The sequence below is a fragment of the Spermophilus citellus genome (assembly GCF_964194105.1).
Source record: "Spermophilus citellus genome assembly, chromosome: 10".
Taxonomy (NCBI): Eukaryota; Metazoa; Chordata; class Mammalia; order Rodentia; family Sciuridae; genus Spermophilus; species Spermophilus citellus.
In genome coordinates this window covers 68591606-68845528 of record NC_138197.1, presented here as the reverse complement: position 1 = coordinate 68845528, position 253923 = coordinate 68591606, and the positions used below count along the sequence as shown (strand labels likewise).

General features: G+C 43.9%; 12 protein-coding genes across 36 annotated transcripts in view; 8 read left to right on the top strand and 4 right to left on the bottom strand.

Annotated features, from left to right (window-relative positions):
* Positions 1-8105: 8105 nt before the first annotated feature.
* WNT1 (Wnt family member 1) lies at positions 8106-11311 on the bottom strand (the record flags this gene model as incomplete). The annotated part of the gene is made up of 4 exons (XM_081310102.1): positions 8106-8594; positions 9095-9360; positions 10046-10299; positions 11208-11311. 4 exons carry the CDS (start codon positions 11309-11311, stop codon positions 8106-8108), a joined length of 1113 nt encoding a protein of 370 aa, XP_081166228.1.
* Positions 9620-24553, top strand: WNT10B (Wnt family member 10B). 6 transcript variants are annotated; one of them, XM_081310091.1, is made up of 9 exons: positions 9620-10478; positions 14056-14132; positions 17241-17291; positions 17595-17700; positions 18286-18993; positions 19896-20008; positions 20125-20387; positions 22120-22493; positions 23326-24553. In XM_081310091.1, the coding sequence occupies exons 5-9, from the start codon at positions 18658-18660 to the stop codon at positions 23782-23784; spliced, it is 1545 nt and encodes a 514-aa protein (XP_081166217.1). In that variant the 5' UTR covers positions 9620-10478; positions 14056-14132; positions 17241-17291; positions 17595-17700; positions 18286-18657; the 3' UTR covers positions 23785-24553. The 6 variants fall into 6 exon arrangements, with proteins under 6 accessions (XP_081166217.1, XP_081166216.1, XP_081166218.1 ...); XM_081310090.1 differs by lacking the exon at positions 17241-17291; XM_081310092.1 differs by lacking the exon at positions 17595-17700.
* A 5363-nt stretch (positions 24554-29916) lies between these two features.
* On the top strand, positions 29917-55100 carry ARF3 (ARF GTPase 3). Its single transcript, XM_081310112.1, has 5 exons — positions 29917-30132; positions 46156-46385; positions 47198-47308; positions 47538-47662; positions 48179-55100. The coding sequence occupies exons 2-5, from the start codon at positions 46238-46240 to the stop codon at positions 48338-48340; spliced, it is 546 nt and encodes a 181-aa protein (XP_081166238.1). The 5' UTR covers positions 29917-30132; positions 46156-46237; the 3' UTR covers positions 48341-55100.
* A 3617-nt stretch (positions 55101-58717) lies between these two features.
* On the top strand, positions 58718-62873 carry FKBP11 (FKBP prolyl isomerase 11). Of its 4 annotated transcripts, none has more exons than XM_081310108.1 (6): positions 58718-59456; positions 59618-59683; positions 60072-60159; positions 60457-60490; positions 60826-60896; positions 62506-62873. In XM_081310108.1, the coding sequence occupies exons 1-6, from the start codon at positions 59319-59321 to the stop codon at positions 62721-62723; spliced, it is 615 nt and encodes a 204-aa protein (XP_081166234.1). In that variant the 5' UTR covers positions 58718-59318; the 3' UTR covers positions 62724-62873. The 4 variants fall into 4 exon arrangements, with proteins under 4 accessions (XP_081166234.1, XP_081166236.1, XP_081166235.1 ...); XM_081310109.1 differs by having other exon boundaries at positions 59325-59456; positions 59607-59683; XM_081310110.1 differs by lacking the exon at positions 60072-60159 and having other exon boundaries at positions 59315-59456; positions 59607-59683.
* A 326-nt stretch (positions 62874-63199) lies between these two features.
* Positions 63200-74258, bottom strand: DRC2 (dynein regulatory complex subunit 2). 3 transcript variants are annotated; one of them, XM_081310097.1, is made up of 8 exons: positions 73751-74258; positions 73029-73196; positions 66422-66591; positions 65712-65850; positions 64543-64740; positions 64125-64343; positions 63607-63759; positions 63200-63522 (listed from the first exon to the last, which is right to left on the bottom strand). In XM_081310097.1, exons 1-8 carry the CDS (start codon positions 73880-73882, stop codon positions 63211-63213), a joined length of 1491 nt encoding a protein of 496 aa, XP_081166223.1. In that variant the 5' UTR covers positions 73883-74258; the 3' UTR covers positions 63200-63210. The 3 variants fall into 3 exon arrangements, with proteins under 3 accessions (XP_081166223.1, XP_081166224.1, XP_081166225.1); XM_081310098.1 differs by lacking the exon at positions 64125-64343; XM_081310099.1 differs by lacking the exons at positions 65712-65850; positions 66422-66591.
* Positions 74259-101874: 27616 nt separating this feature from the next.
* Positions 101875-109811, top strand: RND1 (Rho family GTPase 1). Its single transcript, XM_081310107.1, has 5 exons — positions 101875-102079; positions 102821-102908; positions 105548-105657; positions 106517-106651; positions 108785-109811. Exons 1-5 carry the CDS (start codon positions 101960-101962, stop codon positions 109028-109030), a joined length of 699 nt encoding a protein of 232 aa, XP_081166233.1. The 5' UTR covers positions 101875-101959; the 3' UTR covers positions 109031-109811.
* A 3532-nt stretch (positions 109812-113343) lies between these two features.
* DDX23 (DEAD-box helicase 23) lies at positions 113344-128644 on the top strand. The gene is made up of 17 exons (XM_081310085.1): positions 113344-113476; positions 117903-118111; positions 118570-118680; positions 121008-121101; positions 121207-121272; positions 122337-122475; positions 122732-122865; positions 122981-123093; positions 123340-123483; positions 123577-123802; positions 124116-124261; positions 124870-125047; positions 125799-126041; positions 126466-126617; positions 126835-126943; positions 127662-127836; positions 128274-128644. Exons 2-17 carry the CDS (start codon positions 117903-117905, stop codon positions 128495-128497), a joined length of 2463 nt encoding a protein of 820 aa, XP_081166211.1. The 5' UTR covers positions 113344-113476; the 3' UTR covers positions 128498-128644.
* A 1349-nt stretch (positions 128645-129993) lies between these two features.
* CACNB3 (calcium voltage-gated channel auxiliary subunit beta 3) lies at positions 129994-142124 on the bottom strand. 2 transcript variants are annotated; one of them, XM_081310101.1, is made up of 13 exons: positions 141945-142124; positions 135123-135245; positions 134765-134887; positions 134233-134348; positions 133917-133981; positions 133685-133704; positions 133434-133514; positions 133223-133281; positions 132938-133047; positions 132519-132670; positions 132287-132382; positions 132018-132167; positions 129994-131345 (listed from the first exon to the last, which is right to left on the bottom strand). In XM_081310101.1, exons 1-13 carry the CDS (start codon positions 141984-141986, stop codon positions 131031-131033), a joined length of 1452 nt encoding a protein of 483 aa, XP_081166227.1. In that variant the 5' UTR covers positions 141987-142124; the 3' UTR covers positions 129994-131030. The 2 variants fall into 2 exon arrangements, with proteins under 2 accessions (XP_081166227.1, XP_081166226.1); XM_081310100.1 differs by lacking the exon at positions 141945-142124 and adding an exon at positions 139001-139476.
* A 3054-nt stretch (positions 142125-145178) lies between these two features.
* Positions 145179-183001, top strand: ADCY6 (adenylate cyclase 6). Of its 6 annotated transcripts, XM_081310082.1 has the most exons (24): positions 145179-145291; positions 147849-148013; positions 160860-160990; positions 166622-167480; positions 171669-171818; positions 172178-172299; positions 172395-172506; positions 172675-172802; positions 173260-173418; positions 173495-173636; positions 173751-173879; positions 174138-174163; positions 174397-174544; positions 174784-174881; positions 175027-175114; positions 175272-175388; positions 175640-175798; positions 176112-176290; positions 177172-177207; positions 177291-177420; positions 177741-178004; positions 178938-179142; positions 180282-180406; positions 180616-183001. In XM_081310082.1, the coding sequence occupies exons 4-24, from the start codon at positions 166623-166625 to the stop codon at positions 180739-180741; spliced, it is 3501 nt and encodes a 1166-aa protein (XP_081166208.1). In that variant the 5' UTR covers positions 145179-145291; positions 147849-148013; positions 160860-160990; position 166622; the 3' UTR covers positions 180742-183001. The 6 variants fall into 6 exon arrangements, with proteins under 6 accessions (XP_081166208.1, XP_081166209.1, XP_081166206.1 ...); XM_081310083.1 differs by lacking the exons at positions 147849-148013; positions 160860-160990 and having other exon boundaries at positions 145201-145224; XM_081310080.1 differs by lacking the exons at positions 147849-148013; positions 160860-160990 and having other exon boundaries at positions 145268-145291.
* On the bottom strand, positions 182430-214127 carry SPMIP11 (sperm microtubule inner protein 11). 2 transcript variants are annotated; one of them, XM_081310114.1, is made up of 7 exons: positions 214035-214127; positions 212369-212417; positions 210823-210929; positions 202847-203045; positions 186963-187085; positions 184317-184461; positions 182430-183690 (listed from the first exon to the last, which is right to left on the bottom strand). In XM_081310114.1, the coding sequence occupies exons 4-7, from the start codon at positions 202923-202925 to the stop codon at positions 183642-183644; spliced, it is 396 nt and encodes a 131-aa protein (XP_081166240.1). In that variant the 5' UTR covers positions 202926-203045; positions 210823-210929; positions 212369-212417; positions 214035-214127; the 3' UTR covers positions 182430-183641. The 2 variants fall into 2 exon arrangements, with proteins under 2 accessions (XP_081166240.1, XP_081166239.1); XM_081310113.1 differs by lacking the exons at positions 202847-203045; positions 210823-210929; positions 212369-212417; positions 214035-214127 and having other exon boundaries at positions 186963-188192.
* Positions 214128-214204: 77 nt separating this feature from the next.
* On the top strand, positions 214205-238912 carry CCNT1 (cyclin T1). Of its 3 annotated transcripts, XM_081310086.1 has the most exons (9): positions 214209-214473; positions 216252-216333; positions 222472-222600; positions 225820-225880; positions 227263-227325; positions 229433-229478; positions 231196-231359; positions 231524-231594; positions 233019-238912. In XM_081310086.1, the coding sequence occupies exons 1-9, from the start codon at positions 214313-214315 to the stop codon at positions 234420-234422; spliced, it is 2181 nt and encodes a 726-aa protein (XP_081166212.1). In that variant the 5' UTR covers positions 214209-214312; the 3' UTR covers positions 234423-238912. The 3 variants fall into 3 exon arrangements, 2 of the variants coding, with proteins under 2 accessions (XP_081166212.1, XP_081166213.1); XR_014024086.1 differs by lacking the exon at positions 231196-231359 and having other exon boundaries at positions 214205-214473; positions 233019-233157; XM_081310087.1 differs by lacking the exons at positions 214209-214473; positions 216252-216333; positions 222472-222600; ... (1 more) ...; positions 227263-227325; positions 231196-231359 and having other exon boundaries at positions 229460-229478.
* Positions 238913-244115: 5203 nt separating this feature from the next.
* KANSL2 (KAT8 regulatory NSL complex subunit 2) overlaps positions 244116-253923 on the top strand; it is a 23000-nt gene continuing 13192 nt past the window's right edge. Inside the window, exons 1-7 of one of the 6 annotated variants that reach the window (XM_081311031.1) lie at positions 244116-244395; positions 244972-245230; positions 246627-246805; positions 247140-247254; positions 251999-252166; positions 252487-252649; positions 253716-253812. In XM_081311031.1, the coding sequence (XP_081167157.1) occupies positions 244266-244395; positions 244972-245230; positions 246627-246805; positions 247140-247254; positions 251999-252166; positions 252487-252649; positions 253716-253812 (1111 nt within the window). In that variant the 5' untranslated portion in view covers positions 244116-244265. The other 5 variants (XM_081311032.1, XM_081311034.1, XM_081311035.1 and 2 more) reach the window with 5 other exon arrangements.

Here is a 253923-nt window from a genome sequence, read left to right as displayed (position 1 = left end):
TTTTTATGTGGTGCTGAGGATTGAACCCAGGGCCTCACATGTGCTAGGCAAGCACTCCACTGCTGAGCCACAACCCCAGCCCCATGGCACATGAATTCTTTTGTGGATGGATATTCCACCTATGCACCCATCCACTCATCCATCCATCGTGTCTATCTATGTATCCCATCCATTCATTTACCCATCTACCAACTCATCTATCATCCATATAGTCATCCCTCTATATCCATCTATCTATGCATCTGTGTATCCATCCATGTACCCATCCATGCATCCATCCATCTATTCATTTGTCCATCCATTCATCATTTAATGAAGGCAATTTTGTATAGCTTAATGCTGCAAAAGATGCCATTATGAAGAAAACACAGAGCATGTTCTCAGGGAACTGGAAGCCTGGTGGGGGAGTAGTATACACAAATAACCACTGATGGGATGGCCAGTCTGTGCTGTTAGTGAAAGCTCCACCAGCAAGGTACTTCAGGAGCTCTAACAGGCAAGGGAAATCAGAGTCTTCGTGGAGGAAGGAAAATTTGAGACAAGTTTCAATAGGGAGATGGGAAAAGGGTGCATTCTGGGTATGTGAAAACACATAGCTTTCACAGGGAACAGAAGCACGGAGGAATACAGAGCTGAAAAGAAGTGGGGTCCTGGAGAGGTATGTGGGAATCAAGTCATGAAATGATTTTTAAAAGCAAAGATAAAACATCTGACATTTAATTAGGCCCTGTTGCACACACCTTTAGGCCTGGCTGGAGGATCACTTGAGCCTGGGAGTTGGAGGCCAGCTTGGCCAACATAGTGAGACCTGTCTCAAAACAGACAAAACAAAAACATTTGAGCTTTAGTGAGAGGAATTGAGGGAGAGGTGAGTGGCAGAGGTTTGGAGCTGAGAATGTCCCAGTGCTCCTCAACACCAATAAAAATTTACCTAATGCTTGATTATGACCCTCTTGGTCTTAATACCTTGTGGAATCCCCTGCAGGGTTATGAATTACTCAAGAGTCCTGCCTTTGACTTAATTCTATATCCCCTACAAGCTTGTCATGGAGCAGGTGCTCAGAAAATACGGACATAAGGACGGAACATATGACAAAACTGTGCCACAGGAACACTGGCATGATGATGTAGCATCATATATATAGGAAAAGTGATCGTTTCTGGCTACTGTGTCCCCCACACCACTCCAGCTCCTAAGAGAGGATCCTGCCTTCTTTGCTGAAGGTCTCTCCATAAGGCACCACAAGGTGGCGCTGTTCCAACTATAGCTTTTGGTTCTGCTAGAGTCCTTAGTGTTTCAACTGGTGAAGCCCGGTCTAATTATCCAGGAATGGTCTAGACATCTCCTTCCAGCTAGTCCTAAGAAAATGAAGAACTTGAGTGCAGCCACAGAATAAAAGAGCTGACAAGTTGGGTATGGTGGTGCACATCTGTAATCCCAGCATCTTGGGAGGATGAGGCAGGAGAATTCCAAGTTCAAAGCCAGCTTCAGCAACTTAGTGAAGCCCTAAGAAAACTTAAATCCTGTCTCAAAATAAAATCTAAAAAGGGATGGGGGATGTGGATCAGTGGTTAAGAGCCCCTGGGTTCAATATACAAAGAGAGAGAGAGAGAAGAAGAAGAAGAAGAAGAAGAAGAAGAAGAAGAAGAAGAAGAAGAGGAGGAGGAGGAGGAGGAGGAGGAGGAGGAGGAGGAGGAGGAGGAGGAGGAGGAGGAGGAGGAGGAGAGCTGACAGACCCCCAACCTCAATCATGTATCAGTTATCATCTATCCAACCATTCCTTTGACTGTGCCACTATGTACATTGTACAGGTACATTGTATGTTGGAGTCTTGCAAAAGCAAGAGGGACCAAAACACAGTTCTTGCCTCAATAACCTCATAGTCCAGTCCTATGCAGATCTTCCCTTCTTCTCTCTTTTACATGGTTGTGACACACATGCACACTCACACATGCACCTGTTCATTAGGGCCAGTCCCCTTGACCTGGGAAGCCATCTCCACATGAGATCTACTCTTTGGTGCTGTTCACACATTCAAATCCAAATTTCTCCCCGAGGTTGCTGCATGGCCGTGGAATATTGACACACCACTGACCCTTGAGCACTCCTTCCCTCAAAGGCTTCTTTCTCTTGCCCTTCTCCTCAGTTCCCAGTCATGTCCTTTCCTGTTCTCTCTCCCACCCTATCCCATCATGTATACATAGTCACTCTGCCAGCCCTGGTAGGTTTAAAATCTTCACAGCATAGGTCTGGTATATGCTAGAGTCTCCCAGCACCTAAAGCTCTGGAGACTACAAGGACATGAGGCCAGATCCATACCTATCCAGAAATGAGGAGTTGGAGACTTTAGAAAACCAGACTTCAGAAAAATGGTCCTCTGTGGCACAAGGCTTCTGCCAGCCAAACCTGTCTCCTGACAGAGACCTACTTTGGGAGGATCAGGCCCCTCCTTAGACACAACTCCATCATAGTGGTGGCTGAAGATGGAGCATTGTGGGACATTGTCCACTTTCCCAACATGCTCCAGGGCCCTTCTGAGCCCTTGGCGGGTTTGGGAGAGGATGGGAGGGAGGGTTGGTGCTGAGAGTGGGAGCCAGGCCCATCGAGGTCCCAGGGAGTGAATGCGGCATTGTTGGTCAGGCCAGAGTCACAGATAATTACCTCAATTAGTGACAATGGGAGAGTAATAAATACAGGCTTAGTGTCTCCTACCCCACCAGGGCTCCGAAGATTAATCCAGGCTGACGGGCGGGCCCTGAAAGGCGTGATGGACAATTCATTAAACTCCCCAAATGCCGCACAACCTGGGCGTGAAGGCTGAGTTAGCCCCCTGGGGGCTGCGCCTTTGTCCTGATTGTGTGTCTCCGACACAGCAGAGCCGAGCAGCCCCCAGAGAGTGGGGAGGTGAGTGGGGCTCCCCTAGCCGGGCCAGGCGGCAGGGGGATTAGGCCTGGGTCCGGCCCTGGTTGCCCTGGCATACTGGCCCGGCCTGGCTGGAATGTCCGTGTGGGAGGGAGCAGGACGAGCGGAGGGGCGGGGCCGACAAGGTGGGGTAAGGGGGGCACACAAAACCAGGGGCAGGAGGAGTTAATTAGACGCCAGCCGAGGAGGGCGAGGGGCCACAATAGGGCTGAGGGGCTGCCAGGGACGGCCCCTTCACTTCCGAGGATTAATGGGGGGGGGGAGCTCAGCCCTGGGGGAGGAGAGCTGGAAGCTTCACAGGGTGGCACTGCCCCCTCTTGCCCTGCTGGGTATCTATGTGACAAGAGGCTGGAGGCAGGAGACTGGCCACCTGGGCAGGTGCCCTCAGCATCCCACAGAATGACTCTTCCTTACATGGCACCTACATAGGGAAAATGATGGGGCAGAGAGGGGAGGAAGCACCTCCTCATTTGTCAGGGAAGTAGAGGAGACAGGCATGTAATTTAGGAGCCCTGTTCTCAGCCCCTCTTCCCCAGTCCCCACAAAACCTACTCTGAAGCAGATTCCAGAGCCTGAAGCTTTACCTTCCCCAAGGAGGCTGCCAGGTTAAAGCCAGAACCTTCTGGCCTGTATGGCTGGAATTGATGTGAACACATAGAACTAGGGGTGGCTGCAAGTGTGCACAGGAGATTTTGCCTTCAGGTATGCCTGTGCACCGGGCTTGGTGTTTGGCATGTCCTCAGTAAATACCTGTTGAATGAATGAATGAATGAATGACGTTTTGATGAGAGTAACTGATGTGAAAAAAGGGAAGTGGTACTTGGCTGCACCCTGACACAGAGTGGGTGACTTTGGGCCCTTCCATAAGGAACTTTCAGCCATGGCCAGGGAACTCCATTTCTGAGGAGATGAGCAAGTGTCTAGGGAAAATGGAGTAGCAGTGGTTCCTTCACCTGGAAAAGACAAAAAAAAAAAAAAAAAAGGCAGTAGGCTGTTGGAAGCCCCACTTCCTCCTGGGCCTCAGGGAACAGGGCAGCCCTGGCTCCTCCTTAGAGCCACCCCACCCTATCCCCTCCCAGGGGATGACAAGGGAGAGTTGGCGGCAGTTCCCTGGGCATATTTATAACCTGCTGCTCCTCACCAGCGTCTGCTTTTAGCCCAGACGGGGGAGGGGGCAGGAGGGTGGTCTGTCTCATGCTGGGCGCCCCAGCTGGGTGTGGAAAGAGTGAGTAAGGGTGAGTGGTGGGCAGCTCTGCATGGATATTCCTGCTCACACCACAGCCAAACATCTTATTTTCTCCTCATTTTGTTATTTTTCTCTCTCTGTCCTGGAGAGGAAGACTGAGCCAGCCTGGGACAGGGGGTGGGGGGAGTGGACTGGACCCTAGGGTATTTGCAGCCCCACTGACAGGGTTTTTCCAGGGTGCGTGTGGCAGGGTGTGTGCGGGTGCCAGTTTGCTGACCCCCCAGGGACTATGCAAGACTGCTGTCTCAGTCCTCTCAGCTTTTCCACTCCCCTGAGGATATTTCAGGACTAGTACCTCCCTCATTTTCTGAGGCCAACCTTGTATCCAGGGTCCCTGCCAGCCTCAGATCCCCTTGGGTATGTGGCACCTGAAGATCAGAGGTGGGTGGGAGCCAGAGCATCAGGCACATTCCTGATGACATTATCCTGTGGCCACCACCCTGAACCACTCAGCCCTGAGACCTTTATGAGACTCTTTCTAGGCACAGCTGTTCTTTCCCCCAGGATCTACCCACTCTAGCCCCAAGTGAGAACAGCACAGATGATCATAATAAAGTAATTAGTTCCTGTGCCATGCTTTGCGGATCCTGCACTCCTTTTACTTGTCTCCTACCCCATGCTGGGGATAGAACCCAGGACCTCCAGCATATTCGCCACTCTACCACTGAACTATACCCCCAGCCCTTTTAAGAGCTTTTCCCCCCCTTTTATTAGGGCATGTCCTGTTAGGGCCCAGCCCTGTTTTGTACTTCCCAGAATATTCTGCACTTTCCAGCCTCAGGAAGAGAAGGATCTCCAAGCTGAGGGCTTATGTATGGGAGTCTGTCTTTAAGCTTAGTACCTTAGTAAAGTCTTCAGGTACACGCAGAAGACTTTACACTTCATTGAGCCTTCATTGCACTCCCTCCCACCCTTTAAACTGACAGTATCTGTTTATGTGTTTGATTCTCTGGCTGGACTGTAAACTTCTCCTAGCAGGAAATATGGCTTGTACAACACTATATTGCCAGCATTTGGTGTATACCCAGTATAGAAGAGGTGTCAGTAAGCTTCAAATGACTGAAGCCTTCATGTACATGATCTCATCTGAACCTCATATCCTCCCTGAAGAATAAGTAACAATAACCTTTCCTGTTTAATGGTCAAGGCAAAAGAGGTTGAGAAAGCAAAAGACATTTACTGGAAACCCAAGGTCTTTCAGGTGTCTCCTACTCAGAATCAATAAGGTTTTATTCTTCCCACTAGGCTGCCCATCAGAACTGAAATGGTGCTGCCTTAACCAAAGAAGAGAAAGGGAAAGGGATGTCCTTGCAGGGTTGAGCAGATCCTGGATCCACTTCCCTACCCCCACACACATCCCAAAGGCCAACAAGGGTCAGAGTTCATACACCCAGGGAGAGGTGGGAGGCAGTGACAACAGCAAAGGAGTCCTGGGGAGAGGGGGAAATTCTCTTCTTGGCTGGGACCAGTTGTTGCCCTTGGGGGGGTGGGGTGTTTCTTAGCTCCTGCTGCCCTTCTGGTCCTTCCCTGGAGGGGAGGGGTTAAGATTAGAGACAGACATTAGAGTTTAGGAAGGGGCTAGTGTTTGTCTGAAGTTAGGGTTCAAGCTAGGCTTCGGCCTAGACCTGGGGATAGGGAGAGGATTAGAGTTAACATAGGTTTAGAACTATGGGCAGGATTAGCATTCCTGCTGACTCCAGTGAATGTGCACACAGAGGTAGCCTCTAGGAATTGTTAGTAACAGAATCCTCATTCTGACTCTTTGTGGGAATGGCCAGTTTAATGATTTGGTTATGGATCACACTTTGTCTCCTTTTGGTTTAGGGTGGTTTAAGCCTAGTCCACATTTGAATTCTAAACTTCCTGCTCCTTTCTTCTCTCCCATCATCATTCTGAGCTTTTTCTCAGCATGGAGATCCTTCTCTGAGGAAAAGAGTCAATAACCTGTTCCCTGGATGCTCCTGCGTCCAAGGTATAACTGGGATTCTAAGAAGATATTTCCCTGTCTTGCAGAAGAAAGGGGTGCTTCACCACTGCCCTATACCTGGGTCCTAGTAGGAGACAGGATTCAGGGAACAAGAGATCTACATCAAGGGCAATAGCATCCTTTCTACTTGGATTTCTCTTTCTACTCTTCAGAACATGGCCGCAGTTATCACTCAGTTGTCTTCTAGGAGGAAAAGCAGGCTCAGAGTATGTTTAATCCCCATTCATCAAATGAATGCACTTGCCTATATCACATAGAAAGTTGCTGTTAGGGGCTGGGGATGTGGCTCAAGCTGTAGCATGAGTGGGGCCCGGGTTCGATCCTCAGCACCACATACAAACAAAGATGTTGTGTCTGCTGAGAACTAAGAAAAAATAAATAAATATTAAAAAAAAAGAAAGTTGCTGTTAGAATAGGAAGATGAGGGGCTGGGGTTGTGGCTCAGCAGTAGAGTGTGTGGGACCCTGGGTTCAATCCTCAGCACCACGTAAAAAATAATTGGGGCTGGGGAGGTGGCTCAAGCGGTGGCGCGCTTGCCTGGCATGCGTGCGGCCCAGAGTTCCGATCCTCAGCACCACATACAGACAAAGATGTTGTGTCTGCTGAAAAACTAAAAAATCAATATTAAAAATTTTTCTCTCTCTTTAAAAAAATAATAATTGAGTGAAATAAAGGTATTGTGTCCAACTGTAAAATAAATATTAAAAAAAGAAGAATAGGAAGATGAACCCTGCAGGATGTTTAAACTTCTGACCAGTTTCTTCTGGAGACCTGGGTCCCAACTGGTCTCATTAGGTCATCCAAGGGTCAGAATTTCAGGATCTTCTTGCAGGTCCAGGAAACCAGTTCCCCAACAATATACCCTATTTGTTTAAGAGAAGTAAGCACCCAAATCTGGGAGTAGTAAGAGGAAGGTAAGGGGACACCACACACCATGTTGTGTTCTGGATTCAAGGAAACACTACCAAGTCATTGATAAAAATAGAGATTTTATTCTGCAGAGGAAGATATTACATTGGTGGGGGCGAGGAGCCACTAATAGCTACAGTGGAAGGAAATACTGATTCCGGTAGGCAAAGGCATCTTTGAGAAACAGGAGGAGAGAAGGTTGAAGGGCAAAAGGAGAGAAGAATGGAGAGGGACTGGGTTAGAGTGAAGGTGGTCTCTGCAAACCAGGCTGGAACCCAGCACAATAAATAATTTTATTTACAACAACCAAACTCGTGGTTTTGTGTCCACGTTTCAGTGCAAATTATTTACACATTGATGAGGAGGCAGGACAGGAAAGGGTAGGAGGTGGTTGAGGGAGGCATGGCTCACAGCTGTTCAATGGCTCCAACAGAGAGGCTGGGAGAAAGGGGGATTTTTTTTTTTTTGCTGCGTCCCCCACCTCATCTTCCACATCACCACAGCTGCCCTTTCACCCTGGAACCTCCCGGCTTCGCTTGAAGCAGGGAGGAGAATGGCCCTGATGCCCAGGTGTGTGTTCAGGGTCTGCGCCCATCGCTGGAGAGTGGTAAGGCGCCTGTAGGGACCAGGAGAATAGGGAGGACAAAGCGGAAATGAAATAGGCAGAGAGGACGCTGGTGTAGTGTGGCACAGTCAGGGCAATAGCGTCAGGAGCTGACCCCGGGTAGGGGAGGGGACGAATCCTTCTCTCACCTCCAGGCCAAGCAAGGGGGCAGTGCAACAAGGGGTCTCCCGCGGAGAGGGAGGTAGGTAGGTTGGGGCAGGTCCATCAGGATGGCAAGAGGGTTCATGCCGCCCCACGCAAGTGGTTTGAGGAGTCCCCAGAGAGGAGGAGATGGGAGAGATGGGACACGTATGAACCGCGGGGAATGTGGCTGAAGATTTTGGAGCGGGCGAATATCAATCAGGGTCTTGAATGCCAGCGAATCTGTCGGGGGAAGTCTGGAGGACAGCGTTCCCGGGCAAGTCTGCGCAGCGCCTCACAGACACTCGTGCAGTACGCGCGTGTGAGTGCAGTTGCGGCAGCTGACGTGGCAGCACCAGTGGAAGGTGCAGTTGCAGCGCTCGGTGACGCGCTGCGTGCGTGTGCGGTGGCCCCGGCCACAGCAAAGCAGCTCGCAACCGTCCAGCGCCGGTGATGAACTGTTGCAGGAGCGCCCTGCAGTGCCTGCTGTACCAAGGCGTCCACTGTATGTGCAGAAGTTGGGTGATTTCTCGAAGTAGACGAGGTCGTGAGGGGAAGGAGGCTTGTGCGCAGGGTCTTCGGGCTCTAGGCGCAGTAGCTCCGCCCGTGAAGCGCGGTTGCTACCGCGGTTGCCGTAGAGTACACGCGATGCGCCGTCGAAGCGGTCGCGCAGCACGTCGCCCACCGCACGCAGCGTGGGTAGCCGCATCCAGCAGGTGCGCACCGTGCATGAACCAGACATCCCATGGCACTTGCACTCCTGACGCATCTCAGAGAACACTGTCTGGGGTGGGGGGTGGGGGGCGGGGGGGGGGAAGAAGGAAAAAAAAGATGTCCCAAGGCATTGTCAGTCAGAGCCCTTATTCCAGATACCGCCCCCTCCCGGACGCGGACGGGACCTCAGCAAAGTCCTAGCGGAACCCAGGAGAAGGCGCGAAATGTCCCTCTGAGATTTGGACACTTGGCCAAACTCAGCTGCACCAGCGAGTCACTCTCGGCCTCTCTACCCTGTTTTTTTTTTTTTTTTAATCTCTGCAAAGGAGGGGCCATAGGCAATCCATTCTATGTGTTGTATAACTTGTATCTTCTTCCGTTCTATCTGCTCTCAACCCAGAAATTCCTTTGCTTCAGCCACTCTCTCTTTTTTGGCTTTTTTCCAAATCTCCTGCTTCCCTCAGGACGCCCACCCCTGGAGTTCTCATCTTACTACCGACTCTTACTTTCTGAGCCCGAGGTTAGCCTGGTCACTCAGCTTCGGGTGCTGAGCATCTCAGGTCTACTCACCGCGCGACCCGCCTCGTTGTTATGAAGGTTCATGAGGAAGCGCAGGTCCCGCCCCTTCTCCCCAGAGTCCACGAACTCCCGACCGAAGAGGCGGCCGAAATCAATGTTGTCACTGCAGCCCCCCCAATGCCAATCGGGGCCTCCAGGACCGCGCCGCCGATAGTCGCATGTACAAGACTCGATGGAGCCCTCTGAGCAGGAGCGCGCCACCGAATGGGTGACCCCGGCAGAGGTGATGGCGAAGATAAACGCTGTTTCCCTACAGCCTAGGGGTGAAGAGAGTAAGAATCAAGAGAAGGCGCTTGTGGTCTGGCCAGCGCCCTCCTTGGAGGGCTTGGAACCTTGGAGTCCCACGCCCGGATTCCACCCTTGGAGTCCTGAGGGCTAGACTAGCGGTAGTGTTGGAAACCTTATTTCTAGGTCTCACAGAGAAAACAGGTGCGTGGGCACGAACCCACCAACACTCTGGTAGTCACGGTTTACGGAGACTCTTCAGAACACTTTTCGGCTTTAGAGAGGAAGTGGGGCAGCACCAGACAGAAAAACAAGAGAGGAGCGGAAGAACTTTGCATTGTCAAGATTTCTACGCAGCCCAAACAATCTACGCAGCTTTTGACGTAGCAAACTTTCCTAAGTATGAAGCAAGACAACGCGGGCAGACCCCAGCTTCCCAGGAACTTCGATAGATTGAGGAAAGCGACCGTCATCCAGTGTGCACAACCTGGAATTCATTTTCTTTTGGTCAGTGGCTCAGAAAAGTTAAGCTTGGTGCCCAAAATATACAGCTGGAAAGCGCCTGGTAGAGTCTGGCCTGGAACTGGCGCTCTGCAAGAAGCAGTTAGGTGGGTTGATTGTGTGACCCTGCAGTGCCTGGGACATCTTCCCTGCGTTCACCGGCCTATGCCCTTTATTTCCCCTGGTCCCGGAAGCGTCGACTTCCTGGGTACTCACCTCGGTTGACGATCTTGCCGAAGAGGTGGGGCCCCGGAGCAGTGGGGCAGTTCCAGCGGCGGTTCCGGAACTGCCACTTGCACTCCCGGACTGCGCTCTGCAGCCCACCGCTCACGCTGTGCAGGATCCCCGGGTTCTGGCGGATCAACCGCCGCTGCTTGCGGCTCAGCAATTGCAGACTGGGCTCGAGCACCAGCTGCAGACTCTTGGAGTCGGTTAGCAAGTTCGTAGAGGAGGCTATGTTCACGATACCCCTGGTGGGACACACAATGGGAGCTCAGACTGGGGAAGGGGACCTGCACTCTAATCATAAAGAAGAGTTCCTAACCTCACTCCTCAGAACTAGGATTTTCTGAACATATCAATACACAGGAGCATGCACCTGACCTTTGGGAATATGTACCAGGAGAGTTCGGGGGAGATCAATTATAAGGTAATGTCTTTGTGCTCCCAGACTTACTAGTATGAAAGAACTGGGTATCCAGACTTTTGGGTGTCTAGTAGTCCTAGGGGATTCTCAGAGTCCTGGGTCCAGGGACTGCACAGAAGAGTCATGGGGAACATGGAGACTGCAAGAGTACCTGGGCTTTCCCAGCCTCCTTCTGATCAGTACCAGGGAAGAAATCCTGACCTGCAGTTCTTGCCTAGGGGTGAAATGCCCAGGAGTCCTACCCTTTTCTGGCCTCCTTTCTAAGTGAACACCTGGTTCTTTACTTCTGATCTTTGGAAATCTGTGGTGCAGAGTATGAGGTTAAGACTGGGGCTCAAAAGGGAATGACAATCCTAGATGGGAGTGGGCTCCCCGACTGGGTTATGGTGGGCCTCTGCCGGCAGATCATTGATCCCACTTCATCAGAAATGGAATCTCTGGGGCTGATGATACAGGTCAATGGTAGACCCATTGCTGAAGCATGCCCGAGGCCCTGATCCCTAAAAAAAAACAAAAAAAAAAAACAAAAAAAAAAAAAAAAAAAAAGGAAAGGAAATGGAATGGAGTTTCTGGTGCAACTCTGGGCTAGAGCAACCTTTGGTGTGGCAGAAGGAAGTCAGAGATGGGGCAATGTCTGTGGACTGAGGGGTCCCAGAGCATAGAAGCTGGAGGGTTGGCCCCTGGCTCTGTCCCCCAGAACAAGAGGCCACCACCCGACACCAGCTCACTTACCACCATCGGCCACTGCTGTTGGCGGCTAGGGCAGCGGGCAGAGCGGCCAGCACCAGTAGCAGAGTAGCAGAAACCCAGCTGGGCAGCAGCGCCCAGCGCCCCATGGCCTGCCTGGCCTGGCCTCTGTGCTGCAGTTGCGGCGGCTTTGGCTGCTGCCCGCGACGGTGGGACCGGACGCGGCGGTGGCGGCGGTGGCGAGAGTTTGCAGTCTGGCTTTAACAACCCCGGAGGCGGTCGGCGGGCAGCATGGCTTGTGGTCCCGGCTGGTGGGCTGAGGCGGCCACGGAGGGCGGCACCGCCTCTTATACTTGCGGCGCTGGCTGGAGTGGCGAGAGAAGGCTGCCCAGCCAGGCTGCACTGTGGCACCAGGGCGCACCAGTCAGGGGCGCAGACAATGGGCAGCGAGCGGGGCCGTGGCTCCCTCCGGTCTGAGCAAAGAACTGACGGGCTGACCGTCGAGGCTTAGCCCCCCGCCCCCTGCCCGGTGGCCCCCGCCTCCAGGCCTGCACTGGCCGCCGACCCCTCCCCTTGGGACGCCCTCCCACGCGCGCGCCTGCCTCACTACTCTTCGCGTCTGGAGCCCGTCGGGGACCAGCATCCGCCAGGGGGCGCGGGGACAATGCGCTTGGGGAGAATCCCCCAGGAGCCCAGACCGCCTCGCCAAGCGCGATGGGGCTGTTCCCTCGACGTCACCCTGACCCCACTGGTGTCCCTTCTCTCCCCCATCCTGAGTGGTGGAAGGAAGGAAACCTGTGGTTCTGGCCAGAGACTAGGGAGATGCTTTCCCACCCAGGAACCCCCAACGGCTGGACAGAGAAGGAAAAGGGGGAGACAGAGACGTGGGTGGAGCTGTGGTCAGGGAAATCCCGAGGTTAGGATAGGGGTGGACTGACCAAACAGAGCCTGGCGGTGGAGAGAAACCTGAAGCAGCAGCAGGTTGCACATGTGAGCCAGAGGAAAGCACAAGTGGCTGTGTGTGCAAGTGAAAATGTACAGTGTTCTGAAGGTGCATGCTCCTGTGTATTGGTATATTCAGAAACTCCTAGTTCTGAGGAGTGAGGTTAGGAACTCTTTCCGAAGAATTTTGGACTCAAGTCAGAAGAGATCATCAGGGTTTTTTTTTTTTTTTTTTGGTTACAGTTGCTGCCTGGGGCAGTGTGTCAGGAAGGAGGTGGCAGCTATGATAGGAGAAACCCAGAAGCTTGACTAAGGGATGCAGAGTGTCTGGTACTGTTGGAAGGTGGGTGGATGAGTGTGTGCATGGAAGATTACATATGTGTGGATGTGTCACAGTCACCCTGTGTATCTTGTGTCATCCTACAGTGTGTCACCTTGTGGTATGTGTCAACCTGTGCATATCACTGGGGGAGAGAGCTGAACCTACAATGAAGTGGGTATGAAGATGAACCAGGCCTGAATGACTGAGTCTTTGATGACTAGGATCAGAAAGTGTGGGCAGTGGAGCCAGCCATGGAGGCTGCACATGCCAGTAATCCCAGCTGCTGGTGAGGCTGAGGCAAGAGGCAATTTAGTGAGACCCCCCTTTCTCAAAATAAAAAATAAAAAGGGCTGGGGGTGTAGTTCGTGGAATGTTATTGAGTTAAACCCCCAATACTGAGAAAAAAGTAACAGAAAAAGAAAAAGACAGGATGGGCAATAGAGTAAGTGTAAGGTAAGGGAGGACTAGGAAGGAAAAGGCTGCTGACTGAACTGAACCTAGATTAGGAAATTTGGCCTCTATGTGTTTGCTTCTCTCTGGATTTTGCTACCAAGTTACTGTCTTCTCCTAAAATTCTGGTTCTTTCTGCTCTCACCACACATTGGTGCTTTGAGTGCCCAAGATCATCTTAACAATAGTACACTTTTCTCTCCCAGGGACTTCAATTCAACTTCATGGCCATCATGGTTTTCTGTTGAAGAAGTGGTGCTGTTCCCTGTGTGGGGCATAGGGGGCACTGCCAGCTTGGTTATCATGCCTCAATGTCACTCAGAGATGGCTCCTGGAGGGAAAGAAAAATCTCTTCTTTTACCTCTCTCCTCTCTCCCATTTTACAGAGGACCAATAAGTGAGGCAGTTGTACAAGGTCACAACTAATAAGTGATCAGCAATACAGCCATATTAAAGCCCAAACCATTTTGACTCAAAGCTTATGTTCTTTCTTGTTCCTCCATTTCCCAGGAGGATGGAGGAAAGAGGGGAAAGGCCCTAGGTCTGAGTCACATGGTATATGGTCTGCTTAAATTACTATTTTGATCAAATAATATTTTATCAATTGTCCCCTCTTTCTTTTTAAATTTTTTTAAGTTGTAGATGGACACAATACCTTTATTTTATTTTTTTTTAATGTGGTGCTGAGGATCAAACCCAGTGCCTCACACATGCTAGGCGAGCACTCTACCACTGAGCCACAACCTCAGCCCCCATCTTTCTTTCTTACATCATCAATTTATCTCTCTTTTGGAACACATCTATCAACATGCAAACATGCTGTAATATCTTCCATCTGAAAAATTCAAATGCTTTGTTTGATCTACATTATTGTCCAAGATTGCCCCATACCTCTTCTTTTACCACAAAACTTGAAAATTTTATTTTATTTCTAGCATCAATTTATTTTCTTTCTACTCAAATTACATCTTTGCAGTGCTAGGGATGAAACTCAGGGCCTCATGCATACTAGGCAAGTGCTCTAACCACTGAACCACACTGATAGCCCCTTAGAAGGTCTCTTTTTAAAAATTTATCTTCTTCTTTTTAGGTATTAGTGATTGAACCCAGGGCTATTAACCACTGAGATACATCCCCAGCCCTTTTTTGTTTATTTATTTTGTTTGTTTGTTGAAACAGGATCTCACTAAATTGCCTGAGCTGGCCTTGAACTTGTGATCATCCTACCTCAGCCTCCAGAGGAGCTGGAATTACAGGTATGTGCTACTGCCCCCAGCTCCAATCATACCTTTCAACTCACTATACTTCTTTATAAAAACCATTAATGAAAATCTGTATTGCTCTACCTAATAGCCAATTCTTAGTTCTTATCCTAGTTAGCCATCCTGGAACAGCAGACACTGCTCAACAACAACCACCACAACTACTACTACTACTAGTTGTTGTTGTTGTTGTTGTTGTTGTTCTTCTTCTTCTTCTTCTTTGTACCTGGGATTAAACCCACAGATGCTTTACCACTCAACCACATCCCCGGCCCTTTTTATATTTTATTTAGAGACAGGGTCTCATTGAGTTGCTCAGGGTCTTGGTGAGTTGCTGAGGCTTGCTTTGAACTCATGACCCTCCTGCCTCAGTTTCCTGAGCGGCTGAGATTACAGGTGTGTGCCACTGCACCCAGTCACTTCCTTCTTCCTTCCTGTCATTTGGTTTTGAAATACTATTCCTATCTCAATGGCATCTTCCCTTTCAGTCTCCTTACCTGGATGCTCCTTGTTTACTGAATTTCTAAACACTGGAGCATACCCAGGTTTAATTGACCTTCTTTTCTGTCTTCATGAATTCCCTTGGTAAACTTTCCAGTCTTATGCTTCCTAATTTATATCTCTATTCCTGAAATATGAACTTACACATCTAACACTTAAATAGCATCTCAAAATATACCTGTGCAAACTGAACTCTTGATTCCTCCATTGCCCTAACTTGCTCTTTCTTTAGTCATTTCCATCTCAGTAAATGGCAACTCCTTTGTTTCAGTTGCTCAACACAAAAATCTTGGAGTCATCCTTGACTCAATCTGCTTTATACTCTGAGTTAAGCCATCAGCAAATTCTGTCCCTCAATCTTCAATAGGTAGACTCTTATCCAATCTCACTACTCTACTGCTACATGCTAATAGGAGCCACCATCAACTCTTGCTTGCATTCCTGTAATAGCCTCCTATTTGACTCCTTGCTTCTACGCTCTTCCCCACAGTCTGTTCTCCATATAACACAAGAGGCCATCCTTTCTAAAAAGGAAGTCAAATAAGTTCATTACCCAGCTAGAAGTTTTCCAGTCATTCCTCATCTCACTTGAATCAAGCCAAAATCTTTACAGTGGTCTACAAGGCCTCAGGTGATTTAACCCTGTTCCTTCCTAGTACTCCAACTTTGTTGCCTACCATTGTCTCCCTTATGTATTCCTCCCCCTTAGCCATACTGACCTCTTTGCTGATTATTTGAAAATACCAAGAATGCTACTTTTTCAGGGTCTGTACACCTGTTTTTCTGTCTTCTGGAATGCCCTTCCTTAGATATCTCTATGCCTTTGTTCCTTCACTTCCTCATCTGTCCCCTTATATAAAATAGAATCCCATCACCAATCTCCTTTACCCTGCCTTATTTTTCCCTCTGTATCATCTTTGACCACAGATAACATTGTGTGTGTGTGTGTGTGTGTGTGTGCACGCATGCACTGGAGATTAAATCCAGAGCCTCAAGCATTCTAGATAAACACTGTCACTGAGCCATATTCCCCACCCAACCACAGATATAAAAGCTTGAAATGAACCAGGCATGGAGGTGCACGCCTGTAATCCCTGTGGCTCAGGAGGTGGAGGCAGGAGGATCACGAGTTAAAAGCCAGTCTCAGCAATTTAGTGAGGTGCTAAGCAACTCAGTGAGACCCTGTCTCTAATAAAATGCAAAAATAGGGCTAGGGATGTGGCTCAGTGGTCTAGGGCCCCTAAGTTCAATCCCCAGTACACCCTCCTCCCCCCAAAAAAAGCTTGAAATGGAAAATCAGGAGAAAACTACCCTCCTGGAATAAGGATGGGGAGAGATGTTGGAGGGAGAGGAGCCTTGTTTTGACCTTGGGATCTGGGGAGGAAGAAGGGAATCAGGGAGTTTTGTGGACAGAGGAGTCTACTTCCTTTGAAGCAACTGCTTCTTAGGCTGGAAAGGTGCAGCCCATCCATCAGCCCCGTGTAGAAAAGGGAGCAAAATTCTCTCTAGGGTAATCCTGAAGATTTGTTGGGGCCAACTGCCAAATGTTGGGGGGCTTCCCCAGAGACCACCAGAATCTGGCTGTGGGTACTTTGGTGCCTCCAGGTGGTAGCCTGTGGTGCTGCAGCAGAATGTGTGTGAGGTGGAGGGTAGGCAGCACAGCTGAGCTCACCACCACGAGCAGCGAGCACATCCATCCCTCCCGGGCCTATAATTTGGGTTCCCCCGGCCTGGCCGCCCCTATCAGCGGCTTAGCAACAGATGAGTCACCCAAGACCCCGGGCCAAGGCAAACATGAGGGGAGGAGGAGGAGGAGGTTTCCGAGGCTGTGACTGGGTTTAGCCACCGCCTCAGTTACTTGATTCCCCCAATCTCCAGGGGCCCCCACTTTTTTCTTTGACCCCCGCCCTCCAGGGCCCCAGTGTTCTTCCCACATTGTTCTGTTACACCCTCCATCCTCATGAATGGAAGAGCAGCCCTTTATTCTTCTCATTGAGAGGAATGGGGACCAGCTTGCTCCCACTCCCTTGCTGCAGTGATGACAGCCCCCCATTTGCCCCCTCCTGTCATAGCCCCAACCCTAGTCAAGGTCTCTCTGGTTCCTGCCCCTCCCCTTTCCTGGAGCTGGCCGCGTGCTTCGGGTATTAGGCAATGGGTGTGCACCCGCAGCCCTCTCCAGGCCCCGCCTGTCCCACCGCCCTCTAGCTGCCTGTGGGTCAGTGCTCAGGCCAGCCGGTCGGGCTGAGGGCACTGTGGGCCAGCTCAGGCCACCCAGTCAGCCTGATTGTGGCCTCCTATCCCAGAGCTAGGCTTCACTGAGGAGAGGGAGCAGGCATATGCATCCTTGGATTTGAAACATCCAGCTTGGACAGCCACCCAATCACTGAGATGTTGAAACTTATGGCAATAGTTCTGTCCCCGGCCCCATCTTGTCACCTGCCTGGAGTCTGAGGATAGAATCAAAGGCAAAAACAAAAACAAACTAAAACTGGACAAAATCCAAAACTTGAGGGAGACCAGAGACTCATGAAGAAATACAAATGTGTATGAGGTCCCCATGGAGAAAAGGGGCATAGGAAACTTCATTTTCTCCTCTTCCAGGGACCTGGTTGGAATCCCAGGCTGACATGAGGAAAAAGGATGAGGACACTGGTAGGAATCACTGAATCCAAGTGTAAGGATGAAAGCTATAAGACAGGGCTTTCAGATTCTGGTGACCTCAACAGTCACACGTGTTTGGATCACATCCTATAAATAGGAAGGCTGTTCAGGAGTTCTTGGCCTTCTTCTCCCCACCCCAGAGATGGGGAATAAAAGAAAAGCAACCATTTGTGGTCCGTGCTGTCCAATGTCAGGAACTATGGCACTTACCTCCCCAGACTGTTCAGTATGTGCCCAGTAAACATCCCAGTAGATTTAAGTTCCTGATTTCTCTCAGACTGCTATGCCCCTTAGCCAGGAGTGCCCCCTTCAGCACAAGGCAGGACCTGCCACAGCACAGACTCCAGGCTGGCTGCCCAGCAGAGCTGTTGCCACCACCAAGGAAGAGGTGATTGTGGCTGTGGGTATCATCTCTGTCCTTCTGCTTACTTGGTGGGGGGGGGGGGCTGGTCTCTGAGTCAATGCGCTTGAGTGCACAGGGCCAGCAGTGCCTTAGGCTGTGGTCTGGCAGGGGCTGGGGGCGGTTGGGAAGCCTGGGGCCCCTCTCTGGCAAAAATAGTCCGCAGTGGTTAGAGCTACTAGGGTGAGTCAGGCGGGAGTGCGGCAGCGCCTAACCCCTTCGCTGCCGCTGGAGCTACCTAAGGCATTTTGTATCGCTTGTGCACCCCAAGACCAGATTACTTCCCGGCTCTCCCTGAGCTAGGCTCAATTTGGGATTCTGAAGCACTCCTCAGCCCATGTGAAGCAAGTCTAGGAGCCTGGAGCAGGAATACAGTCCTCCCAAGTGCAAAGCCAGGAATCCATGAATGATAGGAGGCCTCTTTGGGCAGGTATGCCTAAGGAGGAAGACAAGCATAGGCTCAAGATACAGATCTTTGGGGCTACCTGAATCTTTTGACTAGGGTCAAATTCTCCCAGGGGGTTGGGGTAGGGTTGGGAGGTGTGCAGGAGCCAAGCCACTTGGTCTCATTGGCTTTTTCTGCAGGTACTGAGTGCCCTGCTGTGTGCTCACATTGTGGGTTCTATAAGTGACTGTCAAACGCCTGAAGGAGAAGATAATCCAACTCCCTCCTCCCCTTGTCAAAGAGCTGTCCACCCATCCCACTGTCGGTGGGAGAAACTGAGGCAAAGAGAAATGAAAGATTTGGTCACTTGGGCTGGGTCCTGGCTCCCTAATCTGAGCCAGGCACCCTCCCTATACGTCCTTAGTGACCCCAGAGCAGGTGAAAGAAACTCCGCCACCTCCTCTTTCAGGAGGACCAAGCGTGAACCCAGGCGTCGGGGGAGAGGGTGTGTGTGCGCGCTGGGAAGAGGGGGAGCGGCTGCGTTCCCCTAGTCAAAGGGGGGTGGGGTGGGGATGCCCCGGGCTCGGGGAGGGGCCATAGCCTCGTCAGCCCAAGCAGAGCCACCCGTCAGTTCGGCTCGAGCAGAGCCAGAGCCCGAGCCCCCAGTGCTTTGCTCGCTCGCTCGTTCGCTAGCCCTTTCGATTACTCCCTCTATCCCTCCCTCCCTTCCTCCCGGCGGCCGCGGCGGCGCTGGGGAAGCGGCGAAGAGGAGTGGCCCGCCTCTGGAAGAATGCAGCTCTGCCGAAGGGGCAGAACCCGTGGCAGTCACCCCACGGTTTAAGCAGTCCGAGTGGAGCCCAGGCGACCCAACCGTGTGGGTCACGGACTCTGCACCCGAACCGCTGGAGGTAATCGGACATGGGAAAGCAGGAAGGGCAACGAGGCGCGCACCCGGGACCAGACAGGCACGCGGGTAGTCAGACAGATACGCATCCACCCATAAGAGCACAGACACGCAGAAAGCCAAAGATGTTGCCAGAGATAAAGACAGAGAATAAAGGAGTGCTTCCAGATTTAGAGGGCAATGAACGCCAAGGCAAAGGGGTGGGGACCCAGGCTGGGACCTGTGGGGACCAGACGGGTCGCAGGCTGAGGAGGGGAGCATTTACTTAGGAAAGGGTGGACAGAGAGGAGGACTCAGCTTGCCACACCATCCCTTGCTGGGGAGCACCAAGTTTCCCTCCTCTTTGGCTGCACCTGGAGCCTCTCCTGTTTCTCTGTTGTGCAGGGAGGGGGTAGAGCTGGGTGGAGAGCCCAGTCTTCGACCTTTCTGAAGGAGCTTGCCTGCCATTGATGGCACCTGGAGGAGACGCCCCCCTCCCGCCCCCAGGTGGTGGGGAACCCCCTCCTGATCCCACCCCCTTAGCCCTATAAGGGTGGGAAAGCCAGTCTTGGGGCCCTTGAGGAGGGAGCAGAGGGAGCAGTGGGTGAGGTCCTGGAGCAAGTGTTTGCAAGTCTGTATTTGCATGTGAGTGTGTCTGTGTGCCCGGCATTGTGTCTAACTGGACTGGGCTCCAGGGGCCTTCGGGTGAGTCCTTAGTTGGGTGACCTGGACTCTTTCTCTTCAAGCACTCCAAAGACTCAGGGACTCTGGAAATCAAGGGGGTGATTCTAATTGCTTGGTTTGGAGAGGGGTGAAAGGGTCAGTGAGGTTGGCACCGGTGGCTTAGGAGACCGAAGGAGGGCATCCTTCGGTTCCCTGGGGAGCAACCATATTTCAGAGCTAGCATTGAATCTCCCTGTCCCGCAGGCGCTGATCATCTGCGCACCGGAGCCTCCGGGCTTCGACATGCTGGAGGAGCCCCGGCAGCGGCCTCCGCCCTCGGGCTTCGCGGGTCTCCTATTCCTGGCCTTGTGCAGTAGGTGAGCAGATTCCCCTGTCTTCCAGACTACGAGAGAAGCACTGACCTGGCGTGGGGAGATTGGGAGGGAGGTGTGCGGCCTGATCCACAGATCCCAGACGCCTTTTCTGTTCCCAGGGCTCTAAGCAATGAGATTCTGGGCCTGAAACTGCCGGGCGAGCCGTCGCTGACGGCCAACACCGTGTGCTTGACGCTGTCGGGTCTGAGCAAGCGGCAGCTAGGCCTGTGCCTGCGCAGCCCCGACGTGACGGCGTCCGCCCTTCAAGGTCTGCATATCGCTGTCCACGAGTGTCAGCACCAGCTGCGCGACCAGCGCTGGAACTGCTCCGCGCTCGAGGGCGGCGGCCGCCTGCCGCACCACAGCGCCATCCTGAAGCGTGGTGAGCCTGGCGGGCGGGACCGTGCAGCAGCCGAAGCTAGGGGGTGGGGGGCAGGCTGAGGCGAGTGGAGGCGGGAAGAGACCGGTTCATGGCTTCGGGAGGGGCCTCTTCGGGAATTCCCCCCGCCCCAGCGCTGAGCCGGGTCTGGCCACCCGTCCGTCCGTGGCTTTGCAGTCCCGATTTCCACCTGTGCGCTGCTGGCAAAGCAGCTGGGTCTCTGCTTCCCTACCCCAGGGCCCCCTCTTTCCTGCCTCTGCCCAGCTCAATCTGGGTTGCACCTGTGAACAAGAGATGTCCCCAGCCCTGGAAGCCTCAAATTTCCCCTATTCCCTCCCCTATTTTTCTCTTCCCCTCCCTCTCTACCGGGACAAGCCCAGGCCAGTGTCCCCAGCGGGGGTGGGGTGACGCCCCCAACCGTTTAAGGGTTAAACCTGCTCCCCTAATTGCTGGGGTTCCCAGGAGCCAAAGCTGGGAACAAAGACCCTGATGGCTTTGAAGCTGGGGAGCAGCCCCCTCCTCTGTGCTGTGGGGAGCCCAGGTGTCACTCACCTGAGCAGGTGAGGAACGCTGGAGGGACAGAGAACAGGTCACTGCTGGCCAGGTCTGGAAGGGATGATCTGGGAGATTTTATTGTCAGTACCTATGCCTTGCTTAAGTTTACTCCCTGAGGAGTAAAGATCCATGGGGGCTCAGCCTGGGGTGGGTGCAGTGCTTTGGGGACTATGGGGTTAATAAGCAGCTGCCATCTGCAGGGGAATTCCCAAGACTTGTGCAAACAGCTTCACCCTTAGAGGGTTGGGATTGGGGGGATCAGGAGACTGGCCTGGGAGCCCTGAATCCCAGTGTAAGAGAGACCTGGCCTCTAAGAGGGTGCTGTCTTTCATCTTCTCAGGGCTCCAGGGAGCCCCTGCCTAAAATGAAGTAAGGGACCCTTTCTTCACCTCAGGGCCTGGCTTAGGGGAAGGCTTTGACACCCAAATGGTGAGCACATCTACCTAAGCCTGGGAAAGTCTTGTCATCCTGAGCCTCCATGACCCCAAAAACATAACAAAGAGGCCAACCTCTTAAGAGGGCCTTAGGGAAAATCACCCCCGCCTCTCTCCTCCTCCCAGTGTTTTATAGAGTAATAGCAGGTTATGATAAACATAAAGGGCAGTCTTGAAGGGCAAATATACAACTAGAATCTGGGAGAGGGAAGGGTAACTCCATAGCTCCAGTGCTTTGGGGTTTTCTGTGGGGTAATGGAGGGTAGATTGATTAAAAGACTGATTTAAATAATTCTTTAGGGGAATACAAAAGAACCCTAAAATACTCTGCTCCCACCCCACTCCAGCTCTTGCAGGGCTGGGGAATTCCTAAGGCTTTCAGATGTAGAACTCTATGAATACATCTTCTCATCTTCTCAGGGACTCCCTCTTAGTCATCTCCCAACCCCAAGGGTCTCTCCCTCTGGATTGGCTCTTTTATCTACACCTGAAAATCAGAGTGAGAATGGACCTCAGAGAGCATCTTGATCAATGAGTCTGCTTTTATAGATGAGGAAACAAGCTTTGTGCTGTTTCCTTTCTTGTCCTGTTAAACTTTCTCCCAATCACTCAGCTAGAATATAGCAGGGTCAGGTTTCAATTAGAAAATTTTGGAATTGGAAGATGGCTGTTTATTTCCTCCTGCCTCCCCATTCTCAGCTGCCTGTCAACCTTACCTCCACCATTATAATCCTTATCATTCCCAGGTTTCCGTGAGAGTGCTTTCTCCTTCTCCATGTTGGCTGCTGGAGTCATGCATGCTGTTGCCACTGCCTGCAGCCTGGGCAAGCTGGTGAGCTGTGGCTGTGGCTGGAAGGGCAGTGGTGAGCAGGATCGGCTGAGGGCCAAACTGCTGCAGTTGCAGGCACTGTCCCGGGGCAAGAGTTTTCCCCACTCCCTGCCCAGCCCTGTCCCAGGCTCAAGCCCCAGTCCTGGCCCCCAGGACACATGGGAATGGGGTGGCTGTAACCATGACATGGACTTTGGAGAGAAGTTCTCTCGGGATTTTTTGGATTCCAGGGAAGGTCCTCGGGACATCCAGGCACGGATGAGAATTCACAACAACAGGGTGGGACGCCAGGTATGTTTGTGGGCCTTATCCTGGTTTCCTTTGCTATTAAGGTCAGGCTAGAGTGTGAGAAGCCCAGAAGCCCAGCAGAGTAAGAGGATGAGGTGTGGTGGGTGATCTCCATTTGCCATCAGCAAGTCACCCAGCCTTGGATTTGCATCTGTACAAAGAATCTGATGATAACCATATCACAACATCTTTAAAGCTGAGCTAGCAAATAGAGTACCCCACACAGTGCCTAGTCCTTGGCTTGTTACATGGTGGCTGTTATTACAGCTGTCTTCCCTAAAGACCTGAGGAGCACTCTGGGCTACACTTTCCATTTTACCAATCTTACTCTGGAAAGAACACTGGACTGAGAGTCCAGAAAACTGGAGTTGAGTTCTGGTTCTGTTACCAGTTGATGATCAAAGATGGGCAAATCCAACCAGGTGTGGTGGCACATCCCTGTAATCCCAGCTACTCTTAGGCAGGTGAATCACAAGTTAGAAGCCAGCCTGAGTAACTTAACAAGACACTGTCTCAAAATAAAATAAAAAGGGCTTTTGTAGGCTAGTGGTAGAGCACACCTGGATTCAATACCCATTACCATATTCTGCCCCCCCCCACCACTCTGCCATACCCACACAAAACAAATCACTTAGTGATTTAGTTCAATTATACGATGGCTTCAGTTCAATTATATGATGAGGGAATTGAGCTATTAGCTAACTTTAAAATGCCCTTTCTCTTCTGATATTCCATTTATTCCTCCTTGTGTTCTCTCTTTCCTTCCCTTTCCTATGTCTACATGCTCTTTCCATTTGCTGCCCTCCCCTTCACCTGTGCCCCTCTGATGCTCTAGGTGGTAACTGAAAACCTAAAGCGGAAATGTAAGTGCCACGGCACTTCAGGCAGCTGCCAGTTCAAGACATGCTGGAGAGCGGCCCCAGAGTTCCGGGCTGTGGGGGCAGCATTGAGGGAGCGATTGGGTCGAGCCATCTTCATTGATACCCACAACCGCAATTCTGGAGCCTTCCAACCCCGCCTGCGTCCTCGACGCCTCTCAGGAGAGCTGGTCTACTTTGAAAAATCTCCTGACTTCTGTGAGCGAGACCCCACAGTGGGCTCCCCAGGCACAAGGGGCCGAGCCTGCAACAAGACCAGCCGCCTGTTGGATGGCTGTGGCAGTCTATGCTGTGGCCGTGGGCACAATGTGCTCCGGCAGACAAGAGTTGAGCGCTGCCATTGCCGTTTCCACTGGTGCTGCTATGTGCTGTGTGAGGAGTGCAAAGTCACAGAGTGGGTCAATGTATGTAAGTGAGGGTCAGCCTGACCCTGGCACTAGGTAAAGGTACTGTGTGAAAGGGCAGCTTTTCAGCCCTTTGCTCTGATTTCTGTTTAGGGTCAATCTTGACACCCTGGAAGTTCAAAGTATCTACCTGGAAATGGCTTTGGGAGTGGTGAGGTTTAGGTGAGGTCTGTGATGTGTGGCCTTCTCCCCATAGTTGCAGGGTGGTTGGGGGAAACTGTTACCCCTATTTTGCTCCTTAAACATCTGAATGGACTAAGATGAAATGCATTGTCATGCTCCCCTCTTCTCAAATCCAGGGCCCCTTCTCAACTCCAGGCTTCTGTTGTTCATACTCCTTTTGGCGCGGGAATCCTTAAGGTTTGGCTGTCCTCTCCCTTAAGGGATAGCCCAAGCATTGTGTGGAGCCATTAAGACCAGTTTCTAGAAAGGAACTACCACTCATGTTAGCCTTCCCATAATTCTCTACCACAGCCTAGACTTTCCCTTGTGGGGTCAAGTGAGACAGTAGGAGTAGAGAAGTTTTTCTTGGGGAAGGAACAGAGTACTGGAGAGTACTCTTCCCTAAATCCCCCAAAAGCTATCCATGTAGACCTTTAGGGAAGTTGTTTCCTTCCATTCAGATGTTAAAGGGGACCTGCCAAAGGAAGGGTTTACCTAAGATTCTTGGAGCCTGTTTTTTCTTCTTTAGCAGGAGGGATGGGAATGGATAATTTATTGTACTGAGACTTGTTCTTGGTTCCAGTTTGAAACTAAAATAAATTAAGTTACTGAACTGGTGGATGTACATGGTGATATATTTAGCCAAAGTTGGGGGATCCTATTCCATAGTTTCCTTTCCAGGTGATTTCTCCTACCCTCTTATTCTCAATGACTTTATTTACACACATCCTATTGAGTTCTACAAAGGATTTGAAATCATCCTCAGAAACTTAGTTGGCATCCTTTGCTTGGTGAAATCAGGGCTAGGGTTCACTTCTAGGCGGCATTAGAGATCCAAATGTAGACCCTGTTTAGTATTTGTGTACCTCAACTTCAGATGTTATCTTGATCACTGCCTAAAACAAGTTTGGCATTTTTTTTCCCTATAAAAGGCAAGATAGTAAACATATTGGGCTATCTACATTGTAATCTTTGTCTCAATTATTCAATTCTGCTCTTATGGAGCAAAAAGTAGCCATAGATCAAACATAAATGAATGGGCATGACTAAGTTCAATAAAACTTAATTCACAAAATTGGGCTGCAGGACTGATTTGGTCCTCTGGCTATAGTTTGATGACCTCTACCTGTATTATGAGTTTTTCTTTGGAGTTTTAAATTCTTAAAGGTATTTCAGCATTGAATGTGAACCCAAAAGAGCAGGTACTTCCCTCTTAGTCTCCAAACCAGAGAATTTGGGAGATAGATGTAAGACTGACGGAAAGCATAGAAAAGGGATTCCTATGTCAAAATGAGTTGTTCGTCCCACTCCAAGCCAGCAAAACCAGTATGCTGTCCCATTGAGTTTACTGCCTATGTATTTTTGTCCTTTTTTTTTGGTGTGTGTGGGTGGGGGTGGGGTAGAGGTTGAACCAGGGGTACTTTCTCACTGAGCTACATCTCCCCTCCCTTTTAATTTTTTATTGTGTAGCAAAATCTCACAAAGAATTGAGGCAGGCCTAGAACTTATAATCCTTTTGCTTCAGTTTCTTGAGTTGCTGGGGCTACAGGTTTTAAACTACCCTATCAGGCTTGTCCTTTTTTTCAGAATTCTTTTGCATTTAATCTTAGTAAAATAATTCTATTATTATTATTTGGTTCCAACCTCTCTTTTTCTAGCCTAATACCTTTGAGAGGCCAAATCCTAACTACTATACGACCAGGGAATGTGTAGTCCAATATATTTTTTTTTTAAAAAGAGAGTGAGAGAGGAGAGAGAGAGAGAATTTTTTAATATTTATTTTTTAGTTCTCGGCGGACACAACATCTTTCTTTGTATGTGGTACTGAGGATCGAACCCGGGCCGCACGCATGCCAGGCGAGCGCGCTACCGCTTGAGCCACATCCCCAGCCCGTAGTCCAATATATTTGAAAATAAACTTATCTTCCCATGATTCAGTGCTAAAAAGGGATATGCATTACATATTTAGAATTTTACAAATGACTAACAAGTCATGTCCTTTGCAAGGGAATGTAGAAATAGTTCTTTCCACTTCTCTAAGCAATAGATATTTCTGCAACCCAAATGACCCTCAAATCAGGTGAAATGAGAGTAGTACTGGGGTAGCTAGGAAATTTTGAGAAGTGTTGAGATAGGGCAGTAATTTATGACAACTTTTTTTTCCTTTTCTTTCTTTCTTAAAAAATATATATTTTATAATTTTACTTATTTATTTTTATGTGGTGCTGAGGTTCAGACCCAGTGCCTCACACATGCTAGGCAATTGCTCTACCATTGAGTCACAACCCCAGCCCCTCCTTTTCTTTCTTTTTTTTTTTTTTAATATTTATTTATTTATTAGTTATTGGCGGACACAACATCTTTGTTTGTATGTGGTGCTGGAGGATCGAACCGGGGCAACACGCATGCCAGGCGAGCGCGCTACCACTTGAGCCACATCCCCAGCCCCTCCTTTTCTTTCTTAAAAAATGTTTTTGTGGGGCTGGGGATGTGGCTCAAGCGGTAGCGCGCTCGCCTTGCATGCGTGCGGCCTGGGTTCGAGCCTCAGCACCACATACCAACAAAGATGTTGTGTCTGCCGAGAACTAAAAAATAAATATTAAAAAAAAAATTCTCTCTCTCTCTCCTCTCTCACTCTCTCTAAAAAAAAAAAAAAAAATTTTTTTTTTGTTTGTGGGGGATACTGGGGATTAAATCCAGAGGCACTTTACCACCAAGCTTCATTCTCAGCCCTTTTTATTTATTAATTAAAAAAATATTTTTTGGGGGGAGCTGGGGTTGTAGTTCAGTGGTACAGCACTTGCCTTGCACGTGTGAGGCCCTGGGTTGGATCCTCAGCACCACATAAAAATAAACAAATAAAGTTATAAATTTTTTTTTTTTTTTTTTTTTGGTACCAGGGATTGAACTCAAGGGCACTTAATGACTGAGCCACATCCCAGCCCTTTTATTTATTTTGAGGCAGGATCTTGCTAAATTGCTTAGGGCCTTGCTAAGTAACTGAGGCTGGCTTTGAACTTGTGATTCTCCTGCCTCAGCCTTCTGAGCAGCTGGGACTATAGGCTTGCACCACCACATCTGGCTTATTTTTTTAATTTTAAGACAGAGTCTTAGTAAATTGCTAAGGCTGGCCTCAAACTTGCGATCCTCTTGCTTTAGCCTTCCAATCCACTGAGATTACAGGCCTGTGCCATGGTACCTGCCCAGCTTATCTTTTCTTTTTTCTATCTTTTTGTGGTTCTCAGGATTGAACCCAGAGCCTCATGCACGCTAGGCAAGCACTCTATCACTGAGATTGCCAACCCTATGGCAATTTTTATGTCCTGAATTTTAATTTGAGCATGAAAATTCTGGATTTGGTAGTTCCAAGGTTCCAGGAATTATACCTACTCTAGGCATTTTTTGTAAGTACTGGGGGTGGTGGCGGGGAAGGAAGGTGGCTAGAGTGGGCCTAGGATATAGAGAGAATAATGATAAAGAATATCCAGAATGGGAATTTCTCACATTTAGCAAGAAGAAGGAGAATTTCCAATGGAGTTGTAGCAAGAATACGTCAGCTTTTTCCTTTTTCTGTAGTCCCTTTGGCTCCTTTTCTAGCTTTCCCTCTTCTTTCATCAGACACACTCTATGACAAACATAAGCCCCAAATCACAACCTTGACGAATTTCAAATGGATTTTGTCAGCAAGGCCTACACCTCCCTGCTCCATTTCTAGCACATGTGCTGGGCTCAGCCCAGGCCTGGAGTCAGAGATGGAGTGGGAATATGTAACCCATACAGCTGGTGCCTACAATTTCAGCTTTTACTAGGCTCCAGAGAGAGGAGGAAAAAGACTGATGAACTTGTAAGTCTTCTGGGTTTCCTTCAGCTTTGGATGAGCTCTTTCTTTTTTCTTTTTTTTTTTTTAAAGAGAGAGATAGAGAGAGAGAATTTTTAATATTTATTTATTTTTTTTTAGTTTTCGGCAGACACATCTTTGTATGTGGTGCTGAGGATCGAAGAACCTGGGCCGCACAAACGCCAGGCGAACATGCTACCGCTTGAGCCACATCCCCAGCCCATGGATGAGCTCTTTCTTTACCCTTTATCAGGTGGCTGGAAAACTGGGTGCAGCAGTGGTTAGCTAACTACCAACTAGGCAGCACTCATATCTTTGTTCCTGTTTGTTTCTTGGGTGGCCCCCTCTTATGCTACAACAGACATTTTCTTCTCCTTACTCCAGAGGGGTGATGGATAGATGAGCTATGAGAGTCTCTAGTCCCATTCATTAGTCCTGAGTCAAATATCATGACACTTGCTGATAACTATATTAGGTTGTCACCATTTCCACCCTGTCATACCTGGGATATGATTTTGAGATTATTTGAAATCTTGGGCAGACATCCATTAACAGTTTCCATTTCCTTATCAGACTCTTACAAGGTATGTTGGTCTGGTTAGAGCACCAGGGAAGAGGTTGTTGTAGAGCATTATTTTGGTGGTTAGTATGGGGGTATGACCTGGTGAGAGGTGTTGCTAGAAATTTTTGTTACAGTAACTATGTCCAGGGCTGGGGATGTGGCTCAAGTGGTAGCGCGCTCGCCTGGCATGCATGCAGCCCAGGTTCGATCCTCAGCACCACATACCAGCAAAGATGTTGTGTCCGCCGAAAACTGAAAAATAAATATTAAAAATTCTTTCTCTCTCTCTTAAAAAAACAACAAAAAAGTAACTATGTCCATTTCTAGAAAGGGTGATATATAAGGATATTATAAGACCTACTCTAGTAGTGTGTAATAACATTGGAGAAGTCTTTTGCCTTTATAAACACAGAACTTAGCAGGGCAAAGACTCTTAATAGGAATGGGCCAGGACAGATATTATCCTTGTTATCTATCTCATCTCTCACCATTTTAAATTAGGGTCTTCTTGGCTTCACATTCCAGGGTCATGTTATTCTTTGGGAAAACAAGACTCTGGGAAAAGAAGGGTCTAGTGAGTGCATAAACCAGGGCCTGATGGGGTCAAGGGGATAGACATAATTAGGCTATCTACTAGTCTAGGCCTTCTTAGATGAAGACAAGAAACAAGGCATAAAGTTCAGAATAAAAATTTTGGCTCATGCTTGAAGGATGAGGCATGTGTTCCCTTACACTGCTGTAAATGAGAGGGAACCTAAAGAACTTTCTGTTCTTAGCATTATTAGTGCCCTTCTAGCACAGCTTCTATCACAGCTGTGACTGTTCCAAGGCACCTCTGCATGTGTGGAACAGGTGCAAAAATAAGTGTGAGAGAAGTGGGAATGGGTAGGAAGTGAGAAACATGGGTGTAAAGACCTTCACTTTTCCTCATGATGCTAAAACCCACATTCATCTAGATATATTTCTCCAGACAACAACTCTGAATATTAGGCTTCAGCCTTTTGTCTTTCAAGTTCTAGCTTCCTAAATGACCTAGAATCCAGTTTTTTTCCTTTAGTCTCTTGAATTAATTCCTCTCCCTCCTCTTCTTTGTGGGAAAGGATCTCTTGATTCAGGTCTTGCTGTAATATAGTCTTAGGAATAGTGAGTAGCAAAAACGGTGCAGCTGTCAGGGGTATGCAGGTAGCCCAGGATAAGAAATAAAGCAGTCTGACACAGTAAAGCAGGCCACAGCAAAGACTGTTCACTCATATTCCGTTTATAGCTTTGCCCAAGGTGCCCCTGTACCTCTTGGCTCAACCTGTCTCCAGTGCAATCAGCAAGTGACCTCAGTCCTTAAATTCTAGGCATGGCTCTGGGGCGTGAGGGGTCTCACCTCAGTCCCCACTGTCGCATGCCCATTCCCAGGCTCCAGGCTCCCGCCTCCGCCGCCTGCAGCCTCCAGCCCCCACACCAGCCCCCGCCTAGATTCAAGCTCCAGCGCTGGGCTGCTTCTGCTGCAGCCGCTGCCATGGTGATGGGTCTCGCGAGAACTGCCGCTTGGTACCGTGCAGCTATCGCGCGATCGTGGAGGTGGGAAGTATCCTGGGCTGGGGGTGGGGGTGCGCCGCACAGCTCCCGTCGCGGTCGCGGCTTCCGGTGCTAGGTGGAGGGAAGGAAGGAGGGAGCTGGGGAGCCGGCCAGGAGAGCAGCGGCGCTGAAGTCGGCTTGGGGAGCCGGAGGAAAGAGAGCGAGAGCCGAGCGGAACCTGCGGGGGCGGAGGCGGTGGTAGCAGCGGCAGAGCTGGGAGCTGGAACAGGTGAGGGGCTGGGGAGAGAAGGCGGGTCCCCTTAGAGGGAAGAGGTTCGGTCAGGTTGGGGGCTGAGGAAATAGAGCGGCTCCGCCCGGCCCTGCCTGACACCGAGCGGTGTAGCTCTTCTCATCCCAGAGCTCAGAGAAGGGCGTCGGGCCAGCCCCACGCCTGCCCCCGCATTTGAAGGACGCGGAGCTGGGATGGGGGTGGGGGGGCACACCGAATTTGTCCTCCACCTCGCACAAGGGGGCAACCTGGGCTGCAGTTAGGTTTTCCTAGCCTGCAGGTGGTGGGCTTTCAAGGGGTGGGGGTTGAGGGGGAGGAAAGCCGTCCAAAAGAGAGATGATGCGGGGGCGGTGTGGCTGTTAGCATCTTTCTTTCTTTATTTTTTTCCTGTTAAAGGACTAGGGAATGCTGTTCTCTCCCTCTCCCTCCCCCACCTTAGCTATAGGAGACTGGAGAAAAGCCTTTTTTGGCGTTACACCCCCCATCCCCCGCATCATGGGGCAAGGGTACACAGGAGGTCTTGATGTTAGCAACTGGGCAGGCTGGTGAGACACCCCAGTGGCACTATTCTGGTGGAGGTTGCATGTTCGGTTCTTGGGAACAGAAGGTTGGGAAGAGGGCAGCAGGTGGGGAGAGGATAGAGAGGAGGCTTTAGAAGGGGGAGGGGGATCCAAGCTTGCTTGGAGAAGAGAGGTGGAGCCTTCCTCCCCCAGGCGTGGCGGGGGTGGTCACACAGGAGGAGGGAGAATATTGTCACTGGCCCCGAGTTTGTGTCTTCCAATCCGCTTTCTTTCTTTAGGAAGTACCAAGATTCCCGGAACAGAAAATGGAGCCATTGCTTAAGACAATCGTTTGAGTGAAGGAGGGGGTGGTGGGAAGGTGAAGTTCCCTGTTAAAACGGGCCACTTGATTAGCTGAGTGGTAACTCTTCTTTGGGGGGAATTCCTTTCCTTCTGGGTTGTATTACTGCCGGTCTGCATTTGACCATGCCAGGAGGAATGTGGTGATGGAGGTGGAGGAGTATGGTATGTGGTCAGGAGTAAGAAGAAATAGTGAGGTCATCAGGGTGAGGGAGAAGTGTAATGTAAAACCTCTCTGCTGCTGTTGGATTGGGTCATCCCTGGTCTATGGCATAAAAGTTTTATTGAGAGGACGACTGCTGCAGGAGTCTGATCGCTTGGGTCAGTGCAACAGGACAGAATCTAGACTCCTTATACCTCCTTCCCTGTCCCTAATCAGGCAAATATAGACAGTCTGTCCTTCCATTTTTATCTTAGGCCTGTTGTTGGGGCCCTGTTATGACTGAAACTGGCCAGAGGATTGGTCCTTGCACATTTGACCTGGGTTTGAATAGCCTGTCTTTAAAAGTTCTTTTTTTTTTTTTTTTTTTTTTAAGTAGCACTGGGGATTGAACCCAGGGGTGCTTGGGTGCTTTGCCACTGAGCTACACCTCCATCTCCTTTTATTTTTAATTTTGAGACAGGGTCTCACTGAGTTGCTCAGGCTGACCTCAAACTTGTTATCCTCCTGCCTCAGCCTTCCTAGTAGTTGGGAGAAGTTTGGGTTATAGTCATGTGCCACCACATCTGGCTCAATAAGGTTCCTAACTACAGTTTAAGGAAAGGAGGGAGATGGCTAGACTGTCACTGAAAGTGCTTGAAGATAGCAGAGCAAAAGACTTGGTCTTTCTACCTTCTTAAGAGGCACAAAACAGGCATAGATAATGGAAATTAAGATCTCCCCCACCAAAAATATTATTAGAATATAAAGTCATTATTTATCTGAAATTTCAAATTTTCTGCTTTCCCCTTGTGGAAAGAAGGCATCTCTCCATCATACCTAAGTCCTTCAAAATGTTGTTGTCTGTTAATTGGGATCCTGGAGAGGAAAGGCCAATGTATGTATGTGGTACCTGGCACAGAATTGGTACCAGTGAATGATACCTGCTGATACACTGAATATAAAGTATAAAGGAAAGCAGACAGCAGTCTAGAAAGAATGAAAGTGAAATCTTAAATTCACAAAAGGTCATAAAGTATGTGTTCATATTCCCTTCTCTCTTTTCCACTAGACTTAAAATAAAAGGAAATAGACTTAAAGGACAAAGGATGGGATTTATTGGTTAAAAGGAGAAACTTCTTTAATACCAGTTTTGTTAAAACTGAGTATGTAACTGAGGGAAATTTTGGAATCTGCTTTCCCATATAATTTAGATGCTGAGAAGAAGTCAGAATGTATTACTAGCCAAGCAAGGTGACACATACCCATAATCCCAGCTACTTCCAGTGACTGAGGCAGGGACAGGAGGATCATGAGTTCAAGGCCAGCCTCAGCAGTTTAGTGAGGGCTTCAGCAACTTAGTGAGACCCTATCTCAGATTTAAAAAAAAAAAAAAAAAGGACTGGAGATTTAGTCAGTGGTAAAGTGCCTTTGAGTTCAATCTCCAGTTCCAGTCTCCCCCGACCCCCGCCAATAACAAACAAACAAACTCAAAAACCAAAACTGTTTTTGGCTCTCATCTTTTCACTTTCAGGTAAATTTAAGGCAGAATAGTGTAGTAATCAAGAGTGGGCCTTGGGAGCTGGGGCTGTAGCTCCGTGGCAGAGTGCTAGCCTAGCACATGTGAGGCACTGGGTTTGATCCTCAGCACCACATAAAAATAAACAAAATAAAGACATGCTGTCCATCTACAACTACAAAAAAAAAAAAAAATTTTTTTTTTAAAGTGGGCCTTGGAATTAGATAAAATTGAGTTGATATTCTGCCTCTGCTCTTTATAAGTTGCGAATTTTTGTTAAAAAGCACCTGTCCTCCCCTAGATTTATTTTCCTTATCTGTAAAGAAGACAGTGGTAGTACCTATGGTTGTCATGAAAATTAAATGTGATGAAAAATGTAAAGCACTTAGTATTGTATGAAGCACCAAAACCTTAGCTGCTATGAATAATTGATCATCATAATAGTAATAATAACGTGATCACTCCAGGCTACCTTAAAGGAGAAGAGGTTTACAAAAGAACATCTTGGCACCTGAGGTGCCTGTGTAAAGGGATGATTGTTACCATGACTTTTTATGCTGGTTGTAGCTATGAGCAGTGAAATCTTTTTTCAGCATCAGCCTCATAGAGGCAGCTCCTGCTGCCTGAGTGGGAGGTGAAGCTGAAGCAGAAGAGGGGCCCTGTACCATCAACTTGGATGTAGAGTGAGGATGTGGGGGCTTAATAATGTTTGTTAGAAAAGTCAACATGACTCTGAGGTAATGGTTGAACATCCTGATTAGTCTTCATCAGAGGTTTAGATTCCTTGGTCCCTTTGTTTTAAGTTTCAATCAGTATTTCAGGATCCTCCATTTCCTGGGTCACTCTTTTCATTTAGTCATACCTTTTTAAAATGTCTGTCTCTGAGTATCTCTTTCATGATATATTGTCTTAACATCTATAGAGATTGTGATATCTGTGTAATTCCCTTTTATCATACCAATCACTCCAGCATCTGTGGTAAATATAGGTGAAGTGCTAATAAGGCCTTTTTTTTTAAATAATTTTTTTTAGTTGTCAATGGACCTTTATTTTATTTATTTATATATGGTGCTGAAAATCAAATCCAGTGCCTCACACAAGCAAGCACTTTGCCACTGAGCTACAACCCCACCCCCTAATAAAGCTTTTTGATAATTTAAAGACTTGAGAAACATTTAGAAAGAGTCCCACAAGTGTAAAGGCTTTGTATTGTAGGCTGGGAAAGAATTGACTGAGGTAAATTCTTTGTGTTAGGGCTTTTGCCGTGGACTTCTGCAGAGAATCTGCCACACCATATGGACTAGAAAGGAAATGGCTCAAGATTTCAGGGATCTGCTATTATTGCCATATTCCTGAAGAAAGATGAAATGGCAGGTCTCATGGTATTTTCTAGCTCTTACTTGTGAGAGCCTGGCATAACACTTCCTTTATTAACTTATGCACAAGTGTCAGACATGAATGTTTAAACTTCGACATGAACTTAACATGCTGTAAAGTGTTTGCTTTCTGTTGCAATGATTTTTGTCCTTTTTTTTTTTTAAAAAAAAAAAAGCATTCAAACTTTACCTTATTAAACTCTTATTTGAAGTCTAATACATCAAATGAATAAAAGTTAGCTGAGTGTAGCAGTACACTCCCTGTAATCCTAGTTACTCTGTAGGCTGAGGCAGGAGGATCATAAATTTGAGACTAGCCTGGGCTACTTAATGAGACCTTGTCTCAAAATGAAATACAAGGGGCTGGGGTTGTGTCTCGTGGTAGAGCGCTTCCCTAGCATGTGTGAGGCACTGGGTTTGATTCTCAGCACTGCATATAAATAAATGAATAAAATAAAGGTCCATCAACATCTAAAAAAAAAATCAAATATAAACTGGCTGGGGATGTGGTAGAATGCCTTTGGGTTCAATGCCCAGTACTGCAAATAAACAGAACACTGCTCTGGTCTCTGGTATTAATGGGGATGGGAGAACATAATGGGACCTCCTCCTTTTCCCAGGCAGCCTCTGAATCCATCCAAAGAACCTGAGGGCTCTGAGATCTTGGAAACCACTTATTCAGTTTGTAAAATATGGGAAAAGACCCAGGGACCACATATAGGGTACTGTTGTCTTTGATTCCCCAGATTTTTTTTTGCCACCCTTAGTAGAACTATTCTCCTCTGCAAGGATTTCAGTCACTAACTACAAGTCAGTCATGGTGCTAGGCACATGAAACATGAATAAGGCATAGATCTTGCAGGTAAAGGGACTCACAGTCTAGTGGAAAACTGTCCAACCTTTTTTTTTTTTTTTTTTTTGTACTTAGGGGGACTTAACCACTGAGCCACATCCCCAGCTCTTTTTTTATATGTTATTTAGAAACAGAGTCTTGCTGAGTTGCTAAGTGCCTTGTCAAGTTGCTGAGACTTGTGATCCTCCTGCCTCAGCCTCCTGAGCTGCTGGGATTTCAGGTAGAAGGCCCCAACCTTTTTCCTAACATGACATACACAGAAATAGACACAACTGCTGCTTTTTTTTTTTTTTTTTTTGGTGATGCTGGAGATTGAACCCAGGGCTTTGTGCATATGAGGCAAGCACAAGCTATATCTCCAGCCCTAGATACAGCTTCTTGAAACTTAAGATGATCGACCCAAGGGCTATGGCCACCCCAAGTTCTGCCATTGTTTCTTGGGATCATTATCTCCAGCTGACCTGTCAAGCATTAGAGGCATATCCAGAGTTTCAGATAAGTGTAAATAATGTTCTGATAAGTCCTAGAGTAGAGAGTTTCAGATAAATATAAATCATGTTCTGATAAGTTCAAGAGTAGAAGAATGTTTGAGGTGCAGAGGGATCACAGGTAGCTTTTTATTCCCCAAGGTCCCTGTTCTTCTGTTCTTAGGCTGCTCTTAATGGTTGGCCTTGTCCAAATCCTGGCTTGTCTTTAACCTGTTTGCTGTCAACTCTGCTTTGATACGTGCTGTGGGACCAGATTAGGGGCAAAGGTTTAATGGGGTTTAGGCTGACTACCTAGAGTCACTGACGATTTTCATCAGTTTTGTAATTAGGAAAGTATAGTCTTCAATATATCTAAGGCTATATATATACAAACATAGTAGCAGCCACAGAATAAATATCAGGATATAGAACAGTTGTAAACTGGTCAGATTCTAAGAACAAGATAAGCTGAAAACTGTTCAGAGGGCAGTGCCATAGAATGTTTGGAAACAAATGAGTCTAGTTTTCATCTGCTTACTGTATTATCTGGCTAGTTCATGTATTCTGAAACAGACCTATATATCCTGTGTCCTGACTGACTTGCTGAGGGTTCTCTATATTCCCAAAGTTGTCATTGATGGCCTGGTAGTACCTTTCAGGCCTTATTTAATTTGACCTTTGACCTCTACCAGTGAGCTATATCCCCTTATTTAATTTGACCCTTATATGGCCTTTGAACTCTACCAGTGAGCTATCTCCCCAGCTCCTTTTTTTTTTTTTTTTTAAATTTTGTGACTGTCTAAGTTGCCCAGACTGGCTTCAGCTAGAGAGGATCCTTGATATCTGACATCTTCAGTTTTCATGCCTTGGAGTCTTCTCCAGGACACTTTTTTTGTATGTGTGTATAGTATCAGGTTTGAACCTACGGCTTCACACATGCCAGGCAAGCAGTCTGCCACTGAACTATATCCTCAGCCCTTTTAAAATTGTCTCTTTTAAAATTTTTAAGACAAGGTTTGGTTAAATTGGTTAGGCTGACTTTGAATTTATAATGCTCCTGCCTTAGTCTCCTGAATAGCTGGGATTACAGGTATGTACCACCAGGCCCAGTTAGTACTCTTTGTTTTTAATTTCCTGGCCCTGGGCACAGTGGCATAAGCCTGTAATCCTGGTGGCTCAGGAGGCTGAGGCAGGAGGATCAAAGTCAAAGCCAGCCTCAGCAACTTAGCAAGGCCCTAAGACCCTGTCTCTAAATAAAATACAATAAAGGGCTGGGGACATGGCTCAGTGGTTGAGTGAGGATTCAATCCCCAGTACCAAAAATAAAAATTAAAAAAAAATCTGTATCCAGCTAAAAGGGAAACTGGCATATAACTCTGGCCTGAGCTTAAACTTTAGTGGGGCCTGATTTTAGTAATATATTTGTGTGTATATGTGTGTGGGGGGTTTGCAGTACTGGGGCTTGAACCCAGTAGAACTCTACCAGTGAGCTATATCCCCAGTTCCTTTTTTTTTTTTTTTTTTAATTTTGTGACTGTCTAAGTTACCCAGACTGGCCTCAATACCTGTGATCTTCCTGAGTAATTGGGATTTCAGGTATGTGCTACTGTAGCTAGCTCTAGTTAGATATATTTTAATTATACCAAAGTTGTCATTGATGGCCTGGTAGTACCTTTCAGGCTTTATTTAATTTGACCCTTATATGGCCTTTTTTTAAATTTTTTATTTTTTTTAAAGAGAAAGAAGAGAGAGAGAGAATTTTTTTTTTTAAAGAGAGAGAGAGAGAGAGAGAGAGAATTTTTAATATATATTTTTTTTTTAGTTCTCGGGGGACACAACATCTTTGTTGGTATGTGGTGCTGAGGATCGAACCCGGGCTGCACGCATGCCAGGCGAGCTCGCTACTGCTTGAGCCACATCCCCAGCCTCTTATATGGCCTTTGACCTTCATCCCTCCCCTACCCCCACTGGGGATTGAACTCATTATGTTCTACCACTCTGCTACCTTCTGAGCCCTTTTTATTTTTACTTTTTTTGGTACCAGGAATTGAACCCAGGGGTGTTTTACCTCTGACCTGCATACTACATTCCTAGCCCTTTTTTTTTTTTTTTTGGTACCAGGGATTGAACCCAGGTTTTTTTTTAACCATTAAGCCACATCCCCAGCCCTTATTTTTATTTTGAGCCAGGATTTCACCAAGTTACTTAGGGCCTTGCTGAGTTGCTGAGGCTGGCTTTGAATTTATGAGCTTCCGGGGCTGGGGATGTGGCTCAAGCGGTAGCGGGCTCGCCTCGCATGCGTGCGGCCCGGGTTCGATCCTCAGCACCACATACCAACAAAGATGTTGTGTCCGCCGAGAACTAAAAAATAAATATTAAAAATTCTCTCTCTCTCTCTCTCCTCTCTCACTCTCTCTTAAAAAAAAAAAAAAGACAAAAAAAAAAAAAGAATTTATGAGCTTCCTTCCTTAGCCTCCTGAGCTGCCGGGATTACAGGCATGCACCACCACACCTGGCTTCATCTCCAACCCCTGCCTTTTTTTTTTTTTTTTTAATTTTGAGATAAGGTCTTGCTAAGTTGCTTAGGTCCTCCATAAAGTTGCTAAGCAGCCTGCCTCAGCTACTCAGTTGCTGGGATTACAGGTGTGCACTACCACACCTGGCCTTTTTAATTTTTATTCTGAGTCAGAATCTTGCTAATTGCTGAGGCTGGCCTCAAACTTTTGATCCTTCTATTTCAGTCTTCCAAGTTGCTGGGATTACAGGTGTGTGCCACTGTGCCCAGCTACCTTCTATCTTTAATTAATTAATTAATTAATTGGTGCTGAGTATCATAATCTAGGGTCTCAAGCATGCTATAAGGCAAGTGCTTTACCTCCAGCCCTCCTTTAATGTTCTTTTTTTTTTTTTTGGTACCGGGGATTGAACTCAGGGGCACTAGGCCCCTGAGCCATATCTCCAGCCATAAATATATATATATATATATATATTTTTTTTTGTATTTTATTTAGAGACAGGGTCTCTCTGGGTTGCTTAGTGCTGAGGCTGGCTTTGAACTCATGATTCTCCTGTCTCAGCCTCCAGAGCCACTGGGATTACAGGTATGTGCCACCTTCCCCAGCCATTTTTTTATATTTTATTTAGAGATAGGGTCTCGCTGAGTTGCTGAGGCTGTCTTTGAATTTACGATCCTCCTATCTCAGCCTCTGGAGCCACTGGGATTATAGGCATATGCCACTGTACCCAGCTGTTTTTTAGTCTTAACTGGGCTCCCTTTCTGCCATTTATTTATCTGCTTGCTTGCTTGCTTATTTATTTATTTCCTTATTTATTTATTTTTGTGGGGCTTGGGAATCAAATCCAGGGACTTGGCATGCTTCACACATTTTCTACTGTTGAGCCACACCCTCAGCTCTTTTCTCACATTTTAAAAATTTTTTCCACTCAGTACTGGGCATTGAACCTAGCAGTGTTCTACCTCTGAGCTACATATCCAGCCCCCACCTTTCTTTTTTTTTAGTTGTCAGTGGACCTTTAATTTATTTATTTATATGTGGTGCTGAGAATCAAACCCAATGCCTCATACACGCTAGGTGAGTGCTCTACCACTGAGCCAAGATTCCAGCGTCCCCCCACCTTTCTTTTTCTTTTCTTTTTTTTAATTGCCTAGGCTGGCCTCAAACTTGTGATCCTCCTGCCTTAGCAGGGTTTACAGGTATGCACCAATGTACCTGGCTCTTATATTTATTAGCTAGAATTAGCAAATGACCATTTATGACCCAGTCATTGGCAAGAAAATGGAATGTCTTTTATACTGATTACTTTTCATTCCCTGGTGCTGAGGAAGGGCCGTGTCTGCTGAAGTACATTTGATATCCTGCTTCTGTACCCTAACATCTGAACAAAATAGGAGTTCTGTTAGAAGGAAGAAGGGAAAGAATGGTCATTGTGTAGATACCCAGTAATTTCTGCCATTTTGGGTCATTTTGGTTCCTCTTAAGGGCTTCAGTTCCCATCTGCAAAGATGACACCCAAATTCCCAGCCCACACTTGTCTCCTGGATTTCATACCTTATCACCTCAAAATCAATGTTTAATTTAAAAATAAACATCTTTACCCTCAGATCTGTTCCTCTTTTATTTCCTTCCTGAAGAAAAGCCACATGGTCATCCGAGCTGGAAACCCAGAAATCATGTTTGACTCTTCTTTCCTACAATTAATCAGTATTCAAATCCTGTGGATTCTACCATTTTGATGTTTCAAATCTATCCCCTTCTCTATTGCCACCTCCATTTAAGAACTTATGATTTTATTTCTGTACCTTTCAAGTGATTTCTGCCTCTGGTCTTTCCCTCTTTTAATTTACTCTGGAATCTGATTCCAGAATGGTCTTTCTAAAGTACATATTTGATCATGTTGCTCAGTGCTGCTTTTAAGGCCCTCATGATCCAGCCCCTACTTCTCTTTCTAGTCCATTCCTCTTCACTTTCGTTTATTCACCGTGCTTAATCCAAGGTTTTGGCTAAGAAAAAGCGCTATCTGTAACTCAATCTATGCCTTTGCCCACACTATTTCCTCTCATTCATTCCATCTTTATTGTGTGGTTATTTCCTTTTTTCAGGAGTCAGCTCAGTTGTGACCTGAGAATATGTCTGGAAATCATCTTTTTTTAAAAAATGGTTATTTATTTTAGTTGTAGATGGACAGCATTTCACTTATTTATTTTTATGTGGTGCTGAGGATCGAACCCAGTGCCTCACGTATTCTAGGCGAGCGCTCCACCACTTGAGCCACATCCCCAGCCCTGGGAATCATCCTTTATCTTTCATTCTTGATTAACTTCTTTGGTTTTCTGTCCTCATGAAACTTTGTGCTTACCTCACTGTTATCCTTACGTTGTTTTGTAATTTTTTATTACTAGTCTTTCTCTCTCATTAGGTTGTTTCATGAAGGCAGAAACTATCTTCTCTGAATTCATAGTTCAGTATTCTCTATTTCCCCATGTTGTGTGTGTGTGTAATATGTATGTATTTTTATGTACCAGTGTTTGAACCCAGAGGTTCAACTACTGAGTTTGAACTACCGAGTCACATCCTCAGCCCTTCTTATTTTTTTAAAGCCTTTTTAAAAACAATATCTTATTTTTATTTATTTTTATGTGGTGCTGAGGATCAAACCCAGGTACTCATGCATGCGAGGCAAGCACTCTATCACTGAGCTACAACCCCAGCCCCTTCTAAGTTATTTTGAGACAGGCTCTTGCTAAGTTGCTAAGGCTTTCTTTGAATGTAGGATCTTCCTGTCTCAGCCTCCTGAGCTCCTAGAATTATGGGCATGTGCCACCATGCCTGGCTTCAGTAAATATCTGATGAATGATTAGAAGCTGACATCACAAGCAATTTCTTAGCTTTGGGAAATCTTTGTGAGTCTAATAGAAGTTGCTGATATATTAACTTAGAAGTTCTTGTGTTCTGATTTCAGTGCACTTGAGATAAAAACTGGGAGTTTATAGTCACAGATCAGTTGTACTGAGGAAACTGAATGCAGACATACCCTGCTTTTGTTTCCTTAAATTCTATTGGTTTGTTTGGTTAGCTGTGCTAAAAATTCCATCTGTTAATGATGTCTCAATTTGAAAATTATCTGGGAATATAACTGCTTTTTCTGCATCTTGCCTGACAGCAGAAGGTTTGGTCTTCCTTTCTGTTGAAGAGAAGGTGGTGGTGCCAGATCAGGGGTCCCCTTAGAGGTGTTTCAGAATACAAGGCTAGTCAGTCACTAAAATTAGGTGGGGGAGGGGCTGTGGCTGTGGCTCAGTGGTAGTGCACGTGCCTGGTATGTGTGAGGCACTGGGTTCGATTTTCAGCACCACGTATTAAAAAAATAAAGAACTATCAGCAATATATATATATATATATATATATATATATATATATATATATAAATAAATTAGGTGGGGGAATGTGTATGGCAGACAGGGCTGCAACTTTCAGAATGGCCTGGAGATGGAGACAGGCATTTTCCTGCAATATATACAAGCTGAGATGACTGAGCAGCCAGCCATAGCAACAGCCTGCCTCTCCTGAGGGGGTGGGGTGGGAGTGGTGAGTGGTCCTCAGGTGAGGATATCCTCAGATGAGTTTTGAATCAGCAAATTTGCTTGATTGAATTCATACAGTGCCCCACACAGATAATACTGGAACAAATTTTGTAGCTCCAGTGGTTATTTTTATGTCTGATAACAAAGTTTCTAACTGTAATATAAAATGTTATTCTATATTCTTCTTTGTTAATAGAAATATTACTATATTCCATTTTTTCATCTTGAGTCACTCACCTTCAGTTTTAACTGCTCTTCTTGGTTTCCAACAGCCCATGGAACCCTGGCATTTTGCCCTGTGAAGTCCTGTGTTTCACCATCTGTGGTGAAAAGGAGTAACTGTATAGGCTCTACAGTACATGGAGAGATAATTCAGGGTTTGTTTATTTTTTGCTATTCTGCTTTTTTTTATTATTATTATTTTTTTAAGGAATGCATTATGATAGAAGTGAGAATTAGCTGTGTAGCCAAAAGTTTGTGTTCATGGCACAAAAGCTGAAAGCTGCCACCATCCCAGTGATAAAACAGCGTACTATCTGGTAATAGGCAGGGACAGAGAAAGTTTAGAAAGCCAGCATTCCCTTTGGAAAACTCAGCTAAGTCACGCTCCTAATTATATTTAAAGAGAATCATTATGTCCATTAATTTCAAGGCCAAGGAGGGGGGGGGGGAGGGAGAGAGAGAGACACACACACACACACACACACACACAGTGTTTTTGTTTGTTTTGGTACCAGGGATCAAACCCAGGGGTGCTTAACCACTGAGCCACATCCCCAGCCCAATTTTTTATTTTAAGACAAGGTCTCACTAAGTTGCTGAGGCTGGCTCTGTGATCTTCCTGCCTTAGTATTCTGAGCTCAGTCAGGATTACAGGCAGGTACCACTCTGCCTAGCAGCTACTGGATATTTAAACATATATTTATCAATGCCATTTCATATTATTTTTTATATTATTTTTACATCTGATATTCATATTAAGTGATGAGAAGATTCTACCAATTCTGCTCTTCTAGTCCTTTCATGGAGTTCATGAACCAGTCCTGGGGTCAGATACTATGGAATGGATATTTAAGCAACCATCTGAAATTAAGTACTCCTGAGCTGAAGAAATTATATAAAGATATCCTTAGATGGGACTTAAATAAGACAGTGTGCTTGACTGAACTCTTACAAAGTTGACACTAGGGGTGAGGACAGGTCCAAAATAAGGGATATAGTCCTTACCAATTGGAAGTACACAGTTTAATTGGGGAGATAGTAAACGTACATATCTATAAAGGAAGGAAAAAACTCTAGAAGGTGGTAAGTACCATAAGAGTGGTTCACATCATTCAGGGACCTTAATATGGCATGCAAGGAAACAGAAATAGAAGCAACCGTAAGGTCAGCTTTTAAAGCAAGATTTCATCATGACAGCTTAGCAGAGAAATAAACTAAAGGTTCACATGTTATGGATCAAAGGATGGACTGATTATGTCTTTTTTAACCACTGCTATACTTGTGTTGGTAATCCTTTTTTAAAAAAATATTTATTTTTTAGTTTTTTTAGGTGAACACAATATCTTTATTTTATTTTTATGTGGTGCTGAGAATTGAACCCAGTGCCTCACGCATGTTAGGCGAGTGCACTACCACTTGAGCCACAACCCCAGCCCCTGTTGATAATCATTTACTCAACAGTAGATTCAGTTATGAAGGACAGCAAGATAAATATAAATTCAATTCAATTATAAATATAAATTCAATTCAGAATCTGGGCCAAAGCCTGATATCGAACCTTTAAAACAAAGTATCGTCTGGAGTTGAAAGAATGGTCTCCTGAGCAGGAGGTAGGATAAAGATGAGAAAGACTTGGGGAAGGTTTATATTTCTGGAGGAGATGGTAGCCACTCTGAAGTCTGACTACTATAAATTGTCAGTGTTGATCTGATTAGCTGGGCAGGTGTCCCCTCCTGCCTCAGGGATCCTCAGGAGTCTGTCTACCTGGGTGGGTTGAGGCAAGAAGGGCAGGAATGATGATGGTTAGTGGGTCATTTAGTTGAGATTGAGTCCTAAAGTTGAGCCAGGCCCTCTCTCTTGGGTGTTAAGCCCTGTGGGTCAGGGGTAGGGCTCATCTGGGGAATCTACCAGAAGTGCCACGCCTGGCTCATTAGTGGATGTCTGGGGAAACCTTTGAAGATGAAACACTCCATAGGCACTTGATTCTATTTTTTTTGGACAAACTAGTACTTTGGTCTCCAGGGGCTGTTGATCTGACTTTTTTGCATTAGTCTGGAATTTACTGCAGATTGAATAAGAAAAACAAAACAAAAAGCGTGAAGAAGTTTCTAAAAAATAAAAAACCAACTCTCATCAAACTCCCATGTTATAGCTTGTTAAATAGAATTCTTCCCCATCCATCTTTCACATTCTTGAATTTGGGTGTACTCTGTCTTGACCTGTTTCTTCACCTTTTGGGTTTGGGATGTGTGTGTGTCTCTCTGGTTCCCAGACCATAAGAGATTGCCAGTAGCTGGCATATGGTGATTGCTGAATAAGCTGCCCTCTGACGCATGCCTCCTGCAGGCACAGACAACTGACTAACATGGGTGGTTCTGAACCCCCATTTCATGTCTCAAAGATGCATTTATATGGCTATCCTGTGCCATAGAGAAGGCAGTGAAGAAGAAGAGAGAGGAATGAATGAATCTGATAATTTCTGTTAGAAGCAATGGATAAGATGGGCAGATAGGCATTTTGTATCTTCATAGTAGTTCTTACTACTCTTTATCCTTTCATCAAGTATTTATTAAGTGCTTACTATATACCAGACATAAAAATCCAATCTGAGTGAGCTGTCAGTGAGGCCAGTAGAGACCCTAGGAGTTAGTTCTGTTATTCAGTTATTATGTGCTTTGTACTATTCTAGGTACTAGGGACATAGAACACATAAGGATCTGACAATATAGTAGGAGGAGTGAAATAATACAGCAAGAAACCATTATATAATGTGTCACATGGTGATAAATGTTATAACGATAAGTAAAGTATGATAAGTGAGATAGGAAATGGTGTTTATGTTGAACCTGTTGAGGCCTCTTTCATGGGTGACATTGGAACAGACACTTGAAGAAAAAAAGGGAGTGATCCATGAAGGTTACATGGTAGGGGAGCATTTCAGGCAGAGAGAATAGCAAAAACATAAGCTCTGAGTCAGGAAATTGCTTGGGGAATTGGAGTGGAGCAAGCAAAGGAGAAAGTGGTAAGAGAGATGATGAGGGCTGGGGCTGGGGCTCAGGTGGAGTGCTCGCCTGGCATGTGCAAGGCCCTGGGTTCGATCCTCAGTATCACAATAAAAATAAATAAATAAAATAAAGGTATTGTGTCCAACTACAACTAAAAACTAAATATTAAAAAAAGAGAGAGATGTGATAAATCTTGGCCTGAGTGTAGATCTTGCAGGACCTTGTAAACCATGGCATGGACTTTGGGTTTTATTGAAGACAGATATGAAGCCAAGAGAGGTTTTTGTTTTGTGTGTGGGGGTGATGCTGGGACTCAGATCCAGATCTTTGTTGATATTAGACAAGCATAAGAGAGGGTTTTGAGCAGGGGAATCACATGATTTTGCTTTTATTTCCTTTGTGCTATCCTAGGGATTGAACCCAAGGCCTTATGCATGTTAGGCAAATGTTTTACCGCTGAGCCACATCCCCAGCCTGATTTTGGTTTTTTAGAGCTGGGATTGTGGCTTAGTGGTAGAAGGAGCATTTGTCTAGCATGTGCAAGGCCCTGGGTTCAATCTCTAGTAAGGCAGAAAAAAAAAAAAAAATCACTGGCTGCTCTGTGGATGGGCTACAGTGAACCTAGATCTGCCTGACTAAGGAGAGGATAGCCTCGCTCCCCTCTACCTCCCATTTTCAAGTATGCTATTATATGGATAGGGAATATCTTAAGCAGCATGTAGTTCGGAGTGTAAAGAATCAGCCTCTTAGGAGTGCTGCTTTCTTTTTTTAAAAAAATATTTTTATTTTTTAGTTGTAGTTGGACACAATACCTTTATTTATTTTTATATGGTGCTGAGGATGGAACCCAGGGCCTCACACGCGCTAGGAGAGCGCTCTACCGCTGAGCCACATCCCCAGCCCAGGAGTGCTGCTTTCTTATTTCTTCTTCATTTACACTGATGTAGAAGGAAGATGGAATTGCAAAAATATATAGGGAAGAAGCAGAATCTCTTGATGAGTACTGAGAGCAAAACCTTGAGAACCTGACAAGCCTGAACCTTGTCAGGAGTCACAGAGAGCCACTCCTCATTCCACTCCCTCCTCTCCCACTCTTTCTAGAAGTCTCAGTAAGGTTGGGTGAGGGAGGGGTATAAATGATCTTGCAATGCCTTGGGGTATAGTATAGAATGTCAGAACTGAAAGAACTTTTAGAAATCACCTAGTTGAACCCCCTCAGCTTACAGGTGCAGATTTGGAAAGATGAAATAATTTTCCCAGAGTCACACAGTACATTACTGGCAGGGGTATGGATCCTGCATGTTCCCAGCTTTGTCTCTGCTCCCAAAGGCTCAGGATGTATCTGAGTAGTTCTTGATATTCATAATCCCCTCAGGCTCTCAGTTGTCATAAATGAACTCCCACTATGACTTTGGCAAATTCCATTTACATGAAGCCTTGACAAATGAGTGATGGTAATGAGTTTGCATTTTCTTTATCTAGGATCAAGTCTTCCATACCAGGGACCAGACTGCCATTGCCCTGACTTGGGCCCCACTGTCTTCAGAAAGCAGCTGCTGTGATCATGGGCAATATCTTTGGAAACCTTCTGAAGAGCCTGATTGGGAAGAAGGAGATGCGCATCCTGATGGTGGGCCTGGATGCTGCAGGGAAGACTACTATACTGTACAAGCTAAAACTGGGGGAGATTGTCACCACCATTCCTACCATTGGTAAGGGCACAACTAGTATGTGGGCTTTTATGCCAACAGTTGAGCCAGGGCCTATTCCTAGATCCCCTACCTGGCTTCTCCCCAGGCAAGTCCATACAATTTGTGAGCCTCAGAAAAGGATGACTATTTAACTTACTAGCAGGTGCTGGTACTGCCGTTTGCCCACCTATCCTGGCCCTCCCTGATGCGGGAACTTCCACAACCTGGCACTCAGCAATTGCCCTCAGGCCCTAGAGTTGGTTTGTTCTTTGTGTTGTTTGGAAAGCAGGTGAAGAGCTTTGATGTTCCTGCCAGAGGCCTGGAATTACTTTGGTTTAGATCTTAGGTGGCTGTTCCCTGGTTAAGACCTGTCTATGGGAGGGAGAACATTTGCCACATAGATGAGGGCTTCAGATCATCATGGTCAGTTTGTTCTGCACTGGGGTTCCGGTACTAAAGCTGATTTTTTACTATACACTCTGTCTCTCAGCTTCACATCTTAGATGAGGCAGACACTGAGGGCCAGGGTACAGGAATGGGGCTGAGTCATTTCTTTGCAGGAGAGAGGGGCAGAGTCTGAAGGAGTGATTGGAGAAGCTTGATTTACATTACCCAGGCAGCTATGAACCTCCTGACTAGAACTCCTTGTTCTCTTTGACTCTTCCCCTTAAATTTTCTTTTTGGCCGTCAGACTATCAGGTCTGAGGAAACATTAGCTTTTTATTGTTGGTGTCATGAGGAAGGCTGAGGGGAAACAGGACTAAACTCATTGGGACATTGTTTGCAGGCTTGGTATTTGAGGACAAGTAACCATTGCATGTATTTTCCCAAAGGGTTCAATGTGGAAACAGTAGAGTATAAGAACATCAGCTTCACAGTGTGGGATGTAGGTGGCCAGGACAAGATTCGGCCTCTCTGGAGACACTACTTCCAGAACACTCAAGGTATGACAGATAAACTGCTCAGGACTGGAATGGGTTGGTTGGGTATGAACAAAGTGTGGCTGTTTTCTTTAGTTAAGGGACACCAACCCTTGTTCTGCTGCATCTCCTGTGGGTAGAGAAAAAAAAGAAAAGGAGCAGATATTCGAAGGGGGTGAAAAGGGTGTTGGTCTGGGGGGGGGGGCGATGCGGCATCTGTCATATCTGTGCAGCCCATGCTGTGCCTCCCTAGGCTTGATATTCGTGGTTGACAGTAATGATCGAGAGCGAGTGAATGAGGCCCGGGAAGAGTTGATGAGGATGCTGGCAGAAGATGAGCTCCGGGATGCTGTGCTCCTTGTCTTTGCGAATAAACAGGTGAGACTTCTCCCCATGCCTGAATTTGGGAGAGGGCAACCAGTCTGTGGAAATCATGGGGTCTTGGGCTTATTGTCACAGGCTTATAGTCCTGTGACTGTACCCTCAATTTTGGAAGTGTGGAAAATATAAGCAGTCAGCTTGCTTATGCCTCTCATTTTCCCTACCAAGGTTTATTTAGCAACATTTTAGTCCTCAGGGATCAGTGTGGTAGAAACATCATCTCAAATCTTTCATTTCTCTATTGTGAACTTTAGTGGAACTGCTCTTACTCCTGCTGTCAGGCAGACTTAATTCTTCACCTTGTCTGAATCACTTCTGCTTCTTTACCAACCCTGTGTTTGGTTTCCAACTCCTCTATGGAATAACTAACTGATGCCTTGGATCTGGGGATCTAGGATGACTGAGTCCAAAGTATGGTTTCCTAAAATGAAGGAGGAGGAAAAGGTAGGTGGTGCTTTAGAAGCCTTTGAAAGATCCTGAGCCTCCTTTATGTGTTTCTCTCTTGCACTCCAGGATCTACCAAATGCTATGAATGCTGCTGAGATCACAGACAAGCTGGGCCTACATTCCCTGCGCCATCGCAACTGGTACATTCAGGCTACCTGTGCTACCAGCGGGGACGGGCTGTATGAAGGCCTGGACTGGCTGGCCAATCAGCTCAAAAACAAGAAGTGAGAGCCAGGCAGCCCTATCCGACTACCCTACCCATTCCTTACATACCTATTGTTTCCCTATCCTAGCCCTACCCCTTCCCCTCCATTGCAAGTGTGGCTAGGGCCCTGGGTATCATGTCCGCATGCCCAGCAAGAGCCTTGCCTCCCTGACTCTCCTCCTCTCCCTGTCCACTGACATGACCAGTCCCCAATTACTGTCCTGATGATGAATCATTCCAATTTACTGGATTTAAAACAAAAACGAGGTTGTTATGGTTTCATGGGGTACCCCCTTCACTCTCTGGGTTTTGGGAGGTGGGATGGGGTATTCTCTCCGTTTTTTCATTTGGCACTGGTTGCTGTGCTTTTGGCATCTGAGTCCCTTTCCTGTCCCCTTTAGACCCCTCTCCTTTTCCTTGTCTTCCTTTTCTTTGACACCCTCTCCCTGTTCTACATGGAAATTGCACGGGCCTCTCTGTGTGTGCGTGCATGTGTGCGCCTGTATATACATGTATAGAGAGATATATATCTGGGGTCCACAGGGAAAGAGGGAGGGGTGGAATGCAGCTCAGGGCTTACAGCCAGGACACTGCCCAGTGGAGCCTGTCATTTGTCCCTTCCTTGTGCTGAGATAAAGGGAAGAGGGTTTCATTTAGACAGGACTGCCTGTCTTGGACTCATCCCTCTCCTTTCTGCAGGTAGGTGTTCCTGGATGATAGGATAGATCATGGATTTTTTACCACCATCTTCCTTATACCCCTTTCTCCACCCTTCTTAGGGCAGGGGGTGGCATTTATCCCTAGGTGACTGTTCCCAAGGAGATGCCATTCTGCTCTACCTTATTAATGAGAAGCAAAGAGAAACCTACTCATTGTTAGCCCAGAGTGTTTAACTGATCCTCCCCCACTATCCTTAGATCTGTTCTTCAGGAGCTTGAGGGGGAGGTAGAGATAGCAAGGCTGGTGTGTTTGGGACCCAGGGTACACAGGGGTGGGGTGCATTGTGGTGGGGAAGGCTTCAGGGTTTCTACATTCCTTGTTTGTTATTAAGAGGTGAGGCATGGGTCAGTCCTATTCCTGCCTTCCTGTGCCTCGCCCTCTGATCCTGGGGGCTGGATGGTTTCATTTGTCCTTTGTCAGAAGTTTTCTCACCCTAATAGTCCTGCTGGCCAGATCAGGACTGACTGGGTAATCTAATGAGAAGCCGTGGAGTTGGGTTGACATAGCAGACCTCAATATCAATCCCCTTATTCTCTAATTCTCTTTTTCTAGTACAGAACGAGCTGAGAGCTGAAGATTTTGTATTGTTTCCAGGCCCTCAAACTATCCTTGCTGTCCCCTTCCCCTTCATTCCAACAGCCTTCCCCTGTCCTCAACTCACTTACCATAAATGGATCTGGGGATTGGATTGGAAGAAACTGGACCCTGAATGGTGGTGATTGGTGCTGGTAGGAGACAGTGGTCTTCAGGGTCCATCCCTCATTATTATGTAATTGTTCAGAAGCTGCTGCTACTGTGTCTGTCTACAGGGGGCACTTGTCCCTAAAGTCCTGACTTCTGCAGATTCTGTGAAGCTGTCGCTGTTTTGTGGGCTCCTGTGTGTGCTGGCTGCTCCCTGAGCTCTAAGACGGCTGCCTATAACCTTTCTGCTAAGGTCAGGGCTCAGGCCTGAGCCCTGGGGCTAAGGGACCACTTTCCAGAAGGCCTGTCCCAAGCCCCACTCCATGGGGCCAGATTTCCTGCCATCTTTGTCTACAGCAAGCAGATCAATACTCCTGACCCCACCCAGATTTGAACTGTGAAAGAGGTTTAGGGGTGTCTCCCTCAGTGCCAGTTACTTAGTGGTGTTACCCAAAATGCAGTGGGTGTGTGCAGGTATCTTGCTCTCTAGGCCTTTGTGTGTGGTTGTGTGTGTGTGTGTGGGGGGGTGTTGGAGGTTCTGTTTCATTTTTTTTTCCATTTTAAAATGCATTCACTCTTTGACTCTGTAGATTATTTCCTCCATATATTTTCTTTGCTCTGTTTCCTGATTTTTTTGTGCTGTCCCTGTTGCCTTTCCCTCTCTGAACTCTTTCCTTTGCCTTCTCAGTTTATTCACCACTGTTGCCTGCTTGTCTTTCTTTTCCTTGTTTTTTTTTTTTCCTATTTCTGATTCCCCACTGTGTATCTTTGCTGTTGGAGAGGACTTTGCCTCTTCTCCTGCCTCACTCCTTTTTTGACCTTCCCTAGTTAGATGCCAGTTCCAAATATGTTTTCCTTATTTTAGGCTTCAACCCCATCTTGTGTTTGAGAGGTGCAGAGACCAATATGGGACTGAGGATGTTAGGAAGCAGCCTTGGAGATTGCATTCATGCTGCTTCAGATCTTTCCAGCAGGGGACAGTAAGTGATCTAGTAGCATCCCTGACTGCCAGGTCCTTGAGCAGGGGTTGGCCTTTCTACATTCTCATTCACCTAATAGCATTTTTTAGGATTGGGTATTTCATTTCATTTCTGGACACTCCCTTTCCTGGTCTCCTCAGGTGGATTTAATTTTGTGCTTTCCCATGTTCTAGTTTTCTTCTTTCTGGGGACTCCCCTCCTCCCCGTACTCCAAAGTTTGTTTGTGGTGTTATAGTGGTAAATGCAGTTTTGATCTGGTTTTTCTCTTTTTTCCTCCTTTGGAATGTAGACTGTATATGTTTAATAACTCACCTTCTCTATCCTTGCTCAAAATGTGGGATAACACAATGACTGTGACCTTGGTTGGAAATTAAACTTGTTTTATGCAGCTTTGGAGCAGACCTTCATCCTTGATGTGAAGCAGTGTGGGGCATTGGGTTAATGGTGAAGGTAGTTCTCTTTGTGGTCCCTCTCTCCAGAACGCTTCTCTCGGCAGAGGGGAGAATGGATACACTTGCTGAGAGGAGAGTGAGGTTATGGAAGAACTTAGTTCCATCTCTACACTACTTATTTCTTCCCCCATCATATCCCATAGTAGGGGGTCCAAATGAATCTGATGCTGGAATGTGAAGTCCCTATGACTTTGCTCCTCTAGATATGAAGGGTGTAACTCTGAAATTAGCCATATTTATCACCTGTGGGTATCCTTTGTGCATTCCAGTGACTGGAGGGCCCTGAACTTGGAGGATGCTGTATTTCTTCCAATCTCAGATCTCCCTAGGCCTGCACATCAGGTGCTTCCATTTGGACATGGACCCCCTCAATCATATATTGGAGTCCCCCTACCTGTCTAGGTCTAGATTTTGGTAGCAAATATGCATTAGGGGTACAAATCTGTGAACTTGATTCTTAGAGTGGATGGCCCTACATCAACTCTACTTCCAGCTTGTGGTTCCCTACTGTCAGGATGCCAAGCCTCATTTAGAGATTGTTAGATGTCTTGGAGAATCAAACTATTCTATAAAGCTTATTTTTTCCCATCCCACTCTCAACACTGCTCTGTTTCTCTTTTGATATTGTTGTCTGGCTCCAGGCAAAGAAAAAGGGATGGTGCAATGCTTAGGCTAGTTAAGCCATCCAGGCCTCCCCCATTCTCAATACTTTCTTATGCTTTGAGGACAGAGGTCTTCCCAGGTTGCTGTGGTAGGTAATGGACAGGATTTCGGACTATAATAAGCTTGAAAGCCCAAGTACCAGTATGAAGTATATAATTTGTATTCAATTACCTTTCAGTTGCCTTCTCTGCCATTTTTCCTTTTCAGCCTCTCTCCTGTTAATAAGCTATCACTCTCAAGGACCAAGTGCTTCTGCCTACTTGTAACCCTCAAAACTGCTAGATATCACTGTACCAACTCTGTAGCTTGAGGCATTACCCATTTACCCTCAAAATTAGATGACATCATTCTCCAGTACTACCACCCCCCCACACACACACACAAATACACAAATCAGATGACACTTTCCTCCTAGGCTCCTCCAAGGTCTTCTGCTTGGTGACAGACTGCTAATAAGAGCATTTACCAAGTGCTTTATTTGTGTGTTAATAAATAGATAACTTCCAGAGCTATAACTTCCCATCAGACAATGATAATGGAGCACACTTGAGCTGAACGGACTTGAAGAGATTGTCCTATTCCTTTTTGTCCCAAATACTCAAGACTCCAGGAAGAAGTAGAAGACAGCCCTCTTGTGGTAGTTATTTAAACCATCCAGTTTGTGGGGAACATGGATTGAGGAAACAACCTGGGGGACAAAGCTATACTCTTTGTTCCAGAGTATAGGGGCAGTGGGATTGGGGATGTAACTCAGTTGTAGTGTGCTTGCCAAGCATATATGAGGCACTGGGCTCAATCCCCAGCACTGCAAGAAACAAAACAATATGAGGTACAACAAGGTCTGAAGGCTCTGGGGATTCATTGCACTCAGCATTGCCAATTCAAATTTCTGGATTGGTTAAAAGAGAAAGCTGACAAGTTTTATATATTTTTTGTTATCCCCACGTATCCCAGTACTGGAGATTGAATCCAGGAGTATTCCACCACTGAATTACACTCCCAGCCCTTTTTATTTTTAATTTTGAGACAGGGTTGTGCTAAGTTGCCAAGGCTGCCCTTGAACTTGTGATCCTCCTGCCTCAGCCTTCTGAGTTGCTGGGATTGTAGGCATGTGCCACTGTGCCTGATGGCAAGTACTTTCATGTTTTCAGGTCTGTGTTAAAAATGGGTCAGACCTCTATACTCATGGAGGGACTTGGGAATCCATTTTTGGGATGCTCTGGAATCCTTTGGGATATATATAATGTACCATTTGGAGAATAACTGTGTAGCGGATACCCTCTCTTTTGCTGCTGCAGAGAGTTGGGAGTAGTGTACTTGGTCAGGCTGTAATAATGCTAAGCAGCTTCTTTCCAGTTCTCTCACTTTCTAACTCAGTAATTGAAGAGGTGGAGTATCATGGTGGTCCCTGGGGAGTGACAGGATCCAGATGCCTTCATTCCTTAATTAGAAAGGTTTTTTTCTAATTGGGTTTCCTGACCCTGGTTATTGGTATGGGTAAGAATAACCCTGAATTGCTGAGAAAGGTGAAGCATGTTAGGACAGAGGAAATGGAAGCTTCGAGTATGGTAAAGGAAGCAAAACCACTGAAGGCAGTGTGGTTCTTCACTGGAAGTGAGGAAATTGGGTCAGGTGTGAAAGTGTCTGCTCGTGTGTGTCACTTTGGCCATGAACCGCAGGAGAGTATCTGGGCCCTACTTGGGGATCCAATGTGGCTTCAGAGCTAGACATAGCAGGGTAGAGACACTCGAGGAAGAACTGGCTTTCCATGCACAGAGCTGACCAGTTCTACCTATGTGCAAACCATTGAGAGTTTTCTGGCACCTCTGAAGGTGGGAGCTTTTCTAGGAGTGATTCTCTGATTTATGTAATACTTCTAGTCAGGGTTGAGTGAGCTCCCCTCCCTTTTCCAGAACCCCATCTCATCTTTCTCTTTCAGGTTCTTCTAACTTAACCCAGGGAAAAAGCTCCTTCCTTGGTCCCTTCTGGGTCGAGGTGGGCTTGTGCTACCTTCTGTAGGTGGATATTGTTGTCTGTTTTAGTTTTGTTCTTTTCTTTTTCACTGTTACCCTCTTTTTCTTGTATCCACTCTCCCTTCACATTCAGGTTCTCAAACAGAGACTGAACAAGAGAGTAGCCTCCCACTTTCCTGACACCATTCTAGGAATGTAGCAGGAACTTTCAAAGTGTTTCCACTGCCTTAGACTGGCATTCAGGGTTCTTCACAACCAGCCCTTAATTCCCTCTCCACCTACCTCTCTCTACTTCTCTGCCCAGTCTCTTATTTTCACCAAGTTGATTGATTAATTTCACCCCAAAATCTTGTCTTCTCTGCCTTTACCTTTATTGTTTGATTAAAAAAATCCCATGTCAAGATTTAGCTTGTTTCACCTCCTCCACAAAGCTACTCATGGCCTCTCTAAACCCAGGCCTTTTTTCCTTTTTTCTTCCACCCTGATTCCTTTAGCTCTATTAGCATAGTTCAGTCAACACCTTCCACATTTCCCTTGTATTGTTATCTATCTTGTTGATTAATATTTAATTAAACATTTTTTTACAATAAAAGTAATTTATATTATAAAAGATCCAAATAATAGTGCTGGGTAGGATAAAGCCTGTAATCCCAACTACATTGGAGCCTGAGGCAGGAGGTTCACAAATTTGAGGCCAACTGGGCAATTTAGCAAGATCCTGTCTCAAAACAAAAAGTGTTGGGGATATGACTCAGGGGTAGAGTGCTTGTCTAACATTCATGTTGCCCTAGGTTCAATTCCCAGTACTTCCAAACAAACAAAACATAAATATATAGAGTAATGTGGAATTTGATGTCTATTCTTCCCATTTCTATCTTCTAACCACCCTCAGTTATGCTCCTAGCACCTTTAAAAAAATATTTTTTTAGATGTTGATGGACTTTTATTTTATTCATTTATTTATATGCAGTGCTGAGAATCAAACCCAGTGCCTCACACATGCTAGGCAAGTGCTCTACCACTGAGCCTCAACCCTGATCCCCCTCTCATTATCTGTTTTTTTTTTTTTTTTAATATTGTTTTTTTTTAGTTTTCGGCGGACACAACATCTTTGTATGTGGTGCTGAGGATCGAACCCGGGCCGCACGCATGCCAGGCGAGCGAGCGCGCTACCTCTTGAGCCACATCCCCAGCCCCCTCTCATTACCTTTTAAAAATATATACATCAACACATTTTAGTTAAAATATGAATGCACTTATGTCACATGTGTGCTATACCTGCTTTTTTATTTAAGGGTATATACATTTGGCTTAGAAGTTTTATTTTTTTATTTTATTTTATTTATTTATTTTTTTAAAGAGAGAGAGAGGAAAGAGAGAGAGAGAATTTTTTTAATATTTATTTTTTAGTTCTCGGCGGACACAACATCTTTGTTGGTATGTGGTGCTGAGGATCGAACCCAGGCCGCACGCATGCCAGGCGAGCGCACTACCGCTTGAGCCACAACCCCAGCCCCGGCTTAGAAGTTTTATATACTAGTATAGTTAGATCTTTATTTTTGATAGTTTCTCCTTATTTCATTGTGTAATTTTTCAAAATAAAGCACTTGTGCAGGGTGTGGTGGTACATACATCTGCAATCTCAAGTGACTCAGGAGACTAAGTTAGGAAGATCACAAGTTGGAATCCAGACTCAGCAACTTAGAGAGACCCTGTGTCCAAAAAACAAACAAACAAACAAACAAAAAAAAACTGGAGAGGAGCTCAATCCATAGTACCAAAGGAGGAAAAATAACACATTTGTCTAGAATCTGTTATTTGGATATTATTGTTCAGCTGGTACTTGGGAGATCTAGGAATGATCACAGCCTGTCCTTGGTATCAGTGAGCTGGCTGTTGGGGGATATGAGACTGGAGGAGAGGGGCATGCACAAATAGCTGCAACCCAAGGGAAAATATAAAAATGTCCCTAAGTATATGCCTGAAGTTCAAAAATAGGGAAAGTCACTGTTAACTAAGAGAATCAGAGCTTCACTGAGGAGATACTTGAATTTAACCTGGAGGAAATTTGACAGGTAAAGAGAAGAGCATGAACTAGGACATAGAGATGGAAACACATGGTATAGGTTCCTCTGATGGCCAGATCACAGTCCAGAAGCAGGAAGAGGTTTTGGTCCAGTTCATAAACATTTGTATGTCAGACACAAGCAATGAGGATATAGAAAAGAGAAACGTGAGGTTCTGTTTCTAAAAGGCTTTCAGTTTAATAGGCTAAAAGACCAGTTGAGAAAAGTAAATAAGTGCTAGATTACAAAAGCTTTTAATTGGCATGTCAAGGAGTCAGAATTTTATTCACTGGGCGGTGTGGAGTCATGGTAGGTTTTTGGTGGGCAACTGACATGACAAACTAAATAGTAAAAATGTACAGAATGTCTCAAGTAGGAGAGGTTGGGAATGAGGTTTATTCCTCTTTTAAATAAAGTATTTTTTAAAATCTCAATTTAAAGATGTTTGATGGTTTGGGGATGTGATTCAATAGTAGAGTATTTAACCTAGCATGGGGGAGACCCTGGGTTCAATCTCCAGTGATCCCTAAGGGATGGTTGGAGGAAGGCATCTGATGGTAGGCAATCCAGGGGCTGATGTGGTGGCTCTTCAGTTTTAGACATAGCTTTCATCCTTATGATCACCTCATGGTCTAATATAGCTACACCAGAGCATAATTAATCTTATCTATCTTCCAGGTAGCAGAAGGAAGGAAGGCAAGACCTTGTGGGGAGGGAGAGGACCACAATGATACATTTCCTAGCTAACTCCCTTTGAAGAACTTTCTTGGAAGTCCAAGACAATACTTACTTTCTTTTCTTTTTCTTTTTTTGGTACTGGGCCAAGACAGTACTTTCAACACTTCTGTTTCTTATTAGACATAAACTAGGTGACCAATAAGTCCTCTAGGTTTTTTTTTTTTGTTGTTGTTGTTGTTGTTGGTTGGTTGGTTGGTTGTTTTTGCAGTGCAGGGGTTTGAGTCCAGGGGCACTAAGCTACATCTCTAGCACTTTACTTTTTTGGTAAGAGGGATTGAACTCAGATGCACTAAACCACCAAGCCACATCCCCAGCCCTTTTTTGTATTTTATTTAGAGACAGGGTCTCCCTGAGTTCCTTAACACTTCACTTTTACTGAAGCTGGCTTTGAACTTGCAATCCTGCCTCAGCCTCCTAGGCCACTGGGATTATAGGCGTGTGCCTCCTTGCCTGGCCTCTTTTTATTTTTTGAGACAGGGACTTACTACTAAGTTGTCTAGGCTGGCTTTGAATTTGTGATCCTCTTGCTTCAGCCTCCCTAGTACCTGGGATTATAGGTGTTCCCCACTATGTCTGTGACCATATGCAGCTTTAAGGGAGACATAGAAATATAGTTTTATGGGGATATATTCAGTATTTAGAATTTTGCGATATAATTTGCATAAAGTGAGATTCCCAGATTGTAAACATAGAGTTTAAGATTTGACAAGTGCTTGCATCCAACTCATGTCCCTCTCACTTTATGGAGCATTCATCACTCCAGAAATTCCCTCCTGCTGGTGTGTGTGCGTGTTTTCTTTAACAATCCCATAGAGTGGCTGGGGCTGGGGGGGATGCGCAGAAAAAATGAGGTCTTAATGGGAATGAAAAAGAGAGCTGGAGAGACTGGAGGGAGAAGCCAAAGGAGACTGGTTGAATGTAGATGAAGAATAATCAGAGAATGCTGAGCCCCCAGCAAAAAGAGGAGATTGGGAGAATAAGACCAGGTTGTTGCAGGTGGGATGGAAGGAGGAAGAATGAGTACTTGTTGGGTGTGTTGAGTCTGAAGTGCTGGCAAAACATCCAGGTGGAGATGCCTAGTAGGTAGTTGTGTCTAGGGCTTGCAAGGGCAATCAAAGCTCAGTTGCACCAAATACCAGAGAGATGATGCTAAAGACAACAGGCCAAGAAATGGCCCCAGAGTTTGGCAAATGTGAGCTCCCTGATAGCCTTTGAGCGAGCAGAATCCAGGTGCCAAAGGCTGAATAAATTATGCAAATGGTACTGGTAGGATTGGCTGAAATCATTTGAAACCCTCTTTAAAGACTGAAATTCTTGCATAAACAAAAGGTTTGTATGTGCTGCTCTTTTAAAAAGGTTGTTCACTATGAAGTCAAACAACAACAAGTGCTGGCGAGGATGTGGAGAAAAGGGTACACTTGTACATTGCTGGTGGGACTGCAAATTGGTGCGGCCAATTTGGAGAGCAGTTTGGAGATTCCTGGGAAAGATGGGAATGGAACCACCACTTGACCCTGCTATTGCCCTTCTCGGACTATTCCCTGAAGACCTTAAAAGAGCATGCTACAGGGATACTGCCACATCAATGTTCATAGCAGCACAATTCACAATAGCTAGACTGTGGAACCAACCCAGATGCCCTTCAATAGATGAATGGATAAAAAAAATGTGGCATCTATACACAATGGAGTACTATGCAGCAATAAAAAATGACAAAATCATAGAATTTGCAGGGAAATGGATGGCACTAGAGCAGATTATGCTTAGTGAAGCTAGCCAATCCCTAAAAAACAAATACCAAATGTCTTCTTTGATACAATGAGAGCAACTATGAACAGAGCAGGGAGGAAGAGCAGGAAGAAAAGATTAACATTAAACAGAGACATGAGATGGGAGGGAAAGGGAGAGAAAAGGGAAATTGCATGGAAATGAAGGGAGACCCTCATTGCTATACAAAATTACATATAAGAGGTTGTGAGGGGAATGGGAAAATAAACAAGGAGAGAAATGAATTACAGTAGATGGGGTAGAGAGAGAAATGGGAGGGGAGGGGAGGGGGGATAGTAGGGGATAGGAAAGGTAGCAGAATACAACAATTACTAATAGGGCATTATGTAAAATTGTGGATGTGTAACCGATGTGATTCTGCAATCTGCATTTGGGGTAAAATTGGGGGTTCATAACCCACTTGAATCTAATGTATGAAATATGATATGTCAAGAGCTTTGTAATGTTGTGAACAACCAATAAAAAAAATAAAAAAATAAAAAGATTGTTAATGAAAGCAGAAAAATGGTAATGCCAGAGGAAAAGATCAGGAATTCATCCCATTCTTACAGGAAATTAGTTCCTTGTGCTTTCCAGTTAGCTTTCCAAGAGCAAAAGGATAGGACAGTGCTCTGCTCCAGAGAGTGGAGCTGAAGATGGGAGAGGGATGCCACCTTTGACAACTGTTGGTGTGGCAGCAATTCCTCCTGTGGGACAGAACGGCTAACGGACAGATGGGTCAGAATGCGAACTCCCTATCTCAGAGAGTAGGGAGGGCTCCCTGCGGCCTCCTCCCTCCAGGAGGTGGGGACAAGGTGGAGCAAGGATTGCAAGAGGAGGAGCTCGCTCATCACCATAAGCCCGGTAGCGTCCAGTCTCGCCTGGGCGCCGAGGAAAAGATCTCCTAATCGCCACTGGAGTAGCCTGTCCTGGTGCCCCAGTGCCCTGCCCCCATCCAGTCATGACCCTGCGCCCCTTATTCCTGCCCCTCCATCTCCTGCTGCTGCTGCTGCTGCTGCTGCTCAGTGGGACGGTGTGCCGGGCTGAGGCTGGGTTCGAAACCGAAAGTCCCGTCCGGACCCTTCAAGTGGAGACTTTGGTGAGGAGATGGGCCAGAACCTGTGGGAGAACTCCAGGATCTAAACGAACCTGGGAGTAGGGAAGAGAGGAAGTGCGGGAACTGAGTTGGATGGTGCTGGGTCTAGGGGAGAGAACTAGATCTTTGGAGGAGCTTCCGTGACCCTTGTAGTCCGATCGTAGGTGGAGCCCCCCGAACCGTGTGCGGAACCCGCTGCTTTTGGAGACACGCTCCACATACATTACACGGTGAGGGGCACAAGGGGTTGAGGCGGGGCCTAGGAGGGGCGGGGCATTGCTGAAACACGTCAGCTTTGGCTTGGACACGTGGCAAGCGGTTTGGAAGGAAAAATTTAGGCTCCGGGGTCGTAGAGCACGTGGCGGGGGGAGGGGCGCCCCTCTTTCCTGCCTATTTCCCCTTGGTGCTTTTCCTCCAATTCCTCCTTGGCACTGAGAAACGTAGGGTGGAGAGGTCTCTAGTAAGTGCCAGCCCTTTGGGACTTCCTGTTCCTTTTTGCCCTGGAGGGATAAACTACAGCAGTAAGGGGGTTGCCGCCACCTTGCGGTCCAGGTGTGTGTGTTGCCCGCCTCCTTAGGAAGCACTAGGTATGTGCTCTTGACGCTCTCTCCCAACCAGGGTACCTTGATAGATGGACGCATTATTGACACCTCTCTGACCAGAGATCCTCTGGTTATAGAACTTGGCCAAAAGCAGGTGATTCCAGGTATGTGACCTGTGCCTCTCATTTCACCTCTTCCCAACCTATGCCCTTACTTGGCTCATCAACCCCCAAGTTGCCCAGGAAAGGCCTCTTGGAATAAGACCCCCAGGGCTCTTCCAGTTACTTCCTAAGATTTAAGCCCCACTTCTAATACTTCTCTTGCCCCATACCCCATTGGAAACCAGGAATTTGAGAAGTGGGGAAGACTCAATTGAGAGTTAAGTGTGAACCTCTGATCTTTCTCTTGGGTGATTTGGTAAATGTGAGTTGCTTCCAGTAAGTTATGTCTTCTTCCTCAAGGTCTGGAGCAGAGCCTTCTAGACATGTGTGTAGGGTGAGTATCTGGGAAGAGGGTATAGGAGGGTGGGTATCCCCTTTCCCTGGGTAGAGGTTTTCTCTGCCATCCTGCTCCTGCAGGAGTCAGTAGAATGTGGGATAAAGGACTGTGGCTTCACATTGGACAGGTCCACGCCTTCTGAGGGCATCTAAAACCGGTGCCCCTCTGGTTTTGTTGGAGGAGTTGGGGTTGTGGGGAGATGGACACTTTTGCTATTAGGCACGCAGGTGGGAAAGTTCATGTTTTGGGTATAAATATACAAGGGGTTTTGCTGACTGAAGGTACTGGCCCACCTTCCCACCTCTGGCTGTGACTTACATTCCTTCCCTCAGAGAGAAGCGAAGGGCAATCATCCCTTCTCACTTGGCCTATGGAAAACGGGGATTTCCACCATCTGTCCCAGGTAATCTGACTAGGTCTTTCTTTCAGGCCATCAAAAAACCAGTCCCTACAAGGAATTAATTTTTTTTTTTTTTTTTGTCTGGAGCTTGAGAAGGTCCAGATCAGGTTTGCTGAAAGGGACAGGAGTGGCTGGGGCCTCCTTCTGCAGAGCCACTTTTTTTTTTTTTTTCTGCTCAGGTCACCAATAGAGACTACAAACATCACCTGTTAAGGCCACCTCTGGCAGCTGGCATATTTTTAGGGAAGAGATACCTGCTTGACCTACATGGGTCTGCTGCTTGTATTACTACTCTCAGAATAGTCAAGGAACTCAAAAAAAGCAATCTTTAAAAGCCAAGTCTACCCCATAACTTGGAAAACTCTTATAAATCATTGTTGTATCTATTTTTAAAAAAATTTTAGTTATGTATGGACTTAATGCATTTATTTGTTTTTATGTGGTGCTAGGATTGAACCCAGTGCCTCACACTCAGCTACAACTGAGTTGAAGCTCCCATTGAGCCACAACTACACCCCTATTATATCTGTTTTTAAAGGGCTGATACTGGACAGATTTCCCAAGACACATATCTTTTGCTTTTGGTTATAACAAATGTTCTATTAGCTAAAATGTGTTTTATTCCACAGAGCATTGAGAACATAATTCCTATCCTAGTCCCAGCTAGAGGAAGGTCTGGAAAGAGGGTAGGGGGACTAGAGAGAAACTATTTTAGCCAATGTTCTATTACTTCCCAATTCACAGTACTGCTTATTTGCTTCTTTGTATACCTCTTCCTTCCCATTCACTCCTCTTCCACCTGCCCCTATTTGTTTGTTTATGGTACTGGGGACTGAATCCAGGGCCACTCTATCACTGGGCTATACCCATACCCCCAGCCTTTTTTATTTTTTGAGACAGGGTCTCATTAAGTTGCCCAGGCTGGCCCTAACTTGTGATCCTCCTGCCTCAGCTTCTTGTGTACAGGTGTGCACTACCACACCTAGTTAAACTATTGTTTTTCTTTCTTTCTTTTCTTTTGTAAGTTTTCTTTCTTTTCTTCTTCTTCTTTTTTTCTTTTTTTTTTTTTAGTTGTTGATGGACCTTTATTTATATGTGGTGCTGATAACCAAACCCAGTGCCTCACACATGCTAGGCAAGCGCTCTACCACTGAGCTGTAGCCCCAGCCCCAAACTACTGTTTTTCTAATAATCACATTGAATGTGCTCATTGGTTGGTGGAATTTTAAAGTTGTCTACTTTAAATCCAGTTAATTTCAGCTCTGCAATGATTCTGTCCATATGGCTCTTTGGAAAATGGGTATAGGTAGTATAGAGGGTTCTTTTATAAATGGAGAACAGCGTATATATTTCATATTCATAATTTTCCTGTGCTGTCAAAGACCTCACTGAATCCAAGCCATACATATAGTTGGGGTCAGTATGACTATTACTAGACTCTGCTTATAACCCTCCTCTGCCTTTGTCTAAGGGAACTCAAACCCACATTTAAGTCTTGCCAGCTTCATAGTTGGCTTTGCTATAGCCAGCCCTTCCTGTTTTCATTCATATTCAAAGCCCCAGATAAAATGCACAAGAGATTCTAATCCTCCCCTCCCCTCTGCCTCTCCAGCGGATGCAGTGTTGCAGTATGACGTGGAGCTGATTGCACTGATCCGAGCCAACTACTGGCAAAAGCTGGTGAAGGGCATTTTGCCTCTGGTAGGCATGGCCATGGTGCCAGGCCTCCTGTGTCTCATTGGGTTTCACCTATACAAAAAGGCCAACACACCCAAAGTCTCCAAAAAGAAGCTCAAGGAAGAAAAACGAAACAAGAGTAAAAAGAAATAAATGATAGTACTTTTAAAGAGCTTTGTATTCTTCACCTGATACTTTCTGAAGCTGCTTTTTGTAAGTGGGAAAGAGGTGAAGGGCTGAGAAAAAAAGGCATTCTGGAGTTGGATCTTGCCTGGCAAGGGGGTGGTGGTTGGAAGCCTTAGGTCACCACTTCCCCTGACCACCTCTTGCTGTCCTAATATACCCCAAAGATCTGCCCATAGGATCTGCCCACTTATCCTCTAGGTCCTTAAGGTATTGGTATGGGCTCCCATGGTGCCACAACACCAAAGGGCTGTGCTTCACTGCGTCATTGCCTTCCTATTTTCTCTGCTCCCCAGGATGGCAGTATTCCTAGTGTCTTCAAAGTGAACTGCTCTGTCCAAGACAGCAAAAATATAAGGAGTTCATAAACTCCATGGAAGTTTTTAATAGCAAAGCACTTGGGTCTCAAAAAAAATTTTTTTTTCTTTGAAGTTGGAAAGACGTGTACTCCCTTGGATCACAGGGTGTGGGAGATGATGTGGGCTGCTTCAATGATAGTAGTTGGAGGTGGTTTGTCACCTGACTGGGCAGTAGATGTGGACAAGGGTTGGGATAAGTTGCTTTGATGGTTGACTATGAAGAGTGGGTTGAACTTGCTCAACACTTCGTCACTCACGGAGATGCCATCCAAGTACTGCTTGAGCATCTCCCGAAGCTTCCCATTAATTTCCAACAGCTGGGCTCGTCTGTGTTGGAGGCTCAGTTGCTCCAGTTTCACCTTGTTGTACCTTTTCCAGAAATTCTCCATCCCTACGTAGTCAGCCATCACCTGGTAATTGAGTTAGAGAGGGAAAGTGTGCTTCAGGACCCAGTAGCAATGCTATCCCAAAGCCTATCCTCTCCCAGCCCTTACCTTCACAAGTTCCATAGTAAGCTCTTCGGGATTTTGTTCCTCATTCTCCTCCTGTATATTAGCTGTCAATACTGATGAATAAAAAGGCAGCACTTTCTCTTCCTCTGTTTCATATTTTCTACATATTTCAGCAAGTTTAAGGATCTTTTCACCCTGTTGGAAGCAGGAACAGACTTCATTAGGAAAGGGCTAAAAGGGAAATAGTGGAGTTAGTTCCCTGCATGAAACAGCTCCAGCGGAACTTCTTATTAAAATGAGAGACAACAGTAATAAATACATCTAACACCTAGTGCTTACCATGTGCCAAGCACTGGTCTAAGTATTTCATATTTTTATTAAATTAAGCTGTTATTATTTAATTTAAAATGTATGAGGGGAGGAGAGAGAATAATGAAGATATTTCTAGTGTTCACTTAAGCTTAGGAAGCACGAGGAAACCCTCCTCTACTTCTCCTAAGTTCCTTTCACCTTAAGCAGTTTATTTGCCTTTGTTCTGACTGTCCTCTCCCCTTTATTACCTTATCAACGATCTTTTTCAAGGCCTTGAGGGTGGCATTACTTTCCAGGGTGAGCTTGACTAAGTTCTCCTGGGATACCTCTCGGGCCTGCATCCTTTGAGCCTTAAGTTTTCGCAGTTGTATAAGGACCAACTCCTTGTCATTACGGATATACTGGTTCTGATCTTCACTCTCACGACTATGCAGCATGATTTTGCCTTTTGAAATAGTTATGGCCTCCTGGACAGACAGAATAGACAGAGGAAACACTTGACCAGAGGAGGGTCTTTATTGACCAGGAAAAGGGCAGCCTGGGAACTGAAATCAGAGTATATCATCTTTTCTCACCCAGTGGAGTAATGAGACCCAGTGGGAACTGGAGAAAGGGGAAAGGGGAATAATGGAGTAGTGTAAGCAGCATTTTTGATGGTGATACTACCTGTAGTTTCTGTATTTTTTTCATTTGTGCTTCAATTTCTTTGGAGCTCTTCTCGTCCTTCACCTTTAGGGTTTCAAAGGCAATTTTCCGGTCCTCTGTGGCATCAGTGTAATTCTTGAGTGCTTCTTGGAACCTTCTCCACAGATCTTCTACTACATTCTCTAGTTGTATTCGTAGAAAGTGCTTCTCTTCTAAATTCTAGGAAGTTCCCCCCCAAATACCCAATGTTTAAAATTATGCTACTAATGCCCTTTATTTCCACCAGAACCCTCATGTTTTGAACTGTTAATAGTATTAATCAGTGCAGCAATCACCAATCAAAATGCCCATAAAGACCAGGAAGATAATATAAGAAAGTATTGTGGGCTGAGTGGGTCCTGTAGTGAACTTGAGCTCCTACAACTCCACATGAATGCTGCCATTTGGATACATGACCCAATGTTGCCACTAGATCTTTAAATTTTTCAAGGGAAGTCGAAAATTTAGATTTTTATGTGAAATATTTTCAATTTCTAAATATAGAAAATGTATTCAAAGTTTTTATAAAACATTGACATAACATGCCTCTAATCCCAGCAACTTGGGAGGCTGAGGCAGGAGGATTTTAAGTTCCATGCTAACCTCAGCAACTTAGCAAGACCCTGTCTCAATAAAAAGAGTTGGGGATATAACTCAGTGGTAAAGTGCTCCTGATTTCAATTCCCAGTACCAAAATAAAAATAAAAGCAAAAAAAAAAATAACAAAAAGAACCCTATATCTAAACCTAGGTCTGTGGAGTAGTTAAGTTTATAATCTCCAATATGGTAAAAAACATTTTGGGCTAAGTGGCAGGAGACCTACATTAATTCTTCTGGCTCTACCACAAATCAGAAGCGTGAGTCTGGCGGGTCATTTATTTATTTGGACCTTAGTATCTTCATCTGTAGTTCAGAGGAAGCCAGATGATCTCCTTGTTGCTTTTTAAGCTCCAAAATGCATTCCCTTGATATTTTAGAATGATCTTCCTTCCTGACCAGTTTTACAAAATTACAAAAATCAGTTGAAACAACTACAGTGGCACACCCTTTTATTGACTGTTGGTTACAGGGCTCTCTTCTATCTGTAGTAGCTTGAACAGTTTTTCTCTTACTTCTCTCCCAGTTCCTGTCCCTTTAATCCCCTTCTATACCTTGTTTTTGAGATCATCCCACATGCTTTGGAACTCCAACTTGCTTTCATACTCAGAATCTATATAGTTCTGCTCCATGGCCATGAAGACATCTTGTAGATAGTGAATCTCTTTCTCATGTTGGTCAATAATTGTCTTCCTGTAGGAGACAAGATACTGTCCTTGCTGCAATGGATACAGCATATGGACCAATAATGACAATTTAAAGCAGTAGTAATAAAACTGTATGAATGGTACAAACTCTTTGATACTAACAGAGAACAGAGAGGGGGTGGGCTCTACATTTTTATGGCCAGAGAGAATAAGATTATTTTATTTTGATTTTTGAATAAGTAATACATTAATACAAATATAAATATAAGTGAAGTCTCCCTCCCAAATCTGTCTGCTGTGAGATGGGTAGGATTCTGATATTTGAAAGTGGATGGTAAGGGCATTTTGATGCCAGGGGGTGGTGTACGTGTGTGTGTGTGTGTGTGTGTGTGTGTGTGTGTAGGGATATGGGGGGTGGGGAAGGGGTAAAGGAAAGCAAAGGCTGTAAGGTGAACCTGAATTTGTTTAGAACAAACTCAGAATGTTCTCTGTTGTGGGTCATGTCATAATAAAAGTGGAATGCTTCCAGGTACTGGCCACCTGCTTACAAGCAGCTCCTTCACACAGAACAGTCACTCCCCTGGATTCAGACCCCTGTCTTCTCTTGGGGCCCATACCTTTCTGTCTCAAACTCCTTGGTTAGGACCTCCAGCTCATTGTTGTAACTTTCCTCCAGGAGGTGGAGCCGGCGCCTCTGCAGGGCCAAGAGCTGGTCAATATTGTGTAAGTGGCTGCGTAGGGCATGGGCATACTGCTCCTCAGCTTCTGATAGGTCCTTAGCTAAAGACTGGACAGGAAAACAGAGTTACCATTCTGGTCAGCATGGGCATACTGCTCCTCAGCTTCTGATAGGTCCTTAGCTAAAGACTGGACAGGAAAAACAGTTACCATTCTGGTCAAATGGCATCTGTGTGAGAAAATAAAAATGTATTCAGCTGGCTAGCTGGATGACATGATGGCATTTTTTTTCCTCAGTTTCTAATGCCAAGACTTTGGCTTTGTAAGTACTGGTTCACTCACTTTTTTTTTTTTTTTTTATGGTACCAGGAATTGAACCCAGGGCAATTTAACCACCAAACCACATCCCCAGCCCCTTTTTTTTATGTTTTATTTTGAGTCTGTGTCTTGCTAAGTTGCTTAGGGCCTACGTTGCTGAGGCTGGCTTTGAATGCACTATGTTCCTGCCTCAGCCTCCCGAGCCACTGGGATTATAGGTGTGTACCACCATGCCTGGCACCTACTCACTCTTGAGTGTAAAGCAAGGATGATGTCAGGGAATCCCCAATATCCTATGGACAACAAATATTTACAATGATGGGGCCACCACTACATGGAATCAGGGTTTTTGGATAAATGACCACTTTGAAGTTTTATGCAGAAAATAAGTTGATCCTAGGGTATCTTATCACAAAAGATCATTAAGAAGCTATCAACAACCAATATAGTCATGTCATAAGGACTCAGGAACCATTATGAAATATATATAGTAGATTATATTTTGCAAACATAAGCACAGCAGTATCTCCCATCTGATAATTTCCTGTAACATGATCTTGCCAATCCATTTCTGTAATATGACCTTGCCATCAAAAAGTAGACTCTTTTTCCATCATCTTGAATTTGGGAAGACTCTGTGACTCCCTGGATCAATAGAATATGGTGGAAGTGACCCTGTGCCAGTTCCAAGCATAGCCCCTTATGTGTTCTGGCAACTTCTGCTTCCTGCCCTTTGGGATGCTCCCTCTAAGAACCTAGCTGTCGTGCTGTGAGAAGCCCAATTTACACAGGGGTCACAGGAAAGCATAGTGAACAACCTAGTTGAACTCCTCTGACAGCCAGAATCAAGAGCCAGCCATCTAGGACATTTAGCCATCAGGCCTAGTTGAATACAGCCCCAGCTGACATCTGACTGAAAACTAACCTTGCTTGAGAAGAATCACCCTGAGCTCAGTCTACCTAACAGAATCATGAGAGATAATAATAAATTGTTTTAAGCCACTACTTTAGGGGTGGCTTGTTATATAACAATAGATAACTGGAATGCTTCCACTGACAAAAAATAAAAAGGGATGAGGATAGTTTGAGCATCAATAAAGATAAGAACAGCATTGGGGATAAGGTTGTGTCTTAGTGGTAGAGTACTTGCCTAGCAAGTGTGAGGCCCCGGGTTCAATTCTCAGCACCACATAAAAATAAATAGAGGTATCCATCTACAACTAAAAACAAAACAAAACAGCAGCATTGGATTGAAAAACATCAAATATATTTGATTTTGAGTTCATAAAGATACTCTGTTTTTTAAAAAAGTCAGTTATCACTGAAGATGTCAGACAAACCATTCTTTAAAAAACTAGTAAGCAAAAGGAAGAGAAAATGTCAGGTATGGTGGTGTACAACTCTAATTCTAGCTACTCAGGAGGCTGAGGCAGGAGGACTGCAAGTTCTAGGACAGCTTGGGGAACTTACTGAGACCCTGTTTTATTTATTTTTTAGTTATTGGCAGACACAACATCTTTGTTTTTTTTTTTTTTGTATGTGGTGCTGAGGATCGAACCCGGGCCGCACGCATGCCAGGCGAGCGCACTACCACTTGAACCACATCCCCAGCCCGAGACCCTGTTTTAAAATAAAAATGAATAAATGAAAAGGGCTGAGGTTGTACCTCAATGGTAGAGTTTGCCTAGTATGTGCAAGGCCCTGGGTTTAAGCGTTTATCCTGACTTTTCCTATATAAACTATACCTCTAGTAATTGCGAATAGTAATTGAAGACAAGTATTTATTTTTTCTTAAATTTTTCTTTTAGTTGTAGATGGACACAATGTCTTTATTTTTATGGTGCTGAGGATCGAATGCAGGGCCTCACGCATGTGAGGCAATCACTGAGCTACAACCCTAGCCCGAAGAGAAGTATTTCTTTATAGACATATTCAAACTAATAAATGAAAAAGGAACAATACTATTTTAGAAAATCAGCATTTTGTAATTACCAATGAATTATGGATCACAGTAGTTGCAACCCTCACTGAAAGGTAACTAGACATTATACACTTTCTGATGGAAGAACACATCTTTAAGCTTCTATATCCAGCTGCCAAAATACAGGAAATAGGACAGTATAACATGTTAAACTTCAATAAAGGAGCTAGGGATGTGCTCAGTGGTAGAGCACTTGCTTAGCATGCTCAAGGCCTTAGGTTTTTATCCCCAGCACCATACACACAAAAAATAAAAAATTATAATACAGAATAATATGTAATTATAAAAAATAAGAAGCTTTTTTTTAAAGAGAGTGAGAGGGGGGAGAGAGAGAGAGAGAAAATTTTTAATATTTATTTTTTAGTTCTCGGTGGACACAACATCTTTGTTGGTATGTGGTGCTGAGGATCGAACCCGGGCCGCACGCATGCCAGGCGAGCGCGCTACCGCTTGAGCCACATCCCCAGCCCAAAAATATGAAGCTTTTTATGGGTGACCATGAAACAATCGCCAAGATATATTGTTAAGTGAAAAAAAACAAGGTGCAGAACAATATGTAATATTCTCATTTATATGAAAAAACTTATGCATGAAACTAGAATTATTGGGAGGGGCACTGGGTGGCTGAAAGGCACTATAGAACTTTTCTTTATATAACCATTTTAATCTTTCAAATTTGGAATATGATGAATGTGTAATCTTCAAAAAAGTAAAGCAAATTAAATCATATTCATATAATCCATGCACTTTGAATATACTCACTATAAACTATTACAGCCTCTATACAGAGCTAGCTTTTACCTTCTATGTTTAGAATGAAAAAATATGTGAAATAGGTTCTGATAACAAAAGATTTCTTGCTCACTTAACAAATGTTCACTACACCCCTACTATGTACCAGAATTGTGCTAGACGAGGAGGATTCAGAGAGGAAAAGATATGCTCAGTGTTCCCTCGGAACTCACAGTCTAGTAGGGAAAGTGTAAAATAAGGAGAAAATCACAATATGACATGGGAATTGCCATGAAATTGATGGTTTATTACATGACAATGGGATATAAAGGACCAAGTGCCTACATTTGACTAAGAGCACTGAGGAAGGTGTCACTGAAGAGATGTCATTTGCATCAACCCTTGAAAGAAGAATAAAATTTTTTCAAGAAACCTGGGGAGGTGGAGAAAGAGAATTCCAGAGAGAGGAGCAGCAGTTATGAAGACACAGGTAAGAATCAAAACTGGCTATATGAAAGATACAGGCAGGGGACAGATCATTAAGGGCCATGATGTTCTTACCATGGAGTTTGGATTTTTTTTCCTGTAGATGAGGTGAGCCACTAAGAAGATTTAAGAAGTGGAATAACAGGATTAGATTTTTGCTTCAGGAAGATAATCCTGGTAATTGTGTAGAGAATCATCTGAAGGCAGTTGAGCATGAAGCTGGAAGATAGGAAACTTCTGCAGTAGTCCAGATGAGAGATGGTGTTTAGGTCTGAACTACAGCAGGACAGTGGAGAAGGACAGCAGGGCGTAGCTTTGAAAAATACTTAAAACCGGAGATTTATAGGAGGTCATAGATGGAGATAAATTAGGATGATTCCCAGGTTTATGGGCAAGGTGATTTGGTGAATCCAATCATCCTAATAGAAAGTATAAAGACAGATTGTGGAGAATGGAGAATGAGGGTGTTAGGGGAAGGGAAACTAATGAGTTCAGTTGTGAGTATAGTGCAATAGCCAGAAATAGATATCTTGAAGTTTGAATATAAGAATTTGGAACTCAAAGAGAAAAACCCAGGCTGGTATTACAGACCTGGGAGGCATCAAGAGCTAAGTGGTATTTGAAGCCAGGGTAATGAGTCACATTGTCTAAGCCCTAGACAACTGGTTAAAGGGTGAGATGACCAGGCTCAGGGATCTAAGGAATGTTAAAAGTTCAGAAGATGGCGAGAGGAAGATGAATTCACAAAGAGGACTGGATATATGTGTCCCAAGAGGCAGGAGAAATGCCAGAATGGTGTCATGGAAGCCAAAAGAAAATTTTAAGATGTAGGTCATGAACAAGAGTGTCAATGCCATGGAAAGGTCAGATTAGAGGAGAAGTAATGATGAAAAGTAGCCAGGATTCTGGACTGGTGACTTTTATCAGAATAATTTCCTAGAAAAAGGTGGATATTGTGGGATGCAGGGTAAATGGGAAATGAATAAGTAGAGGCCGGTAGTGAGGATCACTAACATTTGCATATTGTATATTTAACATGCGCAATCTTGATTATTCAGGAATTACCCTGAAAATGCTTAATATTAGCAGTGTGTGATTGACCTAAGGCAAGGACTGCAATCATAAGCTACAAAGTTATTTGTAAGAAGAAGCTAATTGGTTCATGGGTAACTTGGCCAACTGCTCAACATTCCTTAATCATAATAATAATAATAACCACTCCTTAATGAATACCACTGGTTCTTTTTTCATCAATTATTTGATAACTTCCAATATGTTCCTGGGAAAATCCATTTTAAAAGCCATTAAGTATAAACTGGCAGAGTGAAAAACATCTAGTGTATTTTTTTCTGCAAATTTGAAGATTCTTACTAAGTATCTCTGACAGTTGCCCAGGTCTGCTGGAATTTTTTCCCCAGGGGTAGGCTATGAACAAAAAACATGTTTTCTAGAGGGGGGGAATACCTTTTTGATAGTGTATATTTGCTGTTACTGTGGAGTTTTTGTTTTTGAAATGGAAACAACCAACAAATCAGTAAATAGAGGTAGGATGTAAAAAGCTGGGTAAAAGAAGAAGCTGGGCATGGTGGGCACACCTATAATCCCTGCTACTTGGGAGGCTGAGGCACAAGGATCACAAATTCAAGGCTAGCCTTGGCAACCCAGCAAGACCTTGTCTCAAAATAAAAAAAATATAAATGGCTGTGGATATAGCTTAATGATAGAATGCCCTTGGTTCAATCCCCAGTACTGTAAAATAAGAGAAAAGGAAGGAAAGATAAAGCAAAAATTCCTTGAAAATAGGGAGGAATCAAGAACTTAAGAACCTCTCAAGATGGGGAAAGAGGGAAAAAGTGCTGGGGAATGATATTGGTCAAATTATATTATTTTGTGAATTGTGTGCATGTACAAATATGTAACAACCAATCCCATAAGTATGTTACAACTATAATGCACCAATAAAAAATGTGGTAGTGGGGAGAACCTCCCAGGAGCATAAGCATGGATGATTGAATTGCTTAGTAATCCAGAAATTTTCTTACCTATGGAGATCTTCCCAACCTTTTTCAAGGTTATATCAAAGAGGCCAAACAATCTGGTTGAATGAAGCACTGGAGTAGGAGTTAAGAAACCCATGTTGTACTCTCCTAGCTCTCTCACTGACTAGCTATGTGGTCTTGGGCAAGTCAGTTCCTTTCTCTGACACTGTAATAAAGGTGTGGGACTAAGTTCAATTCACTGGGTGATATATATATATATATATATATATATATATATATATATATATATATATATACTGTGCCTTGAAACTCTAATATTATAGCTGGGATTGGTGGCACATGCCTGTAATTCCAACAATTTGGAAGGCTGAAACAGGAGGATCACAAGTTCAAGGAGGCATCCTCAGCAACTTAATGAGATCCTGTCTCAAGAAATAAAAAGGGTTGGGTATGTAGCCCAGTGTTAAAGCACCCATGAGTTCAATCCTTAGTAACAAAACCAAACCAAACAACCCTCTAGTATTACATAGTTCTGATTTGGGGCAGTAGATGACCAAGGAGAATGGCTCCCTTCAAGGAAAAAAGAGGAATGAATGACAGCTCAATACTCTATTTTTCATCTCAGGAAAAACAATTATTGCCAAAAGCCTGCCTTTAACAATAGTCTGTGTCTTGTGAGGGCTTTAAGATTGATTAATTCCCTAGGTCCATTCTATTAAGAACCAAGGAATGGGCTGGGGATGTGGCTCAAGCGGTAGCGCACTCACCTGGCATGTGTGCGGCCCGGGTTCGATCCTCAGCACCACGTACAAACAAAGATGTTGTGTCCGGCGATAATTAAAAAATAAATATTAAAATTCTCTCTCTCAAGATGTTGTGTCCGGCGATAATTAAAAAATAAATATTAAAATTCTCTCTCTCTCTCTCTCTCTCTCTCTCTCTCTCTCTCTCTCTCTCTCCCTCCCTCTTTAAAAAAAAAAAAGAATCAAGGAAGCCATACTCAACTGTTTCTTTGGAAAGAGTGCCTACCTTGATGACACTGTCCTTGCAGTCCACCACTCGTTCAAATGTTTGACTGAGGATTTCAATGTCTTTATGAAGTTCTTTAGTCTTGACTTCCCGAAGGACAGTTCTCCACTGTGTGTTAATCTTATTAAGGTTAAGAGCACTGTTTTGTTCCTCCTTGGCCAGCTTGTCCTGTGTGAAGGAATGAATAAACACCTCTAGGAGACTAAGGCCCATTGCCCTGACACAGTATGATGAACAAGATCACTGTAGTTTGTCACCTGACACCTTATCCACTGTTTTCTAAGGGATCATACTCAGGGGGTTCCTGTTTTTGTTTTCGGAGGGCCCAAAGTAAGTCAGGAATAGCCTGATGGCATCGTAGGGAGAGCAAGAGTAAGTCAAGGGGAGGCATTCAAGCATCAGAGCAGGATGATTATAATGACCTATCTCCCGGGAGAATATCAGAATTCAAAATAGCTAAATTCGGATAGCCAGCACCATCTACTTAGTTCTGGGGCTCAGTTGAGACTGCCAACTATTCCACCTGCCCTCCTTTAGGCTTCCAGAGTACTCCCCACTTCCCGAACAGTGTTGCCTTAAATCTAAGTATATTTGGATTTCAGGGTTTCCGGAGGAGGGGAGGAGGGAAAGAAAATGAGTTGCCGCGGTGACAGGAGCCAGGCGACAGGGCCAGTGCAGGGGGTGGCGGGGGTTGGGCAGGACATAATGCAGAAGTCCATCACCTTCAAGAACTGGCTGAGGAGCCTCTCTTTCTTCTTGGCCATTTCCTCCTCTGCCAGCAACTTCTGCTGATACAGAAGCAGCTGCTCCTCTTCCGACAGAGGTGTCTTGGCCTTTTTCCCTCTCTTAAGCATGCTTAGGCCGAGGATTGGATCCAAACAAGGAGCTGCGGCTGGCCTCGGCCCACGTTAGGGTAGAAGGAAAACACTCCCTAGAAAGACACCTTCTGGAACTGCCCCAGGAACTAAGATAGCGGGATCTTAGCTCTCAGTCTTCAGACAAGAGAACCCCAGCGGTCTGTGATCGCCGCCTTTCCAGGGGAAATTAATGCGTCTTGTTTCCTAGCAACGAAGATCTCGTTAAGACAGCCCAGTGAGGGCTGGGGATGTGGCTCAAGCGGTAGCGCGCTCGCCTGGCATGCTTGCGGCCTGGGTTCGATCCTCAGCACCACAAACCAACAAAGATGTTGTGTCCACCGAGAACTAAAAAATAATAAATATTAAAAAAATTCTCTCTCTCTCTCCTCTTTCACTCTCTCTTAAAAAAAAAAAAAAAAAGACAGCCCAGTGAGAGGCTGGGAGAAGAGCCCTGTCTTGGAGCGCCCCCTACCAGCTGGAGGACCGCAGTCAGTTTTTGTGAGAGTTCCTTCACCCCTTCAAAAACCTCAGTCTCCACAGTGTGCTTTATATTTTTAAGTTTCTATTTATTTTTTTTCCTCCACAGAGAACTTTTTGTTTGTTTAGAATGGCCATAATAAAGAAGATAGTAACAAGTGTTGGAGGGAATGAGGAGAAACAGTTTGGCAGTTTTTCAGAATCTAAGACATAAGGGTTAGGGTTTGGGATGTAACTCATTAGTAGAGCAAACACAGGGCTTGGGTTTGAATCCCGGAGCAGCAAAAAATAAATAAATAGATAAAATAAAAAATGACCCCCAAAAAGGCAAATGTTAAACAAAACCCATGTAAATTTATGATGTGATCCAGCAATTTCACTCTTGGAACTTTTCCTAAGAGAAAAATGTGTGCACACAAAGACTTGCACAGGGGTGTTCTCAACTATACCACTCACACAGGACCAATTGAAAAAATTGGAAACAACCTAACTGTCCATCAATATGTGAATGGGTAGACAAAATATGCTATGTCCATGTATTGGAACATTATTCAGAAATAAAAAGGAACAGAGGTGGATACATGCTATAATGTGGACAAACCTCAAAAACATCACATATTATATCATTTAATTTATTTTAGTTTTATTTTTTTGAGACAGGGCCACCCCTTGTTGACCATGCTGGCTTCAAACTCACAGTCCTCCTGCCTCAGCCTCCTGAATAGCTGGGATTACAGGCATGTACCACTGCATCCCCCTGTATCATACCATTTATATGAAATTTCAGAAAAAGCTAGACTGTAAAGACAGAAAGTAGATGACTATTGAAATCCTAACCCCTAATAGGATGGTATTAGGAGGTGGGGACTTTGTGCTGTAATAAGCTTTAGATAGTATCATGAAGATAAGTTCCCATAATGGGAAGTATCCTTAGAAGGAAAAGAGACTACAAACTGTCTCTCTTGGTCTTGTGAAGATTCCAAGCTGGGTGTGGTGGTGCACAACTATAATCCCAGAAACGGGATTGAGGCAGGAGGATCAAAAGTTTCAGACAAGCCTGGGAAATTTAGCAAGACCCTATTTCAAGATAAAATTAAAAGGGCTGGAGATGTAGCTCAGTGGTAGAGTGCCTATAAGTCAATTCCCAGTACTGAGGTTAAAAAAAAAAGACACTAGAAGACTGCCTTTTGCACACTGAGAAGAGGGCCCTCATCAGACACCAGATCTGTCAGGGCATTAATCTTGGATTTCTCAGCCTCCAAAACTGAGAAAGAAATAGTTTTTGTTTAAGTCACCCAGTGTATGATATTCTGTATGGTGGCTTGAACTAAAATAATCATCGTTGCCTGGAAGAGGGGAAGGGAAGATTAATAGTAAGTGTGCATAAGGGATCATATTAGGATGATGGAAACGTTCTAAAACTTGAGTCAAGTTGAATGACTTGATAAATTTGGGTTAAAAAGTCATTGAACAGTATACTTGAAATGAGTAGATTTTATATCAGATATGCAAAATGTGCCTCAAAGTTGTTTTAAATGTGAAATATAATGCTCATATTAGGGTTCCCCAGATAAACCAAACCAATGTGTGTGTGTGTGTGTGTGTGTGTGTGTGTGTGTGTGTGTGTGTGTTTACAAGGATTTGATTCGTGTGATTTTGGAGACTGAGACATCTGCAGTTGGCAAACTGGATGCTTAGGAAAACTTCAATTTGAAAGTCACCAGCTCAAGATTCAGAAGAGCCTATGTCTCAGAAAAGACCAGTTCAAACAGACAGGAAGAGTTCACTCTCACTGAGCCTTTCTGGTATATAGGTCTTCAAGGACTGGATGAGGCCCATCCACATTATGAGGACTGTTTTACTCCATCTATGGATTCAAATGTTAATCTCATCTAGAATTAACCTCACAAAGACACCCAGAATAGTATTTGAACAAATGTCCAGTACTCCATCACTCAATTAAGTTGACATAAAAAACAGCCCTTGTCAACTTTGTCCCCAAATGAATCTCCTTAAACCATACTTAATCTCCAAATAAGATAATAACAAGGTCATAATTGTTCCTAACATGATACAACTATCCTATATATAATCAAAAACACCCTAACTCCTTACACAGAAGGGGTTAAACTCCTTGAGTGATGTTTATTCTTCTTGATATCCCATAATTCAAATATTATGATGTAGGGCTAGGGATGTGGCTCAAGCGGTAGTGCGCTTGTCTGGTATGTGTGCGGCCCAGGTTCGATCCTCAGCACCACATACAAACAAAGATATCCGTGGATAACTAAAAAGTAAATATTAAAAAAAAAAGATAGAGATGGTTTTAAAAAAACAAATATTATGATATAAAGTTAGTAATACTTAAATATTGGATATCAAGTTGATAATCTTATGTTACATGATAAGTGAATAAAAGAAGAAAAATCTAAAGATAATTGCCTATTATATATACACACAAATATATTCATAATAAAACAAGACAAAAATACTCACACTGGTTCCAGTCCTCAGATTTATAACTGGTCACATCGTGGTACCTGATATTTGGAACTACCTTTTCCCATTACCGTTCTGTATTCCTTTTGTCTTCAGTAAGCATCTCAGCAGATCATAGTTCTTTACCTGAAGGGGTGACCCAAACCTTCTTTCCTGAAGCACTGGGCCATTAATAGTCCTGCCTGCATTGTTCATTTCCATTGACCTTAGTCACAGGGTTTGCTAAAAGATGACCTAAGGGATCTCCTGCATCCCAGACTACTCTTCCTTTCCCTCAATTGTGTAGTAATATTCCAGTTTCTCCTTGGTAGTCAGGATCAATCATCCTTGACAACACCATAATTCCCTTCTTAGTCTGTTGATTCCAAGTCAAGAGGTGTCCAAAGTGACCAGGCATCAATCTCAACTGAGAGTTCTGTGGAAACATTGTGTCTTCTGGTAGAAGCATTCCTCTTCAGGGAACTAAGATCTCTAGGCCAGCAAAACATGAGATCAGGGGAACAGGATATAAAACTTTTACTAATGGGTTACAATAGTGAGTGGTGCCACTCCCATGACTCCCAAGCTTATTCACAACATTCATATAGCCTTTGTGGGTATCTTGCCTCAGTCCTGTATGTTACAGTACCTAGTTGGCACTATAACAGAGTCTTCAAAAGGCCATTCTATTGTTTTATCAAATCAGCTGCTTCAGATTGGTGAGAAACATGATAAGACCAGTTAATTTCACAAGAATTAGCCCATTGCCATACTTCATTTGCAGGGAAGTGAATTCCTTGATCAAAAGCGATATGGTGTGAAATAGCATGACGGTGGACAAGACGTCCTGAAAGTCACGGATGATAGTTTTGTCAGAAGCATTGTGTTCAGGGAAGGCAAATCTGGATTTGCTCTTTCCCTTGTTTATTTGCCATTTGGACATCCTCTTTTTGTGGTGTATCTATTCAAACTTCTTGACTATTTTTATATTAGGTTATATGTCTTTTATTGAATTGTAATAGTTCATTTTATTACCTGGAGGAAAGTCCTCTATCAGTATGTGTTCCAAATCACTTCTTCCAGTCAATGGTTTACCTTTTCATTTAAAAAAAATTAATAAAAATGTTAATTCACATACCATAATATTTAACCTTTTCTTTTTCATGTGTGTGTGTGTGTGTGTGTGTGTGTGTGTGTGTGTTTTGAGATACTGGGAATTGAACTCAGGGTTTCATGATTGCCAAACAAGTGTGTAACCATTGAGCTACACCTCAGTTCCCTCCTTTTTATACTGATAAGAACTCTTTTCCTATCCTAAGGTCATGAGGGTAGGTTTTTACCTTATTTTCTAGAGACTTTATTGTTCTGCCTTTTACATTTGTATCTATAATTCACCTGGAGTTGCCGCAGTCTGGCTGGGCACAAAATAACCGAGCCACCACAAAACCCTTGTAGATTCCAACAGCAACTCTTTATTCCTGAACTCTCACCGGCACTATACACACACATTCTGGGAAAATTACACTCCCTCCCCCAGGCTCTGCATACCAATACTTTCAGAACCCCTCGAGAACTCCACGGGAACTCAAGGAGCGGGCACCTGAGGCAGCAGGATATGCCCTATTCCCAGCGGGATCCACCCTAAACCTGGAGCCACCCTAATCCCTGAGCAGGGTCACCTTTCAACCAAAAATGCCATGCATCATTCTTACTTGGCTATGGCTCTCAGCATGGAGTATGGGAGACCAACCTCGAATGTGACTGAATTAACTCCCCTGCTGGGCGATGTAGCATCAGGCACCCATGCTGCTAGACTGCCCCTCTCTTCTAGGGTTCGAGTGACTGTGCCTTCCTACAGCCCCATGGGTGGAGCTATGCTCACCTGTTCTTTGTAATATAACCCCTTGCCCTGTTTAGGATAGAATCTTCCATGGAAGTGCCTTGTGTGTGTCCCCTTCTCTTACTGTGCCCTTGGGTGTGGCCTACCTAGATGTCAGTCTACCTGCTGACAGTGGACATCATGAAGATAGACTCAGCCCCCTGAAACCTGACTCCTTGCCTCATTTGAATAGCTTCTCCTCAATAAAAAGGGTCAGCATGTGCTCTTGCTCTCTCTCTTCCTGTGGACCTTTAAGGTCAGAGGAGCCATCACAGTGACCCCAAACAAAAAGGTATTTGTGTCTCTTGTGTGGTTATTTTGTGCAGCCCAGTTAGCCCAGTTTACCTGGAGTGACCCCTGAGACTTTTGGTCATGAACAGAAACCCGGCACTGGAGTTTATGTTTGATGTTGTGATTTTAAATATTCCTTTGGGGTATTTCCTCACTGCTTTGCATTGTTTTCCTTTGTCATAAACCAAGCGTCCAATAGCCCGGCACAGTGGTGCATGCCTGTAATCCCAGAGGCTTGGGAGGCTGAAGCAGGAGGATAGTGAGTTCAAAACCAGCCTCAGCAATTTAGTGAGACCCTCTCTCTAAATTAAAAATAAAAAATAAAAAGGGCTAGGGATGTGGCTCAGGGGTTAAGTGCCCCTGGATTCAATCCCTGTACCAAAAAATAAATAAATAAAATATCCATATATGCGTGGGTTTGTGTTTGGGTTCTTTATTCTATTCCATTGACCTTGTTTATCTTTGTACCAATATAACACTGTCTTAATTATCATAGATTTATTATAAGTGTTAATATATACTAGACCAAGAACTTAACATTTGTTCTTCTTGGAGAGCATCTTAGTGATTCTTTTTTTTTTAAAAATAGTTGTATATGGAGAGAATGCCTTTATTTTATTTGTTTATTCATATATGGTGCTAAGGATTGAACCCAGTGTCTCATGCATGCTAGGCAAGCGCTCTGCCACTGAGCTACAGCCCAGCCTGCATCTTAGTTATTCTTGACCTTTGAGTTTCCATGTATATTCATAAATCAGTTTGTTAGTTTTCAAGCCATTGGGATTTTATAGGGGATTGCAGTGAATCTCTTAGATGAGTTTGAAGAGAACTATCACTTTTATAAGGAGTCTTCTAATTCATGAACATGATATATCTATTAATTTAGGTTATTCTTTGTCTTAATATTTTTATATAGTATTTCTGTTAAAGATCTTTTTGTTTTATTTTATTTTTGGCAGTTCTGGATATCAAACTCAGTGCCTCATGCCTGCTATGCAAGTACCCTACCACTGAGTTACATCCCAGCCTGCTAGAGGTCTTAAATATATTTTGTTAGAATTATTCTTAGGTATTTGATAATTCTATTCCAGCATAAATGGCACCTTTTCAAACCTTTTTTGTTGCTAACATGTAAGAATGAAATGAACTTTTTGAAAATTGATCTTGTATTTCTGCAGTGTTTCTTTATTATTATTATTATTATTATTATTATTTATATGTATTTTTTGATGCTGGAGAATGAATCCAGGGCCTTGTTCATGCTAAGCAGGCACTCTACCACTGAACTATACCCCCAGCCCAAATTCAGCAGTATTTCTAAACTAATTTCTTAATCCATGTACTTTATTTGTAGATTTTTCTAGATTTTCCATATCACAATTATATCATCTCTAAATATCGAGTTCATTACAATCTCTAGGACAATGTAAAACAATATTAAATAGACAATAATGGGCATTTTTTTTGCTTCCCCTTTACTCAAAGGGAAAGCTTTCAACATTCACTACTAAGTATGACATTTGCTTATAAGAATTCTTTTGGGGGAGGGGTACTGAAGATTGAACCCAAGGCCCTGTGTATGCTAGACAAGTGTTCTACCACTGAGCTATACCCCCAACCCAGAATTTTTGTGGGGGTAAGGTACTGGGGATTAAACCCAGTGGCCCTCTATGATTGAGCTATACCCCCAGTGCCTTTTACTTTATTTTGAGGTAGGGTCTTACTAAGTTGCTGAGGTTGGCCTTGAGTTTATAATCCTCTTGCCTCAGATGGGATTATAGAAGAGTACCACCACACATGTTTTGGAATTTTTAAAAATTATAGATTCAATTAAGAGTTTTTACTTTCATTATGGTCAAACCCAAATGCTCGGGCTGGGGATGTGGCTCAACTGGTAGCGCGCTTGCCTGGGGTGCGTGAGCCCCGGTTCGATCCTCAGCACCACATACCAACAAAGATGTTGTGTCCGCCGAGAACTAAAAAATAAATATTAAAAAAAAAAACCCAAATGCTCATACTTCAGGATTAGCTCTTCACAGAACTCTTGCTCCAGAAAATCAGTGTCATCAAACTGAAGTACTGACTGCTTGCAATATCATACTGGGCACAGAGGCACACAGCATGGAAATGAGTGGATAGGGCCCTGAATTCCGGTTCAACAAAGTCCTGTATTTTAGCACAAGGTCAGAACCAAGTTTTGAACAAACTTAAACTTGAATAATCTTCATCTGCAAAGTGAGGAGAATAAGCCCTTCCCTATTTTTTAGGATTGGAGCTTAACAAATTCAAAATTGTGTGTAAAAAGCACTTTGAGCTGGAAATGGTGGTGCAGCTTTGTAATCCCAGTGGTTTGGGAGGCTGAGGCAGGAGGACTGAACATTCAAGGCCAGCCTCAGTAACTTATCGAGACTCTGTATCAAAATAAAAAATAAAAAGCTGAGAAGGGAGGCTATATGATGGCTGTGGCTGTGGCTTAGTGGTAGAGCACTTGCCTACCAAGCATCGCATAAAAATAAATAAATAAAGACATTATGTCCATTTACAACTAAAAAATATTTTTAAAAAAAGCTAAGGAGGGGGGAATGTGGCTCAATGGTTGGTTCGTTAAATTCTTGGTACCAAAAAAAAAAAAAAAAAAAAAAGGCACTTTGAAAATTGTAACTAAACTAAGCTGGACATGATGGCACATCCCTGTTATTCCAGCTACCCGAGAGGCTGATCACAACTTCCATGCCAGCCTAGATAACTTAGCAAAACCCTGTTTCAAAAAATAAAAATAGCTTGGGATGTTGCTCAGTGGTAGAGCATCCCCTGGGTTCACTCCCCAATATCAGTAGAGAAAGAAAGAAAGAGAAAAAAGAATATTGTTTTTTAAAAAAGGCATTATTATTGAGAAGCTGGCAATTTAGCAGAGAAAATAATAAATATAGACACAGGTAGCATGTATAACCCCAGTCCTATTTTGTATTTTATTTAGAGACAGGGTCTCACTGAGTTGTGTAGCACCTTTTTGCTGAGGCTGGCTTTGAACTTGCGATCCTCCTGTCTCAGCCTCCCAAGCCACTTGGATTACAGGCGTACACCACTGTGCCAGGCTCAATAACCAAATTTTTGAGCGCTCATATTGTGCTAAGTACTGAGTTAAGTGTTATATTTGCATTACCTCATGGGATTCTTACAAAATCCTGTGAAGTAAGCGCTGCTATTATTTATATTTTAAAAATGAGAAAAGTGATACTTTTAGAGGGTTGACTCAAAATTATGTGGTTCCTGAGTGACAGTGCGGAAGTTGGTCAGTTTGGACTGACTGATGGCCCGTAAAAATACCGCATTTTTGTCTTGTCAAGGAAGCTGACCCGCTTAACAGGGTACAAGTTATTTAATAGCCTTTGTAAAGCAATCCACCCACCACTCTGACTTTCTGTGTCTTTCTCATTTCTGTGAACGTTCCCCTTTTGCCCTTTCTGTATCCTTCTGCACTTCCTCCCTGAAATCCAGATTCTTCTTATAGCTTCGCAAATCAGATCTGGGATGGATGCAGAGGCTCCTGTTTCCATGGTGATGTGGGGAGGCTGTTACGCCGCACCGCCAAGTGTAGGCGATGCAGAGAACTGGCTGAGTATCCAAAGGTGTCGGCAGTAGGGGTTCAGGGAAAATAAATCGATGAGAAAGCCAAGTCTGGAAGACTGGACCTCTCTGGAGCTCCAGAAGAGTCTCCAGCCACTTTACACCCCCTGCCTCCCTAAGCTGCTAGCTTGAGAGTAGAGACCCGAGCCTTTGGAAGAAGCGAAAGGGCCTTCAAAGCCTCCCTTGAAATATTTTAAGACAAAGCCAAATTGCCAAAGGAAAGACTGCCCAGCGGGGGACCGCCTCCTCCCGGCCCTCTGCTTCGCCTCCCTTTTCCGGCTCTGACCTCGGTTCTTGAGTCACCTGGCTCTCGGCCAGGTGCTGAAGGGGAGCAGGCAGCCGGCAGGGGGCAGAGTCTCCTTCATTAAAGCTTCTGCAGGACTTCCTCCCTGTTCGCGTGCTACCCCCTTGCTTTCACAAGGATTATTTTCAGCTGACAGGCTGCAAAAGCGCAGTAGGTGGAATTCGGGCGGGAGATGGATTCTGGAAGGGTCTGAGAGCCACCGAAGCGTTGGTTTTAAGCTGTGGGCTGCACTGAGGGAGTAATAGGGCCACAGGGTCAGAGGCTGAAGCAAGCAGCACTTTAACTTTTTCTGGCAGATTTCTTGAGATTATTCTTGATCCATGGAAAACATCAAAAAACACCTTAACCCTGAGGGGGAGGCTTATTTATTCATTCAATAACAGTTTATTGAGTATAAACCATTTGTGGATGGATACATCCAATCAAAACAAGTATCTATGGAATGTCTACACAGTGGTTCTTAATCTTTTTTGAGGGGGAGATGTTGCATATCTTTTGATCTCTCTCTCTCTTTTACACACAGGTTTTTTTTTTTTTTTTTTTTTGCTGGTGGGGGTAGTTGTAGTTGTTCTTTTGGTGCTGGGGATACAGAACCCAGGGCCTTCTACATGCTAGGCAAGTTCTCTACCACTGAGCTACATCCCCAGCCTCCTCTTTGGTCTTTTATGTGCTGGTCCTGTCCTGAGCACTGGGATAGAGTAGCAAATTAGATAAATGTGATCCTCCCCTACCTAAACTTAAAAGACTAGTGGGAGGCACAGACAAGAGATGCTTAAAACACAGTGGAGGAAATGCAGATGCAGATGTTGGAACATCCTAGAAGAAGGCAACTTACCTAGACCAGGGGCCCCAGAGAAGTCTTCCTGGAGGAAGTAACAGGTAAGCCGAGACCTGGAGGAGTAGGAGCTGACTAGGCAAGGAAACATTAAGGCAGGGAGGAGAGCACCAGTAAAGGTGCTGAGAGAACAGCAAACCTGACAGCAGGCCCACATGGCGGGCTCAAAGATGCCAGGAGGACTGATGAGAAATGAAGCTAGATGGGTAAATGCCATATGTGGGTCCTGGGATGCAGCAGAGAACAGGAGACCGCTTCTGCCCTCAAGGACAAAGACAAGAAAGCTAGTGGTTACATACACAAGTTTAAGTTCCATATGTATTGAGCATAGGGTGATAGCATGTGGGAGATTAAACTCTGTCTTGGGGATCGGGTGTAGGACCTATGAAGTGAGACTCCAAGTGGGAGGGGGGATAGTGATATATTTAGTGAGTGCAGAGAATTTCAGCCTTGGAAGATAGCTGGAGGGGTGAGAAGGAGGAGGCCCTCATGAGGGTACCTGAATTTGACCACAACCCATCATTAGGAACTTCTTTCATTTCAGGGGTGAGGAGGGCCAGTTGGGGGTGAGTTCAGCTCCACCTACTTTTTTTTAGATATTATTTTGTGGCCAGAGGCAGTTTTGACAGAAAAGTGGGTAAGGAGAGACAGCAGCAGTAGGTTTGTACCTGGTTCCCTGCTGTAGGCCTAGGGATGAGATTAGGAGAACATAGAATGAGATAGGGAAACAGGAAATGATGCAATGATTTAGTGCCAGTGATTTAGTTTATTTAACAAACACATATAGTACTTGCTCCATGTCAGGCACTGTCTAAACACTTGGCAAATATTACCTGACAATACTCCTAGGGGACAGGCATGCTCATCTGTCTCATTTTAGACACAGGTAAACTTTTTAAGTAATTTGACAAGATAAAATAGCAAGTTAAGTGACAGAGCCAGGCAGTCTGATACCAGAGTCTGAGTTCTTCACCAGTAAACTATACTACTTCTTGAGAAGCAGTTGCAAGGGTTAAAAATTGAAGCTGGGCCTCCCACAAGACAGGTGGAGGGCTGGGGATGTGGCTCAAGCGGTAGCGCGCTCGCCTGGCATGCGTGCGGCCCAGGTTCGATCCTCAGCACCACATACAAACGAAGATGTTGTGTCTGCCTAGAACTAAGAATAAATAAATGTTAAAATTCTCTCTCTCTCTGTCCCCCTCTCTCTTTAAAAAAAAAAATTAAAAAAAAAAAAAAGACAGGTGGAAAGTCTACCACTCTACCTCCCAAGACACTGATGAGGTACAAAGAACATCTGATACTAGGAAGGTCCCAGGAATTGAGAGGAACCATGAGAAATAGTGAGGCCTTGCAACTGGGGGGAGCTGCTGGATCAGCAGCTCCTAGGGTCAGCACTGGAGAGGGATAACAGGGTCAGGGCATGGGGCAACAGGGTAAGTCGAATACAGTGATCTATGAAACCTAGCCCCTGTTTTCCCTATTGTCATTTCTCACTGTTTTTCCCACATTCATAGTTTTCCAGTCACACTGCCCTGTCCTTCTTTGGGACTTTATTTCTTGTTGCTGCCTCTATTCTGAACACCCTCTCCCCATACACACACATCCTATGTTTTCCAGGCTGCCCCCCATTCATCCTTCAGATCTCTGCCTTCCTGTCTGTTTGTCAAAGAGGCCCCCTCAGGTCCAATCTCTAAGTTAGATCCCTCTGATAGTCCCTCATAGTAGAGCCCTATTATTTTCCTTAAAATATACATCACAATTTGAAGTTATATATTCAATTGTGTTTATTTATTTAATGTCTAATTCTCCTATTCAGCTATAACTCATGAGGGCAGGGACTCTATCTTTTGTGTGTGGATGCTAAGGATGGAACCCAGGGCCTCAGTCATTCCAGGCAAATGCTCGTCCACGGAGCTATATCCCCAGCCCTAGGACCTCATCTTTGTTCCTGGCATAGAGCAGGGCACATAGGCGTACTCCAAATCATTTTGCTAAATGGATATATGAATTTATATGTCTCTCAGAGGTCCACTGGTCCAGTGGTTCTTTCTTTCTGCTATTTACCCAGTAGTCAGTCATCTTCCTTCTCCTTGAATACTCCCAGTAACAGTGAGCTCACTACTTCCCCAAGAGGCCCATTCTATTTTTGAGGAGATTTTAATAGAACATTCTTCCTTACAGAATAAAAATCTTCTCAGTCCCTTTTGGTCCCCTGGAACTTCCTCTTTAACACTTGCAGACAAGCATTGTGCTTATCCCCTTGCCCTCAAATCTTCTCTGTGCCATTTAAGCAGTTCTTTCAGCTCCAGAGGTGTGGCCTCTTAACCATTCTCCACTCTGGTCCCCCTTCTCAAGAAATGCTCCCTCAGATCAGATTTCCACCCCCCCCACACACACATACACTCCACTCTACAGGATGGAAAAAGCATGTCTACAGGATGAGGGAGGAGAACTAGGTGGTTTCTTTCTCATATGTAACAAAGGTGTTTCGGTATTTCTGTAGGAAATAATGTCACTGATGATGGTTGTCTAGGGTGGTCCTGAACTACACATACCACCATTGGCTATCTTCTGGACCAAAGTGGACTTTATGGACCCATTTAACTTTTCTTTCTTCTTCTCCTTCTCCTTCTCCTTCTCCTTCTCCTTCTTCTTCTTCTTCTTTTTAATCTGGGAAAACTGTCTTTTGGTTCCAAGCAACCAAGTTATACATAAACCCTTTAAATAACCAGCTTAGAAACTGGGAGCTGCTTCTATAGATGTATTTAGGTAACACTGAGTGGGAGAATGAAGGGATAAGAACAGAGTGGGTTTGCTCAGAAAAGTTTCCAAGAAGCTCTTGAAGCAAAGATAAGAAAAATGGCAAGAGTCAGATGAACCTGAGTTTAAATCCCAGCTCTGCTACTTCCTGGCTCGAACCCTTGCTTCATGTACCTAACTGCCTTCAGATTTATCACTCTCATTTAAAAAAAAAAGACCATAATTTTTATCTCACAGAGTTGCAGGGGGCATTAAATGAAGGACCACTGCCTTCAGCACAGTTCCTGGCAGCTAAGTATTGCATGAATATACATTAACATAGGTATTGTATTGTTTCCCAAATTGGGATTTTCTTCTCCATGAGATAACACAACCCATGACCCACTGAAGTACATGAAGCATCTTGTGGGGACTTGAACTTTTTAAAGAGAAGACTAGACCATTCTCAGCCTTCCCTAAGCAGATACTTCAAACAGTGAAAATCAAAAGGGGGCTCCTTAAGAGAGGTAAGGGGACAAAGGTAAGTGTCCCAAAGGAATGGAGTTTCTATAGAGGTGCATGTCTGTCACACACGTGTCCTGTGTGTCTCAGTTGACATTGTATGCAAACAAGCTGCAGTCACTGGGTCTCTAGAGATTTCCCTTCCCTTTCTAAGGCTCCATTACTCAGCTCTTTGCAGTTCTAGGCCTTATCGCTTAGCTGTCTGCCCTCTGGCCTCTTCCCTTTGTTTACCCACTTGGCTGGCTTTCTCCTCTGGGAACAAAAGAGGTGTTCAGTTCTGGGCACTGCCTGGCTCCAGCTACCCACCCCCACTCCCTTCTGTTTTCCAGGAGGGTTGCCCTGGTCTCAGACAGACCCCTGAGTTCTCAGACGCCCCCTCCCATACTTCCAGGGAGAGGGGATGCTGAGTTCTTGGGTTGGCACCCCCCACCACCTTTTTCTCATTGCTTGGCCCCCATCCCTGTCCCCAGTGCGGCCCCTGAAGCTTCACTTATCTAGGCTGGAGACAGCTCCTCTCCCCATTGTCTGGTCAGGATTTGGAAGCTCTGGTTTCCATAGCAACCCCTGGGCATTTAATTAAGGGAGGAGGCCTTCATCTCTTCTAGGCTGGGCAGTTCCAAATCTCAGCCCGAAAAGGATACCCTGAGGGGGCGAGGGATATATAACACAATGCAGGCTTCTCCCCAGAGACCATTATGGCATTCCCGACAGGCCTCCTTCCACCTGCCACTGCTATCCCCATCTCACCCCAGAGTGGACTCTCAAACCAACTAGGGCAAACCCTCCATCCCAGGAAAGGAGAGGTTTCAAGGGACCATGGATTTGCTGTAAGCCATCCCCTTGTACACTGTTGTTTACTGTTGTTTTGTTTATTGAGGATAAGGGTTGGAGATAGATAACATTGACCCTACTATCTTCAGTTTTCTTATCTCTTTGAACCCCCTGAAGTTGAATAAGAAATGTGTACATAAGTTCATTATACTTTGTTTTCTTGGGTGCTGGATATGTAGCTTTCATCAGATCCTCAAAACAGGTTGTGATTTCAGCAAGATTTCTACTGCTGTCATTTGTTAGCTGTGAGAACTTAGGCAAATTTCTTAACCTCTCATGGCTTCTGTGTCCTCAACTGTAAAGTGGAAATGATACTGCTTTACAAGATTATTGGCATCTGGTGAACACTTAGTAAAGGGTTGTTTTTGTTGTACTGGTTATTATTACTATGAGAGAGGGTTAAATGGAGGACCCCACACTGGAACCCTCAGTCCTAGACCTGACAGGTCTGCCCTCTGCTTTCACTCAGTCCCTCTCATTCCCACTCTGCCCCTCCTGGGTTGCTGGAAAGCGCTCCTAACTCTGATCGGAAGCCAGCAGCTTCAAGAGCTTTGTCACGTCATGGGGTGGAATTTCCAAGTTCAGGTCACTGAGTTATCCCAGTTCCTGAAATTCCTGTCTCAAATTTCTCAGCTGTCACTGTGACCACTTTTCCCCATTTCTGGTTAGGTTAGTATGTGTATGTTTCCTTTTCTCTGTTATTTTTAGACTTTGGGAAAAAAATAAACACAGTTTGCACACTGGCACCTTCCTGATCTTTTTGGTTTTCCACAGGCGTGGGCGCCAAGGCACTTCTTTCCCTGACTGTTCTTCAACCCTGCCTAACACCCCCCCCCCCCCACTGCACATTCTTTTGGTTGAAAATTCCCGGACTTACCCCACCCACCTCCCAACACTCTGCCACTCAGTCCTATCAGGACTGATACATGCGGCTCCTAACACTGTTCCGAACCTGTGTACTGTGTGTGCTAGTGCCTCTGGGTCTTTTATCCTTTTTATATTGTTACCTTTTCCCTCCTAAAAGTTTTCCTCACTGTGGCATTTGTCCCTCCCTCCAAAAATGCAGCTCTATCCTGTGGTTCTTGGCTTAACTCAAGGCACAGAACCCTGATTCAAAGAAGGAGCTGTGCCGTGGGATGAATGTAAGACCCTGTTCCCTACCTATTACGTTCAGGTATCACCATCAGTAAAATAGTACTGAATAAACAGGGTCATAGAGGGATTTGAGTGAAATCAAGCAAGGAGAACACTTTGCACAGCACTTTGCAAGGACAAGGCCTCAAGAATAGAGTTATTATTCCCCGAATTTTAGGGGCCTTCAGGACAAAAGGTCTCAACCCTCTTGGTCAACTCAGTTCAAACCCTAGCCTGGGTCACAAAGCTAGACCTGGTGCTGCCAGTGTCAGAAGTAACAGATGATAAGTTGAAGTGGTGAGGGAGAGATTTGAAAAAGACTGAGAATTAACCCTCTGAGGGCAAGAGAAAAGGATTTTCATTATTCAACCTGGAGGAAATTGGAGGAGGAAAGGAGAGATTCAAGAATGATAGGATTGGAACCTGGCATGGTGATGTACCCTTGTAATCCCAGCAACTGGGGAGGCTAAGGCAGGAGGATCACAAGTTTGAGGTCAGCCTGGACAACTTGGTGAGATCCTATATCAAAATAAAAATATAAAGATCTGGGAATGTAGTCCAGTGATAGAGCACTTGCCTAGCATGCCTGAGGCCTGAGTTGGTCCCCAGAACTGCCAAAAAAAGAAGGAGGAGGAGGAGGAGGAGGAGGAGGAGGAAGAGAAAGAAAGAAGAAAAGAAAAAGGAAAAACAGAGATCAGAGTTCAGGGCTCTCTGTGGCAATTCTATTTGTTCTTCTTCAGGGGAGAAGAAATGTTAGGGTGGTGGAGACTGAGACTGGCCATTAGCATCAGAATGTCCTACCTATGGATGAAATGTGGGCTCTGGAAATCCAAAATCCTTGCTGAGGAAACAGACTCCCAGAGGTTGTAGCTTGTTTAAGTTCATAAGTTAGTAAGTGCTGGACCCTGGACTCAGACCTTCTAACCCCCAGATGTACTCAAAGGCCAGGAGCCCCACAGGGTTATGTGGAATGGGAGGCCAACTGGTGATTCCTCATTTGATTCAGATTTCTAATTCCCAGGAAAGCTTCCTGGAGATATTCTAGAAAGACATGAGGTAATGTAATTAATGGCATCATCTGAGACATGAGAAAGCTCAGTGGGAGGGTGAGTGATTTATCCAAGGTCACACAGTAGTAGCTGGTAGGGCCAGGATTCAAACCACAAAGTGTGGCTCAAGCCTGCGCCAGATCACAACCTGTGCAGCTCTGCAAGTGTTGGAGTCAGGTTTTGAATCCAACCCGGCTGCTCCAGAGTAGAATGCGTCATGATATTCTCTACCACCTCTTCCACCCTCAGAGACTAAAGATTGAGTGAGAAAATGCAGGCAGAACATTTAACACCCAGGAAGTACACAAAAACGGTAGTCTTCATTAGGTCCAGCTGCCTCCAGTTCTGCCTTTCCATCAGTTGTTTTCTGCCTGGGTCTGTGTAAGGCCCTTCCTCAGTATCTGTGCACAGATTGTGGGTAAAGAGCCTGACTTCTGTCCTGCCCACCAGGTTTGACGTGGGAGTATGGAGCACCTGCTCTGGTGTGTCCCAGAAAACTGGAATGTCAGTAGAGCTGGAGGGGCTCCTGTCCAATGTCACACACTATAGAGGAGAATGCCAAGGTGTGAAAAGAGGAGTAGTCTGGACAAAGCTCATTTCTTTGCTCTACCAATGAGGGTCTGCTGTGCCACAGGCACTGTTCTAGACATGATACCGGAAGGTCGCTGTCCCTGCAGAGTTCATCTTAGCGAGAGGGAAAAAGACCATCAAAAGATAATAGATGAACAAAAAAATACATAAACCAGAAAAACATCAGTGATAAAGGCCTTACTGAGCACACAAAAGAGAAAGATCAAATGGCTGTAGTCTTGGTGACCTCTCTGGGCAGTTGGTAATAGCCTGATTATCTAAAAGATTAAAAGGTGACAATTGGGACAATTAAAGAGAAGGGCATTCCTGGCAGAGGGAAGAGCCAGGGAAAAGGCCCTTTTGGCAAAACATTTGGTTTGCCAGAGCAGAGTGGACAGGGAAATAAATTTAGTAAGTCCTGACAAGTGGTTTTTTTTTTTTTTTAATGAACTAGAAAATATCAGGGTGCATTGTAATTAGCAAATGTGTTGGGAAACTTTAGGAGATTTATAGACATAGAGATAGTGTGATAATCCATTTGTTTATATCTGTATGTCTATAGCATGAGCCTATATTTTGGATATTGATGATTTATCATGTATTTTTTTCTTCTATAGTGTATCTTTTTTGGTAACAGGGATTGAATCCAAGAGCACTTAACTATTGAGCCACATCCCCAGCCCTTCTTAAAAATTTTTATTTTGAGACAAGCTCTTGATAAGTTGCTTAGGGCCTCACTAAGTTGTTGAGACTGGCCTTGAACTTCTGATCCTCCTGTCTCAGCCTCCCCAGCCACTGGGATTACAAGCGTGTACCACCATGCCTCCCTATTTAATCCTGTATTTCTGACTGTGACTTGTGGACAGAAAAGTTTGAAAGTCATTATTGGAAGAATACAAAAAAGTTCCGCAATATAAAGAAATGATAAATGGAGCTGGGGATGTGGCTCAAGCGGTAGCGCGCTCGCCTGGCATGCGTGCGGCCCGGGTTCGATCCTCAGCACCACATACCAACAAAAGATGTTGTGTCCGCCGAGAACTAAAAAATAAATATTAAAAATTCTCTCTCTCTCCTCTCTCACTCTCTCTTTAAAAAAAAAATTCTCTCTCTCTCTCCTCTCTCACTCTCTCTTAAAAAAAAAAAAAAAAAGAAATGATGAATGTCTAAGGTGATAGATATGCCAATTACCCTGATCATTACATGTTCTATGCTTGTATGGAAATGTCACAGTATACCCCATTAATATGTACAATCACTATATATACAATTAATTAATATGTACAATTACTATATTAAAATAAAAATATAAACCAGCCATGATGACATCCACCTGCAGTCCCAGCTACTCAGGAGGCTGAGGCAGAGAATCACCTGAGGCTAGGAGTTCAGAGCCAGCCTGGTCTGAGAGACCCTGTTTCTTAAAAAAATAAAGAAAACTGGGGCTGGGGTTGTGGCTCAGCAGTAGAGCATTCACCTAGCATGGGCGAGGCCCCAGGTTCTATCCTCAGCACCACATAAAAATAAATTAATTAATTAAAGATATTGTGTCCAACTACAACTAAAAAAATATTTAAAAAAATAAAAATAAAAAAATAGGACTAGAGATGTAGCTCAGTGGTGAAGGACTTAACCAGCATGCTTGAGATCCAGGGTTTGATCCCCAGTACCATAAAAATAAATTAATTAAAAAATAAAAAAGAATTTTAAAAGAATTCTAAATTGAAATGAAAATTTAAAAAGAAAAGAAAGTTCAATGTGGCTGGAGCATAGTGAAAACAGGAAGAACCACAGGAGATGAGGGCAGGCTGGAGCCAGAGTAGTCATATACAGCTCTATGAGCCAGGATAAGAAATTGGATTTTATTCAATTGAATTTTATCCCCATAGGAAGACTTTAAGTCAACGATAGACATGATCTCTATACCTTCTTGTGTTTTTTTTTAAATATTGTTCTTTTAGCTGTGGATGGACACAATACCTTTATTTTATTTATTTTTATATGGTGCTGAGGATTGAACCCAGGGCCTTGCCCGTGGTTGGTGAGCGCTCTACCGCTGAGCCACAACCCCAGCCCCTTCTTGTGTTTTGTTGTTGTTGTTTTGTTTTGAATTTGAGAGACAGGGTCTTGCTAAGTTGCTTAGAATCTCCCTAAATTGATGAGGCTGACCTCAAACTTGCAATTCTCCTGCCCTTAGCCTCCAGTCACTGGGATTACAGGTATGCACCACTGTGCCTGTCTTGTTTTTGTTTTTAACCTATTTGGATTTAAAAAATATATTTATTTATGGGGCTGGGGATGTGGCTCAAGCGGTAGCACGCTTGCCTGGCATGCGCGGGACACTGGGTTCTATCTTCAGCACCACATAAAAATAAAATAAAGATGTTGTGTCCACCAAAAACTAAAAAAAAAATAAATATTAAAAAAAGTTCTGTCTCTCTCTTTAAAAAATATTTATTTATTAGTTTTACATGGACACAATATCTTTATTTCATTTTTATGTGGTGCTGAGGATCGAACCCAGTGCCTCATGCATGTTAGACAAGTGTTCTATCTCTGAGCCACAACCCCAGCCCCAAACCTATTTGGATTTTTTTTTAATAATTTTTTTTTTGAGAGAGAGAGAGAGAGAGAGAGAAAGAGAGTTTTTTTAATACTTATTTTTAGTTTTCGGCGGACACAACATCTTTTTGTATGTGGTGCTGAGGATCGAACCCGGGCCACACGCATGCCAGGCAAGTGCGCTACCAGTTGAGCCACATCCCCAGCCCCTGTTGTTGTTGTTGTAATAAGGATTTAACTCAGGGCTGCTTAACCACTGAGTTACATCCCTAGTTCTTTGTATTTTTAATTTTGAGACAGGGTCCCACTAAATTGCTTAGGGCCTCATTAAGTTGCTGAAGCTAGCCTTGAACTTGCAATCCTCCTGCCTCAGCCTCCGGAGTCACTGGGAATTACAGGCATGCACTACTACACCTAGCTAATCTATTTAGAGACAAAAAAAAAAAAAAAAAAAAACAACAAACAAAACTCCTTCTAGTCATTTTTCTGTCATAGTGTACTTACCTTACTTTTGCAGGTGGGAAATCTAGGGGCAGGAGCAATATGGGGAGAATTATACTCGTGCCCATCTTTGCTAGATCAAGAAGGAGCTAGAAGAGCCCAGAGAGGGGAAGCAATATCCCCAGCAATGATGTAATGGAGGGTTAAAAAAAAAAAGTAAGGTGATAGAGGGTGAGGGAGTTGGCACACCAGAGTATGAGGAGTAGCTGGACCTGAAAAACTGGAGGACTGGCTTAGGATTGGCATAATTTCCCAGCTCACTCCTGTGTCTCTGAGGTCAGTCCTCTTGAGGATTTCCCTAGCACAAAACTTCCTCTACTCACCCAACAAGACCACATCTTGGTCTTGGCCAAGCCCTGGGTGGTGGCAAAAGAAGGCAGGAGGGCCACACAACATGGTCTATAGAGTGCCTGCCCTTTGGGTGGCTAGGCTGAACTCCCTTTGGCCACCTTATGCACCTTTCTGCCTTCCACACCCACTTACCAGGTCAGCCCAAACCAGACAGGACACAGGCTGCTTCAGGACCACTCTGTTCAGTGCCTCCCTATTTCTGCTGTGACCCCATCCTTGTCTATTTCCATATGTCCCTTTTAGTTCTTAGTCCACCTCAGGTGGCTTGCTTTTCAAAATTTTTATTTTATTTGCTTTCAAATTATTTATTTATTTGATTGACTTTTGTCTTTTTTCTCCTTTACCTACATTTATTTGCACACACAAACACACACTTCCACTGTATACAATGATCTTCTTCCCTAGAACTCCATCTCTTTCTTCCAAGTCATCCCAGTCCTCTAGAACGTTCCCTATACTTTGGCCCAGCTCTCAGTATCCTATTCTTGATTTGTATTCCATGTCACTGCTACTTAATCTAAGAAGTTTTCCTGGAGGATTCTCTTCTTGCCTTTATTTTCCCCTTCTGCTTTGTGCCCAGCTCCTGGGAAGAGGAGCAGAAGAAGAGCTGAGAAGGAGGAAAGCAGCCCCTGATAGCCAGGAACTGGTGGGGCACTTTCAGTGGTGCTTTGGTCTTCTCCTGTTAAAGATGAGCCATTTCACAGAATACCATCATCAGGAAAGGCCACTCTAGGACCAAAATAGATTGAGATGAAAGCAAGAGCTTTCTGTAATAATATCTGAACAAAGACAAAAACCACACACACACACACACACACACACACACACACACAAATCCTGAACATCCATCTATCTTAGCTAATCTGAAAGAATGTTGCTTCTTTACCAATCAAAGCTTTAGTCTTGCTTCATTCTCTGTCTCCTAGATAAAGGTTAGTAAGAAATCCCACTTTCTGACAGCATCCAATCCAGAGCAAAGCCTGACTTCCTTGATCTCTCTCCAAATCACCAAAACCTAAGTTCAAATCCCAAGACCTTCCTAATAACTTTTTACTGAGTGTGCCTCAGTTCTGCTGTGGTGTGTGTTCTTATTGAAGTGAGTCAATAAATGCAATTTTGTTCAACTATAAGTGTCTACTAGTGGTCTTTGGCTATAGGGCATTAACAATCAAGAACGAAGTATAGGTATATTTGTTGATGTTTCTTTCTCTTTTTTAAATTAAAAAAAAATTTTTTAGTTATACATGGACACAATGTCTTTATTTTGTTTATTTATTTTATGTGGTGCTGAGGATCGAACCCAGGGTCTCACACATAAGAGGCACGCACTCTACTGCTGAGCCACAATCCCATCCCCTCTTTTTCTTTTTTTAATACATATATTTTTAGTTGTACACAATGTCTTTATTTTATTTATTTATTTTTATGTTGTGCCTTGCACGTGCTAGGCAAGTGCTCTACTGCTGAGCCATAACCCCAGCCCTTGTTGGTGTTTCTTTAAACTACAAATTCCTGTATCTTTGTACTTGAACTGCTTTTTATGGTATTTTAGCAGTAGATTTTTCCTTCATAATTATGTTCTCAGGCAAACTGTTCTACCCCCGACCCTGAACTGTCCATTCCAGTTGATGGACTGATTCTTCAGTCCTTGGCTATGCTTAGTACCTCCCAACATGAGAGCACCCTCTTCCATGATCACTCCTGTTGTTCTTGATCTTCATTACCCACCAGGCTTCTTGCTTGTCTATCCTCTTAGCTGTAAACTCTCTGAAAGCAGGGGTGTGTCTTGTGAGCTTGGTCTGCACTTTAAGTGGATACTCTAGATTAAATAACAGCAGTCAAAAGATCAGGTGTTGCCAAGTGCTAGGGAACAGAGATTCTTGAGATCATAAGAAGTTCTACTGCAGGTGTAGCTCCTGAGTCATATTAAGGGAAGGGGAGAATGGGGTAGGCCCTGCCAGATTTGTGGGAGACAAAGGTGGCAGGGTGCCTAGGAGGTCTTTGCAAGAATCCCTAGGGCAGAGAAAGTACTGGGCTTGTGTACTCTCTTTTAAGCGTCAAAGTGAATTTTAATTTGCTACCATCCTGAATGTCTTTGTGTGTTATGCCACTGTCCTAGATAGGAAATTTATCAGAGTAATCTGAACCAACAACAACACAAAAAAAAGATAGGGCAGTTCTGAGCTTTGAGCACATAGTACACACACACACACACACATACACACACACACACAATCACATTCAGCGAAAAGGGTATTATGAAGATTTAGTCGTTTTTATTTTTACTTTTTTTATAGTAGTAGGGATTGAACCCAGGGGCACTCTACCACTGAGTTACATCCAATCCTTATTTATTTATTTATTGTTATAATGTTTTTCATTTTAGATGGAAACAATACATGTATTATATTTATTATTTTTATGTAGTGCTGAAGATTGAATCCAGTGCCTCACATGTTAGGCAAATGCTCTGACCCTGAGCCACAACCCCAGCCCCCAATCCTTATTTTTTTAATTTTGAGGAGGGTCTCACTAAATTGCTCAGGCTGGCCTCAAACTTATGATACTCCTGTTTTAGTCTCCCAAATAGCTGGGATTATAAGCGTGTGTTACTGAACCTGGCAGACTTAGCAGTTTTTAAACTGTGTTCCCTGGGATTTGTCCCTTGGAAGGACCCAGGAGGGGAGTGAAGACTGGTTGACTTCCACTGCATGTCCCCATTCTGATTCAACCAGTTATGTTTTTCGTCTTTGTTTTGGGATTCTGCATAAAATTGAATTTTTTTTAGTTGTAGATGGACACAATATCTTTATTTATTTATTTTTATGTGGTGCTGAGGATCGAACCCAGTGCCTCATGCATGTGAGGCAAGTGCTCTACCACTGAGCTACAACCCCAGTCCCTGAAATTGAATTTTTAAGAGTTTATATCTATAAAAAACACCACCAAAATAAATAAATAATAACAAACCACCACTGGAGATACAATCAATAAAACTGAGAATATGGAATCCACTACAGAATATAAAACCTAGTTTCTTTAAGAAACGAATGGCAAGGAAACAGCAAAGGAAGGGAGAACCTATAGAATTAAAGTCCATGAAGCTGGCATGGCAGCACACACATGAAATCCCAGCAGCCAGGAAGCTAAGGCAGGAGGATCACAAGTTCCAGGCCAGCCTGGGCAACTTAGTGAGACCCTGTCTCAAAATAAAAAATAAAAAAGTCAAGGTGTGTGGCTCAGTGGTAGAGCACCCCTGGGTTCTATACTTTGTGTGTGTGTTCTACACACACACACACACACTCACACAAAGAAGAAAAAGAAAAAGTCTATGAAATAAAAGCCACATCAACCAAACTCTATGTGTGAACTCTGTTTAGATTCTTATTTGAATGCATCAATATATAACAAAGTCAGAGAAATTTTAACACAGACAGGGTATTTGGCAATATAAATAGTTAAGCTATTTATTCTTTAGCTGCAATAACTGTGTGTGGTTGTTAGCAAAGAGTATTTTTTCTTTTAAAGATAAGTACTGAAATGTCTATGGATAAAATATCTGTCTAAAATTTGTTTTAACCCAGTGGCTCGGGAGGCTGAGGCAGGAAGATCACAAGTTCAAGGCCAGCTTCAGTAAGTTAGTGAAACTCTAAGTAACTCAGTAAGACCTTTCTCAAAATAAAAAATAAAAAGGGCTGGGAATGTTGCTCAGTGGTTAAGTGCCCCTTGGTATGAAAAAAAGGGGGGGGGGAAATTATTTAAAAATCATCCAGTACAGAAGAAGTAGGGGAGCTAGTGCGTGGGGGTAAAAATGAATCAGGATTATGCTCATAATTGTTGGAGCTGAGAGATGAGTACATGGGGATCACTTATTCTTTCTTTTTCTTTTCTTTTCTTTTTTTTTTTTTGAGAGAGAGAATTTTTAAAAATATTTATTATTTAGTTTTTGGCGGACACAACATCTTTGTATGTGGTGCTAAGGATCGAACCCGGGCCAGCGTGCTACCTCTTGAGCCACATCCCCAGCCCACTTATTCTTTCTTTATAAATGTTTTAACATTTCTACAAGAAAAAAAAAACAAATTAATAGAGACTTTATAAAGATGATTTGGAATTGTCTTATTTTTCAAAGTAAGAGCTTTATCAAAATATAATTCACGTTCCATACAATTCACCAATTTAAACTGTACAATTCAGTGGTTTTGCAGTCATTCTCCATTTCCTCCAACCCTACAGCCCTAGGCAGTCACTAATCTACTTTCTGTCTCTTTGAATTTGCCTATTCTGAACGTTTCATATAAATGAATCATATAATATGTGGTCTTTCGTGACTGGATTTTTTTCACCTTGGCATAATGCTTTCAAGTATAACCTTGTCTTGAACTTTTCTGGTCTTAATAGGAAAAGAGCCATCTTAGAGAGTTTTAAATAAAGACACTTGGAGGAGGTTTAAATAAAGTTGGGGCAGGGAACCTAACTCTAAAAAAAGCCCTTTTCTAGTTAAACTCCTCACATCACGTTTAGGGAAATAAGGGCCCAGAGAGGGAAGTGAGTCACCCAAAGGCACACAGCTTAAGGACAGAGCTGAATCCAGTGCCCAGATCTGTGGAACTTTGGCTTCATCCTCTTTTTGTCGTGTCACACTGCCTTCTGACCTAACACACATGCCCGTGCCCCCCACCTCACAACACCTTTCCCACCATGACTCATAGACATGTGATTCTCAAGATATCTCTGGAGACACATCTTGAGACAGCCATGGTGGAGGCTACTCTGTGTCACTGCGCAGACTTTCTGCTACATTTCCATGAATGTAGCCACCCAGGGAAAAGTCAGTGCTGGCATCAGCTCCCAGAATTTCTACCTCAGAGGAATTCAGGAATGGCAATCTTGTTAGAAGGCAGAGGAATCTATCTGCATAGCAGGAACTCTTTTTACTTGTATTGAATGTTTATTTGGAATGGCTGGTGGAAGTTGTATGTGGACAGGTAGACTTGGAGAGAACATAGAGAGAAGCCTAAGACCTTTGGGGTTGCAATTGGAGGGAACCCAGTTAAGCGTTAAGAAGACACATAGGAGGGGCTGGGGATGTGGCTCAAGTGGTAGCGCGCCCTCCTGGAATGCGTGCGGTCTGGGTTCGATCCTCCAGCACCACATACCAACAAAGATGTTGTGTCCGCCAATAACTAATAAATAAATAAATATTAAAAAAAAAAAAAAGAAGACACATAGGAATCCTACTGATGTTTCCTGAACTAAATACAGATGAGACAGAGGGTGGGGAATGGTCAGGTACAGAAGGAGAAGGTCAGGCTGAGGGAAAGGACTCCAGGTTGTGGCAGCTGCTCTGGAACTCTCCCGAGCTACACTATGGGCAGCTCAGAGAATCTGTCAGTTTGCTTTAAAAGGGCAAGAAGAGGACAAATTCCATAGACAGAATATTATCAGAAGGCTGAGGATGAGACCTGGGTGAAGGTCAAGGGAAGAAACTTCCAGAGAGCCTGGGACAGGAAGGTAACCAGCTAATGGTAGCCCCTGAATAACTCTTTTTCTACCCTAGAGCTTCTCTCAGGTAATTGCCATACCTGGAAATGATAGGGCTTAGGAGATGGGCAGAGGGCAGTGCAGGCCTTGGCCCAAGAACCCTCTGCCAAGCAGCTTGAACTTGGAAACCACAGGGTAGAATGGAAGGACACTAGTTAGGTTACATTCTCAAAATAATCTCCACTCTCCTGCTGTCCACAGTGAGCACAGGAAATCTCACTTTGAAAGATCTGTCTGGGCTGGGGATGTGGCTCAAGCGGTAGCGCGCTCGCCTGGCATGCATGCGGCCCGGGTTCGATCCTCAGTACCACATACCAACAAAGATGTTGTGTCCGCCGAGAACTAAAAAATAAAAATATTAAAAATTCTCTCTCTCTCTTTCTCTCCTCTCTCACTCTCTCTTTAAAAAAAAAAAAAGAAAGATCTTTCCGTTTGGGTCTTGGAAGGCTTTTAAACATCCTTCCCTTTCCTTCCTTCCTTCCTTCCTTCCTTCCTTCCTTCCTTCCTTCCTTCCTTCCTTCCTTCCTTTCTTTTTTTCTTCTTTCTTTCTCTGGAGATCATACCCAGGGTCTTGTGCATGCAAGGCAAGTACTCTACTACTCTACCAACTGAGCTATATCCTCAGCCCTAAACATCCTTTATTGTGGGGAAAATGTCCTTGGATAGCAATAGTGTGAATTAAGAGCTCAGATGGAATAAGACCCAGGGCATGTTGCTGGGTGCAGTGGCACATGGCCTGTAATCCCAGCAGCTCAGGAGGCTGAGGAAGGAGGATTGCAAGTTCAAATTCAGCCTTAGCAGTTTATCGATGGCCTAAGCAATTTAGGGAGATACTGACTCAAAATAAAAAATAAAAGAACTTGGGATGTAGTTTAGCAGTTAAGCGCCTCTGATTTCAATCCCTGGTATAGAAAGAAAGAAAGAAAGAAAGAAAGAAAGAAAGAAAGGAAGGAAGGAAGGAAGGAAGGAAGGAAGGAAGGAAGGAAGGAAGGAAGGAAGGAGAAAGGAAGGAAGGAAGGAAGGAGGAAAGAAAGAAAAAGAAGGAAGGAAGGAAGGAAGGAAGGGAGGGAAAAGAAAAGAAAAGAATAGAATAAAAGACCCAGGGCTCCAGAGGTATTAGACTTGTCCAGGTGAAGAGATCTAAAGACAGACTCTGGATTGCTCTCAAATTTGCCCCAAATTGGCTTCTGTTAATCCCTAATCCCCTGGAGGCCTTATTTGGATACCTTGGTTACTGGATAGTCAGTGATTTATATGAGCTATGTATATCCATGGTTCTGTCTAGTAGAGATGCCCCTGAGATGCAAGTGCTCTGAAGGGCAGGGTAGATAGGCAGGATGAAGCTCATTTCAACCTTAGATTACCCTCCAGCTTCTAATCCCAAAGTCCCAGGCCTAGTCTTCCAGGCTGGACTTTAACCAGGTGACACATGTTAGAGTGTTAGTATCAGTTGGTGTCAACCTGGAATTAGACCTGCATCTGATTCATCCAGGAAGTTGAACCCAGACAGCAGAACAAACACCTTTAAGCATCTCCTGCTAGGTCTGGGGTGAGAGGTTGTCTGGCTAACAGAGCATGCTCTGTTGTTTTGCTCTCTTCCTGTGCTTCACCCCCCCCCCCCCACTTGCAGATTCCCTCATTCTCTCTGCCAATCTCTGGTTCAAAAACTGTATGTTTGTTCATTTTGTGAAGGTTATTCCTGAGGGAGAGACTTTAAAAGAGGTACAGCAGGAGAGATTTAAAAAGGGTATCTTCAAAAGAGACTTTAAAAGGGGTACCGTAGGAGCTGATATTGGGAGGCAAAGCCAGAAGTGGGAAGTGGTTTGGATAGGAATTAGATGAAAACAAAGGAGTCAGAGATCTCTGGGGCCATCCCGTCCCTCCCCAATCCCAGATGCTGCTTGTCCATAATTTAGGCAAGTCCTGTTCTCCTCTTGGGACAGTCCCTAAAACTCCATTTTGACTTCACCTTCTGTTTCCATGACTAGCTTATGTTTTTTGTTATCTGGTGGATACTCCGAGATTATTTAATTTTGCTTCAATTCCTCTCCTCCCTCCTAATACAAATACAAAACAGTGTGGGAATCCCCTTTCAAGAGGAAGCAATGGTGCAGCTTTAAGAGAAAGGGAAGGGAGGAAGAGGGCGCTGACTCAGATCCTCTTACTATTGGATGCTGCAGGGGATCCCACCCCAGGGATTGGCTTCGACAGAGTCCGCCTCCTCTTGTGATTGGCTCAACCAGACAGATATAAGGGCACTGTGCCGCTCTCCTGCTCAGTTGGAGGGAGGCAGGGAATTCGGCTGAGCTGGTGTGCTGGGGCACACCTGGCGCAACCCGCTCCTTTCTGAATCCCGAGTCCAAGTCGCTCGGAGACTGCAATTATGAAGGAGAGACGGGCACCCCAGCCAGTGGTGGTCAGATGTAAGCTCGTGCTGGTGGGAGATGTGCAGTGTGGGAAGACAGCGATGTTACAGGTGCTAGCGAAGGACTGCTACCCGGAGGTGAGCTGCCCGTCGCCCAGCCTTTCTCCCTGCTTGCCCACCCGGGGTCGATTCCCACCTGCCCAGGAGAGCCGGCTTCCCCACCCCCAGCCTGCCCCACCCTCAGCTGCTCTCTGGCTGGAGGATTGCCCTGCCTTGGCTTCCCCTGAGACCTGTCCCACTTCTGCCGCCCCGCCGGCTCCTCTTCACCTCTTCACCTATTACATCCCCTCTTTTCTTTCGTCCCTGGAGGCACTGGAGAGTCTGGGGTTTCTTAGGTAATACCTGCCCACACCCTCACTGGCTCCTCAAAGGTTCCATGAGTATGGCTGCAGGCAGAATTCTGTTGCCCTTTTTTGCTGTTCACCTGGGCCAAAAGGCTTGAGGGGAGAATATTGAGGTCAGAATTGGCTTATGGTTCTGAAATTGGGAGAGAAATCTGGGGATGGGAGGAGTGTGTGTGTGTGTGTGTGTGTGTGTGTGTGTGTAACCATCTAGGATATGGGGAGGGGGGCTTGCCCCTGGCTGGGGAAGGGGGCTGTGGTCATCCCTTGTATAGACCCAAGTGCCTGTGCCTCTATAGTCCTTTTTCTTCTGTCCCATGTGTTCCATCCTGCCCCATGTATCCCCTCCTCTGGCTCCTTATCCCCTGACACTTTAGTGTCTCAGAGGGTGGTGAGTGGCTTCTCCTGTAACCAGCACTAATTGGAGGGCTCTGAGGACAGAAGTGCCCAGATGTGAATGCTTCCTCTCTTCTCACAGACCTATGTGCCTACTGTGTTTGAGAATTACACAGCTTGTTTGGAGACAGAGGAACAGAGAGTGGAGCTTAGTCTCTGGGATACATCAGGTAAGGCTATGGTCCCAAATGTCCCTTTCCCACTTCCACTGGTAGTCTGCTGTATGTCTTTTAAAAATTATTTTCCCATTTGGTGGGGAGGAGAATAGGGAGCTGAAAATTCCTTGATTGGGAGTGGGGGCCATTGGTTAAACTCAGTGGAATTGTCCAGGGATACAGAGTGGATATAGCCCAGAAACCGCCAAGTTTTCTGGGTCTAGTTCTATCTTTCAGAGGCTGGGGTGGTGAGGTGAAGTGGCCCATGAATACTCCTGGGGGTAGCAGGCAGGGCTTCTCCATTTCCACTCCCTGCTGCCCTACACACACACACACACACACACACACACACACACACACACACACACGCACGCACAAACACACACACACCCCTACACTGCCCATCCTTGCACACAGCCTTTAATTCCCCAGAGCAAAGTTGAATCAGTCAGGAGGCAGTTCTGCTGGAGGATGTTGGTGGGGCAGGGAGACAAGCCTGCTTTGGGGTGAATATTGCCCAGACTCAGTTTTCTCTCTTGCATTCCATCTTGGGCCACTGCTCAGCCTGCCGCATCTCAGCTCCACTCGTCACACTGCTGCAGCTTGGGGGATGAAGCGATGCATCATCGATGTTTTGGAGGGTGGGGGAGATGGCTTAATCTAGGGCATGGTCATGTTGTGAATAGTGGTCTTCAGGGTGAAGGCTCTGACTATTTAACCTGTTCTGGGGTGAAGTATAAAATGCTGTCTTTTGAAAATGGGAAACAATGTTTTCCCAGGCTCTTAACCCCAATCCTTTAGTGTTGGGCTATCCTTTGCTTTGATTCTGAATCCTTCTCATTTTCTCTTTACCCCCAATCTTTTTTTAATAGACTGGCTCACAGTCAAAATAAGGAGTAGAATTCAGCAAAGAAAGAAAATAAAATCCACTCCGATGCATATTCAGGCTGAGTTTAAAGAGGAACTATAAATCACTAGGGATTTCCTATTATCTGTAAAAAGAATGCCGCCCTACTCCTCCAAAAGCTGTTGTTCTCATGCTCCAATTTTGAGGTCTGAAAAGATTGGAGGTGGGAAGATGGGTATAAAGAAAATGAGACTCTCTTTTCCCAAACAAAAATTCCTCAAGCTGGTATGCTTTCCTCGGTTGCAGTGCCAGGGGCGGGGAGGCAGGGTTTGGATTATCCTGGTCTGTGCTATGCTGGCCTGGATCGGACTAGAATGCAGCTTGGCTGCATGATGTATGGTTTTTATTCTGCTGTACCCTCTCACCTCCCAGTCTTCTCAGAACCTTGCTGCAGCTCATCTCTTTTCACCACTACCGCCCAAAAACCATCTCTCCCCCTCCCTGCTCCTGCCCGCCCCGCCCTCCCCCCCCCCCCCAGTCAGAATGCAGCCCTTGAATCCCCATCCAGATAATGGAAAATCAGCAAATGTGGTCTCTATATCCTGTGTTGCACTCCTGTCCTAGGATTTCTAAAAGGATGAAGGTTATCAGTCATCCTCAGACTCCCTCCTTCAAATGAGGTTTCCATAAGAAAGGCAGGAAGTGGTGTTAATGTGTGGAATGGGGCTTCCACACATTAGGACCAGGGTAACCTGTTCCCATTATTCATTTGCTGGTCTTAGGGGAGGGGGATCGCTTGAGCCAAAATGGAGACCTCCTCCCCTCCCCCTTCCCTGTGCTGCAGTGCTCCCTTTCCTCAGTGCTGCGGTGGTCAGACCCCCATCTCAGAAAGGGACAGGTTGGATTGCTGAAGGAGCAGGCAGCTATCCTAACTCCCCCTTACTTATTTTTTTTTAATGACCAACTCCCCCCACCCCAGCTTGGATTTCCCCCCAGTTTCCATGGCGATTGTGGTGCAGGGAGAGGGGCTGCTTGCTATTCTGAGCACGGATTGTCTGGGTTCCAAATCCGCTACTGTTCCTTCCCCAGGGTGGAGGAGGGCAGGCTCAGCTCCTAGCTTTCACCCCTATCACACCCCTGGGTCTGCGTTGCCTACTCCATCCAATGAAGGATCCTTGCTCTAGCCTCTAAGTGCCCAGCTACTAGTGCTGCTGTCTTTGAGAGTGCTTCCCTCTTAGGAGCCAGGGGTTAGAACTTTCCTTTTACCCTTTGCAATATAAGTTGATTTGGGTGGGTGGGGGTGTGGGGTGCTGAATCCTTGATGCTCTCCCCAGTCCAACTCTTAGAGTTCTGACCCCATGGCAAAATAATAGGGCAGCCAGTTATATAACAGGCTGGTTTTTTTTTTTTTTCCCTTCACTGAGGAGACCCTGGGGCAGAGGAAGGGAGCACAGGTTGGGCAGCAAGCAGACTCCCAAGGAGAACTTAAACAAACCCTGATGCTCCTGCAAGGGTTGGCAGCATCTTTTGGGACTCAGAAAACTAATAGACCTTAAATAAAGCCCACTGTAGGAGATGTACACAGAGTCAAGTTATATTCAATCCCTTTTATTTTGCCCTCTTTCCGTTTTTTAAGACTAAGGAAGATAATAGTCTTACAGAGCCTTCTGGGTTGGGTCCCAATCTTCCAGGCAGCATGCCTGGGAGATGGGTGGATCCTAAGGGATCAAAAATGGTATTCCCAGCTAAGGCCTATAGGGAGGGAAAATGCCATGGTTCACCATCAGCCCTTTCTCCCCTATGCCAGGATCTCCCTACTATGATAATGTCCGCCCACTCTGCTACAGCGACTCAGATGCAGTATTACTATGCTTTGACATCAGTCGTCCAGAGACAGTGGACAGTGCACTCAAGAAGGTAAGGAAGATAAACTACAAACTTGAACTCAGCAAGAGTATTAGAACCCTGGGGACCTTGTCTTCTATTTTTATGTACCATACCATCAAGAAACAGGCCAGGAAAGGCAGAGATTTGCCCGGGTCACACCATTAGCTACAACTCTGTGACTAGAACCTAGGTCTCCTTACCCCTCTACTTTCTGACCATTCCACTATCCCATATTGCTTTTCTAGAAGTCCAGCAAGGGGGGGTGGTGTTGAAGATTCTGGAAATGAAAGACTGACAGAGAATTTTCTGATGCTGTGATTTGAGGGGTGGGGATGGGACGTTTTGGAGGTAGATTCTATTGACCCTTGCCCACTAAGACAGGTGGTTCTGAGCTGGTGCTGATAGGAAATGCCTGTGTCTGGGTGGCAAGATATGCCTATACTGAGGAGTCCCAGGAAACCTTATGGAACTAGCCTAGTTTCCCAGAAGACTCTGTGATTATGTCCTTCCCTTGGGAAGAGATTGGTTGTCTTTCACCGGCTATTCTTGACTTATGAAGCCCTTTGGGTTTTGGGGGGGTAGATCCATGTCCTCTCTGCTTGGCAGGGAGTAGGAGGAGACTGGCCCCTGTGTTCTCCTTGGTGACTGGATTGTTGAGTGAAGGGACAGGCTCTTGGGTCAGCACTCTGGTGCCACCAAAGGCCTCATGGGCAGAAAGGTGATGTAATTAGTGCAGCTGAGATGCTGTGAGTCAGAGGGAGAACTGGGTTGGTGATAATCTGAGTGGTGTGTGTGTGGTGTTGCCAACTAGGCTTCTTCCAGTATCTGTCACTGACTCTCCTTCCTTCCTTCCCTCTTCCTCTTCCCTTCTTCTCACTTGGTGCCTCAGTGGAGGACAGAAATCTTAGATTATTGTCCCAGCACCCGTGTTTTGCTTATTGGCTGCAAGACAGACCTGAGAACAGACCTGAGTACACTGATGGAGCTGTCTCACCAGAAGCAGGCACCGATCTCTTATGAGCAGGTATGTGTATATATGAGTGTGCATGCTGGAGGGTGGGTGGAGAAGGCCACAGGCAGAGGCCTTGATACATGGCCTTTGCTCAAAGTTTCTTGCCATGGCAAGAGGGAATTGGTGTTAGGGGCTTTATCTATAGTTACCAAATTAATCACTTGGATGGTGTGTTGAGTACCTACCTGTTTACCCAGATGTATGCTCTAGGTGAGTAGGTAAACAATTTGTGAGGGTTTTTTTAAAAAACAATACCTTTATTTTGTATTCTTTTTTTTTAAGAGAGAGTGAGGGGAGAGAGAGAGAATTTTAATATTTATTTTTTAGTTCTCGGCGGACACAACATCTTTGGTATGTGGTGCTGAGGATCAAACCCGGGCCGGACGCATGCCAGGCGAGCGCACTACCACTTGAGCCACATCTCCAGCCCCTTTATTTTGTTTTATTTATTTTTATGTGGTGTTGAGGATCGAACCCAGTGCCTCACACATGCCAGACGAGGGTGCTACCACTGAGCCACAACCCCAGCCCCATGTGAGGTTTTTTTAAAATTTTTTAATTTTTAGTTGTGGATGGACCTTTATTTAATTTATTTATTTATAGGTGACACTGAGAATCAGACCCAGTGCCTCACACATGCCAGGTGAGCACTCTACCACTGAGCCACAACTCCAGCCCCCATTGTGGGTTTTTAAGATTGCTTTCTGTAGACCACTTGCAGTGGAATCATTAGAGCTGCCTAACTGGGTGCAGTGGCACAAGCCTGTAATCTCAGCTACTTTGGAGGCTGAGGCAGGAGGATCATTAAGTTCCAGGCCAGCCTGGGCAACTTAGATCTTGTCTCAAAATAAAAATTAAAAAGGGCCGGGAATATGAAGCTCAGTGGTGGAGGGCCCCCAAGTTCAATGCCCAGTATCATGCAGAAAAAAAAAAAAAATCATTAGAGGTCCTTGTTAGAATCTTGAATTCTTGTCTCCCTACCTGTAAAATCACTTTGGAAGCTGAGCGGGTGGCTCACAGTTGTAATCCCAGTGACTCGGGAGGCGGAGGCAGGAGGATCAAAGCCAGCTTCAGCAATTTAGCAAGGTGCTAAGCAACTCAGTGAGACCCTGTATCTAATAAAATACAAAATAGGGTTAGGGATGTGGCTCAGTGGTCCAGTGGTACCAAAAAAAACCAAATCCCTTTGGGAGAAAGACATGAAAATCTACATTTTTAATGAGAATCCTGGATAATTTCTAACACATAGAATCATTTCTTTTAAGCCAGTGTTTCTCATTAGAGTCCTCTGGGAGAGCTCTTAAAAATATTAATGCTAGCTGGGCACAGTGCTGCACCCCTGTAATCCCAGTGACTCAGGAGGCTGAGATAAGAAAATCACAAGTTCAAAGCCAGCCTCCGCAATTTAGAGAGAGACTAGCAACTTAGACCATGTCTCAAAATTAAAAATAAATAAATTAATTAAAAGGGCTAGGGATGGAGTTCAGTAGTTAATCATCTCTATGTTCAATCTATGGTATCCCCCAAAATACACACACACACACACATACATACATAGTCATGCTGGGATTGGGGATATAGGTCAGTGATACAGCATGTGCTTTATATGCATGAGGCCCTGGTTTAGATTCCTAACACCACACAAATAACAACAACAACAAAAAAAAACCAAGTGCCTATACCCTATCCCCCCAAATTCTTATTTACTTGGTCTACGATCACTATAGTTTTAAAAGTGTTTCAGGTGATTCTAATGTGCAATCAGGCTTCACTTGCACAAAATAACCGGCTTAGGAGTTAGAGTTGTAGCTCCATGGTAGAGTGCTTGCCTAGCACATATGATACACTGGATCCAATCCTAAGTACCACCAATAAATAAATTAATTAATTAATTAAAGGCATGTATCCATCTACAACTAAATATATATATGTATATATAAAATAATAATATAAAATATAAATATATATATAAATAATATATATTCTATATATATATAAATATATATAAAATAACCCACTTAGGCTGGTGGTAGGAGACTGGCAGTGGGGTGCCATCTGGAATAATCCTAGGAGTAGCACTTAGAAGTTCACGGGTTTAACAACCATTTTGGACTACAGTATTAATGACTTCACCCCCTCCCTCAGGGATGTGCAATAGCCAAGCAGCTGGGTGCAGAAATCTATCTGGAAGGCTCAGCTTTCACCTCAGAGAAGAGTGTCCACAGCATCTTTCGGATGGCATCCATGGTGTGTTTGAACAAGCCTAACCCAGTGCCCCCGAAGAGCCCTGTCAGAAGCCTCTCCAAGCGACTACTCCACCTCCCCAGTCGCTCTGAACTCATCTCTTCTACCTTCAAGAAGGAAAAGGCCAAAAGCTGTTCCATTATGTGAAGTGGGAGTTGGGAGGGGGAGATAACCCCCCACTTCCTCCCTTAGGGTGCAGAGGCACGGGGAGAGGGAGGATGAGACAATTTAGGACACTGGACATGAGTTTTCAGATGGCCACCGTGAGGGCTTGGAAGGAGACAGGAATGGTATGAGGATGGAGCCAGGCCTGGCATGAGGACCTGACATTGAGCAAGAACCATCACACCCCAAGCCAGACACTAGATTTGGAGGACGTAGCTGCCCCAGTGCCCCTCACTCCAGAGGAAGGAAAGGTGTGGGGGAGTGGGGGGGCATGTTGGCCTCATGGCCTTGGGGGCCTACAGGAGCCTCACCTTCAGCATCATGCCTGTTCCACACAGAGTTTCCATGCAGGCTGGGGGATGGGAGGGGTCCCTGAGCCCTTCTCTTCCCCTCTAAGCAGGTGGCAGAGGAATGGAGAGTGGGGAAGCCAAGAGACAGCTCCCTTGGGAGCTTAGCCCAGGTGCTTTGCAATGAAATCAGAGGGGCAGGGGCTGGTCAGAGCTGATGAGAAGGAAACCTCATCTTTACATAGCCTCATGAAGAGGTGACATCATACATTCACATGCTTCTCACCTAAGTCCCCAGGGTCCAAGGGAGAAGCCCCAGACCCCCTTCTCTTGCAGAGTGTGGGGGTGGTGGTGCTGCAGGGGCAGGGCCGGATGGGGGTCACCAGACTTTTCCTGCTCTTAGGGCAGTACAGCTGGCATTTGTTTTATAGACTCTTGTCTTTGGAATTTGGGGGAGGGGGGAGTGTTTCAATCTGTTATATGTTCTGTGTTTAAAGAAGAAAACCTATTTATTAATGAAAAATATAACACATATAAACAAGTTGACTCTATTTTATTTGTTGTTTGTTTTCTTGATCATTAATAATCAGGGAAACACTTTTCTGGAGCCTTTCTGTGGGTTGCAGAGTGACTACCTTCCATGGTTCCCTAGCACCTCCAACAAAGAATTTCTTCATTTCCCCCATTCCTAGCTTCAAACCCACCCATGTCCTCTTAAGCCAAGAAAGATCTCCTTAGCCCTTAGCCCTTACCCTTTAAGTTCTGGAGAATGCTTTTGTTTTGTTTTTGTAAGGGGGATGGTTGTCCTATTTAGATGGCATCTGGCAGGTACTAGATGACAGTAGCATCCACTTGTTGTCATAGTCAAAACTGTCTCCAGATATTGCTAAATGTCCCCTGCCAAAATTACTTCCAGTTGAGGACTACTGTCCTACAGAATATTGAGGAGAGAGAAAGCAGCTGAGTAGCTGAGTCCTACCCCTAGCAGAAGGTGCAGAGACTGGGCTTGGGTTATAGCTCAGTTGGTAGAGTGCTTGCCTCGAATGCACAAGGCCCTGGGTTCAATCTCCAGTACCCCCCCCCCACACACACACACAGGTGCACAGACTAAGCCAAGGCAGGTATAGACTTCTGAGGTGCCACTTTTGAATTCAAGAACAGGTGACCTCTGTCATTGAACTTTCTTTTTTTTTTTTTTAAGATAGAGTGAGAGGAGAGAGAGAGAGAGAGAGAGAGAGAGAGAGAGAGAGAGAGAGAGAGAGAGAGAATTTTTTAATATTTATTTTTAGTTATCGGCGGACACAACATCTTTGTTTCTATGTGGTGCTGAGGATTGAACCCGGGCCGCACGCATGCCAGGCGAGCGCGCTACCGCTTGAGCCACATCCCCAGCCCATGTCATTGAACTTTCAATTCCAGTTCCTACTGGGTACAGTGGTGCACACCTATAATCCCAGTGACTCAGGAGGCTGAGGCAGGAGGATTGTAAGTTTGAGGCCAGCCTTAGCAACTTAGACAAAAAAGAGGTGGAGATGTGGCTCAGTGGTTAAGTGCCCTGCCTCTGGTTTCAATCCTTGGTATCAAACCAAACCAACCAAAACCAAAAATACATAATTCCAGCTCCTGTTGATTGTAGCTCAGGGGCCTTAACTTTCCTTCTTCTCAATGACAGCTCTTGTTTTCCAAGTTTCATAGTGTAGTGCTGGATTAAAAGTTACTATGTACTTAAGTGCTCAGCACATAAGGGATTTACCTACATTATCAAATTTAACCTTATAAATGATCATAGCTAACATTTGCTATGTTTTTGCTGTGGGCTGGGGGCACTTTTGAGTTGTGATTTATTTCTGTGATTACCCTTTGAAGCACTAGCTACTTCATTTTACAGCAAAATCATTCAGGTTCAAAAGGATTAGTTAATGTGTCAAAGGTAATACAGCTAGAAAGTGATAGAACATGGTTACAAATCCAGGCAATCTGGTTCTAGATTATGCACTCTTAACTATTCTGCTATCCTATCCCGTGAGACAAGAAATATTAATTATCCCTTTTTTATAAATGAGAGAGAAAAACAAGAGGTGTCATATAACATGCACAAGGTCATGCTAGCTAGTAAATATTTGAATCAGGATTCAATCTAGGTCTCACTGATAACTATAATCCCATGCACCCCTTACTGTTGTAGCTAAACAAGAAACCACCAATATTCTTTACTAGTTCTTTACTAGACCCTCCTATCTCCATCTCCAGAGATATATATTTGTGAGAGAAATAGCAAAGTAAGAAAAAAAATTATTCTTTTGTGGGGGGGGGCACTGTGGATTTGCTCTAGGGATGCTTTTCCACTGAGCCACATCCTCAGCCCTTTTTATTTTTAATTTTGAGACATTGTGTAGGGCCTTGCTAAATTGCTGAGGCTGACCTTGAACTTTTGATCTTCCTACCTCAGCCTCCCTAGGTCGCTGGGATTACAGGCCTGTGCCATCACAGCTAGCTACAACAAGTATTATTTAAGTTTAAAGTCTTACATGTGTTGTGAGTACACAAGTACTAGGAGGAATTCTATCACCATGAACTTGGACAATCTTTGTCACCTCTCTGAGTCTCAATTTCCTCATCGTTAAAGATAATGGAGATGGTATTCTGGAAATAGGGAAAAAGCATGGATTCTGAATTTTGAATGTAAATGAATCTGGAGTCGAATTCTGGTGCCATTCTTTTAAATATATGGACTTTGAAAGCATAATCGTCCATCTGGGCTATAATATTACAAAATATCACCCATATCACACTGTTACAATAAACTAAGTAAAATAAGTATCGAATGTTAAGTGTCCATTACTGAGCTGGGCACTTAGAAGATTCTCAAAAAATTCTCAATAAATAGCTCTTAAAGGTTCTAGCTTCCTTGGTTTGATTCTTAGTTGCGGTTCCAGTCTGTGAGTAGAGAGCCCTCTAGTGTTCATTTCGTGTATTACACTCAATAGATAAACTGCGTTCGGTTTTCTCTGCGCTGGAAGAGAAAGCGTGCGTGTCCTAGAGTTACTTTGAACCATTGTGCGTGATGCTCAATGTTTATCTACCTTGAGACCTTGCTTGAGAACTGAAAATATACTCGAGGAGAAAAAACAGACCTGCAGCCATGCAGATTGAAACAACAAAGGGGACAAAATGGAAAAATGTAAGTTATCTCAACAGTGGCAACGATGTGCGTGTGTGTGTGTGTGTGCCCTTATTGGGATCAGAGAGGGGGCGGGAATTATGAATTCATGAGACCAAAGAAACAAAGTGAGCATATGATTTGGGTAAAAAAGCTCAGGGGAGGAATTAAGTAGGGGGAACTAGGAAGAAGCAGCAACAAAAATGAGATAACCCAGATCCCAAAGGGCAAGAAAATGAGGAAGCCAGGGTCCTATCTGGAATGTTAAGAAAACAGGTGCCTCAGCTCAGGAGATACCATCCTTCCTGGAGGCTTTTGGAGTCCAATGTGTTGGCTCATTTTGAATTGTCCTAACAACGGGTTGTTCAGCACTCACTCAGTTGCGGGATATTATAGTAACCCAGTTACTCCTAAACCTGGGGTAGTTCCACACAATGAACTAACCCACTTGTGAAAAACTAGTCTACTCCTGGAACCTGATCGTTAGTTTGTCTAGTTGTAAAGTGTACCGACTAATAATTTCTGTAAAACGGACAGACTAATAATCTATCTCAAAGAATTTTCGTAAAAACGCTTTTCCCCAACTACCGTTACCTCATTATGTGCTAGCATTAACTAAGGAAGCTCTAAATTACTTCGCTATAAGCCACCAGTCAGGATAATCATTAACTGTAGAAGACCAGTGCATTCGAAAAAGACTGTGCGGCTGGCTACACGCCCACAGAAATCTCTTCTTCCCGCAGACTCAAAGCTTTGACGGACCACATTGCCCAGCAGACCTCGCAGCCCGGCCGGCGCGCGCACCGTGCGTTCTGGGATTAGTAGTTCCCGACCTCACTGCCTGCCTGAGCCGAGCAGGCCCGGGGACTCGCCTTCCCAGCTTGCCGCGCGCCCGGGGTGCTCCACGGCGACCAGGAAATGGGAAAGATGGCGACGGCTCAGCGACGTTGAGGCCGCGTTAGGCGGTTCAGACACAGGGTGGTGAGTCCTGGGCGGTGGAGGCGGTCCCCACGATCTTGCAGAGAGGGCAAGAGTGGGGTCCACTACTGTAGCCCCTGCTTCCGGGACGAGGCGGGAAAGAATGCTTTAGCGAAAGGGCACGAGCCCGGGAAGCTCTGGCGGGCAGGAGTGTAGGGGCGCGGGCCCCAGGGGTAGTGTTGGTTGCCGAGGGCTCACTCCCACGTCTCTGGACGATGTTATGGACCTAGACCTTTGCCCATGGGTACAGCGCCTGTGATACCCCTACTCTGACCTGTTCTTGTTTCAAATAGCCCGTGCTCCTGCCAAACTGTAACTCGTTTACTCCCCAAATCAGTCCATACCTTCCCGCCTCTGCACCGCCTGTATTATTTCTTTTGAGGGGAATTGCTTCTTTTCCGCGCCCTCAATTACACATCCTCAGATTCTGCCTATACGTAAAGGCTCAAAAGCCACCTACTCTGTGGGGCCTTCTAAATCCCTTTTTACAAATGAAAGGAAAAACTGCTTCTTTTGAACTCCTGTAATACTTCATCTGAGCCTTCATCTTGGTATATGTCTCATGCCCTCTGTTGTTCTAAAAGCTTCCTGTGGACAGAATTTCATTTGTAACTCACACAACGTCTTGCACTGACCCTTGCTTATGGTACACGCTAGATAAATACTTAGATGAATGAAAAAAAAATCTGCCTTTTGCTTTACAAGAACAGAGGAACTCAAAAGTGTGGAGATTTAAGAGGAAGGCTGCTGGGAAGCATAGCCAGAGGTGGCCTGGTTATCTGTAATAAAAGTTGTCTATATTTATTCTCACTTTTCACTCGCTTCCAAATTCACTAGTCATGCTTATGCTCCCTCCTTGCCTTGAAACAGCTTTTGTCAAGGTCGCCAATAATTTCCATTTTTTCAAATGTAATGGTTGCTTCTTTACTCCACTTGAATGGTACTTGACACAGTTGACCACAACCTCCTTTGGTTTCTGTATTGCTACAGTTTCCTTTTTTTTTTTTTTCTTCTTACTGGCTGCTGCTGCTTTCTCGTGTGTGTGTGTGTGTGTGTGTGTGTGTGTGTGTGTGTGTACACACCCATGCGCATGTAATTTTTAAAAAATGTTTTCCATCTGTGATTGGTGGAATCCACGGATGTAGAACCTTGGAGGGATATAGAGGGCTGACTGTACTGTAATGCATTCTCAATGGTTTTATATGTAAAAGTTACCAAAAGTAATTCCCAGTGTAAAATTGGATCTCATCACATCCTGTTTAAAGCCATTCTAAGGTTTCCATTGCAGTTAACTTGAAATTCAAGTTTCTTTGCCCTGTCCTAACTCATTTTCATGATTTACTCCTGCCTCCCTCACTGGACTCATCTCCAGTCACCCCCCCCCCCACACACACACACACAAACCTCCTCAGTCCCATCAGTCACACAAATCTTTTTAAACCTGCCCCAGTGTTTAGTACTTGCTGTCTCTTCTATCTAATAAGTTCTTTTCCCTGATCTTTGCATGACTCTTTCTCTTCCATCATTCAGGTTTTAGCTTAAATGTCAATCAACTAAAGTTATTTTTCCCATTTGGTGCAGTGGCACACACCTGTATTCCCAGCTACTCAGGAGGCTGAGGCAGGAGGATGGCAAGATCAGTTTGGGGCAGCTTAACTAGACACTGTCTCAAAATAAAAAAGACTGGGAATGTAATTCTCTTACAGAATACCTCTGGGTTCAATTTACAGTATCCAGAAAGGTGGAGGTGGGGGGGCTCCCCATCATATCACCCTGTATTATTGTTTTCATTAGCTCTTACTACTATTTGAAATTCTCTCTACTAGAATTTAACTTTTGTGAAGTCACAGGTTTTGTGTTGTTTACTACTCTATCTGGCACCTACTAAGAACTCAATGAATATTTGTTGAAAGAATGAATAAGGTCCAGGATACTTTCTTTTGTATTTTCTTAAGAGTTATAAGAGGAAGAAATATAAGTATTTCTATGTGATGTGTGTGATGTGCAGATATAGAACAGTATTTTTAAAGATAAAATGGGTTGCCTGCACTTTTTGAAAGTACTACTTGTTCATTTTTGTTTTCTTATTCTTACACATTTTCCTTTTTTCAGACTATGTGGCAAGGAATGGCATAGGAAAGGAGGATTGTGCACTAAAGCTTAGGGAATTGATATTCTAGCTGGACCATTTGGACGATAAGTTCTGAGAAATGTATCCCAAGTCTTAGGGATGATGATTGTATTGATGATGATGGGGTAGAAGCAGATTCAGACTCTATGTCATTTTAGCTCCTGAATGAATTGGATTTTGTAGTCAAAGAAACAGTATAGCATGGTGTTCAGTGTCCCCCAGATAGGAGGGTAACAGATCAAATTCCTGCTCAAACCTTTCATGAGACTGGATAATGTAGATAATCAAGACTGTGAGAATCTGAGGAGGGGATGTCAGTTGGGACTTCTAGTTTTGGGTACTTTTTTTTTTTTTTTGTGGTGCTGGGGATCAAACCCAGGTCCTTGTGCACGTGAGGCAAGCTCTCTACCAACTGAGCTATGACCCCCCCAACCCTAGTTTTTGGTACTTTTTTTTTTAAAGAGAGAATTTTTTAAATTAATATTTATTTTTTAGTTTTCGGCGGACACAACATCTTTATTTGTATGTGGTGCTAAGGACCGAACCCAGCGACACGCGCATGCCAGGCGAGTGCGCTACCACTTGAGTCTCATCCCCAGCCCCAAGTTTTTGGTACTTTTTAATGTTTAATTTTGAATCTATGAATTGTAGATTCATGGGAAGTTGAGGAAAAATGTGTATGTAGGTCCTGTATACCCTATACCAAATCTCTCTAGTTAAAAGTGGTAGTACATTTCTTTAAATCTTTATACAAGTCTGATCATTCCTGCCTGACCCCTCTTTATTTAAGTGGTACTAGGAATTGAGCCCAGGGCCACTAGCACTGAGCTAAACCCAAACCCTTTTTCTTTTTTATTTTTATTTTATTTTTTAAAGAGAGAGCGAGAGAGAGAATTTTTTAATATTTATTTTTTTAGTTTTTGGCGGACATAACATCTTTGTTTGTATGTGATGCTGAGGATCGAACCTGGGCCGCACGCATGCCAGGCGAGCGCGCTGCCACTTGAGCCACATCCCCAGCCCTTTCTTTTTTATTTTGAGACAGGATCTTAGTATGTTTCTTAGTCTGGCTTCAAACTTGTGATCCTTATGCTTCAGCCTCCTGAGTTGCTGGGATTAGAAGTGTGTACTAGGGCTGGGGATGTGGCTCAAGCGGTAGCGCGCTCGCCTGGCATGCGTGCGGCCCGGGTTTGATCCTCAGCACCACATACCAACAAAGATGTTGTGTCCGCCGAGAACTAAAAAATAAATATTAAAAATTCTCTCTCTCTCTCTCTCTCTCTTCCTCTCTCACTCTCTCTTTAAAAAAAAAAAAAAAGAAGTGTGTACTACTGTATCCAGCTTTGTTTCTTCTTTTATTTATTTATTTTGATAACAGGGATTGAACCAGGGGGCTTAACCACTGAGCCACATCCCCAGCATAGTTTCCCCACCCTCTTTTGCGATAGGGTCTCGCTACATTGCTTAGGGACTTGCTAAATTGCTGAGGCTGGCCTCAAATTTATGATCCTCCTGCCTCAGCCTCCCGAGTTGCTGGGATTACAGACATGCACCACCATGCCCAGCTGTTCTCCTTTTAGGTTTTGTTTGTGCTGTTTATAATCTAAATCTCAAAGTTGAACTTTTCTCTTTTGAGCTCAAGACAGTTTATCTCCCTTAGATATATATATTGACTAATCCTGGCAGGCTAGCATACATAATATCCTCCTAAGATAAGCAATATGGGATATTTCTAGAAATTGTGGTACACTATTTATTTACCAACACATCTTTTTTTTTGAGAAAAAGGAAAAAGGTTTATTGCTTTGCTAGCAAAGGAAAAACACAGGGGATTCCTGTCCCAAAGGCTGTGAATCTCATCAACACATCTTTTAATACTTTTAAAATCTATTGACATATGGTATACTCATTGTACATATTTAGAAGTGAATGTATAAAAAGGAATCCCAGCTACTTGGGAAGTGAGGTGGGAAGATCTCAAGTTCAAGGCCAGCCTGGCAACTTACCAAGTCCCTTTCTCAAAATAAAAAATAAAAAGGACTGAGGATGTAGCTCAGCCCCCTTAGGTTCAATCCCCAGTACGCCTCAAAAACTAAAATAAAAATCCCAGAGTACAGTTTAGTGTGTAAGAATGGGCCTCTGGAGCCAAACTGTTTCTGTGTCCTCAGGCAAGTTAGTTTATATACCTGAACTTCAGTTTCTTCATCTCTAAAGTAGGCAGACTATTATATCTACCTCAGGGTTGTTTTGAGATTTGAGTGAATTATGTGTAATAACCCCTACTCTTGCCTACAACAGATGGCAGGAGAACTGGCTGATAAAAAGGACCGAGATGCATCACCTTCCAAGGAGGAAAGGAAGCGATCACGGACTCCTGACAGAGAGCGGGATAGAGACCGGGACCGGAAGTCCTCCCCATCTAAAGATAGGAAGCGACATCGTTCAAGGGATAGACGTCGAGGAGGCAGCCGCTCCCGCTCTCGTTCCCGTTCTAAGTCTACAGAGAGGTGAAGTGACTTTGCATGTCTGTTACATGAGAACGGAGGATACATTTCAAACTTCTTTCTTGGTTCCTTCAGTGCCTCTAGTATTAGACATCTGCTTTTTCTATATTAGTGTACTGCTATCCCAGTTGGACCTGCAAGTGTTTTCAGTTTTGTTCAGTTCTCAGAGGTTGAAAGGGAGCTTATAAGATGAAAGTCCACATGATCAAGGAAGATAGTTATCATGTTTGCATAGTTGTCCATGGTCTGTCATTGTCATCATTTTTACTTAGCATTGCAACTCTTATCTATGAGATATTCTTCGAATTCCGTTGTTATTGCCCTGGGAAATATATTCCACAATTTGTAACAATCACTTCGGAGAGGAAGGTGCAGTTCTTGGTATAGAACCTTATCAGGGCTATAGTGAAGTAAGATACTCTGGAAATATCAAGTGATCTCTTAACTTTGCTGTATTCCAGAGAACGAAGGCACAAAGAACGAGAACGAGATAAGGACCGAGATCGGAATAAAAAGGACCGCGATCGAGACAAGGATGGGCACAGACGAGACAAGGACCGTAAACGATCCAGGTACCTGAGGGAATGAGAGTGGGTTTTAGGGGGTGTGCTCATCTCTTCCTTTCTGCATCTCAGTTATCTCAGCTTCATAGGAAAATTAATTTCTCTTAGCAGATCTTGGTGGTAGTTATTGCAGAATTGTCTTTCTAAAAAGTATGTGTTTTCTTTAGAAAGTATAATGGTTAGTAAAGTCACATTTTGAGGCTCAACTTGTGCTTGGAATTTTGAAATTAGTTTGAAAAGGCTATTAGCCTACAAAACACTCCTGTAGCTCCATTATATCATTCAATTTCCTACCCAGGATATACAACACATATTTGTTAAAATAGCTTAATGTCACTGGGCATGGTGGCACACTCCTGTAATCCCAGCAAGTTGGGAACTTGAGGAGAATTGCAAGTTTGAGAACAGCCTCAGCAATTTAACAAAGCCCTCAGGAACTTAGCAAGACTCTGTCTCAAAATAAAAAATAAGGGCTGCTGGGCTGGGGTTATAGCTCAGTGGTAGAGCACTTGCCCAGCATGTGTGAGGCACTGGGTTTGATTCTTAGCACCACATATAAATAAATAAAAATAAAGGTTCATCAAGAACTAAAAAAAAAGGAGGGGGTGCTGGGGATGTAGCTCAGGGATTAAGGGCCTTTCGGTTAAATCTCCAGTGGTCCCCCTCCCTGCCCCATCGCCTAATGTTATGGGGCATGGTGGCACACACCCCTAATCCCAGCTACTTGGGAGACTGAGGCACAAAGATCACAAATTTGAGGCCACTCTGGGCGTTTTAGTTAGCGTTTTGCTGCTGTGACCAAAAGATCTGACAAGAACAGTTACAGGAGGAAAAGTTTATTTGGGAGCTCACAGTTTCAGAGGTCTCAGTTGATAGATGACTGATTCCATTTCTTGGAGCTTTGACTGCAGCAGAATATGGCAGAAGTGTGTGGTAGAGGAAAGCAGCTGGGAACTTGGCTCCAAGAAGCAGAGAGAGAGCTCTGCTCAGTAAGGACAAAATATATACCCCAAAGGCAGATTCCCAGGGACCCATCTCTTCCAGCTACATCTTCTCTGCCTACAGTTACCACCTGGTTTGTCCCTACCAGGGGATTAGGTTAAGAATTAACCTAGGGCAAGGGATGCGGCTCAAGAGGTAGCACGCTCGCCTGTCATGAGCGGGGCACTGGGTTTGATCCTCAACATCACTTAAAAATAAAAAAATAGGGGCTCCGGATGTGGCTCAAGCGGTAGCATGCTCGCCTGGCATGCGTGCGGCCTGGGTTCGATCCTTAGCACCACATACAAATAAAGATGTTGAGTCTGCTGAAAACTAAAAAATAAATATTAAAAAAAAATTCTCTCTCTAAAAAAAATAAAAAATAAAAAAATAAAGATATTATGTCCACCTAAAACTGAAAAATAAATATTTTTTAAAAATAATTAACCTAATTAGGTTAGGTTAGGAATTTCATGACTCAGTCATTTCACCTCTAAACTTTATTGCATTGTCTCACACATGAACTCTTGGAGGACACCTCATATCAAACCCATAACACTGGACAACTTCGCAAGACCCTGTCTCAAAATTAAAAAAAAGGATTATGGATGTAACTCAGTGATAAAGCACCCCTGAGTTCAATCCCTAGCACCTAAATGAATAGAATAGAATAGCTTAATGTCCCAGTGTTTTGATCTCTTTCCTTTGGAAACTTTCTATGTAAAGTTCTTATCAGACCCTGGATAAGGCAAAGGACAGAATACTTAAAACAGAAACTCAGTGGGATTGTTTGAGATCTCTTGTAGATTAAGCATGTAGCAGGCGTGGGGAAAGGCTTGCTGGCATAGATAGTAGGGAAAGATGCTGAGTGTTGGATATAAATGGTAGTATTTTCTTGGCTTGTAGGGGTTGCCAGGTAGGCTCAATTCATTGTGTATTATAAAATTAAGAGTTTTTTCTTTTCTTCTTTTTCCTAAGTGCAACTGCTTTATTTTGTGGTGCTGGGGATTGAACCCAAGACCTTGTGTATGTGTTTACCACTGAGCTATACCCCCGGAGCTGGAGAAAACATTTTTGACATTAATAGAGAAGGCCCACTTCCCAGAAGATATTGGTTTCAGAAAAGGAGATTCAGGTAGAATAGGGCTAAGAAAATGCCATAATTAGATTTCAGAGTAGGCAGAGGGGGACCTTGCCTGCCAAGAGAGCCTTAGGACATGATGGATAACCATGGGCTAGGCCATCTTGTTGAGTTATGAGGAAACTTCCTTCCTCCTCTTGGGGCTCAGTCTATACCTCATCCAGGAACTAGAGTAAGACATGATATAGACCTTTTTTGTTCTTTTTCCTCAAAGTTTATCGCCTGGCCGAGGAAAAGATTTTAAATCTCGGAAGGACAGAGACTCTAAAAAAGATGAAGATGATGAGCATGGTGATAAGAAGCCTAAGGTAAAAAAGAAATAATTTTTTCGTCTTCCTGCGAAGTGTAGCCCTGCTTTGTTGGTCCAATAGAAGAGAGCTTCTATGGAATGAAGTACTGTGTTTTGTCTTCAGGCCCAGCCACTATCTCTGGAGGAACTTTTAGCCAAGAAAAAGGCTGAGGAAGAAGCTGAGGCTAAGGTAGAAACTTTGGGGTCTCTATTAGCATACTCTGGGTGACATAACAAAATACCATAGTCTGGGTAGCTTTAATATTAGACATTATTTTGAACTGGGTTAAAGCTGTGTTGAGGACCGGGGTTGTGGCTCAGTGGTAGAGCACTTGCTGAGCATATGTGAGGCTCTGGGTTTGATCCTAGCACCACATAAAAATAAGCAAAATAAAGATATTGTGTCCGTCTACAACTAAAATAATATTAAAAAAAAAAAAAAAAAAACTGGGTTAGGTGGTTCATACCAGTAATCCCAGCCACTTAGGAGACCAAGGAAGGAAGATCCCAAGTTTGAGGCCCGCCTGGGCAACTTAGTGAGATACTGTCTCAAAAAATAAAATAAAAGAGCTGGAGATGTAACTCATTGGTACACAGTTGAGTGACATATGTGAGAACTTGGGTTTAGTCTCCAGAACTGAAAACAAGAAGATGATGATGATAAGAAGAAACCTCAAATTTCACAATTTCAAATAAAAAGATTTTAAAAAGAAGTCCAAGGTCAGGATATCAGTAGAGTTATTTCTTCTGAAGCCCCTCTTCTGGCTGTGGATTTTTTTTTCCTGTATTCACATGGTCATCTCTTTGTGCACATGTGCCCCTGGTGTCTTTGTGTGTTCAAATTTCTTCTTTTTATAAGGTCCCCAGTCCTATTGGATTAGGTGGCCTAATCCTACCTTGGTGGTCTCATTTTAATTTGATTTCTTCTTTAAAGGTCCTGTCTCTAAATACAGCCAAATCCTGAGGTACTGCGGATTAGGAATTTAACATGTGAATTTGGGAATGTACATAGTTCAGCCCATAACAGGATCCTAGGCCTATTTGTTTTCCTTAATAGGCTTAATGCCTTTGCAAATATTTTGGGGGGATTCCATGCAGTCTTCCTAGCAGTAATGTGATTGTTCCCTGCTCCCAGATCACAGTTCCCTCTTTATTTTATTTTTTTGTGGTGCTGGGGACTGAAACCAGGAGCTTACATGCTATAGCCAAGTGTGCTCTACCACGGAGCCATATCCCCCACTCTTTGTTTTGTAGCCTAAGTTCCTCTCCAAAGCAGAGCGGGAAGCTGAAGCTCTAAAGCGACGGCAGCAGGAAGTGGAAGAGCGGCAGAGAATGCTTGAAGAAGAAAGGAAGAAAAGGAAACAGTTCCAAGACTTGGGCAGGAAGATGTTGGGTTTGTTTTTCTACCCTGTGTGGAAAGGGTGGGATAGGATTATGGTGTCACTTAGAAAGAGAGAAACCTGTTTGCTCCAGAATTTGGAAGAGAGAAGGATGGTGGAAATTTATGAGAAAAATATCTTTTTTATTAGATCTCCCTTGTATCAAGTCTATTTCTTTTTCTTCATTTGGTATTGTCTGGATTCCCTCCATTCCCTTTCCTTTTTACTTCCACTGAATTCTTCTGCAACTTTTCTTTCTTTGGTCTCCAGAAGACCCTCAGGAAAGGGAACGCCGGGAACGAAGGGAGAGAATGGAGCGGGAGACCAATGGAAATGAGGATGAGGAAGGTCGTCAGAAGATCCGGGAAGAGAAGGATAAGAGCAAGGAACTGCATGCTATTAAGGTGCAGGCCTTGGCTTCATCTACACACACACACAAAGAACAGTTATTTGGCCATTCTGGCCTCTGTATGTGAGAGTTGAGCCTTGAAATTGACTGGTTTTGTGCTGTCCGGGCAGGAACGTTACCTGGGTGGCATCAAAAAGCGGCGTCGAACAAGGCATCTCAACGATCGCAAGTTTGTCTTTGAGTGGGATGCATCTGAGGACACATCCATCGATTACAACCCCCTGTGAGTAGCTTTGGCCTGAGTCCCTTGTCTTCGACACTAGGCAGCCCTAGAGAGAGAGAAAGCTAATGGTGACAGAGGTAGATAAAAAGTAAGATAAAACTGGGATGGGAAAATTGGTAATACTCAACCAGCTCTGAGAGAGGAAAGATGCTGGTCAGGGAGAACTGATGCATATTGACAGTCTATCTTTACCCTCTGCTGCTACAATAGCTCCTCCTCTTTTTTTTCTTCCTGTCTCAATTCTAGATACAAAGAACGGCACCAGGTGCAGTTGTTGGGGCGAGGCTTCATTGCAGGCATTGACTTAAAGCAGCAGAAACGAGAGCAGTCACGCTTCTATGGAGACCTAATGGAGAAGAGGCGAACACTGGAAGAAAAGGAGCAGGAGGAGTGAGTAGTTGAGGTGGTTGGACAGAGCCCAGGGTTTCTCCAGAAAGGAGGTAGAAGTTACTGATTCCATTTAATCCTTGCATTCTGCTCCAGAGCAAGACTCCGAAAACTTCGAAAGAAAGAAGCCAAACAGCGCTGGGATGATCGTCATTGGTCGCAGAAGAAGTTAGATGAGATGACAGACAGGGACTGGCGGATCTTCCGTGAGGACTATAGCATTACCACCAAAGGTGGCAAAATCCCTAATCCCATTCGATCCTGGAAAGACTCTTCTCTGCCCCCACACATCTTGGAGGTCATTGATAAATGTGGCTATAAGGTAAGAAGGGACAATTGACCCAGGAGACCAGCCATGTTCCTACATTCTAGGGATACAATCTTAATTTGGGAATAGAGAATTTTGTTCCTTGATTATTAGGTATCTTCTCTGCCCTTGGACACCAAAATGACCCTATCTGTCACTTTCTGGTGGAAGTATTGGCCATTTAGGGATTGTGATTCTTTTTGTGCCCCCTTTCCTGTGAATTGTACTCTGTGTCCACCCAAATACATTGTGCTGGCACATTGCCTGCTGTGTTAGCAGTAGCTTGGGTAGTACCTGCACCCATTATTCTTTCTTTGGGTCACTGCAGGAACCAACACCTATCCAGCGCCAGGCAATTCCAATTGGGTTACAAAATCGTGACATCATTGGTGTGGCTGAGACTGGCAGTGGTAAAACTGCAGCCTTCCTCATCCCATTGCTGGTCTGGATCACCACACTTCCCAAAATTGACAGGTAGGTTCAGCTGGCTTCAGTTGGAGTGAGTTTGGATTGGTATGAGAAGTGAAAATTGTTATGTTTGTTGAGGTTTTTGTGGGGTTTTTGTTGTTGTTGTTGTTGTTGTTTTATTGTGTTTTTGCAGTGCTGGGGATTGAACCCAGGGCTTTGCATGTGCTAGGCAAGTGCTCTAGTACTGAGCTCCATCCCAGTCCCTGGTGTTGTCTTTGTAAGTCTATAATCAGAAGCTGCCTTCTTTATTTTGGGTTGGATATGAGTGAATAATTGGATCATGATATCAAAGAAGTATATGCTTGTTGCTGGCAAGGATCAATCCTTAGAGAAATTTGTTATTCTGGAGTCTTTAATTTTTTTTAATTTCTTTTTTTTTTTTTTTTTTTTTTTTATGTCAAACCCAGTGCCTCTCATGTGCTAGGCAAGCATTCTACCACTGGGCCACCACCCCAGCCCTGGAGTCTTTAATTTTTAAGTGGGATCCCTACATTCTTTTCCCACAAGCCTCCCTATTCCCATAGTTAGCCTTAAAAGTAATTTTGTCTTGCTCCTATTTGTGGTTGAATAAGAACCAAAGCTCATGAAGCTGTGGGACACCCCATTTACCACAGGATCGAAGAGTCAGACCAGGGCCCTTATGCCATCATCCTGGCTCCTACTCGTGAGTTGGCTCAGCAGATTGAGGAAGAGACCATCAAATTTGGGAAGCCGCTAGGCATCCGCACTGTAGCTGTCATTGGTGGTATCTCCAGAGAAGACCAGGGCTTCAGGCTGCGCATGGGTTGTGAGGTTTGTTTCCCTTGCCAGCAGCCACCTGCTGTTTGGGAAGGCTCTCTCTCTCTCTCGGGCATTTGTTTCTAGTTTCTGGAATAGATGTGCAGTAAAATGAAAAAAGGGACTAGTTTATGTATATGTACTACTTATTCAGATCTTATGCACCATGGGTCATACTGCACATAATGCATAAATATTAGCTTATTAATTCTCACAACAAACATGAAAACAGGGAGTGGGATCACCATTTTATAAATGAAGCTGAGACTTGGGTTAATAAATTGCCTGAAGTCCCACATAGCTGGCTAGCAGCAGACAAAGCTGAGGTTCATATCCAAAGCCTGTGCTCTTACTACTTTGCCAGCCCACATCATTGACTTTGCATGTTACCTTCCTGTCAGGAAAGAGGATGTGAGCCTTTTAGAAATCTGTAGGAATTGAGTTGTGCAGACTTCTCAGTGGCATCTCTTCATGCAGCCACTTTCAAATGTTAGTCTCTCTCCTATATAGAAAGTTCCTTCTGATTTTTGCCTTCTCTGTCTAATCTCTGTCTTACTTTAGAGACCCCATTTATTTATTCCCGAGGTAGCAACAAATAACTTCATATAAGTTCTTAGGAATTTCTATACTGCCAAACTCATCTAGAGGTTGGGTTCCAAGTTCCTTAGCACTGGAGGTCTGTTACTCAACTGGGTGGATAGTTCACATCAGAGAAAAGAAGGGGTTTGCCTTCTGGGGCCATATATAATTACGGAATACTCCCTAGATCGTGATCGCTACCCCGGGACGTCTGATTGATGTACTGGAGAACCGTTACCTAGTGTTGAGCCGCTGTACCTATGTGGTTCTGGATGAGGCAGATAGGATGATTGACATGGGCTTTGAGCCAGATGTCCAGAAGATCCTGGAGCACATGCCTGTCAGCAACCAGAAACCAGACACAGATGAGGCTGAGGATCCTGAGAAGATGTTGGCCAACTTTGAGTCAGGAAAACATAAGTACCGCCAAGTAAGACTGCTTCCCTGGGTTGGGAAAAATTGGGCAAGTTCCTACACCTGCTTGTAGACTCTTTTTGCCTTATATAGGCTTAGAGTACGTGTTTCTGGAATGATGAGGTGTGCCTAGGTACAATCCTCTGACAGTCTTTAAGGGTGGCCTTTTAGCTTAGTCCTGAAAAAATTATTTCAAAAAATCATGCTACTACCCAGGACAACAGGTAGCAAATGCTCTAGCTCTTCTTGTCATTGTAGGATGTAAAGTGCCTGAATGAACAGGTATTGGGGAAAAATAAGAAAGCAAAGGACACTGTTCCTAAGGTGATAGCTATCAAACTTACAGTAGAACACATTTTAGATTCTTTTTAGCTTGTGGTGATAGTGGGATATGTGATTATATCTGCCTGGGCCCAGGGCTGAGCCTCCTGTTTTTGTAGACAGTCATGTTCACTGCCACCATGCCTCCAGCGGTGGAGCGTCTGGCCAGGAGCTATCTTCGGCGACCTGCTGTGGTATACATTGGCTCCGCAGGCAAGCCCCATGAGCGTGTGGAACAGAAGGTCTTCCTCATGTCAGAGTCAGAAAAGAGGTATGGGGACAGCTGAGCTGGGGAAACTGGTGGAGAGGAAGTGCTTTGAGAACTTCTTCCAGTGCAGTCACGGCTGGGCAATTGTTCTGCCATGTTGAAGAGTTTGTTTTCTTTTTTAGAATGCCATTGGCTTTTAAGATCCTGAAATTGGTGTTCACAGGTCAGGGTTGGGCGTTTCACTTAGAGTGGGAAATATGCATCTCATTTTTCTCCCCAGGAAAAAGCTGCTGGCAATATTGGAACAAGGCTTTGATCCACCCATCATCATTTTTGTCAATCAAAAGAAGGGTTGTGATGTGTTGGCCAAGTCCCTGGAGAAAATGGGGGTATGTTTGGCAAGGGAGAGCAGCAGTCTCTGTGGCTGCTTTTTGACACTGGGGTGGGGGGAGTCCCTTAGGCACCTACTTTGAGTTCTCATCCTTTAACCTTTCTAACATTCAGCCAATCGGGGCCAAAATGAAAAGAATGTTTGAGGAGAACTAAGGCAGTTGCTAGGACTCCCTGTCCATTCCAGCTGTACCAGTCAAAAGCTGCTGTGGGTCTTCATCCAAGTAGGGTGTGGGCAGAAAGAGGTTTTTGAGATGCATCTTAACAGGGTCTGAGGGTGTGGAATAGAGTTGTGTTCATGCTGTTTGAATATGTTTGGGAGTGGAGATAATAGGGTCAGGAGGCAAATATTGATAATCGGTGCCCTTGACAAGGAGAGTGTATCCTTGACCTTCAATTCTTCATCTTCCTTAAATTTCCTGATGCCTGCTTTCCACCCTCATCTCTCCTAATTCTCTGAGAACTTCTCACCTGATTCCATCCACCCAGATGCTTTGCCTTTGACCTTACTCTGTCTGCCTCTGCCACGCTCTTTTCCCTCCCATCCCTTTTTTCACTTCACCCGTTCTTTCCTCTCTTTCAATTGTATTCTTTCTCTTTCCTCCTTCCCTTTTCCTACCTGCTGTTCACCCCAACCCTTCCCCTCCATCCCCATTCTCTTTATTTTTGTGTCTTCCCATATTCCCATTATTGTCTACCTTACCATTCTTCCAACAGTACAATGCTTGTACACTGCATGGTGGAAAAGGTCAGGAGCAGCGAGAATTTGCGCTGTCCAACCTCAAGGCTGGGGCCAAGGATATTTTGGTGGCTACAGATGTGGCTGGTCGTGGTATCGACATCCAGGATGTGTCTATGGTTGTCAACTATGATATGGCCAAAAACATTGAAGGTAAGTGCACAGGAAAGCAGCTTCAATTCAGTGTAAGGTGAGACTATATGTCCTTCCACTTAGGGTCAATGCTGTTCTGAGGAGCTCCCAGCTTCCAGTCTGGGTACACCAGTCCTGATGAGAAAAGCTCTTGCCCATCAGCTCGTCTGGGTTGGTTATCCTAGTACATGGAATAACACTTCTGTCTTCAGGGTTATAGAAAAGAATGGGGCTAGGTGACACTTGGTATAGTAGGATGATCACAGTCAGCAGTGGGAGTGGGGAGACAGCAGTGGAAGGCTCTGTGGGAGCATCAGATATGGGCAGGGTAAGGTGGATTCTCTGCCCATAAAGGTTCATGGGGGATAGGAGTGGGTGCCTTTAGGAATAGATGCTTCAGACAGTGCCCACCAGGGCATCTGGCCTGGTCCCAGGGTGATATTCCTCCTGCTCCCCAGATTATATCCACCGCATTGGCCGTACGGGACGAGCAGGCAAGAGTGGTGTGGCTATCACCTTCCTCACCAAAGAGGACTCAGCTGTATTCTATGAGCTGAAGCAAGCCATCCTGGAGAGCCCAGTGTCTTCCTGTCCCCCAGAGCTAGCCAACCACCCAGATGCTCAGCACAAGCCAGGCACCATCCTCACCAAGAAGCGCCGAGAAGAGACCATCTTTGCTTGACACAGCACTCCTCCAGTGGGTTTAAGGACATGCTGTGAAGCTGCGTGATGCCTAATCTTTAAGACCCTCACATTCCTCTTTCCAGGTTCTCAGTCTTGGGTTATGGGAGCTTGGAAACAATTAGACTCTCTGGCTTAGACCGTAAGGTCGGAGGCCTGAGTGAGACTGCAAAACCATAGGAGGATGCTGTGGGAGGCAGGGAAAGCACAGATGTTAGGCCCAGCTTTGCCCCTTTGGGGGGTTTTCACATTGTACTGGGCCATGAACTCTTCCCAGTTTATAGGGCAACCTGCTGGCACTACCCCCAAGACTGAACACATCTGGCTGCCTGCGTAGGATCTTCTTTGGCAAGGACTTGACAGTGTAACCATGTGCATTGCAGCGATGCTGTTGCCCTAGATAACCCAGGGGATCTGGCACCATGAGGATTGTGGACTGTGGACTCTGTCATTTTGACAGCTGTTTTCCCATTTGGCATATAAAACAAGTCAAGAGCCTTTAGAACTGTGCACAGCCCTGTGCCAAGGGGTGCTGTGCACTCTAGGCGTCCCTCCCCCAGGGAATTTTTTTAGTAGATGTGGGGACAGGGTGAGCTGGCTGTGTTCATCTTTAAGTCACTGAGTGAAATTTCTGTTTTCTATTCTCTGAGAAGATGAGTTTGTATGTTCTGAGAATAAATAATGAATATTAAGGCTGTGTCTAGTTCTAGCCAAACTCATCTCTCTAGGTTCCCTGATAATATAGGACAGGAAGGACAACATTGGGCACAGTGGGTTGTTTGTGAAAATGAAAGTCACATCCAGCGAGAAGCCTAGGGTCTCAGCTTATATTCTTTCTAAGTTGTAGATAGCACTTGAGGGGAGACGGAAAAGCCAACACAGCAGGATCATGATGCATCTCCCCTCTCCTGCTTGAACCTCATGTAACTTGTGGCCCTAGCTTGGACACCACCTAGGGAGCTTTACACAAGGATCAAAAAGGAAAGCAACTGTGAAATTGGGTGGGTAAGGCAGTCTGAACCACTCTTAGACCCTGTCACTGTGCCCCTGACACCTTGTCTTTGCTTGTGGATTCCAGTTACTGGATATACCGCTCATGGGAGGGGAGAATGAAGGAGGAGTGGTGCTATTCCCACCCACGCCCCTCTTATGCAAATGTTCTACCCCTCAGAGCTGGCAAGTACATAGAATTCAAGGTATAGTTGCTAACAGGGCTTTTCTGACTGGAGGCAGAGACAGTGGGAACTGTAACTAGTTTCTTCCTCATCTCTCTATACAAGTCCCTTCTATGCTGCCAAATGTCTATAGACAGCTTGGATATGAGAGGGTGGGGAGTGCCTAGGAGCCCAGGGTCTCCTGTAGCTCCACCCTTTCCCTCTTCCCACTCAATGGGTCATTGGAGAGAGAAGGGAAGACAAAATACCTTCTGGTAGATTTGGGGCACAAGATGAGGAACTTGGCCACCTGAGCCCACAGATATAGAACACACACCTGAGGGACTGTGCATGGTGTTTTATTTATGACAGTGAAATGGGACAGGGTCTTATGGAGCATGCTCTGTAGGTCACACACTAGAGCCATAAGGCAAGGGTAACCAGGTAGCCAGGGCCTCTGGGGGCTGTCCACTGTGTCCTATGTCTCCTCATCTAACCCTAACCTAACAAGCAGCAGCTATGAGTCAGGGAATATTTTGGAGCCCCCATCTTCCAGGAGGCATGAAGGGTGAGAACAGAAATGTCAGGATGCAAGGGCAGAAGGATGAGAAAGGCAAGGAGGCCCCTAAGCTGTTCCTCCCCGAAACTTCCAATCCAGGTTGGCTCCTGCTGCCTTTTGGCTTGACCATGCTCCATGTCCCTGGTCCTGTCAGATGCTAAGCTTCCTGGAGGTGTGAGGAGGACCTTTTTCTCCAAGAGCTTTGGTGGTGAGGTCTCTCCAGCCCCGCCTCACCTGCCTGCTACCCTGGTCTTGGATGTGGATGCCCCACTCCAACTGATGGGTGGAAGTACCATCCTGTTGGGCTTTGATTGTCTTGTTCCTGATGTATGGCAGTGAGGTGAATGGAGACCTTTGGACCCAAAGCACAACTCCTCAGTCCTGTGACAATTAAGACCGTTGTTTGCTTGGGAATTTTGTTTCTTCCTTGTGCCATGTTGCCCACAGCCCCTACCCTCTTGTCACTATGAGGGAGCATCCCTTCCCTGAGTCTGGTGGGAAGGTCCCTGCTAAGGGGATCCTGGCCTGAGGGCACTGCCCAGTGGGGCAGTTTCTTGTGCAGGAGGCAAGGAAGGTGCCAGGGGTGCAGAACACACAGCTAGTACCTGGAATGGGAGCCTAGGGGGTCACTGTGCCCAGGAGGTGAGGGGTTCCCCTGCGTCTTCCAGAACCTTAGGACCACAGGCAGCCCTGGGACTGGGCAGGGGGTTGTGGGAGCTGAGCCTAGTGGCAGCCTAATGCCAGTCTAACTCCAACCTGCCTGGAGTGGGCATCCCAGCCAGCTGTGCCTGTGTCTGCCAGGGTAGGCCAGCAGGAGGCCATCAGTAGCTATCCTTGGGCCAAGGCCGGTTGCGCTGCCAGTTCCGGTCATTGTGGTTGTGCTCCGAGTCCTGGGCTAGGAGCCGGTCTTGGGGGTCATGCCCATTAGCACTGGGGAGCCCCGAGGTGTGTTGGCGGTGAGGCTGATACAGGTCCTGGTAGGCATCTGAATAGTCCTCCTCCAGGTGGCGTGAGCTGCGTTGTGAAGATCCTGTCCAGGCCTGGCGGGAGCTCTCGCTGGCCTCATCTGAGGGCATCAAGCTGTCCCGCTCCAGAGGTGAGTGTTCCTCGCCTCTCTCCCCCAGCAGCTGCTGGTTCTGAGGGCCATACAACAGCTCTAAGTGAAGCAGCATGGGATCTGGCCTCTGCCTCCCTCCCACCTCTGGCAGAGTGGAAGATTCTTCCCCTCAACTCAATTTCCAGGTATAGGAGGAATTGGTGTGAGGAAGAAGCATGCTGGATTATCTTTCCTGGTCAGATAAAGAATATTGGAGCTTTTGACCTCTGCAAAATTCAGGCTCTGCCTCCAAAACTGACTGGGAGGAGGGTTTGGAGATGTTTCTCTTTCCTTCCTTTTTTTTTTTTTTTTTGCTACTGGGGACTAAACCCAGAACCCAGAGCAGGGCTTTACCACTAAGCCACATCCCCAGCCCTCTGTGTTTCTATTTTGAGACAGGTTCTCGCTAAGTTGCTTAGGGCCTCGCTAAGTTGCTGAGGCTGGCCTCAAACTTGCAATCCTCCAGCCTCAGCCTCCTGAAGATAATGTTTCTCTTGACTCCCTAGAAAACAAATCTTTGATTACCCATCTTATCGATTTACTCTCAACCAGGAAAATTCCTTGGTCCATGTGCACTAGCTTTGTACAAAGTGGAAGCAGAGCTGAGAGCTCAACAATCCATTGGCCTTCTGAATGATAGGGCAAGGAAAATCCTCTGGGCAGAAAGGGTATGTGGTTTGGCTGGCAATGGGAACCAATTGTAAATGGTTACCTGAAGTCCAGGGATGGCACTGGGAGGGCCCAGAAGTCCAGGGCCAGGGGCTGGGTGGTGGGTGGCCCTCCAGTAAACCTCTAGGTACTCAGCCAGGTGCTCACAGGCATCCTCCAGCTGGTTTTCATCCAGAATCACATCAAATGACTCCTGGGGAAGGAGGGTAAAGGGAGAATGTTGGCTTCCTCTTGGCAGCAGTCCCTGCCCATCTCTACCACACCTGCTGCCCTGGAAGAGTGGGTATAGGAACCGCTGACCCAGGCACTCACCGGTGGGCACTGAACCAGTTTATCATATGCCATCATCTGTACTGTCAGATGCTTCATTTGTGATTTCCCACGGGAGCGAATGAGCCGCTGGAGTACCTGCAGGGGGAGAGGGTGGAACACTTACTAGTGGTGTTCAGGGGCAATCTCATACCCTAGTAAAGGGCCTAAGCAGAGGTGTGCTGCATGCTAGGGGGCAGTTCTGTGGGCCTCCCCCATGCCCCTGTTGACTTACCTTGGGTGAGGATACTTTGACAAAGACGATGATGGGGGCCAATGAGGTCTTAGCCAGCTGTGCTGGGTGATTGATGGTGTCAGCATCCAATACTACTAGCTGCAGGGATTTGGCCAGCTCAAATATACGCTCGATCTCACTCTGTACTTCAGCTAAGGAAAGGAGCACAGTGCTCTGTAAATAGCACCCACTATTTACTCCCAGGACTTTGAGGGCTCCCAAATGGCAATCTAGAAGGAACTGGAGGCCTGGACAGGCAGAAGACCAGGGAATTGAGAGAGGGGATGGGTTCTTGATTATCTTGGGGCAGGCAGAAGAGACGGGGCAGAAAAACAAGGAATTGGGCAAGAAAAAAGGGAGAAGGTAGGTTCTCACTAGCTCTGGAGTGGGTAGAGAAGCAGGAGATGGGGACTCCTCACCAATGCTGGAACGGGCGGAGGAGCGCTCAATGATGGTCCTCTTGCCAGGATTGTTAAGCACAGATCTCTTTGCCAGTGAGAGGTCTGCTGTGACTCGGGTAATGGAGATCCTGGGGTAGGGGTGGGAAACCACAGCTGGCTTCAAACCTCAAACCATAAAAAGCCTCAGCCTCTCCTTACCCAGCTTTCTAGCTTTCCCTTTAGAGGAGACTTGCTCTAGGCATGAGGAAGTAGTCAATGATCTTCTCTCTAGTTCTCAGGTCAGGCCAGGCCAGGGCAGCTTACCTGCCATCAAATCTATGTTTGAGGAAGTCGAAGAGAGCCTTCTGCATCATGTCTGTAACCTGCGGGGAGGGCACAGTACTGATGCAAGCCCTCTTGGAGAGAACAGTGTCCCCATACAAGATCCCAGAGTTTTCTCCTTCCCACTGGCCCTGGGGCTTGCATATGACAGTCTTGCCAGGGGTGACTCTTTGGGGTTGGGATTTCCTCTCACCTCATAACCTTTCAGAGAGGGTCCCACCAGCACCACAGGCCGCATGGAGGGCACCACATCATATGGGGGAACATGTTCTGCCTGCAGAATGAACAAAATTATGGCCCTGGCACCAGCCTTATGCCTGAGTGATGGGGGTAGTCAGAAGTTCTGGGTTCCCTCCCCTCTGTTCTGCCCCTCCAACAATGACTGCCCAGAAAAGTGTCCCTGTAGCCATGAGCCCCCCAGCCCATCTCCCTTTCTTGACTCACCTGCTTTTGCTTCTGCTTGGCTTTTTGGAAAAGGAAATAAAAGATTAAAGTTGGTGAAGGGAAAAGGCCCTGAAAGCATGGTATTCCCTTCCCCATGAGAGACACTGGGCTTCTCCCAATTCTTTTGATCCCTCCACCAGCCCCTTCCCACATAGTTCACTGGGAGAATCCCCTTTTCCCCTGTGTCTTAGTTACCCATCTACCCAAGGTGGGTGGGTTAAGGGGAGACTACCTAGAGATGGAGGAGGGGAACGTCGGTTGCCAATGTCACTCAGGCTAGAAGGGTTCCCGGATCTCCTGAGAAGAAAAAAAGGAAAGAGAATATAAATGTGTATGTACTATGTTATACAATAGTTGTATAAATGCCCACCCACTTATGAAAATGGAGTACCTATGCTAAGTATGCATCTGTGGGTGTATGTGTAGATCTGTGTGGTGTAAATAATGTACAGCTGGGTCTTTGTGTACATACGTGGTGCATTTGACATGTACTGTGGGCCAAGTGCACGTTTGGGGTGTGTGTTTATTGAGTTACAGTCTGCTCTCACCTGGCCTTCTGCTCCTGTTTGAGTCGGATGCTCTCCAGGTGCTGGGGGCTGGGGATGAAGGCGATGTCCCCACCCTCTTTCACTAGCCGCCCGATCCACCAGTCATTGCTGTACTTCTGGGGTGGAGCAAGAGGGGCAGTGAGAAGAGCCAGCCCAGGCCTTGGGCTGAGCTGGTCTGAGGAAAAGCAATGCCAGGGGCAGTGACAGGAGAAGGTGTTAGAAGGAAAGGCAGTCAGGGTCAAGCCACAGGATTTCAGAGTACAGCATCACAGTGGTCCCAGGGGACCCCAGAGGCAACTAATCTAACTGCTCACTTTACAGATATAGAAACTGAGGATCAAGCCAGGTCTCAGAATGGTGGAGACCTAGGGATCAGGTCTAGGGTGTAAAGGGTGTACAGGTGTATATAAAGGTAAGAATGGAAGAGTTTGGAGACTTCTTATTCACAGACTAAGAATTAAAGTAACAGGCATTGGGGGAGAAGCAAGAAAAGTAGATGCTAGAGGCTTTTTGGGGAAGGGGAGCTGATTACCTCTTTAATGTGCAGAAAATCTTTGGCCTCAAAGTTGACTCCAGAGCCTTGGACTGGGCACTCCTCATCCAGTACACCACAGTAGCTGACATTGGTCCTCACAGCAAATGCCACAGGTTTGTGCTGAAGAATTCAGCGGTTAGTACAAGGCACCCCTTCCAGTTTTGGCACACCATCAGGGGAAGGTGAGAGCTCCAGTAGAGGAGTTTGGTGTCAGCCTGAGCCTTTGCCCATTGCGTGTGCACACACACGTACACACACACACACACTGATGCTCAAGTTTATCCTTCCTGACTCCGCAGGACCCAGGACCTAGTGTAGGTTTCCCTTAGTCTGGCCTCCTACCCAAAAGGTATACCTTGGCCCTCTCAAGCTGCTGCTGAGCCTGGCTCTCCACTTCGCGCCGGGCACTCTCCCGGTCCTCTTCGAGGGAGACGTCTGAGTCCAGAGATGGGCGGCTGGTATAGGAGTCAGCTGAACCCTGGGATGGGAGAAAGGCTGTGACCCCTGGGCTCAGGTGTGAAGGACACCAGAAAGGCATCCTCTTAAATCTACACTGGTGCCTCTGTTACAGCCTCTCCATCTCCCAGGGGGTAATTGGAATCTCATGCTGCTTCTATCCACTGAGAAGGAACACAGTGCCTCTGAACCTACAGGGAAGCTGGTCTGATCCATATATGCAAAGATCAAGGCCCCTTCCCTCCCAGCCTATTAATACTGCAGCTTTGTATAGAGACATCACTTCTCCCTCCTTTTTCTCTTCTCTACCAAGTCCTCTGAGACAGAGAAGGGAGATGATATGTACTGAAGATGACATGCTAGAGATAATTCTCAATCCAGCAGACCAGCCCCCCCCCCCCCCCCCCCCGTTCACACCAGCCTAAAAAGCAGCCTGGACATCATCTCTTAAGATGTTTGAGAAGAGTACAGCCAGGAACAGTCAAGAGATGCTGGTTGCCACCTCACAGGCCTGAGTGTCTGGATGTAGCCATTTGCCCTCTTAGGGTCCACCTTCCCTACTCCAACATGGTTTTGAAGGCTCCCAAATGGTAAGCCCTTGCTCTTCTCTAGTGTGAAGACTGAGCTGTCAACTCCTGGAAGCTACCTCCCCTTTACTGTCCCTACCACCCACTTTCTTTCATTTCACACCTGCGGGGCATATGGCCAGGTGTGAGCAGCAAATCAGACAGACTAAGAGGGCAATACAAAGCTATCTCCCTGGGCACAGCAAAGGCTGGGCCACACCTACCGCTTGGCCTACATTTCCCCACCCCTTTCCTGGGCCCAGGTGGATATCAGGCCCTGGAGGAAGACCACACTGGTGCCAAGCAACCCAGCTGAGGTACAGGACCCTGGGGATGTGGGAGAGTGTCTTTGGTAATATGAAAAGAGAGTCTCAAAGATCTTCCCATAGAAAGGATCTTTGAGCAAAGAGGGTGCATTTGAAGGGTTGCAGAGTCCACCTTCAAGGCCATAAGGGAGTTGTCCAAACAAATAAGAAGACCCAGAGTTAGAGTCAAGTGGTTGGAATTTAGAATATCTGAGTTTTCCCTGCAAGTCTAAGGAAAATGAAATCTTGTTTTCTACCTCAGTTTTCCTCTTTAAGGGCAAAAGTCTGAAGGGATACTTTGCTCAATTCTGAGATGCCAGTGGCAGAGAGAAGGAAGGAGCTTGGATAAAGGGTTCCTGTAGGAGTGTGTGGCAGAAGAGGTTTTAGGATCCCAGGCTGAGGAATATTCATTCTGTTAAGCCTATGGGGCATGGTCACCTACAGAAGGCAGTAAAGGCTAGATAGACTCTGAGTGGAAGAGGCAACATCAAGCACCTTCCCATTAGTCATGCCTTCTTCCTTATCACTGCCTTGGGCAAGAGGGCTGGTCAGCTTGGTGTCAGTCAGGGCCCTACAGCCTAAGCTAGAGATAACATCTATAGTAGACCCAAGGCAAGGACACAGTTCAGGGGGAAAGCCTTTCATTTGAAAGGAGCAGAGTTTGCTTGCTGTTCCCTATCTCTACTGAAAACAAAATAAGGCTGGCTTGGCAGCTGGATAATGAGAGGCTGAGCCCCAGGAAAAAACCTTTGTATAGAGTGAGAGTCCTCCTTCCCAGGAGCCTTAGAACACAAGTGCTAACTCTGTGAGACATTGAGGGCTGAGTGAGTGGACAGAAGCCAAAAGGACAGGAGGCAGAAGGCAAGGCAGGATGACCATTCACTTGGCATATGTCAGAGAAAGACCTCCTAGATGCCCAGCATGGTGCTGAGAGAGGAGTTCCATCTTTATTCCCTGCTGCCCAGGCTCTCAGCCTTATTTAGGGATCTTACTATCCCTATCTGGGGCATCTGAGTTAGTTGGCCTCTCACACTAGGAAGGGAATGTCAGAATCTCTCCCTAAATATTTAATAAGTTGTGCTCAGAATGGAACCCCTCTCCATGATTCCAAAGTCCTAAGGGCTTGCTCATCTTTCACGCTCTGATATCACTTTGGGAAAGTCAGGGCTGTCCTAAAAAGCATATGTTGGGGTCTTACTTTCCCCACTCCCTGATATGCCAAAACAGCCAGAGGCTCAGTACTTGGGAGCTGCCAGAGTTGGCACAGTGCCCTGGTGGTGCCCCCCTTGCCTGGTGAGTGTGTGGGCAGGCTGCAGCTCCTCTCTTGCCTGGCACGGGGGAAGGAGAGGAGGGAGATGAGCCTGTGGATTTATTTAGAGCCTGATCTCCCTCCTACTGCTTCAGAGGGGGCCTCAGGGAGAGCAAGGAGCCAGGCAAGGGGAAAGAAGGTGGGGGAGGATGATCCAGGAACCAGAGGGGAACAGCAATGGGTCAGCAGGCTCCTCTCCAATACCATCCACGCGTCAGTCTTTTTCTTGCAATAGCCCTCACCTTCTCACCAGGGATGGGAAGAACCTCCTAGGGCCCTGCAGCCCCATTGAGAGGTTTGTTCTCAAGCTCACCTTGGCCCCCTGGGCTACACCAGCTGTCCCTTCAACTGTCAGAAAGAGGTGTCCACCAGAACCTTGAAAATCATCTGCTCTAGCTGCAATGTAATTAGCACCAGAGGACCCATGGAAAATTTGGCCCAGAAGGAGCTCAGTCCCAGAAAAGGACTGACAGCTGCCTGGTCTGAGCCCCAACATCAACTATACTGAACCTGGTGGTGAGCGATGGGAGAAGACTTGACTCAATGGTGCTTTCAGACCTGGGAATGCTCAACCCTTCATCCTATCAGAGGCCCCCTCCGAGCCAGCTATCTTTTACTAAGAAGGTCTTCTTGTGGGATGTTTGAGGGAAGGCTGGCAGCTCCAAGGGACTGAGGCTGCTCCCCAATCTTATCTTTCCAGGCATACTCCCTGCTCTCTGAGCTCCTGCTCCGGGAATCACTGCCTAATGAGCTGATTTGTCTCAGTGGGTCAGGAGATAAAAGCAAAGAGAAGAATTAAATATTTATTGGTTGCCTGGTTCTCTGAGCAAAGAGCTTCCTCTCCATCCCCAGGCCCTCAGCTCCTCTGGCCTCACCTCCAGGCCCTCCATGCTGAGCAGGAGCTCAGGACACCCGCTGCTCTGAGGAAGCCTCAGGAGGGGGCTGAGTAATGGATGGGGCTCAGTCAGCTGGGCCACCCATGTGCTGGATGTCCAGGTTTCAGCCTGGGAGAGAAACTGGGCTAGAGAAAGGGTGACGAGAAAAGGCAATTCGCAGAGATGGAGACCAGAGAGGAATGATGATGCTCCTCAAGTTTTAGGATTCCTCTGACTGAAGAAGCTGGTACCCGACTCTCTGATGTTCTCCTAGCCCCCCAATTTGTCCTTTACCTTGAGGCACTGGTCTGGAGTGTCCCCCTGCCCAGGAGCACCAATTTCTCTCCAACAGCAGTGTTCAGACCCCATAAAGCCAGAATTTGAAACTCCAGACATTGCGTGTTCCCTCTCTAAAGCCTCAGTGTCTATAGCCTGGACCCCTTTCTCCCTCTTCCCCTTCTGCCCTGGGCTTTGGGGCCACCTGCTCAAATCTCCCCCAACTCCAGTGCCCCCTCCATACATTCCTACACCCCTTAGTCTAGGCCTGGGGCACTGGAAGCCCCTGGCCTGAAAACCCATCTCTCCACTTTCCTAGAACGCCCCCCTACGCGCCCTGCCCCGCCACTGAGGCGTTTTTCAAAGTCCTGAACTGGGGGAAGGGTTGAAGGGAAAGGAAGTGTCACCCCAATTGCCCCACCCCCACCCTCCCCGTGGGCACTCACCGCCTCCGAGTCCTCAAACCCGGGCACGCAGGAGTCGTCATACATGGGGGAGTCCGGGTGGGGGAAGCGAGCGGCGCCGGGGGCGGGAGCGGCCCGGAGGCTGGGGCGAGGACAGCGGGCCGCGCCCGAGATGCCACGGAGCCCCGCAGCCCTGCGGGCGGCGGCGGAGAGCGAGAGAGCGCGAAGGAGGGAGCGAGCCGCGAAGACCAGCTGCTCGGAGCTCAAATCACCGCTCCCCCTCCCCACCCCCCAAACCCAGCCGGTCCCACCCCAAGCGCGGCTGAGGAATCTGGCGCCGGCTCCTACAACAATAGTGCCCGCCCACCTGACCCCCTGCCGGGAAGGCGGAGGCGGCGGGGGCGCCGCGGCCTGGGAGCGGTGGGGGGACTGGGCCCGGGAGGCGGCGGGCGCGAGTTGGGGAAGGTGGGTCCCCCAGCGCCTCTGGGGCAGGGGCAGCGGGGAGGAAGGGAGGAGAGGCTGCGGGCGGGGCGGATCCGGGCGGGAGGAGGCGGGGCGAGGAGAGATGCGGAGACAGAGACGCTCAGCAACCCAGGAACTACTCCGCGGGGAAACAAAGGGCTGCCCGGGGGGGGGGGGGGGGGCGCGAGGCCGGGAGGAGGCGCGACCTGGGCCAAGACCGGAGAGACCACGGGTGACGGGAAGGCAAGAGAGGACAAAAAGCAGTAATCGAGGCAGAGGAAGGAAAATGCGAAGACTGAGGGTCACAGGAGAAGCCGGGGAGGTGGAACGGGGGTGGGGAGGAGGGACGGGCAGCAGACAGGGAGGGTCCCAGGTGAGAAGGCGGTGTGTCTGGAGTGTTATCGCTCCCTCTGAGACTCCAAATGCAAACCCCGTAGTAATACTGGGGAGGAATGGGTTTGGCGACCCCAGGCCGATGCCTTGAAAGCAGCCCCTGTCTCAACAGGTGCTTGGCCCGGTCTGTACTGGGCTGCAGCAAAAGGCGGTGTCGCCCAACCCTTGAGAAGGGGGTAATTTCCCAAGCCGGGTAGGCCCGTTACACCTGTTGCGCGGGCAGATTTCATCCTAGCCCGGCCAGGATGGAGGTTCCCTTCCTAAATTCCTTGCCAAGGATTGTGCCAGGCATTGCCAAGGCATCTGTGGGAACTGGAGCAGGAAGGGGCTGTTTTAGGTGAACCTAAAGAGAAAGGGGAAGAAACCAGAGGATGGCGGTAGGTGGGTGAGACAAAAGGTGGGATCCTGGCACACTAGGGTTGGGAGGACAAAATAGCAAATCTCCTGCTTTGCAAAAGGTCCAAGATAGGGTGGGCACTATCCTAGTTCTAGCCACAGTTCTACTCTGCATCACTCAGTCTCCTTCAAAGGAGTACTGCAATTTGAGATAGAGCAGCAGCCCTTGTCTTCAAGAAAATTTTCCCCAAATCTACCCACTTAAGTTTCCTCCTTTTTTGCATTTCCTGAGCATAATTATTCATTTGAATTCTCACCATCTACCTGAGCACCCTAAGAGGAGGATGTGATAGACCTGAATTACCTTTGGAGCATACACTTTGGTCTATGCTCTTGTCCCTAAACTCAGTCCTTTCCATTCCCAGTTTCTCATACCCAGGAGGGTGAGTTCAGGAATTTGCTCATCCCTTTTACCATTGGAGGCTAAAGGGAAATCAGAAAGCCAAAACTGTAATGGGTTTGGTAAGATTCATAGCAGAAGGCACAGTGCATAGGAGAGAGAAGAAGATCACACAAATCAACTAACTTGCCACCTGTGTCACTTCTTCCTATTCCCTTGGCAAGAAAAAGTGAAGGGGACTCATCTTCAGACTGTCAAATTTGTCTGCCCACACCTTTGAGTGGGCCACTTCAGCCCTTCTTTCTCCTGGGGTTGGCAGATAACTGTTGCAGTCCCTGCGACTGAGAATGCTGGTCACAACTGAGGGAGGCAGTCAGATTTCACAATTCCCTCTCATTCCTGCAGGTGTAGGGGTGATATATTGGTTTTTCTGTACTGGAAGGTCCCAGATACTGTCTTTTCACTTTTGTGTCCTCTCCCAGTTCCACTGTTCCTTGTATCCTCCTTTTTTCTTCTCTCCATTCAGAGGGTGGAGAGGTGTGAAAGAGTGCCCTCCTGGGAGATGGTCCTAATGGTTCTCTCCCATCCCTGAATCTACTCTCCTGGTCTCTTCTTTTTGGACTCTCCCTATGCACATGAGGTTCTGGGACTATCGGTAACAGAAGATCTGCCATTAATTAGCAGCACTCCTTCCTCACACACCTTGTTGCCTTCATCCCCAGCTGGGACAATGGTGTGTAAGTCTGCTCCTGAGGCATGAGTTGCCATGCCCACCACTCCCAGGAGATCGGTTCAAGTTCCTCATATCTGGGCTCATCCCCTGGGTCCCTTTGGTGCTTCAGAGCCTCCCTTCCACCTCCCCATACTCCTTTCATTTCTCACCTCACCCAAACCTGCCTACTCCAGTTCTCATACCATACTAATCATGGATGCAGGACCTAAGAGGCAAAGCTGAAATAACCAGGTTTAGGAGAGTCTCTAGAATGCATTATAGCTTCTCTAAGCTGCGCATATCCCAATCCCCAGGCATCGAGTAGAGAAACTGAGGCAGGAGCTAGGACTTCTGGACTAAATGGAGATCGGTAGCATTCTAGCTGCTAGGCTGCCCCCAGGGAACTTAGAATAGGCACCAGGGGGAACTTGGGAGAGCCTTCCTATTAATCCAGCCCATTTTCTGGCTCCCCAATCAGTCCTCCCTCCCATTCCAGTCCCAATACTAAGGAGCTCTGGCTGCCCCTTCCTCTTTTACCCAGTGGCCCTTTTATCCTTGGCCTTACCTCTGGTTTCCCCTCCCTCCTCATGCTGCAGTCTCCCCCAAATGTGGGCCCTCTCCTAAGCTTGAAGCAGAGCTCTCCTCCCACCCACTGGGAAAGAGGGGGGGGTGCCCGTAGTTACCTCGTTCAGCAGGAAGGTTGCACTGGAGTCAGAAAAAGACATAGACCGGGCTATTGGCTTCTCCCCCTCCCCCGGGCCAGGGGCTCCGAGGCGGGAGCAGGACCCAGCCGCTGTTCTGCACACTGGCTCCCGCCTGCACGCTTGGCCTCGCCCCACGCCTGCCCGACTCAGCCGCCTGCTCCCTTCCCTCGCTCCTGGTTCCTCCCCTTTTCCTCCTCCCTCCCTTCCCCCTCCCTTCCTCGCCGCCTCCCTTCGCCTTTCAGTCCTGCCTCTTTCCACTTCCGTCTCTCTCTACGATCCCTGTTCTCTGTTCATCTGGGTGCCTCCCTTTGTCCTTCCGACCCAATCGCTCGCTCTCCCTTCCCATCTTCCCTTCCCCCTCCGCGTCTTCCTATACCTCCTCCCGGGAAAGGGTAGAGACCCTGGAGCTCCCACCGCCGCAGGAGAGAAGGGCGGGAATAGTTCAAAGTCTGCCCTGGCACCTGATCTTTAGGAGAGGGTTCTGCCGCCCTGACCTTGCTTCCCGCGTTCTGCGCTTACACTCCTGTACCCCAGGAAGAAAGGCACCGCGATCCCAGCGGCAGCCGCGACCCCGACTTCAGCCGAGGGAAGGACCAAAAAGGAAGAATGCTAGCGTTCGGCTTGCTTGCCGAAGCTTCAGGGCTCCAGAGAAGCCAAGTCCATCTACCCTTCCCAGGGGCCAGACCCTGGGGCTTCTGCGGGATTTATTTGGAGACAGTCCAGCCGCGACGCTCCCCGCTCCCGGGGGAATCTCTACCGTCTTCCCTCTTTCCTGGGTCCTGCACCCCGCAAAGGGCGAGGCGAAGCGAGGTGGCTCCTTCCCCATTGGTTGCAGTGCCTCCTGGGCTCGCTGGCCAGGTGTCTGCGCACGTCCTCCAGGTGGCTGCACCCACCGGGGGTCCTGTCTCTTGCCAGCAGGAGGCGCTGCCCTGACCTGGCGCAGCCCCTAAAGAGATCCCGCCGAAGCCTAGAATCCCACTCCCTCTCTCCGGGAACTACAGTCCCACCTCCAGACCCCCAGGAAGGGATCCGGGAATAGGGTATACTCTGTACCCATTCCCGTGGGTCTCCTTTGAGGCACCCGCGGTCCCCGGACTCTGGACCATTCCTACCTCCATCCTGGTCTAAAGGGGCGTCCGGTTAAGCCGGGCAGCGTCCCAGTCGGGACTGGGCAGCAGGAGCAGAGTCTCGGGACAGCTTCTCGGGTCAGTACCCCTTCCCGCCCCTCCGGCGGGCACGTCAAATAGGACAAGCCCAAGTTCTGGCGGGGGAGGGAGGAGCGGGGGTGTAATCCCAGTCGTCTCTCTCCCTGCACCCTTCTCAGCGGACCAACCTCTCATTGGTTCTTCCAAACCCCAAACATCCAGGCTGGACCCTTCTCCATACCCAAGACAGCGTCTGGGAGTGGGGGCGACAGACCCTCTCACGGTAGCAGGCCTGAGACTGAAAGACCTGGGTCTCCAACTTCACCTCAGCACTACTAGAACCCTCCCTTTCCCAGCTCCCCTTTAAACCCACTTCCTCTGGGGTGATCAGGACCCCCATCCCTCAACCCTCTTATTCCCTGAGGATCTCAGGAGACTTGCTCTCCCTGTCTGCTCAACTGCCCCTCCACTTGTCCCCATTCCAGAAGGAGCTACATTGTAGGAGAGTCCATTCTCAGAGCTCTCACCACCCTCAGCTCTTCCTTGGGCTGGATTTAACCTGGAAAGTGTTTTGTGAGGACACTGACTCCCCCTCTCTCTGTGGTCTAGTTAGAGGATCCGCGGATCCCCTAGGGACTGCCAACCCCCCCACCCAAGTTACTCAGCTTCAACCTTTCAGAGGAGATAAATTATGTGTGTGTGTGTGTGTGTGTGTGTGTGTGTGTGTGTTCACAATGTGTGTGAAGGTTTTTGTTTTGTTTTTGTTTGGGGGCTCTAATAGAGGGAGCAAAAGCTTTGCCTTTCATTCGGCAATAAGACCTAGAGGGAGAGAGGCTCCCCCTCCTTACCCCGCCCCCTGTTGCTGACCACGGCTAATGGACTAGCTCCTCTGGGCCTTGGGGCAGCTTGAGTTTCCGTAGGAGAAGCAATTGTCCCTGGCTCCCTCTTCCCCTTCCTTCCCTCTACTCCCTCTGCCTGAACCCACGGTTAGAAACCATCTCCCCTCTTTAAAATAGAAATACCAATTACTTCTCCTTGAGCCTATCAGAGGGAATCTGAGGTGCACAGGATCAGTTCACATATCCATCTGCTACAGAAAAGGTCGGAGCTTCAGAGCAACAACCAGGAGACCAGTCTCTAGATTCCCCAAGCTGCCCTTTTCCAAGCCCCTTTGTATGAGATGACTGGTAGGATCATTCCCTCTCTGAGACCTGTCCAGGACACACACCCCCTCTTCTTCCCTAAGGGAGGTCCCTCAGGTTTCCCTTCTCTGGCTCTGACCTCACAGTATCTGGACAGGGCATCCTAAGAGGGGCTTCTAGCATGGACAAAGTTAGGGGACCCTTGCCCTAACTTGCCTATTCAGGTCCTGGACTTTAGCATACAAGCTGGAGGACTTTCCAGGCAGCCCATCCCTTCTCCCTGGATCCAACTCACCTTGTCCCCTGACCTCCCAGATTTCCAGGTTGTCAGGACTCAGGATATTTGGCAGGGCCCCTGCTGACCTTTCTGGCTAATTTCTGCACAAATGAAGCTCTGCACTAGGAGTTTGCCCTATGGCTATAGAGCTGAATTTCAACCTCTGTTTGCCTCCTCAGCATGGCATAATCTACACACCTGTGCTTAGTGGCCCTGGTATTTGAAAATCTGTGCACGACAGGATAGAGATCACTACAGCTATTCCTTTATGTCTATTCTACCAGACCAAAAAAGATGCCTAGCCCTTCTCTTCTGGGAAAATTTGGCAGTAGTTTCCACAGGGAATCCCCGTGGCCAAATCCAGATATTACTCTGGGGAAGTTCCTCAGACATCAAACCTCAGTCTCTCCTGCTGCAAGCAGTCTTCTTTTTCTGGCCTCCTACCTCTGGGTCCATGGTGTTATTTGATGCCTTGAGGCACTTTCAGCCTCCATCCCCTGATGCAGCATTTGCTATAAATATATCTGAAGAGTTTCTTGCTGACAGTGCCCAGAAAGATTACACCCTCCTTCCTGCAAGCAGGCCTCGAGGGACTGGGGAGTCAGCTATGGCTTCAAGACCTAACACTTACCTACTCTGGGACAGACATTGTGACTGCTCTGTGGATTTGGGAGTTCTGCCTTTTGAAGGGGAAGGTGAGAAAGCTGAGATGCTTGACTCTCATCCTCCTGCTGTCCAGAGTCTGGCTCATCCTGGCACACAGTAGGTGCTTGATATATGTTTGTTTTAGTCTTACACCTCAGTTTCCCCTCTGGCTCCATTGCATGTATTATGTGATTCCAGGTCCACAGAATGGGTTGGAGTGGGAACCAGGCTGGGGAAGGAGCAGAACTCTAGGGCTGCCTCAGCATGGGGCATGGAAGGCAGGATTCCTAGGATGGTGGGGAAGGAGGCTGGCTGCACTTTAGCACCATTTCTCCTCCCTGGAGGCAAAGAACCACTCTTGCCAAACTCCCAACACTTTAGGATTCTGAATCATCTGCTTAAGGGGTGGGTTCACTTACTTACCCGACTCCTGCAGGCTTATAAGCTTAGTAAATATCAGGCTAGCCAGGGAAGTTGGGGTGGAAAAACAATGGGGGCAGCATTGTTTGATTCAGATAACGGAACTTTTAAGGGAGAGGTTCCTCAAGTGGGAGCAGCTGAAATATGCCAAAAACTTGGGATAAAGCAGACTTGCATCCTTTAGGAGGATAGCCTGGAAAAGGCTCAGAAGCATGGGGTGTGAGGCTGAGCCTGGCATGTACAGCTGGCCTGGCCGGAGTGGGTTGAGGCTGTGATGATCCCCCCTCTCTGCCTCTCTGGTTCACTGCGGTGTGTGAGTTTCCTTATGTCCACGGGATGGCTCCTCTTATCCAGACGAGAGCCCCTCCCTAACAAAGAGCAGGGGAGGAGGTACCAGCATGGGTGTGGAGGTTAGGTATATTCTACTTGCTCTACCAGCCCTCTGCCCCACTTCTGACTCCCCCAATGTAAGGCTCTGAGCTGTGGTAGCCATCTCTGGCTCAGAATGAGGGCATAGTGCCTATAGCCTCCCCAGGAATGAATTATTGAAGAGGGCATAGTGCCAGCTGCTCATAGCTGTTGCCCCTTGGGCCCAACATTGCCTCTTGCTCTGCTTCTCACAGCTTCAAGGGTGATGATAAGTCCTGGGGTCCTGAGAAGGGAACATTAGGGAGAGGCAGAAACTGGATAGGGATGAGGAAGCAGGGCCTTAGGGTGGAGGCAAGTAGGCTGATAAAGTGTGGCTCCCCCTCATGAATGAGGAGGGTACTCTTAGAACAGAGGGAGCTGGCAGCCATCTGGAACCAGGTTGGAAATTAGAACAGAAAGACCCTTGACCCTTGTGACTGCCTAGATTTGGAAGTTTGTATTCTTGTAAAGCCTCTGGTGTACTAGAGGCAGAAGGAGTCTGGGTTCTTCCTTGAACAACCTGAGGTCAGCCCCAGTATGGTCTGTTAGCTAACCAAGAATGCTCTGTGCAGAGCTCTCATGCCTCTGCCCCAAATGAGATCCTGCATGTGTGTTGTGAGTAGAAGGCAGTTAAGTGTCAGGGACCTACACAGGCCACCTGGAACTATGGAAAGAAGGCAGGATTTGGAGTCTGAAGACAAGAATGCAAGTTCTAATCCTACCATTTACTAGTTGTGGGCAAGCCATTTATTATCTCAGAAACCACTGATGTACCAGTGAATGACTGATGTGGTTCAGTGGCAGACTGCTTGCCTTAGTATGCACAAGGCCCTGGGTTCTGTCCCAGCACCACAACAAACAAACAAATACATGAAGCAAACAAGCTATCTTTATTTATTTTTAAACTTATGTATTTATTTGGTACTGGGGATTGAATTCAGGGCACTTTACCACTGATCTATCTGCAGAACTTTTTATTTATTTATTTATTTATTTATTTTAAATTTTTATTTATGTTTTTAGTTTTCAGCAGATACAACATCTTTGTTTGTATGTGGTGCTGAGGATCGAACCCGGGCCGCACGCATGCCAGGCGAGCGCGCTACCGCTTGAGCCACATCCCCAGCCCCAGAACTTTTTATTTATTTTAAAAATTTGAGACAGGTTCTCCTACATTGCTAAGACTAGCCTTGAACTTCAATTCCCTTCCTCAGCCTCCTAAGCCTCTGGGAACACCGTTGTGTACCACTGTGCTCAGCTAAAGCTATCTTTGAAAAAAATAAAATAAAATAAAAATGGGAAAGAACAATGTTCATTTATTACAAGATTCTGGGAGTATTCAACAGGAACAGTGTGTTTCAAAAAATGTAAATTGCTATATCAAAGTTATTGGGAGTAGGAGTATCAAAAGGGAAGCAGCTGGACATGGTGGTCCACACCTATAATCTCAGCAACTAAAGAGGCTGAGGTAGGAGGATCACAAGTTTGAGGTCAGCCTCAGCAATTTAGCAAGGCTTAGTGAGACCTTGTCTCAGAATAGAACAAAAAGGGCTGGAATGTGGCTGAGTGGTTAAGTGCCCTGGGTTCAATCCTCAGAACCAAAAATAAAAATAAAAAATAAAGGCAAGGAAGTAGCACATAGTGGAAAGAACCTGCACAGGTCAGTGACTGGGGTTTTAGCTCCTGACCTGTGACTAACCCACAGAAGGAACTTTAAAGGTTCCTTCCACTTCTGAGATTAAGTGACTTGCCAAAGGCCACAATTAGTCAATGGTTGGATCTGGGGTTGAATCTGGATTCAGACCTAGATCTTCAGATTCTACCTCCTGGGTTCTTTCCATTACAGTGCAAGGGCCGGATAGTCTGGTCCACTGGGACCTTCCACATGCTCTGGACTCAAGACTTGGGACTTCCCCTGAAAAGTCCCCCAGAGCCAGATGCCACAGTGATTAGCACTTCATTCCTTTGTATTATGCGTGGCCACACCTCTCTCTCCTTCAGGAATAATACAGTAAGTACATTTCTTGACTTTCCCCTGAGGCAACATGAATAATATTAAGGATTTGGAATGCAGTTTTTAAAATAACCTTTTATTATTACAGACTCAGGCCCTATGTATTATAAAAAAATTAGAAAAATACAGATAAGCAATAAAACAAATCAAAACATCATATTCCCATCCCCAAGAAATGACTACTATTAATAATTTTAGTGTAGATCATCTGGATCTTTTTTGTTTTTCTTTTATTTAGTGATGGAACCCAGGGCCTCCTACATATTAGGCAAACATTCTACCTCTGAGCTACATCCCCAGACTCCTGGATTTTTTTTTTTTTTTAAGAAAAATGTACTGGAAGCTGGGTGTGGTGGTGCATGCCTGTAATCCCAGCGGCTTGGCTTGGGAGGCTGAGGCAGGAAAATCACAAGTTCAAAGCCAGCCTCAGCAAATTAGCAAGGCCCTAAATAAAAAGAAAAAAAAATGTATAGGAACTGGGCCTACAGCTTAGTGGCAGAACACTTACCCTGTATGTGCAAAGTCTTGGGTTTGAGTCTCCGCACTGCAGGAAAAGAAAAGAAGGAGAAGGAGAAGGAGAAGGAGAAGGAGGAGGAGGAGGAGGAGGAGGAGGAGGAGGAGGAGGAGGAGGAAGAAGAAGAAGAAGAAGAAGAAGAAGAAGAAGAAGAAGAAGAAGAGTTCAAAGTGAGATATAACTCTGTTGTTTAAAGTCTGTAAATATTAAATGCCAACTTGGGTTTTTTTTTTTTTTTGTATTTTTATCTATATATCTACATCTAGATGAAGACCTTATCTTCAACCCAGACATTTTCCCTTCCCAGTTAGCCTGCAGCGTCCTATCGGATGCTTATCATCTTAGATTAGATCTGCCTTTCTTGAACTTCATATAAAAGAATGCTATAGTGTGTTTGTGCTGTTCTGAATCTGTCTTCTTCCCCAGTATCGTATGTCTGAGGTTCATCCTTGTCTTTTTCACTGCTGTGTTCTGTTATTAGAATATACCATAATTTAGTTACCCATTCTTCTATTGGAGAATATTTAAGGTGATTCCAATTTGGTCTATGATGAATAAAATTGCTCTGAACATTCTTGAAAATATTTTTTAGTATACATATGAACTGATTTCTGTCTTGAATATATATCTAGAAATGAAACTGTGGGGTTATAGAAAAATCTCCTTTTACGAACACATGAATGTTCTTGTTTTTCTAAAAAATGTTTTAATTGTTTCTGTTGTCAATGATCTTTATTTATATGCGGTGCTGAGAATCAAACCCAGTGCCTCACACATATTAGGCAAGCACTCTATCACTGAACTACAACCCCAGCCTTGTTTTCTGTTTTTACAAAATGAGATCATAATAAACATGCTGTTTTGAACTTGCTTTTTTTTTTTAGTCAATGATCTTCACCTTTCCATTTCATTCATTTTTATTTTCTAGTCAATATTCGAATCCTCCCAGTTAGCCTCCTAATGTCTTTTATGGCTGGCTGATAAATCCCAATCAGTATCCAACTGAGGACCACACACTGAACACACATTATATCCAATAGTTGTGAGGCCTCACTCGCTTAGGTCCTTGTAGGCTGTTGGCTGGATTCATCAGTTCCTTGCCATCTGGATCTCTTTGATAAGGCGATTCACAGCATGGCAGCTTATTTCTCAGAGGAGTGGAGGTAGGAATAAAAGTCTCTTTATAACCTAATTTTGAAAGTGACATCTCATCACTTTTGCTGCATTTTATTCTTAAGGGTTCAGGCCACACTCAGAGTGTTGAATAGAAGTTACACCAGGGCCTGAATGCTAGTTGGCAGGGGTCACTGGGGGTGCGTACCAATACATTATGTATACTCTTCCATATTTTTTCACTTGAGAAGAGAGAGAGAGCAATTTAAGAGGCATTTTAATGTACATATTATTTCAACTTCAAAGCAACAAATGTGAAGACAAATACCCTCACCTCCATTTTATACACAAGAAAACAGCCTTAGAACTTTCTTTTTCACCCTACCTAGAAGTAAATGCCTTTAGTTACCCTTTATCACATGTGAATTTTCTGCAGCACACTTTATAAAATATAGACTTTATTTTTTAGTATAGTTTTAAATTCCTAGCAAAATTGAGCAGAAAGTTAAGAACTCCCATTTATGCTCTGCCCCCACACATGCCCAGTCTCTCCCAATATCAGTGTCCAATACCAGCATGGTAAATTTGTTAAAATCAATCTATACCAACACATCATTATCACTCAAAATCTAAAGTTTACGCTAGGGTTCACTCTTGGTGTTGAATACTCTGTGAGTTTGGACAAATGTATAATGACATCTATCTACCAGTACAGTATAATTTCACCTTGCTAAATATCCTCTGTATTTCACCTCTTCACTCCTTCTTTTCCCTCAGCTCCTGGAGACGACCGATCTTTTTACTGTTTCCATAGTTTTGCTTTTTCCAGAATATCATATAATCGGAATCATAGAATGTAGCCAGATTCACAACACACTTTTCATGCTTTATACTTTTCTTACTCATTTGTGTATGTCTCTATTGTCTGCCTCCCTGGACTACAGTGCAAGTTGCATGAGAGCAGGAACCAGGTCAGTCTTTGCTTTCCACTGTATCCCTAGCACCTAGAATTGTGCTTGCAGTCTAGCTGGCATTAGTGAATATTTGTTAAAAGGAAATGTGTGTGTGTGTGTGTGTGTGTGTGTGTTTATTTATTTATTTATTTATTTTATACTGGAGATTGAACCCAGGGGCTCTTAACCTCTGAGCCATATCCCCAGCCCTTTTAAATATTTTATTTAGAGTAAGGGTCTTGATGAGTTGCTTAGGGTCTCACCAAGTTACTGAGCTGGCTTTGGACTCACCATCCTCCTGCCTCAGTCTTCCAAACCACTGAGATTACAGGCATGCATCTGGCAGGAAGAATAAGTTTTGAGGTTTGTCCATGTCACATTCTAACTAGTTGAAATCCCAGTGCCCTTGATTGCAGAGCCCAGACTGATTTGTTCATTATACCACACTGGAAAGGATATAGGGTATGTGTCGGGAGGAGGGGGTAACCCAGAAAAGGGAAAGAGCAGGAGGAGGATGGGGGGGAGTTAAATAGATTTTCTGTAAAACACACTTGCCCAAGGATTCTACTCTGGAAGGCTCCCTCCCCTTTAGACCTCTGCCCCAAAAGACATAATCTTCTTGACTTGATTTTTTTTCAACATAGCTGAGAGGTTCCCAAGAAATATGTAAACAAAAAAGCTTTACTAATATTAAGGAAGAACAGAAAGAAAATAAACAATGAAAATACATGAACTATAAAACAGCCCAGAGTATTTAACCTTCAGCACCAAAAGAAACAAACCAACAAAATAAAACCCAGGTCTGGGGGTGTGGCTTAGTGGTAGAACACTTTAATTGCACGTGTGAGGCCCTGGGTTTGATCCTTAGCACCACATAAAAATAAATAAATAAAATAAAGTTATTGTGTCCATCTACAATTAAAAATAATTAAAACAACAGTAACAACAAACCCAGATCAGGGTAGACTGAATTACAAAGTTTCCATCCATACTTCGGCTAGCTTCATTCGCAGACTCCCAGACTGGGGCCCTTTGCACATCTTGCCTCCCACATAACTGCTACCAATTCTAAAGGGCTTTTTTATAAAACAGTTTTCCAGTTACCTTGTATAGTTTCCTGGTTTTCCTGCCTTAGGAGCTAGGGCTCCCAGCCTGCTTGTCTGGGGTGGGTGTGGGGTTACATTATGACTTTCAGATGTTCTAAGCACTAAAAAGATTATCATGACCTTATTCAGTGAAAAGAAGTTCAACTGCAAAATTTAAAAAAAAAAAATTTGATAAGGTCAAGCTGGGGTTGTAGCTCAGTAGTAGAATGCTTGCCTAGCACCTGTGAGACACTGGGTTCAATCCTTAGCACCACATAAAAATAAATAAATAAAACAGAGTATTATGTCCATCTCCAACTTAAAAAAAAAAAAAAAACTAAGAAGGTGAACAAAATTGTTAAAATTTCCAAGACAGCGGGCTGGGGATGTTGCTCAGGGGTAAAGCAGTTGCCTGGCATATGTGAGGCCCTGGGTTCGATCCTTAGCACCTGCATATAAGTAAACAAATTAATTAAATGAAGGTCCATTGACAACTAAAAAAAATTTTTAAAAATTTTCCAAGATAGGAGTGGGTTTGTCACTCAGTGATAGAGTGCTTGCCTAGCATGTGTGAGGCACTGGGTCCAATTCTCAGCATCGCATATAAATAAAATAAAGGTCAATTGACAACAAAAATGTTCCATGACATCCAGGTGGGATGGCGCATGCCTATAATCCCAGTGGCTCAGGAGGCTGAAGCAGGAGGACTGGGAGTTCAATGCCAGCCTAGTGAGGCTGTAAGCAACTCAGTGAGACCCTGTCTCTAATGATTGTTTTTTTTTTTTTTTTTTTAAGATCGAGAGGGGAGAGAGAGAGAGAGAGAGAGAGAGAGAGAGAGAGAGAATTTTAATGTTTATTTTTCAGTTTTCGGCGGACACAACATCTCTGTTTGTATGTGGTGCTGAGTATCGAACCCGGGCCACACGCATGCCAAGCGAGCGCACTACCACTTGAGCCACATCCCCAGCCTGACTCTGTCTCTAAATAAAATATAAGAAAGGGTTAGGGGTGTGGCTCAGTGGTTAAGTGCCCCTGGTTCAATCTCTGGTACAAAAAAAAAAAAAAAAAATTCCATGACAAATTTGATGTTTTTGGGGAAATGTCAAATATCAAATTATTTCTGAATAAATTTTACTCAGTAGGCCTGCCTTGCTGTACCCGGCATTCATGATGCTGATTGGGTAGAGTAGGTATTCATGGTCATACCCTCCACCCTTCCTCTGTGGGAAATTGGAAATTTAGGGGAACCACAGTACACTGTTATTTTCCTCTTTTGGAGTACTTTCCTGCTGGTATCAAAACTTAGAAGGCTTGGCATTTCCTTAATTTTCTATCTTAAAAAAATTTAAACTTACAGAAAACTGGCAAGAATAATACAGTGATTGCATATCTACCTTTCACCTAGATTCATTAGCTATTATTGTTCCTACATTTGCTTTTTTTTTTTTTTAAAGAGAGTGAGAGAGGAGAGAGAGTGAGAGAGAGAGAGAATTTTTAATATTTATTTTTTAGTTCTCGGCGGACACAACATCTTTGTTGGTATGTGGTGCTGAGGATCGAACCCGGGCCGCACGCATGCCAGGTGAGCGCGCTACCGCTTGAGCCACATCCCCAGCCCCCTACATTTGCTTTTTCTCTTTGGTTTTGCTGAGCCATCTGAGTTGCAGATATCAACTTCATTCCTAAACACTTCATCATACATTCCCCAGACAGGGTAATTTCTATATAACCAAGACAGTTACCATACTTGGGAAACAATACACTAATATCTAACTGAAAGTTCCCCAATTGCCCCATTAATGTCCCTATTTTTGTTTGTCTTAAATCTGGGATCTCAGCAGGGTGAGGTAATGGACACCTATAATTCCAGCCTCTCCAGAGGCTGAGGCAGGAGGATCACAAATTCCAGGGAAGTCTGGGCAAGTTAGTGAGGCACCGTCTCAAAATAAAAATACAATAAGGGCTGTGGATATAGTGCAGTGGGAGAACGCTGCTGGGTTCATTCTCCAGTCAACCCCACAAAAAATTCCAGACTGGGGGTGTGGCTCAGTGGTAGAGTACTTGCCTACTTGCCTAGCCTACACAAGGCTCTGGGCTTCAACCTCAGTAAAAAAAAAAAAAAAAAAAAAAAAAAAAAAAAAAAAAGAGAGAGAGAGAGAGAGAAGGAAAATAATTCCATGTAATTCACAGTACATCTTTAAATTTCCTCATTTGTCAAATGCATTTTGAATTAAGGTATTTTCAATTTATGGTGGGTTTATCAGGACACAATCCCACTGTAAACTGAGGAGCACCTATATATATGTGTGTGTGTGTGTATGTGTTTGTGTGTATAGATAGATAGATAGATAGATAGACAGACAATTTTTAAAAATTTCCTCATTTGTGGCCAGGCACAGTGGCACATGTCTATAATCCCTGTGACTCAGGAAGCTAGGGCAGGAGGATCCAAAGTTGGAGGCCAGCCTCAGAAACCTAGCGAGGTCCTAAACAACTTAGTGAGACCCTGTCTCAAAATAAAAAATAAAAAGGGCTGGGGATGTAGTTCAGCAGTGGTGGAGCACTCCTGGGTTCAATCCCTGGTAACTAACACACACACACACACACACACACACACACACACACACACAAATTTTCTCATTTGTAAAAGGGGTTAATTTTGATGGGTATGGGTTTGGGTTTGGGAGGGACTTAAAAAGTCAAGAGGAAAGTGGGATTTTGAACAAGGCCTGAAGGATGACTAATGGCCACCTCACTGTGGCAAGCCAACCAAGATGGCCACAAATGATCCTCATCTCCTGGTATTCATTCCCTCTTTAATTCCCTTCTGTTGAGTATTAATTGGCCCACTGACTTGCTTCTGATCCACAGAACACAGCAAAAGTGATTGAATGGCCCTTTGATGAAGGTGAATGAGATCAGAGCTTCTGTTTTATTAGCAGACACTCTTCTTGACGGCTTTGAGGAAGCAAGCTGCCACACTGGAGAGCCCCAGGTGGCAAGGAGCTGAGGCCGTCAGTCCAACAGCCTGCCAGTAACAGAATCCTGTCAATAATCACATGAGCTTGGAACTGGATCCTTCCCCATTATAGCCACCTATGAAACTGAAGCACCAGCTAACCCCCTGCTTAGTTAAAAAAAAAATTATTCAGTTGTGGATGAACACACAGTATACTTATGTATTTTTATGTGGTGCTGAGGATTGAACCCAGTGCCTCACACATGCGAGGCAAGCACTTTACCACTGAGTACAGCCTCAGTCCTGCTTGTAGTTTTATGTGATTATGAAATAGAGCATTATACCTGCCATGCTCAGACTCCACTTAAATAATAAACGTGTGTTGTTTTAAGCTACTAAAAAACAGCCTTGCATATGGAAGTCATTGTCATCCCTCCACCTTTTAAAATTCTGAGACAGGATCTCACTAAGTTGTCTTGCCAATTTGTGGAGGTGGACTCAACTTGTGATCCTCCTGCCTCAGTCTCCTGAGTTTTGAGATTATAGGCGTGTGCCACTGAGCCCAGTATCATCCCTTTTTACTGAAGAAACTAGGGCTCAGATAGGCTTGATCAATTGTCCAATGTACCAGTCATCTTCTTGGTTGCAAAAATAGAAACAGCCTGTAACTAATGTGAGCAGAAAAGACATTTTTTTTGGAAGGATAGTGAATGATTTGCTCATAGAAATGATGGAAAGGCCAGAGTACTCAGGCTTAAAAGCCAGGCAGGAACAAAGGGAAATTGGATAGTGGGAAGGAAGAGTCTAGTTCTAGCTCCTGTCCCTGCTGCTGAGACCAGAATTAATACTAAACTGTCCTATCTTCTTCACATCATTAGCCTTAGGCTCAAAGCTGGCAGTTGGGAGTGTCCCATCATCTGAGTGTGGGTCAGCTCTGCACCTGTTGATGACTGGGGTCAGCTGACAGCAGGTGCTCAAAAATGGTTTATTCGATTCATAAACCAAAGGTTCATCTAACATTGTGTACAGAATAGATGGAGGGTTAGCTCATGCCTTGAAGACTCAAACACTGATGTAGCCCTTTTTTCCAATGCAATGACATTCTCAGCCCTTCCCAGGCTTTCTGGAATTTCTCATACAGCCCCTGAGCCATATAGTAGATGGAGGTAGTGAAATGCTGGGAGATGAACTAGGGGTGGTAGTGTCATAAATGTGCCATCAGAGGGCGCATGAGACTCAGAAATTTACCAAAAAGACATGGGGGAAATTGGTGTGGCAGAATAGGGTAGGGGGAAAAGGCTGAGGAAGTCTGGCTTGAGTGGGGCTCAGGCAAGCTGGGCTCTGGGCACCCAGAGAACGACCAGCAGTGGTATGGGCCTCAAGAGGTTTCTCTGGTCCTCGAGGCCCTGGTTGCACCTTTTCCCCACTCCGGGAGCTTTGGGTTCCCCTGGTCTTTGCATTGAGATCTTGAGAGGACTTTGAACTCTTCTCTTTATGACATCAGTTCTCTAACTGTAAACACTCCCCCACACCATCAATCCCAGTTCAGCACTGGGGAACTGCACAGGGGTGGGAGTGGGGCAATGGGAGTGCCTCTGGCCTTGCAAATGGGGTAGGATCAAGGTGGTCAATAGTATTCTCACCTGAGAACTTCCTTGGCAGTAAGGCAGAAGGAGGCTAAATGTGGCTTCCCTTTTGGACTGGAATTTCCAGTGTTTAGCACAGTAGGTGCTCAAGAAATGTTTGTTCCCTGTCAAAAATTATTTGATGTGAATAAATCATGCAGAGGGAACCAAAGCAGGTCATCTGGGCACTCCAACTCCACAATATTTCTTGAGTGCTTCTACTCCTTAACTTCCCACCATTATAGTCCTTTCCCAAGCCACTGTTCTTTTCACCTGGACCACTATAATAGCTTCCTAAGTGGTTTCTCTTGCATCCCTTGATCCTGCCATTTATTCTCCACCCAGCAGCCAGCATGATCTTTTAAAACCATAAATCAGATCATGCCACTTCCGAGCTTAACACCTTCCAAAGGCTTCTCATTACACTTTGAATGAGATCCAGACTCCTTACCCTGGCCTATGAGTCTCTGCACCAGCCAGGGCATGCCCCCCTCTCTGACCTCATCTTCGACCGTTTTCAGCCTCACTAACTTTCTGTTTCTTGAGCTCAGGGAGCTTGTTATTGCTGCAGGGCTTTTGCATTAGTTGTTCCCTCTGCCTGGAATGCTCTTTACCCAGATTCTTTGCATGGCTGCCTCCATGTCATTCAGGTCTCCATGTAAATGTCGTTTCCTCAGCTCTCTTGACAACCCAACCTAGGTTTCTCCCCCAGTCACTTCCAATCTATCCCTGGTTCATTGGTCACCATAGCACTGATTATCATTAACTGTCTTCTCATCTATTCATTTGTTTCTAGAAGACAAACTCCAGGAAAATAGGGTCTGCTGAGTTTAATTCCTGTATCCCCAGCATCTATTAATAAAACTGTGCCTAAGACATAGAACACACTCAAGTGTTTGTGGAATGCACGAATATGGTGGGGACCTAAGGTGATGGGGAAGGGATGTTATCCCTCTGGAGTTGACATGGGAGGTAGGTTGTGGGACTAGGATTGGCCAAGTAGTATACCAATTCTGGACCCTAGAGGAAGTTAAGAGTCTCTGAGTGGTTCTAGTAGTGACAGAAATCGTGTTAGGGGTGATGAAATGGACAGGGTATATTTGCTGGTTTAAATGAATATGGGTTGATTTTGCATTTTTTTTCCTTTGTGGTACCAGGATACAGGGACACTTAATCACCGAGCTACATCCCCCTATCCCTTTTTATATCTTGAGACAAGGTCTCACTAAGTTACCCAGGGTGACCTTACACTTGTGTTCCTTCTGCCTCTGCCTCTCATGTAGCTGGGTTTATAGGTATGTATCACCACACCTGGCTTATATATTTCTCTTTTTGCAGTGCTGGGGATCGAACCCAGGGCCTAGCACATATTAGGCAAGCACTTTACCTCTGAGCTACATACAGCCTCAGCCCTTACAGATCTTTTTTACTTTCTGAAAATAAAATGTGCAGAAATCTGATCTTTGAAGCAGAAAAGTTAGGGAATGGTTTTTTGCATTGTCAAAATTTAGCTGTTATTCAAACAACCCATGGAATGCTCAGGGGACTAAAGCCTATTCATGTTACATTACAGGGTGTTTTCAGCACTGCGTATTTATAGAGTGCTGTCCAGATACACTTAGAGCTTTATGGAACTTGCATTTACATATAATACATGCTCCAAGTAGGAATTTCCTCTTCCTGAAAATGAGAGGTTGAGAATACATCCCTCTATGACTGTGGTCTGTATTATAAAAAACCAAAATGGCCATTGAGACCAAGCTAGACTTGGAGAAATAAAGACAGTTTCAGCTGACTGCCTCTATTTTTCTTTCTCTTTGTCAAGGTTAAAACTTTTCAATGAATCCCTGATTTATTGTTTATTCTTTACCCTGGGATAAGGAGGTCCTTTCTGAATATTTTACTTACTGCAATGATTTTCAAACTCAGCTCAGCAGAGTTGGTGTTTCACAAGCTGGGTAAAGGGGCACTGCCATGGGAAATTGAATAATAACCAACTTATTTCAGTTCAAAGAAAAACACGGATATAATTTTCTCCATTTTAGGGTTCTTCCATATTATTTTCTAAAACTTGTGGTGCCTGCTATTCTAGACTTTATTAGATCTGTCATAGCACAAAATTATGTAGTGAATTATTGTAATACATTAATATTTCATCATATTCTGCTAAGGCTATTGTTTTTTTGAAGGGCTCAAGGTAAGGCTGAAAACCTGCCTTAGAGATTCTATGTTTCCTATCCAGCTATTCCCAAACCTTTCTAACAACCTGAATGCGTTTCAGAGACACAGGATTTGGGTGAAACATGTTCAGAATTGGCAATCCCTCTGTCATGGAAGAGGACAGACAGCAAAAGACCCAGACCCTAACCTGCTGGTCTGAGGACTCTCTAGCACTTTGTAGTTGCTAATGGCAGTAGTTTTCATACTTTCTGGGTCACAGAAGCTAGAGATCAAGGGCCCACTGCCCCTAAAAGTATTCCCCATAGCCAAATGGGGACAAAGCCAGTAGAAGAAAGTCTTTGCTTCCAAGGAAACAAAAGGAAGGATTGGCACAATTCATGTCTGTGATATACACAGACATAATTATGGTAAAGCAGAATAAAAAGAGCAGTGAATTTGGGCCAGTGGATATAAGTTATGGTTCAACTCAAGTCACCAACTGTCTGTGTGACTGAGTAAGTCATCTCACATCTCAAAGGCTTGATTTTTTTTTTTTTTTGTAATCACTGTAACAGAGTGGTTACAAATCTTTTGCCAGATTGCAAGGGATCATAATCTGAATCTATTACCATCTTATCTTGAAGAAATTGTTGAACCTCTCTATGCCTTATTTGTATCATCTTCAAGCTGGAGAAGGTAATAGCATCAGAAGTGTTTTGAAGAGTAAATTGGTTATTTCTTAATTATTATTTATTTATTTTATGAATTTTGAGGCAGGGTCTTGCTAAGTTTGCCCAAACTGGCTTTGAATTTGGGATCTTCCTACCATAGCCTCCTGAATTGCTGGGTTACAGGCGTGTGCCACTGCATCTGGCTTAAATGAGTTATTTAATGTTAAGGGTCTAGGAGAATACTCGGCACATAGTCAATGTTATACAAATGTTTGTTATTATAATTACTAACTACTAAAAGTATAGCAGCTGAATTAGATCATCTTTAAGACTCCTTACTGCTTAAATACCCTACAGATTGAACTCAGGGGCACTTCTGAGTTACATCCTCTTTTTAAAAAAAAATTAAGACAGGGTTTCACTCGAATTTGTGACCCTCCTGCCTTAGCCTCCTGAGTAGCTGTCTTCCCCTGTCTTCCTTATTTCAACTGGCTAGTTTACAAATTTAAACATTCAATAATTGAGCATTTCCCACATGCCTAGCACTAGCTTGTGTTTCCTATCTATGGATTAAAGGACTAGAATCATTTTAAAGGTCCCAACAATCTATAGTCCTAGAAACAGATTTGATGGTTGGGATACAGGAAAGGTGTTGATAGTGGCCCTGCCCTCCAGGAACTGAAAATGGAGCGCAGGGGTCCAGACTAACCTACCTGCTGTCCACTAGGGTAGAAGCATCCTTAATCTACCCAGAGAAGGACACAGAACAATATTTTTTTCCAGCTTCTTTGATTGGTGTGCATTTTTTTCATTCCAAAATAAAGGACAAAATCTTCCATTCCAAAATACAAAATTTCATTTTATACACCCCCCCCCCCTTTTTTTTGACAGTACTGGGAATGGAGCCCAGGGTCTAACACATGGTAGGCAAAACACTGTATCTTTGCACTGTATCTCCAGTTCCTCCCCTATATTTCTTTACCTTAATTGTTTCTTGTATTTCCCTCTGTAGCCCATAAGCACATTACAAGAAGTAAATGATAGATATTTGATTCAAGTTGGAGAGGATTTTTTTTTTTTTTTTTTTTTTTTGGTACTGGGGATTGAATTCAGGGACACTCCACCACTGAGCCTCATCCCCAGACCATTTTTGTATTTTATTTAGAGACAGGGTCTCACTGAATTGCTTAGTGCCTCGCTATTGCTGAGGCTGGCTTTGAACTCCGGATTCTCCTGCCTCAGCTTCCACAGCCACTGGGATTATAGGCTCATGGAACTGTGCCGGCTGAGAGAAAATTAAAAAAAAATTAAGTTGTTGATAGACCTTTATTTTATTTATTTATATGCGGTGCTCAGAATCGAACCCAGTGCTTCACACATGCCAGGCAAATGTGCTGCTGCTGAGCCCCAGCCCCAGCCCAGGAAATTTTGATAGTGGGAAGAACACTGCCTATTTGAAGGGAGAAATCAGGCAAAGAGTCCCCAAAGGTCAAATTAGAGGCCAGGCTTGCACAACTGCCAATCATATATGGTAGAATAAACTACCACTTTCTTATTTTCATTTCCCATTTTCAAATTATAACCAACATTTTGCTATCTGATCTTGGAACCCTGTGAGAAAGGGTAGATGGTTTTATCCCCATTTTATAGTTGAGGCTCCAACAGAGTAAGTATTATTTATCCAAGGTATATCCTTTGCAGTGATATATGGCTAATAAGTGATGGAAACTTCCTAACTCTTCCCCTGTCTTCCTTATTTCAAGCTCTCTTCTGGGCTTAGGAATCCTGGCGAGGATTTGGAGTGGACAAATTAGGGCCTTGAAGTACAAGCGTATAAGGAGGGCTGAGTCTGAGGAAGCAGCAGCTTGGGGTATCAGCCAGGAAGAGGACTGGGGTAAGCAGTGGGATATTGGGTGGGGAAGGGGCTGGCGGGGCTAAAAAGGAAGGAGGAGCTATAGGTCTGGCTGAGGGAACTGGGGGCCCCCTGGGCTGGGACGCCGGCAGGGTAGGGGCTCGTAGGGAAGCCTGGCAGGCTGCCTTCTTCCCAGCTCTGGAGGAATGGTACTGCCTCTTAAGTCAGCCTCACCCACAGCCTTGGAATTAACCCTCCTCTATTTTCTGGTTCCACCATCATTCTAACCCTCAAAGAGTTAAAGGAGCTTTCACATAATTTTTGCATCTCCCAGGTAACTTGGGCAGCTGCTTCAAACGGGAAATAAATAAAAGCCCCAAACAATTTCTCGGCTCTGGTACCTAGCAATGCACACCCCGCCCCCCACCCCAGCGGAGAAGCACAAACCTTTGGGTAAAAGGTGCCCGGGGAGGGACTCTCTGCAAGTTGGCAGGTGCGAGAAGGTGTGGGGAAAGGGCCACTCAGGGAGCGTAAGGCCAGAGGGCGACGTCTAAAATGCCTCTTCCCACATCCCCCTGCTGTGCCCCGGGCGCAGCAGGTTCCCGACGGGGACGATGCCCCCCTAGGGCTGCTGGGGAGAGGAAAGAAGTGGTGTGTCGGCAAGCAGGCCGCACACACCTGGCGCCTTGTGGAATGAAATTTTAATTAATTATTAAACTGAGTTCCGGCGGGAGGGAGCGAGGCCGCCACAGGGAGGGCGGGCACGGCGGGGTGGGGGCTGGGGCAGAGTGGAAAGGAGGGGTGAGGAGTGGGCTCTGGGCTCCCGCTCCACCCCTGGGGACCCCAACTGGAAGGAAGCCGACCCTCGTTGGGCGGGTGTGGCATTTTCGCAGAGTGAGGGTGGGTTTGTGGCGAGCGGACCCCTGGGCCGAGGGTGGGCTGGAATGCCGGAGGATGCTGCTCGGGGTGAAGGGATGGGGGAGCAGTGCTTAGCTCCCTCCCCTCCCGGGTCTTGATCCCAGAACAGAAGCCGCTTGTTTTCCCAAGACTGGGGGAGGAAGAGGCCGGAGGAGAGGAAGGGGCGCGCGAAGGGAGGGGTCCCATTCTTCGGTCTTCCCCCATTTTGACGACCCGGTTCCTCGGAAGGGGAATGGGCAACTCTGCCCCCCGCTCCTGGGGAGGGGGAGGGGGTGCCCAGACAAAAGGAGCTTGTGCCTTTAAGGCGGGGAGTCCGGGAGCCGGCGGGGAGGGGACTTCTGGATCCGGGGTAGAGGGCGGCTGCGCTGGACAACAAGGGAGGGGGCGAGGGCCGCTCGGACGGCTGGACGGCGGGCGGGACGGCCGGGACGCGCGGACACGGAGCAGGACCGCGGGACGGCCGGCCGGACGGCCGGAGCCCGCAGGGGCGGCGGGGCGGGGGCCCCGGGGAGGCGCCGACCCGAGCCGGCAGGTGAGCCCGCGGGAGCGGAGCTGGGGAAGTGGCCGCGCCGGCGCTCGGGCTGCGGGGCTGGGGCAGAGGCACCCGGCGCGGCTCCCGACGAGTTTTTTTTTTTTTTTTTGGTGGGTGCAGCGAATCTGGAGATGGGTAGTCTGGACTATTTGGGGTGGGGGGAACCCGAGGCCATGGGGCTGGTAAAGAGAAGTGCTGGAGATGGGGGATGAAGGAGTTCTCGGTCCCAGCCCGAGGGTCCCCACCCTCTTTCCCGGCCACACGCCTCCCTTCCTCCACTCGCTGGAGTTTCCAGGCTTGTCCTAAAGTGGGGGAGAAGCGTGTACTGGGGGAGGGGCTGGCCTGTGGGTTTGGCAGCGGGGCCGAGGGGTGAGTCTCTAAGTTTAGGGTAGAGTGTGATTGTGTTTAGGGGAGAGGGAGGCTCTCTGTGGTAGGCTCCCACCCTGCCCTCACCCCAAGCCTTTGGAATGAAAGGGGTGGTGTCATTCTCCTCTTTCTCCCAAGGCCTGCTGCAGGGAAGGTAAACTGTATTCAGAGCAAACTTAGAGGTGTGGGGGCGACCTAAAAGCCAGAGGTGGAATTAGGTGGTGAGAGACCCTTTCCTAAGACCTTCCTCTTCGTTGCCAGAGTCCCACTGTGAGCTGGAAGACCCTGGTGGGTTGTATGGTTGGGGCTGGATGTAGGAACCCTTTGCAGTCCTTAGGGAGAGCTGGAAAGGGAGGAAAAGGCAGTGCTGAACCTACAGATACAGGCCTTGGGGAGGCTTCTCTACATCTGGAAAGGCCTGGAATTGAGGCCCAGCATGGTGGGTGGTGCTGGCACTGTTGGGCCCCGCCTGGGTGCTTTTTTTGCCATGAACTTTCTGAAATTGTTTTAAAACCCCTGGAGCCTTCTTTTGCCAAGGAGGGCAGGGGCAGATGGCCCCTGGGGATGGGATGGATGAGAGGTGGCCAGGAAGAGGATTGAGCCAAGCAGTGGGCAGAGCCATCCTTGGGGCTGGGCCTTGGCTTTCTTCAGACTCTGGTCTCATGGAAGCATCAGGATTTGGGAGGGACTTGAGGTCTGGGAGGCACTGGGCCTGGGACTGAGGGCTGAGTGGGACATAGCTCCACTTGTAGGAGCTGGTGATGCCAGGAGCAGCAGATCTGTGGGAGAAAAGGGTCCAAGACTCAGGAAAGGAGGTCAGAGATGCAAGGGTCAAGCTCTGATTGCTGGTAAGGGAGGTGGTCTGTGCTCCAGGTATTCATAGTGATGGGTTCTTGGACAGGGAGGGTTGAGGGACCGTATAGAGAAGTTTTGTGGCTTGGAACAGTGACCTCCCGTATTTCCTGCTATACTAAGCTTGGCATTGGGTGCCAGGAGTGCTGGGAGTCCAGCAAGTTCTCCAGGATGGGCAGTGCCTGCAGTGGAGTCCAGGGTGGGATTGTTGCAGTTGGTTGGACAGTTACAGATCTCTGAAGCTATTCCCTTGTGGGGTCACACAGTGTTCTTGGAAGGGTGATATGTTCCCCTGGACAGTGTCTGCCCCTTCCTCTGTGGGTATGAGCCAGATGCTAAAATGTGCTTCCAGGGGGCTGGGAACATGGCCAGAAACAGGTCCTTTGGGAACAGAGGTCTGGGTCAGTGGTGGTTGGAGATAAGAACAGGGCAGGGGACTGGTGAATGGAAAGAGGCTGAAACAAAATGTCGTGGGGGTGGGGTGGGAAACCTGCTCAGCCTGGGTTCTATCCCCAGCAGCTCTGGGGACTGACAACTAAGGACACAGGGACTGATAGAACCAAGCATCTGACTGGCTGAAAGGATATACTCATGACTTTAGTCTTTCCATCTCTTGGACATTGGCAGAGGTTTGGGTTCAAAGTGTTGTGGGGTGGGGAGAAGAACTAATATTTACCAAGTGTGAACTATATGACAGGTATTATTAGGTTCTTTCCCCAGGACCATTATTATTCCCATTTTATAGATGAAGAAACTGATGCAGGGAGGTTAAGTAACTTGTCCCAGGTGGAGTAGCTAGCAAATAATCACACTAAGGTTTGAAACCTGGTCTCACACCAAAGGTGCTTCTAATGAAATATTGTCAAACGCCAGGCTTCCTTTGGTGACCTTTTCCAAATGCCACCTGACTAAAAGTCTTGTAGTCTTGATCTGTCCTTCCAGATGACGCTGTTGGTGATTCGAGTTTGAAGGGCATGCTGCTGTATGGAATATAGGAGAAGGGATGCCGACAGAACTTGGCTGAGGAGATGGAGGTTTTGGGGTGTGCAGAGAAGTCCCAGCCTGCCTTCTGCTTTTTGGGCCCTTGGGTGTCTGGAGTGCTGCTCATCTGGCATGAGTGTCTGGTTCTGTGGCCACCTGGGGCAAGCACTGGGTACGCTTCCTTCCAGTTCCCTAGTGAGTACAAATGTCAGTGCTGCTTGCTCAGCAGGCTTAAGTACAAGGGGCCCCTCAGGGTGCCCTGTGGACATGGAGGTATGTGGCCCTGGTGGGAATATGGGCATCCACAGGTGACAGTTCTTTCATGTTCATCTACTCCTGACCTGGGCTCAGTCGGGAGACATGTTAGAGCTATTGTCATGGAGTCTTCCCACCCCAGTCCAAAGCTCGTCCCTCCGGGAAACCTGGGATCTAAGACTGATTTGGTTACCTAGGATCTCTGTAGCTTGGGCCAGACATATAAAACTGGCATGGACTTCGGCTTTTATTTTTTCCTATTGAATTTGTCTTGTGCCCCAGGTGGCCACTTCACAGCGTTTTAATGGAAATCAGGTGGAATTAAGCATTTGAAAAGGCAGAGGAAGTTTATGGGGGGTATAATTCATCCATCCACTTAATATTTATTTACATCCTACTAAGTGTTGAGGATACCGTGAGCAAAACAGGCCCAAATTCTTGCCTTCATGAAGTTGACATTCCAGTTAGGAGAGACAATGAACAAATAAGAAAAATACATAGAATGGCAGTTGCTGATAAGAGCTGAGGAGTAAGAGAAAGTATAAAGCTGGGAAGAGAGATAGGGAGCCCCAGGAAAGGGAGTTGCTATTATAATATGGTGGTTAGAGAGAGCCTCACTGATAAGGGGGACATTTGAGCTCTGACCTAGAGGAGCTCTTGTTCCAGGTGGGGGGACACGAGTTCCAGCAAAGAAGCTAATGTGACTAGATGGAGTGAGGAAGACAGAGTCAGGACTATCATTATTAGCTGCTTCATTTCCATGGCCTTAAGCTTGCTTGCTTTCTATCTTTTCAATATGTATTTATTGAGTCCCTACTATAAGATGGTCCACTACATGGCTCTGGTGATAAAAGTGATGAATAAAATTGAGATAATCTCTGCCCTCACAAAGCTTGTAGGTAGAGGGGCATGCAGAGAAGTCCCAGTCTGCCTTCTGCTTTGTGGGCATTACACAAGGAATTATTTAATTATAATTGCAATAATTATTATGGAGGAAATGTACAGAGGTAAGGGACCAAACTTAGTTTGGGTGGAAGAGCTGGGAATTCTTCCCTGAGGAAGTTATACTTAAGCTGTGACCTGACTGGAAAGTTTAATTTAGCTTGGTGAAATGTGCCGTGGGTATCTGAATGATGAGGAAGGATGTGGAAAGAGATTCCCTTTAGTACAGAGGTCACTGATGGGCAGCTCTCAGGCAGAACTCATTCCAGAGACGTGATTTATTTGGCTTGCAGTGTTGAAAATGTGGATTAGTTGCCAGTGTTAAAAAATCAACAGATGTTGCATTGAAATATAGTTTCTGTTGAAAAGTCAGAAGCTTTGGCCCCACTGGGACACCAGTGGCAGTAATCTACTGGTGCCAGGTGGTGATTGCCTTCCATGCTCAGGGTATGGACTATTCCTTGCAATTCTCCTGAACTATGGGTTGCTTCACCCCTTGACATGTGCTCTTGTGTTTGTGACCACCAGGAAATCAGTGCCTTTAGGGGAGAGGTGAATTGTTAAGCATGCTGGCTTTGGCTTAGAATCTTGGTTTTCGCACTTTTGTGGTTGCTGGATCTTGGGGAAGTTTCTTCATCTCCTGGTGTCATGGTTTCTCGCCTGTTGAATGGGGATGCCACTGCCTACTTCAAAGTAATTTTATGAGAATGATGTATATGAAGTGCTTAGCTGGGCTGTGGGAAGTGTTCAGGTGATGCACTATTACAAGTGGCAGAAGCCCCCCTGATGGTGTTGTTAAGACCATCTTATGCCTTTCTTTCCAGCAGCATGTCATGGTTTAGTGGTCTCCTGGTCCCCAAAGTGGATGAACGGAAAACAGCCTGGGGTGAACGCAATGGGCAGAAGCGCCCACGCCGTGGGACTCGGTCCAGTGGCTTCTGTACACCCCACTATATGAGCTGCCTCCAGGATGCAGAGCCACCCAGCCCCACCCCTGCAGCTCCTGCTCGGTGCCCCTGGCAGGATGAGGCCTTCATCCGGAGGGCAGGCCCAGGCAAAGGCGTGGAGCTGGGGTTGCGGGCAGTGGCCCTGGGCTTTGAGGACACTGAGGTGACAGCAGCAGTTGGAACAGCTGAGGTGGCACCTGATGTGGCACCCAGGAGCAGGAGATCCTGCTGGCGCCGTCTGGTGCAGGTGTTCCAGTCAAAGCAGTTCCGCTCAGCTAAGCTGGAGCGCCTGTACCAGCGCTACTTCTTCCAGATGAACCAGAGCAGCCTGACGCTGCTGATGGCGGTGCTTGTGCTGCTCATGGTGGTGCTGCTCATTTTCCACGCAGCACCCACACGCCCTCAGCCTGCCTACGTGGCCCTGCTGGCCTGTGCTGCCACCCTCTTTGTGGTACTCATGGTGGTATGTAACCGACACAGTTTCCGCCAGGACTCCATGTGGGTGGTGAGTTACGTGGTGCTGGGCATCCTGGCGGCTGTGCAGGTCGGGGGTGCCCTGGCAGCCAACCCGCACAGCCCCTCGGCAGGCCTCTGGTGCCCTGTGTTTTTCGTCTACATCACCTACACACTCCTACCCATCCGCATGCGGGCTGCTGTGCTCAGTGGACTGGGCCTCTCCACGCTGCATTTGATCTTGGCCTGGCAACTCAACCGTGGTGACACCTTCCTCTGGAAGCAGGTGGGTGTGGAGAGCACTTGGATAGGAATGGCAAGGAGACTTGGTAATGAAGGGTAGGGAAGTCATGGGTGGATCCCGAGTGTGGGGATTTCTAGCTGGGAGGCCAGGTTTGAAGAATGCCACTCCAGTTGGAATCTGTGGCAGGGGATACTGCTGAGAGGAGGGAGGATTCCAGAACCCAGGCCTGTAGTCTGTCACCATAGATCACAGTCTCCAGCTCTTTGGCCTGAGCCTGCTGAAATAATGTAGCCTATAGAGAGACACAATGTGGGGCTTGAGGTGGGGATGTGATGTTTAGACCCTGGGCTACGGTAGAACTGAGAAGGTTGTGCAGGTTGTATCCTCTGTCCCCAAGTTGACCCTTGAGACTCAGGCCCTGGTACCATCCCTAAAGAGCAGTTCTAGGTGATGATCTGAAGGGAAGAACAGGTTTTGGATAGAATTGGTAAAGAAGGAGTCGCCTCTCTCCTAGACTAAGGCTGTTTCTGAGACAACAGGGAAGGTAGAGAGCTTGGGTTTCTCCTGGGCTGGGGGTGATTTGAATGGAATTATACTAGAGAAGAGAGGAACACCAGAGTCTAATGTCCACACATCTTGGTCCACAATCTTGCTCTGAGGTTCTCTGTATGGGCTGGATACTGTCTTGGGGTGCTGAGTGTGGGTAAGTGGGGCTCAGTATCACCACATGGAAGTGAGAATCAGGGTGTGGTTGCAGGTAGACTGGTTGTCCAGTGTGTTGCATTCTGCTCTGTGGGATCTTAGACAACTAACTTGCCTCTCCAGGCTTCGTTTCCCAGTCTGTAAAACCAGGGTAAAAATAGCTTGTATCTCATGGTATTGCTGTGAGGACTTTACCTTTCTCTGAGTGGAGTAGGACCTGACAGGTCAGGGTTCCCACTTGTGGCAGTGAGCTGTGGGGAGTGCTATAAGGATTTTTGGGAAGCTCCTTTCAGAGAGACATGTTGGTGGGTTCTCATGTTATCCCCTGCTGTGGTGCAAAGGCCAGGCTGCTGTTGGTACACTCCCCTAGTCAGCACTCTGTATGGGCAATCATTGGCACCAATCTTGAGTGCTGTCCTCTACTTCTCTCAGTGTGTGAGGGACTAGCCCCTGCCTTGCCCAGGGCTTGTGGTCTGTGGCCCACCTGGTCTCACCATGGAGAGGAAGTTGCCTGGGGCTCCTAGGGTGAGGAGCTAGGTGCTCTGGCATGATGCCCTTCCCCGCCCAGCCTGTGCTCCAGAACACAAAGTACCTTTTTAAAAGTAACTTTATAGCCCGTTTGTTTGTGGAACACGTGCCCACAGGGCACTATTGGACCTCTTAAAGGGCTAGGTCCTTCTACCCTTGCTGGTCCCCCAGCTTTTCTTTCAGTCTATTAAGGTGGGCTTTGGGGCTGGACTGCCATCTTGGAGGAGAGGGAGCTTAGAGGTGGTGCCTTCCTTCCCTGTTCCTCTCTGGATGGCCAGAGGTGGGTGGGTCTCTTCTCTGCTCTCTGCTGGCATGATGCCCAGAGCCAGGCCTGGTGCCTGATTGGGTAGGTTCAGCTTCAGGAAGGTCAGAACTGCCAGCGTCCCACTTCTGTAAGGGTGCCTGGCCTAATCCTGTGGGTCTTGGCGAATACATTTTTGGAGTGATGAAGAAAGTTGTGCTGCCCTTATGCCTGTCTGTAAGGCCAGGGCTGAGCTGAGAACAATTTCCTGTGCCCATTTGGGCCTGTGTGTTTTTGGAGGGGGTGGGGTTTTGTGACCTCCCTTGAGCTTCCTTTGGTCAGCCCCTTCCCAGATCCAGGCCCAGTCATGTTAGTGAGAAGGACCTTCCTCCCCAGCCCACTCATTCAGACACACTGAGCAGTATCACCTGGTGACCCCATCCCAGCCTGGCATCTCCTCCAGTGTCCTGGCATCCATTTTTTCTCACAGTCGGACAGGGATGTGTATGAACAGTTATTTCAGTCTCTCATCCCCCTTCCCCTTCCCTCCACTGTGACTCACATTTTCCTTTTGGGCTCCTGGGGCCAGGAAGGGAAGTTGCCTGATTTGCCCCCCTTTTCCTTCTCCCTCACTGGGGGCTATTCTTAGAAGCCCCATGGGGAGAGAGTGTGCCCCCTCTTCACCCCTGCTGCTGGGAGGGGGACCTCGGTCTATTTGGCTTGGGGCCTTGTGCACTGGACTGGGAGGAAAGCTGAGAGGCCAGTCTTGTGGGGGTCATAGCTGAAAATGACTAGGAGTCAGCCAAATCTACTTCTCAAATTTACATAGAAGAAACTGAGGTACCCTAAATTAAATGACCTTTTGAAGTCTGTAGGACTAGTTCTGGTTCAGATCAGTTGGTAAGCTTTCCCTCCCTCTCCTGGACCAGAGCCCTGCCCCATCCAGCTCTGGGGTGGAGCTGTAAGTGCCAGGTTAACCCCCTAGTTTCCAAAAGCACTGAGGCCAGCTTTTCTTGGATTTGCTCTCCAGCCAGCCAGTGATAATGATGAGGGCTGACCATGCCTAAGGTGGGGGCCTTGGTGTGGGACCTGGCAGGGTCCAGCAGGACCTAGTGTGTTGGGGGGGGAGTTATACCTTGGGGGTAGCCAGACATGGAGGTACCTCATCCCCAGTTATAGAGGGTTCTTTGTATAGTGGAATTGATGACTCCCAAGCCTGGGTTCTGAGCTTGGCCTTGAGATTGAGTGGAACAAGGAGAACTCCTGGAAACCTGGAATGCACTAGGTTGGAACACAGGCTTTGGAGTCTAACTCTCCTGGGCTCAAGTCCCATACCAGCCACACCAACTGTGTGATCTTGGGCAGGTTACCAAACTTCTCTGTACTCTGAGATTCTCACTTTTAAAATGGGATGCTGTTGCTGTGGTGGTGTACCCCTGTAATCCTAGCAACTCGGTAGGCTGAGTCAGGAGTATTACAAGTTCAAGGCTAATCTCAGCAATTTAATGAGACACTCACAACCTAGGCAGACCCTGTCTCAAAATTTAAAATAAGTAAGTAAGTAAGTAAGTAAGTAAGTAAATAAATAAATAAATAAATAGGAATGTAGCTTAGTGGTAAAGTGCCCTGGGATTCAATCCCCAGTACCCAAAACAAATAAATAAAATGGGATATTGTCAATTCATAGAGTTGTAAGAAATGCATAAATTAATGTATAGGAAGTGTCCATAGAATCCTGGCATGTTGCAGATGGCCAACAAACCAGCTATGGTGGTGGTAATAATAATAATAATTAATAATAATAATAATAATAATAATGGTAATAATGGTCATTGTTATTCAGTCTGCAGGGCAGGGAGAGACTTTAGAAATTTTTTTTTTATTAATCAAGGGATTTTTATGCTGTATTGAACTTTATAATAGACTACATTACCAAAATAATATACCAGACTAAATTATTTTCTACACAAGATCAAAATTCAAAATCAGTTAGGCATTAAACAATAGTTGTGTTATTATTTTAATGGCAAGAGAAACTACACAGCCTCTTTTAAACAAATTTATCATTAAGTGGCAGCCAAAGTTCTAGAGATCTTCTTATTCTTCCCTGTTTGAGTTATAGATGAGCAAACAGAGGCCCAGAGACGAGGTGACTTGTCCTGGGCCACTCAGAGGAGGATGGAGAGAGCTCAGGCCTCCTGGGTGCTATTCTTTTTTTTTTTTTTTTTTTAGTTGTAGATGGATAGAATGCCTTTATTTTATTTGTTTATTTTTATGTGGTATTAAGGATTGAACCCAGTCCCTCACACATGCTACTAGGCAAGCTCTCTGCCACTGAGCTACAGCCCCAGCCCTCGTGGGTGCTATTCTTCTGTAAGGAGAATCACATGTAGGGGAAGCAGCCTTTGTCTTTCTTTTGGGTGTTTGTGAGGCAGGGGATCATAGGGAGCTGAGGTGGGCACCATGACCTATCTGGTCCTAGTTGGTGCTCCTGTTCCCAGATGCTATGATAATATTACCTTTCTAGTCATGGAGTGACCCAGGCAGAGGGCCAGGATGTGAAGTCCTTGAGGAATGGGAGAGATATGTTTCAGGGATGGGGACAGAGAGGGTGCAGAACTATGGCTTCTCTCTCAAAGGGATACATTTAGAGAAAGCCTAGCAAGTTGTGTGTGTGTGTGTGTGTGTGTGTGTGTGTGTGTGTGTGTGTGTGTGTTGGGGTGGGTGCTCACCCATCTGCCTCTGCCACCATCCTGCAGCTTGGTGCTAATGTGGTGCTGTTCCTCTGCACCAACGTCATTGGCATCTGCACACACTACCCAGCTGAGGTGTCTCAGCGCCAGGCCTTTCAGGAGACCCGCGGTTATATCCAGGCTCGTCTGCACCTGCAGCATGAGAATCGGCAGCAGGTGGGAGCTGTTTCCCCTGACCAGTGTTCCCCTCCTAATTCCCCAATAGCTTACAGATTGGATCTGCTGCTTGTTCAAGTCTGTGGAACTCTGTGAATAGTTCCTCCTGGACTGTGCATCACAGAGGCTCTCTGACACTGGGATTCTGTCTTGTCCAAGGGTGGGAGTAGATAGGAGTGCATTTGGGAGATTGAGTGAGGGTTGATTAGAGAGGGCTGGGATGGAAGACTGCTGAGGACTCTGGTGGACAGTGTTGGGTCACAGTCCAGAAGGGAAGTTCAGGTCCCCAGAGATAATGTGGAAGGATTAGGAAGAATTGTAAAGAGGATAGCAGTGCCCTGTTGGAACCACTGGTCTAGGAGCGGCTGCTGCTCTCGGTGTTGCCCCAGCATGTTGCCATGGAGATGAAAGAAGACATCAACACAAAAAAAGAAGACATGATGTTCCACAAGATCTACATCCAAAAGCATGACAACGTCAGGTAGGGCAGGGATAGGAGGATACCAGGAGGGGGTGGGAGGTTCTGGGAGACTTTGAGGGCTGCATGGCCCACCTATCCTTTGCTGTTGTCCACAGCATCCTGTTTGCGGACATTGAGGGCTTCACCAGCCTGGCCTCTCAGTGCACTGCTCAGGAGCTGGTCATGACCTTGAATGAGCTCTTTGCCCGGTTTGACAAGCTGGCCGCGGTGAGGGTGCTGGGGCTTGGGGTGGTGCCAGTTGTGGTGAGAGCCCAGCTTTGCCTGTGGCAGCTGGGGGTGTGGGTGGCAGATAGGGTACAGTGAGGGCGGTGAGCCAGGTAGGCTGAGTGGGTAGGAGAGTAAAGGTGACCCTTTCCTTTACCTCTTCCCCTTCAGGAAAATCATTGCCTCAGGATCAAAATCTTAGGGGATTGTTACTACTGTGTGTCAGGGCTGCCGGAGGCCCGAGCAGATCATGCCCATTGCTGTGTGGAGATGGGGGTGGACATGATCGAGGCCATCTCGTAAGCAGTGCTCCCTTCCCAGGATTCCTGAAATTGTGGGTGTCCCATACTATTCCTACTCTTTAATGTGTCTTCAGGAATTTTCCTCAGCCTTGGCTCTTTCTCTAGCCTGTGTGAAGACCCATGTGGCACCTCTAGACTCCAACCAGCCTGGAGGGTGCAGGGAGCTGGGTGGTGGGGAATGGGGCTGCAGAAAATGCCAGCTGAGCAGGCTGAGGGTGAGAGATGTGATTCTTCCTCTGCCAGCTCAGTTTCACAAAATGCTACAGGCCCTGCTAACACAGCTCTCAAACCTTTGTCCTTGAGCCCCGTGCAGCCTTCTGCCAATGTCCAGCCAAGGCTATGCTTCTGTCCCCTGCAACTGTGTAATCTGTACTTGTCCCCTGGGCTGCCTGTGTTATGGACTGGGGGAGGGGAAGACTGTACCAAGAGCTGATCCCAAGCTGCATCTTCCCAGGTTGGTGCGTGAGGTGACAGGCGTGAATGTGAACATGCGTGTGGGCATCCACAGTGGGCGTGTACACTGTGGTGTCCTTGGCCTGAGGAAATGGCAGTTTGATGTGTGGTCCAACGATGTAACCCTGGCCAACCATATGGAGGCAGGGGGCCGGGCTGGGTGAGTAGAAGAGCCAGGTGGTAGGGGATGGGAAGGAGGTGGGAGATTCAGGGACTCACCTCCTGGTCCCATACAGACGCATCCACATCACTCGGGCCACGCTGCAGTACCTGAATGGGGACTATGAGGTGGAGCCAGGCCGTGGTGGTGAGCGCAACGCATACCTCAAGGAGCAGCGTATTGAGACTTTCCTCATCCTGGGCGCCAGCCAGAAAAGGGTCAGGGCCAAGGCAGGGCTGGGGGGGAAGGGCAAGCAGGGACAAATAGAGATGAGTCAGCAAAGACCTTCTTGGGGACCTTCTTCTAAACCTGTATCCGCACTGCCCTCACAGAAAGAGGAGAAGGCCATGCTGGCCAAGCTGCAGCGGACACGGGCCAACTCCATGGAAGGGCTAATGCCACGCTGGGTGCCTGATCGTGCTTTCTCCCGGACCAAGGACTCCAAAGCTTTCCGCCAGATGGTGAGGGACCCTCGAGACCAGGACATGGGGCCTCACTTTTTTTGTTTCCTTCAACACTGCACCCCCCTCCTTCCTACAGCTGCCAACTTCATGTGTGCTTTCTAGTATTGGGGTCAGGAGAATGGTTCATCTCTGGGGTCCCATGTACCCGAAAGCATATGTGGGGACACCCTCTACCAGTGTTGGGAATGGGAGAAGGGACTGCAGAGGTGAGGGTGGTGGCCCCTCCCCTCATTCACACTCTGTTCCCTTCTCCAGGGCATTGATGATTCCAGCAAAGACAAGTAAGTCAGGTTGTTGAGGAGGGGGGATGAGGAGGGAAAAGGTACTTACACCTGGACTGGAGCTGCAGGACCTGAGATCCCTTCTTTCCTGGGCTTTTGATATGTGTGTGGGAGCAGGAGCCACATACGTGGCTCACATGCACTGGCTTGGTTGCTGCCTATGCCCTCCTCCTCTCACTATTTATCACATGCTATTGCTCATGCACTTGGTGAAGCATGTCCCCTGCCCTCAGCCGGGGTGCCCAAGATGCCCTGAACCCTGAGGATGAGGTGGATGAGTTCCTGGGTCGTGCCATCGATGCCCGCAGCATTGATCAGCTGCGTAAGGACCATGTGCGCCGGTTCCTGCTCACCTTCCAAAGAGAGGATCTTGAGAAGAAGGTTTGGGGGATACAAAAGGATGAGGGCTGGGGGAAGGGCAGATTCAGGCAGGAAAGGTTGAACACAGGTGAGGGATCAGGACAGGGTTTTGAGGAATGGGGAGGGAACACAGTAGGGTGGAGATTCATATCAATTGGTCTAACTGTTTCTCCTCCCCTTGAGGAGTACCCTGCCTTTGCTGTCCCTGCCTGCCCCAGGGCAGCAGCACCCAGTGCTCAGCTCAGCCCCCTCTCCCTCAGTACTCACGGAAGGTGGATCCCCGCTTCGGAGCCTATGTCGCCTGTGCCTTGCTGGTCTTCTGCTTCATCTGCTTCATCCAGCTCCTCATCTTCCCACAGTGAGAGCCTTGCCCCTCATTACCCTTCCTGGAATAGTCATAAACACCCACACAAGCCCCCAGTTCCTGGAGCCTGCACCCTTGCTTGTTCTGGGGTTGGGACAAAGTGTCCACATCTTCCTGAGCAACATTTTCCCTGCCTCAGCTCCACCCTGATGCATGGGATCTATGCCAGTATCTTCCTGCTGTTGCTGGTTACTGTGCTGATCTGTGCTGTATACTCCTGTGGTTCCGTATGTAGGGGGACTTCCTCAGGGATCTTGGGTGGTAGGGAGGGGGACCCATGGGGAGAGGGAGGAAAGGTCATTCCTCTCCTTCTGTGTCCCATCCATGGGTGGCCTTCCTTCTTGGCTGATGCGACTTCTAACTTTTGGTCTTTTGCTACTACAGCTGTTCCCCAAGGCCCTGCAGCGTTTGTCCCGTAGCATTGTCCGTTCACGGGCACATAGCACCACTGTCGGCATCTTTTCAGTCCTCCTTGTGTTCATTTCTGCTATTGCTAACATGGTAAGAGTCCAGTGGGAGTTCTTCCACCTCTGCGTTGTGCCGAGCACTACTCTGGCACTAGGAATGCTTCTTGTCCTCAGGGAGCCTGCTGTCATGGATGAGGGGGAATGGTTAATGCCAATTCTCCTTCTTCATTTCCTCCACCTCTTGTCATCCCCTGAGAACTTTGGCCCCTGGAATATAAGGCACCTGGGCATGGCCTTTGTAACCCTTCCCCTCCTGGTACCCTGATATGTATCTGACTTTTGCAGTTCACCTGTGACCACACCCCCATACGGACTTGTGCAGCCCAGATGCTGAATTTAACACCTGCTGACATCACTGCCTGCCATCTACAACAGCTCAATTACTCTCTTGGCCTAGATGCTCCCCTGTGTGAGGGCACCGCACCCACCTGCAGCTTCCCTGAGGTGTCCAAGCAGTGTTCAGGCAGAGGGGGGTATCCTGGCACACTTTTTGGCCCTCCTGTGCCAGGCTAATGATTGGCACTGGGGACCCAGGAACTCACCAGACTCCCCAAGTGTGGCTTAGAACCCACACTTCTAAGTAATCAGGGGCCCTAGTGTGGTGTAGGCCAGGCATGGAGGGTGAGGGATATTGGGGTTTGAGGGTTGTGGAAGGGGGAGGATAGGTCAGGCAGGGGAGTGCAGGGCTCTTCCTGCCCCGGGTGCCAGTACCTCTGCTGTCACCCAACGCTTCCTCTGCCATCGCCCCCTCCCCCAGTACTTCGTTGGGAACATGCTCCTGAGTCTTTTGGCCAGCTCTGTCTTCCTGCACATAAGCAGCATCGGCAAGTTGGCCATGATCTTTGTCTTGGGGCTCATCTATTTGATGCTGCTTCTGCTGGGTCCCCCAGCCACCATCTTCGACAACTATGACCTACTGCTTGGTGTCCATGGCTTGTAAGTTTATTCTCAGCCCCCTTAATACTCCAGAAGTCTTCCTGACTCTGCTGGGTCACTGAGTCTCTCTCTTGTGCCCAGGCCCTTATACCCTTGGAATGCTATTATGTACCCATGGGAGAAAGGGAGGAAATGGAGGAACTCCTGGCATGTGACCCCAAGCAGTTATCCCAGGGAAACACCCCAGTTCTCAAAAAATCCCTGTCTCTAACAAAAATTCCCTCTGACATTTGCCTGGTGCTTTCCTACCCAATGTCTTAACACCTTTGAGTCACAGAGCTGCTTGGTGGCAGAGCCTGGGCTTAGAACCCACATTTTTAACTCCTGCTTAAGGACACCACACTGACTTTTCTTATGCAAAATCTTACCCCTTGTGATATGTAGCCATAGCTTGTTGAGGTAGAGAGCCTCTGGAGACTGCTGGGTTTGAATCCCTGCTCTACCATTTATTAGCTATGTGACCTTGGACAGGTGAGTTAACTTCTCTGAGCCTCAGTTTTCTCACCTGTAAAATGGCAATGCCACCTATATCATAGGGTAATTATAAAGATAATAGCAATTAACATTTATGAAGATTTACTGTATGCCAGGTATGGGCTAAGCCTTCCATATGCATTATTTAGATCTGATTCTTGTTTTGCTTATGAGGAAACTGAACTTAGTTTTAAGTAATCTGTCCTATACTAGTAAGTAGAGGAGCCACTAGGAGTAGAGGTTTTCTTAAGGCCTCTGCTCTTAATGAGTTAATATATAGAAAAGCTCTGGCCCAATGCCTGACTGGTCGCATAGTAAGTAATGCAGTCTCTGTCCCTTCTCCACGGCCTGCCAAGCAACCCAGAAAGCACTGAAGCTGCTTCCTGTCTTTTGTATTTTCATGCCAGGGTTCCATCCAATGAGACCTTTGATGGGCTGGACTGGTAAGTAAGGGCTCCAGGGAAGCAAAGGGTGGGGCCATCAGCTGCCTCCTTCGGATACCAAGCATGTCTCTGCTTATCCTTAGCCCAGCTGCAGGGAGGGTGGCACTCAAATACATGACCCCTGTGATCCTATTGGTGTTTGCACTGGCGCTGTATCTGCATGCCCAGCAGGTGGAGTCAACTGCCCGCCTGGACTTCCTCTGGAAACTGCAGGTGACTTGGATGGGCCTTTGGCAGAGGTGGAGGAACTTGGGGCCAGAGCCTGGGCCAAGCCAAAAATGCATTTCTTGCTAGCTGGCTAAGGCTCAGGCTGCCCTAAGCCCAACTAGTCCCATGCCTTCTCTGTGCTCATGCCCTTCCCTCTGTCTCCTCCTGTACTTGCCCCCTTCACCTCTTTGCCTGATCTTTAGGCCTCATCTATCAGTGTCTTTCTTCCTCTACATGATTCCCTCTGATGCTCAACTCCAGGCCTTGGCCACTATACCCACCCCTTGTGAATGTTGGGTAATGGGCGATGGATGTGGTATCCACAGGCAACAGGGGAGAAGGAGGAGATGGAGGAGCTCCAAGCATACAACCGGCGGTTGCTGCATAACATTCTTCCCAAGGATGTGGCTGCCCACTTCCTGGCCCGTGAGCGCCGGAATGATGAACTCTACTATCAGTCGTGTGAGTGTGTGGCTGTTATGTTTGCCTCCATTGCCAACTTCTCCGAGTTCTATGTGGAGCTGGAGGCAAATAATGAGGGTGTCGAGTGCCTGCGGCTGCTCAACGAGATCATCGCTGACTTTGATGAGGTATTTGTCCAGTTGACCAGTGCTGGCAGAGAGTAGGGGAACTTGGGGACCAGAGGAGCGATGTGAACTTTGGATGAGAAGGCCACAATTAGAGGGGGTGGGTGGTAATGGAGGAGAAAGGGAGATTTAATGGGAACCAGTGATGTCATGGATAGGGGTAAGAGTAGGTACAGTGGAGGTGAGGGAAAGAACCCATGAAGGTCAGAGGTGGCAAGGGGGGTCAGCCCCAGTGGGGACAGGACATCCTTAATGGGGAACAAAGAAGGTCATAATGATTAGTGAGGGATAGGAAAGGTACTAGGTGGATGTCATGAAAAGGAAAGCAGTAGTCTGACCTCATGGGACCAAGCAAATAAGACCATTCCCTGAATAGAGAAAATGGAAGCAAAATATGAGGAAGTGTTCAGAACATTCAGGTCAGGAATGGGAAGTCCCTTCCTCATTTTGGGACTCAGTTCCCCGCAGAGATGAGCGTTGGAGTAGTTAATGCTCAGTGACCTCTGTGTTCTCTGAGTGGGTCATCACAGCATCACAGTTGATCGTCCCAAGTGCTATTCTCAAGGCCTTGCCTAGGTCCCTAGACTGCCTATTTTCCTGGCTGCTCAGTTCTGTAGTGAGAGCAGCATCTGGAAGGGAGCCCATCCATTAAAAAGTGGTGATGGTGGGGCTGGGGATGTGGCTCAAGAGGTAGCGTGCTCGCCTGGCATGCATGTGGCCCGGGTTCGATCCTCAGCACCACATACAAACAAAGATGTTATGTCTGCCGAGAACTGAAAAATAAATATTAAAAAGAAAAAGTGGTGATGGTGGTGTGTGTGTGGGGGGGTACTTTCAAGATAGAAATGAGGGAAAGGAGCCAAGGTATGGAGAGGAATGAGCCTTGGAGCAGAGCTGGGTTTTGCCTTGACAACTAGATTCCCCTGTATTGTCCAGATCATCAGCGAGGAACGGTTCAAGCAACTGGAAAAGATCAAGACAATTGGTAGCACCTACATGGCTGCCTCTGGGCTGAATGCCAGCACCTATGATCAGGTGGGACGATCCCACATCACTGCCCTCGCAGACTATGCAATGCGGCTCATGGAGCAGATGAAGCACATCAATGAGCACTCCTTCAACAATTTCCAGATGAAGATTGGTGAGAAGGCCTGGTTCCTTGGCAGGTGTTCCCAGGACTGTTTCTGGGTGAAGTTGAGGGTACAGGCTGGGGGTCACATATCATCAGGGCTCCTGTGGGGTTTTCTTCCCTTCTACCTTCTATATCTATATTGATTTTAAGAACAGAGACCAGCCAGGTGTGGTGGGTACACCCATATTCTCAGCAACTTGAGAGGTGGAGGTAGGAGGATCTTAAATTTGAGACCAGCCTGGGCAACTTAGGGAGACTCTGTCTCAAAATTAAAAAAAAAAAAAAAAAAAAGACTGGGCATGTAGCTTAGTGGTAAAGCACACCTCAGCTCAACCCTCAGTATCACAAGGGAGAAAAAAGAAGAGAGGTAATTTATTATGGTACTTCTATGTTCTAGACTCTGTCCTAGATATTTTGAGTACATTTTAATCCTCACATTACTATTCCCTTTCTAAAGATAAGAGAGACTCTCAGACATCAATAACTAGTAGGTGGCTAAACTGGGATTTGAAACCAGGCCTACCTAATCTAAACTCCAATGCCTGTGTCCTTATCTGTGGCCAGTTCAATAGAGGTACTTCCTCTTGAATGAGCTGATAGAAGACTGTGGTTAATAGGATGGGTTCTGGACTCATGGCTGTTCCATTTATGGTTTGTTCTGGCTGCTTCATCTACTGGTTATTTAATAAGTCACCCCAAAAATCTTGTCTGTAAAATGGAGATAAAAATACTTACCTTTGAGGGGCTGGGACTGTGGCTCAACAAAGCACACTTGCCTGGCATGTGTGAGGCACTGGGTTTGATTCTCAGCACCACATATAAACAAAAATAAAGATCTATCAACAACTAAAAAAAATTTTAAAAAATACCTACCTTTGAGAGGTGTTGAGAGGATGCAACAATGTAAAATGTTTATTTCAGTAGTTGGCATGAGCAAGCATTCAGAAGATTAGATACTGTTACTACCCTGTTGCTTGGACCCAGCCCACAGCCCATGTGCCCAGACTTTCCATTCTACTACTAGGAGATTTGTTCCTTTTCCATTTTTCCTCTGAGCCCTTCTCAAGGTACCAAGAGGTGAGACGACTCCTTGGACTGACTATAGAGCATTCACTAGTCTCAATCCCTTGCTGTTTTCCCCACCTCAGGGCTGAACATGGGCCCAGTTGTGGCAGGTGTCATTGGGGCTCGGAAACCACAGTATGACATCTGGGGGAACACAGTGAATGTCTCTAGTCGTATGGACAGCACAGGGGTCCCTGACCGAATACAGGTGAGAGGGTTATGAGCCAAGGCTGGGAGGGGTATGGGTCCAGAGGGCTTGCATAGGTCTCTGCAGGACAGGGACAGGGTGGCAGTCTTCTGTGGCTGGTGGGATGGAGGTTGGGGGAGGGGAGCTAACCTGACTGGGGAAAACCTGAGCTTCTGCAAATGCAGCAAGAAGGATTCCAGGCTAAGCGGGCTCCCCTCCCACTCCCCTAGGTGACCACGGACCTGTACCAGGTTTTAGCTGCCAAGGGCTACCAACTGGAGTGTCGAGGGGTGGTCAAGGTGAAGGGCAAGGGGGAGATGACCACCTACTTCCTCAATGGGGGCCCCAGCAGTTAGCAGGACCCAGCTACAGATTCCACTGAAGGGACCAAGGTGGGCATTGAGTGGATTCTGTGCTTGCTGGGTGGAGTTGTGGCAGGGGGCACTGAGCCTCCAATCCTTGCTGAAGGCAGAAGGGAACACACCCAGCATGCTGTACTTGGACCATGCTCATCTGCCCTCAGACTGGTGATCAAGGGGATACCAAGAGGATTATGCAAGTGACTTTCTTATTCAGTTGAAGTTGGGCTGTTACCTTTCCTTTCTTCCAACTTGTGGGAGCAGGGGAAGGAGCAGCGGTGGAAGGGGAGCCCTTCTGCCTGAGAGATTAAAGTGGCAACTTGCCTTGCCTGCCCCTTTCTCTGTTTGGGTAACAGGCTCAGGGATGGGTCCTTCCTTACCCTCCTTCCCCTGGGAATATTTTGTACAAAGACTGGAGCCAGGCATGAGGAGTGCCTATTCCATGCTTGCCTTTGCTATGCCTGCATCCCCAGCACTGGTCCTGGGTACCCCAGCCCTGGCCAGGTCTCCCTCTTAAGCATAGAGCAGGAGGGAGATACCCTGGGGATCCAGCTCTGTCTACATTTCAGGGGAATGTTTCCATTTGCCAAATCCTAGTCCCATGATCTGTCCCCAAAGGGGAACAAAGGGACCTCTGACAGCTCAGATTTAGCCCCAATTCCTGCACACTCCAGGGAAAGGGGTGTTTGGCCTCATTGGTACTGTGAAAATGCCCAGCCAGAGAGCAAGCCTGTGTATGGGGATGTTAGATCAGGAGCTGGACATTCACCTGCAGGTGCCAAAGAGTGCAGGCGGCCAGGGAGGGGGGTGGTGCCAGACTGATCTAAGGCCCTGAAGTGGCCAGGATCAGGTTCCTTGGCCCCAGCGCTCGCTTGCTCTCTGCTGGCAAGGGGGCAGGGAGCATCTCTACCCCTTCTATTGCCAAATAAAAATGGGTCAGGGCACAGAAGAAGATGACCCTGATCCCAAACCTGGTCTCCCAGGTCTCTGACACTGGGGAGAGCCTGTGTGTTTGTATAACTGTGTGTGCATGTTGCTCTTTGTGTGTATGTATTTTCCAGGTCTGTGTGTGTCCTTGTACTTTTGCTCCTCAGCTCTCCACCCAGGGTTGCCTCTCTCCCATAGGCCTCTGTCTTCTGGGAATAAGGCAGGGTATCCTATTTCAAGGGATGTAGAGAGATGCCCAGGTTGCACAGGTATGGGATGGGGTGTGGTAGCAAAAGGAGGGTGGCCTGGGAAGGGGAATCCTTTTTGTGCCAAATCCCTAAGTGCCGTTTGGGGGCCATATGTGCAGTATGACTGTCTCCCTGCCTAGGGCAGGAACCCAAGCACTTGCTTGAGCCCCAGTGCTCCATGCACTTAAACTGTTTGGGGTTTGTTGAGTAGAGACTCAGGAATTTCCTGGGTTCCTCAGCCTGTGTCCTGGGATGTGGTATGCTTTGGGACTTGGGTAGCATGGGATCCCTCTGAGAACCCAGATACTGGTACTAAGGGATGGGACAGGGGAACCTTAAACTTGGCTTTTCCAAGTCATTAGCCTGAGTCTAGTGTGTTCCTGGCTCCCAATCTCCATGAAGCCTGCAAGGGCTGGTAGAAGGATTAGGAGGTTAGACTCACATTTCCTTCCTGTCCTTTCCTTCCTTTTACCCATTTGCCTGCAACTCCTCAACTTTGGCCTGAATTAGTTGGTGCCTTGGTTTTTCTCTCTGTACCTATTTAAGCCAGAGGCATTAGCCTGAATTTTGCTTGAAGATCACTTTTGTCTTGGAAGTCAGAGGAGAATGGGGTTTGGGGGTGGAAGAGGAAGGTAGTGTTCTAGATCTTCCTCATATTCCTTCAGCACCAGCTCCTTGCAGATCTGGTTTCTGGCTCGGTACTGCTTACCCTGGGAAATCTATCTCCATGCATCAACCAAATGGGCCACCAGGCACATCATTAGCCAAGGCAGAGGGAGGGAAAAGACTAGCTGTTCCAGACAGAAAATTGACTCCTCTTTGATATCTCTGAATAGGAAGAGACTACTTGGTGCCAGGGAGTAGGAGTGAGGGTGTAAGCCAGAGTGGGAAGACCTCAGCCTTGAATGACTTGTCTCTGCTTCTTGCCAGGTGGGAGGGGCCTGTCCATATCCTTGCTCCCTGTACCACAGTGCCAGCCATGCCCTTCCCCTGGTTACCATTGCCTCTTTCCTCACCAGGTGGTGGAGGAGTCAGGGGATGGGAAGCCATGGACTTTGGTTTTATAATGTAACCACTGTGGGAGTGGGGGAGGGTGGTTGTACCATGTATTTCAGTGAAATATTTAATATATTTAAATATCAATAAAATCAAACTCTTTGTAAAATTCCCTGTTCTCTGCAGCTGTTCTGGGCCCTGGGTTGGATCAGAAGTGGCAAAGCCTGGTTGTTGGAGGCAGCCTTTTGCCCCAGGACTCTGTGGGACTTTGTGGACTATGGTCTGAGGGCTTTCTGTGGCTTTCTCCCTGCCAAGGTGAAGCTACAGTGTCTTCAGAGAGTTTTACTACTCTAGGCCCTTCATCAACATGAGGACCAGCTGTGTCTTCCAAGATTTGTTACTTTGACTCCTGCTATGCCTTAGGTCTGGACCCCTGTGGTTGTCTTTCCAGTGCCTTGACTCCTTCACAACCCTCATACCAAGATCTGGTCTCTTCAGGAATCTCTCACACACCTCCTTTCACAATAATTAGGGCTTTGGAATGACTTCCCTACCCAAACCCTAGTGCACACAAGGGACTTCTAGTCCAATCTGTTTACTCTGCTTTCTTGATTCCCCTCTTCCCATTAGTCAAAGTCATCAGAACTGGGATACTTCTCCCTCTTTCCCACTCCTTGTTCTTCTTTCACAATCCATCTTGTTTGTCCTTATACAATCATATCCTCCTCAATATAGACTGAAGTTTCTGTCGTTAAGAATGGAGTGATCCATAAACCTGGAAAGGAGAGAAATGGTCTGAGATTCAGCCATGCTAGGCTGGAGGCTTGGGGAAAATCCTTACAAATAGTCCCAAGACCACCTCAGAATGTGCAGGGGTAGTGATGAAAAAGTAGGGGAGCAACAAAGGTAGTGGAAACATCCTCCGGCTCCCACAGGAATGGCACAGACATGTGTCATTCTGCTCCTCAGAAATCATATCTACAATGTGAAAACACAAACCTGGCTGGGCACTGTGGCTCATTCCTGTAATCCCAACGATTTGGGAGGCTGAGGTGGAGGATTACAAATTCAAGACCAGCCTCAGCAATTTAGGGAGACCCTTAACAACTTAGTGAGTTCCCGTCTCAAATTTTAGAAACAATAAAAAGGGCTGGGGATGTAGTTCAGTGGTAAAGTGCCCCTGGGTGCAATCCCCAGTACAAAACAAAAAAGAAGAAGAAAGAAATCCTTAACTCCATTGAACACCACTACTGCCCAGGTTCTGTGACCAGTCTTTCCTAATAAGACCCAAACCTCTCCTAATTCTCCAATGTTGAGCAGAGATAAAACAGCCTAATGATTTCAGTAAGAGGAGGGAATACTTCCCTTGGTTTTCCCACCCTGACCCCTCCCTAACCTAACCTGGTCATTGGGCTTTTAATGAGACAGTGGCATGGGCTCCAGATCCATGGCATGGTTTTCTCCGGACGTACTCCTGGATCATGAGACCGCCAGAAGCTGAAGTTCTGAGCATCAGTCAGAGGGACTCTGAAGACCTGATTGGGGACTGAATGGATTGGGTGGTGGGGAGGGCAGGTTACTGAATTCCTTCAAGTTTACCACTTATTTTTCTCCCTCCCCAAAAGCCTAGCCAAGCAACTGGGCCTGAGCAGGTGCTCAGAGGTCCTGGGAATGTGGTTACCACACCCTGCTTTACTTCCGGATTCCAGCATCTTACACCTTTCATGGTCAGATGAATTAGTCTTGGTTCTTCCTGTTGTTAGTAAGCCATCTCCAAGAAAGCTTCCCCAAGAGCTAAGATGGTGGAAGAACAAGTGGTCAACCCACTTGGGAAGTGTATCAGATGGTGTCCACTGATTTCATTATTTTCTTTTTTTCTGGGCTTAATCATCCTTACTTCTTTCCCTCCTCTCTGAAATAATGCCTTCTTTTTCCTCACTCCAGGTAATTCTCTGAAACTTAACAATGATACCACCTCACTTTTAGATACAGATATCAAGTGCTATCATGTTCTAGAGGTATTAGGTGTTTTTAAAAACTTACCTAGATACTTTAAAAAATACATATATTTTCACCAGGCATGGTGGTGCATGTAATCCCAGAGACTTGGGAGGCAGAGGCAGGAAGGTCACAAGTTCAAGGCTGGCTTCAGCAATTTAGTGAGGTCCTAAGCAATTTAGTGAGACCCCGTCTCAAAATAAAAAATAAAAGGGCTGGGAATGTGGCTTAGTTGTTAAAAAAAAAAAAAGTATTCTCACTGTTTGGATAAATCTAATTCTACTTGTGTATAAAATTTGGGTATTTTTTTAAACTTAGATTTATGGCCTAATATTTTGGTTTGCTCTGTGGTTTTTATAATCATGATTTTAAAAAAATCTAATAATTCACTGAGTAAATATATTTACTTGTTTTCCTATTAATTAATAATAAGCTAGAAGTATTTTAGCTTTATAAATTAAATTTAATTTTGAGATAGGTAGATTCAATAATAATACCTGGAGATCCCCTCAATGGTATTATGTTGCAAAACTATAGTACACTACTAAAACCAAGATGTTAATATATTAATACAGAACTGTTCCATTGCTGTTGATCCTGGTGCTGCCATTTTGTAACATTATTAACCTGCTTCCTTGTTCATTTTGAGAGAGAGAGAAAGAGAATGCCTGCTTTACTGGTCTACCAGTCTTACAGAATTGATATGAAGATCACACCAGAGCTGAAATAATTTAGGAAGGTACTTTGTATATTATCACACAGTACCCCATGGTGAGTAGTAGGGCAAAGCACCAGCTTTAAATTTAACTAAACTGAGCTTAAATTCCAGATATATTGTGTGATTTTGGACAAGTTAACTTCTCTGTTCTTCATTTCTATAAGTTTGTAAATTTATGAATGCTGTATAAATGGCATACCAATTGTAACCTTTTGGGATTGCCGTTTTTGTTTTGTGGTGCTGGGGACTGAACCCAGGGCCTTGTGCATGTGAGGCAAGCACTCTACCAACTGAGCTATATCCCCAGTCCTGGATTGCCTTTATTTATTTTTTTTGTTTGTTTGTTTTTAGTTGTAGATGGGCACAATACTTTCATTTTATTTATTTATGTGGTGCTGAGGATTGAATCCAGTGACCCATACATGTGAGATGAGCGCTCCATCACTGAGCCACAACCCCAGTCCTGGATTGCCTTTCTTTACAGAGCATAATTTTCTCACAAGATTTCTACAATGTATCACATGCATCAAAAATTTGTCCTACATGCTTTTTCACAACAGTGCTAGAGTTTTATTCCCATTTTTATTTTTTAATTTAATTAATTTATTTTGGGGGGGTTACTGGGGACTGGAGTACTGGGGACTGAACTCGGGTACTTGACCACTGAGCCACATCCCCAGCCCTATTTTGTATTTTTATTTACAGACAGGGTCTCACTGAGTTGCTTAGCACCTCACTTTTGCTGAGGCTGAATTTGAACTCGCGATCCTCCTGCCTCAGCCTCCAGAGCTGCTAGGATTACAGGTGTGCGCCACCATACACAGCTTTATTCCCATTTTTAGATGGTTCAGAGAAGTTAACTTGCCCAAAATTACACAATTTGTCTGGAGTTTAAGCTCAGTTTAGTTAAATTTAAAGCTTGGTGCTTTGCCCTACTACTCACCATGGGGTACTGTGTGATAATATACAAAGTACCTTCCTAAATTATTTCAGCTCTGGTGTGATCTTCATATCAATTCTGTAAGACTGGTAGACCAGTAAAGAAGGCATTCTCTTTCTCTCTCTCTCAAAATGAACAAGGAAGCAGGTTAATAAAGTGTAAGTGACCCATAGAAAGTCAGATGTCTAAAATGAGGCAGAACTAGGATTTAAACCTGTATATTGTGCTTTCACATCTGATTCAATTTATATTTCATCAGGCTCATCTACCATTCCAATCTACTTTCTCCCACTTCTTCTCAGTCTCTCTCCCTGGCTCTTTCTCTCTTCCTGCCCTATAATCATGCCTCAATGATAAAATCCTAGCATGGTGCCCACTCCAAGGTACTTACATGTTTTTAGCAACACCTTCCGTACAGCTTCATTGTATCTCATGTGACTATTCTGGTGCAGGAAATAATTCCCATCTTCTGAGATAATGGGGGGAAGCCTAGTGGACACTGATTCCCTCTGGTCTGAAACAAGAACAAATTCATTCAATGAGTACCTGGCAAATGTGGCTATTTGGTTCTGTGATTCTGTAGTCTCCATATCAACTAGGTACATGGCAGGGATCTCTCCTAACCACTCACACCAAATTCTCTTTTTTTAATATTTATTTTTTTTCTTATAGGTGGACACATATCTTTATTTTATTTTATTTTTATGTGGTGCTGAGGATCAAACCCAGGGCCTAATGCATGCTAGGTGAGCACTCTACCTCTGAGCCACAATCCCAGCCCCTCACACCAAATTCTCAAGATCTCAGGAGTCAAATCACCATGACTGTGACAGAGGGGAAGAGTGATCACAAGAACTCCCTCACTGCTGTCTTGCTTCTCTGAACTCAGAATATTGGATAAATATTTAGGGTTAATATGGGGAAGATGGATCCTTATCTGGATAGATACTCCTTTCCTGGGATTGACATGTTTTTAGAATTGCAAATGGCCTAAAATGGGAAGTTATGTTTGATCTAAGTCTTAGTCCATAAGTAGTAGTCCCTGAGCCACAGTAGAACCAGAAAGAGCATTTTAGGGAGCAGGATGGCAAATGCATTAGAAGCTTTAGAGAGGCAGCAGAGAACTTTTGTTGGTTTGGTTCCTGGATTGCTGGGTGAAGTGGAAAGGGACAAGGGATGGGACTCATAAGGTAGTGTAGTGATTACCTAACATTCATTATGCTTGGGAAGCATCTCTTATGAAACAAAACCTGTATCTCACTTTAGAGGCTGAGAAAACCAGATCTTCCTCACTCAGGCTCTTTCACAGCAAGGACGTAGACAAAAACTTTTGGCTAGTCTAATTAAATACATCTGATCCAGACTTTGAATCAAACATGAGGTTGGAAGGGAGATGTGGCTAGATAAAGTTCATTATTACTTTTCCTAGTGATGGGCATTGGGAGAAGTGTCACTGAATCTTGTTTCTCAACAGCAGTATAGCAGTATCCAGGACTCTGTGTCCTTGGTGTCAGCAGTGCCCACTGAATGTAGGTAATGTCTCTGCCAAACCACGTCTGTGGCATGATTCTGAGCATTGTTACTGGTTATTCCACATCAAGCTTGGTTCTCCATTCCCCCTGCAGCTTTTATATGCTTCCCAGTGTTCTTTTTTTTAAAAAATATCGTGTCCGTCTACAATTAAAAAATAAATATTAAAATAAATAAAGATATTGTGTCCATATACAATTAAAAAATAAATATCTTGATTTATTTTTATGTGGTGCTGAGGTTCAAACCTTGGACATGCTAGTGAGCACTCCACCCCTGTGCCACAACCCTAGCACCCCCCAAGTGTTCTTTTATAATGCATTCATGGGCTGGGGTTGTCGCTAAGTGGTACAGCATTTGCTGTGCACATGTGAGGTACTGGGTTTGATCCTCAGGACCACATAAAAAATAGATGAATAAAGTTATAACGTCCATCTATAACTAAAATATTTTAAAAATAGAATACATTCATGTTCTACTTAAATAGGCTAGATTTGGCTTGCATTTCAGAATCTTGAACAAGAATGGATGGATTTGAGAAAATTTAAGATGCAGAAGAGTATGACTTAGGGAGTGAGAAAAAGGGAAGTATTCAGGGTAGCTTCCTCCAAAATTTCAGTCTCCTGGCCATTACATCCATTCTGTCATCCAAGGGGAAAAAGGTGCTAGGCCCTTTGTTGTCTTTCCTCCAGCTAGTCTCTGATATAGAGTAGAATCCAGCTCTACATCTGATGTTTTCAATGCCTTGTTCTGTTGGCATCAAGTAGTGGCTTTGTCCCACCCTCTCAGATTTTTATATTTCTTGTTTTTTGATGCTTGTCAGGAACTAGATGTGGTCCAGTATTTGCCATTCTCTCTGAAAATGGTTGAGGATTGCTGACTCATCTCTGGTGAAGTGTAGGGATGCTACTTTTGTAGGGATGCTCCTGATTTTCTCTTAGCTTGGCCCCACTCATTCATCATCTCTGATCCTCCTCTCTCCCTTTTTCCCTCAAATCAAAATCTCCTCTAACATTATGTATCTGAAATAATTATAATACAGTGGGATACAGTTTGAACCTCCTCCCTATACATCTGAGGACCTAAAGACGTGGCAGTATTAAAGCCTTGTTTAGAGTATAGAGTTTTGGAAGCTTAGACTGAACCAGAGGGCTGATTTGTATTTCATCACAGGTTATTGCAATGAGGGACTATTTCCTGGAAGCAGTGACATTTGAGTTTGTCATTTAAATTTAGGATCCCAGAAGTGTGACTTCTAGATTAAGGCTTGGGACACAGTGGTGATAATATCCAACACACATTAATTGCTATTGTCTAGGAGTTGGATTGCTGTACGCAGAGTAATACCACACTGACTAGAAATTCATGCAAGGTTAGCTTGAGAGAAAATGTTAATGATATTGTACATAAAAATGACTCTTCTCTAGGAAGTCATATCAAATATTGGACATTAATCCCTTGAAGTTGGCTGGAACATTAAGATGTACTGAAATCAGCTAAAGTGTGTTTGGAGGGCTATCTTGCACTTACTGTCTTCCCTGATGCAAGGAAATTATCAATGTTTTGGGATGAAGTGAAGAGGAGCCCAGGAAAGCATATATCCAGGGAACAAGACCAATCCCCAGAGCATGTTTTCCACATGGGGGCAGTTCTTTTGCCTCCACATTCAAAAATACCTTTCTCATAGTGGTGTACTTGTTCAGAATTCTGAACACAGGGGAAGTAGATGGGCCATGAGACAGCAATGGAACTTAGTGCTGGTTGCAGACTGCTGATTAAAGTGGATTGCATGGATTTTCTAGAGATAATAACAATAAAAGTAGCCAATACTTGATAAACGTGTTTAACACAACTCTGTAAGGTAAGACCTACTATTATTTTATAGAGGGGAGACAGAGGCACAGAGAATTTTAGAAATTTTCCCAAGGTCATAAAACTAGCTTGTTGTAGAGACACAAGTTAACCCAAGAAGCTTGACTCTGGAGCCCACGCTCTTACTCCTAGACTACACTGCCCCTTGAAGTAACCTCATCAGGACTTTCAGGAAGGACCAAGGAGGACTTAAGATTAATAGAAGCAGCCCTGTGATGAGCTCCTTTCACACAGCTCATTAGGGACCCTGTGAAGGGTGTCTGTTCACCTGGAGTAGCCTTGAGTTGAGTAGGAGACATGATAAAATTGCCTTGATATGGAGGCAGAACTCTGCCTCTCTGAATTCTACCAAATGTGGAACTTCATTTCCTATGGCCAGTCTCAGGATAGCAGAGTACTGGATCTTGGTGAATCACTCTACTGGTGCAATGGACCAGTCCTAGTGGGGAAGACTGATGGGGAAAGGCTGAGCTCCTGTGGAAAAAGTGTCCTGTCTGCTGCTTATAGACATGGTCGCCTGCTTGGAGCCCACTCCCTAGGCTTCAGCAGAGTGTGGCTATGACTAGCAGGAGTGCCTCCTTCTAGTTTCATGTGGATAGGGTATGGTGGTCTGTAGCAGTTATGAGACAATGTGGGTTATTTCCAAGATACATTTCTATAACATTGATAGCAGAGGGGCTCAGGCTGTGACCAGTTCATTCTTGGGTGAATATTGTGCTATTCATGCTCCTGTTTGAAAAGCCAGACCTACAGTGCCCTCTGCTGGAATATAAGAGTAGCACTTTCAGTCATCTCTTGACCTGTAGGTCACCAAGCAAGGAGCTCAGAGAGGCCAGGAGGCCTAGGAGATTGAGCAGAAGACATTCCAACCAGGATTGGGAAAGCAACTGTTGCATCCTATGACAGGATTCAGAAAATAAGAACATAAGAGAGTTAGTTGTATTCAGCTTTTTACCAGTCTTGAGATTAACCTTTCATTGAAGAAATTAATTTGAAACTAGAAGTGAGAGCAACTCTGAAGACTTGTTAGTAAATTCCTCTGGGAAGGGGAATAAGGACAAGCAATGGAGGAAACTGGATTGAGGCCCTTTGGATGTGCAGAGCTTGGAGGTCTGTGTGTCTGTGGTTAGAAGCCAGTCACTAGAGTCTGTCAGGGAGAGGTAATTTGTTTCAAGAAAGAACAAGCATAATTTCTCTCTACCATCCACCCCCATCCATTGGCCTCTGAGAACTCCATTCAGTGGGCAATGTCCTGACTTCCTGTACTTGTGAGATCCAACTTGACCTAGGGTCTTCAGATAATAAGGCAAGGAAGTCATCCCAGCAAAGGGCCAGATTAGAGGCAGTTTATTTGAAAACTGGTCTTGACCAAGACACTTTTGGACCAAGAGGAGCGTGTAGGTATGAAACTAAGAGTGATAGGAGAACAGGGCTCAAAGCAGGAGGTGAAACAGATTTAGCAAAGGAAGGGGCATAAATATAAAGACTTGCTCACCCAGGCAAACTTACATACTCAAGAGACCAGGGCATAAGATTCTGAATGAATTCTGGAAGCTAAGCTGAGCCTGCAGAACAATTCTGATTATGATTAGGAAGGGTGAGTCTGGGAGGGACAGGAATGGTTGGTGGATGAGAGTTCTAGTCATTGGTCAGGGGTGCTCTTCTGTGGGTAGTTGTAGTTGATCAGGCTCTTTCAGGGACTAGATGAAATATCCTTTGAAACTAGTAGTTTTTGCTCCTCAATAAATAAATACATTAAACAAAGGTCCATCAACAACTAAAAAGAGTATTTAAAAAGCCCTAAAACACAGTTTAGTAACAGTTAACAGTGTTTCCTGTTTTCCAGCTGGGAACAGGGTACACACAGGTAATTCCGGCAACTTGGGAGGCTGAGGCAGGATTGCAAGTTTGAGGCCAGCCTCAGCAACTTAGTGAGGCTGTGAGCAACTCAGTGAGGCCTTGCCTCAAAAAAAAAAAAAAAAAAAAAAAGGCTGGGGATGTAGCTCAGTGGTAAAGAGCCTCTGCGTTCAATCCCCAGTACTAAAATAATGACAACAACGACAACAAAGAAAAAAACAACCCAAAATCTGTTTTCCAGGCATCAAATCTTGGCAGTAGACAAAGATATTCAAATCATAGGAAAGGAACATATTCCATATATAAATAGTTAACTTTCATATGATTTATGACTTTTCCTCCAATCATCTGTTATACACCTTTATGTGCTAGGTATTAGGTATATTGCATACATTATTTAATCTCCATAATACAAGGTAGACATTATGACCTCTACTTACAAGTAAGGAAACAGGCACTGGGAATTTGCTTAGCTCCCTCAAACTGAATAATTTTGGGTACCTGATAAAACTGTGTTTCTGAAGTTGAGGAAAGACTAAAACATGCTCTTCATACAATATTTTCCTCTTTGGTTTTTCAATTTTGGCTATCAGGAAGAAAAGAAAGAAATGAGGTGGGACTAGCAGGATTTTTATTACATGTGTTGACTCACCTCTGTGATTTTGCATTATGACTATAATAAGGGAAGCCTGAGTGGGCCCTTTTGAGTTGAATATTAATACACTTACACCTACTAGAAGAAAGAACAACCTATCTTTCAAAGAAAAATTGTGAATGACCTAAAAGTGTATCATGATAGTTAGTGTTAGGAATGCAAAGATGAAAAATAATAGGTTTTTTGATAGTTACAGTAAAAGGCCTAGCTGAGGAGCCAGGTAAGAATGTGGCTGATTTGAGCATAGAGAACAGATGGAAGTGCTAGAGCAGTAGACAAAAGTTGCTTGAAAGAATGTACACCAATCCCCCTTATCTGAGGGACACATATTCCAAGACTCCCAGTGGGTTCCTGAAACCATGAATATTACCCAAACCTGGATATCTTATGTTTTTTCCTGTACATATGTACCTATTATAAAGTTTTCATTTATAAATTAGGCACGGATGGTCAGGCGTGGTAGTGCACATCTGTAATTTCAGCTTGGGAGGCGAGTTTAAAGCCAACCTCAGCAATTTAGCAAAGCGCTAAGCAACTCAGTGAGACCCTATCTCTAATAAAATTCAAAATAGGGCTGAGGATGTGGCTTGGTAGTTGAGTGCCCCAGAGTTTAACCCCCCATACCCCCTCTAAAAGGCACAGTTATAGATTAACAATAATTAAGTAAAATAAGACAATTATATGCTAATAAAATTTATGTGGATGTGTTCTGTCTCTCAAAATCTTATTACAGTACTTACCCTTCTGTGATGATGTGAGAAAATATAGTGCCTACACCATGAGATGAAGTTAGGTGAATGATGTAAGCATTGGGATGAAATCTTGGGCTACTACATTAAGAGTTACTTGAACACCAGCACTGTAATAGTGGTTTTGAAAACCAAGATGACCAATGAGTGACTAATGGGTAAGTAGCATATACAGCATAGATACACTGGACGAAGGGACAATTTATGTACCATGCAGGACAGTGCAAGATTTTATCATTATACTCAAAATCACAATTGGGATTGGGGATATAGCTCAGTTGGTAGAGTGATTGCCTTACATGCCCAAGGCCCTGGGTTCAACCCCCAGCACGCCCCCCCCCACAAAAGTGCACAATTTAAAACAGGAATTGTTTGTTTCTGGAATTTTTCATTTAATATTTTTGGACTGTGATTGATGACAGGTATCTGAAACAGCAGAAAGTCAAACTGTGGATAAAGGGGGAAATTAAGAAAATGAGTTTGGCTAGAAAATAACTGAAGATTAAGGAATCATTCTGGAGACAAGGGTGGCTTAAAAATGGTTTGGCTTGTGGAAACTAAGGGTAAGTAGTCAAGGCACTATGGGTTCCCTGAATTAATGCATATATAAATTGAAATAAGAAAAAGCGGGGTAAATAAAATGGATATAGGCTTGTTAGAAATAAAAAAGAATGCTATATTTTATTTATAATCTCCCTGCTCCCCTTGTGAATTTCCCAAACTAGTTCTGAGGCACTAGAAAGGTATGATGCACGTCCCCTACTACAGGTTCACCGGCTTAAACCCCTCTCAGCTGACCATTTATTTCAAGCAACTTCAGCAGCACCAGGATTCAGAACCATCTGAGTTCTGTTGTACATTTCTGCTGTTATGATAAATAAGATGAGAAATAAAATTTTATATGTTAGCAATACATTTAAGTTACGGGTGACTGGATACTGGCAGTTTTAATGGAGTGATGGGGGCAAGAACCTGGCTGGAATAAGCTCAAGAGAGAATGGCAGAACAAAGTACAGCAAGAACAGACAACTCCTTTGAGAATTTGCTCTGTGGAGATGGGAGTCAGGGAAGCAGGAAAGATGGTGCTTGAAGAGGGAAAAAAGAAATTATAGCATGTATGTGTACAGACAGAAATGATCAGAGGTGGTAAAATTAATGTGAAAGTGAGTAGGTGTCCTTGAGTAGTCAAAAAGAGATGGAGGGGCTGGGGCTCTACCTCAGTGGTAGAGGGCTTGGCCCTCACATATGAGGCACTGGGTTTAATCCTCAGCACCAAGTAAAAATAAATACATACATAAATATATAGTGTCCATCTACAACTAAATAAAAAATATATTTAAAAAAGAGATGGAATCTGGTGCACAAGTGAAGGGTTTGTCCTAATAGGTGTGTGGACCATTCATTATAATAGAAAAGATACGGGCACATATGTGGGTAGACAGACAGATGTGGTTTGTGAGAGCTTTTAGAAATTATCTTTCAATAGCTTTTATTTTCCCTGTGAAATAGAAAGTAAGGCATGGACTGGGGATGTGACTCAGTGGTAAAGTGTTTGTCTAGCATGTGTGAAGCCATAGGTTCAATCCCCAGCACAGAAAATAAAAAAGGAAATGTAGTGTGACTTCTGGGCAGCCATGAAGGCCTATTCGACTTTATGATCATAATCAGATCAAAACTGGAAAGATAATCAGCACAGGTGTTTTTCTCAAGGCTGTTAGTATAAAATTATCATTCCAGTTTTGTTATAATTGGGGATAGGAGTGGGGAGAGGAAGGTGGTGAAAGAAATGAGTGCAACAGATTGAAGGGACTGTATGGTCAAGGGAGGTCCCCCTGATTCACAGGGGAAGTCTAGATTTGTGCCTTACTTAGGAGTTTCTTATATATTCTGAATATTATTGAATACATGAATTATACAAGTGAATATGTAGGATATGTGTTTGGTACTACATTGAATAAAAGTTGGGAAAGTGGGCATCCTCATTCCCCAATTCAATATGATGTTGAATAATTATATATGGCTTTTGTTATGTTGAAGCACATTCTTTCCATATATAATTTGTTCAGTGTTTTTATTATGAAGTGATGTTGAATTTGATAAAATGACTGTGGGAGACCAACCTCGCACTTGACTGAGTTAACTCCCCTGCTGGGCAATGTGATGTCAGGCACCCATGCTGCTAGACTGCTGCGCTCTTCTAGGGTTTGAGCGACTGTGTCTTCTCATGTGTCTTCCTATAGCCCCATGGGTGGAGCTATGCTCACCTGTTCCTTTGTAATATAACCCCTTGCCCTGTTTAGGATAGAATCTTCCATGGAAGTGCCTTGTGTGTGTCCCCTTCTCTTACTGTGCTTTTGGGTGTGGTCTACCCAGATGTCAGTCAACCTGCTGACAGTGGACATCATGAAGATAGACTCAGCCCCCTGAAATCTGGCCCCTTGCCTCCTTTGAATAGCTTCTCCTCAATAAAAGGGGTCAGCGAGTGTCTCGATCTCTCTCTTCCTCCGGACCCTTAAGGTCAGAGGAGTGGTCATAGTGATCCCAAAGAAAAAGGTATTTGTGTCTCTTGTGTGTTTTTTTTACGCAGCCCAGTTAGCCCTGTTTAACTGGAGTGACCCCTGAGCCTTTTAGTCGCGAACAGAAACCCGGCAAATGACTTTTCTATATCTTTTGAGATAATCATATGGTGTTTGTCTTTTACTCTGTTGATGTAAATATGTTAAATTTGTTGATTGATATATGTTGAAACATCCTTGTACCTCCAGGATGTGATAATGGTGTAGAATTTTCTTGATTTGCTTTGCTAGTGTTCTGTTGAGAATTTTTGCATCTGTGTTCATCAGACACATTGGTCATCCTTTCTTTCTTTCTTTGGTACCAGGGATTGAATTCAGAGGCACTGGCCTACTGAGCCACATCCCTGACCCTATTTTGTATTTTATTTAGAGACAGGGTCTCACTGAGTTACTTAGCACCTCACTTTTTGCTGAGGCTAGCTTTGAACTTGCGATCCTCCTGTCCTAGCCTCCCAAGCCGCTGGGATTACAGGCATGCACCATCATACCCAGCCATTACCCTTTCTTTTTAATTTGAGATAGGGTCTTGCTATGTTGCCCTCAAACTCCAGGGCCCCTTTTGCCTTCGTTTCCTGAGCCAGCCACCAGGCCCAGCTTTGGTCATGCTTTTAATTCTTTTTTTTCTCTTTTTTTTTGGTGGTATTAAGGATTGAACCCAGGGACACTTTACCACTGAGCTATATCCCCAGCCCTTTTGATTTTTTATTTTGAGATAACATGTCTCTAAGTTCCCCATGCTGGTCTGGAACTTGTAATCCTCTTTCCTCAACCTCCTCAGTACCTTGGAGGCACTTTAATTCTTAATTTACAAAGTGTTTTTTTAAAAATATCAACTGTCTTTTCAGTTTTCATGGGCGTGTGTGTATTTAATTTGACATATAGGTGTAATGTATTATATATTAATATATTATCTAATATTAAATCATCACTGAATTCCTGAAATAAGCCTGACTTGATTTTAAGTGTTATTTTTAATATATTCTTGAGTTTTATCTGCTAGTGTGATTTGTTAATTTATATTTACTTTGGTCTATGGCTTCTTTTGTACTATATTCTTATTATATTTATTATTTTATCAGTTTTGTTTTGATATGGTAAAATTAATAAATTATTCACACTGTTTTCTTTGCCTTTTAAAATGGAATTATCTGTTTTTTAAAATTTTTTTCATCAAAATTACCTGGGTCCAGAGTCTTTTTTCATGTTTTCTGTTTAACAAGTTTAATTTTCTTTCATTATTACTATTATTATTATTATTTTGGTCCTGGGGATTGAACTCAGGGGCACTCGACCACAGAGCCACATCTTCAGCCCAATTTTGGTTTTTATTTAGAGATAGGATCTCACTGAGTTGCTCAGAGCCTCGTTAAATTGCTAAGGCTGGCTTTGAACTTGCAATCCTCCTGCCTCTGCCTCCTGAGCCGCTGGGATTACAGGTGTGTGCCACCACGCCTGGCTCATTAAACCTGGCTCAAAGGTTTAAACTTCTTTATTTTAAATCTTTTTTATAATACAAACACATAAATTTTTAAACTTTATTTTATTTTTTAAAATTTTTATTTATTTTTTTTTAGTCATACATGACTAAACTTTATTTTATTAATTTATTTTTATGTGGTGCTAAGGATCGAACCCAGTGCCTCATACATGCTAGGCAAGCGCTCCACCACTGAGCCACAAACCCAACCCTAAATATATATTTTTTTTGATACTGAGGATGGAATCCAGGGGTTCTCTACCTCTGAGCCACATCCCCAGCCCTTTTTATTTTTATTTTGAGACACCAAAGCTGGCCTGGAACTGATCTCCTGTCTTAGCCTCCTGAGTTTCTGGGATTACAGGTTTGAACCATTGCACCTGGCAAGTATTTTGTTTTGAGGAAATCCAATTTATCTATTTTTCCTTCTATCACTTGTGTTTTTAGTGTCATATCTAAAAAACAATTGCCTAAAGTTTCAAAATTTACTTCTATATTTTATTCTTAGAGTTTTAAAGTTTCAGTTTTACATTTATGTCTAATATCCATTTTGAGTTAATTTTAGTACATAGTGTGATACGGAGGTATAATTTCACTCTTTTGCATGGTAATATTCAGTTTTTTCAAAACCATTTGTTGAAAAGACTATTTATCACTGAAGTGTTGGCATGCTCATTGAAAGTCAATTGACCATAAAGTGTAGGGTTTATTTCCGGATTCTAAATTCTATTCTATTGATCTATGTTAATCCTTATGACAGTTCCCTACTGTCTTGATTACTTTAGCTTTGTAGAATATTTTAAATTAAGAAGTGTCTTTGTTCAAGATTGCCTTGTCTATTCTGGGTCCATCTGAATTTTGGGACAGTTTGTCAATATTTGTCATTATATTTGGGTGATATTTTACCACAAGGAATTCTGAAAGTCTGTACTGCCTGGAAAGGGAATTTGACATTTTTTCCTCTCCTGTCCCTCATATTGGATTTGGTAGCCTCCAACCTGGTTAAGGGCAAGGTCATTTAAGTTTTTATTAGTCATTAATAAAGATGTCTCCTAGTTTTTTTTTTTTTTTTTCTTTTTTTGGTACTGGGGATTCAATGCAGGAACACTTTACCTCTGAGCTACATCCACAGCCCTTTATTTTTTATTTTGAGACAGGGTTTTGCTAAGTTACCTAAGGCCTATTTAAGTTGCTAAGGCTGGCCTTGAACTTCAGTCTTTCTGCCTCAGCCTTTAGAGTCACTGGGGTTGCAGGCACGCACCACCACACTTGGCAAGAAATCCTAGTTTCTTGAAGTATTTCAGAACATTAAATATGAACAGCTCAAAATTATATGCAGTAGAAATTCTCCTAAGAATGCTTCATTTATTAGGATTGCCAGATTAATTTATGGTCTCCATTTCCTCTGAAAACATTTTAAAGATACCTGTAACACTCCCAATGTAGCTGAGAGCTATTTCTAGAATACCTGCATTCTTCTGATCCCACAGTTGAACTTCAAGCTTACCAAGAGTCTGTTGTGACCCCCTTCCAAAAAAACCCAATTTACTCAGGTTAACTTTATGATTGTCATTTTAAATTTAGTGAAATATTATTTAAACTAATAAAAAGTGTAAAAAAAAAAAAGAGCAGGTGTTTCTACAAAAAACAAATTGAATGTTCTAGAAAAGTTCAATGAAGGGGCTGGGGTTGTGGCTCAGTGGTAGAGCGCTCGCCTAGCATGTGCGAGACCCTGGGTTCGATCCTTAGCACCACATAAAAATAAAATAAAGGTATTGTGTCCAACTACAACTAAAACATAAATATATTTAAAAAATTCAATTAAGGTAGGTCACTTAAAACATTGCTGTAGCCAGGAACGGTGACAATGCCTGTAATACTTGTGACTTGGGAGGCTGAGACAGGAGGATTCGAAGTTCGAGGCCAGCCTTGGCAACATAGTGAGACCCTGTCTCAAAATAAAAAATAAAAAGAAGTGGCAGAGTGCCATTGGGTTCTATCCTCCCAACCCCTCCCACACAGCCCCAAACACACAAACACAACACAACACAACAAAACAAAACAAAAACCACATTCCTGTAAATTTTGAGTTAAAGTCTACTACAGGGGCTGGGGATGTGGCTCAAGCGGTAGTGCGCTCGCCTGGCACGCGTGTGGCCCGGGTTTGATCCTTAGCACCACATACAAACAAAGATGTTGTGTCCACCGAAAACTAAAAAAAAAAAAATAATAATACATAAATAATATTAAAATTCTCTCTCTCTCTCTTTAAAAAAAAAAGTCTACTACAATTAGAAAAATCACCATTTTACCACTATCATAGAAATAATTAATTCACACAGAATCATTAATGGATACTAAAACTAGTGGGTGAAAGTATGATGAATAATAGGATATTTACATTTTTTCAAAGTATCAGAAATTATTAATTACAAAAGGAAAATGGTAACTCAACAGTGGAGAAAACTGGCAAATCACTTTAAGTGGTCAAAGTTAACATCATCAGTAATGGACTAAAAATAACACAATAAGCCCTTATATGGTGTACTGAGCACACAATGTCACTTATTCCTGCAAAAATGCTTAAACCAGATCTAATCATGCGAAACATCAGACAAACCAAAATTAAGGAATATTCCACAAAATGTCTTATCTGTGCTATTACAAAAATGTCAGTGCTATGAAACAACGAGAAACTGTTCCAGATTAAAGGAGACTGAAGAGACAAGCTCACTAAATTCAACAATTTATCAACACATGAACCTTTCCTACATCATGGAAGGAAAAAATGTGCTCTAAATGATATTAACAGAACAATTGGCAAAAAATTGGAATATGGACTATCTAGTTAGATAATACTGTATCTATGTTAAGATTTGCTGAATTGAAACCTGTATTGTGTATAAGTTGTTGTTGTTCTTAGGAAATCAAACAGAAATATTTAGTAGTAAAGAGTTATGAGTAACTTATTCTCAATTAGCTGAGAAAGATATTAGATAGATAGATAAGAGACAAGACAAAGAAAGTGGCTTGTGTGGGTATGTGTATGTGTGTGTGTGTGTGTGTGTGTGTGTGGACGTGTGCATGTGTATGTGGTGCTGGGGATTGAACTTGGGTCATGCATGTGCTAGACAAGTGTTCCAACACTGAATATATCCCAGACTCAAGAGTGGAAAAATATTACTAATTGGTTAATTTGGGTAAAAGGTATAGGGAATCTCCTTATATTAGCCTTACATCACAACTTTTCTATAATTTTGACATTATATCATTAAAAAAATTCTGAAAAATGGTGGACTGACCATATGAGATTTTTCTTTTCCATTTCAAATTTACTAAAATGACATCATATCCTCCTCCTCCTCCTCCTGATGGCATTAACCTTCAGGGATGATATAATAAGATCCTGTCACAAAATAAAAAATAAAAAGGCTAGGGATGCAGCTTAGTGGAAAAGCACCCTGGGTTCAATTCCAAGTTTAAATTAAAAAAAGAAAAAAATAAATCTAAACCATTCAGGACTCATAAATATGCCTCTTACATACGTAGTAAATAGTTAAGTTTATCGTTAAATACTTGAATCAATAAAAGTATTGATAATTAGAAATTATCAAGTGAAAATCTTCTGTCCTTTTATTTTTTTCAGTACTAGGGATTGAACTCATGGGTACTCTACCCTGAGCTACATCTCCAGACCTTTTTATTTTTTAATTTTGAGAGAGGGTTTTGCTGAGGTTGGCCTTGAACTTGTGATCATTCTGCATCAGCCTCCTGTGTAGCTGGGATTACAGCTGTGTGCCACCGTGCCTAACCCTCTGGAAGGGAAATAAACAGGGAGTAGGAATAGCAAATTTGATGTACTGTCCCTTTAACTTCACATTCTGTGTAGGCCACCAATTTGACCAAGGCTCCTGTCTCTGATGCTCCAACAACAGAATGAAAAAACTTGAGTAAGCAGGTGATATCAGGATACTTCCCTATCATCTAATAGAGGACTTTATAAAGTGAAGTCTTCCTCTCTCCCTCACCTACAAAGAAATTAATTCAAAGGCTCAGACCTTTGGATGCTAGGGATTGAACCCGGGGCCTTGCACATGCTAGGCAAGTGTTGTACTACCAAGCTACACCCTCAGCCCTTACCAGTGTTTAAGTGATTTACAGGGTAGGAAAATCCCAGTTTGTTTATGGTGATGCAGGCCCATCTAGTAAAAGTAGTAGGGTTACAGCAGCCAGGAGAGAGTGGAGCAAGGGAAATTGGTCTGTTTCCCAAAGGGGAGTGTTTTTCTGAGAGAGGTCCAGAAGAGCACCTCTTTATTTGAAAACAGCCCCATGGTGTAATGCTGGGACCCAGAAGGAGTGGGGGCAAGAAGAGTGGAAAGGGTTAGAATAGGGTTATTAAGGGATTTCTAGGGTCCATCACTGGGATCTTTGTATAAATCTTACCTGGAAGGTGAATAGTAGAATAGAACTTTGGTGGAATTAGAGGTCAGAGAGTGCCTATTGGAGGACTGTTTAATATATAGATTGTCCTTTATAATCTTTGTGCTTTTATACTTTCCTGATCACCTCTTCTCCTACCCAATACAGCTTTTGCTTAGCATCCATCTACACTTATGTTCATTCACATGGTCCCATTCTACCTGGAAGATCCTTTTCCTCAATTTCTGTGCTTTTGGACAATTCATCATTTAAGACCTAAATAAATTCTCATATCTCCTGCAAAGTCTCCCCTAGCTTCCTGTTTTTATAGTCATTCAAAATCATTTATTCATTCACCCCATAAATATTTATTAAACCTCTATTATGTATGAGGAACAGCTAGGCATCGTGAGTACAATACAGATCTAATATTTACTAAGTTCAACATTCCCCTATAAAGTTAAAATGCTTAGCATGGTTAACAGCATCTTCAATTATCTGGCCTGTAACTAGTTTTCAAGGTCTGCCTCCTAGAACCTCTCCATTTTACCCTTCATCTGTATCTAAGTGCTTGGAATTCACTTAATATGGTTCTCAAGGTCTCTGTTCTGTCTGTACTATATTCCCTTCTTGTTTACTCGATGAACTTTAGTCATCCTTTTAACGCTCAGTTTAGAAGCATTTCCTCTGTGACGTCTTATTTAAAGGATCCCCATATTCTTATTCCAAACCCAATAGTATGAGGTACTGCCTCCTTTGCAGTTGCATAAGTCCATATATTTAATCATATATTATTTTTTGTTTGCATACTTATCTTCCTAATTAGATAGTAGAAGCCTTCTTTATTCATCTTTTAACCCTGGTCAGCAACATAAAGCCTGGCACACAACTGTGTGCTTAATATATGTTGGCTAAATGAGCAAATGAATGAATAAGAATACATTTATTTGATATTAAATGACAGAAAAATGAAGGGAATGGATGTCCTTGCTCCAAAATTTTAATTAGGGTAAGTGTTGACCTTGTTGATAGGATAAATCTCTAACCAAAGGTAGGAAAGGAAGTAGCTACAAACTGATCAGTGGAAGTGGCTAGGAAAACAAGTGGCCCTTCTAACCCTCTATTCTACATTACCCTTACTTGTTTCTTCAGTTATGTCCCTTTTTTTGTTCCGAAAGGGATGTTGATATCCCAATAGATATAAGTTGAAGAAGGCCATCTTGGTTCCTCCTTGTCCTCTTCTGGAATGTCCAGCCTGGAGCACTGTTTGGTAACCATAGTAATGTCCTGAAGAATTATTGTAATTGACACTTCCTTTGTCAAATCAGGCACAGAATTCCTGGGTTCACAGTAGAGTTGGAGGAAAATGGAAGAACCAAGAGTCAATATCCTTTTCTTTGTCCTAGTCTCATACTGTAAGCCTCAGAAAGCAGTGAATAGAAAGAACAATAACTTGGGTTCAAATGTTAGTTTTGTCATACTCTAAGTGTCTGCCTTTGTATAGATTAATCAAGCCTCAGTTTTTAATTTTAATTTTAAAAAATGGCAATGATGATATCAGTTATAAAAATGAAATAATATATACAAACTCCTTACCACAAGGTTCAGCATGTAATAGAAACTTAACAGAGAGTATTTAAATCTAAATATGATATTTCCAATGAATCTTTATTTTATCAGTGGTGTGTCAGCTGATGCTGACTTTCAAGAGCTTGTCAAATTTTCATTAATTTTGCAAGCTTTTTAAAAATGTTATTATTAAAAATTTAGGCCGAGGCCCGGACGCGGTCGTGGGCCGCGCAAGCTGAGGACGGGCACCGAGGCCGCCGGCCGGCGAGGAGACGCATATTCTTAATTGCTGGTGATTTGAACCCAGGGCCTCTACTGAGCTACAGTCCCAGCCCTTTGATAAGATCACTAGGCAATGCTGAGCTGACGTGGATCTGGGACGAACAGTCTGGGCCTCTCAGAACACACTCTGAGCCTGGATCGGCTGAATTCAAGCTCCCGTTCGCCTGCTTCCTGCAGACAAACAGCTGTGACTCAGCACTAATCCATCCGGCTGAAACAACTGGTCAGCCCTTCTCATCCTACGGAGGTAAATGCCAACTGAGCCTTCATAGGCCTTCATAGGTAGTGGTCACAGGTTTGAAACGGGGCTTGGGAGAGACAGTAAGGACCATTGGTCTCCCGGCAAAGGGAAACGAACTGTCGCCATTTGCAAGAGATACCACCATGGCAGAGAACTGATGTCATCAGACTGCGGCGGAGGAGATAACTTCATTGAAACCTGCGGCTACAGGTGTGTAATTCCCTAGCCTTCCCTCTCCACACATCGGGGAATCCTTAAGGGCCCCTCCCAGCTCTCCCGTGAGCACGATAGCCAGACCCAGGGAATCAGAGGTGGCGTGGGACCCGCTGCGCGGAACTACCGCTCCCACCAGGGCTGACAGCTGAGGTTTCTTGCACCAGCTACTGGGGGAGTGGCTACCGGAGGGCAAGTAAAATTCGCTGAGGATTCTCAGCCCCAAGCTCTACAAACTTAGGGTCTGAGGGAATGGCAAACTGGAAGAGTGTGCCCAGTCGTTCATGAAAACAGGGCTCCCGGGAGCAGCAGACCTGGCCTGTAGCCAGTATTGTGGTGAGCGGCACCCGTGAGAGGGGCCTGGCAAGAGGAAAAGTGGGAAGTGACTAGACACAAGAGGAGGCCCTAGGCACTCAGGATTGGAGACTCGCCCAGTCTGGGAGGAGCTGCTGCACAGTGATTGGCTCCCGCGTATTGACAGGAGAAACTTGGCCTGGTGGGCACAGCGCCACCTACTGGAAGAGAAGTTAATCAAACTCTAAGACTGCATTTATTAGTTTTTTTTTTCTTTTTTTCTTTTCTCTTTTTTTTTTTGATTTGGGTTTTTCTTTCATTTTCATTTTTCTTTCTTGTTGTTTTTTTAAATTTTTTTTTACAATTTTTAAATTTTTTTTCTTCTAATTTTAATTTTAATTTTTTAAATTATTTTTAAAAATTTTTTTTTCTTTTTTTATTTCCTATTTTTTTTCTTCTTTCGTCTTTTCATTTCTTTTCAATTATCTTATCCCCCCTTCCTTGAATTCTACCTGCTTACTCTCATTCTCTTTAGTGACTTCTTCCCTTCCCTTCTAATACCTTTCCTCCCAAGCATCTAATAAATTTATAGGAATAAACAGTAACTCATCAGTCAAACAGAACAAGAAGTAACATGAGCAGCTTCAAAAAGCAAGGAAGAAAAGGAGTACAAACAATGCAGGACAGCCTAAATATTCAGGAGGACCTAGAGTCATCAGAAAAATGGTCATATAAAGAACTCAAGGAACACCTTAGACAGATGGAATGGAACCTTAAAGAGGATACAAGACAGCAAATTCAAGCAGCGAAAGAACACATTGAGAATGAATTACATAAACAGATAAAAGAAGAAGTTAAGCATCTTTATCAGGAGATAGAGATTATAAAAAATAATCAAACAATAATTCTAGAAATGAAGGAAACGATAAACCAAATTAAAAACTCAATTGAGAGTATCACTAACAGAGTGGAGCAAGTAGAAGCCAGAACGTCAGATAATGAAGACAAAATATATCATCTTGAAAAGAGTCTAGCCAACTCAGAAAGGCTGGTAAAAAATCACGAGAAAAACATCCAAGAGTTATGGGATAACATAAACAAACCAAACTTATGAGTCATTGGGATAGAAGAAGGTACAGAGATTCAAACCAAGGGAATGAGTAACCTGCTGAATGAAATAATTACAGAAAACTTTCCAGAAATAAAAAAGGAAACAGATATACAAATTGAAGATGCATACAGGACACCGAGCACACAGAATCACAGTAGACCAACGCCAAGACACATTGTTATGAAGATATCCAATATACAGAACAAAGAGAAAATATTAAAAGCTACAAGAGAAAAGAGGCAGATTACATTTAGGGGTAAACCAATAAGGTTAACAACGGATTTTTCATCACAGACACTGAAAGCAAGAAGGTCATGGAACAATGTATTTCAAACACTGAAAGACAATGGATGCCAACCAAGAATTCTGTATCCAGCAAAATTAAGCTTCAGGTATGACAACGAAATAAAAATCTTTCATGATAAACAAAAGTTAAAAGAATTTGCAGCCAGAAAACCAGCATTGCAAAGCATTTTGAGCAAAATACTACACGAGGAAGAAATGAAAAACAATAACCAAAACCATCAGTAGGAAGTGCCTCGGTAAAGACAGAGGGCGAGGGGAAAGATAATCATGGAGAAACAAACTAAATTTTTTTTAAAAAGGATAAATAATCAAGCATGGCTGGAAGTACAAACCATATATCAATAGTAACTCTGAATGTTAATGGCTTAAACTCTCCAATAAAGCGACATAGGCTGGTATCATGGATTAAAAAAACAAATCCAACAATATGCTGCCTCCAGGAGACACATCTGATTGGAAAAGACATACACAGGCTGAAGGTGAAAGGATGGGAAAAAATATACCATGCACACGGTCCTCGTAAGCAAGCAGGGGTGGCCATCCTCATATCGAATAAAATCGACTTCAAGACTAAGTTAATCAAAAGGGATAAAGAAGGACATTATATACTGTTAAAAGGAACCATTCACCAACAAGACATAACAATTATCAATATTTATGCACCAAATAATGGTGCTGTGACATTCATAAAACAAATTCTCCTCAAGTTCAAGAATCAAATAGACCACAACACAATAATTATGGGTGACTTCAACACACCTCTCTCACCATTGGACAGATCCTCCAAACAAAAGTTGAACAAAGAAACTATTGACCTCAATATCACAATCAATAACCTAGACTAAACTGACATATATAGAATATATCAACCATCATCAAATGGATATACTTTTTTCTCAGCAGCACATGGATCCTTCTCAAAAATAGACCATATATTATGCCATAGGGCAACCCTCAGTAAATATAAAGGGGTGGAGATAATACCTTGCATTTTATCTGATCATAATGGAATGAAACTGGAAATCAATGATAAAAGAAGGAAGGAAAAATCCTACATCACATGGAAAATGAACAATATGTTACTGAATGATCAATGGGTTACAGAAGACATAAAGGAGGAAATCAAAAAATTCTTAGAGATAAATGAAAATACAGACACAACGTATCGGAATCTATGGGACACAATGAAAGCAGTTTTAAGAGGAAAATTCATCGCCTGGTGGTCATTCCTCAAAAAAAAGAAAAAACCAACAAATAAATGAGCTCACACTTCATCTCAAAGCCCTAGAAAAGGAAGAGCAAAACAACAGCAAATGTAGCAGAAGGCAAGAAATAATTAAAATCAGAGCAGAAATCAATGAAATTGAAACAAAAGAAACTATTGAAAAAATTAACAAAACTAAAAGTTGGTTCTTCGAAAAAATAAATAAGATCGACAGACCTTTAGCCATGCTAATGAAGAGAAGAAGAGAGAGAACTCAAATTACTAACATACAGGATGAAAAAGGCAATATCACAACAGATGCTACAGAAATACAGAAGACAATTAGAAATTATTTTGAAAACCTATATTCCAATAAAATAGAAGATAGTGAAGACATCGATAAATTTCTTAAGTCATATGATTTGCCCAGACTGAGTCAGGAGGATACACACAATTTGAACAGACCAATATCAATGGATGAAATTGAAGAAGCCATCAAAAGACTACCAACCAAGAAAAGCCCAGGACCGGATGGGTATACAGCGGAGTTTTACAAAACCTTTAAAGAAGAATTAATACCAATACTTTTCAAGTTATTTCAGGAAATAGAAAAAGAGGGAGCTCTTCCAAATTCATTCTATGAGGCCAACATCACCCTGATTCTGAAACCAGACAAAGACACCTCAAAGAAAGAAAACTACAGACCAATATCTCTAATGAACCTAGATGCAAAAATCCTCAATAAAATTCTGGCGAATCATATACAAAAACACATAAAAAAAATTGTGCACCATGATCAAGTAGGATTCATCCCTGGGATGCAAGGATGGTTCAATATACGGAAATCAATAAATGTTATTCACCACATCAATAGACTTAAAGATAAGAACCATATGATCATCTCGATAGATGCAGAGAAAGCATTCGACAAAGTACAGCATCCCTTTATGTTCAAAACATTAGAAAAACTAGGGATAACAGGAACTTACCTTGACATTGTAAAAGCTATCTATGCTAAGCCTCAGGCTAGCATCATTCTGAATGGACAAAAGTTAAAGGCATTCCCTCTAAAATCTGGAACAAGACAGGGATGCCCTCTATCACCACTTCTATTCAATATAGTTCTCGAAACACTGGCCAGAGCAATTAGACAGACGAAAGAAATTAAAGGCATAAAAATAGGAAAAGAAGAACTTAAATTATCACTACTTGCAGATGACATGATTCTATACCTAGAAGACCCAAAAGGGTCTACAAAGAAACTACTAGAACTAATAAATGAATTCAGCAAAGTGGCAGGATATAAAATCAACACGCATAAATCAAAGGCATTTCTGTATATCAGCGACAAAACTTCTGAAACGGAAATGAGGAAAAACACTCCATTCACAATATCCTCAAAAAAAAAATAAAATACTTGGGAATCAACCTAACAAAAGAGGTGAAAGATTTATACAACGAAAACTACAGAACCCTAAAGAGAGAAGTAGAAGAAGATCTTAGAAGATGGAAAAATGTACCCTGTTCATGGATAGGCAGAACTAACATCATCAAAATGGCGATATTACCAAAAGTTCTCTATAGGTTTAGTGCAATGCCAATCAAAATCCCAATGGCATTTCTTGTAGAAATAGATAAAGCAATCATGAAATTCATATGGAAAAATAAAAGACCCAGAATAGCAAAAGCAATTCTAAACAGGAAGTGTGAATCAGGCGGTATAGTGATACCAGATTTCAAACTATATTACAGAGCAATAGTGACAAAAACAGCATGGTACTGGTACCAAAACAGGCGGGTGGACCAATGGTATAGAATAGAGGACACAGAGACTAATCCACAAAGTTACAACTATCTTATATTTGATAAAGGGGCTAAAATCATGCAATGGAGGAAGGATAGCATCTTCAACAAATGGTGTTGGGAAAACTGGAAATCCATATGCAACAAAATGAAACTGAATCCCTTTCTCTCGCCATGCACAAAAGTTAACTCAAAATGGATCAAGGAGCTTGATATCAAATCAGAGACTCTGCGTCTGATAGAAGAAAAAGTTGGCTCCGATCTACATATGTGGGGTCGGGCTCCAAATTCCTTAATAGGACACCCATAGCACAAGAGTTAATAACAAGAATCAACAAATGGGACTTACTTGAACTAAAAAGTTTTTTCTCAGCAAGAGAAACAATAAGAGAGGTAAATAGGGAGCCTACATCATGGGAACAAATTTTTACTCCTCACACTTCAGATAGAGCCCTAATATCCAGAGTATACAAAGAACTCAAAAAATTAGACAATAAGAAAACAAATAACCCAATCAACAAATGGGCCAAGGACCTGAACAGACACTTCTCAGAGGAGGATATACAATCAATCAACAAGTACATGAAAAAATGCTCACCATCTCTAGCAGTCAGAGAAATGCAAATCAAAACTACCCTAAGATACCATCTCACTCCAGTAAGATTGGCAGCCACTATGAAGTCAAATAACAACAAGTGCTGGCGAGGATGTGGAGAAAAGGGTACACTTGTACATTCCTGGTGGGACTGCAAATTGGTGCGGCCAATTTGGAAAGCAGTTTGGAGATTCCTGGGAAAGCTGGGAATGGAACCACCATTTGACCCTGCTATTGCCCTTCTCGGACTATTCCCTGAAGACCTTAAAAGAGCATGCTACAGGGATACTGCCACATCGATGTTCATAGCAGCACAATTCACAATAGCTAGACTGTGGAACCAACCCAGATGCCCTTCAATAGATGAATGGATAAAAAAAAATGTGGCATCTATACACAATGGAGTACTATGCAGCAATAAAAAAATGACAAAATCATAGAATTTGCAGGGAAATGGATGGCACTAGAGCAGATTATGCTTAGTGAAGCTAGCCAATCCCTAAAAAACAAATACCAAATGTCTTCTTTGATATAATGAGAGCAACTATGAACAGAGCAGGGAGGAAGAGCAGGAAGAAAAGATTAACATTAAACAGAGACATGAGATGGGAGGGAAAGGGAGAGAAAAGGGAAATTGCATGGAAATGAAGGGAGACCCTCATTGCTATACAAAATTACATATAAGAGGTTGTGAGGGGAATGGGAAAATAAACAAGGAGAGAAATGAATTACAGTAGATGGGGTAGAGAGAGAAGATGGGAGGGGAGGGGAGGGGGGATAGTAGGGGATAGGAAAGGTAGCAGAATACAACAATTACTAATAGGGCATTATGTAAAATTGTGGATGTGTAACCGATGTGATTCTGCAATCTGCATTTGGGGTAAAATTGGGGGTTCATAACCCACTTCAATCTAATGTATGAAATATGATATGTCAAGAGCTTTGTAATGTTGTGAACAACCAATAAAAAAAATTTAATGATCTAAACTTAAAAAATTGAATGTTATATTAAAATTAAAGGTAGCAAATATTAAAAACTTATCATTTTCTAATTATTTTACTATTATCTATAATCATGAGTTTATTTACTTTTATTGTATCTGTATATTCTGCTTTTTTTTTCATACTTTATTCTCTTTGTTTTTCAGCTATTGGCATATTTTCAAGCCAACTGATTCTTTCTGTGCCATCTCCAGTCTATTGATGAATCCACCAAAGACATTGTTTTCTGTTGATTTCTAGCCTTTTCTTTTCTTTCTTTATCCTTTTCCTTTTATTTTATTTTTTATATTTTTTTGCAGTACTGGGAATTGAACCTACGACTGTTCTATATCCTGAGCCCTTTTGTTTTATTTTTGAGACAGGGTTTTGCTAAATTGCCCAGGTTGGTTTTGAACTTGCTATCCTCATGCCTGTCTTCTAACAACTGGTATTACAGGTGTGTGTCACCATGCCCAGCTTGATTCTTAGTTTTCATGTCTCTGCTAACATTACCCACCTGTTCTTGTGTGTTGTCCACATTTTCCATTAGGGTCTTTAACATATTAATCATAGTTATTTTAAATTATCAGTCGGATAATTCCAAAATTTCTGCCATATGTGTGTCTAGTTGTAAGGAAAATATGAAGTGAAACAGGAAGGTTATAGGAGACTGCAGTTGGGTAATTCCTTCTTCCCATATTAGATAGGATCTGGTAAAAACCCAAGTTTCTGTTAAATTTTTTTTCTTGAGAAGCATATCTTTGTTAAGAACAGGATACCATAATGCAAAATGACTACTTTCCCCTCTCCCTACTGGAAGCATGAAGGGATTTTTTTCTTCAGTCTTCAGTGAGACTCCAGGTAAAATGTATAAAAACATGAGTGACCATTTAAGGATGGGCCCCCAAGAGGTTTTTTTTTTTTTTTTTTTAAATATTTATTGTTCAGTTTTCGGCAGACACAACATCTTTATTTTTATTTTATGTGGTGCTGAGGATCGAACTCAGCGCCCTGCGTATGCCAGGCAAGCGCGTTACCGCTTGAGCCACATCCCCAGCCCCAAGAGTTTGTTTTTTTTTTTTTTTTTTTTAAATCTCTCAAGGTAGTCTGTGTTTAGTTGTCAGCAATTAGTCAATTATGCTATAAGTATTCCTATGAGTTACTGGTTCCCATAGTAATTTTTGCTCTTAGTAGTCATGACTTTCTGTTCTAACTTTTTTTCTGATTTCATCTGTTTTTCCATCTTGGGGGATGAGGTTTGTACTATAAAACCTTAATTCTCTAATGAGTCAAGAAGGATTGTTAAATTTGTCTTTTTTCTTGTGAGGATGGACCCGATCACTTTTAATTTTTTTTCTCAGTTACTAGGGATTGAACCCAGGGCCCAATATATGTCAGGCAAGTGCTCTAACACTGAGCTCCATCCCTAGTCTGGGAGTGATGATTTCTAAGCTCTTTCCATATCAAGACAAGAAACTAGAAAGCCTAAACTATTGAATTGGTCTTGAGGAAATACTGTGTGATGATGCATACACCTCTCTTCAATTTCATTTTCAGGGATGCTGCATACTGATAGATTGAAATCAGCCATGGTGGGAGAATGTACACCACAGAAATTGACAATGTTAGATAAGGCTGGACTTACTCATTTTGTTGACAGTCTAGACTTAAGAAACCTGAGAAAGGGCTGGGGTTGTGGCTCAGCAGTAGAACATTGGCCTAGCATGCGTGAGGCCCTGGGTTCGATCCTCAGCACCACATAAAAACAAACAAATAAATAAATAAAACAAAGGTTTGTGTCCAACTACAACTAACTAAATGTTTTTAAAAAAGAAAGTTGAGAAAATGTTAATAATGTAGATTAAAAGTGTATCATATCTATAGCTATTACACTGTCCAATAGCAACATTGAAACTCTTCCAGTGTTCAAAAATTATACAATTCAGCAAAGATGTTCCTCAAGTTGCTGGCAAATTAATGAAGTTCCTATACAAGTCTCATTTTCATTTCCATCTTATTCACAAAAATGAAAATATCAGTGAATAGTCCAAAACTATATTCACATGTTAAATGCAACTGTAGGTTGACTTGTGATTCAAGAGCTTGGCAAAACTGAAAGCATTTTGTGAGATTCAGTTGGATATAGGAAATTTATAATAAAGATTATACATTTTATGTTAAGTTGCATACTATGTGTCCTTTGTATTAGTTAAAAAATTTTTTTTGGGGTGGGGGATACTGGGGATTGAACTCAGGGGCACTCAACTACTGACCCACTTCTCCAGCCCTATTTTGTATTTTGGTTAGAGACAGGGTCTCACTGAGTTGCTTAGCACCTCGCTTTTGCTGAGGGCGGCTTTGAACTCGAGATCCTACAGTCTCAGTGTCCCAAGCCTCTGGGATTACAGGTGTGCGCCACTGCCCCCGGCATATATTAGTAAATTTTTAAAAGAAGAAAAGAGAAATTCCTCTGGTTTAAGATTTTTATCTATTGTCCTTTAAGAGCAATGTATAGAATCCTCAGTGCCACCATTAGCTAACATTATTTAGAGAATCAATATGCACTAAACACCTCCTATATGCCTGACCCACATCCTGTTGGTGTTTTTTGAAGAAACCGAGGCGACATTCCAGATCACGAGCTAGGTGAAAGAATAGCTGGGATTTTTTAAGATATTACACTAAGTAAAAAAAGCCAGTCACAAAAAAGGCAAATCTGTATGATTCCACTTATATGAAGCATCCAAGTAGTTAGAGTCAAAAAGAATGAAGAATGCTAGTTGCCAGAGGCTGATAGGAAAGCAATGGGGAGCTGTTCAAGGGAGTTTCAGGTTTTTTTTTTTTTGGTATTGGGGATTGAACCCAGGGGTGCTTAACTAACCCTGAGCCACAATCCCAGCACTTTTTTTTTTTTTTTAATATATTTTCATTAGAGACAGGGTCTCGCTGAGTTGCTAAGTGCCTTGCTAAATTGTTGAGACTGGCTTTGAACTCCTGATCCTCCTGTCTAAGCCTCCCGAGCTGCTTGGCAATTTGTTTTGCAAGATGAAAAAGTAGTTCTAGAGAGCTGTTGCATGACAGTGTGAATACAAATGAAGCTACTAAACTATACATTTACAAATAGTTGTACGAAAGATGGTAGGGATGGAAGAAAAGCTAGGATTGAATCCAAGTTTATAAGAAACTCATTCTTTTGGTAGTTATCACTACTTTTTCTTTTCTTTCTTTCTTTTTTTTTTTTTTTTTTTTTTGTCTTACTGAGGATTCCACTCAGGGACTCGAGGATGTTAGCAAAGTGTTCGAACGCTGACATACACCCTCAGCCCTTTTTGAGGCAGAGTTTCACTCAATTGCCCGTGCTGGCCTCGAACTTGCCATTCTGCCTCAGCTTCCAGAGTAGCTAGGATTACAGGACTGCGCCACCGTGCCCAGAGTGTTTGCTATATGGTTTCATCTTATTGGTTCGAGATACTATAGGGCCATTATTACTTTTTTCATTTTTCTGACCTATTTTCTCTACCAAGCTCTCCATCTGCCAAATTTCATATCGTCACGTTCGCCCAGAGGGAAGTTCTGGGCGTGGGGAGAGCGACAGCAATGCTGCGCGAGAGCCTATGCCTCTCGGCGCCGAACTGTTGCCCGGCAGCTCAGCCCAGGCCGCGAAGGCTCAACCACGTTCTCGCGGGGAGAGACGTGGTTTTCACACGAGAATTTATAATTCCACCCTACCTCCGTAGCGTCACGTGATTCGCGCCTGCGTCTTCGCCTTAAGGTCTCTCCTGGTATCCGACTGGCTGTTAACTTGGCTACAGTGTGTCGCGAGGTCCATTCCGGAAGTACACGCTTTGACTTTCGCTTCCTTAGCGGAAGCTTGTCCGACCTGGCGGTCGATTCGTAGCGGAAGTTCGTCACGTCGCAGTTGTCTCCGCACAGCGGATGTGTGTCGCCCCTGAGGTGACGCTGGGAAGTGCTTGCAGCCTCCGCCGCTGCCTTGTAGTTGAAGCGCTATGGAGGGAGAGAGGAAGAACAACAACAAACGGTGGTATTTTACTCGAGAACAGCTGGAAAATAGCCCATCCCGTCGTTTTGGCCTGGACCCAGATAAAGAACTTTCTTATCGCCAGCAGGCGGCCAATCTTCTTCAGGACATGGGACAACGTCTTAACGTGTATCCTTGTGGCCTAGGCCTTCGGCCTTGGAGTCGGTTCTGCACTGCCCCGGCATTCAGGCCTCAGGCTCTGGCGGGGAAGGAAGGGGGTAAGAAGGTCGGCAGAAGCTGGATGTCTAGTGGGGAGAGCCCACGATGGGGCAGACCGAAGCTGTTCATGCGAGGGAAGCGAGGCGGAGTCAATTTCCCGCTCGCTCACCCGTGCCACCAACCTTGCCGGGAATTCGTATCTTTTCCTGGCTTTGTGTTTTAGCCAATCCTTCTTAGGCCTTCTTCACTGTGTTCTGACCTGGTTTCGTGACTTTGAGATTCTTCTTTCTTCTGTGTCTTAGGAGTCTGGTAGAAGTTTCACTGTTGACGTCTGCCCCCCAAACTTAGTGTGTAAAAAATAGTTTCGGGACAAAGCTGAACTAGGCAGGGTCCCATCGTTGGTTCAAAATCCGTTCCTCCTACTTCATATGCAAATAACCTGTTAAGTTCTTGGCTGTCTTGCCTGTAAAATGGACACCTCTTGCATTTGATTCTGTGCCCCCCCCAAAATGCTTAGCATTCAGACGTTCAAATAGTAGTTGTTTGCTAGAGTGTTATAGAATTTCAAAGTTAGAAGAGTCAATTTAGGTTTGGAGGGATGTAGACCTATGGATCTAATGTTTAGTTTACCAATGTTGTGCCCTTAAGTTACTCAGGGAGTATTCGTTTTCGTCATGTTTCAAAGATTAGGCAATTTACTTTTATTTGTCAGAAAATTTACTCATTTTGTGGCCGAGAAAATTAATATAGTTTTAAAGTTATTTTCACTCTGCTTTAATTTTTTTTTCTTGGTGAAGCTTCTGTTTATGCAGCTTTCACTTAAATTTGTTGCAGACTGTGATGTTTGTGCCTTAAGGATGTGTTTGCTTCAAAATAGGTGTCCTCTTTATTGCCAGTTTGTTTCCTAAGCATCCAGTCTGTGGAATTAAACCCCCAACCCCCTAGTTCTATTTCAGTGTATCCTTAAAATTCCTTTTGTAGTATTTAGGTTGTTGCCATTATGGGACTGTGTCATCTTTATACTGCACACTGAGCACATTGTCTGCTGAGGTCTTTATTTTTTTGTGCTGCTAGAGATCAAATCTAGGGCTTCACCCAAGCTAGTAGGCAAGTGCTCTACCGATGTGCTCCATTCCCGACCTGCTGACATCTTTAGAAGTAAAGCACTTAAAATTTTTTCTATATAGCTCAGAGGTAGAGTGCAGGTAAGTGCAGTGTTTGAAAAATGTTTTATTTTTAGTAAATGAATATCAGTTCATTTCACAGTGTTTCTAGCCATCAGGATCACCAGGTGAAAATGCAGGGAGAAGTGGAATTGAAAGGTGAGAGATAGTGGAAATATGCCCAGGGGCCAAATTAGGGAAGACCTAGTAAAACTTGTTAAAGAGATGACCTGAGGTATCGGATCATCATTACAGGATTTGTAGAAGGTAAATGACCGAAAGTTCTAAAAATTAGTTTTGTTATAAATCTTGATTCACACATCCTGAGAAGTTTATTTTGTTGTTGTTTGTTCATTCAGTAAATGTATATTAAATACCCCTTATGTGGAAGGAATTATGCTGTCAATAGGCAGTTAGTAATTTTGGCAAAAGAAAACAACACCTCCTTTTTATTTGGAAAGGTAAGTATGATTTTCACTTAGGACTGTGCTTGGCCATCTGGTCTTTTTGTTGGGGGAGAGAGATTATATTTTGGGAATTATGCTGCCTATCTACTTGATTTGGACCTTAACTTGAGTACTTCAGCTCACAATTGACTATCAACACAGCTATAGTATACATGCATCGATTCTACATGATTCAGTCTTTTACACAGTTTCATCGAAATGTAAGTATAATTTCTTGTATGGTGTAATCTTTTGTGATTGATTTCAGCTCCCTGTTTTTGGTAGGTCTTTGCTACTGAATTGGCAGTTGAATTTTAGTATGTAGCATTGATCACTTTCATTATGTGTCAAACTACTGTTCCGAATTCAGCCTTGCAATTTGCTGTGAAGTGTCTAGTTTTCTGGTAGGGTAAGTATATCCATAGAGTAGGTGGATTCTCTCATAAAGAAATAGATAATTGAACACTTAGTAAATTAATGTTTTGAGTTAGAGGAGTAGCATTAAAGGGAAAATCATGCTTAAATTAAGTAAAATGTTTAAAGAGGTAAATATGAATATGGTCAGAAAGGCAAATGAATATAAGTTATTTAAATTCTTTCAGACATCTTTGATAAAATTTTGATGAATGATCATTGGAGGCAAAGGTACATTATGTGATAATAACTGGGCAAATGACTCAAGAACAAGAGAAAGAAAATAATAGTAATGAAAGAACTTTTTTCTTGGACAGAATTGTAAATACAGTAGTGCTATTTTCAATTTTACTACCTGAAATGGTATTATATAACATTATTATAAATGACTTGGAAGTGAATACATAGTGATATCCCTGTTGTAGGTAAGACTATATTTGTTTAATGAACTCCCTAGATAATAGGAATAATCTTGATCAGCACTTTGTTTATTATTGAACTCAGTACCTCACACGTACTGGGCAAGTGCTCTAACACTGAGCCACAATCCTAGACCCACTTTTTTTCCCTTTTCTTTTTACATTGTTCTGGGGATTAAACCCAGGGATGCTTTACCCCCACCCTATATCCCCAGCCCTTTTTATATTTTGCTTTGAGACAGAGTCTCACTAAATTACCAGTGCTGACCTTAAACTCCTGCTTTATCCTTCCAAGTAGCAAGTAACTAGGATTATAGATGTATGCTACTGTACCTGGCTCATTAGTTTCGCATCTTTTTAAATGGCTATGTAATGTTTGCTTACCATCATTTATTGAACTAGCTTAGCTCCTTATTGGTGGACATTCAGGTTGTTTCTCATTTATTATAAATGTTACATGGGATGGTCTTACAATTATAAAGTACACTTATGTGAGATTTTAATGTAAATTCCATTAGGTAGAATTTCTAGGCCCAAAGGTATGCATATGTACAAGTTTTGAAAGATAGGACTGTTCAGGAAAGGGCCTTTTTTCTACATTCAAACTAACCACAAATATTCATTACTTCTTAAAAAATATTTGAATTTTAGTTATAGGTGGACACAGTGTCTTTATTTTATATTTATATGGTGCTGAGGTTTGAACCCAGTGCTTCACATATGCTGGGTGAGCTCTCTACCTCTGAGCCACAACCCCAGCCCCCAAATATTCATTAATTTAAGAAATTTTTATTGAGTTCTAATTGCTTGTCAAGTTCAAGGGATACATTGGTGAATGAGAGAGATAGGGTCTGAAATTATTATTATTAAAAAAAATTTTTTCTGGTTGTTGGTAGACACAATACCTTTATTTTTATGTGGTACTGAGGATCCAACCCCCTGCCTCACCCATGTTAGATGAGCTCTGTACCACTTAGCAACAACCCCAGCCCCTGAAATTATTTTCTTAATTTACTTTTCTTCAATTAATAAAGTTGAGCTTCTTTTGCCTTTGGTTCTGGTTCTCATGATATTGAAATAAATGAATGTGGGCTGGGGATGTGGCTCAAGCAGTAGCGTGCTCGCCTGGCATGCGTGGGGCCTGGGTTCCATCCTCAGCACCACATACAAACAAAGATGTTGTGTCCACCAAATACTGAAAAATAAATATTAAAATTTTCTCTCTCTCTCTCTCCCTCTCCCTCTCTCTCACTCTCTCTTTAAAAAAGAAAGAAAGAAAGAAAGAAAGAAAGAAAGAAAGAAAGAAAGAAAGAAAGGAAGGAAGGAAGGGAAAACTGTTGATACCCTTTGCCCCCTTTTTAGTGTTCTGGTGTGTGTTATCTCTTTTTTTTGGTGGTACCTGGGATTTAACCCAGGGGCTCTCTCCCACTGAGCTACACTCTGAGCTCTGAGGCTGTCCTTGAACTTGCCATCCTCCTGCATCAGCCTCTCCTGTTTCTGGGGTTAGAGATGTGCTCCATCATGTCCAACTTGTTCTTACTTTATATGAGCGGTTTATGTATTAGAGCTATTGTCAGATGATGTGAATATTTTTTTCTCATTTTGTTGTATTTCTTTTATAGTGTTTTGGATCCTAGTGCCCATGCCTTTCTTTTGTTTTTGTTCTTTTTTGATTTGCTGCCTGGAATTGAACGTGGGGTGGTTAACCACTGAGCCACATCCCTGACCCCTACTTTTTAAAAAATTTTTATTTTGGGGGCTGGGGATGTGGCTCAAGTGGTAGAGTGCTCGCCTGGCATTCGTGCGGCCCAGGTTTGATCCTCAGCACCACAGACAAAGATGTTGTGTCCGCCAAAAACTAAAAAATAAATATTAAAATTCTTCCTCCCTCCTTCTCCTCTCTCTTAAAAAATAAAATTTATTTTGAGACAGGATCTTGAGTCTTAGGGCCTGCTAAATTGTTGAGGCTGGCTTTGAACTTGTAATCCTTCTGTCTCAGCCTCCTTAGGCACTGGGATTACAGGGGCACCACTGAACCGGGCTATTTTGTTTTTGAAGATTTTTTTTTGCGGTTTACATACAATAAAGCACAAAAATCTAAAGCATACAAATTGATTAATTTTTGTATTATATAAATTTTGTAATTAACACATTGGTAGAGATGTGTTAGTGCTTTTCAATTGAAATAGATTTTATTTATTTAGTAGAGGTGGTTAAATCACTTTTCTTCACTTAAATTCAGGAACTCTATTTACTGTCTATGAGAGAAGAAATTTAACCTTATTAATTGAATTTCTATATTATTTTAAATGCTTTTGTGAAAAGTGGTGAAATATAAAAGTAATAGGTGGATTTTGTGTGTTTATGTTATATTTTATATATTTCATGACATGCTAGAGACTCAAACAGCAGTGATAACAACAACAAAAATTTGGCTGTGGGGGGCGGCTGGGGTTATGGCTCAGTGGTACAGCACTTGCCTAGGACAGGTGTGGTCCTGTGGTCGATCCTCAGCATCACATAGAAACAAACAAATAAATAAAATTAAATTAAAAAAAAGAAAAGTTGGTTGGAGTTGTGGCTCAGTGGTAGAACACTTGTCTAGCTTGTGAGGCTCTGGTTCAATCCCTGTTCAATCTTTATTATGGCCAAAACAAAAACAAAACAAAAAACCCCTGTATTTTTAATGTATAAAAAGTTTGATTATGTGTATTTTACTCTTATTTTGACGCTTTAAGAGATAAAGCTTAATGTTGGACCTTTAGGCAAGTGACCGTAGGCCTCAGAATTCTCCTGTTTATAGTCATTGATAGTATCTATTTCATAGAATAGTTGATAAGGTTTAATTAAATTAATTGTTTAAAGTGCCTGCTCAAAGTAGACAGACAATAACTTTTTAAAAAATATATATATTTTTAGTTGTCAGTGGATCTTTATTTTGTTTATTTATTTGTATGTGGTGTACTGAGCTTTGAACCTAGTGCCTCACATACTCTAGGCAAGTGCTGTACTGCCAAGCTACAACCCCAGTTCCAATAACTATTTATTTATTTAGTTCTAGGTGGACACACAATATATTTATTTCATTTTTATATGGTGCTGAGGATCGAACCCAGCGCCTCACACGTGCTAAGCAAGCACTCTACCACGCCATAAACCCAGCCCCCAATAACTAATTTTTTAATGGAAAAAAATTTTTACTCTTAAATTGGTATAAGAATCTCTTAGAGAAACTTTGCCTTTGATGGGAAAATTATTGATAAACAAACTCGAAAATGATCCCATGAGATGTGTATTCCATTAGATTTTTTTTCTCAGCATAAATATTTTTAGTGCTGCCCTATTTTTCCAGAGTGATGCCTATGTTTTTTTTTTATTTCTACTGTTTTTGCCTGTTCTAAACTTTATTTTCCAATGCCTGAGTTACTATATTCTTCTTTCTTAAAAATTAACTTTTAATGTTTCTCATCTTTTCATCCTTCTAGTCCTATCTGCTAATTTCCTAAATATTTCTTATATTTCCATTTTTAAAAAAATCTTTTGTGTCATTCTTGTTAAAGATCTTTAGTATCTATTTCATTTAGCTATTCAGTTTAGTGTTCAAATGTTCTTCATGGGCTGGAATTGTAGCTCACATGTAGAGGGCTTGCCTAGTACATGTGAAGCACTGGGTTCGATCCTCAGCACCACATAAAAATAAGTAAAATAAAAGTATTGTATCTATCTGCAACTAAAATGTGTGTGTGTGTGTGTGTGTGTGTGTGTGTGTGTGTGTGTGTATTTTGCGGGGGGGTACCAGGGATTGAACTCAGGGGCACTGGACACTGGACACTGGACCACTGAGCCACATCTCCAGCCCTATTTTGTATTGTATTTAGAGACAGGGTCTCACTGAGTTGCGCAGTGCCTTGCTTTTGCTGAAGCTGGCTTTGAACTCATGATCCTCCTGCCTCAGCCTCCTATGCTGCTGAGATTACAGGTGTGCGCCACTGTGCTCGGCTACAACTAAAAATATTTAAAAAAAATATTCTTCATATTCTGAGACTTCATATCTCTAGCCCCCTCATACTCATATTTTCTTTCATGCCCATTTTCTTCTAATTCTTTATTACTAAGGACTGAGGAATGGGCTGGGGATATGGCTCAAGCGGTAGCGCGCTTGCCTGGCATGCCTGTGGCCCGGGTTCGATCCTCAGCACCACATACAAACATAGATGTTGTGTCCGCCAAAAATTAAACTATAAATATTAAAATTCTCTCTCAAAAAAAACTTAAAAAAAAGGACTGAGGAATACATATGTAGCAAGCTCAATATACAAATGAAACAAATGAGAAGGAAAAGAATTGTTACTATGAATTGAGTGTGTGGAATAAATTTTATTTAGAAAAATATAACAGGAAACAGTGGGGATACAAATAAGTATTAGAATATTTCAGTTCTAGTTAGTAAAGTGAAATGTTTTAAATTCCATAAAATTACATTTCTTTGACTCCTGGTAAATTTTAGCTCTTACCATTACAATCTTTGATTCATTGATATATTTTAAAATTAATTAATTTTCTTTGCAGCCCTCACAAATGCTAGACAAAGACTTAGCCACTGAACTATATACCCCTATGTTCTTTTTATATTATTTAGTGTCTGAGTTTGTTGTCTACTTGTTTATTGGCTTGAGTTTTTTTCCTTCCTAGATGCTTTCTTGTATAATTTTGTGAGTATAATACTGGGCTTTGTATTTTTTTAGATTTGATATTTATATTTGTAAATGATGTGATTTACGTACAATAAAATTCATTGTTTTAAAGTATACAATTCACTAGTGTTCAGTATACTCATAAAGTTGTATAACCCTCATCATTATGTAATTTCAAAACATTTACATCACCCCAGAAATATCTCATCTGTTAGTCATTCCTACTCTCTTTGTAACCCCTGGCATCCATTAACATTTTTGTTTCTATAGATTTGCCTCTTCTGGATATTTCAATTTACTGTTTAAAAAACATAGAGTGCCAGGTATGATGTTGCATATCTGTAATCCCAGCATCTTGGGAGGCTGAGGCAGGAGGATAGTGAGTTCAAAGCTAGCTTCAGCAATTTAGTGAGGCTCTAAGCAATTTAGCAAAACCCTCTCTAAATAAAAAAAAATTAAAAAATAAAAAGGGATGAGGATGTGGCTCAGTGGTTAAGTGCCCCTGGATTTAGTCCCTGGTACAAAAAAAGCCCAAAAAACCCAAAACAATGATTTGATACAAATTAAAGAATCTCACTTTTAATTAGGAAGCTGTTTATGAATAGTTGCTTTACCCAGCAATAACTTTTAACCATAGTTTGAAGGATTGATGTTTGAAAGTTGACATGGATTAATGGATAGGAGAGAGAAAGATGTTATACTTAAGGGGAAAAGTGTAAATGAAACAACGAAGTTGGGAGAAGCAAAGAACTTGATTTGAGACTTAACTTGACTTTTCATCAACCTTGATCTAGAAATAAATAAGTATGATTCATTTATTGTTTTTATCTAGTCTGTGGCTCCTGCAGCTTTGTTTCTGGCGGCTAAAGTGGAGGAACAGCCAAAAAAATTGGAACATGTCATCAAGGTAGCACATGCTTGTCTCCATCCACAGGAATCACTTCCTGATACTAGGAGTGAGGTAGGAAAGTGATTACGTTTTTTTTTTTTTTTTTTTTTTTATTGCAACAGTGTTATAACTTTAATTTGGTGAAGTTTGAATGTGGGTTTATGTGTTTTTTTTTTTTTTTTTACTTACTATATCCAAAATATTTTCCCATTTTAATTAATTTTCTACCTTTTTATTTATTTGGTGTTGTTGGAAATTGAACTCTGCGCCTAATGCATTTTACCACTGGGATACATATCCAGCCCTAAGACATTCTTATAGATAGATTTTTGTTGTGGATACATTGAAGAAATAAGTTCTGGGGACTGCGGTTGTAGCTCAGTGCTGGAGCACTTGCCTAGCACTGGGTTTGATCCTCAGCACCACATAAAAATAAATAAATAAATAAAATAAAGGTATTGTGTCCTCTACAACCAAAAAATAAAAAATAAAAATAAATGAGATCTGTTGCTAGTTTTTTCAGACTAACTTAAATCTTAGTGTGAAAATGAACTAAATCTCTGGGTCGTTTGAAAGAAATTGTAGGGGCTGGGGTTGTGGTTCAGCAGTAGAGTGCTCGCCTAGCATGTGTGAGGCCCTGGGTTTGATCCTCAACATCACATAAAAATAAATATATAAAATAAAGATATTGTGTCCAACTACAACTAAAAAATAAAATATTAAAAAAAAAGGGAATTGTAAAAATCACATAGAAAATTCAGACACTCAAGAAACAGTTTAGCTGGGCTCAGTAGTGCACGACTGTAACCCACAGTGGCTTGGGAGGCTGAGGCAGGAGGATTTCGATTTCATAGCCAGCCTCAGCAACTTAGTGAGGCCCTAAGCAACATGGTGAGACCCTGTCTCTAAATAAAATATAAAAAAGGGCTGGGGGATGTGGCTCAGTGGTTAAGTGCCCCGGTTTAGTTTGTTCAGAAGAAAATCCATTTATTTCATAGAGGACCCATGCATTCATTTTAAGAGATTTAAATAATGTCACATCAGAAATCCATAATTTTTCTCCAGTCTGCTATGAATGTCAGCCCTCTAAGTACTCCCCAGTTTGTTGACTTCTAAAACCAAGAGTTTCCCTTTTTTAAGAAAGTCAAGCTGGGCACAGTGGCACACACCTGTAATCCCAGCGGCTGGGGAGGCTGAGGCAGGAGGATCACAAGTTCAAAGCCAACCTCAGCAACAGCGAGGTGCTAAATAAGCAAGTCAATGAGACCCTGTCTCTAAATAAAATACAAAATAGGGCTGGGGATGTGGCTCAGTGGTCAAGTGCCCCTGAGTTCAATCACCAGGACCAAAAAAAAAAAAAAAAGGTCAGGATGGAAGAAAACAAAAAGCTATATGTACAAACATAGTATAAAGTTCTGGAAGACTATATATGGAACTGTAATTAGCAGCAGCATCCTAGGAGACGAGAAGATGAATTTTAACTTGTATTTGAAATGTTATTTTTTTCTTTTTTCTTTTGAACTTGTGATCCTCCTCCTCAGGTTCCCAAGTTGCTGGGATTATAGGTGTGCATCACCTGGCCTAGTTATGTTCTTTTTTTAAATTTTTTGTGGTGCTGGGGATTGAACCCAGGACCTTATGCATTCCAGGCAAGCACTCTGCCAACTGAGCAATATCCCCAGCCCCCTAATTGTTTTGCATGTAAGTGTCTGGCGTTCATTTTTCTCTTTGGGTCACACTGGTACCTCTTGTTAAAGAGTGATTGCTATAGATTTTTTTAGGTTTGAAGACTAGTAAATGCTACTGGTTCATGTAATTGAGTTAACAAAATAAAACACAAACAAATCCCCACTTTCCTTTTTCTAAAGTATATTTACATAATTTCTTACCTGAGCCACCAGCTCTTATGAAAGAGTTAGGGAAAAATATTTTCTCTACTATATGGAAAGGAGAACTAGCAAAGTTTCAGTCTTTATTAGATTTATTCAAATCAAAGAACTAAGTGGGAAGTTAACTACAGAACTCCTGACCCAGATCTCATTTTCCTAGAGACTATTGCTTTCCAGTAGAAATAAAATGAAACCCACATTTGTGAAAATTGAAACATTTTAAGTTTTCATTAAATTTTATTAAAAATCCTCATTTTGGAGGCTGGGTTTGTGAGCTCAGTGGTAGAGTGCTTGCCTAGCATCTATAAGGCCCTGGATTCTATTCTTAGCACTATAAAAAAAAATCCTCACTAAAAAATAATTTTAATATAATATATTTTACATAACTTAAGGTATCTAAAATATTTTCATTTTAGCATATATTATTCAAAAGTTACTAAATTTTACATTCTTTTTTAAAGATTAAGTGTTTAAAATCCATTGTTTATTTTATAGCAATGTGGCACATTTCAATTTAGACTACCTTTGTTTCAAGTTTTCTATAGTCACATATGGCTAGTGGCTGTCATTTTATCTGGCACAAATCTGAAATTCTTTTGTTCATTTTTCCTTTGAACTCGTATTAGTTTTTAGAAATCTAGTATTATCCCAAAGAGATGCTTACAATACTGTAGAAAGGATTCTGCAAATATATTTTGATGGTGTTGGAAAAAGGTGGTGTTATTAATTTTTTGTGTCTAAATCATTTTAATTTTAAAACTTAAAATGTCAGGCAACTTAGAGACAGGCCCTGTTTTTTTAAATAAAAAATAAAAAGGACTGGGGTGTGGCTCAGTGGGTAAGTGCCCTGAATTCAATCTCTGGATTTACAAAAAAAAAAAAAAAAAAAAAAAAAAAATCAGTCTGAAAATGAACTGTATCAGGTGCTTTCTCTGTTTTCTGTAGCCATATGTAAAGTATTACTACTTGTATCTGGTTTACTTTTTTTGGGTGGGCGGTGGACTGGGGATTGAACTCTGAGGGGTACTCAGCCACTTAGACACGTCCCCAGCCCTAGTTTATGTTTTATTTAGAGGCAGGGTCTCACTGAATTGCTTAGTACCTTGCTTTTGCTGAGACTGGCTTTGGATTTGAAATCCTTCTGCATCAGCCTCCCAAGCCGCTGGGATTACAGGTGTGCATCACCACATCTGGCTATTTTATTTTTTTTTTAAATAAAGGAAAATCTGTGCCAATTAGATATAGGGATAAGGATTGTATTTCAATTCCTATTCTACCTCCTAACTCCATCTCTGCCTTTCATTGTCTTTTTTTTTTTTTTTTTCCTGGAAGGAATTGATAGTTGTTTATACTTGATATATTATGCCTTTTTAGGAAATAATTTTTGACTTCTCATCTATAGGCTTACCTGCAACAAGTTCAAGATCTGGTGATTTTAGAAAGCATAATTTTGCAAACTTTAGGTAAGTTTATTTTCCTTTAAAAAATCAAAAATCATTTGTGTAAATAATGATTTAATATTAAAAATTACAAAATAGCAAACAGTAAGAAAATCCCTTGGGAAGATTTTTGCAAAGTATTGCATATATTTCTGGATTATAGAGGTTGTAGAATTTAGAGTTGAACCTTACCTGTACCAACAGGGAATATAGGTATGGTTGACTTTTGAAATAGCAGTAAAGTTTTTTTTTTTTTTTCCTTTCCTTTTTCCCCTACTCTAGGGTTTTTAATTTACCTTTTTTAGGGTTTGGCAGTTTTTAACCTGATAAATAATGGCAAAACTATCTAAAGAACAATTTTCCTTCTGTCGATTATTCTCTTCATTCAGTCATTATATTTAAATACTGCATTTGTTTGTAAAATTGGTAACTAGTGTTCAGCATAGCACAGTGGAAGTGGAGGAATTCAAGCCATAATGGTTGTGTGGGCAACTCTGATGATGCATAGCAAATATGAAAATAAGGATTTTGTTTTTCTTGTTCTTTAGGGCTGACATTTTTCTTATCTTTAGGTAGGATAGGATTTCATGAGTGGCATTTGAATGTTATTGGTACAACTTTTTTTTTTTTTCACATGTATTTATGCATTTTTAGTTCTTTCAGCTATTCAGGTGGTTGAAGTGGAAAGATTGCAAATTTGAATCTAGTCTTAGGGAGACCCCATCTCAAAAATGAAAAGAAAAGGGCCAGTGAGGTTCAATTTTCAGTATTAACACTCCCCCATTTTTTCTTTTAAATGTAGAAACAAGATCTAATTCACAAAAATAAGTTATCCTTTCAGAATAATTTACATCATGTCAATTTCTCAGTATTTATTGTATCTAGAAAATTTTAGTTATATACTTAAGAAAGTAAACTTAATTCAAAAGTAATATTTATAGGCACACTGATCCTGCTTAAGTTATTTTTGTAAAGACCATTTGAAATTGGATAAAATGATCAGTATCTATTGTAACATGATGAGATGGAATAAAACCAAGATGAGAGGTATAGTTTTTAAAATATTTTTTCAAGAATAAGCTTTAGAAGATAGTTCAAGTGACTGCTTCTTCTAGATTATATTATGTTCTGTTGTCCCTAAAATGTTTTGTGTTTAGAGGTTTTTGGTTCTTCAGTGGTTTTGAGATCTTATTGGTACTCTCTAGCTAGAGTGTAACAGCTGTGGAGATAATATATTTAGAGAAGAATATACTGTGTACTGCGTACTTTGACTTAGTCTCTGAACAGTAATGTTTGGAGAGAGAAATGAGGGCGGCCTTTAATGATGACTCAGATAAAAGAAATCTCAAATGTGTTGAGTATCTTTAGCTTTTTAACCAGTTTTTTTTTTTTTTTTTTTCTTGAAGGCTTTGAGTTAACAATTGATCACCCACATACACATGTGGTAAAGTGCACTCAGCTTGTTCGAGGTAAGTAATACACCTGCTTTGGCCAGAAGCTGAATTGAAAGTAATTGACTTCAATCAAAATTATTGGTCCTGGCTTGGAGTTTTTCTTTTGGGGTTCATATTATTGCTTTTAGATGATTTACAGTTAAGAGAGAGTTAACACATTGAGGGTATTTGTCAAAGATTGGGGGGAGATTTTGAAAAATCACTAAGTGCTAGTATCTAATGGTAATTTTAAGGAAGTCTTGGGAGTGGGTGATCTTATTTTAATTGTAGGGCTGATTAAAGACCATCCAGATGATTGAGTAGAATTTATTTGAACTTATTTCCATGCATGACAATCCCTTGGTAGGACTTTTCTTCTTCTAGTTTAATGATAGTAGCTCTAATTGAATGAAACCTAGTTCTTTATTTTATTAATTTGATTATTTTTTTTGCAGAGGAAATCAAACCCAAGGCCTCACACATGCTATGCAAACAATTTACCACTGAGCTATACCCCCAGTCCTCAGTTTCTTTTATTTCATTTACATAGTAGTATCAAGAATATCGGGTGTAGCTCAGTGTAGAGCACTTGCCTAATACATGTGTGGTCCTGGATTTGATCACTACCATCCATTGCCAAAAAAATTCTGGACACCTTTGTATATTTAATGCCTTTTAGAGATTTGTAGACCAAACTGATAATTGGCCTTATTTTACATTTTTTTTTTTTTTTAGAGAGAGAGAGAGGGGGGGGAGAGAGAGAGAGAGAGAGAGAATTTTTTTAATATTTATTTTTTAGTTCTCGGCGGACACAACATCTTTGTTGGTATGTGGTGCTGAGGATCGAACCCAGGCCGCACCTAGGCTTGAGCCACATCCCCAGCCCCTTATTTTACATTTTAATAATGTAATTATTAAATTAAAAATTCCCAAAGTTTTCCAGATTACATTGTATTTGAAGCATTAAAATTATACATGAGCAAAGATAGGGTTAAACAGAGACAGATTTAATATTAAAAAGACTTAATTCTAAAGAAGATAAAAGAATGTATGTAATCTCAGCTACTGTGGAGGCTGAGCAGGATGATTACAAGACCAGCAATGGCAATTTAGCCAGAGCCTGTCTCAAAATTAAATAAGTAAAAGGAGTTGCGGACATAGCTGTTGTAAAGCACCCCCGGATTCAATCTCTAGTACTGTCAAAAGAAGAAAAAAGATCAAAATTTGCTTTGTCCTCAGGACAGATTTTTTATAGGAGGGGGAACGTGGTGTTTTTCATTTCATTTATGTTAAACAATTGAAGCTATTTGAGGTCTAGGGATTAAATTACAGGCTACTCAATTAAAAACTTTTTTTTTTTTCCCCTAAGCAAAAGTCACTTTTCCCAAATTCATCAGTCTTTTAGATTCTTATCTTGCTGCCAGATCATATTAGTTCATCCCCTGGCTTAATGTGTCTCAGTGATCCCTTGGATCAGAATGTCTGTGTTACTTATTAAAAATCGCTTGTCTCCTTCTTCCGACATATTGAATCACACTCTAGGGAGCAAGTTCATTAATTACATTTTTTAAAATATTTTTTTAGTTGTCAATGAACCTTTATTTGACTTGTTTATATGCAGTGCTGAGAATTGAACCCAGTGCTTCACATATGCTAGGCAAGCGCTCTACCACTGAGCTACAAGCCCAGCCCCTCATTTATTACATTTTTAAACAAATACCCTCAATACCTAATATGCAGAATAAAGCTTGAGTCTCTAGGTCTGGAATCAGCATAATTATTAACATTAAAATAATTAAAATTAAAAAATCATTGTGGTGGCACACAGCCTTGCTCAGGCTGTAAGCAACCTGAAAGGTCTGGGGATATGACTCAGTAGTTAGGCGACCTTAGGTTCAATCAACCTGGTTGAGCCAGATGTTTAGCATATATTAGCACCTGGGCTTAATCCCCAGTGCCTCCCCCCCCCCAAAAAAATTTGTTATTTCCTTTAGTAGAATATAAAAATCAGGCGATGAGATATTTCTGCCTCATTTACTACTCTATTTCACACAGTAACTTGCAAATATAAATACTTACTAAATATTTGTTGATTATAAATGGCAGTAATAACTTTTCCTTTTTTTTTTTTTTTTTTTTTTAGCAAGCAAGGATTTAGCTCAGACATCGTACTTCATGGCAACCAACAGGTTTTTATATTTCAATTTTTTCCCTTCTGTTTTTGATACAATGTGTTATAGATAATTCTCTGGTGAATGTAGTTTTTTTTTCCCTGCAGTTTTCATTTTGTATCTTAGATTTCATGGTGCTTTTTAATTTGCTAAGGTGATATGATTATTTAGTAGTGATTCTTTGATTGCCTGCCTGTTCTACATGTGTTACTTTGCTTTAAAATAACTAAGAGCACAGTTCTGAAAGTTCATGTGAGTTTAGAACTCATTAGTAGTGAGTAAATATCTAATTTGGAGGATTTTGCAGTGATGTTTCCTTTGCCCAAATGGACATGTGTATGTATAGAGTTGGCAATATTTTTCTTTCTTTTTTTAAAAATTATTTGTATATAACTTTACTACCAAATGACTTTCTTGCTTTCATCTCTGATCTTCCAGTAATGTTTGTTCATTGAAATTGAGAATACCCTTAATAAGTTCAGTTTTATGACATAAGTGTGAATTTATTGAAATAAACCATCAATCAAGCAAGTTCACATTTTTTAAAAAAATATTTATTAAGTTTTAGGTGGACACAAAATCTTTATTTTACATTTATGTGGTTCTGAGGATCAAACCCAGTGCTTCGTGCATGCTAGATGAGCACAATACCACTGAGCCACAACCCCAGCCCGCAAGTTCACGTTTGAGAATGATTTTTTTTTTTTTTTTTTTTAGTACTGGGGATTGAACCCGAGTGCTTTACCACTGGGCCACATCTCCCATCCATTTATTTATTTATTTATTTATATTAGTTATATTTTTTAATATTTATTTTTTAGTTATAGGTGAACACAATGTCTATTTTACCTTATATGATGCTGAGGATTGAACCCAGTGCCTCTCACATGCTAGGCAAGCCCTCTACCTCTGAGTCACAACCCCAGCCCACCATAGTGGTTTTTGTCTCTGAGACGAGTCTTGGTAAGTTGTTTAGCACCTTAGCTGAGTTGCTGAGGCTGACCTTAAACTTGTAATTGTCTTGCCTCAGCCTTCCAAGTTGCTGGGATTATAGGCATGCACCACCATGCCTGGCTTGTGGTCTGTTCCTTATTTTTATTTTTTAAATTTTTTGTAGCTGTAGATGGACAGCATACCTTTATTTTATTTGTTTATTTATTTATTTACTTATTTTATGTAGTGCTGAGGATTGAATCTGGTGGCTCACACATGCTAAGCAAGTGCTCTGCCACTGAGCTACAGCTCATCCCCTGTCTGTTCATTATTTTAAATAGTCCAGAACTATGATTGACAAAGAGAAGATGATTTTTAGGGTATTTCCTTAGTATTTGATTAGGGATTAAATACAAAAACCCTAAAATTTTCCTTAAGTACTGAGCTTATTCTCCAGATAATAGGTAATAAAGATTTACTTCTGAGCTTTGATACTGGTCCAGAAGTTAATATTTTTTAAAAAAATGGATATGTACCTTTTTTTTTTTTTTTTTTTTTAGTCCCTAGTCAGGGTATGGATTGAATTATAAGTGGAAAAGAAATTTAGAAATGTTGTTAGCCTGCACAGTGGGTTAACAGAAAATCATTATATTGAGTGCTGAATCAGAGCATAGGATAGTTCTTGCCCTCTCTCTCCTGTGTATTTTTAGATTTTTTTTTTCTTCTAATAATGGAGAGTTTTAGCTTTGGGTTGAGGATTGAGAGCTCATGACACTCTCTGTTTCCTTCCCTCTGATGTCAGCCTGCATTTGACCACATTTAGCCTGCAGTACACACCTCCTGTGGTGGCCTGTGTCTGCATCCATCTGGCTTGCAAGTGGTCCAACTGGGAGATCCCAGTCTCAACTGATGGGAAGCACTGGTGGGAATATGTTGACGCCACTGTGACCTTGGAACTTTTAGATGGTAAGTTTTAGAGTAAGGGACCTTGAAAAGCACTTGCTCTTGATTTGCCACATATCTGGCCAAAGGTGACTTTATTCAGATGAAAATAGTGAGTTAAGTTGGTTGAGGTTATTCTTGTTTTATTATCTCTGTCTCTCAGTCTTTTTTGAATGTTTTATTTGTAGAATTGACACATGAATTTCTACAGATTCTGGAGAAAACTCCCAGCAGGCTCAAACGCATTCGGAATTGGAGGGTAAGAATCATTGCTATCAATTGTTCCTTTTTTTTTTTTTTTTTTTTGGACTATATCAGGGAATATACCAGAATTGGATTTGTGTCCTGGTTTGGAATTTCCCTTTTCATAGTTATGCAGTAATTATGACTTCATAGCTTGGATACTGGCCAGAAGTCTGTAGTTATAGGTGATAGAAGGTTTTGCTTTGTGTATGTAATACTTCTGATAATGATTATTCAGTAAGCTACATTGGTTAAATAATTTCTATGTGGAGACTGTTAGGGAAGAAAAGTTGGCTTCTCTGAGAGTATTGGCTCCTAGTAGAGGCAAGATGTAGAGTTAAAAAGGTAGAGCTGATAAGCTGGGTGTGGCACATGCCTATAATTCCAGCAGTTCAGGGGACTGAGGCAGGCTCAGCAATTTAGTGAGGCCCCATCTCAAAATACAAAGTGCTGGAGATTTGGCTCAAGATTAAGCACCCCTGTGTTCAATCCCTTGATACTAAACAACAATGAAAGGTTAGAAATGGTGTCATAATTTTATCCTTGAATCTTTGTTGAAACTTTCATATTAACTACTTTTAAAATGGGTTTTAGAATTTTTCACATAGATTGCAGCCTAAAGTTACATTTTAGATATTTTTCAAAGTCTTACTTAGGAATAATGGAATCATTCCTCCCCCGTCCGTCCCCGTCCCCCCCCCCCCTTACAGTGTGTTTGAAAACATTTTCCTTTGGGCTAGGGACTTAGAGCACATGCTTGTCATTGTCATGTATCAGGCCCTGGGTTTGATCCTCAATACCAGAAAATTTCCCTCATTTCTCATAAATCCATACTGATAAGTATAAATACATTCTCCTAAGTTGAGTGAGTTGCAGAGATTGTTTGCCTCCTAGAAGCTTAGGGTTAAAAAGTAGGGTTGAGAGCTGGACACAGTGGTGCATACCTGTAGTCCCTGATTGGGGAGGCTGAGGCATGAGGATTGCAACTTGAAGCCTACCTCAGCAACTTCACAAGGTCCTAAGCAAGATTGTCTGAAAATACAAAGGACTGGAGACGTAGCTCAGTTGTAAGATACTCTTGGGTTCAATTCCTGGTAAACCACCCCCACCCAAAGGAAAAAAAAAAAGCAGAAGTAGGCTTCAGAGCATATAGTTCATCTTTCACTTTAATTTCTAGAATTTAAGGACTAACTATAGTCACAAGCAAACATACTTAATGTTTATAAGTGATTTTTAGTTTAGCACAGTTTTTTGCCTTGTAAAATTAGTATGACTTGATTGACAGTTTTAAATTCCTTTATGAGGATTATATATTTATTTGCTCTTATGTTAGGGCAGCCTCCTGCTTGTTTTGACTTATCCTGAGCAAGTACAGTCTACTCATCTTACTGGATTTTAATTTAATAAATTACATGAGGTGATGTTATTTGCTTCATTTAGGCATGTCAGGCTGCCAGGAAATCAAAAGCAGATGACCGAGGAGCAGATGAAAACACTTCAGAGCAGACAATTCTCAATATGATTTCCCAGAGCTCTTCCGATACAACTATTGCAGGTTTAATGAGCATGTCAACTTCATCTACTACGAGTACAGTGCCTTCTCTTCCAGTCTCTGAAGAGTCATCAAGCAACTTAACCAATGTGGAGATGTTGCAGGGTGAACGTTGGATATCCTCCCAACCTCCTTTTAAACTAGAACCTGCTCAGGGTCATCGGACTAATGAGAATTTAGCACTTATAGGAGTCGATCATTCCTTGCAGCAGGATGGTTCAAATGCATTTATTTCCCAGAAGCAGAGTACTAAGAGTGTGCCATCAACTAAAGTCTCCCTGAAAGAATATCGTGCAAAGCATGCAGAAGAGTTGGCTGCCCAGAAGAGGCAACTGGAGAACACAGAGGCCAATGTGAAGTCACAGTATGCATATGCTGCCCAGAATCTCCTGTCTCACCATGATAGCCATTCTTCAGTCATTCTAAAGATGCCCTTAGAGGGCTCAGAAAACCCTGAGCGGCCTTTTCTAGATAAGGCTGACAAAACATCTCTCAAAATGAGACTTCCAGTGACTGGTGGCGATAAAGCTACCTCTTCAAAACCAGAGGAGATAAAAATGCGCATTAAAGTCCATGCAGCTGACAAGCATAATTCTGTAGAGGACAGTATCACAAAGAGCCGGGAACACAAAGACAAGCACAAGACTCACCCATCTAATCACCATCATCATCATAATCACCACTCACACAAGCACTCTTACTCACAGCTTCCAGCTGCTACTGGTAACAAACGTCCAGGTGATCCAAAACATAGCAGCCAGGCAAGCACGTTAGCACACAAAACCTATAGCTTGTCTAGTTCTTTCTCATCTTCGAGTTCCACTCGTAAAAGGGGTCCCCCTGAAGAGACTGGAGGGGCAGTATTTGATCATCCAGCCAAGATTGCCAAGAGTACTAAATCCTCTTCCTTAAATTTCTCCTTCCCTCCTCTTCCTACGATGGCCCAGTTGCCTGGGCATAGCTCAGACACAAGTGGCCTTCCCTTTTCACAGCCTAGCTGTAAAACTCGAGTTCCTCATATGAAACTGGATAAAGGTCCCTCTGGGGCCAATGGTCACAACACAACCCAGTCAATAGACTATCAAGATACTGTGAATATGCTTCACTCCCTGCTCAGTGCCCAAGGTGTTCAACCCACTCAGCCCCCTGCATTTGAATTTGTTCATTCTTATGGTGAATATCTCAATCCACGGGCTAGTGGAATGTCCTCCAGATCTGGCAATGCAGACAAACCCCGGCCACCGCCTCTACCATCAGAACCTCCTCCACCACTTCCACCCCTTCCTAAGTAAAAAAAAAAAAAAAAAAAAAGAGGAGGAGAAAAAAAACTTCTAAAAAACATGCGCTTTTTTTTTTTTTTTTGACTACTGATATTGGACTGAGAAAAATGATTCCCTTATGAAATATGTCCCTCTTCTTGGACTAGGGAATAAGTTGATGTTGAGACATAGGTGGGAGGGTGGTGGAGGGCCTTGGTTATTATATCTGCTGCCTCATACATTTAACTATTTTATAGTTTTTACTGGTATTAGAGAGGTGGGAATGTGTTGAAGCTGTGAAAGATTAAGAACACTTTCTCTAGGCCTCTCCACTTCCTAATTAGGTTGATTGGGGTAGTTATCTTCCCTCTTCTTGCCAGAACTGAACCATGGAGGGTTTGTTTTATCAAGTAATTGTGGGTTCTTTTGATGTTTAATATATCAGAAGAGAGGAAGTATTTAAACGTCAAAATCTTTTAAGAGACTTTAAAAAATAATTTAAAGAAAGTAAGTTATCTGTTTAGTTTTTTTATATAATTGGGAAGGGGATAAGAATTTTGCTGTGTGTATGAGGTACATAGCAATGACTGGGGGTGGGTGGGATTGGAGGGTGGGAATGTGTGCAGGGTGGGTGGGAGGGTAGGCTTTTGGCCAAGAGTTCTGAAATAGGCTCAGGCCACTTGAAGTGTTGAGACCTTTAAGTGTGTATGTAAGCGTGGGTGTGTGGGTGTTTTTTAAGTGTGTGTGTTTAAAAAAACATCATGTTTTATCTTTCCTTCGCTGTCCTTTATCATTTTCACTTCCCAATAGTCTACTAGAGAGAACATAGTTGGCCTTGAGAACATGAAGGAAGAGGCATGTATTTCCTCCTTTATGTTGTGATTGAGGAGTAGCACTGTAATATCTAGTTTGGGCAAGCGCAGCCAATGACCTGATTCTCAACTCCATTATCAACTTCCTTTTTACAGCTTTGTTCTTTTTAATGCAGAACAGAGGTGGGGTTGAGGAAGAAGGGTTAGAGAGCAAGGCCAGCTTCTGTCCTACAGAATTGGGTATGTCTTTTTCAATTAGGCTTTGGGAAAGTGTTCAGATGAGAGTGTTCTCAGGGTCTCTGAAGGGAAGGAGATGTGCTATATATATCCTGCTTATGAAAGCCCAGACTTATGTGACAATAGTTTTCGTAGAAGACTTGGAGCTAAAGGATACTAAAAACAATGAAATTGTGATTTGAAATTCTTAGGACATTGTATTTTAAATTACATTATGAATGTAAGACTTGCTGTTTATCTGTATATCTTAAGGGAAACAGCTGCATCCTTGTGTTTGCAGCCTATATGACTTCAGATTGGAGCTTGTGAATTTAACAGTACTGGTGCCGAGAGAGTGAGCAGTACTTGCCAGCAAATACTGTTATGTATAGAATGTCCATTTTTAGATTCTAGATGGAGGTTCCTAAGGAGATTTCTAAGAGTCCCTAAAAAAAAAAAAAATCAGGATTCCTGTCATGGGTGCTTGATTATCACATATATTAGGATTGAACATTTTGATGTGGAAGGACTGAAAATGCCACATAATTCAGATCGTTTGGTGTGTCATTTGGTCTTTGTGGCATTTTTGTTATGGGGAGGATGGTGCAGTTTGAATTTATCTTTTTTAATGCAACTTCCATCATGCCAAATAGTATTTAGGGGAGAAGTCTCATTCTTTTCATTGCAAGTCATAGGGAGACGGGAGTTATATATGTGCTGTTGTATGCCATGAATGGATTGGGGGGGAAACTGGGGCAGTTAGCATTGATGGTGTATTGGCCTGATATAGGAAGGACTATGTAGGAAAGCATAAACCTGAACTGAAGGTGAATGAAACAGAGTCCGTATCAATGCATATTTGGATTATCTAGAGTGCCTGCCTGTGCTGTGTAAAATAAGGAGCTCTTTGTTGACCTGTAAACCAGTAATACTTCTTGGAATGTCACTTAACTTTTCTAGATGACAATTTCCTCTTTCTTGGTATTTTGTGTTGTGCTAGATAATTGGTAGATGCGTGGTTGTGTTTACTAAATTTAGATTTTGTGTTTGTTTAGATTTTGTTTGGTGGAGTCTGCTTCTATCCAGACCTCTCCAAAAGGGAATATGCCATTTAGTTTGTATCTGTATCTTTGTGGAATTGATGATCACTGATTTGATTGTGAAAGTGTCTCTCTAGCTTTTAATTACTCTTAATTAATGTCACATTTTCTAATCACATGCAGTCCCTTACCAGAAGCACATATCCACTTGATGTCATATCAGTTCTCCATGGCAGTACTGTAGTTAAGTTCCTTAGAACTTGCTAGGAATGAACCACCTAAAGAGTTGCTTTATGCTGTGGAGTCTGGCCTTTGCACTAGTAGATCTTTGCTGATATAAATCAGGTTAGAGACCTCTCTCTATTTATGCCTCCTGGTACTGTCTTAAGATACCTACAGTGTCTGTTTTTAGATCTATGCATATATTCTGAACCGTCTTATGGACTCTGCATGAAGCTGATGCATTATCTTTGGGTTAACAGATGTGCCTGTCAGCTAATATGCATATTGTCCAAATTCTACAAACTTAAGTTTTCTAAGGGTTGTGTGATTTCTAAGCTGTGTGTCTTCTCTACCCTCACGCCTTCAAAGGGTGAGAAATGGGGTTTGTATATCCAAAGTTAGTCTAGTAAACATGACTTTTTGTTTCTTTTAACCTAGACTGTCAAGGATAGGTCATGGTGGTCAGCAGGCCTGGAGCTTCAAGTTCTGTAAAAGTAATTCCAAAAACTTTGCATAAACAAAATACCTGTGGATTGTCCTTAGGGCTTTTAATCCAATACCTGTGTTGCTCTTGGCTAAACTCTAGTGAAGTATTAATCTAAAGTCAACATGGTCTTCAGAGGCATCAGTTATGCTTTTTGGGTTAAGAAAATACTTAGGTATTAGTCTAATCTTCCCACTCATTAATCAATGTTTCCATATTTGAGACTCTTAGCTTCCTTTTTCTTTTAAATCAATTTAGTGTTTTGATTTAGTGTATCCTATGTAATTTTGTATTATGGACTTCAGTGTTGATAGGACAACTTAAAATATCCAGTTGCATACAGCAGTGGATTCAGATATTGAAATAAAATCATGGTATCATCACTGCCAGGTTTTTTTAAGCCTATGGAAACCTAATTCCTCATACTGATAATGCATACCCCTCATAACTTGCTTTTTGGAAAAGGCAATTTGAGGGTCCCTAACTATCCTGGTGTGATTGGATTTTAAACACCTGTTTTCCTTTATTTTTGGAACTGATTAATTTAAAAATTTAACTTTGATTAGTTATTTTGATGCTAGTGCTAGGAAAAGAGAGAAGCTAGAACATCTTGAAGTTGGAATGCAAATTTTCTTCTCTTGGGTTTGGGATAATTTAAGCAGTCTATGCAACCCATCTGAATTGTGAGAAATGGTCCTCTGTCATCCCACCGTGCTTTCAGTGACTAATACCTCCCCAAATGTTTCATGTTCTTGCTTGTTATCATCCAACTTTTAACTGAATTTTGGCTCCTGATGAATTAGGAAATGTTCTTTTTGCACCACACTGTTAAGTTTTGTTTTCTATACCTCTCTGGATGTGAGTTTGAAGCAAGCACGGTACTGTAATCTTGCCTGATAGTCTGGAATCATAATTAACTTTTAAGTGGGAGAGCTCTCCATTTTAATGTTTCTAAAGTTTTTGTATGAACGTGGTGTTGGAAAGGGGAGGAAAAGAAAAAGAATGTTTACTAAAAAGCAGTGTCTCCTTTCCCTTGATGAGTGTGTATTTGTGGTTGAATGAAAATAAACTTGGGTTTTGTGTTGCCATGTTAAGCATGGAGAGGGATGCTTGACAGCATGCTAATTGAAGCCAGAGTGAGTATTATCTCCATCAGGTAATCGGGAACTCTTCAGTGCAACTGAGGACCTGATTAGTTGTTGATCATAATGGAATTGGTTACAAAGTGAAAGTGCTGTATGGCTTAAGCACCCAAAGAATGCAGCAGCCTAACTTAGACTTAACCTGTTTTTGAGCTTGAAGTTGACCTTTTCCCACCCTACTTTACACACTTAAAACTGTCCATTTTCTTACGAGACCAAAGAGCAAAAGGAAAAAGAAAACAAAAAACACTTTACCAATTTATGTCACTCAGGTACAATTTTGTGGTGAGAATTTTCTCTCTTTCTTTGTATTGCTCTTAAGAGTCCTTTCTCAGCATATTATTCTGCTGTTGCCTCTGTCCTCCTTAGGGGACCTCAGTTTTGGATGCTACCCTTGGGATCTCTACTGCTGTTATGTGAATGATAGGATGTAAGTGACCATTATCATAAGGGCTCTTTGTAAAAAATTCAGAAAATTTAAAAAAAAATTAAAGAAGGATGTTGTATACATTTTATAGTCTGGCTATCAGTTTGATAACTTGCTGTCAAGTATGTTTCTCAATCTGTATTTATCCATCCCATCAATAAATGTTAATGATAAAACGTTCATCTGATTGTTGTTTATATGTACCATGTCGGCAAATTAGTCCTTAGTCTTTAACTGTCATTTTATTGATATCATTACCATTTTATTTCAGTGTTAATGGCATTATGTTCTTACTGTAAAAGATCCCACAGGGATTCGAGTCCATTGGAAAGACCTAAGCTTTGGCCATTACAGTGAACCTGGTAGAATAAAGGATGTTGTAGTTAGGAGGAAAAAAACCTCATTCTGTATTCTTGAATGAATACTTGGAAGAACAACTTCTAAACAAGCAAACAAAAAAGTATAGCTCTAACAGATGATAGCAACATTAAGCCACTTAGCAAGCAATATCAACATGATTCATAAGTATATACATATATATATATATATATATATATATATATATATTTTTTTTTTTTTTTTTTTTGCACAGTGGAGTGAATCCAGGGCCACTTAAGCACTGAGCCACTTCCCCAGCCCTTTTTTTGTATTTTATTTAGAGACAGGTTCTCACCGAGTTACTTAGGGCCTTGTTAAGTTCCTGAGGCTGGCTTTGAACTTGGGATTCTCCTGCCTTATCCTCTCAAGCTTCTGGGATTACAGGCGTGCACCAGCATGCCTGGCCATAATTTTATTTTTTTCCATTTTATTTATTTTTAAATTTTTTTTTTTTAAAGAGAGTAAGAGAGGAGAGAGAGAGAGAGAATTTTTAATGTTTATTTTTTAGTTCTCGGCGGACACATCATCTTTGTTGGTATGTGGTGCTGAGGATCGAACCCGGGCCGCATGCATGCCAGAAGAGCGCGCTACCGCTTGAGCCACATCCCCAGCCCCTATTTTTAAATATTTTATATATATTTCCATTTTATTTTATTTTTGGACCATGGATTGAACTTAGTGGCACTGGACCACTGAACCACATCTCAGAATCTCACTGAGTTGTTTAGTGCCTCACTTTTTGTTGAGGCTGGCTTTGGACTTGCGATCCTCCTGCCTCAGCCTTCAGAGCTGTTGGGATTACAGGCGTGTGCCACCTCGCCCGGCCATAATTATGTCTTGTATCTGAAAAACCTGCGTTGTTAGGAGAGACAGAAAATGTTTTGAAGAAAAAAAAACATCCTTGATGGTGCCTAGAAAAATTGTAGAACCACATACATAGGGGCTGGGGATGTAGTTTGGTGGTAGCATTTGTCTTGTATGTGTGGAGCACTGGATTTGATCCCCAGCAACACAAAAACAAAACACAACAACAACAAAAAACTCAGGTACACAAGAAATCTTGTAAATTACATAATTAAGGAATGAACTTTTACGCAAAAGTACTCCAAACTTGCAGGTTAGCAGTAGCTATAATTTAAAAGCTATAAAAGGAAAAAGGTAAATATTATGATACTTATAAAAAAAAGTAAATTGTGTTCTGAAGTTCATTTTTTTTCCTAAAATAAGGTAACTTGAAATTTTTGTTTGCTAGGCAAGCCCGAGGTGGGGACGGGGTGGGGGTGTGTGTGTGTGGGGGGGGATGGGGTGGGGGGGAGTGTGTGTGTATGTAATGCTGGAAATTTGTGTGTGTGTGTGTGTGTGTGTGAGAGAGAGAGAGAGAGAGAGAGAGAGAGCGCTGAAAATTTAATCCAGGACCTTGTTCTTGCTAGGCAAGTGCTCTACCACTGAGCTACACCCCCAACCCCCCAATTTTTATTTTCTACTTTGGAATTTTTGTGGAACTTTCTATTCCTGTCTTCTTTGTTATCCTTGGGAATAGATGAGGTATAAATAATTTAAAGTTTGAATACAGCTGCAATCCCAATTATAGGGCTTGTTTAATGAATTGATACATAGGACCATGCCTCATTTTATGACCAATACCTATATCATCATATCCTTATCTCCTATGCATTTTTTGGGTGGGGGCACTAGGGATTGAACTCAGGGGCACTTCCACTGACCCACATCCCCAGCCCTATTTTGTATTTCATTTAGAGACAGGGACTCATTGAGTTGCTTAGTACCTCCCGTTTGCTGAGGCTGGATTTGAGCTTGTCATCCTCCTGCCTCAGCCTCCCCAGCCGCCGGGATTACAGGCTTGCGCTACCATGTCCAGCTAGCTTCCTGTATACTTTTGACAGGGAAAAAAATTGATTGCTACGATTCAGTGTTCAGTCGAAGTTGAATCCCTTTCTAAGACATGTTGGCAACTGGGTGCATTGGTGTGTCTGTGATCCCAGCTACTCAGGTTAAAGGCAAAGAGTCTCATCACAATTTAGTAAAAGGGTGGCTTAGGTTGCAAATGCTGAAGGTAATGAGAACTGTACCATATATATTGACAATGACATCAATGGGATTTGTAAAGTCAAAGAAGACTCCCTGTGTTTGGCTTGACCAACTAGAAGAATGGACAATACTGAGATGGGGATGATAATAGGAGGAGCAGGAGGTTGGCTATAACATTAAATTTGGAACTGCGGTTAGGTGTCCAATGGAGATGTCTACTGTACAGATGTATATAGACTTAAGTTCAAAGAAGGGGTCCAGGCTGGAAATAGATGTTTAGGAATCATCAACTGATGAATGGAGTGAGATAATTGAGGGAATGCCTTTAGAAAAGAGAAATGTCCAGTGCTCAGACCTTGGGGAAAAGAGAAGGGACAAGAGACAAAAAGAGACTGAGAATGTGTTTGAAGCAGGAGGAAAAACTATTAAGAGTATGGAGATATAGAAGTGTTTTAAGGAGGACAGAATGGCCAAGTGTGTCAGATTTTACTAAATGGTGTAATGAGATGAAGTCTCAGGGAAAGGAACCTGCAAGGTGAAAGTCATATATCAACTTGACTATCAATCTGATGTTGGGAAAATCCTAACTGGGGAGGGTTTGAGAGAATGAGAAGTTGGAGACAGCATGTCATGACAACTTTAAGCTTTTTTAAAAGAGGAATAGAGGAATGGGGCAGTAGCTGGAGAATGAGGTAAAAATCAAGATTTTTGCTATTTTTAAAATGGGAGAAATTGCAGTATTTACATATGCTGATGGGAAAGATCCAGTAGATGAAAGAGACCTGTGGAGTCCCTTGAGAGGTGGAGATGTCCTTCAGTAGATACAATGGGATGCTCCTATAGGTGCATGGCCAGCAAAGTCACAATAACTGGAAGGAAAACAATACTGATTGAACCACAGGCTTTAGGTTGATATGGTGAGAGCTTGTGAAAGTTTTCTTTTGACTGAATTTAATTTTGAGATGTGTGCCACTGCACTCCACCATTCTTTAAAAACAAAAACAAAAAAACTAATCCAGCTGCTAGCTAATATAGCACAAGTTTACACTGTTAGCTCCTCTTTTTCTGTTCTTTATGATTAACCCCCAAACTCCAAATTCTCAAGCATTCTTTTTCCTTCAAGAATTCCTCTTTCCCAACACTTATTTACAAACAAGCTTTTCAACAGCTAGGAAAGTATTTAGTAAATTACAGCCAGCCATCTACTTTGTTAGACATAAAAGAATTTGTTGATATCTTTTTTTTAAAAAGAAATTTTCTTGGCACAGTGGCCCACACCTATAATTCCAGCTACGTGGGAGGCTGAGGCAGGAGGATTGCAAGTTCAAAGCCAACCTCAGCAATTTAGCAAGTCCCTAAGCAACTTAGACCCTGTCTGAAAATAAAAAATAAAAAGGGCTGGGCATGTGGCACAGTGATTAAGCACCCCTGGGTTTAACCCTGGGTACTAAAATAAATTTACCATTATTTTGATCACTTAGTAATATCTGCTCACCCCTCTCTTCCCACATTTGGGAATAATTCCAAATAGTAATTTTTGTCTGCCTTGGCCTTAGCAGAAGGATTTTTCCTCTGGTTAGAAGAAAGTCTTTATTGCATCTCTATCTATTCCTGTGTCTCTTCATCTATTATAGTAGTTTTAATATTCTTTTTGTTATTTCCACATTTGGTTGCAGATTTTGATTCCCAAATTTTCTATAATATTACTGCCTCCAGTTAGTTTTTTAAAAAATATTATTATTATTATTATTTTTTAGGTGGGGTTCTTGTTCTTTTTTTTGTCTTTTCTTTTTTGGAACTGGGGATGGAACACAGGGCTTTGCGAATACAAGGCAAATGCTTTGCCACTGAGCTATGTCCAGCCCTCCAGCTAGTTTTTTTAATAGGGTGTTTATAACACCTATACCCTCTTTTGAGGGTTGAAATATTTGCTACGTGTTTTTATTGCTATTAATATTATGCTTGTTTTGCATCCACAATCCCACATTATTCTAGAATGTTTACTCCAAGAAATGAGGGTTATTTTTTTTGTTGTCTCCTGTATCCCCAGTGCCTGGCACTGAGATGCTTAATAAATATTTCATGAATGAATGAATTTCAGGAGAGGGTCTTCTACTAAGGGCTGCATTAGTCTCCGGAAACAGTACCCTTTCACACACTTCGTTTTAGTTATTTCCACCCCCTAAACACACTGCTTTTCTTGAGGTCTGTAGATTCTTAGAGCTGAGTTCCATTAAAATCATGCTCACCTGCTCATTGATGATCATGGATACACGTCTTACTCTTATGTACCATGAAACCAACAGTGAGCTGGGAGGTTAGGATGCAAAAACCAAAACAATAAACAAAACTCTACAAAGTGTTGGCTCATTTCTATGAGTAGAGGTGATAATAGAAGAATGCTTTCAACTAAAACCCCTTAAAAGATGATAAAATTGATATTTTCTGTCATTTCTATAATATGTGCATTATTTTGCATGAAGTTATAGAGAATTTTTAGAGAATCAGGGCGTACAGTTTTTAAGAAGAAAGGCCTAAATCATAATTTATATTTCCTTATTTTCATTCAGTCCAATGCCCTTTTACTATGAGAGGCAATAGAGATAGAGTGAAGACTTCAAAATCGCCTCTCTTAGTAGCTACGTAAAATAGAGTTAATAATAGCCTCTACCTCAGGGTTGCTCTGAAAAATTAACTGAATCGATACATGTTATTTCCCACACTTGTGGAAAACGCCCCCCCCCCCATGTTTCTTAGAGTGCTCAACACGAAATTACCATTCAATGTAGTGAACTGCTTCCCAAACTAAACCTTTTCATGTATAAACAATGAAATGTACAGTGATTCTCCAGCCTCTGTCCAATCTTCTACCTGCTGTGTAGGGGTGGTGAGAAAGCAGTTGCCTAGGATCACAGGCCAAAAGTTGGATGAAAGTGAGCCACATAGAGAGGGGGGAAAAACATCCTGGGCCCGAGACTCGCGCGGTAGCCCGCCTTCTCACTGAGGTCGGAGGGAGTTGCTGACCGACGTTCGTCCCAGTCGCTCCAGTCGCGCATTTTCTCAGCGTTCAGCTCCCTACAGACGTGTTAGTGGCGGGCCTCGACCAATGGTGACACAGCGCCGTGAGAGCAGCAGCCAATCAGCAGCTAGGAGCCCGGAAAAGAGCAGGGCCGAGGTAGCAGCTGCTGGCGCTTGCCAGAGAAGGGCGAGCGGCGCGGTGGAGCGCTGCGGAAGAGGTAAGATGGCGGCCCTGCGTGCTCTTCGCCTTTGTAGTTAGGCTGTTTTTTCGCCCTTTCTGTTGTCTTAGAGCGGCTGCCCCTTCTCAGGCAGCTTCGGAGTCGCTCTTCTACTATAGACTCCTGGGAGCCAGCTTCTTCGGTGCGCGGAGCCTTAGGACAAAATGGCGCTTGCACTGAGCCCGAGGCCAGCCTGGGCCCAGCTGTGAGCTCTGAGGCGGGCTGGGACAAAGGCTGCGTGCAGGGCAGCGGGGGCGGGGCGCGGCGTTGCGGCAGGGCCACGTGGGGCTGGCGCCACTCTTCCCCTCGTGCTGCAGCCATGAGAGTCCTGGAGGTACGGTCAGCGTGGCTGGGTGTCGGGGTAGGGCCTGGCGTGGAGGGAGAAGTTAAAGGGGAGGCAAAGTCTCCAGTGCTAGGGAGACTTGGGAAGGCGGTGGGGGAGTTATGGAGCGTACCCGCGAGGCCGCCTGCTGCCTGTCCTTTAGAAACTTACCTACCGGAGGTCTATCCGGACATTGTGGAGTAGGAATTTTCGGGAAGGGTAAGGGCATTTTGATCTTCCTTGTGACCCTACAGGTTTTGGTATGAACAGGATTCGGATTCACGTCTTGCCAACCAATCGGGGGAGGATCACCCCAGTGCCCAGGTCTCAGGAGCTCCTGTCTTGTTCGTTTACTCATCGCCCGTGCTCGCAACCTCGCCTGGAGGGCCAGGAGTTTTGCATTAAGCATATCCTTGAAGACAAGAATGCACCCTTCAAGCAGTGTAGTTATATATCAACAAAGAATGGAAAGAGATGTCCCAGTGCTGCCCCAAAACCCGAGAAGAAAGACGGGTATATATGTATAGATACATACGTTGTTTGTGCCGTTAGTCGCTCTTATTTTTGTTTCTTCTAGTGCTGAGGATTGAACCTAGGGAATCGTGCATGCTGAGCGCCCACTCAACCACTGAGCTCCATCCTCAAACCTCCCCACCTTTATTTTTGTGAGAAGGGGGATATATGATATGATCTCTGGGCTTAGGCATAACTGCTGAATTTTAGATTATATGCTTTTAAAGTTGGACTTATGAATATATCCTTGGAAAAAATAAAAACCAAAATACAATGGTGATTAATTGGAAGGACACTTGATTTGGATCACTTAGTTCATCTCTGGATCTTTTTCCTTGTCTGTAAGATGAAGGGCTATTCTAAATTCTTTTTTTTTTTTTTTTTTTTTTAGAGAGTGAGAGAGGAGAGAGAGAATTTTTAATATTTATTTTTCAATATCTTTGTTGGTATGTGGTGCTGAGGATCGAACCCGGGGCCGCACGCATGCCAGGCGAGCGGGCTACCGCTTGAGCCACATCCCCAGCCCGGGATATTCTAAATTCTTAATGCTGGGGTGGTGACTCTTTTGGCTTGTACCTTGTTAAATAATAGGCAAAGTCGTGTATATGTGTATTTTTTTGGAAGAGACTTCATAGCTTTCATCATATAAACAAAGGTATCCATGTAGAAACATACCTCTTCTAGATAATTTTGTGTAAAACTTCAGTTTTAAAATTGTCCCACAGGCTGCGCGGTGAAGGTAGATGTCTGTAATTGCAGAAGCTGGGGAGGCTGAGCTGGAAGCTGAGGCAAGAGGATCCCATGTTTGAAGTCAAATTTAGCAATTTAATGAGACCCTCAGCAACTTAATAGAGATCTTGTCTGTCCCAAAATCAAAAATAGGATGGAATAGGGGCTTAGGTTATAGCTCAGTTGGTAGAGTGCCTGCCTCACATGCACAAGGCCCTGGGTTCAATTCCCAGTACCACAGGGGTAAAAAAATGGATGGAATGTAGCTCAGTGGGTTTAATCACCAGTACCAAAGGAAAAAAGTGTCCTACATCTTATTACTTACAGTGGATTGATATGAAAATGACCCTTCTAGAATTAATTTTGAAAAATTAATCTCTTTGTTATTTGTTATGAGATAATGTCAACATTGTTATAGTCGGAATGTTTTGTTTAATGGCTAGTGCACTGGATAAGCTACCTGCTTTTCCCTTTAATAACAAATGTGGGCGGGAGTGTAGCTCAATGGTAGAGGCTAGTTAAATTCATCTGATTCATTGGCTATTTGAGGAGTGAATGTAATATCATTTCAGTTTCCTGAAAATGCTCTAAAGATCAGTGACTATGAAAAATTGTTGAACCCTTTCAAGAGAGAACCTATAAAATATTAATATTTATATCTTCTTAGGGTGTCCTTCTGTGCTGAACATGCCCGTAGGAATGCCTTAGCACTTCATGCTCAAATGAAGAAGACCAACCCAGGGCCTGTGAGTGAAACACTCTTGTGCCAGCTGAGCGCATATGCTAAGACAGAACTGGGCTCTCAGACTCCAGAAAGTAGCCGCAGTGAAGCCAGCCGAATACTGGGTAAGGATCTTTTCTCCTAGAATAAAAAAGGTGGGAGAAGGTTAAGAATGAATTTATTTTGGTTTGAAGTATCTTGAACATATCTGGCAATATTATTCATTGGGAATTTGGTGAGGATGATGAACTTCCAGGGTTGCTATGTTCTTCACCAGTTCTTTGCATTTGAAGGAGAGTTTGCTTAGGTTTATTCTTCTGAGCTGGTGACTTTTTTTTCCTTATATAAATGGTGTTTTTAATTTTAAGGTTTGGGTTGATTTGCTAAGTAATCTAGTTTTGTGTGGTGGAGTTACAGAGGTGGGAAGTCTTAATGACTGCTCTCCCTTCCTTGCCTCAGATGAAGACAGCTGGAGTGATGGGGACCAGGAACCCATTACTGTGGATCAGACATGGAGAGGTGACCCTGACAGTGAAGCTGATAGCATAGACAGTGATCAAGAAGATCCCCTAAAGTAAGTTGTAACTCCACATAAGGATTTTTGAATATTTTATGTAGTTAGCATGTGGATTGTAGTGTGACATGCTGCTAATAGCTTAATAACCAAAGAGGAAATACAACTTAGATATTTGTGAGCAGTAACAGCTTCTGTATTTTAAAGTGTCAGCACCATCTTGCTTCAAGGCAAAATTTGATTGTTTTGTTTTTATGGTACTGGGGATTAATCCAGGTTCTTGTGCTTGCTACGCCACCACTCTGCCACTGAGATACATTCTCAACCCAAGATTCGATTCTTTTTTGAAGATTTGTAATCTAGGAAGATTTTTGAATACTAAATTCTGTACATGAAAAAGTGTAGGGGAAAGAGTAGGTTTTTTTGGACATGGAAATGAGAAATGCTTAGACCAGTTAGAGAAGAGACAATGGATGTGAACAGGTGGTTGTTCTAAACCTCAGGAGAGAGGTGATTCAGTAACTACATATTTTGCAAAATTTCATGTTTATGGATTTCCTTTTTAAAAAGGAAAATAACAGTTTGCTTTGGTTTCATGCCAAAGAAGTGGAAACTGATTTAGAAACACAGAAGTGAGTAATCATCCTAATTATATCTTACTAAGGTTTTGCTTTTCACTTAACCCATGAAATCCATGATCCTTTAGTAGGTGTAATATATCAAAACTTGTCTCATATTCTAGAGTTTTATAATTATATTTCTCATGATTTGAGTTTAGGTTAGTTTCCTTTTTCTTTTTTTTTTTAAACCAGGAATTGAACCCAGGGCACTCTACCACTGAGCCATATCCCCAGCCCTTAATGATTTTTTTTTTTTTTTTTTTTTTTTTTAGTTGTAGAGGGACACAGCCCTATTTTGTGTTGCTTAGCACCTCACTTTTGCTGAGGGTGGCTTTGAACTTGAGATCCTCCTGCCTCAGCCTCCTGAGCCACTGGGATTATAGAATACCTTTATTTCTTTTTATGTGGTGCTGAGGATGGAACCCAATCACTCACACCTGCTAGGCAAGTGCTCTACTGCTGAGCTACAACTCAGCCCTTTTTCATTTTTTAAATTTGAGACAGAATCTCACTAAGTTGCTTAGGGCCTTACTAAGTTGTTTCTGAGGCTATCTTTGAACTTGGAATTCTCCTGCCTCAGCATCCTGAGCCTTTATGAAATTACATGTTTCGCCACTGTACCTGGCCTCATTTTTTTTTTTTCTTCAGTGCTGGGAATTAAACTTACCTAGAGCCTACCATTGAGCTATTCCTCCCAGCTCTAGTTTTTCTTTTGCTGACGTCTGCCTCTTAACAGTTCTATGACCCAGGAAAAAGTACTATAGACAGTGGGAGAGATAATGTATTTTGATTGTTGGGCTTTCATTCTTGAAGTAGCATTTTTTTCCCCCATTACTTGGAGTTCTGTGGTATATTGAAGTTATTGAGGATTATATTTTCTGAGTAGAATAATTTTGTCCAGTTCTATTGAGCATTCTCAGTCAGCTTTTTAGTAACAATTAGCGTAGCAGTTTGAAAGAGAATTTTTCTAGCAGGATTCTCTTAACTATGGTAACTTATTACTAAACATTTATTCTTTTTTTTTTTTTGGGTACTGGGGATTGAACTCAGGGATGCTCAATCAGTGACCCACATCCTCACGCCTATTTTCTATTTCATTTAGAGACAGGGTCTCCCTGAGTTGCTTAGCGCCTTACTGTTACTGAGGCTGGCTTTGAACCTACAATCCTCCTGCCTCAGCTTCCCAAGCTGCTGGGATTATAGGCGTGCACTACCATGCCTGGCTATTCTTTTTTTTTTTTTTTTTTTTGCCCCACTGTGCTTTCTAAATTCTAGATGGCTAACTTGCTGCTTTGATATATAACTCTGTAGGGTCACAAAGTGTCCTTTAAACACTAAGCTTTTTTTTTTTTTCCCCTTCTTCCCTGTTTTGAGCTTGAACTCAGGTTCTCTGTCACCGAGCTATATACCAGTCCTTTTTATTATAGATTTTGAAAGTCTCACTAAGTTGCAGAACCTGGCCTTAAATTTGTGATCCTCCTACCTCAGCCTCCTGAGTTGTACCACTGTACCCAGCAACATTAAAGTTTGAAGGCCCAGAAACATGATTTTGTTAATAGTAGTCTAGATCAGATTCTAAAGGACAAATTCATGTCAGTTTTACTCGTAAGATACCGTATATCAAAATATCAGTTAATTTTCTTTAAGACAGAAATGTTAAAGGTATTAGGTAGTTGTCAGTCTCTCCTAGTAGAAACATACTAAAGGATAAATAAAGCTCTGAGCATTCTCAACTATTAGATAACTAAATATAAGGCTTTCTTTAATTTTCCCAGAGATATATATATATTTTTTTTTTTACACAGACAATCCAGTGTATTTATACTTAACCCATAAAGGCATGATGTTACAAAACACGTTTGTATATTATGAAGCCATATGGCATCAAATTTTCCAATTTATAGACAGTTTTGTATTTATATAACAAATGATTAAATCAACCATTTTTTCCGGTTTATAAAAGGTCACTGAGGTACACACACAGTGTGTATAAAAGCAGATAAGGCTGATAATACATATTTACAATAGATACAAATTAATCTTTCATATTTGAAGATAATGCTTTATATATATATATATATTTTTCTATATCAGACTCCCACTGTCAGCAGGATTTCCCATGCTTGAGTTGTTTATTGCTTTTTGGCTCACTGATTTCATATTCACTTCTGGGTTGTTTACACAGATAAATTACTAATATTCTTATCTCTTTGGCTAATGCAAATGTGATAGAGTGAATGGAAGAGAGAGAAACTAATTCAATATTACAGTTATGGCTAGTTGATATCTTTTGTTCATATCCCCCAAATGAATCAAGTAATGCATAACTTATTTTATACACTACATTGAAAAGTCTTGAATCTTGCTTGTATTATGCCTTTTGAGCATAAATGGGCAAAGTAAAATAAGATGACAGATTTTCAGGAAGGTCTAGAATCTTGGCTTTCTTTTCAGAAAGAGCAATGCCACCAACATCTTATGCATCTCCGATTTTAAAATCCTAATACAAAATTGCTTGTGATTTGCAAGAGGATACTGCAAACTGCATGGAAGATCACCAGAGTCGATGACAACTTGCTCTCATGGTCTTTGAAATGGGTTCAAAGTGGGGATTTTGCCTCTATATACAGATACATCTGTGCATATTCCTTTGATAAACACTGGGCATTAGTGGAGTAGTCTCTGTTATCTGGAGATCTTCCTCCTCTTGGGCTTGGGGGGTCTCATTTGTCTGTCTCCCTGTGGGATTTGGTGAACAGTCCCAGACATTTTGTCCAGTTCACTCATGGCCTCATGAATAGCAGCTTCTAAATGGTTATTTAGCTTCCCACTTCTCTTGGTTTGGGTCCTCTTCCTCCCTTGTCTTCTGGCATGAGCTCCTAGATGATTTCCTTTCCCAGAGATATTATTAAAATAAAAATGTTGGGACTAGGGTTGTGGCTAAATGGTAGAGCACTTACCTACATTTGTGAGGCACTGGGTTGGATCCTAAGCACCACATTAAAAAAAAAAAAAAAGTAAAATAAAGTTAAAAAATGTCATCTTAATAAATATATGCATTTTTAGGGCTATAGTTGTTAAATATGTATGTTAGTTGTTAAATATCTCCTTATGTTTAATTAGTATGATTATGTGACTATCCAGTTTTTTATTTTCTTAATTTGTACTGAGGATTGATCCTAGAGCCCTGTATATGCTAGGCAGGCACTCTACCACTGAGCTATATCCCAGCCCTTTTTAGTTTTTATTTTGAGACAGTGTCTTACTAAGTTGCTCAGGGTTGCCTCAGACCTGTGGTCCTCTTGGTCAGCTCCCAGAGAGCTGGAATTACAGGTGTGCTGCCATGCCTGGCTCACCTTTTTAATTTCATTGAGATATTTGCAGAATTGAAAACTTGGAACTTAATGGTAGAACCTATTGATTATATTATGAATATTGTAAGTGGTTATTCTATATTATGTTACTCTTCATTGCCTGACCAGTAAGTGATTATTCTGTATTAAGTCATTAAATGAGAATGTAGATTTTAAAAAAAATTAATGTTTAAACATGCAATCTAAGTGTGGTGGCACGGGGCCTATAGTCCCAGCGATTTGGGAGACTGAGGGAGGATCTTAAGTTCCAGCGTGGCTTTAGGAACTGTGTGAGGTCCTGTCTCAAAATCATAAATAATAAGGGCTGGGGTTGAATTTCCAGTACCACAAACCAAGAGCAACAACAAAAACTCAACAGGGAAAAACAAGGAAATATCTCTCCCCATTTTGTGAGATCTTTGAGATTTTTCTTTCTTTCTTTTTGGTGGTGCTGATGATTAAAACTCAGGTCTTGTAGATGTCAGGCAAGCCTTCCACCACTGAGGTACAACTCCAGTGCCTCTTTTTTTTTTTTTTTTTTTTTTTGGTGAGGATTGAGAATTGAACCCAGGGACTCTTTACCACTTAACTACATCCTTGGCCTTTTTTGAGGTGAGGTATCGCCAAGTAAAGCTGGCCTTGAACTTTCAGTCCTCTTGCCTTAGCCTTCTGGGTCACTGGGATTACAGGTGTGTACCACTATGCCCAGCTTTGTTGTCTTTTGATAACAACTTGAATGTTAAAATATTTTGTGAAAATATTCCTGTTTACTATCTTACTTTTAAGCTTGGGTTTTATTACTGTGTTTTCTTATTCTTTGTTTTATTCCAGACATGCTGGTGTCTACACGGCTGAAGAAGTGGCCCTGATTATGCGGGAGAAGCTGATTCGTTTGCAGTCTTTGTACATTGATCAGTTTAAACGACTTCAGCATTTGCTGAAGGAGAAGAAGCGTCGATACTTACATAATCGAAAAGTGGAACATGAAGCTTTAGGCAAGTTTTATGCAGTTGAAACTGCTTATCTTGAGTTGAAGTTTCCTCTGTTTTTGTTACTTTGCTGAAGCATTCTTTTTTGTGTGTGTGGGGGTGCTACCACTCAGCCACATCCCCAACCCTATTTTTGTATTTAGAGACAGGGTCTCACTAAGTTGCTTAGTGCCTCGCTTTGGCTGAGGCTGCCTTTGAACTCACAGTCCTCCTGCCTCAGCCTCCCAAGCCACTGGGATTACAGGTGTGTGCCACAGTGCCCAGCTGTAGAAGAATTCTTGATAGGTTACTCTGTGAGTTACATTTTTACTTTTGTAATTCTTTAGGTAGTAGTCTCCTTACTGGGCCAGAGGGACTTTTGGCCAAAGAACGAGAGAACTTAAAGCGATTAAAATGTCTTCGACGGTATCGCCAACGCTATGGAGTAGAAGCCTTGCTACACAGGCAGCTAAAGGAACGCAGAATGCTGGCCACAGATGGTGCCGCCCAACAGGTAATTTGTTTATATATCTCTAAGATACCTCTAATATACTACTCACTTTGTAGAGTTGGAGTAATTAGCAAAACACTATATCTAGTCCTGGCTCTGAAATCTGACTTACTGGATTAGTAGTGAAAGTACTTATTGAGGGCTAGGAAACATGGACTCTAGTCTTGGTCTTCTACTGTCTAGCCCTGTGCCTGCACAGACAGCTTAATTTCTGGGCCTCAGTATTCAAATTGAGGGGTTGGGATAGATTTCAAAATTCTTTGGTCCAGAGAGTCTTCAGAAATAGGCACAAATTAAGCCTAAGTTGCTTAAGAATCTTATTTTTAAATTTTGAGAATTTGTTTATAAAAGTGGGAAGAAAGGTGGAAGAATAGGAGCAAATGCATGTCAGGAAGTGAGGTTGATAAGAAGAGTTAAGCAATCACTCTTATCTATGATTTGTTGAGACTACCAATAAGGTTACAGTTTTAAAAAGGATTCTGCTGCTAAGGACAAATTAGATTGAAAGCTATACACTACTGCTTTCATATGTGAAGGAATATGTTTTAAGACCTGGAGGCCTGAAACCAAAGATACTATTGAACTTATATGTTATGTTTTCTCCTATATGTATATACTTAACGATAATGTTTAATTTGTAAATTATGTTCAGTAAAAGATTAACAATAATACCACAATAAAATAGGACAATAGTAACAATATAAGTGTAAAAATTATTCTAAACTCTTAAATTGTTTATTCCTGTAGTTTTCCATGTGGTATTTTCAGATTGAAGTTAACATCCTGAACCTCCTAGCTCTGGAAGCAGACTTTCATATGTGCCTCTCTAGATGATAAAACTACTGTTTTATGCTTGTATAATCTGGAAAGGGGTATTTGGGATTAATGTTGACTCATTTTTTTGTATGTAAGGTTTTAAATTTTATTTTATTGCATAATATTAGTTTATTAAATATTGAATTTTCTGGCCTTGAGGATGTACTTTTATTATATAACTAAGTATTCTTATGATAATTGGTTGTATGTTCTTTTGTGGGTTTGTCTTTTTTATCTTTTTTCTTCATTTTAGGCCCATACCACTCGTTCTAGTCAGAGGTGCTTGGCCTTTGTGGATGATGTTCGTTGTTCCAATCAGTCTCTCCCAATGACCAGACACTGCCTTACCCGTATCTTTTTAAAACTGCCTTTTGGGGTTCTGATTTTGTAGTTAGATGAGGGCTAGTGAGAATCTTTGCTGATTTGCTTAATTGAAGGCCTTTGAACCTTTGGCCCTGAAT

Bases quoted from the DNA above. Each gene is read 5' to 3' on its own strand.
- DRC2 (XM_081310097.1), bottom strand. From the start codon at position 73,882: ATGCTTAAGAGAGGGAAAAAGGCCAAGACACCTCTGTCGGAAGAGGAG. The intron at 66,592-73,028 runs GTAGGCACTCTT...TTTCCTGTCCAG, and splicing joins GCAAGGACAGTGTCATCAAG to TCTTTAGCTAAGGACCTATC. The intron at 65,851-66,421 runs GTATGGGCCCCA...TGTCTCCTACAG, and splicing joins AAGGAGTTTGAGACAGAAAG to GAAGACAATTATTGACCAAC.
- RND1 (XM_081310107.1), top strand. From the start codon at position 101,960: ATGAAGGAGAGACGGGCACCCCAGCCAGTGGTGGTCAGATGTAAGCTC. The intron at 102,909-105,547 runs GTAAGGCTATGG...CCCCTATGCCAG, and splicing joins TAGTCTCTGGGATACATCAG to GATCTCCCTACTATGATAAT. The intron at 106,652-108,784 runs GTATGTGTATAT...CCCCTCCCTCAG, and splicing joins CACCGATCTCTTATGAGCAG to GGATGTGCAATAGCCAAGCA.
- ADCY6 (XM_081310082.1), top strand. From the start codon at position 166,623: ATGTCATGGTTTAGTGGTCTCCTGGTCCCCAAAGTGGATGAACGGAAA. The intron at 174,164-174,396 runs GTAAGTCAGGTT...CCCTGCCCTCAG, and splicing joins GATGATTCCAGCAAAGACAA to CCGGGGTGCCCAAGATGCCC. The intron at 174,882-175,026 runs GTGAGAGCCTTG...TCCCTGCCTCAG, and splicing joins CAGCTCCTCATCTTCCCACA to CTCCACCCTGATGCATGGGA.
- CCNT1 (XM_081310086.1), top strand. From the start codon at position 214,313: ATGGAGGGAGAGAGGAAGAACAACAACAAACGGTGGTATTTTACTCGA. The intron at 231,360-231,523 runs GTAAGTTTTAGA...TTTTATTTGTAG, and splicing joins GACCTTGGAACTTTTAGATG to AATTGACACATGAATTTCTA. The intron at 231,595-233,018 runs GTAAGAATCATT...TGCTTCATTTAG, and splicing joins AACGCATTCGGAATTGGAGG to GCATGTCAGGCTGCCAGGAA.
- FKBP11 (XM_081310108.1), top strand. From the start codon at position 59,319: ATGACCCTGCGCCCCTTATTCCTGCCCCTCCATCTCCTGCTGCTGCTG. The intron at 60,491-60,825 runs GTGAGTATCTGG...TCCTTCCCTCAG, and splicing joins CTTCTAGACATGTGTGTAGG to AGAGAAGCGAAGGGCAATCA. The intron at 60,897-62,505 runs GTAATCTGACTA...CTGCCTCTCCAG, and splicing joins ATTTCCACCATCTGTCCCAG to CGGATGCAGTGTTGCAGTAT.
- DDX23 (XM_081310085.1), top strand. From the start codon at position 117,903: ATGGCAGGAGAACTGGCTGATAAAAAGGACCGAGATGCATCACCTTCC. The intron at 118,112-118,569 runs GTGAAGTGACTT...GCTGTATTCCAG, and splicing joins CGTTCTAAGTCTACAGAGAG to AGAACGAAGGCACAAAGAAC. The intron at 122,866-122,980 runs GTGCAGGCCTTG...CTGTCCGGGCAG, and splicing joins AGGAACTGCATGCTATTAAG to GAACGTTACCTGGGTGGCAT.
- ARF3 (XM_081310112.1), top strand. From the start codon at position 46,238: ATGGGCAATATCTTTGGAAACCTTCTGAAGAGCCTGATTGGGAAGAAG. The intron at 46,386-47,197 runs GTAAGGGCACAA...ATTTTCCCAAAG, and splicing joins CACCACCATTCCTACCATTG to GGTTCAATGTGGAAACAGTA. The intron at 47,309-47,537 runs GTATGACAGATA...GTGCCTCCCTAG, and splicing joins CTACTTCCAGAACACTCAAG to GCTTGATATTCGTGGTTGAC.
- WNT10B (XM_081310094.1), top strand. From the start codon at position 18,658: ATGCCCCGGGCTCGGGGAGGGGCCATAGCCTCGTCAGCCCAAGCAGAG. The intron at 20,009-20,124 runs GTGAGCAGATTC...TTCTGTTCCCAG, and splicing joins TTCCTGGCCTTGTGCAGTAG to GGCTCTAAGCAATGAGATTC. The intron at 20,388-22,119 runs GTGAGCCTGGCG...TATCATTCCCAG, and splicing joins CAGCGCCATCCTGAAGCGTG to GTTTCCGTGAGAGTGCTTTC.
- CACNB3 (XM_081310100.1), bottom strand. From the start codon at position 139,045: ATGTATGACGACTCCTGCGTGCCCGGGTTTGAGGACTCGGAGGCG. The intron at 132,671-132,937 runs GTGAGGAGTCCC...TCCTTTCCTTAG, and splicing joins CTCCGCCCGTTCCAGCATTG to CTGAAGTACAGAGTGAGATC. The intron at 132,383-132,518 runs GTAAGTCAACAG...CTCCCCCTGCAG, and splicing joins TCAAAGTATCCTCACCCAAG to GTACTCCAGCGGCTCATTCG.
- SPMIP11 (XM_081310113.1), bottom strand. From the start codon at position 187,176: ATGTACCTAGTTGATATGGAGACTACAGAATCACAGAACCAAATAGCC. The intron at 184,462-186,962 runs GTAAGTACCTTG...CAATCCATTCAG, and splicing joins GAAGGTGTTGCTAAAAACAT to TCCCCAATCAGGTCTTCAGA. The intron at 183,691-184,316 runs GTTAGGTTAGGG...TCTCCTTTCCAG, and splicing joins ATTAAAAGCCCAATGACCAG to GTTTATGGATCACTCCATTC.